Consider the following 288,358-nt stretch of genomic DNA (forward strand, 5'->3'; position numbering starts at 1 on the left):
AGCTCGGCCTGTGGGCGCCATTCCCTCAGTGAGCGGAAGAAGATGGTTTAAAACAGCCGGGAATGGAGAGATCACGGCCCCCGGGGGAAGGGAGCAAAGAGCAGCCTCGTTACAGCAGCTCATCGCTTCGGGACCGTGTCCGCAGATGGGCTCAGAGATCGGCATTGAGTCCGGGGGAAGGTCAGGGGGAGTCCGGGGGCTGTTTGTAAGAGGCGGAGTGGATCAGGAACTGGTCCCGGAACATGGAGTGAGCGGGGGAAGGGAGAGGTCATTCTCGGGCTGTGTGTGTCCAGGGTGTGTCCAGGGTAAGGGGGACAGAATGGGAAGAACCTGATATTTAAAATCATTGCTGCTTTCTCTCCCCAAACCAGGAGTGAATGGTCCTGGTTTAGTTCCAGTCTCACCCTGTTTATTGTTATTGGACAGTGAAGAGTGGAAACAGAGCCGGACAGTAAGGATGTGGGGAGTTATACAAAGAGCATCAATTGCAGGCATTAGGTGAGAAGTGTGAAGGACACATTTTGAACAGCGGCTGTTTGGTTTCATTTGAACGGTTAGTCCCGTGGGAGAGGGGATTAGAATCCTGACCTGTACAAACGTCCCTGCCCCATCGGGTAGTCCCATTCATGTGTTAGTGGAGGGGTTGGGTTGTGTCTGGATGTCAATACATTGTTGTAAAACAGCCCAACAACCTGGTGTGCAGAAGCTGGGTGCTGCAGTACTGCAGTGGAGTCAGACACTGACACTGTTTGAATCGCTGATTTACATTTATGGATATTCAAAATAATTATTAACAGATATTAAACTGATCACTTCTGTATTTTCTTCATCACCTGTTCTTGAGTTACCAGACATACGTTTCTTTCTACAGGCAAACCCTTGAAGGATCCATAATAAATGTGATGTTTCCTCCACCCGAGGCACAAGGAACAGTGCAGTCAGCTCCTTCTCACACACAGTAAGTACATTATCACACACAGAGCACGGAGTCACAGACAGGTCAACAGTTCCACAGTCTCAGACAGCAGAAGTACTCAGTCCCACAATGATCCCAAGTTCCAGAGACACATTTTCAATCCACAGTCAAACAGAACAGGTGAGGCAGACACTGTTCCATTTCCCCCGAACTCAGTCCCGCTGACAGGGAGATACAAAAATCCAAGTCCAAAATCACACTCTCAGATTGTCTATCTCACAAAGGGGCAACATTAGCCATGAATTAAATACCAGATAGAAATCACACATGGTACCCGATTGAAAGGTACAGAATGAATCCCAATAACGTTCCTCGAGATTCCTATTGAATTCGAGCCCAGAACTCTCACACACATGTGAGTTTAATACATGCAGTATCCATTCAAATAGTGTACCATTCGAATACAAATTGCTAGTGCAAAACTCACGTACAGTATCAGATTGAGAAATGCTGTGACAGTGTAACCTGAGAAACAAATTAGATACCAGTTTATAATACACTCATAGTATGAGATTAAAAGATACTGTATCAATTCTGTTCATCCAGACCGAGATACACATTACACACGAGTCCAAAAATCTTATGAAACAAAGTTTAAAGTTACAGTATCAATTCCTTTAGTGCAGACTGATCTACACATTAAATACCAATTCACAATATCATTTTGAAAGATTCATTATCATTCACAATAGTAATCACAGAAATACACATTTAATACGAGTCCAAAAAGCACACAAATTATCTGATTGAAACTTCCAGCATCAAATCCTAAAGTGTATCCATTAGGACCAATTAAATAATGTGAAAAACTATTTAAACATTAAGACATTAAAGCTACAGTATTGAACGCCATAATGTAATCTGAGAGAATAATTCCATACAGATACAGAATGAATCTTACACTCAGATACAGTACAGAGACACACAGATACAGAATGAATCTCACACTCACATACAGTACGAGAGGTTGCCAGACATAAATTCAATCCCACACTGAAGTACGGTACAAGAGATGACAGATACAGAATGAATCCCACACTGGCCATACAGTACCAAGGACTGACAGATATCAAGTTCATCCCACACTCTCATAAAGCACTCGAGACTTACAGGTAAAGTATGAATCCCACATTCACACATAGTACCAGAGACTGACAGATACAGATTGAATCTCACACTCACACACAGCACCAGAGACTGACAGATACGGAATGAATCCCACACTCACACACAGTACCTGAGAACTGCAGATATAGAATGAATCCCACACTCACACACAGTACCAGAGACTGACAGATACAGAATGAATCCCACACTCACACACAGCACCAGAGACTGACAGATACAGAATGAATCCCACACTCACACACAGTACCAGAGACTGACAGATACAGAATGAATCCCACACTCACACACAGTACCAGAGAATGACAGATACAGAATGAATCTCACACTCACACACAGTACCAGATACTGACAGATACAGAATGAATCCCACACTCACACACAGTACCAGAGAGTGACAGATACAGAATGAATCCCACACTCACACACAGCACCAGAGAATGACAGATACAGAATGAATCCCACACTCACACACAGTACCAGAGATTGACAGATACAGAATCAATCCCACACTCACATACATTATGAGAAACTGCTTATATGGAAATAATTCAACACCCACACACAGTACTAGAGAATGTATATACAGAATGAATCCCACACTCAAATTGAGTACCAGAGAGTGACAGATACAGCATGAATCCCAAACTCACATGCAGTACCAGAGACTGAGAGATGCAAGGTGAATCTCACAGTCACCTATATTCGTGCAGGCTGAGTTACAAATTACTTACCAGAGCAAAAATCTCACAGTCACAGATTGAAAGATAACGTATCAATTCCATCAATGCAGGCTTGGTTGCACATTACGTACCAGTCCAAAAATCTCACAGTGTCAGATTGAAAGATACAGTGTCAATTCCATTAATGCAGACTGAGCTACACATTAGAAACCACGACAACAAAACTGTTACAGATTCAGACTGAAATATACAGTATTCTATTCATGCAGACTGAGCTCCACATTATATACAAGTTCAAAAATGTCACCATATCAGTTTGGAAGATGCACAAATTCACAATTGTTTTCCCATCGATACAGATTTAATAGTAGTCCAAAAATAGATGCCCACATTATCTGATTATATCCGACAGCATTACATTTTAAAATATATCATTATCTACTAATTAAAGACTGGGAAATAATATTCATACATTAAGGTTTTAAAGATACAGATTTGAACACCATACTGTAAACGGAAATACAAATTAGATACAGATAAAGAATGAATCTCACACTCCGATAGAGTGCCAGAGACTGATATATGGAATGAATCCCAAACTCATACAATCTACCAGAGACTGACAGATTCAAAATGAATCCCACACTCACACATTATCGCACAGACTGACAGATACAGAATTTCTCTCACTGATCCACAGCATCAGAAATTGTTAGATACAGAATGAATGTCTCACCCACACACAATACTAGAGACTGACAGATACAGAATGAATCCCACACCCACACACAATACCAGAGACTGACAGATACAGAATGATTCCCACACTCACATAGAGTACCAGGAACAGAATGAATTTCACTCACATACAGTAGCAGAAACTGACAGATACAGAATGAATATCACAGTCACATTACTGCAGACTGAGTTACACTTTACAGACCAGTCCAAAGATCTCCTGGTGCCAGATTGAAAGATACAGTATAAATTCCATTAGTGCAGACTGAGCTACATATTAGATATATTGGTAAATACTCAGTATTATACTGAAATAAATAGTATCAATACCATTGGTACAGACTGAGCTACACATTATATACCAGTCCAAAAACCTCATAAATGAGCAGACAGGAAGATACAGTTTCAATTCTATTCGTACCGCCTGAGCTGTACAATACATACAAGACTGAAAATCCCATACAACATTAGACTGAAAGATACAGTATCGATTTCATTAGTGCAGACTGAGCCACACATTATATAGCAGTCCAACAATCTCATATCCTATCAGACTCAAAGATACAACATCAATTCCATGAGCACAGACTGAGCTACATGTTACTCACCAGTCCTAAAATCTCAGAGAATCAGATTGAAAGATTCAGTATCACTTCCATTTTTGAAGACTGAGCTACACATCACATTCCAGTCCAAAAATCTCATACAGTATCAGACTGATAGATAGAGTATCAATTCCTTTAGTTCAGGATGAGCTACATATTGCTTACCAGTCCAAAAATCTCACACAGTGTTCGACTCCGATACAGAATTAGTCCCATTATTGCAGACTGAACTACACATTACATACCAGTCCAGTAATTTCACCATGAACAGATTGAAAGGTACATTGTCATTCACAATAGAGTTTAGAGATTAATATGTATTACTACTCCAAAACTCACACACATTCTTTGATTAAAGAAAATCAAAAGAAATCCATATTTACAAATTAAATAATCAACGGAGAACTATATATAATTTAAAGTATTAAAGATACAGTTTCAAATAAGATACTGTAAACTGAAATAAGAATACAGAATGAATTCAGACTTGCACATTTTCTCAGAGACTGAATTACAGAATGAATCCCACACTGAGATAAAGTTGCAGAGAATGGCAGATACAGAATGAATCCCACATTCACATACAGCACCAGAGACTGACAGATACAGAATGAATCCATCACTTATATATAGTACCCCTGAGACTCACAGATGCAGAATATACACCAAGCTCACAGTCAGTACCAGAGACTGACAGATACAGAATGAATCCATCACTTGTATATAGTACCCCTGAGACTCACAGATGCAGAATATACACCAAGCTCACAGTCAGTACCAGAGACTGACAGATATAGAATGAATCCTACACTCACATACAGTACCACAAACAGAATGAATCTCACTCACGCACAGTATCAGGGACTGACAGATATGGAATGAATCCCACACTCACCCACCATACCAGGAACAGAATGAATCTCACTCATGCACAGTACCAGGGGTTGACAGATAAAGAATGAATCTCACACTCACAAACAGTACCAGAGACTGACAGATACAGAATGAAGCTCACACTCACATACAGTACCAGAGACTGACAGATACAGAATGAATCTCACACTCACAAACAGTACCAGAGACTGACAGATGCAGAATGAATCTCACAATCACATTACTGCAGACTGAGTTGCGCATTACATACCAGTCCAAAAATCTCATCGTGTCAGATTGAAAGATACAGTGTCAATTCCATTGGTGCAGACTGAGCTGCATATTCGATATATTGGTAGTACTCATGTTATACTGAAATAAACATTATCAATACCATTGGTACAGACTGAGCTACACATTACATTCGAGTCCACAAACCCCATAAATGATCAGACTGGAAGGTATAGTTTAAATTCTATTCACACCACCTGAGCTAAAATTAAATAACAGCCCAACAATCTCATACAATATTAGACTGAAAGATACAGTATCGATTCCGTGAGTGCAGACAGGGCCACAGATTATATAGCAGTCCAACAATGTCACAACATATCAGACTCAAAGATACAATTTCAATTCCATTAGCCTAGACTGAGCTATATGTTACTCACCAGTCCAAAAGTCTCTCACAGTGTTAGACTCCGACACAGAATTCATCCCATTATTGCAGTCTTAGCTACACATTACATACTAGTCCAATAATTTCAACGTGAACAGATTGAAAGGTACATTATCATTCACAATAGATTTCAGAGATTAAGATGTAATACCACTCCAAAACTCACACACATTGTTTGATTAAAGAAAATCGAAAAGTGCATCCATATTATCAAATCAAATACTCGACAAAGAACTGTATATAATTTGGAGTGTTAAAGATACATTTTCAAGTACGATACTCTGAACTGAAATAAGAATATGGAATGAATTCAGACTTGCACATTGTCTCAGAGACTGAATTACATAATGAATCCCACACTGAGATAAAGCAGCAGAGAATGGCAGATACAGAATGAATCCCACTCACACTGACAGTACCATAGACTGACAGGTACATAGTTAATTCCACACTCACGCACAGCACCAGAGACTGGCAGTGATGGAATTAACCTCACACTGACATAAAGCACCAGAGACTGTCAGATACAGAATAAACTCCACTCTCATATACAGTACCAGAGACAGACAGACAGGTACAGAATAAACACCACTCTCAAAAACGGTACCAGAGACAGACAGATACAGAATAAACCTCACTCTCATATACAGTACCAGAGACTGACAGATACAGAATAAACCCCACTCTCATGTACAGTACCAAAAACTGACCTCTACTGGACGTAAGCGAGAACTGTAAAAAAGCGGAACAAATTCACATTATCTGTCGTGGTTGCAGAAACAGGACAGTGTGCAATGTGAGGAAAGTTTCTGTCTGTAACTTTTACTCTCGTATTTTTGCACATTTTGACGGTGAAACATGAAGACAATTGATTCATAATAAAGTTTTTCTTTCACTCATTCGATAGTTGTGAATTTGCCCCATTATATTTCACTGTACATTGCGCAGTGTTTCTCTCTGATTTCCCACGACACGATTTAAATTGCTCCTCTACCCCATTTAGACTCTTATTTTCCAAGCAGTATGTGGCCTCCTTATTCCCCCTCGCGAAATGCCCCACCTCACACCTTTCTATATTGAAATTCAATGGCCATTTCCACGGCTGTTCTGCAAGTTTATTTTGTCCCAGTCTTCCTCAGTATTGACAATACCCCCGAAATCAATTACAAGAATTTAACACAGCATTAGAAGTAGTGTTTGGTCAAACAAAATGTACTTGCAGCTCGTCTCCATTCCCAGTTTTTCTAAATCCCACCCGTACAATATAATGTGAAGAATGAGTTTATCTTCTGTCCCTCTCTCATCTGTAAACTTCAATGACCCGGGGTTTGGGGACATCTACTGGCCGGAAGCAGAACTGCAACAGTTCGGAACAAATTGCTGAAACCGGACAAGGTGCAGTGTGAGCGTGTTTGTGATTGGTGGCAGGTATTAAATCTGATTTTTTTATACCTGTCCATTAAACTTTACTGTTTGTTACTGAACAGTAAACAGAGCCGGACAGAAAGGATGTGGGGAGTTACAAAGAGCATCTATTGCAGGCATCAGGTGAGAAGTTTGAAGGACTCATTTTAAACAGCGGCTGTTTTGTTTCGGTTGAACTGTTCATTCCAAGGGAGAGGGAATTAGAAATCTGATGTGTGCAACGGTCCCGTCCACATCGGTAGTCCCATTCATTGATCAGTGCAGCGGTTGGGTTGTGTCTGGATGTCACTAAATTGTTGTAAAACAGCCCAACACACCTGGTGTGCAGAAGCTGAGTGCTGCAGGACTGCAGTGGAGTCAGACACTGACACTTTGTAACGCTGGTTTTCATTTGTGGTTATTACAATGATTATTAACAGAGATTCAATTGATCAGTTTTGTATTTTCTACTTTACCTGTTCTTGAATTACAAGACATACTTTTTCTTCCTACAGTTAAATCCTTGAAGGACCCAGAATCAGTGTGATGTTTACTCCACCCGGGGCACAAAGAGCAGTCAGTGCAGCCAGCTCCTTCTCACACACAGTAGGTACCTTATCACTCACAGAGCACAGAGACACAGACAAGTCATCAGTCCCACAGTCTCAGACAGCAGAAATAGTCAGTCGCGCACTGATCCCAATCCAACAGTCAAAGAGAGCAGGAGAGAAAGACATAATTCCCATTTCACAATGACTCAGTATCGCTGACCGGCAGATAAATATTTCCCAGTCCAAAATCACACCCAGTATCAGATTGAAAGGCACGGTGTTAATCTCACATTCGTTCAGCCTTAGCTGCAAATTAAATACCAGGTAGAACTGACACATGGTACTGATCGATAGATACAGAATGAATCACAATAGTGTACTCCAAGATTCAAATTAAATACCAGCCCACAACTCACACACATTATGAGTTTAAAGATGCCATATTCATGACAATAGTGTACACTGAGATATAAATTAGATACCAGTTCAGATGTTACCCATATTTGACTCACATATGTCCAAAAACCTCATAGTGTCAGAATGAAATGTACAGTTTCAATTCCTTTACTGCAGGCTGAGGTACACATTAGATACCAGTCGAAAATTCCCATACAGTATCAGATTGAAAGACACTGTATCAATCCCATTATTGCAGACTGAGCTACACATCACATACCAGTCCAAAAATCTCAGTGTCAGGTTGAAAGATACACTATCAATCCCATTAGTGCAGATGGGGCTACACATTATATACCAGTCCAAAATTCGCATAAGGTATCGTACTGGAAGATACAATATTAATTCCTTTACTGCAGACAGAGGTTCACATTAGATACCTGTCCAAAAATCACATACAGTATCATACTGAAATATATAGTATCGATTTGATTAGTACAGACTGACCGACACGTTACATACCAGTACAAAAATCTCACAAAGTGTCAGACTGGAAGATACAGTATCAATTCCATTAGTGCAGACTGAACTATACCTTACAAACCAGTCTAAATATATTGCGCAGTGTCAGACTGAAAGGTACAGTATGAATTCCATTAGTGCAGACTGAGCTACACATTATATACCGTCCAAAATTCACATACATCATCATACTGAAACAGACAGTGTGAATCCTATTAGTGTAGACTCAGCTACACATCAGAAACCAGTCCAAAAATCTCTCGCAGTGTCTGACTGAAAGTTAGAGTGTCAATTCCATTAGTACAGTCTGAACCACACATTTCATACCAGTCGAAAAATCTCATAGTGTCAGACTGAAAGATACAATATCAATTCCACTAGCCCAGACTGAGCTACACAATAAATACCAGTCCAATAATTTCACAGTAAAAGATTGAAATGTACATTATCTTCACAGAGATTAAAATGTAATCCGACAACAAAACTCACACACGTTGTTTGATTAAAATAAAATCCGAAACTGTATCCATATTTACAAATTAATGCTAGATGAAAGATTTGCATACATTAATGACTTAAAGATACAGTTTGAAACACCATACTGTAGCCTGAAATAAGAATACAGAACGAATCCAGACTTGCACTTTGACCAGAGACTGAGTTACAGAATGAATCCAAACTGAGATAAAATACCAGAGACTGACAGTCAAAGAATGAATCCCACACTCACAGATAGCACCAGAGATTGACAGATACAGAATGAATCCCACACTCACACACATTCCCAGAGATTGACAGTCACAGAATGAATCCCACACTCACATACAGTACCAGAGACTGAGAGATACAGAATGAATCCCACACTCACAGACTGTACTGGAGACTGACGGATACAGAATGAATATCAAACTCACATACATTACCACAGATTGACAGATACAGAATGAATCCCACACTCACAGACTGTACTGGAGACTGACGGATACAGAATGAATATCACACTCACATACAGTAACAGAGACTGACAGACAGAGAATTAATCCCACACTCACATGCAGTCTGACATCTACTGGCCATAAGTGAGAACTGTGACAGAGTGGAACAAATTCACATTATCTTTCGTCGTTCCAGATTCAGGACAATGTGTCATGTGAGGAAATAGTTTCTCTCTGTAACTTCTACTCTCGTACTTTTTCATATTTTGTCCGTGAAAAATTAGACAATTGATTCATAATAAAGTTTTTGTTTTGCTCATTCGAAAGTTGCCCCATTGTGTTTCACTCTACATAACGAGGGGGCACAGATTTAAGGTGAGAGGGGAGAGATACAAAAGGGTCCAGAGGTGCAATTTTTTCACTCAAAGGGTGGTGAGTGTCTGGAACGAGCTGCCAGAGGCAGTAGTAGAGGCGGGTACAATTTTGTCTTTTAAAAAGCATTTGGACAGTTACATGGGTAAGATGGGTATAGAGGGATATGGGCCAAGTGCAGGCAATTGGGACTAGCTTAGTGGTATAAACTGGGCGACATGGACATGTTGGGCCGAAGGGCCTGTTTCCATGTTGTAACTTCTATGATTCTATGATTGCACAAGATTTCTGTCTGATTTCTCAGGACTCGATTTATATTAATTCAAATAAACCGAACTGAAACACAAATAAAAACTGAGGGCAAATCTGCAAGTTTCAACGGCGACCGTCAAAAGTGAAAGGGATAAAATATAGAAAAAATTAAAACCGAAAATGCTGGAAAGACTCAGCAGGTATGGCAGCATCTGTGGAGAAGGGAAGCTCGGGTTAACGGTTCAGGACTATGACCCTTCTATAGATCAGAAAGGTTAATCCGACATAATTGAAATAAGGAACGGGAATCAGCAGAGGGAAAGACTTCAGAAAATCAATTAATTTCACTGAATCCGGGCAATTGTGTTCCGTATCCACTGTACTGATCAGGGCACATAATAATACAAAGGATCAGAGTTAAATTCAACGTTATGGGAGAAATAAATGAATTTTAAAAGTATTTTTATGTAAATTTGACCCGTTTGTGTTTTGGAAACACTATCGCTCTGAACATCATCAAATTCGGTTCCAGTCTTGGTGTTTCTGAATTCAGCGAACTGTGATTCAAACCTGTTGGAATTAACTGTTTGGAAGGCAGCTCGACTCACCATTATAGCGCCTTAGTTCACTCGGAGGGAGAAATAGAGTGTTTCTGTGGAGTTTCGGACTGAATTGCTCCCTTTTGGTTTCTGGCACTTTAATCACAGACAATAAATAGTTCCCAAACATCAGCCCCTGAACAGACACAACAAGCTGATGGAGTTTCTCATTCTTTGATATTAAATAAGGTGATGGCAAAAGCGAATGGAAAGAGGTTAGGAAGAAGTCACAAAAACAATTAGGGAAGCAAACAGGAACTACGAAATCAAATTATCAAGGAATACAAAAAGAAATAGTAAATTATTCCACAGGCACAAAAATAACAAAAGGAAAATCAGAATATCTGAGGGCCACTAAGGGATGCACAAGATAAACTCACAGGTAACGTCAGTGAAATGCCAGAAATATTGAATTATTACTTTGCCTCAGTATTTACCCGGGAGATTAACAGGGTGAACATGATATTAGAGGAAGAGGTCAATAAAGATATCAAGACATTTAAGTTAGAAAGGGTGGTTAAACTCCTGGTCCAGATGGATTGCATCCGTGCATATTAAATGAAGCAAGGGAAGAGATAGCAGAGGCACTGTTACATATATAGAAAAAATCATCACAAAAAGGAATAGTGCCAGAGGACTGGATGACAGTTAATGTGATTCTTATATTTTAAAACAGGAGATAGAACAAGTCCAGGGAACTATAGACCAGTTAACTAAAGGCCGGTGGTCGGAATGATCATGGAATCTTTTACTCAATGTTGCAATAGAAAAATTGTAAACAATTTTACAACACCAAGTTATAGTCCAGCAATTTTATTTTAAATTCACAAGCTTTCGGAGGCTTCCTCCTTCGTCAGGTGAACGATGTGAAAATGACGAAGGAGGAAGCCTCCGAAAGCTTGTGAATTTAAAATAAAATTGCTGGACTATAACTTGGTGTTGTAAAATTGTTTACAATTGTCAACCCCAGTCCATCACCGGCATCTCCACATCATGACTGCAATAGAAAAACATCGATAAACCGAAAATATAATAAAGAATAGTCAGCACGGATTTCAGAAAGGGAAGGTTTAACAGTCTGACAGAAGGTTTGACAGTTTAAATTATAGTTCAACATAACTTATCTGCTTTTCAATTCTACTCCTCCAGAAACAAACCTCTGTGTTTGCTTTTTATGGACTTATCAACCTGTGTTGCTACTTTTAAAGATTTGTCAATCTGTACCCCTAAATCCCTTTACACTTCGACTCCATTTAGACTCTTATTTTCCAAGCAGTATGTGGCCTCCTTATTCCCCCGAGCAAAATGCACCACCTCACACCTTTCTATATGGAAATTCCAAGGCCATTTGCACCGCCTTTCAGCAAGCTTATCAAAGTCAGTATAGATAATACCCCCTAAATTCATTACAAGCATTTAATACAGCATTACAACTAATGTTTTATCTATAAAATGGTCTCCATTCCCAGTTTTTGAAAATCCCACCCGTGCAATATAATGTGAAGAATGAGTTTATCTTCTGTCCCTCTCTCATCTGTAAACTTCAATGACCCGGGGTTTGGGGACATCTACTGGCCGGAAGCAGAACTGCTACAGTTCGGAACAAATTGCTGAAACCGGACAATGTGCAGTGTGAGCGTGATTGTGATTGGTGGCAGGTATTAAATCTGATTGGTTTCTTCAGATATCCAATCAGATCGATAAAGGAAAAATATTGTGACATCAGTCCCAATCACAATCATTGCCTTCCCTCATCCCTCATTACCATAGGGCTGTGGGGCTGCCTGTTTAATCCGAGCTCGGAGCGGATTTGGGTCATTTCTGGGTCTGAAATTGAGTTTGAAAATGCCTGAGGACAAGAAAGCAGCTCCCAAGAAGGGCGCCAAGAAAACCTTGAATAAAGCACCAGCCAAGGGCGGCAAGAAGCGGAGAAAGTCGAGGAAGGAGAGTTACTCCATCTACGTCTACAAAGTGATGAAGCAGGTTCACCCCGACACCGGCATCTCCTCCAAGGCCATGAGCATCATGAACTCCTTTGTGAACGATATTTTCGAGCGCATCGCGGGTGAGGCTTCCCGCCTGGCCCATTATAATAAACGGCACACCATCAGCTCCCGGGAGATCCAGACCGCCGTGCGCCTGCTGCTGCCCGGGGAACTGGCCAAGCACGCCGTGTCGGAAGGGACAAAGGCGGTGACCAAGTACACCAGCTCCAAGTAAAACTCAACAATGCACTGAAAAAAAAATAAACACAAAGGCTCTTTTAAGAGCCACCCACAGTCTCTCTGAAGACGCTGTACCGACACCTCTGTATGGAATCATTTTACTGTAGATAGTTTGATACTAACTGTCTCTCTATAACTCTTGTGTTTTTGTAGTTTCTCTTGAAATCTGGAAGATTCTCATAATCACAGCCCGGTTTAATCTGTGTGTCGCTTTTTTATTGAGTCCCAATAACCAAAAACGTGTCCCTGATCCTCTCATTCCCGTTCATTTTCCACCCCTTCCCCCGTGTCTGCCCCATCAGAGCCGTTTTGAGGCGGTGGATTAGACTTCAGTCATTTCTTTCTCCTTTTCACGTTTGTTTGTTCATTATTCGGGAATATCACTTTCAGAACCGCAATCCTTTGTAAAGCAGCAACCCTGAAAGGGAATTCACACCGAGGACAGAATAGTCGAAAGGATCTGTCACTGTTCGACTTCTTACACCAGGAGTCTCGGCTCCGGTTTCGATCGCGCTGCAGCTCCTGTGAACAGGGATCAATCCACAATCTGTGGTTTGTTACTTTTACAAAGATTGAGCTGGAATCTGTCCCGTTACAAAATGGGACTTTATTCCCGCCCGATTGAAAGCGAACGGTGAAAGAAGGCGGATTTTAACCGGATTGTAAAAGATTCTGGAAGTTGTGACGGGAAATGTAGAAAAACAGAGTAAAAGGAGAGAAATTATTCAACCTTTGTCTTAAGGCGACATTATTTACTAAATCCGCTTCTTGTGTTACAAATATATTGGCGGGCTTTTCAAATTTCAAAAAAACGGTTCACTTCGGGATTTTCCGCCTTTTCTCATTGCCGGCTGTTGATTGGTGAATAAAACAGCTCTCTGATTGGTCAGTGCGTTCAACCAATGAGATTGAGAACAGATGGACCAATCACAATTTCCCCCACTGTTCTCCTCCAGAAGGTATAAGAAGGGCGAGTGCGGGAGGATTTCTTCATTCTTTGTGAAAGTGTTTGTGAGATTGTGGAAATGTCTGGAAGAGGAAAAACCGGCGGTAAAGCTCGGGCCAAGGCCAAGTCTCGCTCATCCCGGGCCGGACTGCAGTTCCCTGTGGGCCGTGTTCACAGGCTCCTGCGAAAGGGGAACTATGCTGAACGTGTGGGTGCCGGAGCCCCGGTCTATCTGGCTGCTGTGCTCGAGTATCTGACGGCTGAAATCCTCGAGCTGGCCGGCAACGCGGCCCGGGACAACAAGAAGACCCGCATCATCCCCAGACACCTGCAGCTGGCCATCCGCAACGACGAGGAGCTCAACAAGCTGCTGGGACGGGTGACCATCGCTCAGGGCGGGGTGCTGCCTAATATCCAGGCCGTGCTGCTGCCGAAGAAAACCAGCACTGTGAGCTCCAAGAGCAAATAAAGCGGCCAAGATTTAATCTGATAACCCAAAGGCTCTTTTCAGAGCCACCCACTGTATTTATGAAAGGGCTGGTTACTGTCTGTCAAAGGACTTGATTCCGATTCGAGAAACTAACAATAACTTGTTAAATACAAATGATCCATATCGGCCTGTTGCAGTACTCGCTCCGGACCGCAGATGTCGCCAACCTCCAATAGATTGACATTTGCAGTTTGTATGGTGAATGAGACAAAATACCAGAACCGTCAGAATTGTTAACTAGGTGGGTGGGATGCAGAAATACCAGGGACGCTTGTTATTATTTACCGTCCCATCCTCGGACAAGTCTGCCTCGGTTTGTTATTTTACCCAGACTTGTACAACAGATGCTGACTAATGTGCTGTTTATTGTATCAGCGATTGCAGAATTAAGAATGTGAGTGAAATTTGTGTTTGGATGTGAGTGAGGTATTTATTCTGTCCATGTCCGTCTGAAATCAGCTGCCCCCCTTTATACATTTCCCATTTAAGCAAATTTCTCACGGTCCTGCCATTTCAACCCAGGAGATCACAGCTCTTTCCATCGCCGATTTGGTGGCTCTGAAAAGAGCCTTTGTTGCACTTGGTGCTGAAGCCGGGTCGGGTTTAGGCGCGCTCCCCGCGGATGCGGCGGGCCAGCTGGATGTCTTTGGGCATGATGGTGACTCGCTTGGCGTGGATGGCGCACAGGTTGGTGTCCTCAAACAGCCCCACCAGGTAAGCCTCGCTGGCCTCCTGCAGGGCCATGACGGCCGAGCTCTGGAAGCGCAGGTCTGTCTTGAAGTCCTGAGCGATCTCTCGCACCAGGCGCTGGAAGGGCAGTTTGCGGATCAGCAGCTCAGTGGATTTCTGGTAGCGGCGGATCTCCCTCAGAGCCACAGTGCCGGGTCTGTAGCGATGAGGCTTCTTCACTCCGCCCGTGGCTGGAGCGCTCTTCCTCGCCGCTTTCGTCGCCAACTGTTTGCGAGGAGCTTTCCCGCCGGTCGATTTGCGCGCCGTCTGCTTGGTCCTGGCCATTTTCCGAACAGATCTCAACACAACCTGAGACACAGAAACTGTTCATACGGAGTCACCTATGGGGCCGCCTTTTATGGAGTCTATGGGCTCCGCCCATGGCCTGTGATTGGCTGAAGTCCCACACCCTGTCAGGGAGGGACTGCCCCGGGAATTTGATTGGCAGGTTTAAACCGAGCTCTGTCAGTCAGACCGAAACGGCGGGACGATTTGGGCCCCAATTGGCTGAGCTGAAATAAATCTTCAATTTCAAAAAGCCCGCCAATTTCAGAGCATCAAATAACAGTTTCAAGAAAATCTCATTTCCCTCCAGCAATTTAATAATCTCTCTCTTTATAATCTCCATTATTTCCTTCTCCTCAGCTCAAATCTCAGGCTGTTTCACATTCCGGTTCATTCTCTGATCTGTCTGTAAACGGGCGGGAATAAAGCCCCGGTCATTGCTTTCCGGAACGGGACAAAGTCCAGCTTCAATTTCAAAAATCCCGCCAGTTCCGGCCCCGTGAACCGCTCCTCAAACAGAAACTTCACATCGAACTGATAATTGAATGAGGGCAGGAAATAAAGACCGAGCAGAGAGGACACAGCGGGAGAGGGAGTGAGGCGGGATTTTACTCTGAGCGGAGAATGTAATGTCTGGAGAAAGAGTCTGTATGACCGCCTGTTCATTTATACCGTGAAACCGGGAATTCCGCTCCTTCTCTCGGGATGGCCGAGAACCCGGGCCGTTGTTTCTGATCTCCCTGTACCGAGTGTTGGGGAATCTCCCTATACTAATTAAATATCAGAAACTGATTCCCCATCCCGAGATCTTTCCTCTCCCCGTTCCCAGGTCAGTGCTCTCTCTGTGAGGCGGTGGGTGGCTCTTAGAAGAGCCTTTGTTTTGTGTCCGGTTTGAAAGGGTCGAGTTGTTCAGCCGCCGAATCCATAGAGAGTGCGGCCCTGCCGTTTCAGAGCGTACACCACATCCATGGCAGTGACCGTCTTGCGCTTGGCGTGTTCAGTGTAGGTGACCGCGTCCCTGATCACATTTTCCAGGAAAACCTTCAGCACCCCGCGGGTTTCCTCGTAGATCAGACCCGAGATCCGCTTGACACCGCCACGGCGAGCCAGGCGGCGGATGGCTGGTTTGGTGATCCCCTGGATGTTATCACGAAGCACTTTCCGGTGTCGCTTTGCTCCGCCTTTGCCCAGTCCTTTGCCTCCTTTACCTCTGCCAGACATGATGATTCTTCACTCAAATCGCTGCTGAATGAAAAACGAACTTCTGCTGCTTCCGTTTTTATGCAGCCTGCCCCGACCTGACTGAAACAGACACAGGGGTGAGAGAGGGAGGGGAGGAGACAGAGTGAGATATTAAACAGAGAGGGGAGGAGACAGAGTGAGATATTAAACAGAGAGGGGAGGAGACAGAGTGAGATATTAAACAGGGAAGGGAGGAGACAGAGTGAGATATTAAACAGAGAGGGGAGGAGAGAGTCAGAGTGACGGACAGAGCGGAGAGCGGCCTCTGATCTTCCAGCTCCACCTCCAGCTTTCTCCACCCGCCAATTTCAAACCGTTTCTCGATAATAGAACCGAAACACAGCGCTCCGCACAAACCCTGACAGACTCGGGCTTCATATTCAAGGATTCCCAGAAAAGCTTTTAAATAAGCCCCGTTACAATTAACAGTCAGTAATATTCCTGCCTAAATACAGTCCCTTCTATAACAAGTCAACCCGCCTCCTTCCATTTCAGTGTCAGACCCGATTCGATCTCCCCACACATCCCCTCCCAGACCGGTTCAGCAGTTGACAAACACTTTATTCCAGCTGATTTGAAGAATCTCATGTGTTGGGGTTTGAATTGTGATAGCGGCGGATCTCCGCCAGTTTTACCCTGTCACGGACTCTCGCCCTGAATCTGTGAGAAAAAATGAACTGGGACTGGAGCCGAACACACGCCAGTTCCAGTGAGGCCCGGCCCGGACATCCCATTCTCTCTATTTTATTTCAGACAGTGGGGGTGGGGCGGGAATAGCGAATGTCAGCGAGTCACCGGGACCCTGGGTTTATTTGAAATGATTTCTATCTGAAATCTGAGCCCGGCCCCGGGACAGGAATCATCTGATTCCGGGATCAGCTCTTTTCTGAGATACGTGGGTGGCTCTGAGAAGAGCCGTTGGGTTCAGATGGTCACAAGTTGCACTTGATTTTTTACTTCTTTTTGCCCGCTGCTTTCTTAGGCTTTGCTGACTTCGGCTTGGGCTTGGCCCTCGGTTTTTCCACCTTCTTCGCCTTCGCCTTCACTGTCTTGGGGGTCTTGGGCTTCTTAGCCGCCGCTTTCTTCTTAATTGGTGATTTCGCCGCCTTTTTCGTGGTCGATTTCTTGACCGCTGGTTTCTTGGCCGTTAATTTCTTGCTGGCTGTTTTTTTAGCCGCTGGTTTCTTTCCGGGAGATTTCTTCGTCACTTGTTTCTTCACCTTCTTTACCACTTTTGCCTGGGTTTCCTTCTTAGCGACTCTGAAGGAGCCCGAGGCGCCCGTGCCCTTGATCTGCACCAGGGAGCCTTTTTCCACATTTCTCTTGATACTTAATTTGATCTGGGACCGGAGCTTCTCCACATCCAGGCCTTTGGTAGCCAGAACCTTCTTTATCGCGGCCAGGGATATCCCCTTGCGATCCTTGCAATCCGCCACAATCTTGAGGATCTGTTCGCCCAACGGGGGACCGGTGGACTTGGGTCTGGGAACCGCGTTCTTCTTCTTGGGAGCCTTGGGTGGAGCGGCGGCGGCAGGAGGTGCCGTTTCGGCGGCTGCAGTGTCTGTCATGTCCGGGACTCTGTCGAAAATCTCTCTGACAGTCAGAGCTGGGTCAGAAATGAAACGAGAGGCGGCGGCACAGAGCAACTTAAAGGCACAGAGCGGACGGGGCGGAGACATCCTGCTGTCAGCTCCCGGCCCCTCCAGCCTCTCTGTGTTTCTCTCTCCTCTTAAACTCCCCGATTCCAATTCAAATCGGGCACTCCAGAGTCCCAGACTAGCCCCTTCCCATCTCTAACACCGGTATGTTTGCTGTCGATAAACTTTCACCGGAATTAAAAGCACCAGTTTCGATTTAAACCCGTTTCATTGCTGCACTGATCGCGCTCTCTCACCCGATCGCCGACATGATCTTCGTTTTTCGGCTGAAATCTTGAATTGATCTGAAACTTTACATTAAATTTCCACTTCGGAGCTCGGCAGGGGAGGAGGGCGATCCTTTGACAGGGATTTTTTCAAAATTTTACTCAAAATAGACTTGGAAATCCGGCGATGAGACCGGCCACACAAACACAGTGACATGAACCTCACCCACCCGCCCCTTTAACACACTCTCTCTGACACAATGTTCACATCTTCACATTCACAGGACAAACTGTTCGCCAGATTGACAATTCCCGGGACAGGCTTTCCTCCCCGCTCGGCCTGTGCTGCAGATTCTCGGGGGTTAGTTGTCGTTTCCCAGCTCAGTAACTGTTAAACACCCTGAGGCCGGCGCTCCTCACAGTGTCTGGTCCCCAGATTCAGGGACAGGAGACAATCACAGCTGTGGATGTGATAATCCATATCTGGTTTTACATGATTATATTATTCACACTCAGCAATATGTTTGGTTGAGACGATAATACAAATTATCCGCTCTGGGCTCCTCCAGTCTCTCTGTCTTTCTCTCCCTCCTCCTAAACTGACTGACAGACAAAAGTAACTGGTGTCCTATCCGTCCCATTCTCAACACCCAGAGACGGCCAGTTATTGAATAAATTCAACATTCACAGGCAGTCCAGTGTCAGACAGTTACAGGCTGTTTCTCTCCACCTTTCCTTACTGGACTGGAGACTGATAAATGCACCGTCAGACCGGCTCATACAGAATAGAAGGGACAGTGACCGTCTCACCAACAGCACCGGAGGTCTGTTCACAGACACTGAATCAGTCTTTACCTTCCAACAGGGTGTTCATATTACGCTCAATAACACTATCCCGCTTTCATGTACAGCGCTAGAGATAGAGAAATACAGACGGACAGATAAAGAGACAGACAGAGACAGGCACACAGACAAAGTATCATTCTCACACTTCCTCTCAGTGTGTCCGTTTCACACTCAGCAAACAGTATCCCACCTTCGTGCACAGCGCCAGAGAGATACAGACAGGCAGAGTATCAGCCATACGCTTCCCATCAGTGTCTCTGTATCACGCTCAGCAGCAGTATTCCACCTTCATAAGTTGTACAAAAGAGAGAGAGAAACTGACCTGCAATGTCCCGTTTTCACCCAGTAACAAATTGGAAAATTCTCCATTCCAATTGCCATTCCAAGCTGGAGTGACAGAAGATGCAGTCTCATCTCTCACTGATATTATTTCAGAGACAGACACATTATTAATCCCACTCTCAGGGACAGTGTCACGCATTTAACCCTCTCTTGCATGTTGTACCCTCTGCAATTTTGCAGCTCATGGCCCTTCTGCATTTCTCTCAGTGACCGAGATTTTCACTCCGATTGAAATAATCTGGGACTGTTGCCGTCAGATATTAATCCGACACGGTCCCAGCAAATACACCGACTCCCACTTTCCTCCCATGTTTCTCGAGGATGAAATCCTCTCATTTCGAGGATTTCATTTTCACATCGTTCACCTGACGAAGGAGGAAGCCTCCGAAAGCTTGTGAATTTAAAATAAAATTGCTGGACTATAACTTGGTGTTGTAAAATTGTTTACAATTCTCCAGGATTGGTTGGAGGAATCCGGCCTCCAGATACGGAGTCACAAGTTTCTTTATCAGTAAAGGGACCAAGAATGAACAGAACCAATTGGCTCATTTCACAGCCGCCCACTTTATCTCTGAAAGACTCTTTTCCATCAAAAGATACCGAGAGAAACAGCAGGGATGGAAACATCTAGTTTAATAGTTAGAGATTGGAAAGTCAGTCTGGATTCCAGCGTTAGGCACTGGTGGAATCCCATCTGTTTCCCATTCTGGTGCCTGTTCCTGCACTGCCTGTGGACCCCATTCCCTCTGACCTTTCCCCCAGACCCACTTCCTTTGCTCAGACTCGGAAAAATTCAAATTGGGGAAAGTTTCCATCGATTTTTGTATTGGGAATTAAATCAGATATCTGCGCATGCGTGACGCAGCCCCGCCCCCAGCCCTGGTCGTCGTTGAACGGAAGAGCGCATGCGCGCTGCCCTCCCCCAGCTCGGCCTGTGGGCGCCATTCCCTCAGTGAGCGGAAGAAGATGGTTTAAAACAGCCGGGAATGGAGAGATCACGGCCCCCGGGGGAAGGGAGCAAAGAGCAGCCTCGTTACAGCAGCTCATCGCTTCGGGACCGTGTCCGCAGATGGGCTCAGAGATCGGCATTGAGTCCGGGGGAAGGTCAGGGGGAGTCCGGGGGCTGTTTGTAAGAGGCGGAGTGGATCAGGAACTGGTCCCGGAACATGGAGTGAGCGGGGGAAGGGAGAGGTCATTCTCGGGCTGTGTGTGGACAGGGTGTGTCCAGGGTAAGGGAGACAGAATGGGAAGAACCAGCTATTTAAAATCATTGCTGCTTTCTCTCCCCAAATCAGTAGTGAATGTTCCTGGTTTAGTTCCAGTCTCACCCTGTTACTGGACAGTGAACAGTCAGGATGTGGGGAGTGAAACAAGCAGTATCTATTGCAGGCATCAGGTGAGAAGTGTGAAGGACACATTTTAAACAGCGGTTGTTTGGTTTGGGGTGAACGGCTAGTCCCATGGGAGAGGAGTTGAGAAACCTGACCTGTACAAAGGTCCCTGCCCCATCGGGTAGTCCCATTCACGGATCAGTGCAGGGGTTGTGTTGTGTCTGGATGTCACTAAATTGTTACAGAATCGTCCAACACACCGGGTGTGCAGAAGCTGAGTGCTGCAGTACTGCAGTGGAGTCAGACATTGACACTGTTTGTATCACTGGTTTTCATTTGTGGATATTCAAAATGATCATTAACAGAGATATTAAACTGATCACTTTTGTATTTTCAACCTCACCTGTTCCTGAGTAATAAGAGATAATTTTCTTTCCACAGGCAAATCCTTGAAGGATCCAGAATAAATGTGATGTTTCCTCCACCCGAGGCAAAAGAAACAGTGCAGCCAGCTCCTTCTCACACACAGTAAGTACATTATCACACACACAGAGCACGGAGTCACAGACAGGTCATCAGTTCCACAGTCTCAGATAGCAGAAGTAGTCAGTACCACACTGATCCCAAGACCCAGAGACACATTTTCAATCCAACCATCAAACAGAGCAGTTGAAGTAGATACTGTTCCATTTCTCCCAAACTCAGTTCCGCTGACAGGGAAATACAAAAATCCCAGTCAAAATCACACTCTCAGATTGAAAGGCACTGTGTCAATCTCACAATTGGGCAACATTAAATACCAGATAGAAATCACACATGGTACCCGATTGAAAGGGACAGAATGAACCCCAATAATGTACCCTGAGATTCGAATTGAATACCACCCCACAACTCACAAATGTGAGTTTAATACATGCAGTATCCATTCGATTAATGTATCATGAGGTACAAACTGCAGACATGTCCAAAACTCATGTAGAGTATCAGACTGAGAAATGTTGTGACAGTCGAACCTGAAAAACAAATGAGAAACCAGTTTATAATACACATAGTATGAGATGTAAATACACAGTATCAATTCTATTAGTGCACACTGAGATACACATTACATACCAGTCCAAAAATCTCATACAATATTAGACTGAAAGGCACAGTATCGATTACAATAGTACAGACTGAGCTGCACATTATATACCAATTCCAAAATCACTATATCAGTTTGAAATATATGTTATCATTCACAATAGTACACAAAGATATTGATTTAATAGTAGTCCAAAAAGCACACAAATTATCTGATTAAAAACCTCCAGCACCAAATCCTAAAGTATATCCATATTTACCAATTAAATGAAAAAAACTATTTAAACATGAAGATATTAAAGCTGCAGTATTGAACACCATAATGTAATCTGAGACAATAATTATAGACAGATGCAGAATAAATCTCACACTCTTATGGTACCAATGTTGACAGAGAATGTATCCCAAACTCTCATAATGTACCAGAGACTGGCAGATAAAGTATGAATCCCACACTCACACAGCATCAGAGACTGTATATATCAAATGAATCGCAAACTCAAACACACTACTGACAAGATACACAATGAATCCCACACAGTATCACGGACTGAGAGATACAAAATGAATCTCTCAGTCACCTACATTAGTGCAGGCTGAGTTACAAATTAGGGACCAGTCCACAAATCTCAGTGTCAGATTGAAAGATACAGTACCAATTCCATTAGTGCAGACTGAGCTACATATTAATTACCAATACAAAAGACCAATGCAGATTCAGACTGAAATATACAGTATTCCATTTATGCAGACTGAGCAACACATTGTATATAAGTTCAACATGTCACCATGTCAGTTTGGAAGATACACTGTATCACAATTGTGTTCACATTGATGCAGATTTAATCGTAGCCAAAAAGTGCAGTGATTCTCTGATTATAACCTACAGCAACACATTTTAACGTATATAATTACTTACCACTTAAACACTGGGAAAAATTATTTATACATTTATGTATTAAAGATACAGGTTTGAATGCCATGCTGTGAAATGAGATACAAATTAGATACAGATAAAGAATGAATCTCATACTCAGATCCAGTGCCAGAGACTGACATAAAGAATGAATCCCTCACTCATACAATGTACCACTGACTGACAGACACAAAATGAATCCCACACTAACATACAGTAGCACAGACTGACAGATACAGTATATATATCACTCATATACAGTATCAGAGATTGATGGAAATGGAATGAATGTCTCACTCACATGCAGCACCAGAGACTGACAGATATGGAATTAATCCCAAATTCACACATGGTGCCAGAGACTGACAGGAACAGAATGAATCTCATTCAGATACAGTACAAGGGGCTGACATATATAGAATCAATCCCACACTCACACACAGTACCACAGGCTGACAGAATCAGAATGAATCACAAAGTACCACAGTCAGACAAATACAGAATGAATCTCTAAGTCAAATCACTGCAGACTGAGTTACACATAACATGCCAGTCCAAAAATCTTCGTGTCAGATTGAAAGATAATGTATCAATTCCATTAGTGCAGACTGAGCCAAACATTATATAGCAGTCCAACACTGTCAGACCATATCAGACTCAAAGATACAACATCAATTCCTTTAGCATGTACTGAGCTACATGTTACACACCAGTCCAAAAATCTCATACAGTAACAGACTGATAGATACATTATCAATTCTATTAGTGCAGGCTGAGCTGTATATTACATTCCAGTCCAAAAATCTCAGTGTCAGACTGAGATACAGAATTAATTCCATTATTATAGACTGAGCTACACATTATATACCAGTTAAATAATTTCACCATGGAGAGATTGAAAGGTACATTATCATTCACAACAGAGTTCAGAGATGAAGATGTAATACACTCACAAACATTGTTTGATTAAAGAAAATCCAAAAGTGTATCAATATTTACAAATTAAACACTTGATAAAAAACGGCATATACTTTAAAGTATTAAAGATATAGTTTCAAATACAATAATATAAACTGAAATAAGAACACAGAATGAATCCAGACTTGCACATTGTCTCAGAGACTGAATTATAGAATAAAACCCAGACTGAGATAAATTGGCTGAGACTGACAGATACAGAATGTATCCTAAACTCATATACAGTATCAGAGACTGACAGATACAGAATAAAGCCCACATTCACATGCAGCACCAGAGACAGACAGAAACAGAATGAATCCCACACTCACACACAGTACCAGAGACAGACAGAAACAGAATGAATCCCACACTCACACACAGTACCAAAGGCAGACAGATACAGAATAAACCCCATACTCATGTGCAGTACCAGATACAGACAGGTACAGAATAAACCCCACACTTATATACAGTATCAGAGACTGAAAAATACAGAATAAACCGCACACTCATATACAGCACCAGAGACAGACAGAAGCAGAATAAACCTGACACTCGCATACAGTACCCGTTACAGACAGATACAGAATAAACCCCACACACGTACAGTACCACAGACTGACAGGCACAGAATGAATCCCACACTCACACACAGTACCAGACACTGAAAGATACAGAATAATCCTCACATTCATATACAGTACCAGAAACAGACGAATAAAGAATAAACCCCACACTCATTTGCAGTACCAGAGACAGACAGATACAGAATGAATCCCAAATTCACACACAGTACCAGAGACTGACAGATACAGAATGAATCCCAAATTCACACAAGGTACCAGAGACTGACATACACTGAATAAACCCCACACTCATTTCCAGTACCAGAGACTGACAGATACAGTATATACCCCCCACTCATTTGCAGCTCAAGAGACTGACAGATACAGAATAAACCCCACACTCATATACAGTACGAGAGACTGATAGGCACAGAATGAATCCCACACACACACAGCACCAGAGACTGACAGATACAGAATAAACCCCACACTCATATGCAGCACCAGAGACTGACAGATACAGAATAAACCCCACACTCATATACAGTACCAGAGACTGACAGATACGGAATGTGTGAATTTGGGATTCACAGTATCGGAGACAGACAGATACAGAATAAACCTCACACTCATGTACAGTATCAGAGACTGACTTATACAGAATGAATCTTATACTCACACACAATACCAGAGACTGACAGATACAGAATAAAGCCCAACCTCATATACTGTACCAGAGACAGATAAATACAAAATAAACACCAAACACATCTACAGTATCGGAGATAGACAGATAGAGAATAAACCCCACACTCACACACAGTACCAGAGACAGACACAGAATAAAAGCTACACTCACACACAGTACCAGAGACAGACAGATACAGAATAAAACCTACACTCACACACAGTACCAGAGACAGACCAGACAGGCACAGAATAAACCCCACACTCACACACAGTACCAGAGAGTGAAAAATACAGAATAAACACCAAACTCTTGTACAGGATCAGAGACTGACAGATACAGAATAAACCCCACAATCATGTAAAGTGCCAGGAAAAATTGTTTGGTTAGTGAGTGTCTGTAAATGAAGGAAACATGTTGTCTGGTAAGGGAGTGTCTATACATGAAGGAAAAACGGTGAAGGGTCAGGGAATATCTATAAATGAAAGAGAAATGGTGACAGGTCAGGGATTGTCTATAAATGAAGGTGAAATGGTTTCTGGTAAGGGAGTATTATAAATGGGAGAAGACATGGTGACAGGTCAGGGAGTGTCTAAAAATGAAGGCGAAATGGTGACGGGTGACGGAGTGTTCATAAAGGAGGGAGAAATGGTGACAGATGAGGCAGAGTCTGTAAATGATGGAGAAATGGTGACTTGTCAGAGGGTGTCTGGAAATGAAGGAGAAATGGTGACTGGTCCGGGAGTGTCTGTAAATGAAGGAGGAATGGTGATTGGTCCGGGAGTGTCTGTAAATGAAGGAGGAACGGTGATTGGTCCGGGAGTGTCTGTAAATGAAGGAGAATTGTTGACAGGTCAGGTAGTGTCGATATCTGAAGGAGAAACAGTGATGGGTCAGGGAGCGTCTATTAATGAAGGGAAATGCTGACGGGTCAGGGAGAGTTTGTAAATGAAGGAGAAATGCTGAAGGGTCAGGAAGCGTCTATAAACGTAGGAGAAATTGTGTTTGATCAGGGAATGCCTGAAAATGAAGGCGAAATGGTGACTGGTCAGGGGGTTTCTGTAAATGAAGGAGGAATGGTGATTGGTCAGGGGGTGTCTGTAAATGAATGCGAAATGGTGACTGGTCAGGGGGTGTCTGTAAATGAAGGAGGAATGGTGATTGGTCAGGGGGTGTCTGCAAATGAAGGAGAAATGGTGACTGGTCAGGGGGTGTCTGTAAATGAAGGAGGAACGGTGACTGGTGCGGGAGTGTCTGTAAATGAAGGCGAAATGGTGACTGGTCAGCGGGTGTCTGTAAATGAAGGAGAAATGGTGAGTGGTCAGGGGGTGTCTGTAAATGAAGGCGAAATGGTGACTGTCAGGGAGAGTCTGTGAATGAAGGAGGAACGGTGATTGGTCCGGGAGTGTCTGTAAATGAAGGCGAAATGGTGATTGGTCCGGGGGTGTCTGTAAATGAAGGAGGAACGGTGATTGGTCCGGGAGTGTCTGTAAATGAAGGCGAAATGGTGATTGGTCCGGGGGTGTCTGTAAATGAAGGAGGAACGGTGATTGGTCCGGGAGTGTCTGTAAATGCAGGAGAATTGTTGACAGGTCAGGGAGTGTCGACATCTGAAGGACAAAAAGTGATGGGTCAGAGAGTGTCTATTAATGAAGGGACATGCTGACGGGTCAGGGAGAGTTTGCAAATGAAGGAGAAATGCTGAAGGGTCAGGGAGCGTCTATAAATGTAGGAGAAATTGTGTTTGATCAGGGAGCGTCTGAAAATGAAGGAGAAATTGTGATAGGTCAAGGAAAATCTTTAAGTGAAGGAGAAATGGTGACTGGTCAGGGAGAGTCTTTTGCCAAAATTGGGAGATATCACAGATGGACGGCATACAGGCAGCTATACGGAGGGACATTGTGTGGAAATGAGGGGCAGAGCATATACACACAGCCAGAGTCAGCATATTCAGGAGAGGAGAGGGGAATCAGTGAGTGTGGAACTGAATCCAACCAGAGTCAGCAACTTCAGGGGAGGAGAGGGAGGGGAACCAGTGAGTGTAGAACTGAACCCAGTCAGAGTCAGCACCTTCAGGGGAGGAGAGGGAGGGGAACCAGAGTGCAGAACTGAACCCAGTCACAGTCGGGATCTTCAGGAGAGAGAGAAAACTTAAATAGAAGGAAAAATGTTGGAGGTGGTGCGATGGGTTTGGGTTCCAGCAGAGGGAGGAGGGTGAGTGTGTGGGACGGGGATTTACAGTCTGGGGGAATCAGCGGGAAGAATGTTCCACAGGAACTGGAATTGCCTGTTCTGAATTTCTATCCTGTATTCACAGTGAGGACTTTTGTTATCTCCTTTTACAGGGTATTACAAGGGGCGGATTTGAAGACGAGAAACTCAAACCAAACATCACGTCAAGATCTGACTCCATTCACCAGCACCTGAAGATTATCGGCCTTAAAATATAGGAGAAATGTTGATCTGTTCTATCTGTGGAAAAGATTTCAAACATCACTGTGACTGGAATAGCAGCGAGACACACACACCCGATTGAGAGTGTTCCAGTGCACTGACTGTGGGAAGAGCTTTCACCAGTTCCACAGCCTGAAGAAACATCATACCATTCACAGTGGGGAGAAACGAGACACGTGTTCTCTGTGCAGACGAGACTTCCACTGATCTCCAACGTGGAGAGAGAGAAGGACACCCGCACCATGGAGAAACCGTGGAAATGTGGGGACTGTGGGAGGGGATTCAGTTACTCATCCCGGCTGGAAACTCAACGACGCAGACACACTGGAGAGAGGCCGTTCACCTGCTCCATGTGTGGGAAGGGATTAACTCAGTCATCCCACCTCACTGAACATCAACTTGTTCACACTGATAAGAGACTTTTTAAATGTTCTGTCTGTGAGAAGAGCTTTAAAAGAAAAAGTGATCTGCTGACACACCAACGCACTCACACTGGGGAGACGCCGTTCACCTGCACTAATTGCGGGAAGGGATTCACTCAGTCATCCAACCTGCTGACACACCAGCGAATTCACACTGGGGAGAGGCCGTTCACCTGCTCCATGTGTGGGAGCGGATTCACTCAATCTTCCCACCTCATTGAACATCAGCTTGTTCACACTGATAAGAGACTTTTTAAATGCTCTGTCTGTGAGAAAAGCTTTAAAAGAAAAAGTGATCTGCTGACACACCAACGCACTCACACTGGGGAGAGGCCGTTCACCTGCTCCGTGTGTGGGAAGGGATTCACTCGGTCATCCAGCCTACTGACACACCAGCGAGTTCACAGTGGGGAGAGGCTGTTCACCTGCTCCGTGTGTGGGAAGAGTTTCACTCGATCATCCCACCTGCTGAGACATCAGCAAGTTCACACTGGTGAGAGGCCATTCACCTGCTTCATATGTGGGAAGGGATTCGCTCAGTCATCCACCCTGCTTACACACCAGCGAGTTCACACAGGGCAGAGGCCGTTCACCTGCTTCATATGTGGGAAGAGATTCACTCAGTCATCCACCCTGCTGACACACCAGCGAGTTCACACTGGGGAGAGGCCATTCACCTGCTCCGTGTGTGGGAAGGAATTCACTTGTTCATCCGGCCTCATTGAACACCAACTTGTTCACACTGATAAGAGACCCTTTAAATGTTCTAACTGTGAGAAGAGCTTTAAAAGAACATGGGATCTGCTGAGACATGAACGTATTCACACTGGGGAGAGGCCGATCACCTGCTCTGTGTGTGGGATGGGATTCACTCAGTCTTCCCACCTGCTGAGTCACCAGCGGGATCACATGTGACTGCAGGGGTTGGATTCTGCTGTTATTGCTGATGTTAATCACATCCAGGACTGAACCATGTTCATTCTGACAGTTGGGGTTTGTTTCTGATGTTAAACTCCAGCCCAGTTAAAGGGATTATTAATATTCTGTACAAGTGTCAAATTAATCAGCTTTCTTTCAAACACAGTGTGTCCAGTCCTTGATATCTTGATGATAAGAGAAGCAGTTTGAGGACTCATGATGAAGTGAGTGGAATCCATCTTAGAACTGAGTTGCTCCACCATTTTAAAAGATGGATCTACAAATGTCCAACTCTGACAGGACAGAAAATTCTATTATATCACACGGTCCACTTCAATCAGGCTGAGCAGATTTCCACTACCCTTGTGTGGGAAAGAGTTTCCTGATTTCAATCCAAGACACCCGAGCTCTAAATTTAAGTTTATGTCCTCTTGTTCTGGATTCACCGACGAGAGAAAATAGTTTCTATTTCGACCCTATCGAATCCCTTTATAATTTTAAATATCTGGATCAGATCACCCCTCAACCTTCTAAACTCAAGGGAATGCAAACCAAGTTTATGCAACCGGTCCTTATAATTGAACCCTTCAAGCCCCAGTGTCATTCTGGTGAATTTGCACTGTACCCCCTCCAAGGTCAATATATCCAATATGTCCCAGCACTGACTGTGTGCATAACAGGACTGAGTGTCCCAGCACTGACTGTGTGTTTAACAGGACTGAGTGTCCCAGCACTGACTGTGTGCATAACAGGACTGAGTGTCCCAGCACTGACTGTGTGTTTAACAGGACTGAGTGTCCCAGCACTGACTGTGTGCATAACAGGATTGAGTGTCCCAGCACTGACTGTATGTTTAACAGGACTGAGTGTCCCAGCACTGAATGTGTGAAGAACAGGACTGAGTTCCCAGCACTGACTGTGTGTATAACAGGACTGAGTGTCCCAGCACTGAATGTGTATAACAGGACTGAGTGTCCCAGCACTGACTCTGTGTATAACAGGACTGAATGTCCCAGCATTGATTGTGTGTATGACAGGACTGAGTGTCCCAGCACTGACTGTGTATATAACAGGACTGAGTGTCCCAGCATTGACTGCATGTATAACAGAACTGAGTGTCCCAGCACTGAATGTGTGTGTCAAAGGACTGACTGTCCCAGCACTGACTGTATGTATAACAGGACTGAGTGTCCCAACACTGAATGTGTGTATGACAGGACTGAGTGTCCCAGCACTGATTGTGTGGAAACAGGACAGAGTGTTTCAACACTGACTGTGTGTACAACAGTACTAAGTGTCCCAGCACTGACTGTATTGAAAAAGGACTGACTGTCCCAGCACTGACTGTGTGTATAACAGAACTGAGTGTCCCAGCACTGACTGTGTGTATAACAGGACTGAGTGTCCCAGCACTGACTCTGTGTATAACAGGACTGAGTGTCCCAGCACTGACTGTGTGAAAACAGGACTGAGTGTCCCAGCACTGACTGTGTGTATAACAGAACTGAGTGTCCCAGCACTGACTGTGTTGATAGCAGGACAGGGTGTCCCAGCACTGAATGTGTGTATAACAGGATTGATTGTCCCAGCACTGACTGTGCGTATAACAGGATTGAGTGTCCCAGCACTGACTGTGTGTATAACAGGACTGAATGTCCCAGCACTGACTGTGTGTATAACAGGACTGAATGTCCCAGCACTGACTGTATGTATAACAGGACTGAGTGTCCCAGCACTGACTGTGTGTGTAAAAGGACTGACTTTCCCAGCAATGACTGTGTGTATAACAGGATTGAGTGTCCCAGCACTGACTGTGTGTATTCACAGGACTGAGTGTCCCAGCACTGACTCTGTGTGTAACAGAACTGAGTGCCCCAGCACTGACTGTGTGTATAACAGGACTGAGTGTCCCAGCACTGAATGTGTGTATAACAGGACGGAGTGTCCCAGCACTGACTGTGTGTCTAACAGGATTGAGTGTCCCAGCACTGACTGTGCGCAGAGTGCAGATGGTGTGTGGGCGGAGATAAATGGGTGGGTTCGATTCCATGAGAGGTTGGAGTGACATGGGGTTGTCGGTGGAGAATAAATCGGTTGGAGGAGGTGACAGAGATGTGGAGAGGGCGAGGACCATGGAGGGATTTGAAAACGAGGTCGAGGGTCTTAAATTCGAAGCTTTGTCGGACCGGGTGCCAATGTCGTAAAACATGAACAGAAACTTGCGGTTCACTGCCCGGCAGACAGGTGGGGAAGACATTGATGTCCGCGGGGGAACAGTCAGGGTCACAGCAGCAGTTGAGGTCGCAGACTCCGCCAGTCAGGTCACAGGTACAAATGGGAATGGCTGGAACAAGACACACACAGTGAGATCTTACAACAGAGCACGGACGGTCTCAAAGACCACCTCCCTCCCTTGTCTGAATCCACGATCACCGTCTTCACCATCTCCCAAAATCAATCTGCAGACTTATCCTCCCACTGCTTTCTACTCACCGAATTACAGCTTCCAGATACCCAGCGCAACCCACTTAATAAATGATAGTAATTATGAGGAGAGAATAGAGAAGCTGGGATTACACTCTTTGGAGCAGAGAAGGTTCAGGGGAGATTTACCAGAATGGTCCCGGGGATGAGGGACTTCAGTTACGGGGAGAGACTGGAGAAGCTGGGATTGTCCTCCTTAGAGCAGAGACGGTTAAGGGGAGATTTAAGAGAGGGGTTGAAAATGAGGAGGGGTTTTGATGGAGTCGATGGGGAGCAACTGTTGCCACTGGCGGGAGGGTCGGTAACCAGAGGACACAGATTGAAGGGAATTGGGAAAAGAGCCAGAGGGAGATGAGGAGAATGTTTTTAGGCAGCGAGTTGTTCTGATCTGGAATTCACTGCCTGAAAGGGCGGTGGGAGCAGATTCAATAATAACTTTCAAAAGGGAATCGGCTCAATCCTTGAAGGGGGGAAATTTGCGGGACTGTGGGGAAAGAGCAGGGGGAGTGGGACTAATGGGATCGCTCTTTCACAGGGTGGGCACAGGCGCGATGGGCCGAGCGGCCTCTTTCACAGGGCCGGCACAGGCGCGATGGGCCGAGCGGCCTCTTTCACAGAGCCGGCACAGGCGCGATGGGCCGAGCGGCCTCTTTCACAGAGCCGGCACAGGCGCGATGGGCCGAGCGGCCTCTTTCACAGGGCCGGCACAGGCGCGATGGGCCGAGCGGCCTCTCTCTGTGCTGTTTGATTCTCGCTCACTTTTGGACTCCGACCCACGGCCCGTTTGACGGGGAGGCGGGAGAGTGACTCCCCCCCGAGCCCAGCTCGACACCGGGCGCTGCCAGAGTGGAGATTCAGGAGGCCCCGAGTAACTCCCCCCGTCTCCCCCCCCCCCCCCGCCCCCGCTCTCCCCTCTCAGGCCACTCCCGGGTGCGGGCCCTCCCCTCTCTCGGCCTCGCCCCCGCCCACAGCAGCGCCCGCCCGCCGGCCCAAGTCAGCCATCATCATCCTCCCCCCGGCGCCGCCTGTTGCTGAGGGAACGCGGCACACGGACCACGCGGCGCATGCGCGGCATCGCACGGCCCGGAGCGGACGTTCGCGTCATGACGATACCGCGTAAAGAGGAGTGACGCTGCCGCGTGGCACGTGATGGGAAGTGTCAGCCCGGGAGCGTGGCTGGGAGGTGAGAGCTGTCAATCAAAGCGCGCGGCTTCAGCACTCACTGCTCACAAGGTTTGGAGAATTGGTTTAAAAATGCAAAGTCTGCAAGAATAAAATAAAAATGGAAATGTACAAAAAGAAAGAAAAATTGCAAATGCAATATTCGGAATGAAAAACAGAAATGTCCAAACTCACATAAAGCTGATGTTTTGGGTCCTCCCGTCACGATGAGTCTTCCCTTCCTGGGGCACAGGATGAGCACAAATTGGGATATTTTTTCTACATGTGCACTAACTCTTAGTGATTGGTGTACCTGGACACCTAAGTCCCTTTGCTCCTCTACAGTCCCTAGTTTCTCATCATTGAGAAAATAATCCTATTTCTCACCTGGTGCCTGCAATAGATGCTATTTAGACAGCTCCCCTCATCTTTACTCTCCGCCAATGTTTCCTATGTTCACAGTCCAATAACAGACGCGGTGAGACTAGAAAATGTTTACAATATTTGAAGATATACTATATTTCATAAAATTCATGGGTGCACAAAATATCACAATTCCAATTCAAAACAATAGAATAGATATCGTTAACACTCCGATTCCATTATTAAAATTGAAAACACAGAAAATATTTTCGAATACATGCTGTACAATACAAGGTGGGATGGCCTTACAAGGTGGACTTTCCAACATGGAGCCTTGTCACAGGCCGCATCTCACTTCAGTGCGTCCCATGGCACGAATTCCTGGACCTTGGAGTGTGCTCCTCCAGCTGGAAGACCAGTCGGTTTCGGGTGGACCAAATGGCCTTCTTCACCGAGCTGATTGTCTTACAGCAGCAGTTGATATCTGTCTCGGTGTGTTTCAGAGGAACTGCCCGCACAGCACAGCATCCTCTGTTTCCGAGCTGTTGGGGGTGAACTCCTCTTCGACTCCATGGTATAGAGGTCCTGCCTCTGTGGAGGGACGTTATCACCTTTTACTCGAAATCATCGATCCATTCACCCACATTCATGTTAGTGTTTGGCAAAAACTGTCTGATGTCTTCCACACACCAGTGGAACCTTGGGGTCAGAGACGGAGGGGGTAATTTTACCTTCACTGCTTGGGCGGTAAACTGACGGAGCAGAAATTAAAATCGGGAATGTTCTATAAGGGGCGGGTGATGCGCTCTATCAGTTCAGCCCCCAGCGATGGTGAAAATTTCCCTCAACGTGTTGTGAACCGGTGCAGTTTGAGACAATGGACCAGCTTGTGGGCTTCGAAGATTGATATTAGGGCGTAGGTCAGGAAAGGTGTGGCCGATATTAAGCATCCCAGCCTGGCGGAAGTATGGTGGTAGAGGCTAGTAAATGGTGTCAGGTCATTTTCCGCCCCTTTGACACTGGCGTTCCTGCCTCCACCACCGTGGGTCGGGTCCTGAGAAGAGCGGCCGGAGCAACACCCACCTGTTTCCGGGTCAGGCTACGTGTAATATGTAAATCAGAGTATTATGACGTACACGGGACACCATTTAATGTTGGTTACAAATGGGAGGAGGAGCCGCCCTTTCGATGGGCATTGAGTGATCCAGAACACTGAGAAGTTTCTTTTTAACTTATATTTTTTGGAGTAAGGAGGAGCAGGAGAACTTTCCCTTGGCCTGCTGCGGCCGTGAGAAATCTCCAGACCCCTGATCATCTCAGAAATGTATCAGGAGGTTTCCTCATAGATCTGTGTAACCAGGCCCAGCCTCATGTCCCATTAAACTCCCTGCAGTGAGTAAACATTGCTGCACAGCAGCTCAGAGAGGAAAGGATCTCCGGAACTCCCCACTGGACTTTGAAATTATATTAATGTTTTACCAGTTAGTAGCGGTCCGGGTGTTGGCCCATTATTATTCTGATCTGGTCAAAACAAATGTCCCAATGAACAGGGCGCTGTCTGACCCTGACAGCTCACCCTCAGTCCATCCCACCGGGCAGTGTGTGTGATGGGAAATAATCATCAACCGGAAAGGAGGATTTGATTTTATTAATTTGAGGATTAATCATTTAATATTGAAATCATATTATTTCCAGACTAATAACAGTAAACCATTTCATGTTAGAATCACATCTTGTATCATTTCATAACACCACGGCTATTGAGTGAGACATAATTTCTGTCCGGCATTTCCAAATTAATTTAAAGTATTGGATTGATATCAGTTACTTTAGTGAACACATTGATCTCAATGGATATTAAAATCAGGCGCAGTGAATAACGGTTCCCGATCCGCTGATGCCCTTGTTACACCACCGCCAAACATAAGAATCCAATTGACTTTTTCGGATGAAAAGTCTTCAGATGTTTCTATGATTTAACTAATCCAACAATTAGATTCAGTGGATATTTCACCCCGTTCTTCAGCTCCTCTCTAAATTTAGTCTGGGTCACAGCATAAATACACGTGTTGGTGCAGGAACTGAGAAGTTGAAGCATGAATGCGGCTGACTCAATGTCACTGGCCCGAAACAACTGGGCGTCTGTTATACGCATAGAGCTAACATAAAAAACTTCTGCGGTCCATAACAATATAAAACTGCCTGATATACTGAAGAGTAAAATGATGGATTTCCTTCGGTTCTCCATCTCTGGATCCTTGTGATTCTCTCCATTGCTGCGGCCCCGGAGTCCACTGCGGACTCTACTGGTCGCTAAAATGTGCCTGGCGGTGAAAACATTGAACAGCAAAATCAGAATGAATGGGAGACAAGGAGTTAACACAAGATTAAACAAGTCAAACGCTGCCCATGCGGGTGAAGTGATAAAGGTCGGTTTCAAGACACAACCCCGGGGTACATTGTCCATTATATATTCCGGTTCAGTTACAAAGTACCAGGGAATGTTTAGTAAACAGCTCAGCGCACTCACCACCCCGATAACAAAAGCCGCCGCTTTCTCGGTGCAATATTTGTTTTTCAGCTTCTGACAACAAATGGCCACAAATCGATCAAAGGTGAAAACCACTGTGAACCAGACAGAGGCCGCTGTGGCTGCTAAAATCAGGGTGTCAATGAGACGACACACGGGGGTAATGGTCAAGAATGAAACTGGGAAATAAATCTCAACAATGCGCCACATTATGACATCAGTGATAACGACCAGGAGATCGGCCGCCGCCATTCCCACCAGGTAGCGAGTGATACATTTGGAGAGTCCGCACTTTCCTCGGGACAGGATCACAATCGCCACCAAGTTAACTGTAAGAGAGAGAAACGGAAGCAGAAAAATTACTGATCAGACCTGGAGACAAAGCAGCAGTTTGTGAGAATCTGGGGTGAAATTTCCAGCTTTGTTGCTGCATCAAATGGTGGAAACTGATTCGCTAATCTGAATCTTGAAATCTTAGAAAGTTACGGAATAGGAGGAGAGCATTCGGCTCATCGTGTCCGTGCCGGCCGAAAAAAAGCTATCCACATTTATCCAACTTTCCAGCTCTTGGTCCGTAGCCCTGTAGCTTCCGGCACTTCAGGTGCACATCCAAGTACTTTTTAAATGAGTTGAGGTTTTCTGCCTCTGTCACCCTTTCAGGCACTGAGTTCCAGACCCCCACCACCCTCTGGGTGAAAACATTTCTCCTGACCTCCCGTCTAATCTTCTACCAATTACTTTAAATCTATGCCTCATTGTCATTGACCTCCCTTGTTAGGGGAAATAAGTCCTCCCTACTAACTCTATCTCGTGCCATCATCATTTTGTATACTTCACCGAAATCTCCCCGCAGCCTCCATTGTTCCAAAGAAAACAACCCCAACCTATCCAATCTTTTCTCATAGCTAAAATTCGCCAGTCCTGGCAACATCCTCGTCAATCTCCTCTGTACCCTCTCTAGTCAAATCACATCTTTCCTGTTATGTCGTAACCAGACCTGTAGCCAGTACTCAATCTGGGTCTAACCAATGTTTTATACAGTTCGAGCGTAACCTCCCTGCTCTTCGATTCTATGCCTCCGCTAATAAAGGAAAGTATTTCCTATGCCTTTTTAACCACCTTATTTTTCAGTTCTTCAGGGATCTGTGGACATGCACTCCAAGATCCCATTTTTCATCGACACCTCTCAGTATCCTCCCATTTATTGTGTACTCCCTTGCCTTGTTCGCCCTTCCCAAATGCATTACCTCACACGTCTCTGGATTGAATTCCATTTGCCACTTTTCTGCTCACCTGACCAGTCCATTGATATCTTCCTGTAGTCCACAGCTTTCCTCCTCACTATCAACCACACGGCCAATTTTTGTATCATCTGCAAACTTCTTGATCATCCCCCCACATTAAAATCCAAATGGTTAATACCATATATCTGGGCAGCGTTTTCAGGCAAAGAAATATTTCAAACACAATTATGAATAATGAATTAAGAAATCGATGCAGAATATGAATAAAGTGAGCACCGGGTCCACTGGAAGGGCCGAATGAGGGCGCAGTGCCGGTGGGGAAAGGTGAAGAGGTTTTACGGGCCGGAAATCCAACGGGTTAAATCCGGTTTTGGGCTCCAGATGTACGGGAAAGTGAGCGAGGGCCGGGAAGGTGAGGGGACAGGGTGAGGTGCTGCTGATTGGTTGCTCTGGGTTAAGAGAGCCGACAGTTTCCGGTACAAGACGGGAAATATCGAGATCCGCAGCGGTGTGTTTGAGGCTTCGGATCGGATTGGAAGAAACAGCTGGAGGCCGAGCCAGTGAGTGAGATTGGGAGGGAGACAAGAAAAGGACATGTAGGAGGTGGAGGGGAGTCAGGAGCAGAAGGTTTGAGAAAGCGGATCAACTGAAACAATGGAGGAGGAGACCGAGGATTCAATGCAGTGGGAGGAGAGGCTGGGAATCATGGGGAGAGACTGCAGCAGAGTGTTAGAGGAAATCTCATCTCTAGGTCCAAGTAACACAATCCCATTAAGAAATTCCACCTTTAATTTCTGTGGTGATAGGTGTCAGGGAACAGCTCATTGGTTACACAATGTTTTCAATAAATAGACTTTGCACATTCAATTAAAATTAAATTAAAATGTATTAATTCTATTAACCTCGTTCATTATTGAATTAAGCTGACATATATTTCAATGCGATCAAAATAACACTGATTTTATTATTTAAATACAATTCAATTATCTTCATGTTTTCAGTCAGTAAACAAGTAAAAGGAATATTCACATAAACAGCCTGAGGACCTGATAGTGATAAACACACCCGGAGAGAGTACAATAAAACTCTCACAATCTGACAACTTCCTAATAAAACCTTCAAGTCACATTTCCTCTGCATAATTGTGCTGGAAGTTTCAGCAGTTCATTCCGATGAATTATTCACACCGCTACTGCTCTCTCTCTCTTTCTCTCATTCTCTGTGTTTGTGTCTCTCTCTTTCTCTCGTTCCTTCTCCCCCTCCCTCTCGTTTTCCTTCACAACCTCTTTCTCTATCGCTCCTCTCTATCGCTCCTTTCTATCTCTACTCACTTTCTCAATTTCCCTGTTCACGTCCGAGTAAATCCTCAAATCCTGCACCTGCTTTATCTTCACCAGACCCGTGTTCCAACGATCTTATTCTCAGTGTCCGTTTGTTAAATGGTGAATCCTCTGTGAACAGTTTAATATTTCTACAGATCATCCCGTTCTCCACCTGTTCACCTACACTGTTCACTTCATCTACAATGCATGGAATAAACAGAATCGAATGCCTCTTCCAGACATACCTCAAAACGATTCAAATTCCTCCTCCTGTCTTTAAAGTACAGCGTTAGATGGCGGCATTGTTCAATTAACAAAACACCAACCTCACCGCTGCTGCTTATAATTTACAGATAAATAGAAGAGCTCCTGATTCCAACAGATAAAGTGCAAACTGATAGAACATAACCTCAAAACATTGCATTTTACAGTGAATTCATCCACAGTGAAACAGAAAATGAGATGTGAAAGAATCAACAGCAAACTCAGTTCAGTAACCAGAAATCTGGAGCTTCTTCAGATACACATAAAATAAAATAATATTTCATAACTGTGATAACCAATAAATACATTGAAATCCCAGTTAAATTGAACCATGTTATTGTGGAGGGAGGACATTGCGCTGCCTCCTTGTAACATTGAGACCGTGAGCTGTCTCATTATAAATCACTGAAAACACATTCATGTAAAAATATTCCAGGACAGGTTAGTTCCACAACATGAAACTGTTCACAGCTCCTGATGGTCTGATACCAGCTCTTAGCTAAGACACCTGATTCCAATACATTCAGTACAGAGAATAATCCAGTAACAATGCCAGGATTGGATAAACAAAGTTCACCACAGATAAAATGCATTTGATACAGGACCGACGGATAGACCATTATTCCACAATCAATTCAGTGCAGAGAATAATCCAGTAACAATGCCAAGGTTTGATAAACAATGTTCACTACAGATGTAACGCAATTGCTACAGGACCGAACGTTTAGAAGTTAAGGACATACCATTATTCAACAACACATTCAGTATACAGAATACTCCAGTAACAGTGCCAGGGTTGGATACACAGCGTTCACTACAGATATAATGCAGCTCCTACAAGACAAAAGAGCAGCGACTTTAAATAGTCCAGCATCCAACTGATGGAATAGAACAGGTGGCTGTGTAAAACATGGTAAAAGAAAAATAATTAGCCAAGTATAGCAGCAGAATTAACATCAAATTACAATATTCACAGATGAGATAACGGCTTACCTGGAACTCCAATGATTGCAAGGACAGGATAGTAAATGCGTTCTATCAGAAACATTACTGGATATTCCATTTCTGTGAGAAGCAGTGACTTCTGTTGATGTGAAAACCGCAGCTCCGGCAGGCAGTCTGAGCTGATACATTGCGCCGAGATCTGCTTTATACAGGGGGTAAATCTCCTCTGACACGGTTATACCCCTGATCATTGCTATTAGTTACAGTCACCTGAACAAACACATTACATCAGCAGCTTTGTCTCCAATGTAAATAATGACGTGGATTTTTAACAAAAATCTCAAAGTTTAGGGTATCATCTGAATGAGACCTCTCTTCGTTAAAAGCTGTGCTCAGAAAGGACTGGTCCAACAACAATGAGCGGCTTCATTTACAGTTTTCATATAATTGTATTGACCATGTTCACTCCTGCCGATTCATTCATAAATTTTACAGATTTCTCCGCGTGTTCACTGAATCCAGGGACACAAGCAGACCAGGTTCACTCTGTTCCTGCAGTTTCCCAGTTAAAATATGAATTTTGAGTCTCTGACACGGAAACAGTTAAAGGTCACGTTGGGGATTGCAGCCGAGAAATGACTGTGGGTGATATTTGGGGTCGGAGACTGAACGAGATTCATTGCCATACCTCTCTCCGTTATTTGACTGCAGATGTTTACCCGTTTATTTTACATTGGTTGACGGCTCCAGTAAAATTGCTCACGCGTAACCGCGAGCTGAGCTCATGACCCAATTTGACCTCCACAAAGGCCCTGTGCTTCCCTCACTCACCTCCATTCCTTCCTCAGCCCATTGCCATTGAAACCCTCATCAATGCCTCTTCCCCTCCAGACTCCATTCCTCCAATGCACGCCTGGCCGGCCACCCAAACTCCACCTCCAACCAGAACCAGGTTCTTCTCGGCCTCACTGACCCTCACTGACTCCCAGTTCCCCATCACCTAATATTTAAATTGTTCATCCGGGTCATTAAATCCCTCCATGGCCCACCCCTCCCCAGCTCCGCCCTCTCGTCCACAACTACCTCGTCATTCATCGATCACTGACCTCTTTTGCTGGGACTGCGCTCGCTTGGTTCCACTCACCTATCTGATCATAGCCAGGAGAAGCTTCTCTTCCCACCCTATCGCCGTTATCTCTGATGTCTCTAAAGGCTTAATCCTTGGCTCCCTCCTCTTCCTCATCTACATGCTGCCCTTTGGTGACATTGTCCGCAGACATGGACCAGCTTTCAGATGGATGCTGACAAATCCACCGCCTCTCTTCACCCTTCCAATGTCTTTGTGTTGTCAGAGCGCTATTTTCTTCTTCATGAACCACGATTTCATCCAGTTAAAAATTGGGAAGATATGATTTTTGACCCCACAATCTCCACATACTTGGCACAGGGTCCATCGTCACCCCTTTCGTTTTGATTGGCGAGTGCCTCACCAATTATCCAAGCCCTTATTGTCCTGCAGTGGCTTCCAGTCTCCTAAGCTTGTAGTTTAGTTTTATTCTTTCTTGCACTTAAATCCACCAGGGTCTCACCCCTCCCTATCTCGATAACCACCTCCTGACCTGCAGCCCCTGCCAAACACTCTGCTCCTCCACCTCTGGCCGCTTGTGACTCCTTAGTCCATTTGCCCTGCTTTTGACAGCCATGCTTTCAGCCATAGCCACGCTCCAGAATTCCCTCCCAATGCCACTCCATCTCCCTCTCCCTCTTTCAGGTGTCAGCCGTGGCTCTGAGGTAGCAGTCTCGGCTTCTGAATTAGAAAGTTGTGAGTTCAAATATCACCCCAGAGACTTGAACGCATAAACCAGGCGGTCATTGCAGTGCAGTATTGAGGGAGTGCTGTACTGTCGTAGGGGCAAATTGGCTGGAGCCATTTTCCTACATTACCACAGTCACTGCACTTCACAATGTATTTCATTGACAGGAAAGCGCTTTGGGCCGTCCTGAGATCTTACAAGGCTCTACATCAAGGCAACTTCATTCCTTCTTTCAGACCCTCCATGAAAGCCATATCTTGCTTCATGCTTTTGTCATCCCCTTAATATCTCCTTATTTGGCTGGGGGTCCATTTTTGTCTGATTATACCTCAGTAAATCCGCTCAGGATATTTATCTATGTTAAATCCGCTATATAAATACAAGTAGTTATTGTTATATTTTACCATCCTCCAATCTCTTCATCCCACCATTGGTGACCACTCCTTCAGACAGCTAAATCCTACTCGAGAAAACCAACCTTATCCCCTCCGTCTCTCCATTTGTTTCTCCTCCTTTAACACCCTCCTTAAACGTACGCGTTGACCAATATTTTGGCAAGTCCTCCTGATATCTTCTTATTACTTTAGTGCCCGTGTTTAACCATCACTCCGTGAAGCCCCTTGGGAATGTTTATTACATTAAAGGCGGTCTGTGAATGCGAGTTGTTGTTGACTTTCTTTCGAATGTGTTCATTAGTTGTCCACTGTAAGAACAAATGTAATTTTTGGGCGAATATTCTTGCACCAGAAAGAGATTAATATAATAGACGGACTTGTTGAGATAAATTAACATTAGCAAGTACTTGTGGACACTGTTTTGTTCGAACATCATAACTCGGTTTATCAACGGACATCGCATTGAAATAGAGGGCATTCTGGAGCTTGGATATGTCTCAAGGCACGGCTGTCAAAAGTGGAGCAAATGACAGCGGAGGCAGCCTTTACAGAGTTCTCTATTTAAGATGAGACCAGCGACAGTCACTAGGGTGAAGCTTATTTAGTTATTTGCCTTTTTTCTGTTTGTTTATATCCAGTTTCACTGCTCTCTCGGGCTGATGACTAGAATGAAGATTTATCAGTTATCTGTCTTTTGTCTCTTTGGTTATAACCCGTTTCACAGCTCTGTCGGGCTGAAGACTGGGATGAAGCTTTTTTATTTATTATCTTTGGTTAAAGCCCGTAGTTCCAGAGGACAGTCTGTAGTTTCGACGCCTCCTTATAGAAACAAGATTAAACCCACAGAGAGCACAATGCAGATTCTCTCGAATGAGGCCCGGGAAGGGAAACGATAGGTGGAAAGATTTGAAATACCGGGATTATTTCAACAGAAATAGACAAGAGACTTTAATTTTAAATATGAAGGTGTTTGATAGAGTAATTAAGAATTAGTGTGCCATCTGGTTGTGAGGATCAGTGATTGAGTAATAGTGAATTACTGTATCCTCTGGTTGTGAGGATCTGTGATGGAGTAATAGAGAATTACTGTATCCTCTGGTTGTGAGGATCAGTGATAGAGTAATAGTGAATTACTGTATCCTTTGGTTGTGAGGATCAGTGATAGAGTAATAGAGAATTACTGAATCCTCTGGTTGTGAGGATCAGTGATAGAGTTATAGAGAATTACTGTATCCTCTGGTTGTGAGGATCAGTGATAGAGTAATAGAGAATTACTGTATCCTCTGGTTGTGAGGATCAGTGATAGAGTAATAGAGAATTACTGAATCCTCTGGTTGTGAGGATCAGTGATAGAGTAATAGAGAATTACTGTATCCTCTGGTTATGAGGATCAGTGATAGAGTAATCGAGAATTACTGTATCCTCTGGTTGTGAGGATCAGTGGTAGAGTAATAGAGAATTACTGTATCCTCTGATTGTGAGGATCAGTGATAGAGTAATAGAGAATTACTGTATCCTCTGGTTGTGAGAATCTGTGATAGAGTAATAGAGAATTACTGTATCCTCTGGTTATGAGGATCAGTGATAGAGTAATAGAGAATTACTGAATCCTTTGGTTGTGATGATCAGTGATAGAGTAATAGAGAATTACTGTATCCTCTGGTTATGAGGATCAGTGATAGAGTAATAGATAATTATTGTATCCTCTGGTTGTGAGGATCAGTGCTAGAGTAATAGGGAATTACTGTATCCTCTGATTGTGAGGATCAGTGATAGAGTAATAGAGAATTACTGTATCCTCTGGTTATGAGGATCAGTGATAGAGTAATAGATAATTATTGTATCCTCTGGTTGTGAGGATCAGTGCTAGAGTAATAGGGAATTACGGTATCCTCTGGTTGTGAGGATCAGTGATAGAGTAATGGAGAATTACTGTATCCTCTGGTTGTGGGGATCAGTGATAGAGTAATAGAGAATTATGTTTCCTCTAGTTGTGAGGATCAGTGACAAGGGGTCATCAATTTCAGCTCATCATGAAATAGTTGAAGTGTAAATTCTTCACGCAGAGTTTTTTTGGAGCGTGGAATGTGTTACGAAAAGGAGTGGAAAAAGCAGAAAAGAGACAATTGTAACTTATACCATTGCATCGTTTAAGAGAAAATTGAATATATTATTTGAAATTGATGAAGATAAAGGGCATTTGGAAAATATTTGCCATGGCATACGTTTTGAATTGCTTGAATCCAAACGACCCGGTGATGTAGAGAAGTGCTGCATATAGTTTATTTTATTCTGATAGGTACAGATCCTAGAGGCCGATGCACTGCCCCATATCTAACAATACGGCACTGTAATCCAGGGATGTAATTAAAGTTCCCCCTTATAATCTGAACTGGATATTCGTGTGTCTGCACTGTCCAATATCTAATAATAACCCAAAGATCTAACAATATTTCCCAGGATTATCTGAACTGGATATTCTTTTTTATTCACTACACCCTATCTATCGATACGATAGTGTAACCCAGGGATGCATCAATGGTTCCCGTTTTAAATTCAACTGGATATTCATGTTTCTGAGCTGCCCTTTATCTAAAAATACGACAATGTAAACCAGGGATGTGACAATAATTTCCCTTATACTCTGAACAGGATATCCTTGTTTCTGCACTGTCCAATATCAAACAATGCGATAGTGTAACCCAGGGATGTAACAATGGTCCCCCGTTATAATCTGAACCGTATATCCATGTTTCTGCACTGCATCAATTCCAACACTACGGCGATGTAACCCAGGAATGTAACAATAGTTCCACCTGATAATCTGAACTGGGTATAATTGTTTTTGCCCTGTCCGATATCTAACAATGTAACAGTGTAACCCCGAGATGTAACAATAGTTCCCCCTAATAATCTGAACTGGATATAATTGCTTCTGCCCTATCCAATATCTAACAATGTAACAGTGTAACCCCGAGATGTAACAATAGTTCCCCCTGATATCTGAACTGGATATTCGTGTTTCTGTACATGTGCCACACGCCTCACGAATCTTTCAATAATCGGAGAAAGGAAACTCTTGTTACGATGAAGCTGATCCCAATCGATAAACTGCTTCATTTCACACCAAGTAAACTCACTGATCAATCGGTATTATTGGCTTCACCAGTTCAATCTTATCAATATAAAATAAAATATATACAGCACTTCCCCACATCAGCGGGTCGCTTTGATTGACTTAAACAAAATGTCTTCTGCCTGTCCTCCTGTTATCTAACCTTTGAGTCTGTGAAAGCTTGTCCTCCCCGGAGATCAATCTGGCCCTGATAATTCAATGCAGTACCTACTTTTTTGGACCAGGTGATCTCCACCCCAACCAGAAATAGGTCCAGCTCTCGCTTGAAGGAATTCAGCGAATCGGCGTCCACCACACGAGCCGGCAGTCTGTTCCAGAAGTTCACTATTCTCTGGGAAAAGAATCACTTCCTGATAATCTAACCTCGATCTGACTTTGTACAACTTAAAATTGTGACCCCTGATCCTCCCAAACCTATTTAGTTGGCACAAACTATCTACTCGAGCAAAATATGTTCCCTTTATCATCTTATACACCTCGATCAAATCGCCACTAAGTCTACGCTTCTCTATATTGTAGAATCCCAGCTCCTTTAGCCTATCTTGACAACTAAGATACTTCATATTGGGAAGTAATCTAGTGGCCCTCCTCTGCACCCTTTCCAACGCCTCAATATCACTCACCGTGTGAGAAGACCAAAACTGAACAAAGTATTCAAACAGAGTCCTGACCAAGGTCTGGTACAAAGACAAAATAGTAGGTGTTGTTTTGTAATCAATTGGAGTTCAACGTAGGAAAGTGTGAGGTCATCCACTTTAGACCTAAGAAAAATATATCAGAGTATTTTCTAAATGGCGAGAAGCTAGGAACTGTGGATGAGCAGAGAGATTTTGGGGTCCAAGTACAGGAATCAATAAAAGCTAGTGTACAGGTACAAAAATTAATTAAAAGGGCTAATGGAATGTTGGCCTTTATCTCAAAGGGGCTGGAATACAAAAGGGTGGAGGTTATGTCACAGCCGTACAGAGATCTGGTGATGCCCCATCTGGAGCACTGCATTCAGTAATGGGCGCCGAATCTCAGGAAGGATATTTTGGCCTTGGAGGGGGTGCGGGGCAAATTCACTAGAATGATACCGTGGCTCAAAGTATTAAATGATGAGTTGCATAAGCGATGCTTGTATTGCCTTGAATATAGAAGATTAAGGGGCGATCTAATTGAGATATTCAAGATGATTAACGGATGCGATAGGATGAATAGACATGCTGCATTCCTCAGGGTGGGGGGAATGTAGAACAAGGACATATCCTTAAAATTAGAGCTAGGCTGCTCAGGGTGATGTGAGGAAACACTTCTTCACAAGAAGGTTAGTGGAAATCAGGAACTCTCTCTCCCAAAAGCTGTTGACGATGGAGGTCAATTGAAACTTTCAGAGCTGAGATTTATAGAATTTTGTTAGGCAAGGGTATTCAGAGTTCTGGAACCAATGCGGGTAGATGGAGTTAAGATACAGATCAGCCATGATGTAATGGAATGGCGGAACAGGCCCGTGCGGCTGAATGCCCACTCTGGTTCCTCTGTTCCTTTGTTCCGATGTCCTACAAATAGACCCCAGATCCCTATTCTCTTTAACTATCACATCACGGCAGTGCTCATATGTGCCGTGATATGATAGGTAAAGAGAATAGGGAGCTGGGGTATAAATAGAGCTATATTCTCTATTTAGAACCAGTCAGGAGCCCAAACACCCAACACATCAAGGTACAACTGAAACAGTCGAGAATCGTCTACAGGCCTGACACTCGTACAAATCTTAGTATCATCTGCAAATCGTGCCCCCAATACCTACATTTAGATCATTAATAAAAATAGTAAAGAGCATTGTTCCTAACACCGACCCCTGCGGGACACCACTGGTGACCGGTCTCCAAACAGATCCAAATCCATCTATAACTATTTTCAGCCTATGGCCTTCCAGCCAGCTCTCAATCCAGGGTTAGGGACCCACTTGCCAGTAAAAACCAGTTTCTCCCTAATTGCTCTACCAAAACCCCTTATTATTTTGAATACCTCTATTAGGTCTCCCCTTAAACTTCACTGCTCTAAGGAGAACAATCCTAGATTCTCCAATCTCTCCACGTAATTGAAGACCCTCATCCCTGGTTTCATCCCAGTAAACCTCCTCTGTACCCTCTCCAATGCCTTGACATCCTCCCTAAAGTGTGGTGCCCAGAATTGTACACAATACTCCAGCTGAGGCCTAACCAGTGATTTGTAAAGGTTCAGCGTGACTTCACTGTTTTTGTATTCAATGTCCCTATTTACAAAACCAAAGTCCCATTCACTTTCATAACAACCTTATCAACTTTCCCAGTCGCCTTCAAAGATTTATGAACATATACCCTTAGGTCCCTCTGCTCTTGCACCCCCTCAAAATAGTACCATTTAGAGTCTACTGCCTCTACATGTGGTTCTTCCTAAAGTGAATCAATTCACACTTATCCAAATTAAATTGCAACTCCCACGTGTCTGCCCATTTCATCAGTCTGTTTATGTCCTCCTGAAGTCTGCTACTATCCTGATCACTATTGATGTTTCGAATTTTGGATACGATAGAGAAAAGATCCTCTTGGACTCGCCTCACCTTCAAACACAAGGACAGGCAAGACTTTCGTTACCTCGAGAAAAACCTAATGCTCGGCACAGGATAGCATTCAGTGGAAGAGCGCACGCACCGTATCAATGGTTCCGAACCGAGGGCTGGATTGCGGGCCCTGTGAGAGATTATTCCACTTTGACAGATTGGGGAGGACCTGGGACAAGAGTTTAGACGACGCAGAGGTAGGAATAGGCTGGATGATAGGCGGTTCTTCTTTTCCCAATGAGTCGTGGGCCTCTGGAATGCGTTGCTGGCTGGGGTGGGGGTGCTGACTCTCCAGGGAGTCTGCCTTCTCCAGGGAGCTGAACCGATTTTTGGGCTGGAGCAGAGGGCTTAACATATGAAAGGTAAGAGGATTTACATTTAACTTAATTACGATCCATGTGATCTGCTGGACTGGTTTTGATCACCTGAGGAGGTCGGGGAGGAATTTTCCAGTGTATTCTATCCTTTAAAGGCCCTGGATTTTTCTCAGGATCTTTTCCTCTCTCAGGAGATTACCTGTCTGCGGGCGGGGTGAGGGGGAGTCAGTGTCAGTAATGATGCTCCAGCAATCACGAGTGAGGGGCAGGCTTGATGGACCAGCTGGTCTTTTACTGCCCGTCATTTCCGTATGTTCGTCCACATCCCCAGCTCGTCAATGTGTTTTCAATGAAGCGATCATCACACAAACCCTCACCTGGGGCATGTCCTGCGTCTGACTTTAGTAAAACGAGACTCAATATTTCTGCATCTCGCGTCATTCTCCTCTGAAGCTCAAGGTCTCGAAATATTCTTGCAGGCCTCTGCTCCAAAGTGCCTGAGAATTTCTAGTCCCGTCCAACCGTCTGCTACGTGACGAGGTGACTGTTGTCCGCTTGGAGCACAAGAAAAGTTGATTTTAAGCCCAGTAAATCATTGGGTGGTCTTAAGACAGTGCACACTCAGTCCTTATACCCTTGGTTATAGTTCTATTGGATTCGGGGTTGTAGCTCAGTGGTATAGCGCCTGCTTTGCGTGTATACATTTCTGGGTTCAATATCTAACACCTCCACCATTTATTTTCACCAGAATGTCCCACAGAAAGACGAATCGTGCTTTCACAGGGAAGCGAGTTCCAACTTCTGAGACAAACATTCAATTGTCCCGAAGCAGGACTTCATCTCACGGTCCCCTCAGCAGCTCAGCTCATAACAGCCGCCGACTGACCAGAAATCAAAAGGTAAAGTGTTTGGGCACAGAACCTGAGACCTCATACACGGGAAGCATGCGGTCTATCACTGAGCTCCATCACCAGATAATAACGACCTCTAACCAAGTGTAAAAGGACTGAGTGCCTCACTTTCCTAAGGCCACCCGAGGATTTCCTTGGCTGAAAAGCATTTCCTCTTTTCAGACCCTTGAGGTAGGCGGACCTGGTATTAGTATTTAAATTCCAGATTTGATTTAATTAATTCAATTTTTAATTAATTCAAATTGAATTCCGGATTATATAACTCCGGATTATTAGTCTAGGCCTCTGGACTACTAGTCTAGTAAACTAACCACTATACTATCTTACCCGCTGGGTGAACAGAAGAAACCAGGTCTCGTCACTCAGAGAAATGAGAAAGGGAGCGTTGCGAAGAAAGTCTGGGAGAGAGGTGAGTCTCCTCGGGCTGTGCCGACCAGCATTTCTGTTTCAGGTCGCCGTTCTTTGGAGGGTAGCAAATGTTGTGCCTTTGTTTAAGAAGGGCGGCAGGGAAAAGCCTGGGAACTACAGACCGGTGAGCCTGACATCTGTAGTGGGTAAGTTGTTAGAGGGTATTCTGAGAGACAGGATCTACAGGCATCTGGAGAGGCAGGGACTGATTAGGAACAGTCAGCTTGGTTTTGTGAGTGGAAAATCATGTCTCACAAATTTGATTGAGTTTTTTGAAGGGGTAACCAAGAAGATAGATGAGGGCTGTGCAGTAGACGTGGTCTACATGGACTTTAGCAAAGCCTTTGACAAGGTACCGCATGGTAGGTTGTTACATAAGGTTAAATCTCACGGGATCCAAGGTCAGGTAGCCAATTGGATACAAAATTGAATTCATAACTCCGGATTATTAGTCTAGGCCTCTGGATTACTAGTCTAGTATACTAACCACTATACTACCGTACACGGTCGGTGAACAGAACAAACCAGTTCTCGTCACTCAGAGAAATGAAAAAGGGAGCATCGCGAAGAAAGTCTGGGAGAGAGGTGAGTTTCCTCGGGCTGTGCCGACCAAAATTTCTGTTTCTGGTCGCCGTTCTTTGGAGGGTAGCAAATGTTGTGCCTTTGTTTAAGAAGGGCGGCAGGGAAAAGCCTGGGAACTACAGACCGGTGAGCCTGACATCTGTAGTGGGTAAGTTGTTAGAGGGTATTCTGAGAGACGGGATCTACAGGCATCTGGAGAGGCAGGCACTAATTAGGAACAGTCAGCATGGTTTTGTGAGTGGAAAATCATGTCTCACGAATTTGATTGAGTTTTTTGAAGGGGTAACCAAGAAGATAGATGAGGGCTGTGCAGTAGACGTAGTCTACATGGACTTTAGCAAAGCCTTTGACAAGGTACCGCATAGTAGGTTGTTACATAAGGTTAAATCTAACGGGATCCAAGGTGAGGTAGCCAATTGGATACAAAATTGGATTGACAGCAGAAGACAGAGGGTGGTTGTAGAGGGTTGTTTTTTCAAACTGGAGGCCTGTGACCAGCGGTGTGCCTCAGAGATCGGTGCTGTGTCCGCTGTTATTTGTTATTTATATTAATGATTTGGATGAGAATTTAGGAGGCATGGTGAGTAAGTTTGCAGATGACACCAAGATTGGTGGCATTGTGGACAGTGAAGAAGGTTATCTAGGATTGCAACGGGATCTTGATAAATTGGGCCAGTGGGCCGATGAATGGCAGATGGAGTTTAATTTAGATAAATGTGAGGTGATGCATTTTGGGAGATCGAATCGGGCCAGGACCTACTCCGTTAATGGTAGGGCGTTGGGGAGTGTTATAGAACAAAGAGATCTAGGAATACAGGTTCATAGCTCCTTGGAAGTGGAGTCACAGGTGGATAGGATGGTGAAGAAGGCATTCAGCATGCTTGGTTTCATTGGTCAGAACATTCAATACAGGAGTTGGGATGTCTTGTTGAAGTTGTATAAGACATTAGTAAGGCCACACTTGGAATATTGTGTACAGTTCTGGTCACCCTATTATATAAATGATATTATTAAACTAGAAAGAGTGCAGAAAAGATTTACTAGGATGCTACCAGGACTTGATGGTTTGACTTATAGGGAGAGGTTGGATAGACTGAGACTTTTTTCCCTGGAGAGTAGGAGGTTTAGGGGTGATCTTATAGAAGTCCATAAAATAATGAGGGTCATAGATAAGGTAGATAGTCAAAATCTTTTCCCAAAGGTAGGGGAGTCTATAACGAGGGGACATAGATTTAAGGTGAGAGGGGAGAGATAAAAAGGGTCCAGAGGGGCAATGTTTTCACTCAAAGGGTGGTGAGTGTCTGGAACGAGCTGCCAGAGGCAGTAGGAGAGGCGGGTCCAATTTTGTCTTTTAAAAAGCATTTGGACAGTTACATGGGTATGATGGGTACAGAGGGATATGGGCCAAGTGCAGGCAATTGGGACCAGCTTAGTGGTATAAACTGGGCGACATGGACATGTTGGGCCGAAGGGCCTGTTTCCATGTTGTAACTTCTATGATTCAATGAACTGATCGCTGGACATTGCACCGTCACACATTCCGATCAGTCGGCGGCTGCTGTGAACTGAGCTGCTGAGGAGACCGTGAGATGAAATCCTGCTCAGGGGCTATTTCATGCTTGTGGAGCCTCAGAGGTAAAAATTCTCGGCACTCTGAAATCAAGATTCGCCTTTCTGTGGGTCATTCTGGTGAAAAAAGAGTTTTGGAGATGCGGGGGATTGAACCCAAGATCTCATACATACAAAGCACGCGCTTTACCACTGAGCTATACCCCCAGATAGAGCCACATTCCAACGAAGAGCTGATCTCCTTCATTTGATGGGGCCACATAAGGTTTTTTTCTTGGTCTTCAATTCATCTCCTTTTCTGCTCCGACCAGACAATTAAACACGAAGTTTGCGGACCTGATGTAATTGTGGGTGAACGGAAGAAACCAGATCTCGGCACTCAGAGCAATGAGAATGGGGGCGTTGAGAAGAAATGCTGGGAGACGGGGAGTGCCTCCTTTGGCTGTGCTGTAACCATCATTCCGATTTCAGGGCACATTTTTCGAACGCTCCCGATATCAGTCACTTTGCTTACGGTTGGACGGGACTAGAAATCTTCAGGCACATTGTGGCAGAGGCCGGCAAGAATATTTCGAGTCCCTGAGCTTCAGAGGAGGGTAAGGTGAGACACAGACAGCATTGAGGATAATTTCACTGTAGACGGATGCAGGACTTGCCCCAGGTGTGGTTTTGTGTTTAAAGATCACTTCACTGAAAACACCTTGACCAGCTGAGGTTACAGACGGACATGATGGTCAGGAAAAGACCAGTTGGTTCATCAATCCGACCCCACATGCCTGGAGCATCGTGACTGGACACTTCCTACCGACACCACCCGCCCCACCCACCGGAAACATGTAATCTCCTGGGAGCGGCGACAAACTAGAAACAAACCCAGCGCCAATAAGGAGGGGAAATTCTGGGAAATTCCTCCCCGACTCCTTCAGGCGATCGAATCGAGTCCAGTGGATCACACTGACCATGTGTAGGTTAACTGTAAAACAACTCACCTTCTATATGATGCGATCTCTGCCTCAGTCAAGAACTGGTCCAGATCCATCCAGAAGGCAAAGAGAGAGTCAGCACCCACCACACCAGCCCGCAAAGCATTCTAGAGATTCAATACTCTCTGGGAAAATAAGAACCGCCTAACATCCAGACTATTCCTACCTCTGTGTAGTCTGAACGCCTGTCCGCTGCTCCTCCCCGATCTGTGAAACTGGGAATAATCTATTTCTTCACTCAGAGGGTGGTGAACCTGTGGAATTCTCCACCACAGAAGGCTGTGGAGGCCAAGTCACTGAATATATTTAAGAAAGACAGATTTCTACACACAGAAGGCATCAAAGCGTATGGAGAGAGAGCGGGACTATGGCATTGAGATGGAGGATTAGCCATGATCGTATATAATGGCGGAGCAGGCTCGGAGGCCCAATGGCCGACTTGTGATCCTATTTTCTCTGTTATTATTACTGGGCCCGCTCTCCAGCCCCGGGATGGGAGCCATTTCAAAGGCGCGTGCGTGCTTCCATTGAATTTTATCGTGAGCAGAGCGTTCGGTTTTTCTCGACGAAAAGAAACCCTTTCCTGTCCTTGTGTGTGAAGGTGAGGTGAGGACAAGAGGGTCTTTTCAAAATTGGAAACATAAAGCATTTGGAGATGCCGGGGATTAAACCCGAGACCTCATACATGCAAAGCATGCGCTCTACCACTGAGCTACATCCCCACAGTCAAACTAGCTTCACTTTAGAATAAACAATTGAGATTTCCGCTCCGTCTCTCCGGACAACGAGATGCTCAGTCATACCACGTGCTCACAATGTTCAACCTCTGCTTCAGTTCACGGGGTTTCTGCTCCTCTTTACTTTGAACTTTCCAACAAAAAAGTCAGCGGAAATAAAAAAAATACCATTGCCAATAGTCAGTGACGAGGCTGACATCCAACCTCTGAATCATAAAGTGAGATGGATGAATGACACATTGTCAAACAAGAGCTGGGACTGCTCGCTCGACATTGCACCGTCACACATTCCGGTCAGCCGGCGGCATCTATGAGCTGAGCTGCTGAGGACCCCGTGAAATCAAGTCCTGCTCCGAGACAATTTAATGCTTGTGGAGCCTCAAAACTTGGAACTCGCTGCGCTCAGAAAGCGCGATTCGCCTTTCCGTGCGTAATTCTGATGAAAAATATTTTTGGAGATGCTGGGGATTGAACCCAGGACATGCGCTCTACCACTGAGCTGCATCCCCAGATGAAATAAACAGCTCCCCAAGGAAAGAAGAACTGATTGTCCTCATTTCATGCGACCACCCATGGTGGGTCAACCACGTGATGGATTATTTCCAGTTTCAAAGATTGGGGAGGAGCAGGGAACAGGCGTTTGGACCACACAGAGGGAAGAATAGTCTGGATATTAGGCGGTTCTTCATTTCCCAGAGAGTAGTTAGTCTCTGGAATGCATTGCCGGCTGGTCTGGTGGGTGCTGACACTTCATACACTGGGCTTAAAATCATCTAGTTTTCTGCTCCAAGCAGACAGTTAAAAATGAAGAATGCGGACCTGATGCGACTGTGGGTGAACGGAAGAAACCAGGCCTCGGCACTTAGTCTAATGAGAAAGGGGGAGTTGAGAGGAAATGCTGGGAAAGGGGGGAGAGGTTCCTTGAACTGTGCTGTAACCATCCTTCCCATTTCAGGGCGCATTTTTCGAACGGTCCCGTTATCAGTCACTTCGCTTACGGTTGGACGGGACCAGAAATGCTCAGGCACATTGTAAGGAATCTTACAACACCAGGTTATAGTCCAACAATTTTATTTTAAAATCACAAGCTTTCGGAGATTATCCCCTTCGTGATCAGGCACATTGTAGCAGAGGCGGGCAAGAATATTTCGAGTCCTCCAGCTTCAGAGGAGGGCGAGGTGAGGCGTGGAGAGCATTGAGTCTCATTTCACTACAGAGGGCCAGGTGTGAGTTTGTGTTTAAAGATCACTTCACAAAAAACACCTTGACGAGCTGAGGTTACTGACGGACATCATGGTCAGGAAAAGACCAGCTGGTTCATCAATCCTGTCCCACATGCCCGGAGCATCGTGACTGGACACTTCCTACCGACACCACCCGGCCCACCCACCGGAAACATGTAATCTCCTGGGAGCGGTTACAAACCAGAAAAAAATACAGGGCCAATTTCTGGAAAATTCCTCCCCGACATCTTCAGACGATCGAAACCAGTCCAGGACATGACAGTGACCATGTGTAGGTTAACTGTAAAACCACTCACCTTCCATGTGATGCGATCTCTGACCCAGTCAAGAACCGATCCAGATCCCACGAGAAGGCAGAGAGAGAGAGTCTGCACGGACCAAACCGGCTCGCAATGCATTCCAGAGACTCACTGCTCTCTGGGAAATGAAGAACCTCCAAACATCCAGCCTATTCTCACCTCTGTGTATTCTAAACGCATTTCCGCTGAACTCCAGCCTCTGAATCATAAAGTGAATTGTATGAAAGACAGAGCGTCAAACAGGACCGAGAACTCGGATTGCTCGCTCGACATTGCACCGTCACACATTCCGGTCAGTCGGGGGCTGCTATGAGCTGAGCTGCTGAGGTGACCGTGAGATGAAGTCCTGCTCCAGGCCAAATTAATGCTGTGGAGCCTCAGAAGATTCATCTTTCCGTGGGCGGCGGGTGGGAGAGGGGGAAGAGACTCCTTGGTGTAAGATGAGGCATTTTCAGCAAATAGAGCGCACATTTAGATTAAGAGTTTTCAAAATATAAACCATAGAAACCACTCACGTTTACATTCGGCATCTTAATGCATAATCAACACCCGCTTATAAACATAATATCTCTGGGAATCGAAGGATTGTCGCTGAGGATCATGAAATGGCCGAGTTAAAACTTACCCAGAATACAGAAGGTCAGACTGAGCGAGGTGATGCTGGAAGCTGCTTATATTGCAGGGTTCAAACATTTTGCAGAAGATAACAGGCGACATTGTGAATGTGTTGCGACTATGTTGAGAATATATCGACCTTGGGCATGTCGAGATATTGGGGTCTTGTGTCCGCACAGACCATAAGCATTTCTGATAGGAATGTGAATAACAAATAAAGATCAGGGAGAGTTTGCATGAAATGATTGGTGTAAACAATTCTCGTTTTACATTTGAATTTATAGATGGACAGGCCGACGAGAGAGAGAGAGAGAGAGACGGATAAGCAGCCACCCGAGGGTTACAGCTTCTATCCAAAGCAAGACTAACAGTTAGTACCGTGTCCTTCTTATTAATACTATGGCCTTAAACATTGTGTGTGTTGATACTTGTTTATATCCAATAAAGGATTAATCGCAACCTATTGGTGTCGAGTCTGAATCGATCTTATAAACTGGCCACTGCAGCATCGGAGATAATGTGGATTGAGTGAAACTAAGTGCCTCGGACGGACAAGGTGCTAAACCCAGTCCGTTAAGTTGGGAAAACCGTTTCGGCGGGAGCATGAGTTTTCCTTCCAATACTAACAGTAACAATGGGAACTATCAGGGAAGCTTTTTTAAAAAAAGAATCTGAGCGTCGTGATGGGCAGAGAAGTCTGTTAAGAATTGTCCATGATGTGGAGATGCTGGTGATGGACTGGGGTGGACAAATGTAAGGAATCTTACAACACAAGGTTATCGTCCAACAGTTTTATTTGAAAATCGCAAGCTTTCGGAGGCTTTCTCCTTCGTCAGGTGGAGAAAGCCTCCGAAAGCTTGTGATTTTCAAATAAAACTGTTGGACTATAACCTGGTGTTGTAAGATTCCTAAGAATTGTCCGAGAGGTAACATATGAGGAGAGGTTGAGTAGATTGGGACTCTACTCATTGGAGTTCAGAAGAATGAGAGGCGATCTTATTGAAACATATAAGATTGTGAAGGGTCTTGATCGGGTGGATGCAGTAAGGATGTTCCCAAGGATGGGTGAAACTAGAACTAGGGGGCATAATCTTAGAATAAGGGGCTGCTCTTTCAAAACTGAGATGAGGAGAAACTTCTTCACTCAGAGGGTAGTAGGTCTGTGGAATTTGCTGCCCCAGGAAGCTGTGGAAGCTACATCATTGAATAAATTTAAAACAGAAATAGAGTTTCCTTGAAGTAAAGGGAATTAGGGGTTACGGGGAGCGGGCAGGAAATTGGACATGAATTTAGATTTGAGGTTAGGATCAGATCAGCCATGATCTTATTGAATGGCGGAGCAGGCTCGAGGGGCCGATTGGCCTACTCCTGCTCCTATTTCTTATGTTCTTATGTTATCATCAACACCTCAGTAACACAGGACGCCGTGCTCTACGGGCAGTTCCCCGGGATGCACACCGAGAGAGATATCAACTGCTGCTGGAAGACCATCAACTCGGTGAAGGAGGCTCTTTTGTTTGCCAGAAACCTGCTGGTCTTCCAGCTGACGGAGCTGTCCACACCGAGTGATGCCGACTGGCACACTCCAAGGTCCAGGGTTATGTGCTGAGGGACGCACTGAAGTGAGTTGCAGCCTACACAAAGGCTTTATGAGTAAAGGCCACTGTGTAAGGCCATTTCACCTTGTATTGTACAGAATGTACTCGAAGATATGGACAGTGTTTTCAATTGAGGTAATGAGGTCATAGTGTGCACGATCTGTATTGTTTTGAAAGGTAATTGTGACATTTACATTGAAATGTGTGTACCCTTAAATTTTAAGAAATAAAGTAGATTTTGAAATTTTAATGAAGTATTGGAGCACAAATACACATATCATTAAAAGTAGCGACGCAGGTTAAAAAGGCAAATCAAGCTGTGGGGTACAATTCTAGAGGGATAGCATTGATAAGCAAAGAAGTTGTGCTGAACTTGTATGGAGCCTTGGCAAGGCCACAATTGGAGTATTGTGTACAGTTCTGGTCTCCATATTACAGGAAGGATATAGATGCATTGGAGCCGGTGCAAAAAAGATTCCCAAGGATGATACCAGAACTGAGAGGCTATCCTGATCAGGAAAGGATGAACACGCTGGGACTCTTTCCTCAGATCGTGATAAGGTTTGGAAGTGTAGACAAAATGTTTCCTCTTGTGAGGGAGGCCAAAATTAGAGTTCATAAATATAAGGGAAGTCTCCCCAAAGCCTTTCCACCATCTACAAGGCACAAGTCAGGAGTGTGATGGAATACTCTCCACTTGCCTGGATGAGTGCAGCTCCAACAACACTCAAGAAGCTCGACACCATCCAAGATGAAGCAGCCCGCTTGATTGGCACCCCATCCACCACCCTAAACATTCACTCCCTTCACCACCGGCGCACTGTGGCTGCAGTGTGTACCATCCACAGGATGCACTGCAGCAACTCGCCAAGGCTTCTTCGACAGCACCTCCCAAACCCGCGACCTCTCCCACCTAGAAGGACAAGAGCAGCAGGCACATGGGAACATCACCACCTGCACGTTCCTCTCCGAGTCACACACCATCCCGAGTTGGAAATATATCGGCCGTTCCTTCATCGTCGCTGGGTCAAAATCCTGGAACTCCCTTCCTAACAGCACTGTGGGAGAACCGTCACCACACGGACTGCAGCGGTTCAAGAAGGCGGCTCACCACCACCTTCTCAAGGGCAATTACGGATGGGCAATAAATGCCGGCCTTGCCAGCGACGCCCACATCCCATGAACGAATAAATTTTAAAAAATCCAATCAGGGAATTCAGGAGAAACTTATTTATCCAAAGAGTGGCAAGAATACGCTGTCACAGGGAGTGGTTGAGGCAAATAACGTAGATGCATTAAAGGGGAAGCTAAATAAGCACAAGAGGGAGAAAGGAATAAGGTATCCTGACAGGGTTAGATGAAGTAGGGAGGGAGGAGGCTCGTGTGGAGCATGAAGGCTGGCATAAACCAATTGGGCCGAATGGCCTGTTTCTGTGCTGTAGTTTCTATGTAACTCAATATATTATTTTGAGGTTGGTGGAAGAGCAGAGGGACCTGGGGGCGTGTATTCACAAATCTTTGAAAGTGGCAGGACAAGTTGATAAGGCGCTTAAGAAAGCGTATGGGATACATGGGTTTGTAAATAGTGGCATTGAATACACAAATAGGGAAGTCATGTTAAATCTTTACCAAAGACTGGTTAGGCCTCAGCTGGAGTATTGTGTACAACACTGCGCACCACAGTTTAAGAAGGATGTCAAGGCCTTGGAGAGGGTACAAAGGAGATTTACCAGGGTGATGCCAGGGATGAGTGACTTCAGTTATGTGGAGGGATTGGAGAAGCTGGGATTGTTCTCCTTAGATCAGGGAAGGTTACGGGGAGACCTAATAGAGGTGTTCAAAATAATGAGAGTTTTTTATTGAGCGAATAGTGAAAACTGTGTACTCTGGCAACTGGATTGGTAACCAGAGGTCATAGGTTTAAAATAATTGGCAAAACAACTAGAGGGGAAATGAGAAGGATATTTTTTTTGAACAGAGGTTGCGAAACACTGCCTGAAAGGATGGGGTCCCTTTTAGAGGCTGTCTTCGTGTCAGAGACTCAAAATCCCTATTTCAACTGGGAACCTGCAGGAACTGAGTGAAACGGGTTTGCTTTTGTACCTGGATTCAATGTACAATGTGGAGAAATCGGTAAAATGTTTTAATGAATCGGCAGGAGTGAACATGATCAATACAATTATATGAAAACTGTAAATGAAGCCGCTCATTGTTGTTGGACCAGTCCTTTCTGAGCAGTGCTTTTAACTTTATTCCTGAGAGAGGTCTCATTAAGATAATGCCCTGGACTTTGAGATGTTTTTGATTTACCCACATCATCATTTACATCGGAGCCAAAGCTGCTGATGTAATGTGTTTGTTCAAATGACTGTAACGAATAGCAATGATCAGGGGTATAACCGTGTCAGTGGAGATTTACCCCCTGTATAAATCAGGGATCGCTATAATGAATCCACTCAGACTGCCTGCCGGAGCTGCGGTTTTCATGCCAACAGAAGTCACTGCTTCTCAAAGAAATGGGATATTCAGTAATGTATCCGATAGAATGCATTTATTATCCTGTTCTTGCAGCCATTGGAGTTCCAGGTAAGCCATTATCTCAGCTCTTAATGGTGTTAATCGATATTAACTCTGCTGCTGTACTTGGCATTCTTTTTTCTTCCATCATGTATTACACAGTGGACTGTTCTGTGCGAAGTGACTGCTCTTTTTTCTTGTAGCAGCTGCATGACAGATGTTACGATCTTGGATATCCAAACCTGGCATTGTTACTGGATTATTCTCTGTACTGAATGTATTGGAATCAGGTGTCTGGGCTAAGAGCTGGTATCAGGCCATCAGGAGCTGTTAACAGTTTCATGTTTTGGAACTAACCTGTCCTGGAATATTTTTTCATCAATGTGTTTTCAGTGATTGATAATGAGACAGCTCACGGTCTCAGTTTTACAAGGAGGCAGCGCAATGTCCTCCCTCCCCAATAACATGTTTCAGTTTAACTGGGATTTCAATGTATTTATTGGCTATCACAGTTATGAAATATTATTTCATTCTGTGTATATCTGACGCCGCATCAAATGTTTGGTTACTGAACTGTGTTTGCTGCTGATTCTTTCACATCTCATTCTCTGCTTCACTGAGGATGAATTCACTGTAAAATGCAATGTTTTGATGTTGTGTTGTATCAGTTTCCGTTTTATCTGTTGGAATCATGAGCCCTTCTATTTATCTTTAGATCTTCAGCAGCAGCGGTCGTTTTGGCGTTTCGTTAATTGAACAATGCCGCCATCTAACGCTGTACTTTTTAATTACAGTTATAGGAATTTAATTTATTTTGAATAAAATCTGGAAGAGGCATTCGACTCTGTTTATCCCATGCATTGTCGATGAAGTGAGCAGTGTAGGTGAACAGGTGGAGAACGGGATGATCTGTAGAAATATTAAACCGTTCACAGAGACTTAACCATTTATCAAACTGACATTAAGAACACGATCGTTGGAACATGGGGCTGGTGAAGAGAAAGCAGGCGCAGGATGTTAGGATTTACTCGGATGTGAAAAGCGGCTTTGAGAAAGAGAGCAGAGAGAGTGCATACAATAATCACTCAAAAATAATGGTTGAACTTCGTAATTGGATTGTGTTACTGGGACCTATCGATTCGATTTCCTCCAACACTCTGCTGCAGTCTCTCCCTGTGAATCTCAGCCTCTCCTCCCACTGCACTGAATCCTCTGTCTCCTCACCCGTTTGCTTCAGTTGACCCGTTTTCCAAATCATATGCTGCTGACTCCCCTCCACCACCTCCATGTCCTTTTTTTGTCACCCTCCCAATCTCACTCACTGCCTCCGTCTCCAGCTGCCTCTTCCAGTCCGATCCGAAATCTAAAAGTCACCGTGGCGGATCTCGGTCTTTCCCGTTTTGTGCGAGCCCCTGTCGTCTCTCTCCGCCCAGAGCAACAAACCAGATGCATCTTCCCGTGTCCCTTCTCGACCATGGATCACTTTCCCTTCTGTCTGGAACGCAAAACCGGATGTAATCGGCACATGAAGCCACTTTTCCCTTTCCCGCTGGAACTGCGCCCTCACTCGGCTCTTCCAGGTAATGCGATGCTCACTTTATTTACTTCCTGTATCAATTTCCCAATTGATTACTGACAGTTGTGTTTAAAAACAATTCTCTGCCCGAAAGCCCTGCCCAGGTCTGTTAACCAGTTTCCAACATTTGATGCAGCAACAAAGCTGGAAATTTCACCCCAGATCCTTTCAAACTGCACCTTTGTCTCCAAGTCTGATCAGTAATTTCTCTCCTTCCGTTTCTCTCTCTTACAGTTAACTTGGTGGCGATTGTGATCCTGTCCCGAGGAAAGTGCGGACTCTCCAAATGTATCACTCGCTACCTGGTGGGAATGGCGGCGGCCGATCTCCTCGTCGTTATCACTGATGTCATAATGAAGCGCATTGCTGATATTTATTTCCCAGTTTCATTTTTGACCATTACCCCCGTGTGCCGTCTCATTGTCATCCTGAGTGTAGCAGCCACAGCGGCCTCTGTCTGGTTCACAGTGATTTTCACCTTTGATCGATTTGTGGCCATTTGTTGTCAGAAGCTGAAAACAAAATATTGCACCGAGAAAACGGCGGCTGCTTTTATCGCGGTGGTGAGTGCGCTGAGCTGTTTACTGAACATTCCCTGGTACTTTGTATTTGGTCCGGAATATATAATGGACAATGTACCCCGGGGTTGTGTCTGGAAAACGGCCTTTTTTACTTCACCCGCATGGGAAGCCTTTGATTTGTTTAATCTTGTGTTAATGCCTTGTCTCCCATTCATTCTGATATTGCTGTTCAATGTTCTCACCGCCAGGCACATTTTATCGGCCAGTAGAGTCCGCAGGGGACTCCGGGGCCGCAGCAATGGAGAAAATCAGAAGGATCCAGAGATTGAGAACCGAAGGAAATCCATCATTTTACTCTTCAGTATATCAGGCAGTTTTATATTGTTATGGAGCACATTCATTTTTTATTTTATCTCTCTGCGTATAACAAACGCCCAGTACTATCCGGCCAGTGACATTGAGTCAGTCGGATTCATGCTTCAACTTCTCAGTTCCTGCACCAACACGTGTATTTATGCTGTGACCCAGACTAAATTCAGAGAGGAGCTGAAGAACGGGGTGAAATACCCACTGAATCTAATTGTTAGATTAGTTAAATCATAGAAACGTCTGAAGACTTTTCATCAGAAATTAAATAAAGATTAATTAGAGTAGATTTTCCGGTTTGGCAGTGGAGTAGACGGGCGGTAGCGGATCGGGCGCCCGTTATTCACCGCGCCTGATTGTACTATCCATTGACATCAATAAGTTCACTGAAGTAACTCATATCAATCCAATACTTCAAATGAATTTGTAAATACCAGACAGGAATTATATTTTAGCCGACAAATGTGGTGTTGTGAAATGATGCAAGATGCGAGTCTAACATGAAACGCTTTGCTGTTATTAGTCTGGAAATAATATCGTTTCAATATTAAATGTTTAATCCTGAAATGAATAAAATCAAATCCTCATTTTCGGTTGATGATTATTTCCCATCAAACACACTGCCCGGTGGGATGGACTGAGGGTGAGCTGTCAGGGTCAGACAGCGTCCTGTTCATTGGGACATTTGTTTTGACCAGAACAGAATAATAATGGACCAACACCCGGACCGTTACTAACTGGTAAAATATTAACGTATTTTCAAACTCCAGTGGGGAGTTCCGGAGATCGTTTCCTCTCTGAGCTGCTGTGCAGCAATGTTTACTCACTGGAACTGGTTCCGGAATCGCAGATCAATTTCCTTGGTGTCATCCCAGACGCATGGTCCCGGTCTGTGAACCAGGATAAAGTCAAGGTTATCACCTCCTTAGCACGGCCCACAGATGAGACCTCCCTGCACTTTTTTTCTGGGTATGACAGGTTGTGTGGGGATTTTATCTCTGACTAAATGGAAATTGCCGCTCCCCTGTATGGGCTACTTCGAGCGGGAGTTGAACGGCAGTGACAGAGAGCCACTCCAACATCATCCCCACCCTTAATTCTAGACTTCTTATTGGTCCGATGCTTGCCGCCCCCATTATACAAAGGACTGTGCCCTTTATCCCCGTTCCCGATCTGAGAGTTCCGTCGCCATGCTTGGGTGGGTCCATCATGCTGAGACCAATCCCATTAATTTTACATCGACTCCTTTCCAGGGAGCTGAGCTGAACTACACAGAATGAGCAAGGCAGGTACTTCCAATGTATTGCGCCCTCTCTAATTCCCTCCACATCATTGGAGGTCAGAAGATTAAGGTTTACACCCATCATAGTCCAGGGCTCTTCCAAACAAAAGGCCGAATTAAAGAGGGAAATGTGTCCAGTGCCAGAATCACTGATTGGCCCGAATCACTGATTGGCCGCCTTGTCCACCGAGACCCTCGAGTTCCCACCAGCTGAAGATGTTCGGAGAATTTTTACTGACCCGGATCAACAAAGGTTTAAATCTCATAGAAAGTAGTCAGATTCTAAATTTGAGCCAAGATAGTTATATAAAGGGGTGGTTCAAGGGAACTTCAGATGAGTGTAAATTGAAACGCTGCAGCTCTGTCTGTTACAACCGCAAGCCGTGTAATCAAATGGAGTAAGTTTGGGGTTTGATACTAAAGGTAGTGACAGTCCCCACACTGAGAAGGTTGTGTCTGGCCACGCTGGCCGAGCAGATGCAGGACGTCCCGCCCAGTTGGCCCGTACCCCACCACCTTTGGAAAAGTTCTTGAAGGGGAACCCTTTCCATCATAAGGCCGTCAGACAGTGGACGGCACGGAATGTTCTGAGGCTCCTGCAGGTAAATGAGAGGGTGGATCCAATCGGGAAGTTCCCCCAAAAGGCGGGCTAAACCATTTAGTGGAACGTCACGTCACCGGAACTGACTAACAGGCACCAGAATGTAGCTTGGATGATGGTGAAAAGGGCCATCCCAATACAGTCTTTCCTGCGCACAGCATCTCATCACTACCGTGGACTGCACTCGAGGCTGCAGCAGAGACAAGGCCATCGTCCATCTCCTGGTGGACTTTCCCTTGGCGCAGAAGGTGTGGAGAGAGATGCGTTGGTATCTGTCCCAGTTCATCCCCAACAGATTGGTAACACAGGACCCTGTGCCCTATGAGTAGTTCCCCAGGACGCACACCAAAACAGATATCAACTGCTGCTGGAAGACCATCAACTCGGTGAAGGAGGCCCTTTTGTCGGCCCGAAACTTGCTGGTCTTCCAACTGCAGGAGCTATCCACGACCGAGTGTTGCCGACTGGGACACTCCAAGGTCCAGGATTACAAGCTGTGGGACGCACTGAGGCACGCTCCGGCTTAAACAAAGGCTCTATGGGGAAAGGCCACTGTGTAAGGCCATTTCACCTTGTATTGTACAGCACGTATTTGAAGATATGTATTGTGTTTCGGATTGTAATGGTGAGATCGTAGTGTGTACGATTTGTATTGTGTTGTTTTGAATTGTAATAATGGAATGGTAGTGTGTACGATCTGTATTGTATTGTGTTGAATTGTAATAATGGAATGGTAGTGTGTATGATCTGTATTGTATTGTATTGTTTTGAATTGTAATGATGGAATGGTAGTGTGTCTGATCTGTATTGTATTGTTTTGAATTGTAACTGTGATATTTACATTGAACTGTGTGGATCCATAAATTTTATGCAATAAAGACTATTTTGAAATATCAAAAAAAAACTGTCTCACCGTGGCTGTTTGTACTGGACAGTGAACAGTGGAAATACAGACGGACAGTAAAGATGTGGGGAGTTATACAAAGAGCATCTATTGCAGGCACCAGGTGAGAAATAGGAGTATTTTCTTCATGGTGAAAATCTAGTGACCGTAGAAGAGTAAAGGGATTTAGGTGCACAGGTACACCAATCACTAAAAACTAGTGCACATGTTCAAAAAAAAATTAAAGATCTCAATTTCTCGGCTGTCATATCCCAAAGTACCCGCTTTCAGGTGCTTAGCCAACTCTCTGGAATTTGCTGATACAATCAGGCCCCACTGCCTCCCTCGCTGGTCCATTCCATAAATCCAGCACCCTCTGCATTAAAAATGTTACATTCAAACATTCTGCTCATCCGATGCCTCAGGTTAAGAAGACTGATTGTGGCGGGAGGACCCAGACCATCAGCCTGATGTGAGTTTGGACATTTCTGCTTTTAATTCCGAATTTTGCATTTACAGTTTTTTCCTTTTTTTGTTCAATTCTATTTGGATTTCATTCTTGCAGATTTTGCATTTTTAAACAAATTCTGTGCGCAGTGAGTGTTGACTCCGGGTCCTTTGATTGACAGCTCTCCCCTCCCCCCATGCTCCTGGGCTGACTCACATCACGTGACACGCTGCGGCGTCACTCACATTTGCGCGCTGATGTCACGACGCGTACGTGCCGCATCGGCCGCAGGGACGCCGCGCATGCTCCGCGCTTTCCCTGTGCCGCGTTCCCCTAGCAACCGGCCGACGCCGGGAGGATGACGCTGGCGTCCTCGCGCGGGCGCTGCTGTGGGCGGGGGCGAGGCCGACAGAGGGAGGGCCCGCACCCGGGAGTGGCCTGAGAGGGGGGGGGGAGACCGCCGGAGTTCTTCGGGGCCTCCTGCGGGCCCCGTGAATCTCCACTCTGGCAGCGCCCGGTGTCGAGCTGGGCTCGGGGGGGAGTCACTCTCCCGCCTCCCCGTCAAACGGGCCGTGGGTCGGAGCCCAAAAGTGAGCGAGAATCAAACAGCACAGAGAGAGGCCGCTCGGCCCATCGCACCTGTGCCGGCCCTGTGAAAGAGGCCGCTCGGCCCATCGCGCCTGTGCCGGCCCTGTGAAAGAGGCCGCTCGGCCCATCGCGCCTGTGCCGGCCCTGTGAAAGAGCGATCCCATTAGTCCCACTCCCCCTGCTCTTTCCCCACAGTCCCGCAAATTTCCCCCCTTCAAGGATTGAGCCGATTCCCTTTTGAAAGTTATTATTGAATCTGCTCCCACCGCCCTTTCAGGCAGTGAATTCCAGATCAGAACAACTCGCTGCCTAAAAACATTCTCCTCATCTCCCTCTGGCTCTTTTCCCAATTCCCTTCAATCTGTGTCCTCTGGTTACCGACCCTCCCGCCAGTGGCAACAGTTTCTCCCCATCGACTCCATCAAAACCCCTCCTCATTTTCAACCCCTCTATTAAATCTCCCCTTAACCGTCTCTGCTCCAAGGAGAACAATCCCAGCTTCTCCAGTCTCTCCCGGTAACTGAAGTGCCTCATCCCCGGGACCATTCTGGTAAATCTCCCCTGAACCTTCTCTGCTCCAAAGAGAGTAATCCCAGCTTCTCTATTCTCTCCATAATTATTATTATTTATTAAGTGGGTTGTGCTGGGTATCTGGAAGCTGTAATTCGGTGAGTAGAAAGCAGTGGGAGGATAAGTCTGCAGATTGATTTTGGGAGATGGTGAAGACGGTGATCGTGGATTCAAACAAGGGAGGGAGGTGGTCTTTGAGACCGTCCGTGCTCTGTTGTAAGATCTCACTGTGTGTGTCTTGTTCCAGCCGTTCCCATTTGTACCTGTGACCTGACTGGCGGAGTCTGCGACCTCAACTGCTGCTGTGACCCTGACTGTTCCCCCGCGGACATCAATGTCTTCCCCACCTGTCTGCCGGGCAGTGAACCGTAAGTTTCTGTTCGTGTGTTACTACATTGGCTCCCGGTCCAGCAATGCCTCGATTTTAAGATCCTCGTCCTCGTTTTCAAATCCCTCCATGGTCCTCGCCCCCTCCCTATCTCTGCAACATCCTCCAACCGATTTAATCTCCACCAACAACCCCATGTCACTCCAACCTATCATGGATTCTACCCAACCCATTTATCTCCTCCCACAGCCCATGTACACTCTACGCACAACCATTGCTGGGTCACTCAGTCCTGTTATACACACAGTCAGTGCTGGAACGCTCAGTCCTGTTATACACACATTCATTGCCGGGACACTCAGTCCTGTTATACACACAGTCAATGCTGGGATACTCCGTCCTGTTATACACACAGTCAGTGCTGGGATACTCAATTCTGTTATACACACAATCACTGCTGGGACATTCAGTCCTGTTATACACACAGTCAATGCTGGGATACTCCGTCCTGTTATACACACAGTCAGTGCTGGGATACTCAATTCTGTTATACACACAGTCAGTGCTGGGACATTCAGTCCTGTTATACACACAGTCAGTGCTGGGATACTCCGTCCTGTTATACACACAGTCAGTGCTGAGATACTCAATTCTGTTATACACACAGTCAGTGCTGGGACACTCAGTCCTGTTATACACACAGTCAGTGCTGGGACAACCAGTCCTGTTATACACACATTCATTGCCGGGACACTCAGTCCTGTTATACACACAGTCAGTGCTGGGACACTCAGTCCTCTTGTACACACAGTCAATGCTGTGACACTCAATCCTGTTATACACACAGTCAGTGCTGAGACACTCAGTTCTGTTATACACACAGTCAATGCTGGGACACTCAGATCTGTTATACACACAGTCAGTGCTGGGACACCCAGTCCTGTTATACACACAGTCAGTGCTGAGACACTCAGTTCTGTTATACACACAGTCAATGCTGGGACACTCAGACCTGTTATACACACAGTCAGTGCTGGGACACCCAGTCCTGTTATACACACAGTCAGTGCTGGGACACTCAGTTCTGTTATACACACAGTCAGTGCTGGGACACCCAGTCCTGTTATTCACAAAATCAATGCTGGGACAGTCAGTCCTGTTATACACACAGTCAGTGCGGGGACACTCAGTCCTGTTCTTCACACAGTCAGTGCTGGGACACCCAGTCATGTTATACACACAGTCAGTGCTGGGACACTCAGTTCTGTTATACACACAGTCAGTGCTGGGACACCCAGTCCTGTTATACACACAGTCAGTGCTGGGACACTCAGTCTTATTATACACACAGTCAGTGCTGGGACACTCAGACCTGTTATACACACAGTCAGTGCTGGGACACTCAGTCTTATTATACACACAGTCAGTGCTGGGACACTCAGTCCTGTTATACACACAGTCAATGCTGGGACACTCAGTCCTGTTATACACATTCAGTGCTGGGACACTCAGTCCTGTTATACACAGTCAATGCTGGGACACCCTTTCCTGCTATCAACACAGTCTGTGCTGGGACACCCAGTCCTGTTCTACACACATTCAGTGCTGGGACACTCAGTCCTGTTATACACACAGTCAATGCTGGGACACTCAGTCCTGTTATGCACAGAGTCAGTGCTGAAACACTCAGTCCTGTTATACACACAGTCAATGCTGGGACACTCAGTCCTGTTATACACACAGTCAGTGCTGGGACACTCAGTCCTGTTATACACACAGTCAGTGCTGGGACACTCAGTTATATTATACACACAGTCAGTGCTGGGTCACTCAGTCCTGTTATACACACAGTCAGTGCTGGGACACTCAGTTATGTTATACACACAGTCAGTGCTGGGACACTCAGTCCTGTTATACACACAGCCAATGCAGGGACACCCAGTCCTGTTTTACACACAGTCAGTGCTGAAACACTCTGTCCTGTTGTACACACAGTCAGTGCTGGGACATATTGGATATATTGGCCTTGGAGGGGGGACAGTGCAGATTCACGAGAATGACACTGGGGCTTGAAGGGTTCAATTATAAGGACCGGTTGCATAAACTTGGTTTGCATTCCCTTGAGTTTAGAAGGTTGAGGGGTGATCTGATCCAGGTATTTAAAATTATAAATGGATTCGATAGGGTAGAAATATAAACTATTTTCTCTGGTCGGTGAATCCAGAACAAGAGGACATAAACTTAAATTTAGAGCTCGGGTGTCTTGGAGTGAAATCGGGAAATTATTTTTCATACAAGGGTAGTGGAAATCTGCTCAGCCTGATTGAAGTGGACCGTGTGATATAATAGATTTTTCTGTCCTGTCAGAGTTGGACATTTGTAGATCCATCTTTTGAAAAGGTGGAGGAACTCAGTTCTAAGATGGATTCCACTCACTTCATCATAAGTCCTCAATCACCTTGTCTTATCATCGAGATATCAAGGACTAGACACACTGTGTTTCAAAGAAAGCTGATTTATTTGACACTTGTACAGAATATTAAACGCCAGCCCAGTTAAAGGGATTATTAACATCAGAAACAAACCCCAACTGTCAGAATGAACATGGTTCAGTCCTGGATGTGATTAACATCAGCAATAACAGCAGAATCCAACCCCTGCAGTCACATGTGAACTCGCTGGTGACTCAGCAGGTGGGATGATTGAGTGAATCCCATCCCACACACGGAGCAGGTGATCGGCCTCTCCCCAGTGTGAATACGTTCATGTCTCAGCAGATCCCATGTTCTTTTAAAGCTCTTCTCACAGTTCGAACATTTAAAGGGTCTCTTATCAATGTGAACAAGTTGGTGTTCAATGAGGCCGGATGAACAAGTGAATTCCTTCCCACACACGGAGCAGATAAATGGCCTCTCCCCAGTGTGAACTCGCTGGTGTGTCAGCAGGGTGGATGACTGAGCGAATCCCTTCCTGCACAGGGAGCAGGTGAATGGCCTCTCCCCGATGTGAACTTGCTGATGTCTCAGCAGGTGGGATGATCGAGTGAAACTCTTCCCACACACGGAGCAGGTGAACAGCCTCTCCCCAGTGTGAACTCGCTGGTGTATCAGTCGGCTGGATGACCGAGTGAATCCCTTCCCACACACGGAGCAGGTGAACGGCCTCTCCCCAGTGTGAACTCGCTGGTGTATCAGTCGGCTGGATGACCGAGTGAATCCCTTCCCACACACGGAGCAGGTGAACGGCCTCTCCCGAGTGTGAGTGCGTTGGTGTGTCAGCAGATCACTTTTTCTTTTAAAGCTCTTCTCACAGGCAGAACATTTAAAAAGTATCTTATCAGTGTGAACAAGTTGGTCTTCATTATTGATTCAGGATTTTCGAAAGCAAAAGCAAGTTTCACCCAACACTTTTCCATCAAATTTTCAAATCCCTCTGCAGGGAAGTAGCGATCAAAATGAGCAGACAGAGCAGCGAGATGTAACTGTATGACACATTTCATTGCATTCTGTTTATCTTCATTGATGCTGTTCTCTCCACCCCAGAGGGCTGCGGATGCACAGTCGTTGAGTGTATTCAAGATTGAATTTGATAGATTTTTTGGCAAGGCAGTGAAGGGATATGGGGATAGGGCGGTAAAGTGGAGTTGAGGTACAAATTCAGCCATGAACTATGGAATGGTGGAGCAGGCTCGAGGGGCCGTGAAGCCTATTCCTGATCATATTTCTAATGTTCTTATCCTGCCAGAGGTGCGGTGCCCAGAACTGAACACAGTACTCGAAATGAGCTCTAACCAGAGTTCTGTATAACTGTGACACAACTTCCACTCCTTTTTATTCCAGATCCCTGGAGATAAAGATCAAAATTCCATTATCATTTTAACTTATTTTTGCACCTTTTCGTGAATTCTGTACTTGGTCTTATAAATCCCTTTGCTCATCCACAGTTCCTCGTTTCTTCCCATTTAGAAAATATATCTATCTTTTTATGGTCGAAAGCGATTGACCTCACACTTCCCCACGTTGAACTCCATCTGCCACAGTTTCACCCACTCACTTAATCTATCAATGTTCCTTTGCAACTTTCCGCTCCCATCTATAATATTTACGTTGCCACCTAGCTTAGTGTCATCAGCACAATTGGATATACGGCTCTCTAGATAAGAACATAAGAAATAGGAGCAGGAGTAGCCCATACGGCCCCTCGAGCCTGCTCCGCCACTCAATCAGATCAGGGCAGATCTTCGACCTCAACTCCACTTTCCCGCCCGATCACCATATGCCTTGATTCTCCTAGATTCCAAAAATCTATCGATCTCAGCTTTGAATATACTCAACCATTGAGCATCCACAGTCCTCTGTAGAGAAATCCAAAGATTCACAACCCTTTGAGTGACGACATTTTTCCTCATGTCGATCCTAAATGGCCGACCCCTTATCTTGTGATTATGAGCTCCAGTTCTTGACTCTCCAGCCAGGGGAATCAGCCTCTCAGCATCGACCCTGTCAAGCCGTCTAAGAATGTCATACATTTCAATGAGATCACGTCTCATTCTTCTAAACTCCACAGAATATAGGCCAATTTTACACAATATCTCCTCATAGTACAACTGCAGCAAGACTTCCTTACTCTTATATTTCAAAAACCTTGCCTTCCTCACTCTCATTGGACCCTTTGTCGCTCACTATTTCCAGCATGTTTCCCTCTATTTCTTCGATAGGGAAAATAAATGAAGGTTGAAAACATTTTGCTACAATTACACCCGTTTATGTTTTGGAAACAATAACCAACTGAACTGCATCAAATTCGATTGCAATCTTAAGAGTTTCTGAAGGAAACAAACTAATAAGAACACTAAATTGCGATGGCCGGGAATCGAACCCGGGTCAACTGCTTGGAAGGCAGCTATGCTCACCACTATACCACCATCGCTGACAATGCATGATACTAAAATAGTTGATAAACAGCAGACCCTGAACAGATACTGCAGGCTGTTGGATTTTGTTCTTCATTGAAACTGGTTTCTGACGGATCCTTTCTCGCTCTGTTGCAGTTCCCGTCTCCGCCCAGTCGATGTCGCCAACTCCCAATCAATGGAAATTACACAACAGCCAGTAATCCTTCACCTGATATCGGCCGCATCACCCATTCAGTGAGGTTAAATAATTATATTAAATGATTACGGAGACCTGACTACCAGCTGGGCACGAATGGATGCTTAATGTTCAAGTCTATAAGATCTTTAGAAAGGACAGAGAAGTAGGGAAAGTAGGGGGAGCAGCAATATTGCTAAAGGACAATATTACAGCAGTTCAAAGATAGAATATCAGTGAGGGTGAGCGGGCAGTGTATACAATCTGAGAGAGACCCATCACAAATGCCCCCACTGTAATCCTCCAGAAGGAATAAGAAGGGCGAGTGCTGGAGATTTCTTTATTCTGCATGAAAGTATTTGTGAGATTGTGGAAATTGTCTGGAAGAGGAAAAACCGGCGTTAAAGCTCGGTCTAAGGACAAGCCTCGCTCATCCCGGGCCGGACTGCAGTTCCCTGTGGGCCGTGTTCACAGGCTCCTGCGAAAGGGGAACTACGCTGAACGTGTGGGTGCCGGAGCCCCGGTCTATCTGGCTGCTGTGCTCGAGTATCTGACGGCTGAAATCCTCGAGCTGGCCGGCAACGCGGCCCGGGATAACAAGACCCCCATCATCCCCAGACTCCTGCAGCTGGCCATCCGCAACGACAAGGAGCTCAACAAGCTGCTGGGACGGGTGACCATCGCTCAGGGTGTTGCCAGATATCCAGGCCGTGATGCTGCCGAAGAAAACTAGCATTGTCAGCTCCAAAAGCAAGTAAAGTGGCCACGACTTAATCTGATAACCGAAATGACAGGACCAACCTTATTGAAATCTTTGAAGAAGGAACAGAAAGTGAATACGAGTTTAATGCAGTAGATGCAATTTATTTGGATTTTCCGAAGGCCTTCGATAAGATACCGTATTTTAGACTCATGGCTAAGTTCAGAGCACGTGGAGTCAGGGGACAGGTGGTCGAATGGATAGCAAGTTGGCAACAAAACAGAAAACTGAGAATAGAGGTTAAGGGTCGCTACTCAAACTGGCAAAAGGTGGGAAGTGATGTTCCAGTTGCTGGGACCACTGTTCTTCACAATTTACATTAACAATTTTGATTTGGGAATCGGAAGTAGAATTCCAAAATTTGTGGACGACACCAAATTGGGGGATGTAGTAAATGCAAAGGAAGAATGCATCAAAATGCAAGAGGACATTAATAAACTTACAGAATGAAGAATAAGGAGGTCACACACTGTTTGGATTATAAGAGTCTAAACGGGATAGAGGAGCAAATGGATCTAGTGGTACAGATATACAAATTAAAAGAAGTAGCAACGCAGCTCAATAAGGTCATAAAAAGGAAACTCAAACACTCGGAATCACTTCTTGAGAGATAGAATTGAAAAGCAAATAAATTATCTTAAACTTGTATGGGAGCTTGGTTAGACCAAACTTGGAGTATTGTGCACAGTTCTGTTCTTCATATTATAGAAAGGACGGAGAGGGATTGGGGAAGGTGTAAAAATGAATCTCATGGCAAGAGAAATGAGAGAATATTCTGATGAGGAAATGTTGATCAGACTGGAGATGTTTTCTCTGGTAAAGAGAAGGCTGAGGGGTGACCTGATAGAGGTCTTACGTTAGGGTTTCATATGGTAGACATAGAGAAAATGTTTCTACATGTGGGGAGTCCAAAACTCGAGGTAATGAATATAAATATAGTCGCTAATAAATCCAAAAGGGAATTCAGGAGAAACTGCTTTGCCCAAAGAGTGGTTAGAATGTGGAAAACGCTACCACAAGCAGTAGTTCAGACAAATAGAACAGGTGCGTTTAAGGGGAAGCTAGAGATACACATGAGGAGAAAGGAATCGAAGGGTATTCTGATAGATTTAGATGACTTAGGGAGGGAGGAGCCTCGTGTGGAGCATTAACGCCGGCATCGACCAGTTGGGCCGAATGGCCTGTTTCTGTGCCGTAGTTTCGATGTAACTCGATGTAAAGGCTCTTTTCAGAGCCACCCACTGTATGTGTGAAAGGGCTGGTTACTGTCTGAAGGGAGACGCAGATATCATGCTACCGGTGTTGCTTTGAGCTGCTTTATTCTCGTTGTAGACGAGATGAGGTATTAATGGGACTGGAGTCAGGGCACCGACCACAGTCCGGGACTTTAAACGGTGATTTATGGACCCCAGTCCACACATCACCAGATTTCTTGTATTTATTTAAAATACTTGCCATGCTGGGCTCGTGAAGCATCACCAGAACTGATCAACTAACCTTTCCACATCTGTGGGATTCAGCGCTTCGCTCCGTTTCTGTTCTATGTTGTTGGATTATTTACATAACGCATCAAACTCACTGGGGAATCACTGAAATGTAACTTTGTACAGAAACAAGTAACAGTGAATTGCCTGGTGCCCAGGAAATCAGAAACATTACTCGCCTTCCGTCTTGTTGACTAGTAAACCGTGTTTACAGTCCACCTACCCTCTTTGTTTACATATGGGGTGGGGGGGGGGGGTGGAACAGAGAGGGAGGGAGCGGAGGAATCAGTGACAGACAGCAGAGAGCGGCCTCTGATCTTCCAGCACCAGCTTTCTCCATCCGCCAATTTAAAACCGTTTATCGATAATAGAACCGAAACACAGCGCTCCGCACAAACCCTTACAGACTCGGGCTTCATATTCAAGGATTCCAAGAAACCCGGAGCTTTTAAATAAGCCACGTTACAATTAACAGTCGTTAATATTCCTGCCTAAATACAGTCCTTTCGAGAACAAGTCAACCCGTCTCTTTCCATTCCAGTCCCAAACCTGATTCTATCTCCCCACACATCCCCTCCCAGACGGGTTCAGCAGTTTACAAACACCTTATTCCAGCTGAATTGGAGAATCTCGAGTGTTGGGTTTGAGTTGTGACGCGGAGTTTCTCCACCAGTATTATTGTCTCCCTGAATCTATGAAAAGAAAACGACCATGAACTGGGACTGGAGCCGAACACATCCCCAGTGACAGTGAGGCCCGATCAGGACATCCCATTCTCTCTGTTTTATATCAGACTGTATCCCACCTTCGTGTGCAGCACGACAGAAAGACAAACGTACACTGTCAGTCTTACACTTCCGATCAGTGTGTTCGTATCACGTTCAATAGCAATATCCCACATTCATATACAGCATCAGAGAGAGAAACAGACAGGGAGAGAGACACGGTGAGGGAGACCGCGGAGAGATACAGTGCCACAGTATCAGTTGCAGACTGAGCTGCAAAGTTTAGTTTTATCCAGAAAGATTAGATTGGAGAGACAAAAGATGCAATCTCATCTCTCACTGATATTGTACCAGAGGCAGACACACTATTAATCCCACCCTCAGTTCAGAGGGTGACAAAAACAATGGGACACATTTAACCCTCTCTTGCCTGTTGTACTATATTCTGTTTTGCAGCACAGGGACGTTCGGTATTACTCTCAGTAATCGAGAGTTTCACTCTGATTAAATTAATTTAGGACTGTTGCTATCAGATATTAATCCTACACGGTCCCAACAAACACACCGACTCACTCTTTCCTCCTATTTTTCTCCAGGATTGGTGAGAAATCCTCCCCACAAGTTTCTTCATAACACGTCAGCTTTATCTGCAGAGACCAAGAATGAATCAAAGCCACAGGCTCATTTCACAGCCGCTCACTTAATCTCTGAAAGGATCTTTTCCATCAAAAGATACCGAGAGAAACAGCAGGGATGGAAACATCTAGTTTAATAGTTAGAGATTGTAAAGTCAGTCTGGATTCCAGCGTTAGGCACTGGTGGAATCCCATCTGTTTCCCATTCTGGTGCCTGTTCCTGCACTGCCTGTGGACCCCATTCCCTCTGACCTTTCCCCCAGACCCACTTCCTTTGCTCAGACTCTGAAAAATTCCAATTGGGGAAAGTTTCCATCGATTTTTGTATTGGGAATTGAACCAGATATCTGCGCATGCGTGACTCAGCCCCGCCTCCAGCGCTGATTGTTGGTGAGCAGAAGAGCGCATGCGCGCTGCCCTCCCCCAGCTCGGCCTGTGGGCGCCATTCCCTCAGTGAGCGGAAGAAGATGGTTTAAAACAGCCGGGAATGGAGAGATCACGGCCCCCGGGGGAAGGGAGCAAAGAGCAGCCTCGTTACAGCAGCTCATCGCTTCGGGACCGTGTCCGCAGATGGGCTCAGAGATCGGCATTGAGTCCGGGGGAAGGTCAGGGGGAGTCCGGGGGCTGTTTGTAAGAGGCGGAGTGGATCAGGAACTGGTCCCGGAACATGGAGTGAGCGGGGGAAGGGAGAGGTCATTCTCGGGCTGTGTGTGTCCAGGGTGTGTCCAGGGGAAGGGAGACAGAATGGGAAGAACCTGCTATTTAAAATCATTGCTGCTTTCCCTCCCCAAACCAGTAGTGAATGTTCCTGGTTTAGTTCCAGTCTCACGCTGTTTATTGTTATTGGACAGTGAAGAGTGGAAACAGAGCCGGACAGTCAGGATGTGGGGAGTTATAAAAAGAGCATCTATTGCAGGCACCAGGTGAGAAGTGTGAAGGATACATTTTAAACAGCGGCAGTTTGCTTTCAGTTGAACTTTTAATCCCATGGGAGAGGGGATGAGAAACCTGACCTGTGCAAAGGTCCCTGCCCCATCGGGTAATCCCATTCATGTGTCAGTGGAGGGGTTGGGTTGTGTCTGGATTCTAATACATTGTTGTAAAACAGCCCAACGCACCTGGTATGCAGAAGCTGAGTGCTGCAGTACTGCAGTGGAGTCAGACTCTGACACTGTTTGAATCGCTGATTTACGTTTATGGATATTCAAAATAAGTATTAACAGATATTAAACTGATCACTTCTGTATTTTCTTCCTCACCTGTTTTTAAGTTACCAGACATACGTTCCTTTCTACAGGCAAACCCTTGAAGGAGCCAGAATAAATATGATGCTTCCTCCACCCGAGGCACAAGGAACAGTGCAGTCAGCTCCTTCTCACACACAGTAAGTACATTATCACTCACAGAGCACAGAGACACAGACAGGTCATCAGTTCCACCGTCTCAGACAGCAGAAGTAGTCAGTCCCACACTGATCCCATGTTCCAGAGACACATTTTCAATCCACAGTCAAACAGAGCAGGTGAGGCAGACGCTGTTCCATTTCCCCCGAACTCAGTCCCGCTGACAGGTGGATACAAAAATCCAAGTCTAAAATCATGCTTTCAGGTTGTCAATCTCACAAAAGGGCAACATTAGCCATGAACTAAATACCAGATAGAAATCACACATGGTACCCGATTGAATTGTACAGAATGAACCCCAACAATATACCCCGAGATTTCAATTGAATCCTAGCCCAGAACTCACACACACACACACACACACGTGAGTTTTATACATGTAGTATCCTTTCGAATAGCGTAGCATTCGAATACAAATTGCAAGTCCAAAACTCACGTACAGTATCAGATTGAGAAATGCTGTGACAGTGTAACCTGAGAAACAAATTAGATACCAGTTTATAATATACTGATAGTATGAGATTTAAAGATACAGTATCAATTCTATTAGTCCAGACTGAGATTGACATTACACACGAGACAAAAATCTTGTAAAATAACATTGAAATATACAGTATCAATTCATTTAGTGCAGACAGATATCCACATTACATTCCAATTCAAAAATATCACAATATCAGTTTGAAAGATAGATTATCTTTCACAATAGTACTCACAGAGATATAGATTTAATACTAGTCCAAAAAGCACACACATTATCTGATTAAAACCTCCAGCATCAAATCAAAAGTGTATCCATATTTACCAATTAAATAATGAGAAAAATTATTCAAACACTGAGATATTAAAGCTACAATATTGAACGCCATAATGTAATCTGAGAGAATAATTATATACCGATACAGTACAGAGACACACAGACACATAATGAATCCCACACTCAGATACAGTACAGAGACACACAGACACATAATGAATCCCACACTCAGATACAGTACAGAGACACACAGACACATAATGAATCCCACACTCAGATACAGTACAGAGACACACAGACACATAATGAATCCCACACTCACATAAAGTACTCGAGGTTGCCAGACACAAAGTGAATCCACACTCAATTAAGGTACCAGAGTTGACAGAGACGGAATGAATCCCACACAGGCATACAGTACCAAGGACTGACAGATACCGAGTTCAACCCACACTTTCATAAAGCACTAGAGACTGAGAGCTAAAGTATGAATCCCACACTCACACACAGTACCAGAGACTGACAGATCCAGAATGAATCCCACACTCACACACAGCACCAGAGACTGACAGATCCAGAATGAATCCCACACTCACACACAGCACCAGAGACTGAATGATACAGAATGAATCCCACACTCACACACAGCACATGAGACTAACAGATACAGAATGAATCCCACACTCACACACAGCACCAGAGACTAACAGGTACAGAATGAATCCAACACTCACACCCAGTACCAGAGACTGACAGATACAGAATGAATCCCACAATCACACACAGTACCAGAGACTGACAGATACAGAATGAATCCCACACTCACACACAGTACCTGAGACTGACAGATTCAGAATGAATCCCACACTCACACACAGTACCTGAGACTGACAGATTCAGAATGAATCCCACACTCACACACAGCACCAGAGACTGACAGATACAGAATGAATCCCACACTCACACACAGTACCTGAGACTGACAGATTCAGAATCAATCCCACACTAACAAACATTATGAGAAACTGCATATATGGAAATAATTCAACACCCACACACAGTACTGGAGAATGTATGTACAGAATGAATACCACAGTCAAATAGAGTACCAGAGAGTGACAGATACAGCATGAATCCCACACTCACACGCAGTACCAGGGACTGAGAGATACAAAGTGAATCTCACAGTCACCGACATTAGTGCAGGCTGAATTTCACATTACGTAAAAATCTCACAATCACAGATTGAAAGATACCGTATCAATTCCATCAATGCTGGCTCAGCTACACATTTCGTACCAGTCCAAAAATCTCATAGTGTCAGATTGAAAGATGCAGTATCAATTCCATTGTGCAGACTGAACTACACATTAGAAACCACTACAAAAAAACTGATACAGATTCAAACTGAAATAGACACATTATATACAAGTTCAAAAATGTCACCAGATCAGTTTGGAAGCTGCACAAATTCACAATTGTGTTCCCATCGATACAGATTTAATAGTAGTCCAGAAAGTGCCCACATTATGTGATAATAACCTACAGTATTACATTTTAAAATAGATCATTATCTACCAAATAAAGATTGGGACAAATTATTCATACATTAAAGTATTAAATATACAGTTTTGAATGCCATACTGTAAATGGAGATGCAAATTAGATTCAGATAAAGAATGAATCTCACACTCTGATAGAGTGCCAGAGACTGACATATGGAATGAATCTCAAACTCTTACAATGTGCCAGCGACTGACAGATTCAGAATGAATCCCACACTAACACACAGTACCAGAGAGTGACAGATACAGAATGAATCCCACACTCACATACAGTAGCAAAGACTGGCAGATAAAGAATAAAAGTCACAGTCAGATTACTACAGACTGAGTTACACTTTACAGACCAGTCCAAAGATCTCATAGTGTCAGATTGAAAGATAAAGTATAAATTCCATTAGTGCAGACTGAGCTACATATTAGATATATTGGTAAATACTCAGTATTATACTGAAATAAACAGTATCAATACCATTGGTACAGACTGAGCTGCACATTATATACTAGTCCAAAAACCTCATAAATGATCAGACAGGAAGATACAGTTTGAATTCTATTAGCATCACCGGAGCTACACAATACATACCAGACTGAAAATCCCATACAGTATTAGACTGAAAGATACAGTATCGATTCCATTAGTGCAGATTGAGCCACACATTATATAGCAGTCCAACAATCTCATACCCCATCAGACTCAAAGATACAATATCAATTCCATTAGCACAGACTGAGCTATATGTTACTCACCAGTCCAAAAATCTCATACTGAATCTTTCAATCTGATACTGTATCACTTCCATTATTGAAGACTGAGCTACACATCACATTCCAGTCCAAAAATCTCAGTGTCAGACTGATAGATACAGTATCAATTCCTTTAGTGTGGGATGAGCTACATATTACATACCAGACCAAAAATCTCATACAGTGTTAGACTCAGATACAGAATTAATCCCATTTTTGCAGACTGAGCTACAATTAACATACCAGTCCAGTAATTTCAAAGCAAAACGTACATTATCATTCACAATAGAGTTCAGAGATTAAGATGTAATATCACTCCAAAACTTACACACATTGTTTCTTAAAAGAAAATCAAAAAGTGTATCCATATTTACAAATTAAATACTCGACGAAGAACTGTAATTACTTTAAAGTATTAAAGATACAGTTTCAAATATGTTAATGTAAAATGAAATAAGAATACGGAATGAATCCAGACTTGCACATTGTCTCAGAGACTGAATTACAGAATGAATCCCACACTGAGCTAAAGTAGCAGAGAATGGCAGATACAGAATGAATCCCACACTCACATAAAGCACCAGAGACTGACAGATACAGAATGAATCCATCACTTATATAGAGTACCTGAGACTGATAGATGCAGAATACACCCCATGTTCACACTCAGTTCCAGAGACAGACAGATACAGAATAAACCCCACTCTCATATACAGTACCAGAGACTGACCTCTTCTGGACGTAAGCTAGAACTGTAAAAGAGCGGAACAAATTCACATTATCTGACGTGGCTACAGAAACAGGACAATGTGCAATGTGAGGAAAGTTTCTGTCTGTAACTTCTACTCTCGTATTTTTGCACATTTTGACGGTGAAAAATGAAGAGATTTGATTCATAATTAAGTTTTTGTTTCACTCATTCCATAGTTGTGAATTTGCCCCATTATATTTCACTGTACATTGCGCAGTATTCTCTCTGATTTCTCAGGACACGATTTACATTTCTCCTCTACCCCATTTAGACTCTTATTTTCCAAGCATTATGTGGCCTCCTTAATTCCCCGAGCAAAATGCACCACCTCACACTTTTCTATATTGAAATTCAATGGCCATTTACACTGACTTTCTGCAAGGTTATTTTGTCGCAGCCTTCCTCAGTATAGAGAATACTCCCGAAATCAATTGCAAGAATTTAACACAGCATTACAAGTAGTGTTTGGTCCAACAAAATGTACTTGCAGCTCGTCTCCATTCCCAGTTTCTCTTAATCCCACTCGTGCAATATAATGTGAAGAATGAGTTTATCTTCTGTCCCTCTCTCATCTGTAAACTTCAATGACCCGGGGTTTGGGGACATCTACTGGCCGGAAGCAGAACTGCAACAGTTCGGAACAAATTGCTGAAACCGGACAATGTGCAGTGTGAGCGTGTTTGTGATTGGTGGCAGGTATTAAATCTGATTTTTAAACCTGCCCATCAACCTTTAGTGTTTGTTATTGAGCAGTAAACAGAGCCGGACAGTAAGGATGTGGGGAGTTATACAAAGAGCATCTATTGCAGCCATCAGGTGAGAAGTTTGATGGACACATTTTAAACAGTTGCTGTTTTGTTTCGGTTGAACGGTTAGTCCCAAGGGAGAGGGAAATAGAAATCTGATATGTGCAAAGATCCCTGCCCCATCGGGTAGTCCCATTCATGGATCAGTGCAGGGGTTGGGTTGTGTCTGGATGTCACTAAATTGTTGTAAAACAGCCCAACACACCTGGTATGCAGAAGCTGAGTGCTGCAGTACTGCAGTGGAGTCAGACACTGACACTGTTTGTATCGCTGGTTTTCATTTGTGGATATTACAATGATTATTAACAGAGAGATTCCATTGATCACTTTTGTATTTTCGACTTCACCTGTTCTTGAATTACAAGAGATACTTTTTCTTCCGACAGTCAAATCCTTGAAGGACCCAGAATCAGTGTGATGTTTCCTGCACCCGAGGCACAAGGAACAGTGCAGCCAGCTCCTTCTCACACACAGTATGTATATTATCACACACAGAGCACAGAGACACAGACAGGTCATCAGTCCCACAGTCTCAGACAGCAGAAATAGTCAGTCCCACACTGATCCCAATCCAACAGTCAAACAGAGCAGGAGAGAAAGACATAATTTCCATTTCACAACGACTCAGTATTGCTGACTGGCAGATAAATAATTCCCAGTCCAAAATCACACCCAGTATCAGATTGAAAGGCACTGTGTCAATCACACATTAGTTCAACCTGAGCTACAAATTAAATACCAGATAGAACTGACACATGGTACCGATTGATAGGTACGGAATGAATCACAATCGTGTACCCCGAGATTCAAATTAAATACCAGCCCACAACTCACACACATTATGAGTTTAAAGATGCAGTATTCATGACAATATTGTACCCTGAGATACAAATTAGATAACAGTTCAGATGTTACCCATATTTGAATCACATATATGTCCAAAAACCTCATAGTGTCAGAATGAAATGTACAGTTTTAATTCCTTTTCTGAAGACTGAGGTACACATTAGATACCAGTCCAAAATTCTCATATAGTATAAGACTGAAAGTCACAACATCAATCCCATTAGTGCAGACTGAGCTGCACATCAGGTCCAAAAATCTCAGAGTCAGGTTGAAAGATACAGTATCAATTCCATTGATGCAGATTGAGCTACATATTAAATACCAGTCCAAAATTCGCATAAAGTAACGTATTGAAAGGCACAGTATCAAGCCCATTAGTGCAGACTGAGGTACACATTAGGTACCTGTCCAAAAATCACATACAGTATCATACTGAAAGATATAGTATCGATTTTATTAGTACAGACTGATCTACACGTTACATACTGGTACAAAAATCTCACACAGTATCAGACTGGAAGATACAATATCAATCCCATCAGTGCAGACTGAGGAATACATTAGATACCAGTCCAAAAGTCACATTCATTGTCAAATTGAAAGATACAGTTTCAATCCCATTAGTGCAGACTGAACTGCACCTTACAAACCAGTCTAAATATATTACACAGTATCAGACTGAAAGGTACAGTATGAATTCAATTAGGAAAGACTGAGCTACACATTATATGCCGACCAAAAATCTCATACATTATGATACTGAAACATACATTATGAATCCTATTAGTGTAGACTAAGCTACACATTACAAACCAGTCCAAAAATCTCATACAATGTCAGACTGAAAGATGCAATATCAATTCCATTAGCCCAGACTGAGCTACACAATAAATACCAGTCCGATAATTTCACAGTAAAATATTGAAATGTACATTATCTTCACATTGATTAAGATGTAATCCGACAACAAAACTCACACACGTTGTTTGATTTAAACAAAATCCAAAAGTGTATCCATATTTACAAATTAATGCTAGATGAAAGATTTGCATACATTAATGAATTAAAGATACAGTTTCAAGCAACATACTGTAACCTGAAATAACATTACAGAATGAATCCAGACTTGCACTTAGCCCAGAGACTGAGTTACGGAATGAAACCCGCACTGTGATAAAATACCAGAGACTGCCAGTCACAGAATGAATCCCACACTCACAGAATGTACTGGAGACTGATGGATATAGATTGAATATCACACTCAAATACAGTACCAGAGACCGACAGGCAGAGAATGAATCCCACACTCACGTATAGTCTGACATCTACTGGCCATAAGCGAGAACTGTAACAGAGTGGAACAAATTCACATTATCTGTCGTTGTTGCAGATTCAGGACAATGTGCAATGTGAGGAAATAGTTTCTCTCTGTAACTTCTAATCTCGTATTTTTTCATATTTTGCGAGTGAAAAATTAGACAATTGATTCATAATAATGTATTTGTTTTGCTCATTCGAAAGTTGCCCCATTATGTTTCACTTTACATTGCGCAATATTTCTGTCTGATTTCTCAGGACACGATTTATATTAATTCAAATAAACCGAACTGAAACACAAATAAAAACTGAGCGCTAATCTCGAACTTTCAATGACGAAGTCAGAAGTGAAAGTGATAAAATATAGAAAAAAATAAAACTGAAAATGCTGGAAAGACTCAGCAGGTCCAGCAGCATCTGTGGAGAAGGGAAGCTCGGGATAACGGTTCAGGACTATGACCCTTCTATAGATCATAAAGGTTAATCCGACATAATTTAAATAAGGAACGGGAATCAGCAGAGGGAAAGGCTTCAGAAAATCAATTAATTTCACTGAATCCGGGCAACTGTGTCCCGTATCCACCGGACAGATCAGGGCAAATAATAATACAAAGGAACAGAGTTAAATTCAACGTTATGGGGGAAATAAATTAATTTAAAACATTTTTTATACAAATTAGACCCGTTTGTGTTTTGGAAGCACTATCCCTCTGAACATCATCAAATTCGGTTCCAGTCTTGGTGTTTCTGAATTCAGCGTGCTGGGATTCAAACCTGTTGGAATTAAGTGCTTGGGAAGCCAGCTATACTCACCATTATAGCGCCTTATTTTACAAGGATGGAGAAATGGAATGTTTCTGTGGAGTTTGGGACTGAATTGCTCCCTTTGGGTTTCTGGCACTTTAAAAATAGACAATAAATATTTCCCAAACATCAGCCCCTGAACAGACACAACAAGCTGATGGAATTTCTCAATTGCAGATATAAAATAAGAGGATGACAAAAGCGAACAGGAAGAGGTTAGGAAGAAGTCACAAAAACAATTAGGGAAGGAAACAGGAACCACGAAATCAAATTATCAAGGAATATCAAAAGAAATAGTAAATTATTCCACAGACACAAAAATAACAAAAGGAAAATCAGAATATCTTGAGGGTCACCCGGGGATTCACAAGATAAACTGACAGGGAACGTCAGCGAAATGGCAGAAATATTGAGGTTTGGGGACATCTACTGGCCGGAAGCAGAACTGCAACAGTTCGGAACAAATTGCTGAAACCGGACAATGTGCAGTGTGAGCGTGATTGTGATTGGTGGCAGGTATTAAATCTGATTGGATATCTGAAGAAACCAATCAGAGCGTGAAAGAAAATGTGTTGTGTCATCACGTTCAATCGTCCAATCACAATCATTGCCTTCTCCATACCCTTATTACCATAGGGCTGTGGGGCTGCCTATTTAATCCGAGCTCGGAGCGGATTTGGGTCATTTCTGGGTCTGAAATTGATTTTGAAAATGCCTGAGGACAAGAAAGCAGCTCCCAAGAAGGGCGCCAAGAAAACCTTGAGTAAAGCACCAGCCAAGGGCGGCAAGAAGCGGAGAAAGTCGAGGAAGGAGAGTTACTCCATCTACGTCTACAAAGTGATGAAGCAGGTTCACCCAGACACCGGCATCTCCTCCAAAGCCATGAGCATCATGAACTCCTTTGTGAACGATATTTTCGAGCGCATCGCTGGTGAGGCTTCCCGCCTGGCCCATTATAATAAACGGCGCACCATCAGCTCCCGGGAGATCCAAACTGCCGTGCGCCTGCTGCTGCCCGGGGAACTGGCCAAGCACGCTGTGTCGGAAGGGACAAAGGCGGTGACCAAGTACACCAGCTCCAAGTAAAACTCCACAATGTACTGAAAAAAAACAACGGCTCTTTTAAGAGCCACCCACAACCTCTCTGAAGGAGCTGCATTTCCTATATATTTACGTAGGATTGTTCTAATACTGTAATATTATTCCAATCTTATTATGAAGTGATACTGTAACTGCCCCGTTGAAATCCCTAACCCATAAACTGATCCGCTCCTTCCCCTTTGCTTCGCTCTTAAAGCGTTACAATTCTGTCTCACTCCCTTCGTGTTTCATTTAACTGTAAGAATCCAGTCTCCGAATGTTTACTAGCTGATGTGAAAATCCTCACATCAACAACAAACCCACCCCTTGCAGAAACACAGCGGAATCGGGGCAGAATGAGAGCTCCGTCCGGGTCCGTCTTTTCACAGAAACACTCCCGGCCCTGTGAGAAGGGACCAATCTATAACGTGTCACTTTTATAAAGACTAAATTGAAATGTGTCCCTTCACGGAATGCTGTGAATGGGGATTTAGTCCCGTTCGGTACAGTTTGAAAGCGATGGTAGAATGAGACATAATTTAAAGCAGGTTTTAAAATAGCGCCAGCGATTGGTGACGGGTAGCGCTGAATAAGACAAGATAAAAAGAACGGGTTTAAAATCTTGTGCTCAGGGCGACATTGATCGAAATCCGGTCCTTTACTACACTGAAATTGGCGGGCTTTTTGAAATTCATCAAATTCCTGGTCTGACCGTTGAGGCCGGCAAATCCCGCCCTCTTCTGTTTCTCAGCTATCTGATTGGTTAATGAAATAGGCAAATGAGGTGTATTAAAGAACAACCAATCAGATGATCTTTCTGTCTATAAGAAGGGTAAATACGGAAATCATTCTTCATTCTTTGTCAAAGTGTTTGTGAGATTGTGGAAATGTCTGGAAGAGGAAAAACTGGCGGTAAAGCTCGGGCCAAGGCCAAGTCTCGCTCATCCCGGGCCGGACTGCAGTTCCCTGTGGGCCGTGTTCACAGGCACCTGCGAAAGGGAAACTACGCTGAACGTGTGGGTGCCGGAGCCCCGGTCTATCTGGCTGCTGTGCTCGAGTATCTGACGGCTGAAATCCTCGAGCTGGCCGGCAACGCGGCCCGGGACAACAAGAAGACCCGCATCATCCCCAGACACCTGCAGCTGGCCATCCGCAACGACGAGGAGCTCAACAAGCTGCTGGGACGGGTGACCATCGCTCAGGGTGGGGTGCTGCCTAATATCCAGGCCGTGCTGCTGCCGAAGAAAACCAGCACTGTGAGCTCCAAGAGCAAGTAAAGCGACCAAGATTTAATCTGATAACCCAAAGGCTCTTTTCAGAGCCACCCACTGTATTTATGAAAGGGCTGGTCACTGTCTGTCAAAGGACTTGATTCCGATTCGAGAAACTAACAATAACTTGTTAAATACAAATGATCCATATCGGTCTGTTGCAGTACTCGCTTCCGGACCGCAGATGTCGCCAACCTCCAATAGATTGAATTTTGCAGTTTGTCTGGTGAATGAGACAAAATACCAGAACCGTCAGAATTGTCAACTGGGCGGGTGGGATAGAGAAATACCAGGGACGCTTAATATTATGGACAGTCCCATTCTCGGACAACACTGGTTCAGTCTGTGTTATTTTACGCAGATTTGTACAACAGATGCTGACTGATGTGCTGTTTATTGTATCAGCGATTGCTGAATTAAGAATGTGAGTGAAATTTGTGTTTGGATGTGAGTGAGGTATTTATTCTGTCCCTGTCCGTCTGACATCTGCTCCCTCCCCTTTATACATTTCCCGTTTAAGCAAATTGCTCACGTCCCTGCCATATCAACCCAGGAGATCACAGCTCTTTCCATCGCCGATTTGGTGGCTCTGAAAAGAGCCTTTGTTGCACTTGGTGCTGAAGCCGGGTCGGGTTTAGGCGCGCTCCCCGCGGATGCGGCGGGCCAGCTGGATGTCTTTGGGCATGATGGTGACTCGCTTGGCGTGGATGGCGCACAGGTTGGTGTCCTCAAACAGCCCCACCAGGTAAGCTTCGCTGGCCTCCTGCAGGGCCATGACGGCCGAGCTCTGGAAGCGCAGGTCTGTCTTGAAGTCCTGAGCGATCTCTCGCACCAGGCGCTGGAAGGGCAGTTTGCGGATCAGCAGCTCAGTGGATTTCTGGTAGCGGCGGATCTCCCTCAGAGCCACAGTGCCGGGTCTGTAGCGATGAGGCTTCTTCACTCCGCCCGTGGCTGGAGCGCTCTTCCTGGCCGCTTTCGTCGCCAACTGTTTGCGAGGAGCTTTCCCGCCGGTCGATTTGCGCGCCGTCTGCTTGGTCCTGGCCATTTTCTGAACAGATCTCAACACAACCTGAGACACAGAGACTGTTAATACGGAGCCAGCTCTGGGGCCGCCTTTTAAAGTGTCTAAGAGGATCCGCCCCTGGCCTCTGATTGGCTTCAGTCCCACACCCAGTCAGGGAGGGATCGCCCCTGGACGATGATTGAACCGAGCTCAGTCAGTCAGACCGAAACGGCGGGAGATATTGGGCCCCAATTGGCTGAGCTGAAATTAATCTTCAATTTCAAAAAGCCCGCCAATTTCAGAGCATCAAATAACAGTTTCAAGAAAATCTCATTTCCCTCCAGCAATTTAAGAATCTCTCTCTTTATAATCTCGAATATTTCCTCGCCCTCAGCTCAAATCTCAGGCTGTTTCACATTCCGGTTCATTCTCTGATCTGTCTGTAAACGGGCGGGAATAAAGCCCCGGTCATTGCTTTCCGTAACGGGACAAAGTCCAGCTTCAATTTCAAAAATCCCGCCAGTTCCGGCCCCGTGAACCGCTCCTCAAACAGAAACTTCACATCGAACTGATAATTGAATGAGGGCAGGAAATAAAGACCGAGCAGAGAGGACACAGCGGGAGAGGGAGTGAGGAGGGATTTTACTCTGAGCGGAGAATGTAATGTCTGGGGAAAGAGTCTGCATCCCCGCCTGTTCATTTATACCGTGAAACCGGGAATTCCGCTCCTTCTCTCGGGATGGCCGAGAACCCGGGCCGTTGTTTCTGATCTCCCTGTACCGAGTGTTGGGGAATCTCCCTATACTAATTAAATATCAGAAACTGATTCCCCATCCCGAGATCTTTCCTCTCCCCGTTCCCAGGTCAGTACTCTCTCTGTGAGGCGGTGGGTGGCTCTTAGAAGAGCCTTTGTTTTGTGTCCGGTTTGAAAGGGTCGAGTTGTTCAGCCGCCGAATCCATAGAGAGTGCGGCCCTGCCGTTTCAGAGCGTACACCACATCCATGGCAGTGACCGTCTTGCGCTTGGCGTGTTCAGTGTAGGTGACCGCGTCCCTGATCACATTCTCCAGGAAAACCTTCAGCACCCCGCGGGTTTCCTCGTAGATCAGACCCGAGATCCGCTTGACACCGCCACGGCGAGCCAGGCGGCGGATGGCTGGTTTGGTGATCCCCTGGATGTTATCACGAAGCACTTTACGGTGCCGCTTGGCTCCGCCTTTGCCCAGTCCTTTGCCTCCTTTACCTCTTGTAAACAATTTTACAACACCAAGTTATAGTCCAGCAATTTTATTTTAAATTCACAAGCTTTCGGAGATTTTCTCCTTCCTCAGGCAAACATTTGCCTGAGGAAGGAGAAAATCTCCGAAAGCTTGTGAATTTAAAATAAAATTGCTGGACTATAACTTGGTGTTGTAAAATTGTTTACAATTGTCAACCCCAGTCCATCACCGGCATCTCCACATCCTTTACCTCTGCCAGACATGATTATTCTTCACTCAAATCGCTGCTGAATGAATAACAAACTTATGCTGCTTCCGTTTTTATGCAGCCTGCCCCGACCTGACTGAAACAGGCACAGGGTAAGAGAGGGGGGGGAGGAGACAGAGTTAGATATTAAACAGGAAGGGGAGGAGACAGAGTGAGAGATCAAACAGAGAGGGGAGGAGAGATTCAGAGTGACGGACAGAGCGGAGAGCGGCCTCTGATCTTCCAGCTCCACCTCCAGCTTTCTCCGCCCGCCAATTTCAAACCGTTTATCGATAATAGAACCGAAACACAGCGCTCCGCACAAACCCTTACAGACTCGGGCTTCATATTCAAGGATTTCCAGAAACCCGGAGCTTTTCAATAAGCCCCGTTATAATTAACAGTCAGTAATATTCCTGCCTGAATACAGTCCCTTCTATAACAAGTCAACCCGCCTCCTTCCATTTCAGTCCCAGACCCGATTCGATCTCCCCACACATCCCCTCCCAGACGGGTTCAGCAGTTTACAAACACTTTATTCCAGCTGATTTGGAGAATCTCATGTGTTGGGGTTTGAATTGTGATAGCTGCGGATCTCCGCCAGTTTTACCCTGTCACCGACTCTCGCCCTGAATCTGGAAGAAAAAATGAACTGTGACTGGAGCCGAACACACGCAAGTTCCAGTGAGGCCCGGCCCGGACATCACATTCTCTCTATTTTATTTCCGACAGTGGGGGTCGGGCGGGGATAGCGAATGTCAGCGAGTCACCAGGACCCTGGGTTTATTTGAAATGATTTCTATCTGAAATCTGAGCCAGGACCCGGGACAGGAATCATCTGATTCCGGGATCAGCTCTTTTCTGAGAGACGTGGGTGGCTCTGAGAAGAGCGGTTGGGTTCAGATGGTCACAAGTTGCACTTGATTTTTTATTTCTTTTTGCCCGCTGCTTTCTTGGGCTTTGCTGACTTCGGCTTGGGCTTGGCCCTCGGTTTTTCCACCTTCTTCGCCTTCGCCTTCACTGTCTTGGGGGTCTTGGGCTTCTTCGCCGCCGCTTTCTTCTTAATTGGTGATTTCGCCGCCTTTTTCCTGGTCGATTTCTTGACCGCTGGTTTCTTGGCCGTTAATTTCTTGACGGCTGTTTTTTTGGCCGCTGGTTTCTTTCCGGGAGATTTCTTGGTCACTTGTTTCTTCACCTTCTTTACCACTTTTGCCTGGGTTTCCTTCTTAGCGACTCTGAAGGAGCCCGAGGCGCCCGTGCCCTTGATCTGCACCAGGGAGCCTTTTTCCACATTTCTCTTGATACTTAATTTGATCTGGGACCGGAGCTTCTCCACATCCAGGCCTTTGGTCGCCAGAACCTTCTTTATCGCGGCCAGGGATATCCCCTTGCGATCCTTGCAATCCCCCACAATCTTGAGGATCTGTTCTCCCAACGGGGGACCGGTGGTCTTGGGTCGGGGAACCGCCTTCTTCTTCTTCGGAGCCTTGGGTGGAGCGGCGGCGGCAGGAGGTGCCGTTTCGGCGGCTGCAGTGTCTGTCATGTCCGGGAATCTGCAGAAAACCTCTCTTCCAGTCAGAGCTGGGTGAGAAATGAAACGAGAGGCGGCGGCACAGAACAACTTAAAGGCACAGAGCGGACGGGGCGGAGACATCCTGCTCTCAGCTCACGGCCCCTCCAGCCTCTCTGTGTTTCTCTCTCCTCTTAAACTCCCCGATTCCAATTCAAATCGGGCACTCCAGAGTCCCAGACTAGCCCCTTCCCATCTCTAACACCGGGATGTTTGCTGTCGATAAACTTGCACCGGAATTAAAAGCACCAGTTTCGATTGAAACCCGTTTCATTGCTGCACTGATCGCGCTCTCTCACCCGATCGCTGACATGATCTCCGTTTTTCGGCTGAAATCTTGAATTGATCTGAAACTTTACCTTAAATTTCCACTTCGGAGCTCGGCAGTGGAGGAGGGTTATCCTTTGACAGGGATTTTTAAAAATTTTACTCAAAAGGGACTCGGAAATCCGGCGATGAGACCGGCCACACAAACACAGTGACATTAATCTAACCCGCCCGCCCCTTTAACACACTCTCTCTGACACAATGTTCACATCTTCACATTCACAGGACAAACTGTTCGCCAGATTGACAATTCCCGGGACAGGCTTTCCTCCCCGCTCGGCCTGTGCTGCAGATTCTCGGGGGTTAGTTGTCGTTTCCCAGCTCAGTAATTGTTAAACACTCTGAGGCCGGCGCTCCTCACAGTGTCTGATCCCCAGATTCAGGGACAGGAGCCAATCACAGCTGTGGATCTGATTATCCATATCTGGTTTTACATTATTATATTATTCACACTCAGCAATATGTTTGGTTGAGACGATAATACAAATTATCCGCTCTGGGCTCCTCCAGTCTCTCTGTCTTTCTCTCCCTCCTCCTGAACTGACTGACAGACAACAGTAACTGGTGTCCTATCCGTCCCATTCTCAACACCCAGAGACGGCCAGTTACTGAATAAATTCAACATTCATAGGCAGTCCAGTGTCAGACAGTTACAGACTGTTTCTCTCCACCTTTCCTTACTGGACTGGAGACTGATAAATGCACCGTCAGACCGGCTCATACAGAATAGAAGGGACAGTGACCGTCTCACCAACAGCACCGGAGGTCTGTTCACAGACACAGAATTAGTCTTTACCTTCCAACAGGGTGTTCATGTTACGCTCAATAACACTATCCCGCTCTCATGTACAGCGCTAGAGATAGAGAAATACAGACGGACAGATAAAGAGACAGACAGAGACAGGGACACAGACAAAGTATCATTCTCACACTTCCTCTCAGTGTGTCCGTTTCACACTCAGCAAACAGTATCCCACCTTCGTGCACAGCGCCAGAGAGATACAGACAGGCAGAGTATCAGCCATACGCTTCCCATCAGTGTCTCTGTATCACGCTCAGCAGCAGTATTCCACCTTCATAAGTTGTACAAAAGAGAGAGAGAAACTGACCTGCAATGTCCCGTTTTCACCCAGTAACAAATTGGAAAATTCTCCATTCCAATTGCCATTCCAAGCTGGAGTGACAGAAGATGAAGTCTCATCTCTCACTGATATTATTTCAGAGACAGACACATTATTAATCCCACTCTCAGGGACAGTGTCACGCATTTAACCCTCTCTTGCATGTTGTACCCTCTGCAATTTTGCAGCTCATGGCCCTTCTGCATTTCTCTCAGTGACCGAGATTTTCACTCCGATTGAAATAATCTGGGACTGTTGCCGTCAAATATTAATCCGACACGGTCCCAGCAAATACACCGACTCCCACTTTCCTCCCATGTTTCTCCAGGATGAAATCCTCTCATTTCGAGGATTTCATTTTCACATCGTTCACCTGACGAAGGAGGAAGCCTCCGAAAGCTTGTGAATTTAAAATAAAATTGCTGGACTATAACTTGGTGTTGTAAAATTGTTTACAATTCTCCAGGATTGGTTGGAGGAATCCGGCCTCCAGATACGGAGTCACAAGTTTCTTTATCAGTAAAGGGACCAAGAATGAACAGAACCAATTGGCTCATTTCACAGCCGCCCACTTTATCTCTGAAAGACTCTTTTCCATCAAAAGATACCGAGAGAAACAGCAGGGATGGAAACATCTAGTTTAATAGTTAGAGATTGGAAAGTCAGTCTGGATTCCAGCGTTAGGCACTGGTGGAATCCCATCTGTTTCTGATTCTGGTGCCTGTTCCTGCACTGCCTGTGGACCCCATTCCCTCTGACCTTTCCCCCAGACCCACTTCCTTTGCTCAGACTCGGAAAAATTCAAATTGGGGAAAGTTTCCATCGATTTTTGTATTGGGAATTAAATCAGATATCTGCGCATGCGTGACGCAGCCCCGCCCCCAGCCCTGGTCGTCGTTGAACGGAAGAGCGCATGCGCGCTGCCCTCCCCCAGCTCGGCCTGTGGGCGCCATTCCCTCAGTGAGCGGAAGAAGATGGTTTAAAACAGCCGGGAATGGAGAGATCACGGCCCCCGGGGGAAGGGAGCAAAGAGCAGCCTCGTTACAGCAGCTCATCGCTTCGGGACCGTGTCCGCAGATGGGCTCAGAGATCGGCATTGAGTCCGGGGGAAGGTCAGGGGGAGTCCGGAGGCTGTTTGTAAGATGCGGAGTGGATCAGGAACTGGTCCCGGAACATGGAGTGAGCGGGGGAAGGGAGAGGTCATTCTCGGGCTGTGTGTGTACAGGGTGTGTCCAGGGTAAGGGAGACAGAATGGGAAGAACCTGCTATTTAAAATCATTGCAGCTTTCTCTCCCCAAATCAGTAGTGAATGTTCCTGGTTTAGTTCCAGTCTCACCCTGTTACTGGACAGTGAACAGTCAGGATGTGGGGAGTTCTACAAGCAGTATCTATTGCAGGCATCAGGTGAGAAGTGTGAAGGACACATTTTAAACAGCGGTTGTTTGGTTTGGGGTGAACGGCTAGTCCCATGGGAGAGGAGTTGAGAAACCTGACCTGTACAAAGGTCCCTGCCCCATCGGGTAGTCCCATTCACGGATCAGTGCAGGGGTTGTGTTGTGTCTGGATGTCACTAAATTGTTATAAAATCGTCCAACACACCGGGTGTGCAGAAGCTGAGTGCTGCAGTACTGCAGTGGAGTCAGACATAGACACTGTTTGTATCACTGGTTTTCATTTGTGGATATTCAAAATGATCATTAACAGAGATATTAAACTGATCACTTTTGTATTTTCTACCTCACCTGTTCCTGAGTAATAAGAGATAATTTTCTTTCCACAGGCAAATCCTTGAAGGATCCAGAATAAATGTGATGTTTCCTCCACCCGAGGCAAAAGAAACAGTGCAGCCAGCTCCTTCTCACACACAGTAAGTACATTATCACACACACAGAGCACGGAGTCACAGACAGGTCATCAGTTCCACAGTCTCAGATAGCAGAAGTAGTCAGTACCACACTGATCCCAAGACCCAGAGACACATTTTCAATCCAACCATCAAACAGAGCAGGTGAAGTAGATACTGTTCCATTTCTCCCAAACTCAGTTCCGCTGACAGGGAAATACAAAAATCCCAGTCAAAATCACACTCTCAGATTGAAAGGCACTGTGTCAATCTCACAATTGGGCAACATTAAATACCAGATAGAAATCACACATGGTACCCGATTGAAAGGGACAGAATGGACCCCAATAATGTACCCTGAGATTCGAATTGAATACCACCCCACAACTCACAAATGTGAGTTTAATACATGCAGTATCCATTCGATTAATGTATCATGAGGTAAAAACTGCAGACATGTCCAAAACTCATGTAGAGTATCAGACTGAGAAATGTTGTGACAGTCGAACCTGAAAAACAAATGAGAAACCAGTTTATAATACACATAGTATGAGATGTAAATACACAGTATCAATTCTATTAGTGCACACTGAGATGCACATCACATTCCAGCCCAAAAATCTCATACAATATTAGACTGAAAGGCACAGTATCGATTACAATAGTACAGACTGAGCTGCACATTGTATACCAATTCCAAAATCACTATATCAGTTTGAAATATATGTTATCATTCACAATAGTACACAAAGATATTGATTTAATAGTAGTCCAAAAAGCACACAAATTATCTGATTAAAAACCTCCAGCACCAAATCCTAAAGTATATCCATATTTACCAATTAAATGAAAAAAACTATTTAAACATGAAGATATTAAAGCTGCAGTATTGAACACCATAATGTAATCTGAGACAATAATTATAGACAGATGCAGAATAAATCTCACACTCTGATGGTACCAATGTTGACAGAGAATGTATCCCAAACTCTCATAATGTACCAGAGACTGGCAGATAAAGTATGAATCCTACACTCACACAGCATCAGAGACTGTACATATCAAATGAATCGCAAACTCAAACACACTACTGACAAGATACACAATGAATCCCACACAGTATCACGGACTGAGAGATACAAAATGAATCTCTCAGTCACCTACATTAGTGCAGGCTGAGTTACAAATTAGGGACCAGTCCACAATTCTCAGTGTCAGATTGAAAGATACAGTACCAATTCCATTAGTGCAGACTGAGCTCCATATTAATTACCAATACAAAAGACCAATGCAGATTCAGACTGAAATATACAGTATTCCATTTATGCAGACTGAGCAACACATTGTATATAAGTTCAACATGTCACCATGTCAGTTTGGAAGATACACTGTATCACAATTGTGTTCACATTGATGCAGATTTAATCGTAGCCAAAAAGTGCAGTGATTCTCTGATTATAACCTACAGCATCACATTTTAACGTACATAATTACTTACCACTTAAACACTGGGAAAAATTATTTATACATTTATGTATTAAAGATACAGGTTTGAATGCCATGCTGTGAAATGAGATACAAATTAGATACAGATAAAGAATGAATCTCATACTCAGATCCAGTGCCAGAGACTGACATAAAGAATGAATCCCTCACTCATACAATGTACCACTGACTGACAGATACAAAATGAATCCCACACTAACATACAGTAGCACAGACTGACAGATACAGTATATATATCACTCATATACAGTATCAGAGATTGATGGAAATGGAATGAATGTCTCACTCACATGCAGCACCAGAGACTGACAGATATGGAATTAATCCCAAATTCACACATGGTGCCAGAGACTGACAGGAACAGAATGAATCTCATTCAGATACAGTACAAGGGGCTGACATATATAGAATGAATCCCACACTCACACACAGTACCACAGGCTGACAGAATCAGAATGAATCACAAAGTACCACAGTCAAACAAATACAGAATGAATCTCTAAGTCAAATCACTGCAGACTGAGTTATACACAACATGCCAGTCCAAAAATCTTCGTGTCAGATTGAAAGATAATGTATCAATTCCATTAGTGCAGACTGAGCCAAACATTATATAGCAGTCCAACACTGTCAGACCATATCAGACTCAAAGATACAACATCAATTCCATTAGCATGTACTGAGCTACATGTTACACACCAGTCCAAAAATCTCATACAGTAACAGACTGATAGATACATTATCAATTCTATGAGTGCAGGCTGAGCTATATATTACATTCCAGTCCAAAAATCTCAGTGTCAGACTGAGATACAGAATTAATTCCATTATTATAGACTGAGCTCCACATTATATACCAGTTAAATAATTTCACCATGGAGAGATTGAAAGGTACATTATCATTCACAACAGAGTTCAGAGATGAAGATGTAATACACTCACAAACATTGTTTGATTAAAGAAAATCCAAAAGTGTATCAATATTTACAAATTAAACACTTGATAAAAAACGGCATATACTTTATAGTATTAAAGATATAGTTTCAAATACAATAATATAAACTGAAATAAGAACACAGAATGAATCCAGACTTGCACATTGTCTCAGAGACTGAATTATAGAATAAAACCCAGACTGAGATAAATTGGCTGAGACTGACAGATACAGAATGTATCCTAAACTCATATACAGTATCAGAGACTGACAGATACAGAATAAAGCCCACATTCACATGCAGCACCAGAGACAGACAGAAACAGAATGAATCCCACACTCACACACAGTACCAGAGACAGACAGAAACAGAATGAATCCCACACTCACACACAGTACCAAAGGCAGACAGATACAGAATAAACCCCATACTCTTGTGCAGTACCAGATACAGACAGGTACAGGATAAACCCCACACTTATATACAGTATCAGAGACTGAAAAATACAGAATAAACCGCACACTCATATACAGCACCAGAGACAGACAGAAGCAGAATAAACCTGACACTCGCATACAGTACCCGTTACAGACAGATACAGAATAAACCCCACACACGTACAGTACCACAGACTGACAGGCACAGAATGAATCCCACACTCACACACAGTACCAGACACTGAAAGATACAGAATAATCCTCACATTCATATACAGTACCAGAAACAGACGAATAAAGAATAAACCCCACACTCATTTGCAGTACCAGAGACAGACAGATACAGAATGAATCCCAAATTCACACACAGTACCAGAGACTGACAGATACAGAATGAATCCCAAATTCACACAAGGTACCAGAGACTGACATACACTGAATAAACCCCACACTCATTTCCAGTACCAGAGACTGACAGATACAGTATATACCCCCCACTCATTTGCAGCTCAAGAGACTGACAGATACAGAATAAACCCCACACTCATATACAGTACGAGAGACTGATAGGCACAGAATGAATCCCACGCACACACAGCACCAGAGACTGACAGATACAGAATAAACCCCACACTCATATGCAGCACCAGAGACTGACAGATACAGAATAAACCCCACACTCATATACAGTACCAGAGACTGACAGATACGGAATGTGTGAATTTGGGATTCACAGTATCGGAGACAGACAGATACAGAATAAACCCCAAACACATCTACAGTATCAGAGACACACAATTACAGAATAAACCCCACACTGACATACAGTTCCAGAGACTGACAGATACAGAATAAACCTCACACTCATGTACAGTATCAGAGACTGACTTATACAGAATGAATCTTATACTCACACACAATACCAGAGACTGACAGATACAGAATAAAGCCCAACCTCATATACTGTACCAGAGACAGATAAATACAAAATAAACACCAAACACATCTACAGTATCGGAGATAGACAGATAGAGAATAAACACCACACTCACACACAGTACCAGAGACAGACACAGAATAAAAGCTACACTCACACACAGTACCAGAGACAGACAGATACAGAATAAAACCTACACTCACACACAGTACCAGAGACAGACAGGCACAGAATAAACCCCACACTCACACACAGTACCAGAGAGTGAAAAATACAGAATAAACACCAAACTCTTGTACAGGATCAGAGACTGACAGATACAGAATAAACCCCACAATCATGTAAAGTGCCAGGAAAAATTGTTTGGTTAGTGAGTGTCTGTAAATGAAGGAAATATGTTGTCTGGTAAGGGAGTGTCTATACATGAAGGAAAAACGGTGAAGGGTCAGGGAATATCTATAAATGAAAGAGAAATGGTGACAGGTCAGGGATTGTCGAAAATGAAGGTGAAATGGTTTCTGGTAAGGGAGTATTATAAATGGGAGAAGACATGGTGACAGGTCAGGGAGTGTCTAAAAATGAAGGCGAAATGGTGACGGGTGACGGAGTGTCCATAAAGGAGGGAGAAATGGTGACAGATGAGGCAGAGTCTGTAAATGATGGAGAAATGGTGACTTGTCAGAGGGTGTCTGTAAATGAAGCGGGAATGGTGACTGGTCCGGGAGTGTCTGTAAATGAAGGAGGAATGGTGATTGGTCCGGGAGTGTCTGTAAATGAAGGAGGAACGGTGATTGGTCCGGGAGTGTCTGTAAATGCAGGAGAATTGTTGACAGGTCAGGTAGTGTCCATATCTGAAGGAGAAACAGTGATGGGTCAGGGAGCGTCTATTAATGAAGGGAAATGCTGACGGGTCAGGGAGAGTTTGTAAATGAAGGAGAAATGCTGAAGGGTCAGGAAGCGTCTATAAACGTCGGAGAAATTGTGCTTGATCAGGGAATGTCTGAAAATGAAGGCGAAATGGTGACTGGTCAGGGGGTTTCTGTAAATGAAGGAGGAATGGTGATTGGTCAGGGGGTGTCTGTAAATGAAGGAGGAATGGTGATTGGTCAGGGGGTGTCTGCAAATGAAGGAGAAATGGTGACTGGTCAGGGGGTGTCTGTAAATGAAGGAGAAATGGTGAGTGGTCCGGGAGTGTCTGTAAATGATGGCGAAATGGTGATTGGTCCGGGGGTGTCTGTAAATGAAGGAGGAACGGTGATTGGTCCGGGAGTGTCTGTAAATGCAGGAGAATTGTTGACAGGTCAGGGAGTGTCGACATCTGAAGGACAAAAAGTGATGGGTCAGGGAGTGTCTATTAATGAAGGGACATGCTGACGGGTCAGGGAGAGTTTGCAAATGAAGGAGAAATGCTGAAGGGTCAGGGAGCGTCTATAAATGTAGGAGAAATTGTGTTTGATCAGGGAGCGTCTGAAAATGAAGGAGAAATTGTGATAGGTCAAGGAAAATCTTTAAGTGAAGGAGAAATGGTGACTGGTCAGGGAGAGTCTTTTGCCAAAATTGGGAGATATCACAGATGGACGGCATACAGGCAGCTATAGGGAGGGACATTGTGTGGAAATGAGGGGCAGAGCATATACACACAGCCAGAGTCAACATATTCAGGAGAGGAGAGGGGAATCAGTGAGTGTGGAACTGAATCCAACCAGAGTCAGCAACTTCAGGGGAGGAGAGGGAGGGGAACCAGTGAGTGTAGAACTGAACCCAGTCAGAGTCAGCACCTTCAGGGGAGGAGAGGGAGGGGAACCACTGAGTGCAGAACTGAACCCAGTCACAGTCGGGATCTTCAGGAGAGAGAGAAAACTTAAATAGAAGGAAAAATGTTGGAGGTGGTGCGATGGGTTTGGGTTCCAGCAGAGGGAGGAGGGTGAGTGTGTGGGACGGGGATTTACAGTCTGGGGGAATGAGCGGGAAGAATGTTCCACAGGAACTGGAATTGCCTGTTCTGAATTTCTATCCTGTATTCACAGTGAGGACTTTCGTTATCTCCTTTTACAGGGTATTACAAGGGGCGGATTTGCAGACGAGAAACTCAAACCAAACATCACGTCAAGATCTGACTCCATTCACCAGCACCTGAAGATTATCGGCCTTAAAATATAGGAGAAATGTTGATCTGTTCGATCTGTGGAAAAGATTTCAAACATCACTGTGACTGCAATAGCAGCGAGACACACACACCCGATTGAGAGTGTTCCAGTGCACTGACTGTGGGAAGAGCTTTCACCAGTTACACAGCCTGAAGAAGGACACCCGCACCATGGAGAAACCGTCGAAATGTGGGGACTGTGGGAGGGGATTCAGTTACTCATCCCGGCTGGAAACACATCGACGCAGACACACTGGAGAGAGGCCGTTCACCTGCTCCGTGTGTGGGAGCGGATTCACTCAGTCATCCCACCTCACTGAACATCAACTTGTTCACACTGATAAGAGACTTTTTAAATGTTCTGTCTGTGAGAAGAGCTTTAAAAGAAAAAGTGATCTGCTGACACACCAACGCACTCACACTGGGGAGACGCCGTTCACCTGCACTAAGTGCGGGAAGGGATTCACTCAGTCATCCAACCTGCTGACACACCAGCGAATTCACACTGGGGAGAGGCCGTTCACCTGCTCCGTGTGTGGGAGCGGATTCACTCAATCTTCCCACCTCATTGAACATCAGCTTGTTCACACTGATAAGAGACTTTTTAAATGCTCTGTCTGTGAGAAAAGCTTTAAAAGAAAAAGTGATCTGCTGACACACCAACGCACTCACACTGGGGAGAGGCCGTTCACCTGCTCCGTGTGTGGGAAGGGATTCACTCGGTCATCCAGCCTACTGACACACCAGCGAGTCCACAGTGGGGAGAGGCTGTTCACCTGCTCCGTGTGTGGGAAGAGTTTCACTCGATCATCCCACCTGCTGAGACATCAGCAAGTTCACACTGGTGAGAGGCCATTCACCTGCTTCATATGTGGGAAGGGATTCGCTCAGTCATCCACCCTGCTTACACACCAGCGAGTTCACACAGGGCAGAGGCCGTTCACCTGCTTCATATGTGGGAAGAGATTCACTCAATCATCCACCCTGCTGACACACCAGCGAGTTCACACTGGGGAGAGGCCATTCACCTGCTCCGTGTGTGGGAAGGAATTCACTTGTTCATCCGGCCTCATTGAACACCAACTTGTTCACACTGATAAGAGACCCTTTCAATGTTCTAACTGTGAGAAGAGCTTTAAAAGAACTTGGGATCTGCTGAGACATGAACGTATTCACACTGGGGAGAGGCCGATCACCTGCTTCGTGTGTGGGATGGGATTCACTCAGTCTTCCCACCTGCTGAGTCACCAGCGGGATCACATGTGACTGCAGGGGTTGGATTCTGCTGTTATTGCTGATGTTAATCACATCCAGGACTGAACCATGTTCATTCTGACAGTTGGGGTTTGTTTCTGATGTTAAACTCCAGCCCAGTTAAAGGGATTATTAATATTCTGTACAAGTGTCAAATTAATCAGCTTTCTTTCAAACACAGTGTGTCCAGTCCTTGATATCTTGATGATAAGAGAAGCAGTTTGAGGACTCATGATGAAGTGAGTGGAATCCATCTTAGAACTGAGTTCCTCCACCATTTTAAAAGATGGATCGACAAATGTCCAACTCTGACAGGACAGAAAATTCTATTATATCACACGGTCCACTTCAATCAGGCTGAGCAGATTTCCACTACCCTTGTGTGGGAAAGAGTTTCCTGATTTCAATCCAAGACACCCGAGCTCTAAATTTAAGTTTATGTCCTCTTGTTCTGGATTCACCGACGAGAGAAAATAGTTTCTATTTCGACCCTATCGAATCCCTTTATAATTTTAAATATCTGGATCAGATCACCCCTCAACCTTCTAAACTCAAGGGAATGCAAACCAAGTTTATGCAACCGGTCCTTATAATTGAACCCTTCAAGCCCCAGTGTCATTCTGGTGAATTTGCACTGTACCCCCTCCAAGGTCAATATATCCAATATGTCCCAGCACTGACTGTGTGTATAACAGGACTGAGTGTCCCAGCACTGACCGTGTGTATTCACAGGACTGAGTGTCCCAGCACTGACTGTATGTTTAACAGGACTGAGTGTCCCAGCACTGAATGTGTGAAGAACAGGACTGAGTGTCCCAGCACTGACTGTGTGTATAACAGGACTGAGTGTCCCAGCACTGAATGTGTATAACAGGACTGAGTGTCCCAGCACTGACTGCATGTATAACAGAACTGAGTGTCCCAGCACTGAATGTATTGAAAAAGGACTGACTGTCCCAGCACTGACTGTGTGTATAACAGAACTGAGTGTCCCAGCACTGACTGTGTGTATAACAGGACTGAGTTTCCCAGCACTGACTCTGTGTATAACAGGACTGAGTGTCCCAGCACTGACTGTGTGAAAACAGGACTGAGTGTCCCAGCACTGACTGTGTGTATAACAGAACTGAGTGTCCCAGCACTGACTGTGTTGATAGCAGGACAGGGTGTCCCAGCACTGAATGTGTGTATAACAGGATTGATTGTCCCAGCACTGACTGTGCGTACAACAGGACTGAATGTCCCAGCACTGAATGTGTGTATAACAGGACTGAATGTCCCAGCACTGACTGTGTGTACAACAGAACTGAGTGTCCCAGCACTGACTGTGTGTATAACAGGACTGAGTGTCCCAGCACTGACTCTGTGTATAACAGGACTGAGTGTCCCAGCACTGACTGTATTGAAAAAGGACTGACTGTCCCAGCACTGACTGTGTGTATAACAGAACTGAGTGTCCCAGCACTGACTGTGTGTATAACAGGACTGAGTGTCCCAGCACTGACTCTGTGTATAACAGGACTGAGTGTCCCAGCACTGACTGTGTGAAAACAGGACTGAGTGTCCCAGCACTGACTGTGTGTATAACAGAACTGAGTGTCCCAGCACTGACTGTGTTGATAGCAGGACAGGGTGTCCCAGCACTGAATGTGTGTATAACAGGATTGATTGTCCCAGCACTGACTGTGCGTACAACAGGACTGAATGTCCCAGCACTGAATGTGTGTATAACAGGACTGAATGTCCCAGCACTGACTGTATGTATAACAGGACTGAGTGTCCCAGCACTGACTGTGTGTGTAAAAGGACTGACTTTCCCAGCAATGACTGTGTATAACAGGATTGAGTGTCCCAGCACTGACTGTGTGTATTCACAGGACTGAGTGTCCCAGCACTGACTCTGTGTGTAACAGAACTGAGTGTCCCAGCACTGACTGTGTGTATAACAGGACTGAGTGTCCCAGCACTGACTGTGTGTATAACAGGACTGAGTGTCCCAGCACTGACTGTGTGTATAACAGGACGGAGTGTCCCAGCACTGACTGTGTGTCTAACAGGACTGAGTGTCCCAGCACTGACTGTGCGCAGAGTGTAGATGGTGTGTGGGAGGAGATAAATGGGTGGGTTCGATTCCATGATAGGTTGGAGTGACATGGGGTTGTCGGTGGAGATTAAATCGGTTGGAGGAGGTTGCAGAGATATGGAGAGGGCGAGGACCATGGAGGGATTTGAAAACGAGGTCGAGGGTCTTAAAATCGAAGCTTTGTCGGACCGGGTGCCAATGTAGTAACACATGAACAGAAACTTACGGTTCACTGCCCGGCAGACAGGTGGGGAAGACATTGATGTCCGCGGGGGAACAGTCAGGGTCACAGCAGCAGTTGATGTCGCAGAATCCGCCAGTCAGGTCACAGGTACAAATGGGAACGGCTGGAACAAGACACACACAGTGAGATCTTACAACAGAGCACGGACGGTCTCAAAGACCACCTCCCTCCCTTGTCTGAATCCACGATCGCCGTCTTCACCATCTCCCAAAATCAATCTGCAGACTTATCCTCCCACTGCTTTCTACTCACCGAATTACAGCTTCCAGATACCCAGCACAACCCACTTAATAAATAATAATAATTATGTGGAGAGAATAGAGAAGCTGCGATTACTCTCTTTGGAGCAGAGAAGGTTCAGGGGAGATTTACCAGAATGGTCCCGGGGATGAGGGACTTCAGTTCCCGGGAGAGACTGGAGAAGCTGGGATTGTTCTCCTTCGAGCAGAGACGGTTTAGGGGAGATTTAATGGAGGGGTTGAAAATGAGGAGGGGTTTTGATGGAGTCGATGGGGAGAAACTGTTGCCACTGGCGGGAGGGTCGGTAACCAGAGGACACAGATTGAAGGGAATTGGGAAAAGAGCCAGAGGGAGATGAGGAGAATGTTTTTAGGCAGCGAGTTGTTCTGATCTGGAATTCACTGCCTGAAAGGGCGGTGGGAGCAGATTCAATAATAACTTTCAAAAGGGAATCGGCTCAATCCTTGAAGGGGGAAAATTTGCGGGACTGTGGGGAAAGAGCAGGGGGAGTGGGACTAATGGGATCGCTCTTTCACAGGGCCGGCACAGGCGCGATGGGCCGAGCGGCCTCTCTCTGTGCTGTTCGATTTTCGTTCACTTTTGGGCTCCGACCCACGGCCCGTTTGACGGGGAGGCGGGAGAGTGACTCCCCCCCGAGCCCAGCTCGACACCGGGCGCTGACAGAGTTCAGATTCACGGGGCCCGCAGGAGGCCCCGAGGAACTCCGCCCGCCACCCCTCTCAGGCCACTCCCCGGTGCGGGCCCTCCCTCTGTCGGTCCCTCCCCCGCCCACAGCAGCGCCCGCCCGTCCACCGGCCTTGGGCCGCAATCATCATCCTCCGGGCGCGGGCCTGTTGCTAAGGCAACGCGGCGCAAGGACGTCAGCGCGGTAAGGTGAGTGACGCTGCTGCGTGATGCGTGTTACGTGGTGGGAGGAGTCAGCCCGGGGTAGTGGGGGTGGAGGTGGTGAGAGCTGTCAATCAAAGGGCCCGGAGTCAGCACTCACTGCGCAAAGGGTTTGGAGAATTTGTTCAATAATGCAAAATCTGCAATAATGAAATTAAAATATAAAGATACAAAAATGGGAAATAATTGCAAATTAAATAACCTGAATTAAAAACAGAAACTTCCAAACTCATATAAGGCTGATGGTCTGGGTCCTCCCGCCACTATTAGTCTTCTCGACCTGGGGCAGAGGATGAGCAGAATGATTGAATGTAACTTTTTAATGCAGAGGGCGCTGGATGGATGGAATGGACCAGCGAGGGCGGCAGTGGGGCCTGGTTATATGAGCAAATTCCAGAGAGTTGGCGAAATACCTGACAGCAGTACCTTGGGATATGACAGACTAGGAATTGGGACCTTTAAATTTTGGATATGTGCAGTAGCTTTTCGTGATTGGTGCACCTGGACACCCAAATCCCTTTGCTCCTCCACAGCCCCTAGTTTCTCATCATTAAGAAATTAATCCTAATTCTCACCTGGTCCTGCAATAGATGTTCTTTTTATAACTCGCCACATCTTTACTGTCCGGTTGTGTTTCCACTGTTCACTGTCCAATAACAGCACACACTGTGAGACTGGAACTTTTAAAAAAATATTTCAAGATATACTTTATTTCATAAAATTTATGGATACACACAGTTCAATGTAAATACCACAATTGCAATTCAAAACAATAGAATAGATATCATACACGCTGCGATTCCGTTATTACAATTGAAAATATAGAACATATTTTCAAATACATGCTGAACAATACAAGGTAAAATGGCCTTACAAGGTCGTCTTTCCCCATAGAGCCTTTGGGCAGGCCGCACCTTACTTCAGTGCTTCCCACAGCACCGACTCCTGGGCCTTGGATCGTGAACAGCTCCTTCAGCTGGAAGACCAGCTGGTTTTAGGAAGACCATCGGGCCTCCTTCACCGAGTTGATGGCCTTCCAGCAGCAGTTCATATCTATCTGGAGGTGCATCCCAGGGAACTGCCCACAGAGCACTGCATCCTGTGTTACCGAGTTGTTGGGGGTGAACCCCCACTTCGACTCCACGGTAGAGGGATCCTGTCTCTATGGAGGGGCGGGGGGTTATCACCTTTTACCTGAATACATGGATCGATTCGCTCACATTCATGCCAGTGTTTGGCAAACAGTGTGTGATGTGCTTCACAAACCTGTCGAACCTTTGGATCAGAGACGTAGGGGGTAATTTCACCTTCACTGCTTGGGCGGTAAACTGACGGAGAAAGTAAAATCGGGCCTGTTCTATAAGGGGCGGGTGATCCGCTCTTTCAGTTCAGCCCCCAGCGATGGTGAAATTTTCCCTCCACGTGTTGTGAACCGGTGCAGTTTGAGACAATGGACCAGCTTGTGGGCTTCGAAGATTAATACTCGGGCGTAGGTCAGGAAAGGTGTGGCCGATTTTAAGTATCCCCGCCTGGCGGAAATGGCGTGTCAGAGGCGAGTAAATGGTGTCAGGTCACTTACCGCCCCTTTAACGTTGGAGTTCCTGCCTCCACCACCGTGGGTCGGGTCCTGAGAAGAGCGGCCGGAGCAACACCCACCTGTTTCCGGTCAGGCCACGTGTAATATGTAAATCAGAGTATTATGACGTACACGGGACACCACATAATGTTAGTTACAAATGGGAGGAGGAGCCGCCCTTTCGATGGGCATTGAGTGATCCAGAACACTGAGAAGTTTATTTGTAACTCATATTTTGTGTGGCGAGGAGGAGCATTAGAGCTTTCCCTTAGCCTGCTGCGGCCGTGAGAAATCTCCCGCCTCCTGATCGTCTCAGAAATGTATCATGAGGTTTCCTTATAAATCTGTGTAACCAGGCCCAGCCTCATGTCCCATTAAACTCCCTGCAGTGAGTAAACATTGCTGCCCAGCAGCTCAGAGAGGAAACGATCTTCGGAACTCCCAACTGGAGTTTGAAATTACATTAATATTTTACCAGCTAGTAACGGTCTGGGTGTTGGTCCATTATTATTCTGTTCTGGTCAAAACAAATGTCCCAATGAACAGGACGCTGTCTGACCCTGACAGCTCACCCTCAGTCCATCACACTGGGCAGTCTGTATGATGGGAAATAATCATCAATCGAAAAGGAGGATTTGATTTTATTCATTTCACGATTAAACATTAAATATTGAAATCATATTATTTCCAGAATAAAAAACAGCAAACAGTTTCATGTTAGAATCACATCTTTGTATCATTTCACAACACCGCATTTGTCGCGTAAGATATGATTCATCTCTGGTATTTCCAAATGTATTTAAATGATTGGTTTAATATCAGTTACTTTCGTGAATTCATTTATGTCAATGGATGGTAAAATCAGGCGCGGTGAATAACGGGCGCCCGATCCGTTACAGCCCGTCTCACGCCACCGACAAACGTGAAAATCCACTCTCATTGACTTTTTGTTTAATTTCAGTTGAAAAGACTTCAGACGTTTCTATGATTTAACTAATGTAACAATTAGATTCAGTGGGTATTTCACCCCGTTCTTCAGCTCCTCTCTGAATTTAGTCTGGGTCATAGCATAAATACACGTGTTGGTGCAGGAACTGAGAAGTTGAAGCATGAGTCCGGCTGACTCAATGTCACTGACTTTATAGTACTGGGTATTTGTTGTATACAGAGAGATAACATAAAAAACGAGTGTGCTCCATAACAATATAAAACTGCCTGATATACTGAAGAGTAAAATGATGGATTTCCTTCGGTTCTCCATCTCTGGATCCTTGTGATTCTCGACATTGCTGCGGCCCCGGAGTCCCCTGCGGACTCTATTGGCCGCTAAAATGTGGCTGACGGTGAGAACATTGAACAGCAAAATCAGAATGAATGGCAGACAAGGAGTTGAAACAACAGTAAACAAGACAAACGCTTCCCATGCGGGTGAAGTGAAAAAGGTCGGTTTCAAGACACAACCCCGGGGTACATTGTCCATTATATATTCCGGGTCAAATACAAAGTACCAGGGAATGTTTAGTAAACAGCTCAGCGCACTCACCACCCCGATAACAGCAGCCGCCGTTTTCTCAGTGCAATATTTTGTTTTCAGCTTCTGACAACTAATGGCCACAAATCGATCAAAGGTGAAAGCAACTGTGAACCAGACAGAAATCTCGGTGGTTGCAAAAGTCAGGAAGTCAATGACCGAACACACGGGAGTAATTCTCAGGAATGAATTTGGGAAATAAATCAGTCCAATCCATTTCAATATCGGATCAGTGATAACGACCAGGAGATCGGCCGCCGCCATTCCCATCAGGTAGCGAGTGATACATTTGGAGAGTCCGCACTTTCCTCGGGACAGGATCACAATCGCCACCAAGTTAACTGTCAAAGAGAGAGAAAAGAAGCAGAGAAATTACTGATTAGACCTGGAGACAAAGCGGCAGTTTGAGAGGATCTGGGCTGAAATTTCCAGCTTTGTTGCTGCATCAAACGGTGGAAACTGATTCACTGACCTGGGCAGCGCTTTCGGACAGAGAAATGTTTTTAAACACAATGATCAATAATGAATTGGGAAATTGATACAGAGAGTGAATAAAGTTAGCACCAGATCCACTGGAAGGGCCGAGTGAGGGGGCAGTGCCGGTGGGGAAGGGAGGAGGGATATAAACACCGGGATTCCAACAGGTTAAATCCGGATTTGGGCTCCAGATGGACGGGAAAGTGAGCGAGGGACGAGAAGGTGAGGGGACAGGGGGAGGTTTGTTGCTCTGGGTGGAGAGAGCCGACTGGGGCTGGCACAAAACGGGAAAGACCGTGATCCGTGGGGGTGAGTTTGAGGCTTCGGATTGGATTAGAAGAGGCAACTGGAGGCCGAGCGAGCGAGTGCGTTTGGGAGGGAGACCAAGGAAAAGGACATGTATGAGCTGGAGGGGAATCAGTAGCAGATAGTTTGGGAAAGCCAATGAACTGAGGGAACGGATGAGGAGACGGAGGATTCGATGCCGTGGGAGGAGAGGCTGGGATTCACAGGGAGAGACTGCAGGAGGGTGTTAGAGGAAATCTAATCTACAGGTCCAGCTCACACAATCCAATTAATGAATTCAACCATTAATTTCAGTGGATATTGGTGTCAATAAATAGCTCGTTGGTTACATAATGTGTTCAATAAATTTACTTGCATATTCAACTAAAATTACATTAAAATACAATCATTGAATTCGCCTCGTTCTTTATTGAATAAAACTGACACATAGCTTCTAGAATACAATATCCCCATAATTAAAAGCGATAAAGAAATCACTGATCCTATTCTTTAAATACATTTCAATTATGTTTATGTATTCAATCAGTAAACAAGGAAAAGGAACATTCACATAAACAGACTGAGGACCTGATAGTGATAAACACACCCGGAGAGAATACAATAAAACTCTCACAATCTGACAACATTCTAATAACACCTTCAAATCACATTTCCTCTTCATAATTGTACTGGAAGTTTCAGCAGTTCATTCCGATTAATTATTCACACCGCTGCTGCTCTCTCTCTCCCCTCTCTCGTTCTCCGTGTGTGCATTTCTCTCTCTGTCAATCTCTTCCTCTCTTTCCTCCTCACTGTCCCTCTCGTTTTCCTTCTCAGTCACGTTCTCTATCGCTGCACTCTATCTCTCCGCACTGTCTCTACTCTTTCTCAATGCCCCCTTTCATTTCCTAGTAAATCCTAACATCCTGCGCCTGCTTTCTCCTCACCAGCCCCGTGTTCCAACGATTCTATTCTCAGTGTCAGTTTGTTAAATGTTGAAGCCTCTGTGAACAGTTTAATGTTTCTACAGATCATGCAAGGTTCCACCAGTTAACCTACACTGTTCACTTCATCCACAATGCGTGGAATAAAGAGAATCGAATGCCTCTTCCAGCCACACCTCACAATAATTGAAATTCCTTCTCCTGTAATTACAAAAAAAATCGCATAGACCTCCTCAGGAGACTAACACGGGACGCAACCAACAGAGTACCCTTTGTCGTCCAGTACTTCCCCGGAGCGGAGAAACTACGCCATGTTCTCCGCAGCCTTCAACATGTCATCAATGAGGACAAACACCTCGCTATGGCCATCCCCACACCTCCACTACTCGCCTTTAAACAGCCACCCAACCTCAAACAGACCATCGTTCACAGCAAATTACCCAGCTTTCAAGAGAACAGCGTCCACGACGCCACACAACCCTGCCACGGTAACCTCTGCAAGACATGCCAGATCATCGACACAGATACCACCATCACACGAGAGGACACCACCCACCAGGTGCATGGTTCATACTCCTGTGACTCGGCCAACGTTGTCTACCTCATACGTTGCAGGAAAGGATGCCCCAGAGCATGGTACATTGGCGAGACCATGCAGACGCTGCGACAACGGATGAACGGACACCGTGCAACAATCGCCAAACAGGAGGGTTCCCTCCCAGTCGGGGAACACTTCAGCAGTCATGGACATTCATCCACCGACCTTCGGGTAAGCGTACTCCAAGGCGGCCTTCGAGACACACGACAACGCAAAATCGTCGAGCAGAAATTGATAGCCAAGTTCTGCACCCATGAGGACGGCCTCAACCGGGATCTTGGGTTCATGTCACGCTACACGTTACCCCACCAGCGAACAAATGTTATCTGTTTTTAATATAATGGGTCATTTGCTGGCTCTCTCTGCCTTCCGGATGTTTCTGCCTCTCTCTGTTTTTCTTCTCTGTTTTTTTAAATTTTTTTAATATTTTTAATTTTTTTTCCTGTTTGTTTTTTTGTTGAATGTGTATTCGGGGGTTCTGCAGGTGACACCTCTCTGTCTGAACACGGTGATTGCCTTGGCAACGGGCAGTTGCAGGGGCAGTCTGTAAACACCGTGTATTGCTCTATATGTATAAATGCGTAGGCTTCAAGGAGATCCTGAACATTTACCTGAGGAAGGAGGAAGTCTCCGAAAGCTTGTGAATTTAAAATAAAATTGCTGGACTATAACTTGGTGTTGTAAAATTGTTTACAATTGTCAACCCCAGTCCATCACCGGCATCTCCACATCGTAATTACAAAGTACAGCGTTAGATGGCGGCATTGTTCAATTAACAAAACGCCAACATCCCCGCTGCTGCTTGCAATCCACAGACAAATAGAACTGCTCATGATTTGAACAGATGAAGTGAAACATGACCTCAAAACATTGCACTTTACAGTAATTTCATCCACAGTGAAGCAGGGAATGAGATTGAAAGAATCAACAGCAAACACAGTTCAGTAACCAGACATCTGATGCGGCGTCAGATACACACACAGAATGAAATAATATTTCATAACAGTGATAACCAATAAATACGTTGAAATCCCAGTTAAACTGAACCATATTATTGTGGAGGGAAGGCATTGCGCTGCCTCCTTGTAACACTGAGACCGTGAGCTGTCTCATTTTCAATCACTGAAAACACATTGATGAAAAAAATATTCCAGGACAGGTGAGTTCCACAACATGAAACTGTGAACAACTCCTGATGGTCTGAGACCAGCTCTTAGCCCAGACACCTGATTCTAATACATTCAGTACAGAGAATAATCCAGTAACAATGCCAGAATTGGATAAACAAAATCGTAAAGCATATAATGCAGCTGCTCGAAGACCAAAAGAGCAGAGACTGAGGACAGAACAGTCCACTGTGTAATACATGATGGGAGAAAAAAAAAGTATCAAGTACAGCAGCAGATTTAATAACGATTTACACCATGAACAGCTGAGATAATGGCTTACCTGGAACTCCAACGGCTGCGAGAACTGGATAATAAATACATTCTATCAGATACATTACTGAATATCCCATTTCCGTGAGAAGCAATGATTTCTGTTGGCCTGGAAACCGCAGCTCCGGCAGGCACTCTGTGTGGATTCATTACAGCGATCCCTGATTTATACAGGGGGTAAATCTCCACTGACACGGTTATACCCCTGATCATTGCTATTAGTTACAGTCATTTGAACAAACAGGCCACATCAGCAGCTTTGACTCCGATGTAAATGATGACGTGGATATATCACAAACTTCTCAAAGTTCAGAACCTTGTCTTAATGAGACCTCTCTCAGGAATAAAGTTAAAAGCTGTGCTCAGAAAGGACTGGTCCAACAATGAGCGGCTCCATTTACAGTTTTCATATAATTGTATTGACCATGTTCACTTTTACCGATTCAATTATAAATTTTATAGATTTCTCCACATTATACATTGAATCCAGGGACACAAGCAGACCCGTTTCACTCTGTTCCTGCAGTTTCCCAGTGAAAATATGAATGTTGACACGAAGACAGCCTCTAAAAGAGACACCATCCTTTCAGGCAGTGCTTAACAACACTCCGTGTGAAAAATGTTCTCCTTATTTCCCCTCTAGTTGTATTGCCAATTATTGTAAACCGATGACCTCTGGTTATCAATCCAATTATTTAATTACCCCTATTTGCTCTATAAAAACGCCTCATTATTATGATTACCTCTTTTTTAATTCCCCTTAACCTTTTTTGCTCTCAGGAGAACAAGCCCAGCTTCTCCAGTCTTTCCACATAACTGAAGTCCCTCATCCCTGGTATCACACTGGTAAATCTGTACACAATACTCCAGCTGAGGCCTAACCAGCCTTTTGTAAAGGTTTAACATGACTTCCCTATTTGTGTATTCAATGCCCCTCTTTACAAACCCATGTATCCCATCCGCTTGCTTAACCACCTTATCAACTTGCCCTGCCACCTTCAAAGATTTGTGAATATGCGCCCCCAGGTCCCTCTGCTCTTCCACCACCCTCAAAATAGTACAGTGAGTTCCATCGAGTTACTTCAAAACCACAGCACAGAAACTGGCCATTCGGCCCAACTTGTTTATGCCAGCATGTATGCCCCATACGAGCCTCCTCCCTCCCTACTCCATCTAACCCTATCAGGATACGATATTCCATCATGCCTCTTGTGCTTATCTAGCTTCCCCTTAAATACATCTACGTTATTTCCCTCAACTGCTCCTTGTGGTAGCGCATTGCCCATTCTTACCACTCATTCGGTAAAGAAGTTTTACCTGAATTCCATATTGGATTTATTAGTGACAGTCTTATATTTATGAACTCTAATTTTATACTCCCTCCCAAGTGGAAGCATTTTCTCTTCATCTACCCGACCAAATTCTATCATTATCTGAAAGACTTCTATCAGGTCACCCCTCAGCCTTCTCTTTTCAAAAGAAAAGAGTCCCAGCCTGTTCAGCCTTTCCTGATTATGATATCCCCTCAGTTCTGGTATCATCCCTGTGAATCTTTTCTGCACCCTCTCCAATCCCTGTATACCCTTTCTATAAAATGGAGACCAGACTGTGCACAATAATCCAAGTGTGGCCGAACCAAGGCTCCACACAAGTTTAACGTAACTTCTTTGTTTATCAATTCTATCCCTCGAGAATTCAACCCCAGTGTTTGACTCGCCTTTTTGTAAACCTGCGTCGCTACTTTTAGTGATTGGTCTGTTTGTGCCACAAGATTTTATTAAAATTTCAAAATATGCTTTATTTCATAAAATTTAATGATGCACACATTTCAATGAAAATGTCACAATTACCGTTCAAACAATACAATACAGATCGTGCAAACTAAGATCTCATGATTACAATTCAAAACACAGTACAGATCTTCTAATACATTCTGTACCGTACAAAGTGACATGTCCTTAAATGGTCGCCTTTCCTCAAAGAACCTTTACGTAGGCAGCAACTCACTTCAGTGCGTCCCTCAAAACATACTCCTGAACTTTGGAGTGTGCCATTCGGCAACAGTCGGTCGTGGACAGCTCCTTCAACTGGAATCCAAGGAGGGAGTGGCCCTGGGAGTCCTCAACATTGACTCTGGACCCCATGAAATCTCATGGCATCAGGTCAAACATGGGCAAGGAAACCTCCTGCTGATTACCACCTACCGTCCTCCCTCTGCTGATGAATCAGTCCTCCTCCATGTTGAGCACCACTTGGAGGAAGCACGAAGGGTAGCAAGGGCACAAAATGTACTCTGGATGGGCGACTTCAATGTCCATCACCAAGAGTGGCTCGGTAGCGCCACTACAGACTGAGCTGGCCGAGTCCTAAAGGAAATAGCTGCCAGACTGGGCCTGCGGCAGGTGGTGAGCGAACCAACACGAGGGAAAACCTGCTTGACCTCGTCCTCACCAATCTACCTGTCGCAAATGCATTTGTCAATTACAGTATTGGTCGGAGGGACCACCGCATCGTCCTCGTGGAGATGAAGTCCCGTGTTCGCACTGAGGACACCATCCAACGTGTTGTGTGGCACTACCAACGTGCTAAATGGGATAGATTCAGAACATAGAATCAGAGAATCATAGAAGTTTACAACATGGAAACAGGCCCTTCGGCCCAACATGTCCATGTCGCCCAGTTTATAACACTAAGCTAGTCCCAATTGTCTGCACTTGGCCCAAATCCCTCTATACCCATCTTACCCATGTAACTGTCCAAATGCTTTTTAAAAGACAAAATTATACCCGCCTCTACTACTGCCTCTGGCAGCTCGTTCCAGACACTCACCACCCTTTGAGTGAAAAAAATTGTCCCTCTGGACCCTTTTGTATCTCTCCCCTCTCACCTTAAATCTATGCCCCCTCGTTATAGACTCCCCTACCTTTGGGAAAAGATTTTGACTATCAACCTTATCGATGCCCCTCATTATTTTATAGACTTCTATAAGATCACCCCGAAACCTCCAACTCTCCAGGGAAAAAAGTCTCAGTCTATCCAACCTCTCCCTATAAGTCAAACCATCAAGTCCCGGTAGCATCCTAGTAAATCTTTTCTGCACTCTTTCTTGTTTAACAATATCCTTTCTATAATAGGGTGACCAGAACTTTACACAGTATTCCAAGTGTGGCCTAACTAATGTCTTGTACAACTTCAACAAGACATCCCAACTCCTGTATTCAATGTTCTGACCAATGAAACCAAGCATGCTGAATGCCTTCTTCACCACCCTATCCACCTGTTACTCCACTTTCAAGGAGCTATGAACCTGTACTCCTAGATCTCTTTGTTCTTTCACTCTCCCCAACGCCCTACCATTAACGGAGTAGGTCCTGGCCCGATTCGATCTACCAAAATGCATCACCTCACATTTATCTAAATTTAACTCCATCTGCCATTCATCGGCCCACTGGCCCAATTTATCAAGATCCCGTTGCAATCCTAGATAACCTTCTTCACTGTCCACAATGCCACCAATCTTGGTTTCATCTGCAAACTTACTAACCATCCCTCCTAAATTCTCATCCAAATCATTAATATAAATAACAAATAACAGCGGACCCAGCACCGATCCCTGAGGCACACCGCTGGTCACAGGCCTCCAGTTTGAACAACAACCCTCTACAACCACCCTCTGTCTTCTGCCGTCAATCCAATTTGTATCCAATTGGCTACCTCACCTTGGATCCCGTGAGGTCTAACCTTATCTAACAACCTACTATGTGGTACCTTGTCAAAGGCTTTGCTAAAGTCCATGTAGACCACGTCTACTGCACAGCCCTCATCTATCTTCTTGATCTAGCAGCTCAAAACTGGGCATCCGTGAGGCAATGTGAGCCAGCGGCAGCAGCAGAATTGTATTTCAGCACAATCTGTAACCTCATGGCCCAGCATATTCCTCACTCTACCATTACCAACAAGCCAGGGGATCAATCCTAGTTCAATGAAGGGTGTAGAAGAGCATGCCAGGGGCAGCACCAGGCGTACCTAAAAATGAGGTGCCAACCTGGTGAAGCTACAACTCAGGACTACATGCATGCTAAACAGCGGAAGCAACATGCTACAGACAGAGCTAAGCGAGTTCACAACCTACGACTCAGATCAAAGCTCTGCAGTCCTGCCACATCCAGTCGTGAATGGTGGTGGACAATTAAACAACTGACGGGAGGAGGAGGCTCTGTGAACATCCCCATCCTCAATGATGGTTGAGTCCAGCACATGAGTGCAAAAGACAAGGCTGAAGCGTTTGCAACCATCTTCAGCCAGAAGTGCCGAGTAGATGATCCATCTCTGCCTCCTCCTGATATCTCCACCATCACAGAAGCCAGTCTTCAGCCAATTCAATTCACTCCACGTGATATCAAGAAACGGCTGAGTGCACTGGATACAGCAAAGGCTATGGGCCCCGACAACATCCCAACTGTCGTGCTGAAGACTTGTGTTGCAGAACTAGCTGCGCCTCTCGCCAAGCTGTTCCAGTGCAGCTGCAACACTGGCATCAACCCCACAATGTGGAAAATTTCCCACGTATGTCCTTTCCACAAAAAGCAAGACAAATCCAATCCGGTCAATTACCGCCCTATCAGTCTGCTCTCAATCATCAGCAAAGTGATGGAAGGTGTCATCGACAGTGCTATCAAGCGGCACTTACTCACCAATAACCTGCTCACCGATGCTCAGTTTGGGTTCCGCCAGGACCACTCGACTCCAGACCTCATTACAGCCTTGGTCCAAATATGGACAAAAGAGCTGAATTCCTGAGGTGAGGTGAGAGTGACTGCCCTTGACATCAAGGCAGCATTTGACCGAGTTTGGCACCAAGGAGCCCTAGTATATAGAAGTCAATCGGAATCAGGGGGAAAACTCTCAAGTGGCTGGAGTCATTCCGAGCACAAAGGAAGATGGTAGTGGTTGTTGGAGGCCAATCATCTCAGCCCCAGGGCATTGCTGCAGGAGTTCCTCAGGGAAGTGTCCTAGCCCCAAGCATCTTCAGTTGCTTCATCAATGACCTTCCCTCCATCATAAGGTCAGAAATGGGGATGTTCACTGATGATTCCTCAGTGTTCAGTTCCATTCGCAACCCCTCAAATAATGAAGCAATCCGAGCCCGTTTGCAGCAAGACCTGGACAACATCCAGGCTTGGACTCATAAGTGGCAAGGAAAATTCGCGCCAGACAATTGCCAGGCAAAGACCATCTCCAACAAGGTAGAGTCCAACCAGCTCCCCTTAACATTCAACGGCATTACAATCGCCAAATCCCCAACCATCAACATCCTGGGGGTCACCATTGAGCAAAAACTTAAATGGTCCAGCCACGTAAATACTGTGGCGACAAAAGCAGGTCAGAGGCTGGGTATTCTGCAGCGGGTGACCCACCTCCTGACTCCCCAAAGCCTTTGCACCATCTACAAGGCACAAGTCAGGAGTGTGATGGAATACTCTCCACTTGCCTGGATGGGTGCAGCTCCAACACTCAAGAAGCTCGTCACCATCCAGGACAAAGCAGCCCGCTTGATTGGCACCCCATCCACCACCCTAAACATTCACTCCCTTAACCACCGGCGCATAGTGGCTGCAGTGTGTACAGTCCACAGGATGCACTGCAGCAACTCGCCAAGGCTTCTTCGACAGCACATCCCAAACCCGCGACCTCTACCACCTAGAAGGACAAGAGCAGCAGGTATATAGGAACAACAGCACCTGCACGTTCCCCTTCCAAGTCACAAACTATCCCGACTTGGAAATATATCACCGTTCCTTCATCGTCGCTGGGTCGAAATCCTGGAACTCCCGTCCTAACAGCACCGTGGGTGAACCTTCACCCCACGGACTGCAGCGTTTCAAGACGGCGGTTCACCACCACCATCTCAAGGGCAATTAGGGATGGGCAAGAAATGCCGGCCTCGCCAGCGATGCCCACATCCCATGAAGAAATAAAAAAAACACACGTAGCGTTGTAAATAAAGTTCGTGAGCTGCAGGCTCAAGTCGCCACATGGGACTATGATCTAGTCGCAATAACAGAGACGTGCTTCAAAAAGGGGAGGATAATATTTAAAAATATTTATTTAAAAAGTCGTCACCTTGTAGCTCGGTTGAAAATGTAGTCAACTTGAAATTGTAGTTAGCAGTGAGGAGGATAGGAGCAGACTTCAGACAGACTGGTGATAAAATGGGCAGACACATGGCAGATGATATTTAATACAGAGACGTGTGAAGAGATGCATTTTGGGAGGAAGAATGAGGCGAGGCAATATAAACTAAATAGTGCAATTTTAAAGGTGTTGCAGGAACAGACAGACCTGGGGGTGTATGTGCGCAAATCATGAAAGGTGGCAGTACAAGTCAATAAATCTGTTAAATAAAACTTATAGGATCATTGGCTTTAAAAATAGAGGTATAGGGAAAAGAAGCAAAGAGGTTCTGCTAAACCTTTATAAATCACTGTTTTGACCGCAGCTGAAGTGCTGCGTTCAATTCTGGGCACCACATTTTAGGAAGGATGTCAAGACCTTACAGAAGGTACAGAGGAAATTTATTGGAATGATACCAAGGATAGGGAATGTCAATTAATTGGAGAGACTGGAGAAGCTGGAATTGTTCTCCTTGGAGCAGAGAATGTTAAAGGGCCATTTCATAGAGGTGTTCACAACCATGAAGGGGTTTGATAGAGTAAATAAGGAGAACATGTTTCCACTGGCAGAAGAGTCGGTGGCCAGAGGGTCAGATTGAAAATTTTTGGCAAAAGAACCAGAGGCGAGATGAGGAGAATTTGTGTACACAGTGAGGCCTATCAAGATGTCCGTTTGCAAATAATTCCAATAATCCATGGTCACTTTCAAAAGGTGGCCTTGAGCCTATTGACACAAAACAGCGTGAAAAGTTCTTCAAAATGCACAAAAGCCCCGGTTTGGGACAGAGTGAAACCGTCACTGAAAGATAAAGGAAAGCAGCTGGGTTCGGTGTGTGTCCAAACATTGTGCATTTTTACAGATTCCCACATCTCCACACCATGAAACAGAATTGCATTAGAAGTGTCGGAGCTCTATTATGGGATGGATGGATGCATGCATTAACGGTGGGAATTGATATGGAAACATTGGGGATTAAAAGCTTCATGCTGATCCCAACGGGCAACTGCAGCACTGAGTTTATTGAAGGACATTAGTCTCCACCCACTGTGCAGATCTATATCTCAGTGATATGGTCAGCTCGAGCATACTGAAAGAGGAAGTGGAGTCTAAATAATGAGAACCGAATGGTGTTAGAATCCACTGGAAACCGGTACTTTGAGAGACACTTTACTCACTGTCACGAACATCAAAATATGAGTGTCATCGCTTTGGAGGGCGTACTAAAAATACAAGACAAATAAGTAAAGAATTTGAAAATATTATATGGTACATTTTGGTAGAAGGATTAAGGAGGCCACGTACTCCCTGGAAAATAAGCGTCTAAATTGGACACAGGAGCGAAGCAATGTCGGGGTACAGATTCACAAATCATTAACAGCAGCAAATAAAGTTAACAAGGCCATAAATTGCAAACAAAGCACTGGGGTTCATTTCTAGAGCAATAGAATTGAAAAGCAGATGAGTTATGTTAAACTTATATAGAACCTTGGTTAGACCACACTTAGAATACTGTGCACACTTCTGGTCCCATATTAAAAAAAAGGATGCAGAGGCAGTGGAGAAGGTGCAAAAAAGATTTACAAGAATGAAACCAGAACTGAGTGGTTACGCCCATCAGGAAAGATCGAACATGCTGGGGATCTTTTCTCGAGGAAAGAAAAGGCTGAGGGGTGACATGATAGAGGTTTTAAACATTATAAAGTGGTTCGATAGGGTAATCGTAGAGAAGATATTTCCACTTGTGAGACAGTCCAAATCCAGGAGCCCTAAATATAGAATAGTCACAATAAATCCAATAGGGAATTCAGGAGAAACTTCTTTACCAAGAGAGTGGTGAGAATGTGAAACTTGTTACCACATGGAGTAGTTGGGGCGAATAGTATAGATGCCTTTAAGGGGAGGCTAGATAGGTACATGAGAGATAAAGGTGTAGAAGGAAATGCTGATCGGGTTAGCTGATGTTGGATGGGGCGAGACTCGCGTGGAGCATAAACACCGGCACAGACCAGTTACGCCGAATGGCCTGTTTCCATGCTGTAAATTCTATTTAATTCAAGGTAACATCAGACTGAAATTAGCAGTGAGAGCAAATACTTCAAACGGAAAACTGTGGTGAAACATATTAAACGTAAATTCACTGTGTTAATCTTTCTGATATGCTTTCAACCGAAAGTTAATTTCAAATAATTATTTAATTATTTGAAAACCACCAATATTAGAGGTGTAGTAACAGACTTATTCATGGTCATTGATATATTAATAAATTCAATTCAATTCACTTAAAATACGTAGACATATTTAATATTGCAACTAATATCTCCTAAGCTATAAATAAGGAGATGTATTTAGATCAAGCATTCAATCAGAATGGGAGAAAGCAGAGGAAACAAACAGTCTCGCGGCAGTTTTGCAAGAGGAGGACAGTACCTGAGGAAACTGACCATTCACAATTTCACCTGGTTTGGGGCCCGGAATGGATGTTGGGTAGTCAGCTGTTTACTCCGAATAAGGTCAAGGGAGCAGGAGGTGGGACTAATGGGCAAGCTCAGCTCGGAAAGTACATGCATGGAGATCGGAGGGAAACTAGAAAAAGGCTCAGGATCAGGGCTGGGTGATGGGGAGCCTTAGGAGAGGTTGGGCTTGGTGATATTGGGAATTGTGGGATGCAGAATAGGCATCTGAATGGATGGTCTTAATCTTAGTGACTTCGGTTATGTAGAGAGACTGGAAAAACTGGGATTGTTCTCCTTAGAGCAGAGAAGGTTAAGTGGAGATTTAATAGGGGTGTTCAAAATTATGAGGGGTTTTGTTCGAGTGTGTAGTGAGAAACTGTTTCCACTGGCAGGAGGGTCGGGAATCAGAGGATACAGATATATGTTAATTGGCAAAAGAACCAGAAGGAAATGAGGATAAATGTTGTTACACCGCAAGTTGTTCTGATCTGGAATGGTGGTGGAAGCAGATTCAATAGTAACTTCCAAAAGTGGATTGGATAGAAAGTTGAAAAGGGAAAAACTGCTGAGAGATGGTGAAAGATCAGGGGAGTGGGATTAATTGGATAGCTCATTTAAAAGCTGGCACATGCATGACGAGCCGAATGGCCTTCCTCTGTGCTGTAAGACTTCATGAAGTTCAGTAGGTCCTCGTATTTGTTGTTGGAGGAGAGTGTGGAGGGGGCTGGGAAAGAGATTTATGGAGATTGTGTGTTGTGGGCAAAAGAAGCTGGAGGTTATCTTTGGTCCCCAGGGTCATTCTGGAGCAGCAGGCGGTTTTCAGAGAGGACATAGTGTTTGTTCTAATTCTGGGTCAGCCATATCTGGTGATGGATGGCTGAACCAGTGGTGATCCAGATATGCTCAAGTCTGCACCCCTTGGAATTAAACCAGCAGGAACGATCAGGACAGTAGAGAGTAAACGTTTTACTCGGGGCAAAGGCATCAACGGTTGAAGAACGGGAGTGGTTGAGAAGTTACACAGCTGCAGAAGTATGATGACAAATGGCGGGTCAAAGTCTAGGCAACAGGGAGTGTGAAAGTGTTTATTCCAAAGTTGGAACGCTGAAGTAATTTGATTTGAAGTAAGTAAGGAGATGTCGGTTATGATGGTTGCAAGGAAGTGACCGACGCCTTGGCAGTGCACAACTCTGGGCACCACACTTTAGGAAGGATGTCAAGGTCTTGGAGAGGGTAAAGAGGAGATTTACCCGGATGATACCAGGGATGAGGGATTTCAGTTATGTGGAGAGATTGGAGAAGCTGGGGTTGTTCTTCTGAGACCAGGTAAGCGTAAAGGCAGACCTAATAGAGGTATTCAAAATAATGAGGGGCTTTGATCGAGAAACTAGAGTGAAACGTTTTCCGCTGGCAAGTGGTCTTTAACCAGAGGTCACAGATTTCAAAGAGTTGGCAAAAGAACTAGAGGGAAATGAGGAGAAATGTTTACATAAAGAGGTTTGCGAAGATCTGGAACACACTACCTGAAAGGGTGATGGAAGCAGATTCCATAGGAACTTTCAAAGTGCAATTGGACATGTACTTGAAGGGGACTAATCTGCAGGTTATGGAGAAAATAATTGGGGTGTGTTACTAATTTGGATAGCTCGTTCAAGGAGCCAGCATAGACTCGACGGGCCGAAAGGCCTCCTTCCACGTTGTAAGATTCTATGATTCTGTGATTCTTGTCAACTTGAAATTTTAGTAAGCAATGAGAAGGATATTGGCAGAGCTCAGGAGGACATTGGTAGATTGGTGAAATGGGGAAACACATGGCAGATGAAATTTAATGTAGAGAAGTGTGAAGTGATGTATTTTGGAAAGAAGAGTGAGAAGAGGCAATATTACCTAAATGACCAAATTGCACAGCGGGAGCATTAACAGAGAGACCTGGGATACACACACACAAATCTTTGAAGGTGATAGTTGGAGAATAAACGGTAAATGCCGACCCTCCTGCCAGTGGAAACAGTCTCTGCCCAACTTCTCGATTAAAACCTTTCATTATTTTTTTCTGAGCAACGGTCAGCAGTAGCACTGTGTTTATTTCAGTACATTAGTCTCCACCCACTGTGCAGATCTATATCTCAGTGATGTGGTCAATTGCAGCATACTGAAGGAGGAGGTGGAGTCTAAATATTGAGAACAGAATGGTGTTTGAACTCACTGGGAACCGATACTTTTACAAACAGTTTACTCATTGTTACAAATGTCACAATTCGGGTGAACGGTATGGAAGGAGGAAGTAAATTGAACATGAATAAGTAAAGAATCTGAAAATATTGCAGGCAGAATTTAACAGTGCTATCAAATGCTTAGAACGGAAGCCAATGGTTTCAGCTCAGAAGCGCTTCACCTCGGACAAAGAGGAAGTTTAACCGCTGACAGTAAGGACAATCAGCAGAACAAGAATGTGTTTAAACACACTGAATGAAAATTCATTGTGCCAATCTTTCTGATTTTCTTCCAATCGATGGTTATATTCATTAATTCTTTGAAAGCAACCACTATTAGAGGTGCAGTAACGGATATATTCTCAGGCATTCATTTATTAATAAAATATAATTCAAGGGACTTAAAATGAATAAAAATATTTAACATTGCAACTAACATCTCCGAAGCTTTCATTAAGGGAATCTATTTAGGGACAGCACTCAAACAGAATGGGAACCCCTGACAGTAAGAACATTGTAGCAGAACCAAGAATGTGTTGAAATATATTGAATGAAAATACATTGTGGCAATCTCTCTGATAGGCTTTTAACCGAGTAATTAATTAATTCTTTGAAATCCACCCCTAATAGTGGTGCAGGAGCACACTGTTTATCAGGCATTCATTTATTAATAAAATTGAATTGAATTCACTTGAAATTGATAGAGATGTTTAATATTACACCTAATATCTCCTAAGCTAGCAATAAGGGGATATATTAGATTGTGCCCCCTTGTTCTCCATTTCACCATCATAACTGAATAAGGTCTATCGAGAGGTGTAAATTTGTAACTAATTCCATTAATCCATGGTAATTATCAATTGGTGCCCTTGGGTCTATTTACACAAAACAGCATGAAAAGTTGGAGATAAGGGGTTAATGCTGAGCCCAACTTGCAGCTGCAGCACTGTGTTTATTGAGGAACATTAGTCTCCACCCACTGTGTAGATCTGTATCTTAGTGACATGGTCAATTCCAGCACACTGAAGGAGGAAGTGGAGTTAAAATAAAATCCTCGAGCTGAATGTCGCCTGAATTATTCACCAGAAATATTTAGTTGTACAGACAGTACACACGCGCTCATAAATATCACAAAACCCCTAAAATCGAGATGCAAGATGGAATAGAGAATGAAAAATAAGCAAGCAAACTGAAAATGGCCAGTCCTGAAGAGAACAGGAAGAGCAGTTGGCTTCATGGCGGAAGAAAGCGGTTTCAACTCAGAGGAGGGTTCGTTCAAAGAAAGAGGAACTTAACCTCTGACAGAGGGAACAATGTCTCAACACCAACGGAATAACTAAAAATATATTTACTAGATTATCCACTGAATGTGTTAAAATGTTTCTTCTCCCCTTTTTTCTCTCTATCTCCCCCAAAGACGTGTATTCACGAAGGGAGTTGCTCAGGGCCGCCCTCCAATACCCCACCGCATTATCTGCTCATGTCTGAGTGCAGGGGGTTGATTGACCTGAGGTCAGCCGTGGTGACCCCTGGATAACTGCACCCTCCTAACGCGCATGCTCACTTCCAAGCATGGAACATTTCGTATCAGAGAATCAGAGAAGGTTACTGCACGGCAGGAGGTCATTCGGCCCATCGAGTCCGTGCTGGCTCTATGCATGAGCAATCCATCTAGTCCCACTGCCCCGCCAAAAATAGCAGGGCTCGTTCGAGATCAATTAAGATGCGATAAGGCGACACTTGGCCGATATTTCATTGAATGGCTTTGTGGCACTGAGCCCACTGGTATCGCCCCCACTCCACCCCGCCCCTCCCCCCCCCACCTTGATAGAGATCGGCAAACTCAGCGGATGTCGATCGTGGAATTTTCCTTTTATATACATCTTACTCCGACACTGTCGACAGTAACTGGGCTATCGGGAGACCAATATCTCCCCTTTTCAGCCCGTCTCAAGGCGCCTCACGGGAGCGTTATCAAACAAAATGTGACACCGAGCCACTGAAGGAGATATTAGCTCAGGTGACCAACAGTTGGTCAAAGCTGCAGGTTTTAACAAACAGATTCTCATAGATTCAATTATCAAAGAAAAACTAGATCCGAGATAGAAGGCTCCACACCAAATTATGAGATACCGGAGTTCGGACACCGCCGGGTTCAGTCTCACTCTCCCGCTTACAGTTGCCCACTCAGACCGGGAATTGGTATAAAATTGTTTCACGACTCACCAAACAGCAATAAAAAGGCGGTTGTATCCATTTACGAAGAAGTGCTACTTTGAGGCATGAGAGCTGTGAGGAACGGCGACTGAATCACTTGCTCCAACTCACTGAAGGACAAACCCGGAAGGTTTGAGAGACTGAGAGCGGATACAGAGGCTGGGTGGGAATGAGTTGGTCCCCACAATTGAAGCAACAACACAGAGTTTTGTACAACCTGAAATAAGATGTGGCTTGGAACATTGCAATGATCTAACATGGCAGCCTTTGACTATTAGACGGTGATCACAGGATGAAGGGGTGAGAATGGACCATGTACCCAGAAAACAGCGTAAATCATTTGTGTTTAGTTAGAACGATTGCTCCCATCATGGTCAGGATCTCTATTACTGGGAAGGGACTGTGTCCCACTTCAGGCACTCGGTGTCAGCATCAAGCACCCAAAATTCAGGCGCAGGAAAATGTAACAACAAAGTGCCTCAACCCAAACCTCAGGTGAGCTACTGTATCGATTATTGCTTTTCTATTTCCCAAAACAGCCCACCAATGGGCTAGTTTAGCGAGGTGTTGTCCGCATTACATTACAGACGATTAAAAATAAAACTGGAACATCCAAACCCGGCAGCAATTTAGTTGCATGGAAGTCTGGTATAATGAATGTAGATGGATATGTTCAATGTGACTCTGATATTGAGTTGGTTTACTCTCTCATATCGCCCTGGTAACGACTGTGAGAAAGAAAATACCACCTCCAGCTTTCTCCAACCGCCAATTTCAAACCGTTTATCGATAAGAGAACCGAAACACAGCGCTCCGCACAAACCCTTACAGACTCGGGCTTCATATTCAAGGATTCCCAGAAGCCTGGAGCTTTTAAATAAACCCCGTTACAATTAACAGTCAGTAATATTCCTGCCTAAATACAGTCCCTTCTCTCACAAGTCAACCCGCCTTCTTCCATTTCAGTCCCAGACCCGATTCGATCTCACCACACATCACCTCCCAGACGGGTTCAGCAGTTTAAAAACACCTTATTCCAGCTGATTTGGAGAATCTCATGTGTTGGTGTTTGAGTTGTGACGCGGAGTTTCTCCGCCAGTGTTACAGTCTCACAGACACTCTCGCCCTGAATCTGTAAAAAGAAAATAACCGTGAACTGGGCCTGGAGCCGAACACATCCCCAGTTACAGTGAGGCCCGGACACCCCATTCTCAGTGTTTTATATCAGACAGTCTCCCACCTTCATGTTCAGCACTAGAGAGAGACAAACACACACTGTCAGTCTCACACTTCCAATCGGTGTGTCTATATCACGCTTGCCAGCATTAGCTAACCTACATACACAGCACCAGAGAGAGACAGACAGACAGACACGATGAGAGAGAGAGATCGAGAAAGCGGAGAGACAGAGACAGACAGACATACACAGTATCGGTTCCAGACTGACCTGTAATGTTGCGTTTTATCCAGAAAGATCCCATTGTTGAGAAAGAAGGTGCAGTCTCATCTCTCACTGTTATTGTACCAGAGACAGACACATTATTAATCCCACACTTAGGGAAAGTGCAGAGAGTGAAAGAACAATGGGCTACATTTAACCCTCTTTTGCCTGTTCTACCATCTGCAGTTATGCAGCTCAGGGCCGTTCGGCATTATTCTCAGTAGAGCGAGAGTTTCACTCCGGTTAAATTAATCTATGACTTTTGCTGTCAGATATTAATCCGACACGGTCCCAACAAACCCACCGACTCACTCTTTCCTCACATGTTTCTCCAGGATAGGTTTCAGAAATGCCCGCATCAGTTTTATCAGGAAAGAGTACGAGAATGAACAAAATCCATAGACCCATTTCAGAGCCGCCCACTTTATCTCTGGAAGACTCTTTACCATCAAAAGATACCGAGAGAAACAGCAGGGATGGAAACATCTAGTTTAATAGTTAGAGATTGTAAAGTCAGTCTGGATTCCAGCGTTAGGCACTGGTGGAATCCCATCTGTTTCCCATTCTGGTGCCTGTTCCTGCACTGCCTGTGGACCCCATTCCCTCTGACCTTTCCCCCAGACCCACTTCCTTTGCTCAGACTCTGAAAAATTCCAATTGGGGAAATTTTCCATCGATTTTTGTATTGGGAATTAAACCAGATATCTGCGCATGCGTGACTCAGCCCCGCCCCCAGCGCTGATTGTCGGTGAGCAGAAGAGCGCATGCGCGCTCCCCTCCCCCAGCTCGGCCTGTGGGCGCCATTCCCTCAGTGAGCGGAAGAAGATGGTTTAAAACAGCCGGGAATGGAGAGATCACGGCCCCCGGGGGAAGGGAGCAAAGAGCAGCCTCGTTACAGCAGCTCATCGCTTCGGGACCGTGTCCGCAGATGGGCTCAGAGATCGGCATTGAGTCCGGGGGAAGGTCAGGGGGAGTCCGGGGGCTGTTTGTAAGAGGCGGAGTGGATCAGGAACTGGTCCCGGAACATGGAGTGAGCGGGGGAAGGGAGAGGTCATTCTCGGGCTGTGTGTGCACAGGGTGTGTCCAGGGTTTGGGGGGACAGAATGGGAAGAACCTGCTATTTAAAATCATTGCTGCTTTCTCTCCCCAAATCAGTGGTGAATGGTCCTGGTTTAGTTCCAGTCTCACCCTGTTTATTGTTATTGGACAGTGAAGAGTGGAAACAGAGCCGGACAGTAAGGATGTGGGGAGTTATACAAAGAGCATCTATTGCAGGCACCAGGTGAGAAGTGTGAAGGACACATTTTAAACAGCGGCTGTTTGGTTTCAGTTGAACGGTTAGTCCCCGCGAGAGGGGATTAGAAACCTGACTTGTACAAAGGTCCCTGCCCCATCGGGTGGTCCCATTCATGGATCAGTGCAGGGGTTGTGTTGTGTCTGAATGTCATTAAATTGTTGTAAAACAGTCCAACACAACTGGTACGCAGAAGCTGAGTGCTGCAGTACTGCAGTGGAGTCAGACACTGACACTGTTTGTATTGCTGGTTTTCATTTGTGGTTATTCAAAATAATTATTAATAGATACTAAACTGATCACTTTTGTATTTTCTACCTCACTTGTTCTTGAGTTACAAGAGATAATTTTCTTTCTACAGGCAAACCCTTGAAGATGCCAAAATCAGTGTAATGTTTCCTCCACCGAGGCACAAGGAACAGTGCAGCCAGCTCCTTCTCACACACAGTAAGTACATTATCACACACAGAGCACGGAGACACAGACAGGTCATCAGTTCCACAGTCTCAGACAGCAGGAGTAGTCAGTCCCACACTGATCCCAAGTTCCAGAGACACGTTTTCAATCCAACAGTCAAACAGAACAGGTGAGGCAGACACTGTTCCATTTCCCCCGAACTCAGTCGCACTGACAGGGAGATACAAAAATCCCAGTCCAAAATCACACTCTCAGATTGTCAATTTCACAAAAGGGCAACATTAGCCATGACTTAAACACCAGATAGAAATCATACGCATTACCTGATTGAAAGGGACAGAATGAACCCCAACAATGTACCCCGAGACTCCAATTGAATACCAGCCCAGAACTCTCACACACATGTGAGTTTAATACATGCAGTATCCATTCGAATAGTGTACCATTCAAATACAAATTGCAAGTCCAAAACTCACATACAGTATTAGATTGAGAAATGCTGTGACAGTGTAACCTGAGAAACAAATTAGAAACCAGTTTATAATACACTCATAGTATGAGATGTAAAGATACAGTATCAATTCTTTTAGTGCAGACTGAGATACACATTAAATACCAGTCCAAATATGTCACAATATAAGTTTGAAAGATACATTATCTTTCACAATAATACTCATAGATATACATATTTAATACTAGTCCAAAAAGTACACAAATTATTTGATGAAAACCTCCAGCATCAAATCCAAAAGTGTGTCCATATTTACCAATTTATCAATGAGAAAAACTATTAAAACATTAAGATATTAAAGCTACAGTATTGAATACCACAATGCAACCTGAGAGAATAATTATACACGGACACAGAATGAATCTCACACTCACATACCGTACCAGAGACTGACAGATGCAGAAGGAATCCCAAACTCACATACAGTACGAGAGGTTGCCAGACGCAGAGTGAATCCCACACTCAAGTATGGTACCAGAGTTGACAGAAACAGAATGAATCCCACACAGGCATACAGTACCAAGGACTGACAGATACCGAGTTCATCCCACATTCGAATAAAGCACTAGAGACTGAGAGGTAAAGTATGAATCCCACACTCACACACAGCACCAGAGACTGACAGATACAGAATGAATCCCACACTCACGCACAGCACCAGAGACTGACAGATACAGAATGAATCCCACACTCACACACAGCACCAGAGACTGACAGATACAGAATGAATCCCACACTCACACACAGTACCTGAGATTGACAGATACAGAATGAATCCCACACTCACACACAGTACCAGAGACTGAGAGATACAAAGTGAATCTCACAGTCACCGAAATTGGTTCAGGCTGAGTTACACATTATGTACCAGAGCAAAAATCTCACAGTCATAGATTGAAAGATACTGTATCAATTCCAGCAATGCAGACTTAGTTACACATTACGTACCAGTCCAAAAATCTCATGGTGTCAGATTGAAAGATACAGTATCAATTCCATTAGTGCAGACTGAGCTACACATTAGAAACCACTACAAAAAAACTAATACAGATTCAGACTGAAATATACAGCATTCCATTCATGCAGACTGAGCTACACATTATTAACAAGTTCAAAAATGTCACCATATCAGTGGGAAGATGAACAAATTCACAATTGTGTTCCCAATGTAGATTTAATAGAAGTCCAAAAATAGATGCCCACATTATCTTATTACATTTCAAAATATATCATTATCTACCAAGTAAAGACTCGGAAAAATTATTCTTATATTAAGGTCTTAAAGATACAGATTTGAACGCCATACTGTAAATGAAGATACAAATTAGATACAGATAAAGAATGAATCTCTCACTCCGATTGAGGGCCAGAGACTGACATATAGAATGATTCCAAAACTCATACAATGTACCAGCGACTGACAGATTCAAAATGAATCCCACACTCACACACTATAGTACAGAGTGACAGATACAGAATTTATATCACTCACATACAGTTCAGAAATTGATAGATACAGAATGAATGTCTCACTCACATACAGCACCAGAGACTGACAGGAACAGAACGAATCGCTCACACACACAATATCAGAGAGTGACAGATACAGAATGAATCCCAAACTCACACACAGTACCAGAGACTGATAGATACAGAATGAATCCCAAACTCACACACAGTACCAGAGACTGATAGATACAGAATGAATCCCAAACTCACACACAGTACCAGAGACTGATAGATACAGAATGAATCCCACACTCACACACAGTACCAGAGATTGATAGATACAGAATGAATCCCAAACTCACACACAGTACCAGAGACTGATAGATACAGAATGAATCCCACACTCACACACAGTACCAGAGATTGATAGATACAGATTGAATCCCACGCTCACATAGAGTATCAGGAACTGACAGTCACAGAATGAATCTCACATTCGCACTACTGCATACTGAGTTACATTTTACATACCAGTCCAAAGATATCATAGTGTCAGATTGAAAGATATAGTATAAATTCCATGAGTGCAGACTGAGCTACGTTTTAGATATATTAGTAAATACTCATAGAGTATTATACTGAAATAAACAGTATCAATACAATTGGTACAGACTGAGCTACACATTATATACTGGTCCAAAAACCTCATAAATGATCAGACTGGAAGATACAGTATCAATTCTATTAGCAGTGCCTGACCTGTACATTGCATACCGGACTGAAAATACCATACAATATTAGACTGAAAGATACAGTATCAATTCCATCAGTGAAGACTGAGCCACACATTATATAGCAGTCCAAGAATCTCATACCTTATCAGACTCAAAGATACACTATCAATTCCATGGCACGTACTGAGCTACATGTTACTCACCAGTCCAAAAATTTCATAAAGTATCAGATTGAAAGATTCAGTATCATTTCCATTATTGAAGACTGAGCTACACATCACATTCCCGTACAGAAATCTCATACAGTATCAGACTGATAGATACAGTATCAATTCCTTTAGTGCAGGATGAGCGACACATTACACACCAGTCCAAAAGTCTCATACAGTATCAGACTGATAGATACAGTATCAATTTCTTTAGTGCAGGCTGAGCTACATATTACATACCAGTCCAAAAATCTCACACAACATTAGATTGAGATACAGAATTCATCCCATTATTACAGACTGAGCTACACATGACATACCAGTCCAATAATTTCACTTTGAACAGATTGAAAGGTACATATCATTCACAATAGAGTTCAGAGATTAAGATGTAATCCCACTCCAAAACTCACACACGTTGTTTGATTAAAGAAAATCAAAAAGTAATCCATATTTACAAATTAAACACTAGATGAAGAAATGTATATAATTTAAAGTATTAAAGATACAGTTTCAAATATCATACTGTAAACTGAAATAAGAATACAGAATGAATTCAGACTTGCACATTGTCACAGAGACTGAATTACAGAATGAATCCCACACTCAGATAATGTAGCAGAGAATGGCAGATACAGAATGAATCCCACACTCACATACAGTACCAGAGACTGACAGATACAGAATGAATCCCACACTCACATATTGTACCAGAGACTGACAGATACAGAATGAATCCCACACTCACACACAGTACCAGAGACTAATAGATACAGAATGAATCCCACACTCACAGACTGTACTGGAGACTGACAGTTATAGAATGAATGTCACAGTCACATTACTGCAGACTGAGTTACACTTTACAGACCAGTCCAAAGATCTCATATTGGCAGATTGAAAGATACAGTATAAATTCCATTAGTGCAGACTGAGCTACATATTAGTTATATTGGTAAATACTTGTGTTATACTGAAATAAACATTATCAATACCATTGGTACAGACTGAGCTATACATTACATACGAGTCCAAAAATCACATATGATCGGACTGGAAGGTATAATTTAAATTCTATTTGCACCGCCTGAGCTCAACATTATATATCAGTCCAACAATCTCATACAATTTTAGACTGAAAGATACAGAATCGATTCAATTAGTGCAGACTGAGCCACATAATATATCGTAGTCCAAGAATCTCATCCCGTATCAGACTCAAAGATACAATATCAATTCCATTAGCACAGACTCACCAGTCCAAAAATCTCATACAGTATCACATTAAAAGATTCAGTATCAATTCCATTCGTGCAGACTGAGCTATACATTGCATTCCAGTCCAAAAATCTCATACAGTATCAGACTGATAGATACAGTATAAATTCCTTTACTGCAGGATGAGCTATATATTACATACCAGTCCATAAATCTCATACAGTGTTAGACTCAGATACAGAATTAATTCCATTATTGCAGACTGAACGACACATTAAATACCAGTCCAGTAATTTCAACGTGAACAGATTGAAAGGTATATTATCGTTCACAATAGGGTTCAGAGATTAAGACGTAACACTACTCCAAAACTCACACACGTCATTTGATTAAAGAAAATCAAAAAGTGTATCCATATTAACAAATTGAATGCTCGATGAAGAACTGTATATACTTTAAAGTGTTAAAGATAAAGTTTCAATACAATATTGTAAACTGAAATAAGAATACAGAATGCACATTGTCACAGAGATTGAATTACAGAATGAATCCCACATTGAGATAAAGTAGCAGAGAAAGGCAGATATAGATTGTATCCAACTCTCACAGACAGTACCAGAGACTGACAGACACAGAATGAATGCATCACTTGTATACAGTACCTGGAGACTGACAGATGCAGAATATACCCCATGCTCACACTCCGTACCAGAGACTGACAGATTCAGAATAAATCCCAGCCTCACATGCAGTACCAGAGACTGACAGATTCAGAATAAACCCCACTCTCATATACAGTACCAGAGACTGACCTCTACTGGACTTAAGCGACAACTGTAATGAGGGAACAAATTCACATTATCTGTCATGGTTACAGAAACAGGACAATGTGCAATGTGAGGAAAGTTTCTGTCTGTAACTTTTACTCTCGTATTTTTGCACTTTTTGACGGTGAAAAATGAAGACAATTGATTCATAATAAAGTTTTTGTTTCACTCATTCGATAGTTGTGAATTTGCCCCACTATATTTCACTGTACATTGCACAGTATTTCTCTCTGATTTCTCAGGACACGATTTACATTGCTCCTCTACCCCATTTAGACTCTTATTTCCCAAGCAGTATGTGGCCTCCATATTCCCCTAAGCGAAATGCCCCACCTCACACCTTTCTATATTGAAATTCAATGTCCATTGACACGGCCGTTCTGCAAGTTTATTTTGTCTGAGTCTTCCTCAGTATTGACAATATCCCCTAAATCAATTACAAGAATTTAACACAGCATTACAACTAATGTTTGGTCTAACAAAATGTACTTGCAGCTCGTCTCCATTCCGAGTTTTTATAAATCCCACCCGTGCAATATAATGTGAAGAATGAGTTTATCTTCTGTCCCTCTCTCATCTGTAAACTTCAATGACCCGGGGTTTGGGGACATCTACTGGCCGGAAGCAGAACTGCAACAGTTCGGAACAAATTGCTGAAACCTGACAATGTGCAGTGTGAGCGTGTTTGTGATTGGTGGCAGGTATTAAATCTGTTTTTTTAAACCTGACCATTAACCTTTAGTGTTTGTTATTGAACAGTAAACAGAGCCGGACAGTAAGGATATGGGGAGTTATACAAAGAGCATCTATTGCAGGCATCAGGTGAGAAGTATGAAGGACACATTTTAAACAGTTGCTTTTTTGTTTCGGTTGAACGGTTAGTCCCATGGGAGAGGGAAATAGAAATCTGATGTGTGCAAAGTTCCCCGCCCCATCGGGTAGTCCCATTCATGGATCAGTCCAGTGGTTGGGTTGTGTCTGGATGTCACTAAACTGTTGTAAAACAGCCCAACACACCTGGTGTGCAGAAGCTGAGTGCTGCAGTACTGCAGTGGAGTCAGACACTGACACCATTTGTATCACTGGTTTTCATTTGTGGATATTACAATGATTATTAACAGACAGATTCAATTGATCACTTTTGTATTTTCTACTTCACCTGTTCTTGAATTACAAGAGATTCTTTTTCTTCCAACAGTCAAATCCTTGAAGGACCCAGAATCAGTGTGATGTTTACTCCACCCGAGGCACAAGGAACAGTGCAGCCAGCTCCTTCTCACACACAGTATGTATATTATCACTCACAGAGCACAGAGACACAGACAGGTCATCAGTCCCACAGTCTCAGACAGCAGAAATAGTCAGTCCCACACTGATCCCAATCCAACAGTCAAACAGAGCAGGAGAGACAGACGGAATTTCCATATCACAACAACTCAGTACCGCTGACCGGCAGATAAATAATTCCCAGTCCAAAATCACACCCAGTATCAGATTGAAAGGCACTGTGTCAATCTCACATTAGTTCAGCATTAGCTACAAATTAAACATCAGATAGAACTCACACATGGTACCGATTGATAGGTACAGAATGAATCACAATAGTGTACTGCAAGATTCAAATTAAATACCAGCCCACAACTCACACACATTATGAGTTTAAAGATTCAGTATTCATGCCAATAGTGTATCCTGAGATACAAATTAGATACCAGTTCAGATGTTACCCATATTTGACTCACATATATGTCCAAAAACCTCATAGTCTCAGAATGAAATGTAAATTTTCAATTCCTTTACTGCAAACTGAGGTACACATCACATACCAGTCCAAAAATCTCAGTGTCAGGTTGAAAGATACAGTATCATTCCATTAGTGCAGACTGAAGTACACATTAATTACGTGTCCAAAAATCATATTGTTTCAAACTGAAAGGCAGAGTATCAATTCCTTTACTGCAGACAGAGGATCACATTAGATACCAGTCCAAAAATCACGTACAGTTTCATACTGAAAGATATAGTATCGATTTGATTAGTACAGACTGACCTACATGTTACATACCAGTACAAAAATCTCTCACAGTATCAGATTGGAAGATACAGTATCAATCCCATTAGTGCAGATTGAGGTATATATTAGATACCAGTCGAAAAGTCACACTCAGCATCAAATTGAAAGATACAGTATCAATTCCATTAGTGCAGACTGAACTACACCTTACAAACCAGTCCAAATATATTACACAGTATTAGATGGAAAGTTACAGTATGAATGCCATTAGTGCAGACTGAGCTACATATTATATACCGTCCAAAATTCTAATACATTATCACACTAAAATATACAGTATGAATCCTATTAGTGTAGACTCAGCTACACATTACAAACTAGTCCAAAAATCTCTCACCGTGTCTGACTGAGAGTTCGAGTGTCAATTCCATTAGTACAGACTGAACCACACATTACATACCAGTCCAAAAATCTCACACAGTGTCAGACTGAAAGATACAGTATCAATTCCATTCGCCCAAACTGAGCTACACAATAAATACAAGTCCAATAATTTCACAGTAAAAGATTGAAGTGTACATTATCTTCAGAGATTCAGATGTAATCCTACAACAAAACTCACACACGTTCTTTGATTAAAATAAAATCCAAAAGTCTATCCATATTTACAAATTAATGCTAGATGGAAGATTTGCATACATTAATGAATTAAAGATACAATTTAAAGCACCATACTGTAACCTGAAATAAGAATACAGAACGAATCCAGACTTGCACTTTGCCCAGAGACTTGAGTTACAGATGAATCCCACACTCACAGACTGTACTGGAGACTGACGGATACAGAATGAATATCACTCTCACATGCAGTACCAGAGACTGACAGACAGAGAATTAATCCCACACTCACATACAGTCTGACATCTACTGGCCATAAGTGAGAACTGTAACAGATTGGAACAAATTCACATTATCTGTCATTGTTACAGATTCAGGACAAAGTGCAATGTGAGGAAATATTTTCTCTCTGTAAATTCTACTCTCGTATTTTTCTTATTTTGTCAGTGAAAAATGAGACAATTGATTCTTAATAAAGTTTTTGTTTTGCTCATTCAAAAGTTGCCCCATTATATTTCACTCGACATGGCGCAATATTTCTGTCTGATTTCTCAGGACACGATTTCTATTAATTCAAATAAACCGAACTGAAACACAAATAAAAACTGAGCGCAAATCTGGAAGTTTCAATGGCGACCGTCAAAAGTGAAAGGGATAAAATATAGAAAAAATTAAAACCGAAAATGCTGGAAAGACTCAGCAGGTCCGGCAGCATCTGTGGAGAAGGGAAGCTCAGGATAACGGTTCAGGACTATGACCCTTCTATAGATCAGAAAGGTTAATCCGACATAATTTAAATAAGGAACGGGAATCAGCAGAGGGAAAAACTTCAGAAAATCAATTAATTTCACTGAATCCGGGCAATTGTGTCCCGTATCCACCGTACAGATCAGGGCAAATAATAATACAAAGGGACAGAGTTAAATTCAACGTTATGGGGGAAATAAATGAATTTTAATGTATTTTTTATATAAATTAGACCCGTTTGTGTTTTGGAAACACTATCCCTCTGAACATCATCAAATTCGGTTCCAGTCTTGGCGTTTCTGAATTCAGCGTGCTGGGATTCAAACCTTTTGCAATTAACTGTTTGGAAGGCAGCTATACTCACCATTATAGCACCTTATTTCACTAGGAGGGAGAAATCGAGTGTTTCTGTGGAGTTTGGGACTGAATTGCTCCCTTTGGGTTTCTGGCACTTCAATTATAGACAATAAATAGTTCCCAAACATCAGCCCCTGAACAGACACAACAAGCTGGTGGAATTTCTCATTTATAGATATTAAATAAGAGGATGACAAAAGCGAATAGGAAGAGGTTAGGAAGAAGTCACAAAAACAATTAGGGAAGCAAACAGGAACCATGAAATCAAATTATCAAGGAATATAAAAAGAAATAGTAAATTATTCCACAGACACAAAAATAAAAGAAAGAAAATCAGAATAGCTTGAGTGCCACTAAGCGATTCACAAGATAAACTTACAGGTAACGTCAGCGAAATGGCAGAAATATTGAATTATTATGTTGCCTCAGTATTTACCCGGGAGATTAACAGGGTGAACATGATATTAGAGGAAGAGGTCAATAAATAAATCAAGACATTTAAGTTAGAAAGGATGGGTAAACTCCTGGTCCAGATGGATTGCACCCGCACATATTAAATGAAGCAAGGGAAGAGATAGCAGAGGCACTGTTACATATATAGAAAAAATCATCATAAAAAGAAATAGTGCCAGAGGACTGGATGACAGTTAATGTGATTCTTATATTTTAAAACAGGAGATAGAACAAGTCCAGGGAACTATAGACCAGTTAACTAAAGGTCGGTGGTAGGAATGCTCATGCAATCTTTTACTCAATGATGCAATAGAAAAACATCCAGAAACCGAAAATATAATAAAGAATAGTCAGCACGGATTTCAGAAAGGGAAGGTTTAATAGTTTGACAGAAGGTTTGACAGTTTAAATTACAGTTCAACATAACTTATCTGCTTTTCAATTCTATTCCTCTAGAAATAAACCTCTGTGTTTGCTTTTTATGGCCTTATCAACCTGTGTTGCTACTCTTCTACCCCATTTAGACTCTTATTTTCCAAGAAGTATTTGGCCTCCTTCTTCCCCCGAGCAAAATGCACCACCTCACACCTTTCTATATGGAAATTTAATGGCCATTTCCACCGCCTTTCAGCAAGCTTATTAAAGGCTTCTTGAATTTGGTCGCAGTCTTACTCAATTCGGCAATACCCCCTAAATTAATTGCAAGAATCTAACACAGCATTACAACTAATGTTTGCTCCAACAAAATGTACTTGCAGCTCGTCTCCATTCCCAGTTTCTCTAAATCCCACCCGTGCAATATAATGTGAAGAATGAGTTTATCTTCTGTCCCTCTCTCATCTGCAAACTTCAATGACCCGGGGTTTGGGGACATCTACTGGCCGGAAGCAGAACTGCAACAGTTCGGAACAAGTTGCTGAAACCGGACAATGTGCAGTGTGAGCGTGTTTGTGATTGGTGGCAAATACTAAATCTGATTGGATAGCTGAAGAAACCAATCAGAGAGTTACAGTTAATAATTATTGTGACCTCATTCCGAATGACCCAATCATTGCCTTCCCCCATCACTCATTAGCATAGGGCTGTGGGGCTGCCTATTTAATCCGAGCTCGGAGCGGATTTGGGTCATTTCTGGGTCTGAAATTGAGTTTGAAAATGCCTGAGGACAAGAAAGCAGCTCCCAAGAAGGGCGCCAAGAAAACCTTGAGTAAAGCACCAGCCAAGGGCGGCAAGAAGCGGAGAAAGTCGAGGAAGGAGAGTTACTCCATCTACGTCTACAAAGTGATGAAGCAGGTTCACCCCGACACCGGCATCTCCTCCAAGGCCATGAGCATCATGAACTCCTTTGTGAACGATATTTTCGAGCGCATCGCGGGTGAGGCTTCCCGCCTGGCCCATTATAATAAACGGGCGACCATCAGCTCCCGGGAGATCCAGACCGCCGTGCGCCTGCTGCTGCCCGGAGAACTGGCCAAGCACGCTGTGTCGGAAGGGACAAAGGCGGTGACCAAGTACACCAGCTCCAAGTAAAACTCCACAATGTACTGAAAAAAACAACGGCTCTTTTAAGAGCCACCCACAACCTCTCTGAAGGAGCTGCATTTCCTATATATTTACTTAGGATTATTTTAATACAATAATATTAATCCAATCTTCTAATGTACTGATAATGTAACTGCACCGTTGAAATCCCTGACCAGGTGTATGTGATCCGCTCGTTCCCCTATGCTTCGCTCTTGAAGCGTTCCTATTCTGTTCTCTCTCACCCCCTTCGTGTTTCCTTTAACTATTAAGAATCCAGTCTCCGAAATGTTTACTAACTGAAGTGAAAATCCTCACATTAACAGCAACCCCACCCCTTGGAGTAACACAGCGGAATAGGGGCAGAATGAGAGCTCTGTCCGGGTCCGTCTTTTCACAGAAACACTCCCGGCTCTGTGAGAAGGGACCGATCGATAACGTGTCGCTTTTCTCAAGACTAAATTGAAACGTGTCCCTTCACGGAATGCTGTGAATGGGGATTTAGTCCCGTTCGGTACAGTTTGAAAGCGATGGTAGAATGAGCCAAAATTTAAAGCAGATTTTAAAATAGCTCCAGCGATTGGTGACGGGTAGCGCTGAATAAGACAAGATAAAAAGAACGGGTTTAAAATCTTGTGCTCAGGGCGACATTGATCGAAATCCGGTCCTTTACTACACTGAAATTGGCGGGCTTTTTGAAATTCATCAAATTCCTGGTCTGACCGTTGAGGCCGGTAAATCCCGCCCTCTTCTGATTCCCAGCTATCTGATTGGTTAATGAAATAGGCAAATGAGGTGTTTTAAAGAACAACCAATCAGATGATCTTTCAGTCCATAAGAAGGGGAAATACAGCCGTCATTCTTCATGATAGTGTTTGTGAGATTGTGGAAATGTCTGGAAGAGGAAAAACCGGCGGTAAGGCTCGGGCCAAGGCCAAGTCTCGCTCATCCCGGGCCGGACTGCAGTTCCCTGTGGGCCGTGTTCACAGGCTCCTGCGAAAGGGGAACTACGCTGAACGTGTGGGTGCCGGAGCCCCGGTCTATCTGGCTGCTGTGCTCGAGTATCTGACGGCTGAAATCCTCGAGCTGGCCGGCAACGCGGCCCGGGACAACAAGAAGACCCGCATCATCCCCAGACACCTGCAGCTGGCCATCCGCAACGACGAGGAGCTCAACAAGCTGCTGGGACGGGTGACCATCGCACAGGGCGGGGTGCTGCCTAATATCCAGGCCGTGCTGCTGCCGAAGAAAACCAGCAGTGTGAGCTCCAAGAGCAAGTAAAGCGGCCAAGATTTAATCTGATAACCCAAAGGCTCTTTTCAGAGCCACCCACTGTATCTATGAAAGGGCTGGTTACTATCTGTAGGGTCAGGAATTAATTTCATAAGGACTTGATTCCGATTCTGGAAACGAACAATAATTTCTAAAATACAAATGATCCATATCGGTCTGTTGCAGTACTCGATTCCGGACCGCAGATGTCGCAAACCTCCAATAGATTGAAATTTGCAGTTTGTCTGGTGAATGAGACAAAATACCGGAACCGTTAGAATTGTCAACTGGGCGGGTGGGATACAAAAATACCACAGTCGCTAATTATTAGTGTTCCGTCGTCGGATAACACTGGCTCAGTGTGTTATTTTACCCAGATTTGTACAACAGATGCTGACTAATGTGCTGTTTATTGTATCAGCGATTGCTGAATTAAGAATGTGAGTGAAATTTGTGTTTGGATGCGAGTGAGGTATTTATTCTGTCCATGTCCGTCTGAAATCAGCTGCCCCCCTTTATACATTTCCCATTTAAGCAAATTTCTCACGGCCCTGCCATTTCAACCCAGGAGATCACAGCTCTTTCCATCGCCGATTTGGTGGCTCTGAAAAGAGCCTTTGTTGCACTTGGTGCTGAAGCCGGGTCGGGTTTAGGCGCGCTCCCCGCGGATGCGGCGGGCCAGCTGGATGTCTTTGGGCATGATGGTGACTCGCTTGGCGTGGATGGCGCACAGGTTGGTGTCCTCAAACAGCCCCACCAGGTAAGCCTCGCTGGCCTCCTGCAGGGCCATGACGGCCGAGCTCTGGAAGCGCAGGTCTGTCTTGAAGTCCTGAGCGATCTCTCGCACCAGGCGCTGGAAGGGCAGTTTGCGGATCAGCAGCTCGGTGGATTTCTGGTAGCGGCGGATCTCCCTCAGAGCCACAGTGCCTGGTCTGTAGCGATGAGGCTTCTTCACTCCGCCCGTGGCTGGAGCGCTCTTCCTCGCCGCTTTCGTCGCCAACTGTTTGCGAGGAGCTTTCCCGCCGGTCGATTTGCGCGCTGTCTGCTTGGTCCTGGCCATTTTCTGAACAGATCTCAACACAACCTGAGACACAGAGACTGTTAATGCGGAGTCACCTCTGGGGCCGCCTTTTATGGAGTCTATGGGCTCCGCCCATGGCCTGTGATTGGCTGAAGTCCCACACCCTGTCAGGGAGGGACTGCCCCGGGAATTTGATTTGGGCCCCAATTGGCTGAGCTGAAATAAATCTTCAATTTCAAAAAGCCCGCCAATTTCAGAGCATCAAATAACAGTTTCAAGAAAATCTCATTTCCCTCCAGCAATTTAAGAATCTCTCTCTTTATAATCTCCATTATTTCCTTCTCCTCAGCTCAAACCTCAGGCTGTTTCACATTCCGGTTCATTCTCTGATCTGTCTGTAAACGGGCGGGAATAAAGCCCCGGTCATTGCTTTCCGGAACGGGACAAAGTCCAGCTTCAATTTCAAAAATCCCGCAAGTTCCGGCCCGGTGAACCGCTCCTCAAACAGAAACTTCACATCGAACTGATAATTGAATGAGGGCAGGAAATAAAGAGCGAGCAGAGAGGACACAGCGGGAGAGGGAGTGAGGAGGGATTTTACTCTGAGCGGAGAATGTAATGTCTGGGGAAAGACTCTGGATCCCCGCCTGTTCATTTATACAGTGAAACCGGGAATTCCGCTGCTTCTCTCGGGATGGCCGAGAACCCCGGCCGTTGTTTCTGATCTCCCTGTACCGAGTGTTGGGGAATCTCCCCATAATAATTAAATATCGGAAACTGATTCCCCATCCCGAGATCTTTCCTCTCCCGTTCCCAGGTCAGTGCTCTCTCTGTGAGGCGGTGGGTGGCTCTTAGAAGAGCCTTTGTTTTGTGTTTGGTCAGAAAGGGTCGAGTTGTTCAGCCGCCGAATCCATAGAGAGTGCGGCCCTGCCGTTTCAGAGCGTACACCACATCCATGGCAGTGACCGTCTTGCGCTTGGCGTGTTCAGTGTAGGTGACCGCGTCCCTGATCACATTCTCCAGGAAAACCTTCAGCACCCCGCGGGTTTCCTCGTAGATCAGACCCGAGATCCGCTTGACACCGCCACGGCGAGCCAGGCGGCGGATGGCTGGTTTGGTGATCCCCTGGATGTTATCACGAAGCACTTTCCGGTGCCGCTTGGCTCCTCCTTTGCCCAGTCCTTTGCCTCCTTTACCTCTGCCAGACATGATGATTCTTCACTCAGATCGCCGCTGAATGAAAAACTCTCGCCTTTCTTCTCTATTTATAAAGCCCGCCCCGACCTGGTTGAGAAAGGCACATTATCGGAGAGGCCGGGGAGGAGTGTTTGAATGACTGACAGAGCATGAAGTGCGGGAGGGGAGGAGACTGGCTCAGAATGACGGACAAGCGGACGTGAAATTTCAAGCTCCGCCTCCAGGAATCAGTTACCGTCCTTTATAAACTTTTCACCAGCATCAAATGCGAAATATAAATTCAGACACAATCCTTACAGACTCCGCCTTAATATTCAAGGATTGCTCGAAAAAAAGGCGGAAAATACAATTTAAATTCAATAATTGAGGCACACTACAGTTCCAATACAACCACTATCATAACAGAATCAATCAGTGCCGCTACGGGACCGTTGGAAGAGGGAGTTTTAGTTTTCAGATTTGTAGCTGACAGTAGGCGCCCAATAGTTCAATAAACATAAATCGGTGTGGAAGGCACCCGATACCTTTCCGTGCTTGGGTCAGTATGGGACTGGATAGATTCAGGCACCTGGATGGATGGAAAATGATCCTGTGTGGGGACTGGATAGATTCAGGTACTGGGATGGACAGAGACAGTTCCTGTGTGGGGACTGGATTCAAGGACTGAGATGGACAGAGACTTGTCCCTGGCCACTGTGTGAAGCGGAATCTTAAACTTCGCAACCTCAGCGTCCAATTTACCCTGAGATAAGCATCAGACCCCATTTCCGCTCCACCACCAAGACCGCCAACTTCCACCTCCGAAACATCGCGCGTCTCCTCCCCTGCCTCAGCTGATCTGGTGCTGAAACCCTCACCCACGCCCTTGTTACCTCCAGACTTGGCTCTTCCAATGCTCCCCTGGTCAGCCTCCGATCTTCTGCCCTGTGTAAACTTGAACTCCTCCAAAACACCGTTCCCCTATCCCAACTCCCAACAAGACCCGTACACCGATCACCCATGTGCTCGGTGAATTACATTGGCTCCCATTAGTTTAACCGCTGTATTAACGTGGGATAACTGTAATCAATAGGTCAGTCTCTTCAGACAGTAACCAGCCCTTTCATAGATACAGTGGGTGGCTCTGAAAAGAGCCTTTGGGTTATCAGATTAAATCTTGGCTGCTTTATTTGCTCTTGGAGCTCACAGTGCTGGTTTTCTTCGGCAGCAGCACGGCCTGGATATTAGGCAGCACCCCGCCCTGAGCGATGGTCACCCGTCCCAGCAGCTTGTTGAGCTCCTCGTCGTTGCGGATGGCCAGCTGCAGGTGTCTGGGGATGATGCGGGTCTTCTTGTTGTCCCGGGCCGCGTTGCCGGCCAGCTCGAGGATTTCAGCCGTCAGATACTCGAGCACAGCAGCCAGATAGACCGGGGCTCCGGCACCCACACGTTCAGCGTAGTTCCCCTTTCGCAGGTGCCTGTGAACACGGCCCACAGGGAACTGCAGTCCGGCCCGCGATGAGCGAGACTTGGCCTTGGCCCGAGCTTTACCGCCGGTTTTTCCTCTTCCAGACATTTCCACAATCTCACAAACACTTTCACAAAGAATGAAGAAATCCTCCCGCACTCGCCCTTCTTATACCTTCTGGAGGAGTGCAGTGGGGGCAATTGTGATTGGTCCATCTGTTCTCAATCTCATTGGTTCAACGAACAGACCATTCAGAGTGCTGTTTAATTCACCAATCAATAGCCGGCAATGAGAAAAGGCGGAAAATACCGAACTGAACCGTTTTTTTCAAATTTGAAAAGCCCGCCAATATATTTGTAACACAAGAAGCGGATTTAGTAAATAATGTCGCGTAAAGACAAAGATTTAAAAATCTCTCTCCTTTTACTCTGTTGTTCCACATTTCCCATCACAACTTCCAGAATCTTTTACAATCCGGTTAAAATCGGACTTCATTCACCGTTCGCTTTCAATGGGGCTCCAATAAAGTCCCATTTTGTAACGGGACAGATTCCAGCTCAATCTTTGTAAAAGTAACAAACCACAGATTGTGGATTGATCCCTGTTCACAGGAGCTGCAGCACGATCGAAACCGGAGCCGAGACTCCTGGTGTAAGAAGTCGAACAGTGACAGAGCCTTTAGACTATTCTGTACTCGGTGTGAAGTCCCTTTCAGGGTTGCTGCTGTTTTACAAAGGATTGCGGTTCTGAAAGTGATATTCCCGAATAATGAACAAACAAACGTGAAAAGGAGAATGAAATGACTGAAGTCTAATCCACCCCCTTAAAACGGCTCTGAAGGGGCAGATGCGGGGGAAGGGGTGGAAAATGAACGGGAATGAGAGGATCAGGGACACGTTTTTGGTTATTGGGACTAAATAAAAAAGCGACACACAGATTAAACCGGGCTGTGATTATGAGAATCTTCCAGATTTCAAGAGAAACTACAAAAACACAAGAGTTATAGAGAGACAGTTAGTATCAAACTATCGACAGTAAAATGATTCCATGCAGAGGTGGCGGTACAGCGTCTTCAGAGAGACTGTGGGTGGCTCTTAAAAGAGCCTTTGTTTAATTTTTTTTCAGTACATTGTGGAGTTTTACTTGGAGCTGGTGTACTTGGTCACCGCCTTTGTCCCTTCCGACACGGCGTGCTTGGCCAGTTCCCCGGGCAGCAGCAGGCGCACGGCGGTCTGGATCTCCCGGGAGCTGATGGTGTGCCGTTTATTATAATGGGCCAGGCGGGAAGCCTCACCCGCGATGCGCTCGAAAATATCGTTCACAAAGGAGTTCATGATGCTCATGGCCTTGGAGGAGATGCCGGTGTCGGGGTGAACCTGCTTCATCACTTTGTAGACGTAGATGGAGTAACTCTCCTTCCTCGACTTTCTCCGCTTCTTGCCGCCCTTGGCTGGTGCTTTACTCAAGGTTTTCTTGGCGCCCTTCTTGGGAGCTGCTTTCTTGTCCTCAGGCATTTTCAAACTCAATTTCAAACCCAGAAATGACCCAAATCCGCTCCGAGCTCGGATTAAATGGGCAACCCCACAGCCCTATGGTAATGAGGGATGGGGGAAGGCAATGATTGTGATTGGGTCATTGGGAGTGATGCAACGTCACATTTTTTTTCACTCTCTTATTGGTTTCTTCAGATATCCAATCAGATTTAGTATTTGCCACCAATCACAAACACGCTCACACTGCACATTGTCCGGTTTCAGCAATTTGTTCCGAACTGTTGCAGTTCTGCTTCCGGCCAGTAGATGTCCCCAAACCCCGGGTCATTGAAGTTTGCAGATGAGAGAGGGACAGAAGATAAACTCATTCTTCACATTATATTGCACGAGTGGGATTTAGAAAAACTGGGAATAGGAAATATTTTGTTAGAAAAAACATGAGTTGTAATGCTGTATTAAATGCTTGTAATTAATTTAGGGGGTATTTTCTATACTGAGGAAGAATTCAACAAAATACAACAAGACTTTCAGAAGCTTGCTGAAAGGCGGTGTAAATGTCCATTGAATTTCCATATAGAAAGGTGTGCGGTGGTGCATTTTGCTCGGGGGAATAAGGAGGCCACATCCTGCTTGGAAAATAAGAGTCTGAATGGGGTAGAAGAGCAAAGGGATTTAGGGGTACAGATTGACAAATCATTAAAAGTAGCAACACAGGTTGATAAGGCCACAGAAAGCAAACATAGAAGTTTATTTCGAGAGGAATAGAATTGAAAAGCAGATAAGTTATGTTGAACTGTAATTTAAACTGTCAAACCTTCTGTCAAACTGTTAAACCATCCCTTTCTGAAATCCGTGCTGACTATTCTTTATTATATTTTCGGTTTGTAGATGTTTTTCTATTGCGTCATTGAGTAAAAGATTCCATGATCATTCCTACCACCGACCTTTAGTTAACTGGTCTATAGTTCCCTGGAATTGTTCTATCTCCTGTTTTAAAATATAAGAATCACATTAACTGTCATCCAGTCCTTTGGCACTATTCCTTTTGTGATGATTTTTTCTATATATGTAACAGTGCCTCTGCAATCTCTTCCTTTGCTTCATTTACTATGCACGGATGCAATCCATCTGAACGAGGAGTTTAACGACCCTTTCTAACTCAATATCTTTATATCTTTATTGATCTCTTCCTCTCATACCACATTCACCCTGTTAATCACCCGGGTAAATACTGAGGCAAAGTAATAATTCAATATTTCTGCCATTTCTCTGATGTTACCTGTGAGTTGATCTTGTGCATCCCTTAGTGGCACTCAAGATATTCTGATTTTCCTTTTGTTATTTATGTTTCAGTGGAATAATTTACTTTTTCTTTTTATATTCCTTGATAATTTTATTTCGTAGTTCCTCTTTGCTTCCCGAATTGTTTTTTTGACTTCTTCCTAACCTCTTCCTATTCTCTTTTGTCATCTTCTTATTTAATATCGATCAATGAGAAATTCCACCAGCTATTTGTGTCTGTTCAGTGGCTGATGTTTGGAAACTATTTATTGTCTGTGTTTAAAGTGCTAGAAAACCAAATTCCAAACTCCAGAGAAACACTCTATTTTTCCCTCCTTGTGAACTAAGGTGCTACAGTGGTGAGCAGAGCTGCCTTCGAAACAGTTAATTCTAACAGTTTTGAATCCCAGCACGATTAAATCACTAACACCAAGACTGGAACCGATCTGATGCTGTTCAGAGGGATAGTTTTTCCAAAACCGAAACAGGTCTAATTTGTATTAACAATATTTTTAAAATTCATTTATTTCCCCCATAATGTTGAATTTAACTCTGTTCTTTTGTATTATTATTTCCCCTGATCTGTACGGTGGATACGGGACACAATTGCTCGGATTCAGTGAAATTAATTGATTTTTTGAAGTTTTTCCCTCTGCTGATTCCCGTTCCTTATTTAAATTATGTCGGATTAACCTTTCTGATCTATAGAAGGGTCATAGTCCTGAACCGTTAACCCGAGCTTCCCTTCTCCACAGATGCTGCCGGACCTGCTGAGTCTTTCAAGCATTTTCGGTATAATATTTTGCATAATTTATCCTTTTCACCTTTGACGTTCGCCATTGAAACTTCCAGATTTGCGCTCAGTTTTTATTCGTGTTTCAGTTCGGTTTATTTGAATTAATATAAATCGTGTCCTGAGAAATCAGACAGAAATATTGCGCAATGTAGAGTGAAATTTAATTCACAACTTTGGAATGAGCAAAACAAAAACTTTATTATGAATCAATTGGCTTAATTTTTCACTGAAAAAATACGAGAGTAGAAGATACAGAGAGAAACTATTTCCTCACATTGCACATTTTCCTGTTTCTGTCACAACGACAGATAATGTGAATTTGTTCCACTCTGTTACAGTTCTCCCTTACGGCCAGTAGATGTCAGACTGTGTGTGAGTGTGGGATTCATTCTGCATCTATCAGTCTCTGGTGCTGCGTGTGAGTGAGAGATTCATTCTGAATCTGTCAGTCTCTGGTGCTGCGTGTGAGTGTGGGATTCATTCTGTATCTGTCAGTCCCTGGTATTGTATGTGAGTGTGGGATTCATTCTGAATCTGTCAGTCTCTGGTGCTGTATGTGAGTGTGGAATTTATTCTGTAACTCAGTCTCTGAGACAAAATGCAAGTCTGGATTCGTTCTATATTCTTATGTCAGGTTAGAGTCGATTGCTTGAAACAGTGTCTTTAATTCATTAATGTATGCACAGTCTTTTGTCGAGCATTAATTTGTAATTATGGATACACTTTGGGATTTTGTTTTAATCAAACAATGTGTGTGAGTTTTGGTGTAGGATTACATCTTAATCTCTGTGAAGATTATTGTGAATGATAATGTACGTTTCAATCTGTTACTGTGAAATTATTGGACTGGTATTTATTGTGCAGCTCAGTCTGCCCTGATGGAATTGATATTGTATCTTTCAGCATGACACTGAATGTGATTTATGGACTGGTGTAGCTCAGTCTGCACTAATGGAATTGATACTGTATCCTTCAGTCTGATTCTATGTAATATATTTAGACAAGTGTGTAAGGTGCAGCTCAGTCTGCGCTAATGGAATTGATATTGTATCTTTCAGTCTGATTCTGTGTAATATATTTAGACTAGTGTGTACGGTGTAGCTCAGTCGGCTATAATGGAATTGATACTGTATCTTTTAGTCTGATTCTGTGTAATATATTTAGACTAGTGTGTACCGTGTAGCTCAGTCAGCTATAATGGAATTGATACTGTATCTTTCAGTCTGATTCTGTGTAATATATTTAGACTAGTGTGTACGGTGTAGCTCAGTCAGCTATAATGGAATTGATACTGTATCTTTCAGTCTGATTCTGTGCAATATATTTAGACTAGTGTGTACCGTGTAGCTCAGTCAGCTATAATGGAATTGATACTGTATCTTTCAGTCTGATTCTGTATAATATATTTAGACTAGTGTGTACGGTGTAGCTCAGTCAGCTGTAATGGATTTGATACTGTATCTTTCAGTCTGTTACAGTATGAGGTTTTTGAACTGGTATGTAATGTGTAGCTCAGTCTGTACAAGTCAAATTGATACTGTGGCTCAATCAGCTATAATAAGAATGATACTGTATCTTTCAGTCCGACACCGTATGCGGTTTTTGAACTGGTATGTAATGTGTAGCTCAGACAGCATTAATGGAATTGATACTGTATCTTTCAGGCTGAGACTGAACGTGATTTTTGGATGGTATATAATGTGTAGCTCAGTCTGCACTAATGGAAATGATACTGTATCTTTCAGCATGGCCATGAAAGTGATTTTTGGACTGGTAGGTAATGCGTAGCTCAGTCTGCAGTAAAGGAATTGTTACTGTATCTTTCAGTCTAATCCTATATGCGAATTTTGGACTGTATATAATGTGTGGCTCAGTCTGCACTAATGGAATTGATACTGTATCTTTCAGTCTGATGCTGCGGAATATACTTAGACTGATGTGTAATGTGCAGCTCAATCCGCACCAATGAAATTGATACTGTATCTTTCAGCATGACCCTGAATGTGATTTCTGGACTGGTATTTAATGTGTAGCTCAGTCTGCACTAATGGAATTGATACTGTATGTTTCAGTTTCATACTGTGTGAGATTTATGGACTGGTATGTAATGTGTAGGTCAGTCTATACTAATCAAATCGATACTATATCTTTCAGTCTTATACTGTATGAGAATTTTGGACTGGTATCTAATGTATACCTCAATCTGCAGTAACGGAATTTAAACTGTACATTTCATTCTGACACTATGAGGTTTTTGTACATATATGTGAGTCAAATATGGGTAACATCTGAACTGGTATCTAATTTGTATCTCAGGGTACACTATTGGCATGAAGACTGCATCTTTAAACTCATAATGTGTGTGAGTTGTGGGCTGGTATTTAATTTGATTCTCGGGGTACACTATTGTGATTCATTCTGTACCTATCAATCAGTACCATGTGTCAGTTCTATCTGGTAGTTAATTTGTCGCTAAGGCTGAACTAATGTGAGATTGACACAATGCCTTTCAATCTGATACTGGGTGTGATTTTGGACTGGGAATTATTTATCTGCCGGTCAGCGGTAATGAGTCATTGTGAAATGGAAATTCCGTCTGTCTCTCCTGCTCTGTTTGACTGTTCGATTGGGATCAGTATGGGATTGACTATTTCTGCGGTGTGAGACTGTGGAACTGATGACCTGTCTGTGTCTCTGTGCTCTGTGAGTGATAATGTACATACTGTGTGTGAGAAGGAGCTGGCTGCACTGTTCCTTGTGCCTCGGGTGCAGGAAAGATCACACTGATTCTGGGTCCTTCAAGTATTTGCCTGCAGAAAGAGAAAGTATGTCTTGTAACTCAAGAACAGGTGAGGAGCAATGTAAATCGTGTCCTGAGAAATCAGAGAGAAATACTGCGCAATGTACAGTGAAATATAATGGGGTAAATTCACAACTATCAAATGAATGAAACAAAAACTTGATTATGAATCAATTGTCTTCATGTTTCACCGTTAAAATGTGCAAAAATAGGAGAGTAAAAGTTACAGACAGAAACTTTCCTCACATTGCACATTGTCCTGTTTCTGGAACCACGACAGATAATGTGAATTTGTTCCACTCTTTTACAGTTCTAGCTTACGTCCAGTAGAGGTCAGTCTCTGGTAATGTATATGAGAGTGGGGTTTATTCTGTATCTGGCTGTCTGTCTCTCTATGGTACTGTTTTTGAGAGTGGGATTATTCTGTATCTATCTCTGGTACTGTATATGAGAGTGGGGTTTATTCTGTATCTGTCTATCTCTGGTACTGTATATGAGAGTGGGGTTTATTCTGTATCTGTCTGTCTCTGGTACTGCATATGAGAGTGGAGTATATTCTGTATCTGTCTATCTCTGGTACTGTATATGAGAGTGGGGTTTATTCTGTATCTGTCTATATCTGGTACTATATATAAGAGTGGGGTTTATTCTGAATCTGTCAATCTCTGGTACTGTATATGAGAGTGGGGTTTATTCTGTATGTCTGTCTGTCTCTGGTACTGTATATGAGAGTGGGGTTTATTCTGTATCTGTCTATCTCTGGTACTGTATATGAGAGTGGGGTTTATTCTGTATCTGTCTATCTCTGGTACTGCATATGAGAGTGGAGTATATTCTGTATCTGACAGTCTCTGGTGCTTTATGTCAGTGTGAGATTAATTCCATCACTGTCATTCTCTGGTGCTGTGTGTGAGTGTGGAATTAACTATGTACCTGTCAGTCTCTGGTACTGTCTGTGAGTGTGGGATTCATTCTGTATCTGCCATTCTCTGCTGCTTTATCTCGGTGTGGGATTCATTATGTAATTCAGTCTCTGAGACAATGTGCAAGTCTAAATTCATTCCATATTCTTATTTCAGTTCAGAGTATCGTATTTGAAACTGTATCTTTAACACTCCAAATTATATACAGTTCTTTGTTGAGTATTGAATTTGTTAATATGGATACACTTTTCGATTTTCTTTAATTAAACAATGTGTGTGAGTTTTGGAGTAGTATTACATCTTAATCTCTGAACTCTATTGTGAATGATAATGTACCTTTCAATCTGTTCACATTGAAATTGCTGGACTGGTATGTAATGTGTAGTTCAGTCTGCAATAATGGGATTAATTCTGTGTCGGAGTCTAACACTGCGAGAGATTTTTGGACTGGTGAGTGACATATAGCTCAGTCTATGCTAATGGAATTCATATTGTATCTTTGAATCTGATATGGTATGACATTGTTGGACAGCTATATAATCTGTGGCCCTGTCTGCATGAACGGAATCGATACTGTATCTTTCAGCCCAATATTGTATGAGATTGTTGGGCTGTTATATAATTTTAGCTCAGGTGGTGCGAATAGAATTTAAACTATACTTTCCAGTCTGATCATTTATATGATTTGTGGACTGGGATGTAATGTGTAGCTCAGTCTGTACCAATGGTATTGCTACTGTTTATTTCAGTACAACATGAGTATTACCAATATATCGAATATGTAGCTCAGTCTGCACCAATGGAATTGACACTGTATCTTTCAATCTGACACTATGAAATGTATGGACTGGTATGTAATGCGCAACTCAGTCTGCAGTAATGTGATTGTGAGATTCATTCTGCATCTGTCAGTCTCTGGTACTGTTTGTGAGTGTGAGATTCATTCTGTATCTGTCAGTCCCTGATACTGTGCGTGAGTGAGATTCATTCTGTTCCTGGTACTGTATGTGTAGGATTCATTCTATATCTGTCAGTCTCTGGTACTGACTGTGAGCTTGGTGTATATTCTGCATCTGTCAGTCTCAGGGGTACTATATATAAGTGATGGATTCATTCTGTATCTGCCAGTCTCTGGTGCTATTTGTGAATGTGGGATTTATTCTGTATCTGTCAGTCTCTGGTGCTGTATGTGAATGTGAGATTCATTCTGTATCTGACATTCTCTGCTACTTTATCTCATTGTGGGATTCATTCTGTAATTCAGTCTCTGAGATAATGTGCAAGTCTGAATTCATTCTGTATTCTTATTTCAGTTTATAGTATCGTATTTGAAACTGTATCTTTAATACTTTAAATTATATATAGTTCTCCGTTGATTATTTAATTTGTAAATATGGATTACTTTTTGATTTTCTTTAATCAAACAATGTGTGTGAGTTTTGGAGTAGTATTACATCTTAATCTCTGAACTCTATTGTGAATGATAATGGACCTTTCAATCTGTTCATGGTGAAATTATTGGACTGGTATGTAATGTGTAGATCAGTCTGCAATAATGGGATTAATTCTGTATCTGAGTCTAACACTGTATGAGATTTTTGGACTGGTATGTAATATGTAGCTCATCCTGAACTAAAGGAATTGATACTGTATCTATCAGTCTGATACTGTATGAGATTTTTTGACTGAAATGCAATGCGTAGCTCAGTCTTCAATAATGGAAGTGATACTGAATCTTTCAATCTGATACTCTGAGATTTTAGGACTGGTAAGTAACATGGAGCTCAGTCTGTGCTAATGCAATTGATGTTGTATCTTTGAGTCTGATAGGATATGAGATTCTAGGACTGCTATATAATGTGTGGCTCAGTCTGCACTGATGAAATTGATACTGTATTTTTCAGTCTAACATTGTATGGGATTTTCAGGCTTGTATGTATTGTACAGCTCAGGCAGTGCTCATAGAATAGACACTGTATCTTCCTGTCTGATCATTTATGAGGTTTTTGGACTGGTATATAATGTGTAGCTCAGTCTGAACCAATAGTATTGATGCTGTTTATTTCATATAATACTGAGTATTTACCAATATATCTAATATGTAGCTCAGTCTGCTCTAATGGAATTTATACTGTATCTTTCAATCTGGCACCAGGAGATCTTTGGACTGGTCTGTAAAGTGTAACTCAGTCTGCAGTAATGTGACTGTGACATTCATTCTGTATCTGTCAGTTTCTGCTACTGTATGTGAGTGAAATTCATTCTGTTCCTGGTACTCTATGTGAGTGTGGGAATCATTCTGTATCTGTCAGTCTCTGGTATTGTGTGTGGGTGAGACATTCATTCTGTATCTATCAATTTCTGATGCTGTATGTGAGTGATATCAATTCTGTATCTGTCAGTCTGTGCTACAGTGTGTGAATGTGGGATTCATTTTGAATCTGTCAGTCTCTGGTACATTGTATGAGTTTGGGATTTATTCCATATATCAGTCTCTGGCACTCTATCGGAGTGTGAGATTCATTCTTTATCTGTATCTAATTTGTATCTCCATTTACAGTATGGCATTCAAAAGTGTATCTTTAATACCTTAATGCATGAATATTTTTTCCCAGTCTTCAATTGGTAGATAATGATATATTTTAAAATGTAATGCTGTCAGATATATTCAGATAATGTGGGCACTTTTTGGACTTCTATTAAATCTGTATCGATGGGAACACAATTGTGAATTAGTGTATCCTCGAAACTGATATGGTGACATTTTTGAACTTGTATAAAATGTGGAGCTCAGTCTGCATGAATAGAATACTGTATATTTCAGTCTGAATCTGTGTCAGTTTTTTTGTAATGGTTTCAAATGTGTAGCTCAGTCTGCACTAATGGAATTGATACTGTATCTTTCAATCTGACACTATGAGATTTTTGGACTGGTATGTAATGTGTAACTAAGCCTGCATTGATGGAATTGATACGGTATCTTTCAGTCTGTGACTGTGAGATTTTTGCATTGGTAAGTAATTTGTAACTCAGCCTGCACTAATATAGGTGACTGTGAGATTCACTTTGCATCTCTCAGCATCTGGTACTGCATGTGAGTGTGGGATTCATGCTGTATCTGTCACTCTCTGGTACTCTATTTGACTGTGGGATTCATTCTGTATATACATTCTCTGGTACTGTGTGTGGGTTTTGAATTATTTCCATATATGCAGTTTCTCATAATGTATGTTCGTATGGGATTCATTCTGTATGTGTCAGTCTCTGGTGCTGTGTGTGAGTGTGGGATTCATTCTGTATCTGTCAGTCTCTGGTACTGTGTGTGAGTGTGGGATTCATTCGGTATCTGTCAGTCTCTGGTACTGTTAGTGAATATGCGATTCATACTTTACCTTTCAGTCTCTCGTGCTTTATGAGAGTGTGGGATGAACTCGGTATCAGTCAGTCCTTGGTAATGTAGGCCTGTGTGCGATTCATTCTGTTTCTGTCATCTCTGGTACCATACTTGAGTGTGGGATTCACTCTGTGTCTGGCAACCTCTAGTACTGTATGTGAGTTTGGGATTCCTTCTGCATGTTAGTCTCTCTACTGTGTCTGAGTGTGTGATTCATTCTGTGTCTGTCTATATTTATTCTCTCAGATTACATTATGGTGTTCAATATTGTAGCTTTAATATCTTAATGTTTAAATAGTTTTTCTCATTATTTAATTGGTAAATATGGATACACTTTAGGATTTGATGCTGGAGGCTTTATTCAGATAATTTGCGTGCTTTTTGGACTCGTATCAAATCTGTATTTCTGTGAGTAATATTGTGAATGATAATGTATCGATCAAAATGATATGGTGATATTTTTGAAATGGTATATAATATGTAGATCAGTCTGCACTAAAGGAATTGACACTGCATCTTTAAATTTTATTTTATAAGATTTTTGGACTCGTGTGTAATGTGTATCTCAGTCTGTGCTTTTTTTTTATTCGTTCACGGGATGTGGGCGTCGCTGGCAAGGCCGGCATTTATTGCCCATCCCTAATTGCCCTCGAGAAGGTGGTGGTGAGCCGCATTCTTGAACCGCTGCAGTCCGTGTGGTGACGGTTCTCCCACAGTGCTGTTAGGAAGGGAGTTCCAGGATTTTGACCCAGCGACAAAGAAGGAACGGCAATATATTTCCAAGTCGGGATGGTGTGTGACTTGGAGGGGAACGTGCAGGTGGTGTTGTTCCCATGTGCCTGCTGCCCTTGTCCTTCTAGGTGGTAGAGGTCGCGGGTTTGGGAGGTGCTGTCGAAGAAGCCTTGGCGAGTTGCTGCAGTGCATCCTGTGGATGGTGCACACTGCAGCCACAGTGCGCCGGTGGTGAAGGGAGTGAATGTTTAGGGTGGTGGATGGGGTGCCAATCAAGCGGGCTGCTTTATCTTGGATGGTGTCGAGCTTCTTGAGTGTTGTTGGAGCTGCACTCATCCAGGCAAGTGGAGAGTATTCCATCACACTCCTGACTTGTGCCTTGTAGATGGTGGAAAGGCTTTGGGGAGTCAGGAGGTGAGTCACTCGCCGCAGAATACCCAGCCTCTGACCTGCTCTCGGAGCCACAGTATTTATATGGCTGGTCCAGTTAAGTTTCTGGTCAATGGTGACCCCCAGGATGTTGAAACCGTACCTTTAAATCTCACACTATGAAAATATTATAAACTGGTATTTATTTTGTTTCTCAGGTTACACTGTCAGGTTACACTGTCACAGCATTTCTCAATCTGTTACTGTACATGAGTTTTGGACTTGCAATTTGTGTTCAAATAGTACACTGTTCGAATGGATACTGCATGTATTAAACTCACGTGTGTGAGAGAGTTCTGGGCGAGTATTCAATTGGAATCTCGGGGTATCTGGTATTTAATTCATGGCTAATGTTGCCCTTTGGTGAAATTGACAACCTGAAAGCGTGATTTTGGACTGGGATTTTTTAATCTACCTGTCAGTGGGACTGAGTTTGTGAGAAATGGAACAGTGCAGCCAGCTCCTTCTCACACACAGTAAGTACATTATCACACACCTGCTCTGTTTGACTGTTGGATTGAAAAGGTGTCTCTGGAACTTGGGATCAGTGTGGGACTGACTACTTCTGCTGTCTGAGACTGTGGAACTGATGACCTGTCTGTGTCTCTGTGCTCTGTGTGTGTGATAATGTACTTACTGTGTGTGAGAAGGAGCTGGCTGCACTGTCCCTTTGCCTCGGGTGGAGGAAACATCACATTCATTCCAGCTCCTTCAAGGGTTTGCCTGTAGAAAGAAACGTATCTCTTGTAACTCAAGAACAGGACAGGTAGAAAATACAGAAGTTATCAGTTCAATATCTGTTAATAATTATTTTGAATATCCGCAAATGAAAACCAGTGATACAAACAGTGTCAGTGTCTGACTCCACTGCAGTACTGCAGCACTCAGCTTCTGCACACCAGGTGTGTTGGGCTGTTTTACAACAATTTAGTGACATCCAGACACAATCCAACCCCTGCACTGATCAGTGAATGGGACTACCCGATGGGGCTGGGACGTTTGTACAGGTCAGGTTTCTAATCCCCTCTCCCATGGGACTAACCGTTCAACTGAAAACAAAGAGCCGCTTTTTAAAATGTGTCCTTCACACTTCTCACCTGATGCCTGCAATAGATGCTCTTTGTATAACTCCCCACATCCTTACTGTCATGCTCTGTTTCCACTCCTCACTGTCCAATAACAATAAACAGGGTGAGACTGGAACTAAAGCAGGAACATTCACTGCTGGTTTGGGGAGAGAAAGCAGCAATGATTTTAAATAGCAGGTTCTTCCCATTCTCTCTCCCTTACCCTGGACACACCCTGGACACACACAGCCCGAGAATGACCTCTCCCTTCCCCCGCTCACTCCATGTTCCGGGACCAGTTCCTGATCCACTCCGCCTCTTACAAACAGCCCCCGGACTCAATGCCGATCTCTGAGCCCATCTGCGGACACGGTCCCGAAGCGATGAGCTGCTGTAACGAGGCTGCTCTTTGCTCCCTTCCCCCGGGGGCCGTGATCTCTCCATTCCCGGCTGTTTTAAACCATCTTCTTCCGCTCACTGAGGGAATGGCGCCCACAGGCCGAGCTGGGGGAGGGCAGCGCGCATGCGCTCTTCTGCTCTCCAACAACCAGCGCTGGGGGCGGGGCTGAGTTACGCATGCGCAGATATCTGGTTTAATTCCCAATACAAAAATCGATGGAAACTTTCCCCAATTGGAATTTTTCAGAGTCTGAGCAAAGGAAGTGGGTCTGGGGGAAAGGTCAGAGGGAATGGGGTCCACAGGCAGTGCTGGAACAGGCACCAGAATGGAAAACAGATGGGATTCCACCAGTGCCTAACGCTGGAATCCAGACTGACTTTACAATCTCTAACTATTAAACTAGATGTTTCCATCCCTGCTGTTTCTCTCGGTATCTTTTGATGGTAAAGAGTCTTTCAGAGATAAAGTGGGCGGCTCTGAAATGAACCTATGGATTCTGTTCATTCTTGGCCCCTTTACTGATAAAACTGATGCGAGGATGTCTCAGACCAATCCTGGAGAAACAGACGAGGTAAGAGTGAGTCGGTGTGTTTGTTGGGACCGTATAGGATTCATATCTGACAGCAAAAGTCACAGATTAACTTAACCGGAGTGAAACTCTCGGTCAATGAGAGTTATACCAAACGGCCCTGAGCTGCATAACTGCAGATGGTAGAACAGGCAAAAGGGGGTTAAATGTCGCCCATTGTTTTTGTCACTCTCTGCACTGTCCCTGAGTGTGGGATTAATAGCGTGTCTGTCTCTGGTACAATGACAGTGAGAGATGAGACCAGATCTTTTGTCTCTCCAACGGGATCTTTCTGGATAAAACGCAACTTTACAGATCAGTCTGGAACAAATACTGGAAATGTCTGTCGTTCTCTCTCTCTCTGGTGCTGTATACGTATGTTGGATACTGTTGGCAAGCGTAATATAGACACACTGATTGGAAGTGTAAGACTGACAGTGTGTGTTTGTCTCTCTCTAGTGCTGAACATGAAGGTGGGAGAACGTCTGATATAAAACAGAGAGAATGAGATGTCCGGGACGGGCCTCACAGTAACTGAGGATGTGTTCGGCTCCAGTCCCAGTTCATGGTCATTTTTTTTAACAGATTCAGGGCGAGAGTCTCTGTGAGACGGTAACACTGGCGGAGAAATTCTGCGCCACAACTCAAACACCAACACATGAGATTCTCCAAATCAGCTGGAATAAGGTGTTTGTAAACTGCTGAACCCTTCTGCGAGGGGATGTGTGGGGAGATAGAATCGGGTCTGGGACTGCAATGGAAGGAGGCGGGTTGACTTGTTATCGAAGGGACTGTATTTAGGCAGGAATATTACTGAATGTTAATTATAACGGGGTTTATTTAAAAGCTCCAGGCTTCTGGGAATCCTTGAATATGAAGCCCGAGTCTGTAAGGGTTTGTGCGGAGCGCTGTGCTTTGGTTCTATTATCGAGAAACGGTTTGAAATTGGCGGTTGGAGAAAGCTGGAGGTGGTATTTTTATTCTCACAGTCGTTACCAGGGCGATATGAGAGAGTAAACCAACTCAATATCAGAGTCACATTGAACATATCCATGTACATTCATTATACCAGACATCCGTGGGACTAAATTGCTACCGGGTTTGGATGTTCCAGTTTTATTTTTAATCGTCTGTAATGTAATAAGGAAAACACTTCACGAAACAAGCCCACGAGAGGGCTGTTTTGGGAAATAGAAAAGCAATGATCGATACAGTAGCTCTTCTGAGATTTGGGTTGAGGCACTTTGTTGTTACATTTTCCTGCGCCTGAATTTTGGGTGCTTGATGCTGACACCGAGTGCCTGAAGTGGGACACAGTCCCTTCCCAGCAATGGAGATCCTGACCATGATGGGAGCAATCGTTCTAACTGAACACAAATGATTTACGGTGTTGTTCTGGGTACTTGGTCCATTCTAACCCCTTCATCCTGTGATCACCGTCTAATAGTCAAAGGCCGCCATATTAGATCATTGCAATGTTCCAAACCACATCTTATTTCAGGTTGTACAAAACTCGGTGCTGTTACTTTAATTGTGGGGACCAACTCATTCCCATCCATCCTCCATATCCGCTCTCAAGTCTCTCAACCCTTCCGGGTTTGTCCTTCAGTGAGTTGGAGCAAGTGATTCAGTCGCCGTTCCTTGCAGCTCTCATGCCTCAAAGTAGCACTTCTTCGAAAATGGATACAACCGGCTTTTTACTGCTGTTTGGTGAGTCGTGAAACAATTTTATACCAATTCCCGGTCTGAGTGGGCAACTGTAAGCGGGAGAGTGCGACTGAACCAGGCGGTGTCCGAACTCCGGTATCTCAGTGGATGAAAGCAACTCATAATTTGGCGTGGAGCCCTCGACATTGGAAAGCATTCAGAGCGGTTGCTTGCTTGTGCTGAATTCTCTGCGGGTAACGGTGAGGGGAGTGTTACGGTGAGGGGACAATCTCTCTTCATATCGGTATTAAAGTATCTCGGATCTAGTTTTTCTTTGACAATTGAATCTATGAGAATCTGTCTGTTAAAACCTGTAGCTTTGACCAACTGTTGGTCACCTGACCTAACATCTCATTTAGCGGCTCGGTGTCACATTTTGTTTGATAACGCTCCCGTGAAGCGCCTTGAGACGGGGTGAAAAGTGGAGATATTGGTCTCCCGATAGCCCAGTTACTGTCTACAGTGTAGAAGTAAGATGTATATAAAAGGAAAATTCCACGATCAACATCCGCTTAGTTTGCTGATCTCTATCAAGGCGGGGGGGAGGGGCGGGGTGGAGTGGGGGCGATGGGTGATAGCAGCGATACCATTGGGCTCAGAGCCCCAAAGCCATTGAATGAAATATCGGCCAAGTGTCGCCTTATCGCATCTTATTTCATCTCGAACGAGCCCTGCTATTTTTGGCGGGGCAGTGGGACTAGCTGGATTGCTCATGCATGGAGCCAGCACGGACTCGATGGGCCGAATGACCTCCTGCCGTGCAGTCACCTTCTCTGATTCTCTGATACGAAATGTTCCATGCTTGGAAGTGAGCATGCGCGTTAGGAGGGTGCAGTTATCCAGGGGTCACCACGGCTGACCTCAGGTGAATCAACCCCCTGCACTCAGACATGAGCAGATAATGCGGTGGGGTATTGGAGGGCGGCCCTGAGCAACTCCCTTCGTGAATACACGTCTTTGGGGGAGATAGAGAGAAAAAAATGGGGAGAAGAAACATTTGAACACATTCAGTGGATAATCTGGGAAATATATTTTTAGCGACTCAGTTGGTGTTGAGACATTGTTCCCTCTGTCAGAGTTTAAGTTCCTCTTTCTTTGAACTAACCCACCGCTAAGTTGAAACCGCTGTCTTCCGCCATGAAGCCAACTACTCTTACTGTTCTCTTCAGGACTGGCCATTTTCAGTTTGCTTGCTTATTTTTCGTCCTCTATTCCATCTTGCATCTCGATTTTAGGGGTTTTGTGATATTTATGTGCGTGTGTGTACTGTCTGTACAACTAAATGTTTCTGGTGAATAATTCTGACGGCATTCAGCTCTAGGAATTTATTTTAACTCCACTTCCTCCTTCAGTGTGCTAGAATTGACCATGTCACTAAGATACAGATCTACACAGTGGGTGGAGATTAATGTTCCTCAATAAACACAGTGCTGCAGCTGCAAGTTGGGCTCAGCATTAACCCCTTATCTCCAACTTTTCATGCTGTTTTTTGTAATTAGACCCAAGTGCACCTATTGATAATTACCATGGATTAATGGAATTAGTTACAAATTTACACCTCTCGATAGACCTTATTAAGTTATGGTGGTGAAATGGAGAACAAGGGGGCACAATCTAATATATCCCCTTATTGCTAGCTTAGGAGATATTAGGTGGAATATTAAACATCTCCATCAATTTCAAGTGAATTCAATTCAATTTCATTAATAAATGAATGCCTGATAATCAGTGTGCTCCTGCACCACTATTAGGGGTGGATTTCAAAGAATTAATTAATTACTCGGTTAAAAGCCTATCAGAGAGATTGCCACAATGTATTTTCATTCAATATATTTCAACACATTCTTGGTTCTGCTACAATGTTCTTACTGTCAGGGGTTCCCATTCTGTTTGAGTGCTGTCCCTAAATAGATTCCCTTAATGAAAGCCTCGGAGATGTTAGTTGCAATGTTAAATATTTTTATTCATTTTAAGTTTCTTGAATTATATTTTATTAATAAATGAATGCCTGAGAATATATCCGTTACTGCACCTCTAATAGTGGTTGCTTTCAAAGAATTAATGAATATAACCATCGATTGGAAGAAAATCAGATAGATTGGCACAATGAATTTTCATTCAGTGTGTTTAAACACACTCTTGTTCTGCTGACTGTCCTTACTGTCAGCGGTTAAACTTCCTCTTTGTCCGAGGTGAAGCGCTTCTGAGCTGAAACCATTGGCTTCCGTTCTAAGTATTCGATATCACTGTTAAATTCTGCCTGCAATATTTTCAGATTCTTTACTTATTCATGTTCAATTTACTTCCTCCTTCCATACCGTTCACCCGAATTGTGACATTTGTAACAATGAATAAACTGTTTGTAAAAGTATCGGTTCCCAGTGAGTTCAAACACCATTCTGTTCTCATTATTTAGACTCCACCTCCTCCTTTAGTGTGCTGGAGTTGACCATATCACAGATGTAGATCTGCACAGTGTGTGAGACTAATGTCCTGAAATAAACACAGTGCTACTGCTGCCCGTTGCTCAGAAAAAAATAATGAAAGGTTTTAATCGAGAAGTTGGGGAGAGACTGTTTCCACTGGCAGGAGGGTCGGCATTTACCGTTTAATCTCCAACTACCACCTTCAAAGATTTGTGTATGTGTATCCCCAGGTCTCTCTGTTAATGCTCCCGCTGTGCAATTTGATCATTTAGGTAATATTGCCTCTTCTCACTCTTCTTTCCAAAATACATCACTTCACACTTCTCTACATTAAATGTCATCTGCCACGTGTTTCCCCTTTTCACCAATCTACCAATGCCCTCCTGAGCTCTGCCAATATCCTTCTCATTGCTTACTAAAATTTCAAGTTGACAAGAATCATAGAATCATAGAATCTTACAACGTGGAAGGAGGCCTTTCCGCCCGTCGAGTCTATGCTGGCTCCTTGAACGAGCTATCCAAATTAGTAACACACCCCAATTATTTTCTCCATAACCCTGCAAATTAGTCCCCTTCAAGTACATGTCCAATTGCCCTTTGAAATTTCCTATGGAATCTGCTTCCATCACCCTTTCAGGTAGTGTGTTCCAGATCTTCGCAAACCTCTTTATGTAAACATTTCTCCTCATTTCCCTCTAGTTCTTTTGCCAACTCTTTGAAATCTGTGACCTCTGGTTGAAGACCACTTGCCAGCGGAAAAAGTTTCACTCTAGTTTCTCGATCAAAGCCCCTCATTATTTTGAATACCTCTATTAGGTCTGCCTTTACGCTTACCTGGTCTCAGAAGAACAACCCCAGCTTCTCCAATCTCTCCACACAACTGAAGTCCCTCTTCCCTGGTATCATCCGGGTAAATCTCCTCGTTACCCTCTCCAAGACCTTGACATCCTTCCTAAAGTGTGGTGCCCAGAGTTGTACACTGCCAAGGCATTAGTCACTTCCTTGCAACCATCATGACCTACATCTCCTTACTTACTTCAAATCAAATTACTTCTGCGTTCCAACTTTGGAATAAACACTTTCACACTCCCTGTTGCCTCGACTTTGACCCGCCATTTGTCATCATACTTCTGCGGCTGTGGAACTTCTCAACCACTCCCGTTCTTCAACCGTTGATGCCTTTGCCCCGAGTAAAACGTTTACTCTCTTCTATCCTGATCGTTCCTGCTGGTTTAATTCCAAGGGGTGCAGACTTGAGCATATCTGGATCACAACTGGTTCAGCCATCCATCACCAGATATGGCTGACCCAGAATTAGAACAAGCACTATGTCCTCTCTGAAAACCGCCTGCTGCTCCAGAATGACCCTGGGGACCAAAGATAACCTCCAGCTTCTTTTGCCCACAACACACAATCTCCATAAATCTCTTTCCCAGCCCCCTCCACACTCTCCTCCAACAACAAATACGAGGACCTACTGAACTTCATGAAGTCTTACAGCACAGAGGAAGGCCTTTCGGCTCGTCATGCATGTGCCAGCTTTTAAATGAGCTATCAAATTAATCCCACTCCCCTGATCTTTCCACATCGCTCTGCATTCTTTCCCTTTACAACTTTCTATCCAATCCACTTTTGGAAGTTACTATTGAATCTGCTTCCACCACCATTCCAGATCATAACAACTTGTGGCGTAACAAAATTTATCCTCATCTCCTTCTGATTCTTTTGCCAATTAACATAAATCTGTATCCTCTGATTCCCGACCCTCCTGCCAGTGGAAACAGTTTCTCACTACACACTCGAACAAAACCCCTCATAATTTTGAACAACACGATTAAATCTCCACTTAACCTTCTCTGCTCTAAGGAGAACAATCCCAGTTTTTCCAGTCTCTCGACATAACCGAAGTCACTAAGATTAAGACCATCCATTCACATGCCTGTGCTGCATCCCACAATTCCCAATATCACCAAGCCCAACCTCTCCTAAGGCTCCCCCATCATCCAGCCCTGATCATGAGCCTTTTTCGAGTTTCCCTCCGATCTCCACGCATGTACTTTCCGAGCTGAGCTTGCCCATTAGACCCACCTCCTGCTCCCTTGACCTTATTCGGTGGAAACAGCTGACTACCCAACTTCCATTCCGGGCCCCAAACCAGGTGAAATTGTGAATGGTCAGTTTCCTCAGGTACTGTCCTCCTCTTGCCGTGAGACTGTTTGTTTCCTCTGCTTTCTCCTATTCTGATTGAATGCTGCACCTAAATACATCTCCTTATTCATGGCTTAGGCGATATTAGTTGCAATATTAAATATGTCTACGTATTTCAAGTGAATTGAATTGAATTTATTAATAAATCAATGACCATGAATAAGTCTGTTACTACACCTCGAATATTGGTGGTTTTCAAATAATTAAATAATTATTTGAAATTAACTTTCAGTTGAAAGCATATCAGAAAGATTAACACAGTGAATTTACGTTCAAAATGTTTAACCTCAGGTTTCCTTTTTATGTATTTGATCTCACTGGTAACTTCAACCTGATGTTATATAGAATTTACAGCATGGAAACAGTCCATTCGGCGTAAATGGTCTGTGCCGGTGTTTATGCTCCACGCGAGTCTCGCCCCATCCTACATCAGCTAACCCGATCAGCATTTCCTTCTACACCTTTATCTCTCATGTACCTATCTAGCCTCCCCTTAAAGGCATCTACACTATTCGCCCCAACTACTCCATGTGGTAACAAGTTTCACATTCTCACCACTCTCTGTGTAAAGAAGTTTCTCCTGAATTCCCTATTGGATTTATTGTGACTATTCTATATTTAGGGCTCCTGGATTTGGACTGTCTCACAAGTGGGAGTGTTTTCTCTACGATTACCCTATCGAACCACTTCATAATGTTTAAAACCTTTATCATGTCACCCCTCAGCCTTCTCTTTTCCAGAGAAAAGATCCACAGCATGTTCAATCTTTCCTGATGGGCGTAACCACTCAGTTCTGGTTTCATTCTTGTAAATCTTTTTTGCACCTTCTACACTGCCTCTGCATCCTTTTTTTAATATGGCGACCAAAAGTGTGCACAGTATTCTAAGTGTGGTCTCACCAAGGTTCTATATAAGTTTAACATAACTCACCTGCTTTTCAATTCCATTGCTCTAGAAATGAACCCCAGTGCTTTGTTTGCAATTTATGGCCTTGTTAACTTTATTTGCTGCTGTTAATGATTTGTGAATCTGGACCCCTACATTGCTTCGCTTCTGTGTCCAATTTAGACGCTTATTTTCCAGGGAGTACGTGGCCTCCTTAATCCTTCTACCAAAATGTACCACATAATATTTTCAAATTCTTTACTTATTTATCTTGTATTTTTAGTCCGCCCTCCAAAGCGATGACACTCATATTATGATGTTCGTGACAGTGAGTAAAATGTCTCTCAAAGTACCGGTTTCCAGTGGATTCTAACACCATTCGGTTCTCATTATTTAGACTCCACTTCCTCTTTCAGTATGCTAGAGCTGACCATATCACTGAGATATAGATCTGTACAGTGGGTGGAGACTAATGTCCTTCAATAAACTCAGTGCTGCAGTTGCCCGTTGGGATCAGCATGAAGCTTTTAATCCCCGATGTTTCCATATCAATTCCCACCGTTAATGCATGCATCCATCCATCCCATAATAGAGCTCCGACACTTCTAATGCAATTCTGTTTCATGGTGTGGAGATGTGAGAATCTGTAAAAATGCACAATGTTTGGACACACACCCAATCCAGCTGCTTTCCTTTATCTTTCAGTGACGGTTTCACTCTGTCCCAAACCGGGGCTTTTGTGCATTTTGAAGAACTTTTCACGCTGTTTTGTGTCAATAGGCTCAAGGCCACCTTTTGAAAGTGACCATGGATTATTGGAATTATTTGCAAACGGACATCTTGATAGGCCTCACTGTGTACACAAATTCTCCTCATCTCGCCTCTGGTTCTTTTGCCAATAATTTTCAATCTGACCCTCTGGCCACCGACTCTTCTGCCAGTGGAAACATGTTCTCCTTATTTACTCTATCAAAACCCTTCATGATTTTGAACACCTCTATGAAATGGCCCTTTAACATTCTCTGCTCTTAGCAGAACAATTCCAGAGTCTCTAGTCCCTGCAATTAATTGACGTTCCCTATCCTTGGTATCATTCCAATAAATTTCCTCTGTACCTTCTGTAAGGTCTTGACATCCTTCCGAAAATGTTGTGCCCAGAATTGGACGCAACACTTCAGCTGCGGTCAAACAATGATTTATAAAGTATTAGAATAACCTCTTTGCTTCTTTTCACTATGCCTCTATTTTTAATGCCAATGATCCTATAAGTTTTATTTAACAGATTTATTGACTTGTACTGCCACCTTTCATGATTTGTGCACATACACCCCCAGGTCTGTCTGTTCCTGCAACACCTTTAAAATTGCACTATTTAGTTTATATTGCCTCGCCTCATTCTTCCTCTCAAAATGCATCTCTTCACACGTCTCTGTATTAAATATCATCTGCCATGTGTCTGCCCATTTTATTACCAGTCTGTCTGAAGTCTGCTACTATCCTCCTCACTGCTAACTACAATTTCAAGTTGACTACATTTTCAACCGAGCTACAAGGTGACGACTTTTTAAATAAATATTTTTAAATATTATCCTCCCCTTCTTTGAAGCACGTCTCTGTTATTGCCACTAGATCATAGTCCCATGTGGCGACTTGAGCCTGCAGCTCACGAACTTTATTTACAACGCTACGTGTGTTTTCTTTATTCCTTCATGGGATGTGGGCATCGCTGGCGAGGCCGGCATTTATTGCCCATCCCTAATTGCCCTTGAGATGGTGGTGGTGAACCGCCGTCTTGAAACGCTGCAGTCCGTGGGGTGAAGGTTCACCCACGGTGCTGTTAGGACGGGAGTTCCAGGATTTCGACCCAGCGACGATGAAGTAACGGTGATATATTTCCAAGTCGGGATAGTGTGTGACTTGGAGGGGAACGTGCAGGTGCTGTTGTTCCTATATACCTGCTGCTCTTGTCCTTCTAGGTGGTAGAGGTCGCGGGTTTGGGAGGTGCTGTCGAAGAAGCCTTGGCGAGTTGCTGCAGTGCATCCTGTGGACGGTCCACACTGCAGCCACAGTGCGCCGGTGGTGAAGGGAGTGAATATTTAGGGTGGTGGATGGGGTGCCAATCAAGCGGGCTGCTTTGTCCTGGGTGGTGACGACCTTCTTGAGTGTTGTTGGAGCTGCACTCATCCAGGCAAGTGGAGAGTATTCCATCACACTCCTGACTTGTGCCTTGTCGATGGTGCAAAGGCTTTGGGGAGTCAGGAGGTGGGTGACCCGCTGCAGAATACCCAGCCTCTGAACTGCTTTTGTCGCCACAGTATTTACGTGGCTGGACCATTTAAGTTTCTGGTCAATGGTGACACCCAGGATGTTGATGGTGGGGGATTTGGCGATGGTAATGCCGTTGAATGTCAAGGGGAGGTGGTTAGACTCTCTCTTGTTGGAGATGGTCATTGCCTGGCAATTGTCTGGCGCGAATTTTCCTTGCCACTTATGAGTCCAAGCCTGGATGTTGTCCAGGTCTTGCTGCAAACGGGCTCGGATTGCTTCATTATTTGAGGGGATGCGAATGGAACTGAACACTGAGGAATCATCAGTGAACATCCCCATTTCTGACCTTATGATGGAGGGAAGGTCATTGATGAAGCAACTGAAGATGCTTGGGACTAAGACACTTCCCTGAGGAACTCCTGCAGCAATGCCCTGGGGCTGAGATGATTGGCCTCCAACAACCACTACCATCTTCCTTTGAGCTCGGTATGACTCCAGCCACTTGAGAGTTTCCCCCCTGATTCCCATTGACTTCAATTTTACGACGGCTCCTTGGTGCCACACTCGGTCAAATGCTGCCTTGATGTTAAGTGCAGTCACTCTCACCTCACCTCAGGAATTCAGCTCATTTGTCCATGTTTGGACCAAGGCTGTAATGAGGTCTGGAGTCGAGTGGTCCTGGCGGAACCCAAACTGAGCATCGGTGAGCAGGTTATTGGTGAGGAAGTGCCGCTTGATAGCACTGTCGACGACACCTTCCATCACTTTGCTTATGATTGAGAGTGGACTGATAGGGCGGTAATTGACCGGATTGGATTTGTCTTGCTTTTTGTGGACAGGACATACCTGTGTAATTTTCCACATTGTGGGGTTGATGCCAGTGTTGCAGCTGTACTTGAACAGCTTGGCGAGAGGCGCAGCTAGTTCTGCAACACCAGACTTCAGCACGACAGTCGGGATGTTGTCGGGGCCCATAGCCTTTGCTGTCGCCACTGCTCTCAGCCGTTTCTTGATATCACTTGGAGTGAATCGAATTGGCTGAAGACTGGCTTCTGTGATGGTGGACATATCAGGAGGAGGCAGAGATGGATCATCTACTCGGCACTTCTGGCTGAAGATGGTTGCAAACGCTTCAGCCTTGTCTTTTGCACTCATGTGCTGGACTCCACCATCATTGAGGATGGGGATGTTCACAGAGCCTCCTCCTCCCGTTAGTTGTTTAATTGTCCACCACCATTCACGACTGGATGTGGCAGGACTGCAGAGCTTTGATCTGAGCCGTTGGTTGTGAACTCGCTTAGCTCTGTCTGTAGCATGTTGCTTCCGCTGTTTAGCATGCATGTCGTCCTGACTTGTAGCTTCACCAGGTTGGCACCTCATTTTTAGGTACGCCTGGTGCTGCCCCTGGCATGCTCTTCTACACCCTTCATTGAACTAGGATTGATCCCCTGGCTTGTTGGTAATGGTAGAGTGAGGAATATGCTGGGCCATGAGGTTACAGATTGTGCTGAAATACAAATCTGCTGCTGCCGCTGGCTCACATTGCCTCACGAATGCCCAGTTTTGAGCTGCTAGATCAAGAAGATAGATGAGGGCTGTGCAGTAGACGTGGTCTACATGGACTTTAGCAAAGCCTTTGACAAGGTACCGCATAGTCGGTTGTTAGATAAGGTTAGACCTCACGGGATCCAAGGTGAGGTAGCCAATTGGATACAAATTGGATTGACGGCAGAAGACAGAGGGTGGTTGTCGAGGGTTGTTATTCAAACTGGAGGCCTGTGACCAGCGGTGTGCCTCAGGGATCGGTGCTGGGTCCGCTGTTACTTGTTATTTATATTAATGATTTGGATGAGAATTTAGGTGGCATGGTTAGTAAGTTTGCAGATGATACCAAGATTGGTGGCATTGTGGACAGTGAAGAAGGTTATCTAGGATTGCAACGGGATCTTGATAAATTGGGCCAGTGGGCCGATGAATGGCAGATGGAGTTAAATTTAGATAAATGTGATGTGATGCATTTTGTTAGATCGAATCGGGCCAGGACCTACTCCGTTAATGGTAGGGCGTTGGGGAGAGTTAAAGAACAAAGAGATCTAGGAGTACAGGTTCATAGCTCCTTGAAAGTGGAGTCACAGGTGGATAGGGTGGTGAAGAAGGCATTCAGCATGCTTGGTTTCATTGGTCAGAACATTGAATACAGGAGCTGCGATGTCTTGTTGAAGTTCTACAAGACATTAGTTAGGCCACACTTGGAATACTGTGTACAGTTCTGGTCACCCTATTATAGAAAGGATATTGTTAAACTAGAAAGAGTGCAGAAAAGATTTACTAGGATGCTACCGGGACTTGATGGTTTGACTTATAGGGAGAGGTTGGATAGACGGAGACTTTTTTCCCTGGAGAGTAGGAGGTTTAGGGGTGATCTTATAGAAGTCTATAAAATAATGAGGGGCATAAATAAGGTCGATAGTCAAAATCTTTTCCCAAAGGTAGGGGAGTCTATAACGAGGGGGCATAGATTTAAGGTGAGAGGGGAGAGATACAAAAGGGTCCAGAGGGGCAATTTTTTTCACTCAAAGGGTGGTGAGTGTCTGGAACGAGCTGCCAGAGGCAGTATTAGAGGCGGATACAATTTTGTCTTTTAAAAAGCATTTGGACAGTTACATGGGTAAGATGGGTAGAGAGGGATATGGGCCAAGTGCAGGCAATTGGGACTAGCTTAGTGTTATAAACTGGGCGACATGGACATGTTGGGCCGAAGGGGCTGTTTCCATGTTGTAAACTTCTATGATTCTATGATTCTATGTTCTGAATCTATCCCATTTAGCACGTTGGTAGTGCCACACAACACGTTGGATGGTGTCCTCAGTGCGAACACGGGACTTCATCTCCACGAGGACGATGCGGTGGTCACTCCGACCAATACTGTAATTGACAGATGCATTTGCGACAGGTGGATTGGTGAGGACGAGGTCAAGCAGGTTTTCCCTCGTGTTGGTTCGCTCACTCCCTGCCGCAGGCCCAGTCTGCCAGCTATATCCTTCAGGACTCGGCCAGCTCGGTCATTAGTGGCGCTACCGAGCCACTCTTGGTGATGGACATTGAATTCGCCCATCCAGAGTACATTTTGTGCCCTTGCTACCCTCAGTGCTTCATCCAAGTGGTGCTCAACATGGAGGAGGACTGATTCATCAGCTGAGGGAGGACGGTAGGTGGTAATCAGCAGGAGGTTTCCTTGCCCATGTTTGATCTGATGCCATGAGATTTCATGGGTACCAGATTCAATGTTGAGGACTCCCAGGGCCACCCCCTGCTTGGATTCCAATTGAAGGAGCTGTCCACGACCGAGTGTTGCCGAATGGCACACTCCAAGGTCCAGGAGTATGTTCTGAGGGACGCACTGAAGTGAGTTGCTGCCTACGTAAAGGTTCTTTGAGGAAAGGCGACCATGTAAGGACATGTCACTTTGTATGGTACAGAATGTATTAGAAGATCTGTACTGTGTTTTGAATTGTAATCATGAGATCTTAGTGTGCACGATCTGTATTGTATTGTTTTGAACGGTAATTGTGACATTTTTATTGACATGTGTGTATCATTAAATTTTATGAAATAAAGCATATTTTGAAATTTTAATAAAATCTTGTGGCACAAACAGACCAATCACTAAATGTAGCGACGCAGGTTTACAAAAAGGCGAGTCAAACACTGGGGTTGAATTCTCGAGGGATAGAATTGATAAACAAAGAAGTTATGTTAAACTTGTGTGGAGCCTTGGTTCGGCCACACTTGGATTATTGTGCACAGTCTGGTCTCCATATTATCGAAAGGATATACAGGGATTGGAGAGGGTGCAGAAAAGATTCACAGGGATGATACCAGAACTGAGGGGATATCATAATCAGGAAAGGCTGAACAGGCTGGGACTCTTTTCTTTTGAAAAGAGAAGGCTGAGGGGTGACCTGATAGAAGTCTTTAAGATAATGATAGAATTTGGTCGGGTAGATGAAGAGAAAATGCTTCCACTTGGGAGGGAGTATAAAATTAGAGTTCATAAATATAAGACTGTCACTAATAAATCCAATATGGAATTCAGGTGAAACTTCTTTACCGAATGAGTGGTAAGAATGTGCAATGCGCTACCACAAGGGGTAGTTGAGGGAAATAACGTAGATGCATTCAAGGGGAAGGTAGATAAGCACAAGAGGCATAATGGAATATCGTATCCTGATAGGGTTAGATGGAGTAGGGAGGGAGGAGGCTCGTATGGAGCATACATGCTGGCATAAACAAGTTGGACCGAATGGCCTGTTTCTGTGCTGTAATTTCGAAGTAACTCGATGGAACTCAATGTAATATTTTGGGGGTGGTGGAAGAGCAGAGGGACCTGGGGACGCATATTCACAAATCTTTGAAGGTGGCAGGGCAAGTTGATAAGGTAGTTAAGGAAGCGAATGGGATACACGGGTTTGTAAAGAGGGGCATTGAATAAAAAAATAGGGAAGTCATGTTGAACCCTTACAAAAGACTGGTTAGGCCTCAGCTGGAGTATTGTATCCAACACTGGGCACCACATTTTAAGAAGGATGTAAAGGCCTTGGAGAGGGTACAGAGGAGAGTTACCAGGGTGATACCAGGGATGAGGGACTTCAGTTATGTGGAGGGATTGGAGAAGCTGGGCTTGTTCTCCATAGAGCAGAAAAGGTTAAGGGGAGATCAAAAAGAGGTGATCAAAATAATGAGGCGTTTTTATAGAGCAAATAGGGGTAATTAAATAATTGGATTGATAACCAGAGGTCATCGGTTTACAATAATTGGCAAAACAACTTGAGGGGAAATAAGGAGAACATTTTTCACACGGAGTGTTGTTGAGCACTGCCTGAAAGGATGGTGTCTCTTTTAGAGGCTGTCTTCGTGTCAACATTCATATTTTCACTGGGAAACTGCAGGAACAGAGTGAAACGGGTCTGCTTGTGTCCCTGGTTTCAATGTATAATTTGGAGAAATCTATAAAATTTATAATTGAATCGGTAAAAGTGAACATGGTCAATACAATTATATGAAAACTGTAAATGAAGCCGCTCATTGTTGGACCAGTCCTTTCTGAGCACAGCTTTTCACTTTATTCCTGAGAGAAGTCTCATTAAGACAAGGTTCTGAACTTTGAGAAGTTTGTGATATATCCACGTCATCATTTACAAGGAGGCAAAGCTGCTGAAGAAATGTGTTTGTTCAAATGACTGTAACTAATAGCAATGATCAGGGGTATAACCGTGTCAGTGGAGATTTACCCCCTGTATAAATCAGGGATCGCTGTAATGAATCCACACAGAGTGCCTGCCGGAGCTGCGGTTTCCAGGCCAACAGAAATCATTGCTTCTCACAGAAATGGGATATTCAGTAATGTATCTGATAGAATGTATTTATTATCCAGTTCTCGCAGCCGTTGGAGTTCCAGGTAAGCCATCATCTCAGCTGTTCATGGTGTAAATCGTTATTAAATCTGCTGCTGTACTTGATACTTTTTTTTTCTCCCATCATGTATTACACAGTGGACTGTTCTGTCCTCAGTCTCTGCTCTTTTGGTCTTGGAGCAGCTGCATTATATGCTTTACGATTTTGTTTATCCAATTCTGGCATTGTTACTGGATTATTCTCTGTGCTGATTGTATTGGAATCAGGTGTCTGGGGTAAGAGCTGGTATCAGACCATCAGGAGTTGTTCACAGTTTCATGTTGTGGAACTAACCTGTCCTGGAATATTTTTTTCATAAACGTGTTTTTAGTGATTGATAATGAGACAGCTCACGGTCTCAGTGTTACAAGGAGGCAGCGCAATGCCTTCCCTCCACAATAATATGGTTCAGTTTAACTGGGATTTCAATGTATTTATTGGTTATCACTATTCTGAAAGTTTATTTAATTGTGTGTGTATCTGACGCCGCTTCAGATGTCTGCCTATTGAACTGAGTTTGCTGCTGATACTTTTACACCTCATTCTCTGCTTCACTGTCGATGAATTCACTGTAAAATGCAATGATTTGATGTTATGTTGTATCAGTTTGCACTTTATCTGTTGGAATCATGAGCCCTTCCATTTATCTGTAGATTTTTTGCAGCAGCGGTGATGTTGGCGTTTTGTTAATTGAACAATGCCGCCATCTAACGGTGTACTTTGTAATTACAGGAGAAGGAATTTCAATTGTTGTGAGGTGTGTCTGGGAGAGGGATTCGATTCTGTTCACTCCATGCATTGTAGATGAAATGAACAGTGTGGGTGAACAGGTGGAGAACGGGATGATCTGTAGAAACATTAAACTGTTCACAGAGGGTTCACCATTTAACAAACTTACACTAAGAATAGGATCGTTGGAACACGGGGCTGGTGAGGAGAAAGCAGGCGCGGGATGTTAGGATTTACTCGGATGTGAAAAGGGTCATTCAGAAAGAGAGTAGAGAGAGTGCGGAGAGATAGAGAGGTGCGAAAGAGAACGTGACTGAGAAGGAAAACGAAAGGGAGGGGGAGAAGGAACGTGAGAAAGGGAGAGAGAGAGAGGCACACAGAGAATGAGAGAGAGCTAGAGAGCAGCAGCGTTGTGAATAATTCATCGGAATAAAGTGCTGAAACTTCCAGTGCAATTATGTAAAGGAAATGTCACTTGAAGGTGTTATTAGGATGTTGTCAGATTGTGAGAGTTTTATTGTGCTCGCTCCGGATGTGCTTATCGCTATCAGGTCCTCAGTCTGTTTTTGTGAATGTTCAATTTACTTGAATTTAATTGAAATGCATTCAATGAATAAAATCAGTGATTTCTTGATCGCATTGAATTATTAGGATACTCTATTCTAGAAGCTATGTGTCAGCTTAATTCATTAAAGAACGAAGCTAATTCAATTAATGCATTTTGATTTAGTTTTAATCGAATGTGCAAAGTTAATTTATTGAAACATTATGTAATGAACGAAATATTCCCTGACAACAATAACCACAGAAATCAATGGTTGAATTTATTGTTTGGATTGTGTGAGTGGGACCTATAAAATAGATTTCCTCTAACACTCTGCTGCAGTCTCTCCCTGTGAATCCCAGCCTCTCCACCCACTGCATTGAATCCTCTGTCTCCTCATCCGTTACTTCTGTTTATCCCCTTTCCCAAACCATCTGCTCCTCACACCCCTCCACCTCCTACATGTCCTTTTCATCGTCTCCCTCCCTCTCTCACTCACTGGCTCGGCCTCCAGCTGCCTCTTCCAATCCGATTCAAAGCCTCAAAAACACCGCCGCGGATCTCGGTCTTTCCCGTTTTGTGCCAGCCCCTGTCGGCTCTCTTCAACCACAGCAACAAACCCAACAGCAGCTCTCCTTGTCCCCTCACCTTTCCGGCCCTCACTCACTTTCCCGTCCCTCTGGAGCCAAATCCGAATTTTGCCCGTTGGATTCCCGCACATTTCAGCCCCTTCTCCCTTCCCCACCGGCACTGCCCCCTCACTCGGCCCTTCCAGTCGATCCGGTGCTCATTTTATTCACGTTCTGTATCAATTTCCCAATGCATTCTTGATAATTGTGTTTAAAAACGTTTTTCTGCCCAAAAGCGCTGCCCAGGTCAGTGAATCAGTTTCCACCGTTTGATGCAGCAACAAAGCTGGAAATTTCACCCCAGATCCTCTCAAACTGCTGCTTTGGATCCAGTTCAGATCAGTAATTTCTCTCCTTCCGTTTCTCTCTCTTACAGTTAACTTGGTGGCGATTGTGATCCTGTCCCGAGGAAAGTGCGGACTCTCCAAATGTATCACTCGCTACCTGGTGGGAATGGCGGCGGCCGATCTCCTGGTCGTTATCACTGATGTCATAATGTGGCGCATTGTTGAGATTTATTTCCCAGTTTCATTCTTGACCATTACCCCCGTGTGCCGTCTCATTCTCACCCTGAGTTTTGCGGCCATATCGACCTCTGTCTGGTTCACAGTCGCTTTCACCTTTGATCGATTTGTGGCCATTTGTTGTCAGAAGCTGAAAACAAAATATTGCACCGAGAAAACGGCGGCTGTTATTATCGGGGTGGTGAGTGCGCTGAGCTGTTTACTAAACATTCCCATGTACTTTGCACTTGACCCGGAATATATAATGGACAATGTACCCCGGGGTTGTGTCTTCAAACCGACCCTTTTCACTTCACCCGCATGGGCAGCGTTTGACTTGTTTAATCTTGTGTTAATGTATTGTCTGCCTTGCATTCTGATTTTGCTGTTCAATGTTTTCACCGCCAGGCACATTTTAGCGGCCAGTAGAGTCCGCAGGGGACTCCGGGGCCGCAGCAATGGAGAGAATCACAAGGATCCAGAGATGGAGAACCGAAGGAAATCCATCATTTTACTATTCAGTATATCAGGCAGTTTTATATTGTTATGGAGCACACTCGTTTTTTATTTTATCTCTCCGCATATAACAAACGCCCAGTTCTATCCGGCCAGTGACATTGAGTCAGCCGGATTCATGCTTCAACTTCTCAGTTCCTGCACCAACACGTGTATTTATGCTGTGACCCAGACTAAATTCAGAGAGGAGCTGAAGAACGGGCTTAAATACCCACTGAATCTAATTGTTACATTAGTTAAATCATAGAAACGTCTGAAGACTTTCCATCCGAAATTAAATAAAAAGTCAATTAGAGTCAATTAGAGTTTCACGTTTGGCGGTGGCCGAAGACGGGCGGTAGCGGATCGGGCGCCCGTTATTCACCGCGCCTGATTTTACTATCTATTGACATCAATGAGTTCACTAAAGTAACTGATATCAATCGAATACTTTAAATAAATTTGGAAAAAAGCAGACAGGAATTATATTTTACCCGACAAATGCGGTGTTTGTGAAATGATACAAGATGTGATTCTAACATGAAATTATTTGCTGTTATTAGTCTGGAAATAATATGATTTCAATATTAAATGTTTAATCCTGAAATGAATAAAATCAAATCCTCCTTTTCGATTGATGATTATTTCCCATCATACAGACTGCCCGGTGGGATGGACTGAGGGTGAGCTGTCAGGGTCAGACAGCGTCCTGTTCATTGGGACATTTGTTTTGACCAGAACAGAATAATAATGGACCAACACCCGGACCGTTACTGACTGGTAAAATATTAATGTAATTTCAAATTCCAGTGGGGAGTTCCGGAGATCGTTTCCTCTCTGAGCTGCTGTGCAGCAATGTTAACTCACTGCAGGGAGTTTAATGGGACATGAGGCTGGGCCTGGTTACACAGATCTATGAGGAAACCTCCTGATACATTTCTGAGATGATCAGGGGCCGGGAGATTTCTCACGGCCGCAGCAGGCCAAGGGAAAGCTCTCCTGCTCATCCTTACTCCAAAAAATATAAGTTAACAATAAACTTCTCAGTGTTCTGGATCACTCAATGCCCATCGATAGGGCGGCTCCTCCTCCCATTCGTCACCAAATTTAAATACTGTCCCAGATACGTCATAATACTCTGATTTACATATTACACGTGGTCTGACCCGGAAACAGGTGGGTGTTGCTCCGGCCGCTCTTCTCAGGACCCGACCCACGGTGGTGGAGGCAGGAACTCCAACGTTAAAGGGGCGGTAAGTGACCTGACACCATTTACTCGCCTCTACCACCCCATTTCCGCCAGGCGGGGATACTTAAAATCGGCCACACCTTTCCTGACCTCCGCCCTAATATCAATCTTCGAAGACCACAAGCTGGTTCATTGTTTCAAACTGCACCGGTTCACAACACGTGGAGGGGAAATTTTCACCATCGCGGGGGGCTGAACTGGTGGAGCGGATCCCCCCCCCCCCCCCCGTCCCCCCGCTGAAAGAACCGGCCCGATTTTAATTTCTGCTCCGTCAGTTTACCGCCCAAGCAGTGAAGGTGAAATTACCCCCTACGTCTCTGACCCCAAGCTTCTACAGGTGTGTGAAAGACATCAGACAGTGTTTGCCAAACACTAACATGAATGTGGGCGAATGGATCCATGTATTCGGGTAAAAGGGGATAACCCCCATCCACAGAGACAGGATCCCTATACCATGGAGTCGAAGAGGGGTGCACCCCCGACAGCAGTGGGACACACTGAAGCGAGATGCGGCCCAGGCAAAGGCTTTATGGGGAAAGGCCACTGTGTAAGGCTATTTCACCTTGTATTGTACATCATGTCCGAGAAAATATATACTGTGTTGAATTGTAAAAATGGAATCGTCGTGTGCACAATCTTTATTGATTATTTTGAATTGTAACTGTCATATTTACATTGAACTGTGTGCATCCTTAAATTTTATGAAATAAACTATATTTTGAAATACAAAAAAAAGTTCCAGTCTCGCCGTCTCTGTTGTTATTGGACAGTGAAGAGAGTAAACACTGCCAGACTGTAAAGATGCGGGGAGTAATACAAAGAGCATCTATTGGGACTGTCGAGGAGCAAAGGGGCTTTGGTGTCAAGGTACACCAAACAATAAAAGTCCATTACTTTTACTGGCGAAGTTTGGAAATCTAGTGCACATGTATCAAAAACAACATTGAAGATCCCAATTTCGAGGCTGTCATATCCCAAGGAATAGAAAGATATGCTGTTAGGGTTAGATGAAGAAGGGTGACAGGAGGCTCATGCAGAGCATAAACACCGGCCTTCTGTACATTCACTTGGCACCAAGTGAGAAATAGGAGAATTTTCTTAATGGTGAGAAACTAGGGACTGTAGAGGAGCAAAGGGGTTTAGGTGCCCAGGTACAGCAATCACAAAAAGCGAGTGCACATGTACCAAAATAATTTTAAATTTCGAGGCTGTCGTATCCCAAGGTACCACTGTCAGGTACTTCGCCAATTCTCTGGAAATTGCTGATACAATCAGGCCCCACAGCCTCCCTCGCTGGTCCATTCCATACATCTGCATTTAAAAAAGGTACATTCAAGCATTCTGCTCATCCTATGCCCCAGGTAGATAAGACTAATAGTGGCGGGAGGACCCAGACCATCAGCCTTATGTGAGTTTAGACATTTCTGTTTTAAATTCAGATTATTGTATTTGCAGTTTTTTTTCCCTTTTTGGTACATTTCTAATTTTATTTCATTCTTGCACATTTTGCATTTTAAACAAATTCTCCAAACCCTGTGCGCAGTGAGTGCTGAATCCGGGCCCTTTGATTGACAGCTCTTTCCTCCCCCCGACTCCTGGGCTGACACCTTCCACCACGTGACACTCTGAAGCGTCACTCACCTTTGCGCGCTGACGTCACGAGGCGTATGTGCCGCTCGGGCCAGAGGGATGCCGCACATGCGCCGCGCGGTTCCTGTGCCGCGTTCCCTTAGCAACAGGCCGGCGCCGGGAAGATGACGGCGGGCGGGCGGTGCTGTGGGCGGGGGCGAGGCCGACAGAGGGAGGGCCCGCACCCGGGAGTGGCCTGAGAGGGGAGGCGGGCGGAGTTACTCCTGCGGGCCCCGTGAATCTCCACTCTGTCAGCGGCCGGTGTCGAGCTGGGCTCGGGGGGGAGTCACTCTCCCGCCTCCCCGTCAAACGGGCCGTGGGTCGGAGCCCAAAAGTGAGCGAGAATCAAACAGCACAGAGAGAGGCCGCTCGGCCCATCGCGCCTGTGCCGGCTCTGTGAAAGAGGCCGCTCGGCCCATCGCCCCTGTGCCCGCCCTGTGAAAGAGCGATCCCATTAGTCCCACTCCCCCCTGCTCTTTCCTCACAGTCCCGCAAATTTCCCCCCTTCAAGGATTGAGCCGATTCCCTTTTGAAAGTTATTATTGAATCTGCTCCCACCGCCCTTTCAGGCAGTGAATTCCAGATCAGAACAACTCGCTGCCTAAAAACATTCTCCTCATCTCCCTCTGGCTCTTTTCCCAATTCCCTTCAATCTGTGTCCTCTGGTTACCGACCCTCCCGCCAGTGGCAACAGTTTACAAGGGAGGGAGGTGGTCTTTGAGACCGTCCGTGCTCTGTTGTAAGATCTCACTGTGTGTGTCTTGTTCCAGCCGTTCCCATTTGTACCTGTGACCTGACTGGCGGATTCTGCGAACTCGACTGCCGCTGTGACCCTGACTGTTCCTCCGCGGACATCAATGTCTTCACCACCTGTCTGCCGGGCAGTGAACCGTAAGTTTCTGTTCGTGTGTTCGTACATTGGCTCCCGGTCCGACATTTTAAGATCCTCATCCTCGTGTTCAAAACTTTCCATGGTCCTCGCCCCCTTCCTATCTCTGTAACCTCCTCCAACAGATTTAATCTCCTCCGACAACCCCATGTCACTCCACCCTATCATGGATTCTACCCCACCCATTTATCTCCTCCCACAGCCCATGTACACTCGACGCACCGTCATTGCTGGGACACTCAGTCCTGTTATACACACAGTCAGTGCTTGGACACTCAGTCCTGTTATACACACAGTCAGTGCATGGACACCCAGTCCTGTTATACACACAGTCAGTGCTGATACACTCAGTCCTGTCATACACACAGTCAGTGCTGGGACATTCAGTCCTGTTATACACACAGTCAGTGCTGGGACATTCAGTCCTGTTATACACACAGTCAGTGCATGGACACCCAGTCCTGTTATACACACAGTCAGTGCTGGGACACTCTGTCCTGTCAGACTTGGATGTCTTGAATATCCATCTTTTCAAAGGTATAGGAACTCAGTTCTAAGATGGATTCGACTCACTTCATAATAATCCTCAATCAGCTTGTCTTATCATCGAGATGTCAAGCACTGGACACACTGTCTTCAAAGGAAAGCTGATTTATTTGACTCTTGTACAGAATACAGTAAAAAGGGGTTATTAACATCAGAAACAAACCCCAACTGTCAGAATGAACATGGTTCAGTCCTGGATGTGATTAACAGCAGCAATAACAGCAGAATCCAACTCCTGGAATCACATGTGAACTCGCTGGTGACTCAGCAGGTGGGATGATTGAGTGAATCCATTCCCACACACAGAGCAGGTGAACGGCCTCTCCCCAGTGTGATTACGTTCGTGTCTCAGCAGATTCCACTTTCTTTTAAAGCTCTTCTCACAGACAGAACATTTCAGGTGTCTCTTATCAGTGTGAACAAGTTGATGTTCAATGAGGCTGGATAACTGAATGAATCCTTTCCCACACACGGAGCAGGTGAACGGCCTCTCCCCAGTGTGAATGCGTTGGTGTGTCAGCAGATCCTTTTTTCTATTGAAGCTCTTCTCACAGTCGGAACATTTAAAAAGTCTCTTATCAGTGTGAACAAGTTGGTGTTCAATCAGGTTGGATGAGTGAGTGAATCCCTTCCCACACAGGGAGCAGGTGAACGGCCTCTCCCCAGTGTGAACTCGCTGGTGACTCAACAGGTGGGATGATCGAGTGAATCCCTTCCCACACCGGGAGCAGGTAAACGGCCTCTCCCCATTGTGAACTCGCTGGTGTCTCAGCAGGTCGGACGAATGAGTGAAACTTTTCCCACACTCAGTGCAGGTGAACGGACCCTCTCCAGCGTGAATTTGCTGGTGTCTCAGCAGATCCCTTATTCTTTTAAAGCTCTTCTCACAGTCATAACATTTAAAGGGTCTCTTATCAGTGTGAACAAGTTGGTGTTCAATGAGGTTGGATGACTGAGTGAATCCCTTCCCACACACGGAGCAGGTGAACGGCCTCTCCCCAGTGTGAACTCGCTGGTGTTTCAGCAGATCCCTTGTTCTTTTAAAGCTCTTCTCACAGTCAGAACATTTAAAGGGTCTCTTATCAGTGTGAACAAGTTGGTGTTCAATGAGGCCGGATGACAGAGTGAAACCCGTCCCACACACAGAGCAGGTGAACGGCCTCTCCCCAGTGTGAACTCGCTGGTGTATCAGCAGGTTGGATGACTGAGTGAATCTCTTCCCACACTCAGTGCAGGTGAACGGCCTCTCCCCAGTGTGAGTGCGTTGGTGTGTCAGTAGATCCTTTTTACTTTTAAAGCTCTTTTCACAGTCAGAACATTTGAAAGGTCTCTTATCAGTATGAACAAGTTGATGTGCCAGAAGATTGGATGAATGAATGAATCCTTTCTCACACACGGAGCAGGTGAACGGCCTCTCCCCAGTGTGACTGCGTCGATGAGTTTCCAGCCGGGACGGGGAACTGAATCCCTTCCCACAGTCCCCACATTTCCACGGTTTCTCCGTGCTGCGGGTGTCCTCATGTCTCTCCAGTTTGGACGATTAGTTGAAGCCTCTTCCACACACAGAACACGTGTTTGGTTTCTCCCCACTGTGAATGGTCTGATGTGTTTTCAGGCTGTGTAACTGGTTAAAGCTCTTTCCACAGTCAGTACACTGGAACACTCTCACTCGGGTGTATGGTTCTCGGTGATTTTCCAGTTACACTGATGTTTGAAATATTTTCCCACAGACAGAACGGAAAAAAAATTCTCCTTCTATATTCAAAGGCCGACGATCTTCAGGTGCTGGTGAATTGAGTGACTGTCAGATCTCCATGTGATATTTGGTTTGAGTTTCTCATCTTCAAATCCTCCCCTTGTAATACCATGTAAAAGGAGTTTACAAAAGTCTTCACTGTGAATACAGGGAATACAGGATAGAAATTCAGAACAGGCAATTCTAGTTTCGATGGAACATTCTTCCCATTCATTCTCCCAGACTGTAAATCCCCGGCCCACACACTCACCCTCCTCCCTCTGCTGAAATCCAAACCCATCGCACCACCTCCAACATCTTTCCTTCTATTTCAGTTTTCTGTCTTCCATGAAGGTGTTGACTCTGACTGGGTTCAGTTCTACACTCACTGGTTCCACTCCCTCTCCTCCCCTGAAGGTGTTGACTCTGACTGGGTTCAGTTCTACACTCACTGGTTCCATTCCCTCTCCACCCCTGAAGGTGCTGACTCTGGCAGGGTTCAGTTCTACACTCACTGGTTCCTCTCCCTCTCCTCCCCTGAAGGTGCTGACTCTGACTGGGTTCAGTTCTACACTCACTGGTTCCCCTCCCTCTCCTCCGCTTAAGGTGCTGACTCTGGTTAGGTTGAGTTCTACACTCACTGGTTCCCCTCCCTCTCCTCCCCTGAAGGTGCTGATTCTGGTTAGGTTCAGTTCCACAATCACTTGATCCCCTCCCTCTCCTACCCTGAAGGTGCTGTCTCTGGCGAGGTATTTATTCTCTCGTCCTCTTTTCAACACAGTGTCCCTCCCTATAGCTGCCTGTAAGCTGTCCATCTGTAATAGCTCCCACTTTTGGTGATGTCCGCTACCTGACCAGCCACCATTTCTCCTTTATTTACAGACACTCCCTGATCAATCACCATTTATGCTTAATTTATAGACGCTCCCTGACCAGTCACCGTTTCTCCTTCATTTATAGACACTCCCTGACCAGTCACCATTTCTGCTACATTTGTGGACACTCCATGACGTGGCATCATTTATCCTTCATTTACAGACACTCCCTGACCCGTAACCATTTCTTCTTCATTTACAGACTCTCCCTGACCAGTCATCATTTCTCCTTCATTTTTGGCACTGCCTGACCAGTCATCATTTCTCCTTCATTTATAGGCACTGCCTGATCGGTCACCTCCTCTCTCCTCATCTCCCTCCAGATGTCCGTTCAATCTGAACAAGGCCCTTGCCATCCACAATCTTATTGCGGATGGTTGCATTTCGGAACATAGGAACAAGAGTCGGCCATTCAGCCCCACGATCCTGTTCCGTCCTTCAATTAGGTCATGGCTGATCTGTATCTTAACTCCATCTACCCGCAGAGATACCTTAACCCTTAATATCCTTGCCAAACAAAAATCTATCAATCTCAGTTTTGAAATTATCAATTCACCCCCAGCCTCAACAGCTTTCAGGGGGAGAGAGTTCCAGATTTCCACTACCCTTTGTGTGAAGAATTGTTTCCTGAATTCACCCCTGAACGGCCCAGCTCTAATTTTAAAGGTGATTTCCCTTTGTTCTCGACTCCCCCACTGGAGGGAATAGTTTCTCTCTATCTACCCTATAAAATCCTTTAATCTTCTTAAACACCTCAATTAGATCACACCTTAATCTTGTAAATTCAAGACAATACAAGCATAGTCTATGCAATCTGTCCTCATAATTTACAAAAATCATCACTGTAAGTACTGGTTAGAAATTCACAACAGACAGTTCTAGTTTCTCTGGAACATTCTTTCCGCTCTCGTCCCACCTAAGCTGTAAATCCCCCGTCCCACACACTCTCTCTCCTTGCCCCTATTCAGCTGTAAATCCCCCGTCCCACACATTCTCCCTCCTTGCCCATATTAAGCACGGACTGCAGCGGTTCAAGAGGGCGGCTCACCACCACCTTCTCAAGGGCAATTAGGGATGGGCAATAAATGCCGGCCTCGCCAGCGACGCCCACATCCCATGAACGAATAAAAAAAATCCCCGTCCCACACACTCTCCCTCCTTGACACGTCCTCGCTGTTTGAAATCCAGATTCATCGCAGGCTCTATTTTTTTCTCCCTTTCTCTCTTGAAGGTGCTCCGTGATGCTGGGGTTCGGCCCCAGTCACTGTTTGCCCTCCAGTACCCGGCCAAGTGGTAATTCTGCACCTGTGGGCCTACACAGCGAGCTGCCGGCATTTCGACCATGGGGAGCAGCGCAGCCGCTGTCCTTGACTGATTCTGTCTGACAAAGCTGAGGCCAACGTTAGCACATCAACAACAACCTGCATTTACATTGCGCCTTTAACGTAGTTATACGTTCCCAGGCACTTCACAAGAGCGTAATCAGAAAAACAATTGACTCTGAGCCAAAGAAGGAGACATTAGGACTGAGCTTGGTCAAAGAGCTCAGGGCCTCGGCAACTGAAGGCAGAGCCGCCAATGGTGGAGCGAAGGAATTTGGGGATGAACAAGATGCCAGAATTGGAAGAACGCAGAGTTCTCGGAGGCGACATGGAAAGAGGGAAATGAATGACATTTAAACACTTGATCCACTGAGCACTGAAGTGTCTGAAACTAATAATAGGAACTCCAGGTAAACAAAAAATACTGACAAATATTAAAACTGCTTTCTTGACAAAAGAAATCTCGACTGAGCTTTTAAAGATAAATTATTAACAGGCGTTCACACCAACTCACCTGACTCGCCGACCCAGGTTCCACCCCTCAAGCACCGCGATTGGTGCAGAAGACACTGCTCCCGGGGCCCTCCGGCCTGGGCTCTCTTCCTGTTGGTTCTCGGGGAAATTAATCACCACTCGCCAACATTACGCTGCCGGGTGAAGTTGAGGGGCTCAGAGGAAGAAAATAAAAGGAGGCCTTCAATCTGAGTTGGGAAATTAGAGAAACATGATTCAGTTCATAAACGTAGCTATTTAAAATCAAATCAAATGAAAATCTGCAATTATTATTGGCGTGTCTTTGGCTCTCTGCTTCAAATGCACTTCTTTCGGTTCACGATATCATTTACACATCGAGCTGATTTGAAAGTTCCTCTAGACCCATCCTTTGTTTCTTTATTTGGCCCATTACCACCCTCATTCCTTTGCACCATTATTCCTTTTATCATTACACATCGTGCTGTCTTTAAAGCTCCTCTAGACCCATCTTTTTTTTCTTTATTTGACCCATTAACACCCTCATTCCTTTGCACCATTATCCCTTTTATCAATACACATCGTGCTGTCTTTAAAGCTCCTCTGGACCCATCTTTTGTTTCTTTACTTGCCCCATTACCAGCATCCTCCCCTTGCACCATTATGCCTTTTGTCGCTTTATCAATCCTGCACCCTATCACAGAACTTCCCTTTCGTTCTTCCCCTGCCCGGGCCTTTTGCCTGGCTCTGGACCTGCTTTAAAAACTATTAAATCTTTAAATTATTCCAGTTCTCACAAAACCTTATCTCTGACCTGAGATGTTAACTCTGTTTCTTTCTCCACGGATGCTGCCTCACTTGCTGAGTCTTTCCAGCATTTTCTATTTTTATTTCACATTTCCAGCATCCGCAGTATTTTGCTTTTGATGGATAAACCTCGCCCTTCTGAACCCATCAGTGAAATATCAGCAAGAGGGGCTTACAATGGTGGTTGACCTTAGCCAGAATGCCCCGCGCGATAGAATACGGTCTATCTCATTTTTTTCACATCGTTCACCTGAGGAAGGGGGAAGCCTCCGAAAGCTTGTGAATTTAAAATAAAATTGCTGGACTATAACTTGGTGTTGTAAAATTGTTTACAATTGTCAACCCCAGTCCATCACCGGCATCTCCACATCATATCTCCATTAGGAGTGCAGCGCGCAGGCGGGGGAAGGGCTGGTGGCCGGAGCATGCGCCGTGCGTGTCCCGAACATTGAGCGGCGCCGAGCGGAGACTCAGCAACACGAGTGCGGCTCAGGCTCCGAATCAGACCCTGGGGGCCCATCGGGCGGGGTCCCCGAACACCATTGAACCCATCATCCAGCGCCTCCCCCGTCCTACCCGCCGCTTCCCGGTTTCTTCTCCCGTTTCCACCGAGTCCGACTCGCGACAAACCACAGAACCGTGGCGCTCCCAGAATGGAGGGCGGGCCTGGGGAGCATGCGCGGTCTGAGCGGGACCTCAGCGCCTTGCAGAGATGAGGAGTTTCTGGGCCGCGGAGGATTGTGGGGCCTTTGGCCGCCATTAGTCACCTGGTATCGGTCAGTGTTTTATTGCCTGCGTCGTGCACACAACCGTGTCCAGAAATACAGACTGAGGAATTCAGAGCCGGTTTGCGAAACAGGCACTGACCCGACAATGTAGAACAGTGTTTCTCAAACTTGTTTTCTCGTGGCCCAGTGGAAGAAAAACATTTCCCCCAGAGACCCAAAACAATAATATCTTCTGACTGGAGTTTTCATCAAATCCAAATAAAGGTCAGTGCACGTTCGCTCTTAACTTCACTTCAAGTAATAGCAAAAATTAAACATCGACGTTGCTTGTAAAGCATTTTAAATACAGTATAAATGCAGTAAAAAAAGATCAGGTTGAGTTTCACTTAAATAATGTGACGGGTGGGTCTGCCTGTTGTTCATGATCTCGTTCCAATCTGGATCACAAGATGAAAGCGCGAATCGCATATCAGGTGCGTTGTTGAGTCGGTTTCTTTCTCTTGTTTTTAACCTTCTCACAGTCGAAAATCCCAGTTCCCACATGTAGGTTGTTGTGAACGGCAGCAACAACGCAACGCTAAACTTACTTAATAGTGAATAATCTTTGAAAGCACTGATCCAAAAAGATGACAAACTGAATGACTTGTGGCGTGTTTTCAGTGTGCTATCACAGGTGAGTCGCATCATCTCGTTTTTTTTGCTCAGACATCAAGTTTAGCTTCATTATCTATTCAGGATTTTCGAAAGCAAAAGGATCTTTCACCCAACGCTTTTCCTTCAAATTTTCAAATCCCACTGCAGGGAAGTAGCGACTAAAATGGTCAGACAGAACAGCGAGATGTAACTGTATGTCACATTTCATTTCATTCCCTTTTTCTTCATTGATGCTGTTCTCCTCAATGTGTTGTAAACAATTTTACAACACCAAGTTATAGTCCAGCAATTTGCTGGATTAAATTGCTGGACTATAACTTGGTGTTGTAAAATTGTTTACAATTGTCAACCCCAGTCCATCACCGGCATCTCCACATCATCAATATGTTGTAACAGTGTTGGGAGCATGGAATAGCTCTCGTGATTACTTTTCAGTCGGGCTTGCCACAGTTCTAATGACTTTTGGAATGTTTGTATCAGTTCACAATATCGAAACAAATCATTGCCTCTTCCTTGTATCTTCAAATTTAGTTCGTTTAAAATTGAGAACATGTCAGTCAGGTTCATTAACCAACTGTCATCATAAAATAAATTTGCCAATTTAAATATTTCTCCACCAGAAAAATGTGAATCTCTTTCCTGAGGTCGTACACCCTTGTAAGCACCCTGACCCGTGACAGCCATTGTACTTCAATGTGAAACAGTAAATGAGTAAGCACAGCTCCCATTTATGAACATAACGCTTGAAAAAGCCTGCAGTTCAGTGAGCTTCCTTTAATGAAATTAACAATTTTCACTACTCCCTTCAGTACTGTCATAAGATCAGGGGGATTACCCTTGGACGCCAAAGCCTCGTGGTGAATGAAACAGTGATTCTAAACATCATTCCCAGCTGCCTCAGATATTCTTCTCACAACTCCGCTATTTCTACCTGTCATATTTGCTGCTCCATCACTAGGAATTCCTTTGCAATTAGCCCAGTCCTATTTGTATTTTCCATCTACACAGTCACACAATGCTTCGAATATCTGTGCTCCTGTATTTGTTGGTAAAGTTAGACAACACAACAAAACTTCCATAAAGTCATCTTGCCCGATATATTTCACAGAAACTAACAGTGTTGCACAATTTGAAATATCAGTACTTTCGTCAAGTTGCATAGCAAAATCCCCGGCCGACTGTAACCGAGTAATAAGCTTTCTTCCAGATGATCAGCAATAGTCCATCATTATTTGAACTTTCTGTTGCAGAAGAACTTCTTTTACTTCTTACAAAACGATTCATTTTTGGGAATTCAAGTTTGATGATTAAGCCGCCCCCAACTCCTTTCCCCTTGATACTGGACTTAGACCAGCACCTCACGCCGTGACTTTGGCGGCGAGGAAGAGCGTGTCCTGGCTGTTGCTCGGAAACACTAAACATAACAGCAAGAGTATTCCACCGGAAAAAGGCCATCGCTCCACAGATTGAAATGACTGCCTGCCATCTTCCAAATGGAAATTACCTGTGAAATGACTGCCTGCCATCTGCCTAACCGGAAATTACCTGTGAAATGACTGCCTGCCATCTGCCTAACGGAAATTACCTGTGAAATGACTGCCTGCCATCTGCCCAACGGAAATTACCTGTGAAATGACTGCCTGCCATCTGCCTAACGGAAATTACCTGTGAAATGACTGCCTGCCATCTGCCTAACGGAAATTACCTGTGAAATGACTGCCTGCCATCTGCCTAACCGGAAATTACCTTTGAAATGACTGCCTGCCATTTGCCCAACGGAAATTACCTAATACAGATGTGAATGTAAACTTCAGTCCAACATTCAACCAATCAATTTCACGCAATCACAAGTTCTGACTACAAAACTGCCTGTGAAATATCATCTCCTTCTGAAATAAATGTTTGCCCTTTTCTTATTTGATGTCCAGTTTTGCTTCATTTGATTTTTCTGGGTTTGTATTGTGACCGTACCCATTTAATGGCAGTGAGCTGATATTGTCAATCGGGCTCAGCATTCTCTGGCGAGCAGCTACCGGTCTTATAAGCTCCGCTGATAACCTGATATCTGACGAATTTCCTTTCCATGTTTCATTATATTTATACTTTAATTTTTAGGGTTCAAACGAGGGTACACAAAGTTAAAAACAAAGCAATTTGGCAACAGACAGGTCTCCCCAGTAAACGCAAGGGCACGCAGAAGGAATCCCAATGGAACAAACCCCTTCTCATTCACTCCCACTGGAAAAAATCGTAAAAGACCAAACCCTTTCCTATTCCCTCGCATTGCATAGAATCCCAAAGAGAAAAACCCCTTCTCATTCCAAGCCATTATAGAGAGTGCGATCCCCCGCATTGAACAGAGTGCTCTCAATTAGGTCTCGCCTGAGCTCTGTATAACTGTGACATAACTCCTTTTTATTCCCGTTCCCTTGAGACAAAGATCAAAATTTCATCTCAATTTTAACTTTTTTTAGTGCTTTAGTAATCACTGTTAGTAATTTCGGTACTTGGATCCCCATATGCAGTCCAAAATCTATCGATCTCAGCTTTGAATAAACTCAACGACTGAGCATCCACATCCCTGTGGTGCAGAGAATTCCAAAGATTCACAACCCTTTGAGTGAAGAATTTTTTCCTCATTTCGATCCTAAATGGACGGTCCCTTATCTTGAGACGATCACCTCTCGTTCTTGATTCTCCAGCCAGGGGAATCAGCCTCTCCGCATCAACCCTGTCAAGCCGCCTAAGAATTTTAAAAGTTTCAATGCGATCACCTCTCATTCTTCTAAACTCCAGCGAATATACGCCAAGTTTAGACAATATTTCCTCATCGTACAATTTCAGCAAGACCTCCTTACTCTTATATTCCAACACTCTTGACTAAATAAAGACTAACATCACATTTGCCTTCCTGACTCTCAATAGACCCTTGGAAACTCACTATTTCCAGTATATTTTTCCTCTATTCCTTCTATAGGGAAAAGAAATGAACGTTGAAAACATTTTACAATAATGGTTCCCGTTTATATTTTGGAAACAATATCCATATGAACTGCATCAAATTCGATTGCAAACTTCGAATTTCTGAAGGAAGGAAATTAGTAAGAATTGTGATGACCGGGAATCGAACCCGGATCAACTGCTCAAAAGGCAGCTATGCTCACCACTATACCACCATCGCTGACTATCAGCAACGTTAAAACAGTTCCTAAACATCAGACCCTAAAAAGACACTGCAGGCTGTTGGATTTTGTTCTCAATTTAAACTGGTTTCTGACGGATCCTTTCTCGCTCTGTTGCAGTTCCCGTTTCCGCCCAGTAGATGTCGCCAACCCCCAATCAATGGAAATTACACACCAGCCAGTAATTCTTCACCTGATATCGGACTGAAGAGACAGTCGATACCTGCAATACTTGACCGGCTGGAAATACATTTTGCCGCAGCTCACATCAGCCATTGAGTAAAGTTAAATAATTATATTAAATCATAACAGAGACCTGACTGCCAGCTGGGCGCGAATGGCTGCTTAATATTCAAGTCTATAAGATCTTTAGAAAGGACAGGGAAATAGGGAAAGGAGCAGGAGCAGCAATATTACTAAAGGACAATATTACAGCAGTTCAAAGATAGAATATCAGTAAGGGTGAGCGGGCAGTGTAAACACTCTGAGAGAGAACAATCACAAGTGGCCTCACTGTACTCCTCCAGAAGGTATAAGAAGGGCGAGTGTTGGAGGATTTCTTCATTCGTTGTGAAAGTGTTTGTGAGATTGTGGAAATGTCTGGAAGAGGAAAAACCGGCGGTAAAGCTCGGGCCAAGGCCAAGTCTCGCTCATCCCGGGCCGGACTGCAGTTCCCTGTGGGCCGTGTTCACAGGCTCCTGCGAAAGGGAAACAATGCTGAACGTGTGGGTGCCGGAGCCTCGGTCTGTCTGACGACTGTGCTCGAGTATCCGACGGCTGAAATCCTCCAGCTGGCCGGCAACACGGTCCGCGACATCAAGAAGACCCGCATCATCCCCAGACACCTGCAGCTGGCCATCCGCAACGACGAGGAGCTCAACAAGCTGCTGGGACGGGTGACCATCGCTCAGGGCTGGGTGCTACCGAATATCCAGGCCGTGCTGCTGCCGAGCAAAAGTGCTGGGAGCAGCAAGAACAAGTGAAGCGGCCAAGATTTAATCTACAAACAGGACAAGGGCAGGACTAATCTTATTAATATATTTGAATAAGTAACAGAAAGAGTAGATAAGGGTAACCTGGTAGATGTAATAAATTTAGATTTTCAGAAGGCCTTCGATAAGTTACCGCATTGTAGACTCGTGGCAAAGTTCAGTGCACGTGGAGTCAGGGGACTGGTAGCAGAATGGATCGCAAGCTGGCGACAAAACAGAAAACAGAGAATAGGGGTTACGGGTAGCAGCTTGGAGTGGCAAAAAGTGGGAAGTGGTTTAACACAGGGATCAGTGATGGGATCACTGCTGTTCACAATTAACATTAACTATTTGGATTCGGGAATCGGAAGTACAATTTCAAATCTTGACCATGACACCAATTTGGGGAGTACAGTTAATACAAAGGAAGAATGTGTCAAAATGCAAGAGGACATTAATAAACATGCAGAATGAAGAATAAGGAGATCACATACTGCCTGGATAATAAGAGTCTGAACAGGATAGAGGAACAAAGGAATCGAGGGGTACAGATACACAAATTACTCAAAGTAGCTCCTAAAAGCAGCTTCGCCAGTGTTACCGTCTCACAAAGACAGTCGCCCTGAATCTGTGAAAAGAGAATGACCATGAACTAGGACTAAAGCCGAAAACATCCCCAGTTACAGTGAGGCCCGGCCCGGACATCTCATTCTCTCTGTTTTATATCAGACAGTATCTCACCTTCATGTCCAGCACGAGAGAGAGAGAGAGACAATATCAGTCTTACACTTCCTATCAGTGTCCAAATCACGCTCAATAGCAGTATCCACCTTCAGATACAGCACCAGAGAGAGAGAGGGAGGCAGATACGGTGAGAGAGACAGAGAGAGCGATGAGGCACAGTGACAGACAGACGTAAACAGCATTAGTTCCAGACTGACCGGTAAAGTTCCGTTATATCCAGAAAGATCCCGTTGGAGAGACAGAAGATGCAATCTCATCTCTCACTGATATTGTACAAGGGACAGACACATTATTAATCCCACACTCAGGGAGAGTGCAGAGAGTGACAAAAATAATGGGACACATTTAAACCTCTTTTGCCTGATGTACCATCTGAAGTTTTGCAGCTCAAGGCTGTTCGATATTACTTTTGTAAACAATTTTACAACACCAAGTTATAGTCCAACAATTTTTATTTGAAATCTACAAGCTTTCGGAGGCTTCCTCCTTCCTCAGGTAAATATTCAATTGTAAACAATTTTACAACACCAAGTTATAGTCCAGCAATTTTATTTTAAATTCACAAGCTTTCGGAGGCTACCTCCTTCCTCAGGTGAACGATGTGGAAATACATTTCCAAATCGTTCACCTGAGGAAGGAGGTAGCCTCCGAAAGCTTGTGAATTTAAAATAAAATTGCTGGACGATAACTTGGTGTTGTAAAATTGTTTACAATTGTCAACCCCAGTCCATCACCGGCATCTCCACCTCAGGTAAATGTTCAATATTACTTTGAGTGACCGAGAGTTTCACTCCGGTTAAATTAATCTGGGTCTGTTACTGTCAGATATTAATCCTACACGGTGCCAGGAAATTAACCGACTCCCACTTTCGTCCCATGTTTCTCCAGGATTGGTTTGAGAAATCCTCCCTCCAGTTTCGGAGTCACACATTTATTTATCAGCAGAGGGGCCAAAAATGAACCGGATCCTTTGGCTCATTCCACAGCCGCTCACTTCATCTCTGAAAGCCCCTTTACCATCAAAAGATACCGAGAGAAACAGCAGGGATGGAAACATCTAGTTTAATAGTTGGAGATTGTAAAGTCAGTCTGGATTCCAGCGTTAGGCACTGGTGGAATCCCATCTGTTTTCCATTCTGGTGCCTGTTCCTGCACTGCATGTGGACCCCATTCCCTCTGACCTTTCCCCCAGACCCACTTCCTTTGCTCAGACTCTGAAAAATTCCAATTGGGGAAAGTTTCCATCGATTTTTGTTTTGGGAATTAAACCAGATATCTGCGCATGCGTGACTCAGCCCCGCCCCCAGCGCTGGTTGTTGGTGAGCAGAAGAGCGCATGCGCGCTGCCCTCCCCCAGCTCGGCCTGTGGGCGCCATTCCCTCAGTGAGCGGAAGAAGATGGTTTAAAACAGCCGGGAATGGAGAGATCACGGCCCCCGGGGGAAGGGAGCAAAGAGCAGCCTCGTTACAGCAGCTCATCGCTTCGGGACCGTGTCCGCAGATGGGCTCAGAGATCGGCATTGAGTCCGGGGGAAGGTCAGGGGGAGTCCGGGGGCTGTTTGTAAGAGGCGGAGTGGATCAGGAACTGGTCCCGGAACATGGAGTGAGCGGGGGAAGGGAGAGGTCATTCTCGGGCTGTGTGTGTCCAGGGTGTGTCCAGGGTAAGGGAGACAGAATGGGAAGAACCTGCTATTTAAAATCATTGCTGCTTTCTCTCCCCAAACCAGTGGTGAATGTTCCTGGTTTAGTTCCAGTCTCACCCTGTTTTTGGACAGTGAACAGTCAGGATGTGGGGAGTTATACAAAGAGCATCTATTGCAGGCATCACGTGAGAAGTGTGAAGGACACAATTTAAACAGCGGTTGTTTGCTTTCATTTGAACGGTTTGTCCCATGGGAGAGGAGATTAGAAACCTGACCTGTACAAAGGTCCCTGCCCCATCGGGTAGTCCCATTCATGGATCAGTGGAGGGGATGTCACTAAATTGTTTTAAAATCGCCCAACACACCTGGTGTGCAGAAGCTGAGTGCTGCAGTACTGCAGTGGAGTCAGACACTGACACCGTTTGTATCACTGGTTTTCATTTGTGGATATTCAAAATAATTATTCACAGATATTAAACTGATCACTTCTGTATTTTCGACCTCACCTCTTCTTGAGTTACAAGATATATGTTTCTTTTTACAGTCAAACCCTTGAAGGAGCCAGAATGAATGTGAAGTTTCCTCCATCCGAGGCAAAGGAACAGTGCAGCCAGCTCCTTCTCACACACAGTAAGTACATTATCACTCATAGAGCACAGAGACACAGACAGATCATCAGCTCCACAGTCTCAGACAGCAGAAGTAGTCAGTCCCACACTGATCCCAAGTTCCAGGGACACATTTTCAATCCAACAGTCAAACAGAGCAGGTGAGGCAGACACTGTTCCATTTCCCCCTCACTCAGTCCCGCTGACAGGTGGATACAAAAATCCCAGTCCAAAGTCATGCTTTCAGATTGTCAATTTCGAAAAAGGAAAACTTTAGCCATGAATTAAATCCCAGATACCCCAAGATTCCAATTGTATGCTTGCCTAAATCTCTCTCACACACACGTGAGTTTAATACATGAAGTATCCATTCGAATTGTGTACCATTCGAATACAAATTGCAAGTCCAAAACTCATGTACAGTATCAGATTGAGAAAGGCTGTGACAGTGTAACCTGAGAAACAGATTAGATACCAGTTTATAATAAACTCATAGTATGAGATTTAAAGATAAAGTATCAATTCTGTGAGCACACATTACACACGAGTCCAAAAATCTTATAATAAAACTTAAAGATGCAGTATCATTTCCTTTAGTGCAGACTGATCGACACATTATATACCAATTCAAAAATATCACCATATCAGTTTGCAAGATATATTATCATTCACAATAATACTGATAGAGATACAGATTTAATAGTAGTCCAAATTCACACAAATTATCTCATTAAAACCTCCAGTATCAAATCCTAAAGTGTATCCATATTTACCAATTAAATAATGAGAAAAACTACTTGAACATTAAGATATTAAAGCTAGAGTATTGAATACCATAATGTAATCTGAGAGATTAATTATGGACAGACACAGAATGAATCTCACACTCACATAACGTTCCAGAAACTGACACATGCAGAAGGAATCCCAAGCTCACATACAGTACTAGAGGTTGCCAGACACAGAGTGAATCCCACACTCAAGTATGGTACCAGAGATGACAGAAACAGAATGAATCCCACACTCACACACAGTACCAGAGACTGACAGATACAGAATGAATCCAACACTCACATACAGTACCAGAGACTGACAGATTCAGAATGAATCCCACACTCACATACAGTACCAGAGTCTGACAGATACAGAATGAATCCCACACTCACACACAGTGCCAGAGATTGACAGACACAGAATGAATCCAACACTCACACACAGTACCAGAGACTGACAGATACAGAATGAATCCCACACTCACACACAGTACCAGAGTCTGACAGAGAGAGAATTTATCTCCCACTCACAGACAGTAGTGGAGACTGACAGATACAGAATGAATATACAGTCTGACATCTACTGGCCGGAAGGGAGAACTGTAACAGAGTGGAACAAATTCACATTGTCTGTCGTTGTTCCAGATTCAGGACAATGTGCAGTGTGAGGAAATAGTTTCTCTCTGTAACTTCCAGGATCGTATTTTTTGATATTTTGACAGTGAAATATTAAGACAATTGATTCAGAATAAAGTTTTTGTTTTACTCATTCGATAGTTGTGAATTTGCCCCATTATATTTCACTCGACATTGCGCAATATTTCTGTCTGATTTCTCAGGACACGATTTAGATTAATTCAAATAAACCGAACTGAAACACGAATAAAAACTGAGCATAAAGCTGGAAGTTTTAATGGCGACCGTCAAAGGTGAAAGGGATAAAATAGAGAGAAAAAAATACCAAAAATGCTGGAAAGACTCAGCAGGTCCGGCAGCATCTGTGGAGAAGGGAAGCTCGGGTTAACGGTTCAGGACTATGACCCTTCTATAGATCAGAAAGGTTAATCCGACATAATTTAAATAAGGAACGGGAATCAGCAGAGGGAAAAACTTCAGAAAATCAATTAATTTCACTGAATCCGGACAATTGTGTCCAATATCCACAGTACAGATCAGGGGAAATAATAATACAAAGGGACAGAGATAAATTTAACATTATGGGGGATATAAATGAGCTTTAAAAGTATTTTTTCAAATGTAAATTAGACCCGTTTGTGTTTTGGAAACACTATCGCTCTGAACAGCATCAAATTCGGTTCCAGTCTTGGTGTTTCTGAATTAAGCGAACTGGGATTCAAACTTGTTGGAATTAACTGTTTGGAAGGCAGCTATACTCACCATTATAGCGCCTTAGTTCACTAGGAGGGAGAAATAGAGTGTTTCTGTGGAGTTTGGGTTTTGAGTTTCTGGCACTTTAATCATAGACAATAAATAGTTCCCAAACACCAGCCCCTGAACAGACACAACAAGCTGGTGGAATTTCTCATTTATAAATATTAAATAAGAGGATGACAAAAGAGAACAGGAAACGGTCAGGAAGATTTCACAAGAACAATTGCGGAAGCAAAGAGGAACTACGAAATTAATTTATCAAGGAATATCAAAAGAAATCGTAAATTATTCTACAGATGCATAAATAAAACAAGGAAAATCAGAACAGCTTCAGTGCCACAAAGGGATGCACAAAATAAACTCAGTGGTAACGTCAGTGAAATGCCAGAAATATTGAATTATTACTTTTCCTCAGTATTTACCCGGGAGATTAACAGGGTGAACATGATATTAGAGGAAGAGGTCAATAAAGATATCAAGACATTTAAGTTAGAAAGGGTGGTTAAACTCCTGGTCCAGATGAATTGCATCTGCACATATTAAATGAAGCAAGGAAAGGGACAGCAGAGGCACTGTTACATATATAGAAAAAATCATCACAAAAAGGAATAGTGCCAGAGGACTGGATGACAGTTAATGTGATTCTTATATTTTAAAACAGGAGATAGAACAAGTCCAGGGAACTATAGACCAGTTAACTAAAGGTCGGTGGTCGGAATGATCATGGAATTCTTTACTCAATGAAGCAATAGAAAAACATCTGAAAACCGAAAATATAATAAAGAATAGTCAGCACGGATTTCAGAAAGGGAAGGTTTAACAGTTTGGCACAAGGTTTGACAGTTTAAATTACAGTTCAACATAACTTATCTGCTTTTCAATTCCATTCCTCTAGAAATAAACCCCAGTGTTGTGTTTGCTTTCTGTGGCCTCATCAACCTGTGTTGCTACTTTTAATGATTTGTCAATCTGTACCCCTAAATCCCTTTGCTCTTCTACCCCATTTAGGCTCTTATTTTCAAAGCAGTGCTTGGCCTCCTTATTCCCCAGAGCAAAATGCACCACCTCAAAACTTTTGATAAGGAAATTCAAAGGCCATTTACACAGCCTTTCGGTAAGCTTATTCAAGTCTTCTTGTATTTTGTCGCAGTCTTCCTCAGTATAGACAACAACCGCTAAATTAATTACAAGAATTTAACACAGCATTAAAACTAATGTTTGATCTAACAAAATGTACTTGCAGCTCGTCTCCATTCCCAGTTTTTCTAAATCCCACCCGTGCAATATAATGTGAAGAATGAGTTTATCTTCTGTCCCTCTCTCATCTGTAAACTTCAATGACCCGGGGTTTGGGGACATCTACTGGCCGGAAGCAGAACTGCAACAGTTCGGAACAAATTGCTGAAACCGGACAATGTGCAGTGTGAGCGTGTTTGTGATTGGTGGCAGGTATTAAATCTGATTGGTTTCTTCAGATATCCAGTCAGAGAGTTACAGTTAATAATTATCGTGACTTCACTCCCAGTGACCCAATCACAATCATTACCTTCCCCCATCCCTCATTACCATAGGGCTGTGGGGCTGCCTATTTACTCCGAGCTCGGAGCGGATTTGGGTCATTTCTGGGTCTGAAATTGAGTTTGAAAATGCCTGAGGACAAGAAAGCAGCTCCCAAGAAGGGCGCCAAGAAAACCTTGAGTAAAGCACCAGCCAAGGGCGGCAAGAAGCGGAGAAAGTCGAGGAAGGAGAGTTACTCCATCTACGTCTACAAAGTGATGAAGCAGGTTCACCCCGACACCGGCATCTCCTCCAAGGCCATGAGCATCATGAACTCCTTTGTGAACGATATTTTCGAGCGCATCGCGAGTGAGGCTTCCCGCCTGGCCCATTACAACAAGCGGGCGACCATCAGCTCCCGGGAGATCCAGACCGCCGTGCGCCTGCTGCTGCCCGGGGAACTGGCCAAGCACGCCGTGTCGGAAGGGACAAAGGCGGTGACCAAGTACACCAGCTCCAAGTAAAACTCCACAATGTACTGAAAAAAAATAAACACAAAGGCTCTTTTAAGAGCCACCCACAACCTCTCTGAAGGAGCTGCATTTCCGATATATTTACATAGTATGTTTTTAATACCGCGCTATTATTCCAATCGAAAACTGATACTCTACGCCGTTGAAATTTCTGACCCATAAACTGAACACGAGTTTCTGATCCGCTCCTTCCCATTCGCTTTGTTCTTAAAGCGTTACTATTCCGGCGACGAACACACCCTGAATGACCCCTTAGCATTTCCATTATCTCTATGAATTCAGTCTCCCCACATTAAAAGCAAACCCACCCCTTGCAGTAACACAGCGGAGTCGGGGCAGAATGAGAACTCCGTCCGGGTCCGTCTTTTCACAGAAACACTCTCGGCTCTGTGAGAAGGGACCAATCTATAACGTGTCACTTTTATAAAGACTAAATTGAAACGTGTCCCTTCACAGAATGCTGTGAATGGGGATTTCGTCCCGTTCGGTACAGTTTGAAAGCGATGATAAAATTAGCGATAATTTAAAGCAGATTTTAAAACGGCGCCAGCGATTGGTGACGGGTAGCGCTGAATAAGACAAGATAAAAAGAACGGGTTTAAAATCTTGTGCTCAGGGCGACATTGATCGAAATCCGGTCCTTTACTACACTGAAATTGGCGGGCTTTTTGAAATTCATCAAATTCCTTGTCTGACCGTTGAGGCCGGAAAATCCCGCCCTCTTCTGATTCCCAGCTATCTGATTGGTTAATGAAATAGGCAAATGAGGTGTATTAAAGAACAACCAATCAGATGACCTTTCAGTCAATAAGAAGGGTAAATACGGAAATCATTCTTCATTCATTGTGAAAGTGTTTGTGAGATTGTGGAAATGTCTGGAAGAGGAAAAACCAGCGGTAAGGCTCGGGCCAAGGCCAAGTCTCGCTCATCCCGGGCCGGACTGCAGTTTCCTGTGGGCCGTGTTCACAGGCACCTGCGAAAGGGGAACTACGCTGAACGTGTGGGTGCTGGAGCCCCGGTCTATCTGGCTGCTGTGCTCGAGTATCTGACGGCTGAAATCCTCGAACTGGCCGGCAACGCGGCCCGCGACAACAAGAAGACCCGCATCATCCCCAGACACCTGCAGCTGGCCATCCGCAACGACGAGGAGCTCAACAAGCTGCTGGGACGGGTGACCATCGCTCAGGGCGGGGTGCTGCCTAATATCCAGGCCGTGCTGCTGCCGAAGAAAACCAGCACTGTGAGCTCCAAGAGCAAGTAAAGCGGCCAAGATTTAATCCAATAACCCAAAGGCTCTTTTCAGAGCCACCCACTGTGTCTGTGAAAGGGCTGGTTACTGTCTGAAGAGAGTCAGGAATCAATTTAATAAGGACTTGATTCCGATTGTAGAACTAACAATAACTTGTAAAATACAAATGATCCATATCGGTCTGTTGCAGTACTCGCTTCCGGACAGCAGATGTCGCCAACCTCCAATAGATTGAAATTTGCAGTTTGTATGGGGAATGTGACAAAATACCAGAATTGTCATTAAACTGGGCGGGTGGGATACAGAAATAACAGGGACGTTTGATCAACGGCATCAAGAGGTATTCTGTTGTGTTCCACCCATTATTATTTACATCCCATCCTCAGACAACATTTGCTCGGTCTGTATTATTTTCCCCAGATTTGCACAACAGAAGCTGACTGTTGATTATTGTGTCAGCGATTGCTGAATCAAGAATGTGAGTGATATTTGCCCCTGTTATTGGATGTGATTGAGGGAATGATTCTCTCCCTGTCGGCCTGTTCCTGCTCAGTGAATGTAACACTAATCTTTCTGATTCTGATTCTAGCGCTGACGGAGAGCAAGACACACATTGCCTCTGGATCTATTTGTGCGAGAGTTACATTGAAACAGCCTCTGACACTATAGCTGCAGGGGGACAATAGACTGAAACGTCATTTGATCCGAGTCTGGTTCCTTACATCCAGCATAGGTTTTAGATCCCGTCCGATTGCACCTGTCCTTCAGTGCTGGACTCAAATGTCCAGTAAAGTGTTGGAGTGAGGCTCGAACTTTTAAACCCCTGACTCCGACATTCGAGTGTTTCCAACCGATCCAAGCTGACACTACATTGGAAATGAGAACTTGTATCGCTCGTACCTTCCACCAGTGCACGAGTCCCTCTCTATGTCCCACTGGGGATGTATGTACCTCATGTGAAAGAGTGGGGTCGGAATCAGAACTTTCTCTGTCCGAATGAGGCATTGGAGGTGATGAGTGTCAGTCTGGTGGAATTCATCTCCCTCCAGTCATGCGTGTGTGGAAATGAAACTGTCTCCGTTCAAATTCCTCATGCTGGTTAGTCTGGAATTGGCACTCCTGTACGTCTGGTGGTGAATCTTAGCCATAAAAAGGAGATGGGCTCTGCTCCCATCTCTCCGCTGTTATGATTAACTGTTGGCCCATCAGGCCTCACCGTCTGACATCCGCTCCCTCCCCTCCATAAATTTCCCATTCAATCAACATTCTGTGAACTGCTCGGCCCTGCGATTTCAACCCAGGAGATCACAGCTCTTTCCATCGCCGATTTGGTGGCTCTGAAAAGAGCCTTTGTTGCACTTGGTGCTGAAGCCGGGTCGGGTTTAGGCGCGCTCCCCGCGGATGCGGCGGGCCAGCTGGATGTCTTTGGGCATGATGGTGACTCGCTTGGCGTGGATGGCGCACAGGTTGGTGTCCTCAAACAGCCCCACCAGGTAAGCCTCGCTGGCCTCCTGCAGGGCCATGACGGCCGAGCTCTGGAAGCGCAGGTCTGTCTTGAAGTCCTGAGCGATCTCTCGCACCAGGCGCTGGAAGGGCAGTTTGCGGATCAGCAGCTCGGTGGATTTCTGGTAGCGGCGGATCTCCCTCAGAGCCACAGTGCCGGGTCTGTAGCGATGAGGCTTCTTCACTCCGCCCGTGGCTGGAGCGCTCTTCCTCGCCGCTTTTGTAGCCAACTGTTTGCGAGGAGCTTTCCCGCCGGTCGATTTGCGCGCCGTCTGCTTGGTCCTGGCCATTTTCTGAACAGATCTCAACACAACCTGAGACACAGAGACTGTTAATACGGAGTGCGCTCTGGGGCCGCCTTTTAAAGTGTCTAATGGGATCCGCCCCTGTCCTGTGATTTGCTGACGTCCAACACCCTGTCAGGGAGTGACCGTCCCGGGACTGTGATTGGCAGGTTTGTACCGAGCTCTGACAGTCAGACCGAAACGGCGGGAGTTATTGGGCCCCAATTGGCTGAGCTGAAATTAATCTTCAATTTCAAAAAGCCCGCCAATTTCAGAGCATCAAATAACAGTTTCAAGAAAATCTTATTTCCTTCCAGCAATTTAAGAATCTCTCTCTTTATAATCTCCATTATTTCCTACTCCTCAGCTCAAATCTCAGGCTGTTTCACATTCCGGTTCATTCTCTGATCTGTCTGTAAACGGGCGGGAATAAAGCCCCGGTCATTGCTTTCCGGAACGGGACAAAGTCCAGCTTCAATTTCAAAAATCCCGCCAGTTCCGGCCCGGTGAACCGCTCCTCAAACAGAAACTTCACATCGAACTGATAATTGAATGAGAGCAGGAAATAAAGACCGAGCAGAGAGGACACAGCGGGAGAGGGAGTGAGGAGGGATTTTACTCTGAGCGGAGAATGTCATGTCTGGGGAAAGAGTCTGTATCACCGCCTGTTCATTTATACCGTGAAACCGGGAATTCCGCTGCTTCTCTCGGGATGGCCGAGAACCCCGGCCGTTGTTTCTGATCTCCCTGTACCGAGTGTTGGGGAATCTCCCCATAATAATTAAATATCGGAAACTGATTCCCCATCCCGAGATCTTTCCTCTCCCGTTCCCAGGTCAGTGCTCTCTCTGTGAGGCGGTGGGTGGCTCTTAGAAGAGCCTTTGTTTTGTGTTTGGTCAGAAAGGGTCGAGTTGTTCAGCCGCCGAATCCATAGAGAGTGCGGCCCTGCCGTTTCAGAGCGTACACCACATCCATGGCAGTGACCGTCTTGCGCTTGGCGTGTTCAGTGTAGGTGACCGCGTCCCTGATCACATTCTCCAGGAAAACCTTCAGCACCCCGCGGGTTTCCTCGTAGATCAGACCCGAGATCCGCTTGACACCGCCACGGCGAGCCAGGCGGCGGATGGCTGGTTTGGTGATCCCCTGGATGTTATCACGAAGCACTTTACGGTGCCGCTTGGCTCCGCCTTTACCCAGTCCTTTGCCTCCTTTACCTCTGCCAGACATGATTATTCTTCACTCAAATCACTGCTGAATGAATAGCGAACTTATGTTGGTTCCGTTTTTATGCAGCCTTCACCGACCTGACTGAGAAAGAAATAGGGTGAGACAGGGAGGGGAGGAGACAGGGTGAGATATTAAACAGAGAGGGGAGGAGACAGAGTGAGATATTTAACAGAGAGGGGAGGAGAGAGTCAGAGTGACGGACAGAGCGGAGAGCGGCCTCTGATCTTCCAGCTCCACCTCCAGCTTTCTCCACCCGCCAATTTCAAACCGTTTATCGATAATAGAACCGAAACACAGCGCTCCGCACAAACCCTTACAGACTCGGGCTTCATATTCAAGGATTCACAGAAACCCGGAGCTTTTAAATAAACCCCGTTACAATTAACAGTCAGCAATATTCCTGCCTAAATACAATCCCTTCTATAACAAGTCAACCCGCCTCCTTCCATTTCAGTCCCAGACCCGATTCGATCTCCCCACACATCCCCTCCCAGACCGGTTCAGCAGTTTCCAAACACTTTATTCCTGGTGATTTGGAGAATCTCATGTGTTGGGGTTTGAATTGTGATAGCGGCGGATCTCCGCCAGTTTTACCCTGTCACCGACTCTCGCCCTGAATCTGTGAGAATAAATGAACTGGGACTGGAGCCGAACACACGCCAGTTCCAGTGAGGCCCGGCCCGGACATCCCATTCTCTCTATTTTATTTCAGACAGTGGGGGTGTGGCGGGAATAGCGAATGTCAGCGAGTCACCGGGACCCTGGGTTTATTTGAAATGATTTCTATCTGAAATCTGAGCCCGGCCCCGGGACAGGAATCATCTGATTCCGGGATCAGCTCTTTTCTGAGAGACGTGGGTGGCTCTGAGAAGAGCCGTTGGGTTCAGATGGTCACAAGTTGCACTTGATTTTTTACTTCTTTTTGCCCGCTGCTTTCTTGGGCTTTGCTGACTTCGGCTTGGGCTTGGCCCTCGGTTTTTCCACCTTCTTCGCCTTCGCCTTCACAGTCTTGGGGGTCTTGGGCTTCTGAGCCGCCGCTTTCTTCTTAATTGGTGATTTCGCCGCCTTTTTCGTGGTCGATTTCTTGACCGCTGGTTTCTTGGCCGTTAATTTCTTGACGGCTGTTTTTTTGGCCGCTGGTTTCTTTCCGGGAGATTTCTTGGTCACTTGTTTCTTCACCTTCTTCACCACTTTTGCCTGGGTTTCCTTCTTAGCGACTCTGAAGGAGCCCGAGGCGCCCGTGCCCTTGATCTGCACCAGGGAGCCTTTTTCCACATTTCTCTTGATACTTAATTTGATCTGGGACCGGAGCTTCTCCACATCCAGGCCTTTGGTCGCCAGAACCTTCTTTATCGCGGCCAGGGATATCCCCTTGCGATCCTTGCAATCCCCCACAATCTTGAGGATCTGTTCTCCCAACGGGGGACCGGTGGTCTTGGGTCTGGGAACCGCCTTCTTCTTCTTGGGAGCCTTGGGTGGAGCGGCGGCGGCGGCAGGAGGTGCCGCTTCTGCGGCTGCAGTGTCTGTCATGTCCGGGACTCTGTCGAAAATCTTTCTGACAGTCAGAGCTGGGTCAGAAATGAAACGAGAGGCGGCGGCACAGAGCAACTTAAAGGCACAGAGCGGACGGGGCGGAGACATCCTGCTGTCAGCTCCCGGCCCCTCCAGCCTCTCTGTGTTTCTCTCTCCTCTTAAACTCCCCGATTCCAATTCAAATCGGGCACTCCAGAGTCCCAGACTAGCCCCTTCCTATCTCTAACACCGGTATGTTTGCTGTCGAAAAACTTTCACCGGAATTAAAAGCACCAGTTTCGATTGAAACCCGTTTCATTGCTGCACTGATCGCGCTCTCTCACCCGATCGCTGACATGATCTCCGTTTTTCGGCTGAAATCTTGAATTGATCTGAAACTTTACCTTAAATTTCCACTTCGGAGCTCGGCAGTGGAGGAGGGTTATCCTTTGACAGGGATTTTTAAAAATTTTACTCAAAAGGGACTCGGAAATCCGGCGATGAGACCGGCCACACAAACACAGTGACATTAATCTAACCCGCCCGCCCCTTCAACACACTCTCTCTGACACACTGTTCACATCTTCACATTCACAGGACAAACTGTTCGCCAGATTGACAATTCCCGGGACAGGCTTTCCTCCCCGCTCGGCCTGTGCTGCAGATTCTCGGGGGTTAGTTGTCGTTTCCCAGCTCAGTAATTGTTAAACACTCTGAGGCCGGCGCTCCTCACAGTGTCTGATCCCCAGATTCAGGGACAGGAGCCAATCACAGCTGTGGATCTGATTATCCATATCTGGTTTTACATTATTATATTATTCACACTCAGCAATATGTTTGGTTGAGACGATAATACAAATTATCCGCTCTGGGCTCCTCCAGTCTCTCTGTCTTTCTCTCCCTCCTCCTGAACTGACTGACAGACAACAGTAACTGGTGTCCTATCCGTCCCATTCTCAACACCCAGAGACGGCCAGTTACTGAATAAATTCAACATTCATAGGCAGTCCAGTGTCAGACAGTTACAGACTGTTTCTCTCCACCTTTCCTTACTGGACTGGAGACTGATAAATGCACCGTCAGACCGGCTCATACAGAATAGAAGGGACAGTGACCGTCTCACCAACAGCACCGGAGGTCTGTTCACAGACACAGAATTAGTCTTTACCTTCCAACAGGGTGTTCATGTTACGCTCAATAACACTATCCCGCTCTCATGTACAGCGCTAGAGATAGAGAAATACAGACGGACAGATAAAGAGACAGACAGAGACAGGGACACAGACAAAGTATCATTCTCACACTTCCTCTCAGTGTGTCCGTTTCACACTCAGCAAACAGTATCCCACCTTCGTGCACAGCGCCAGAGAGATACAGACAGGCAGAGTATCAGCCATACGCTTCCCATCAGTGTCTCTGTCGCACGCTCAGCAGCAGTATTCCACCTTCATATGTTGTACAAAAGAGAGAGAGAAACTGACCTGCAATGTCCCGTTTTCACCCAGTAACAAATTGGAAAATTCTCCATTCCAATTGCCATTCCAAGCTGGAGTGACAGAAGATGCAGTCTCATCTCTCACTGATATTATTTCAGAGACAGACACATTATTAATCCCACTCTCAGGGACAGTGTCACGCATTTAACCCTCTCTTGCATGTTGTACCCTCTGCAATTTTGCAGCTCATGGCCCTTCTGCATTTCTCTCAGTGACCGAGAGTTTCACTCCGATTGAAATAAACTGGGACTGTTGCCGTCAAATATTAATCCGACACGATCCCAGCAAATACACCGACTCCCACTTTCCTCCCATGTTTCTCCAGGATGAAATCCTCTCATTTCGAGGATTTCATTTTCACATCGTTCACCTGACGAAGGAGGAAGCCTCCGAAAGCTTGTGAATTTAAAATAAAATTGCTGGACTATAACTTGGTGTTGTAAAATTGTTTACAATTCTCCAGGATTGGTTGGAGGAATCCGGCCTCCAGATACGGAGTCACAAGTTTCTTTATCAGTAACGGGACCAAGAATGAACAGAACCAATTGGCTCATTTCACAGCCGCCCACTTTATCTCTGAAAGACTCTTTTCCATCAAAAGATACCGAGAGAAACAGCAGGGATGGAAACATCTAGTTTAATAGTTAGAGATTGGAAAGTCAGCATCTGTTTCTGATTCTGGTGCCTGTTCCTGCACTGCCTGTGGACCCCATTCCCTCTGACCTTTCCCCCAGACCCACTTCCTTTGCTCAGACTCGGAAAAATTCCAATTGGGGAAAGTTTCCATCGATTTTTGTATTGGGAATTAAACCAGATATCTGCGCATGCGTGACTCAGCCCCGCCCCCAGCCCTGGTCGTCGTTGAACGGAAGAGCGCATGCGCGCTGCCCTCCCCCAGCTCGGCCTGTGGGCGCCATTCCCTCAGTGAGCGGAAGAAGATGGTTTAAAACAGCCGGGAATGGAGAGATCACGGCCCCCGGGGGAAGGGAGCAAAGAGCAGCCTCGTTACAGCAGCTCATCGCTTCGGGACCGTGTCCGCAGATGGGCTCAGAGATCGGCATTGAGTCCGGGGGAAGGTCAGGGGGGAGTCCGGGGGCTGTTTGTAAGAGGCGGAGTGGATCAGGAACTGGTCCCGGAACATGGAGTGAGCGGGGGAAGGGAGAGGTCATTCTCTGGCTGTGTGTGTACAGGGTGTGTCCAGGGTAAGGGAGACAGAATGGGAAGAACCTGCTATTTAAAATAATTGCTGCTTTCTCTCCCCAAACCAGTAGTGAATGTTCCTGGTTTAGTTCTAGTCTCACCCTGTTTATTGTTATTGGACAGTGAAGAGTGGAAACAGAGCCGGACAGTAAGGATGTGGGGAGTTATACAAAGAGCATCTATTGCAGGCATCAGGTGAGAAGTGTGAAGGACACATTTTAAACAGCGGCTGTTTGGTTTCATTTGAACGGTTAGTCCCATGGGAGAGGGGATTATAATCCTGACCTGTGCAAACGTCCCAGCCCCATCGGGTAGTCCCATTCATTTGCTTGTGGAGGTGTTGGGTTGTGTCTGGATGTCAATACATTGTTGTAAAACAGCCCAACACACCTGGTGTGCAGAAGCTGGGTGCTGCAGTACTACAGTGGAGTCAGACACTGACACTGTTTGAATCGCTGATTTACATTTATGGATATTCAAAATAATTATTAACAGATATTAAACTGATCACTTCTGTATTTTCTTCGTCACCTGTTCTTGAGTTACCAGACATACGTTTCTTTCTACAGGCAAACCCTTGAAGGAGCCAGAATAAATGTGATGTTTCCTCCACCCGAGGCACAAGGAACAGTGCAGCCAGCTCCTTCTCACACACAGTAAGTACATTATCACACACAGAGCACGGAGTCACAGACAGGTCATCAGTTCCACAGTCTCAGACAGCAGAAGTACTCAGTCCCACAATGATCCCAAGTTCCAGAGACACATTTTCAATCCATAGTCAATCAGAACAGGTGAGGCAGACACTGTTCCATTTCCCCCTAACTCAGTCCCGCTGACAGGGAGATACAAAAATCCAAGTCCAAAATCACACTCTCAGATTGTCTATCTCACAAAGGGGCAACATTAGCCATGAATTAAATACCAGATAGAAATCACACATGGTACCCGATTGAAAGGTACAGAAAGAATTCCAATAACGTTCCTTGAGATTCCTATTGAATTCGAGCCCAGAACTCTCACACACATGTGAGTTTAATACATGCAGTATCCATTCAAATAGTGTACCATTCGAATACAAATTGCTAGTGCAAAACTCACGTACAGTATCAGATTGAGAAATGCTGTGACAGTGTAACCTGAGAAACAAATTAGATACCAGTTTATAATACACTCATAGTATGAGATTAAAAGATACTGTATCAATTCTGTTCATCCAGACCGAGATACACATTACACACGAGTCCAAAAATCTTATGAAACAAAGTTTAAAGTTACAGTATCAATTCCTTTAGTGCAGACTGATCTACACATTAAATACCAATTCACAATATCATTTTGAAAGATTCATTATCATTCACAATAGTAATCACAGAAATACACATTTAATACTAGTCCAAAAAGCACACAAATTATCTGATTGAAACCTCCAGCATCAAATCCTAAAGTGTATCCATTAGGACCAATTAAATAATGTGAAAAACTATTTAAACATTAAGACATTAAAGCTACAGTATTGAACGCCATAATGTAATCTGAGAGAATAATTCCATACAGATACAGAATGAATCTTACACTCAGATACAGTACAGAGACACACAGATACAGAATGAATCTCACACTCACATACAGTACGAGAGGTTGCCAGACATAAATTCAATCCCACACTGAAGTACGGTACAAGAGATGACAGATACAGAATGAATCCCACACTGGCCATACAGTACCAAGGACTGACAGATATCAAGTTCATCCCACACTCTCATAAAGCACTAGAGACTTATAGGTAAAGTATGAATCCCACACTCACACATAGTACCAGAGACTGACAGATACAGATTGAATCTCACACTCACACACAGCACCAGAGACTGACAGATACAGAATGAATCCCACACTCGCACACAGTACATGAGAACTGCAGATATAGAATGAATCCCATACTCACACACAGTAACAGAGACTGACAGATACAGAATGCATCCCACACTCACACACAGTACCAGAGACTGACAGATACAGAATGAATCCCACACTCACACACAGTACCTGAGAACTGCAGATACAGAATGAATCCCACACTCACACACAGCACCAGAGACTGACAGATACAGAATGAATCTCACACTCACACACAGTACCAGAGACTGAAAGATACAGAATGAATGCCACACTCACACACAGTACCTGAGAATTGCAGATATAGAATGAATCCCACACTCACACACAGTACAAGAGACTGACAGATACAGAATGAATCTCACACTCACACACAGCACCAGAGAATGACAGATACAGAATGAATCCCACACTCACACACAGCACCAGAGAATGACAGATACAGAATGAATCCCACACTCACACACAGCACCAGAGAATGACAGATACAGAATGAATCCCACACTCACACACAGTACCAGAGATTGACAGATACAGAATCAATCCCACACTCACATACATTATGAGAAACTGCTTATATGGAAATAATTCAACACCCACACACAGTACTAGAGAATGTATATACAGAATGAATCCCACACTCAAATTGAGTACCAGAGAGTGACAGATACAGCATGAATCTCACACTCACACACAGCACCAGAGACTGACAGATACAGAATGAATCTCACACTCACACACAGGACCAGAGACTGACAGATACAGAATGAATCCCACACTCACACACAGTACCTGAGAATTGCAGATATAGAATGAATGCCACACTCACACACAGTACCAGAGACTGACAGATACAGAATGAATCCCACACTCACACACAGTACCAGAGAATGACAGATACAGAATGAATCCCACACTCACACACAGTACCAGAGATGACAGATACAGAATGAATCCCACACTCACACACAGTACCAGAGATTGACAGATACAGAATCAATCCCACACTCACATACATTATGAGAAACTGCTTATATGGAAATAATTCAACACCCACACACAGTACTGGAGAATGTATATACAGAATGAATCCCACACTCATATTGAGTACCAGAGAGCGACAGATACAGCATGAATCCCAAACTCACATGCAGTACCAGAGACTGAGAGATGCAAAGTGAATCTCACAGTCACCTATATTCGTGCAGGCTGAGTTACAAATTACTTACCAGAGCAAAAATCTCACAGTCACAGATTGAAAGATAACGTATCAATTCCATCAATGCAGGCTTGGTTGCACATTACGTACCAGTCCAAAAATCTCACAGTGTCAGATTGAAAGATACAGTGCCAATTCCATTAGTGCAGTCTGAGCTACACATTAGAAACCACTACAACAAAACTGTTACAGATTCAGACTGAAATATACAGTATTCTATTCATGCAGACTGAGCTCAACATTAAATACAAGTTCAAAAATGTCACCATATCAGTTTGGAAGATGCACAAATTCACAATTGTTTTCCCATCGATACAGATTTAATAGTAGTCCAAAAATAGATGCCCACATGATCTGATTATATCCGACAGCATTACATTTTAAAATATATCATTATCTACTAATTAAAGACTGGGAAATAATATTCATACATTAAGGTATTAAAGATACAGATTTGAACACCATACTGTAAACGGAAAAACAAATTAGATACAGATAAAGAATGAATCCCACACTCACATACAGTACGAGAGGTTGCCAGACATAAATTCAATCCCACACTGAAGTACGGTACAAGAGATGACAGATAGAGAATGAATCCCACACTGGCCATACAGTACCAAGGACTGACAGATATCAAGTTCATCCCACACTCTCATAAAGCACTAGAGACTTACAGGTAAAGTATGAATCCCACACTCACACATAGTACCAGAGACTGACAGATACAGATTGAATCTCACACTCACACACAGCACCAGAGACTGACAGATACAGAATGAATCCCACACTCACACACAGTACCTGAGAACTGCAGATATAGAATGAATCCCACACTCACACACAGTACCAGAGACTGACAGATGCAGAATGAATCCAACACTCACACACAGTACCAGAGACTGACAGATACAGAATGAATCCCACACTCACACAAAGTACCTGAGAACTGCAGATACAGAATGAATCCCACACTCACACACAGCACCAGAGACTGACAGATACAGAATGAATCTCACACTCACACACAGTACCAGAGACTAACAGATACAGAATGAATCCCACACTCACACACAGTACCTTGAGAATTGCAGATATAGAATGAATCCCACACTCACACACAGTACCAGAGACTGACAGATACAGAATGAATCTCATACTCACACACAGCACCAGAGAATGACAGATACAGAATGAATCCCACACTCACACACAGTACCAGAGATTGACAGATACAGAATCAATCCCACACTCACACACAGTACCAGAGATTGACAGATACAGAATGAATCCCACACTCACATACATTATGAGAAACTGCTTATATGGAAATAATTCAACACCCACACACAGTACTAGAGAAAGTATATACAGAATGAATCCCAAACTCATATTGAGTACCAGAGAGTGACAGATACAGCATGAATCCCAAACTCACTTGCAGTACCAGAGACTGAGAGATGCAAAGTGAATCTCACAGTCACCTATATTCGTGCAGGCTGAGTTACAAATTACTTACCAGAGCAAAAATCTCACAGTCACAGATTGAAAGATAACGTATCAATTCCATCAATGCAGGCTTGGTTGCACATTACGTACCAGTCCAAAAATCTCACAGTGTCAGATTGAAAGATACAGTGTCAATTCCATTAGTGCAGACTGAGCTACACATTAGAAACTACTACAACAAAACTGTTACAGATTCAGACTGAAATATACAGTATTCTATTGATGCAGACTGAGCTCCACATTAAATACAAGTTCAAAAATGTCACCATATCAGTTTGGAAGATGCACAAATTCACAATTGTTTTCCCATCGATACAGATTTAATAGTAGTCCAAAAATAGATGCCCACATTATCTGATTATATCCGACAGCATTACATTTTAAAATATATCATTATCTACTAATTAAAGACTGGGAAATAATATTCATACATTAAGGTATTAAAGATACAGATTTGAACACCATACTGTAAACGGAAATACAAATTAGATACAGATAAAGAATGAATCTCACACTCCGATAGAGTGCCAGAGACTGATATATAGAATGAATCCCAAACTCATACAATCTACCAGAGACTGACAGATTCAAAATGAATCCCACACTCACACATTATCGTACAGACTGACAGATACAGAATTTCTCTCACTGATCCACAGCATCAGAAATTGTTAGATACAGAATGAATGTCTCACCCACACACAATACTAGAGACTGACAGATACAGAATGAATCCCACACCCACACACAATACCAGAGGCTGACAGATACAGAATGAATCCCACACCCACACACAATACCAGAGACTGACAGATACAGAAGGAATCCCTCATCCACACACAATACCAGAGACTGACAGATACAGAATGATTCCCACACTCACATAGAGTACCAGGAACAGAATGAATTTCACTCACATACAGTAGCAGAAACTGACAGATACAGAATGAATATCACAGTCACATTACTGCAGACTGAGTTACACTTTACAGACCAGTCCAAAGATCTCCTGGTGCCAGATTGAAAGATACAGTATAAATTCCATTAGTGCAGACTGAGCGACATATTAGATATATTGGTAAATACTCAGTATTATACTGAAATAAATAGTATCAATACCATTGGTACAGACTGAGCTACACATTATATACCAGTCCAAAAACATCATAAATGAGCAGACAGGAAGATACAGTTTCTATTCTATTAGTACCACCTGAGCTGTACAATACATACAAGACTGAAAATCCCATACAATATTAGACTGAAAGATACAGTATCGATTTCATTAGTGCAGACTGAGCCACACATTATATAGCAGTCCAACAATCTCATACCCTATCAGACTCAAAGATAAAACATCAATTCCATTAGCACAGACTGAGCTACATGTTACTCACCAGTCCTAAAATCTCAGAGAATCAGATTGAAAGATTCAGTATCACTTCCATTATTGAAGACTGAGCTACACATCACATTCCAGTCCAAAAATCTCATACAGTATCAGACTGATAGATAGAGTATCAATTCCTTTAGTTCAGGATGAGCTACATATTGCTTACCAGTCCAAAAATCTCACACAGTGTTCGACTCCGATACAGAATTAGTCCCATTATTGCAGACTGAACTACACATTACATACCAGTCCAGTAATTTCACCATGAACAGATTGAAAGGTACATTGTCATTCACAATAGAGTTTAGAGATTAATATGTAATACTACTCCAAAACTCACACACATTCTTTGATTAAAGAAAATCAAAAAGAAATCCATATTTACAAATTAAATAATCAACGGAGAACTAAATATAATTTAAAGTATTAAAGATACAGTTTCAAATAAGATACTGTAAACTGAAATAAGAATACAGAATGAATTCAGACTTGCACATTGTCTCAGAGACTGAATTACAGAATGAATCCCACACTGAGATAAAGTTGCAGAGAATGGCAGATACAGAATGAATCCCACATTCACATACAGCACCAGAGACTGACAGATACAGAATGAATCCATCACTTATATATAGTACCCCTGAGACTCACAGATGCAGAATATACACCAAGCTCACAGTCAGTACCAGAGACTGACAGATATAGAATGAATCCTACACTCACATACAGTACCACGAACAGAATGAATCTCACTCACGCACAGTATCAGGGACTGACAGATACAGAATGAATCCCACACTCACACACCATACCAGGAACAGAATGAATCTCACTCATGCACAGTACCAGGGGCTGACAGATAAAGAATGAATCTCACACTCACAAACAGTACCAGAGACTGACAGATACAGAACGAATCTCACACTCACAAACAGTACCAGAGACTGACAGATACAGAATGAATCCCACACTCACATACAGTACCAGAGACTGACAGATACAGAATGAATCTCACACTCACAAACAGTACCAGAGACTGACAGATACAGAATGAATCTCACAATCACATTACTGCAGACTGAGTTGCGCATTACATACCAGTCCAAAAATCTCATAGTGTCAGATTGAAAGATACAGTGTCAATTCCATTGGTGCAGACTGAGCTACATATTCGATATATTGGTAATACTCATGTTATACTGAAATAAACATTATCAATACCATTGGTACAGACTGAGCTACACATTGCATTCGAGCCCACAAACCCCATAAATGATCAGACTGGAAGGTATAGTTTAAATTCTATTCACACCACCTGAGCTAAAATTATATAACAGCCCAACAATCTCATACAATATTAGACTGAAAGATACAGTATCGATTCCGTGAGTGCAGACAGGGCCACAGATTATATAGCAGTCCAACAATGTCACAACATATCAGACTCAAAGATACAATTTCAATTCCATTAGCCTGGACTGAGCTATATGTTACTCACCAGTCCAAAAGTCTCTCACAGTGATAGACTCCGACACAGAATTAATCCCATTATTGCAGTCTTAGCTACACATTACATACTAGTCCAATAATTTAAACGTGAACAGATTGAAAGGTACATTATCATTCACAATAGAGTTCAGAGATTAAGATGTAATACCACTCCAAAACTCACACACATTGTTTGATTAAAGAAAATCGAAAAATGTATCCATATTATCAAATCAAATACTCGACAAAGAACTGTATATAATTTGGAGTGTTAAAGATACAGTTTCAAGTACGATACTCTGAACTGAAATAAGAATATGGAATGAATTCAGACTTGCACATTGTCTCAGAGACTGAATTACAGAATGAATCCCACATTGAGATAAAGCAGCAGAGAATGGCAGATACAGAATGAATCCCACTCACACAGACAGTACCAGAGACTGACAGGTACATATTTAATTCCACACTCACACACAGCACCAGAGACTGGCAGTGATGGAATTAACCTCACACTGACATAAAGCACCAGAGACTGTCAGATACAGAATAAACTCCACTCTCATATACAGGACCAGAGATAGACAGATACAGAATAAACCCCACTCTCATATACAGTACCAGAGATAGACAGATACAGAATAAACCCCACTCTCATATACAGTACCAGAGACAGACAGACAGGTACAGAATAAACACCACTCTCAAAAACGGTACCAGAGACAGACAGATACAGAATAAACCTCACTCTCATATACAGTACCAGAGACTGACAGATACAGAATAAACCCCACTCTCATATACAGTACCAGAGACTGTCAGATACAGAATAAACCCCACTCTCATATACAGTACCAGAGACTGACCTCTACTGGACGTAAGCGAGAACTGTAAAAAAGCGGAACAAATTCACATTATCTGTCGTGGTTACAGAAACAGGACAATGTGCAATGTGAGGAAAGTTTCTGTCTGTAACTTTTACTCTCGTATTTTTGCACATTTTGACGGTGAAACATGAAGACAATTGATTCATAATAAAGTTTTTCTTTCACTCATTCGATAGTTGTGAATTTGCCCCATTATATTTCACTGTACATTGCGCAGTGTTTCTCTCTGATTTCCCACGTCACGATTTAAATTGCTCCTCTACCCCATTTAGACTCTTATTTTCCAAGCAGTATGTGGCCTCCTTATTCACCCTAGCGAAATGCCCCATCTCACATCTTTCTATATTGAAATTCAATGGCCATTTACACGGCCGTTCTGCAAGTTTATTTTGTCCCAGTCTTCCTCAGTATTGACAATACCCCCTAAATCAATTACAAGAATTTAACACAGCATTACAAGTAGTGTTTGGTCAAACAAAATGTACTTGGAGCTCGTCTCCATTCCCAGTTTTTCTAAATCCCACCCGTGCAATATAATGTGAAGAATGAGTTTATCTTCTGTCCCTCTCTCATCTGTAAACTTCAATGACCCGGGGTTTGGGGACATCTACTGGCCGGAAGCAGAACTGCAACAGTTCGGAACAAATTGCTGAAACCGGACAAGGTGCAGTGTGAGCGTGTTTGTGATTGGTGGCAGGTATTAAATCTGATTTTTTTATACCTGTCCATTAAACTTTAGTGTTTGTTACTGAATTGTAAACAGAGCCGGACAGAAAGGATGTGGGGAGTTATACAAAGAGCATCTATTGCAGGCATCAGGTGAGAAGTTTGAAGGACTCATTTTAAACAGCGGCTGTTTTGTTTCGGTTGAACTGTTCATTCCAAGGGAGAGGGAATTCGAAATCTGATGTGTGCAACGGTCCCGTCCACATCGGTAGTCCCATTCATTGATCAGTGCAGCGGTTGGGTTGTGTCTGGATGTCACTAAATTGTTGTAAAACAGCCCAACACACCTGGTGTGCAGAAGCTGAGTGCTGCAGGACTGCAGTGGAGTCAGACACTGACACTTTGTATCGCTGGTTTTCATTTGTGGTTATTACAATGATTATTAACAGAGATTCAATTGATCAGTTTTGTATTTTCTACTTTACCTGTTCTTGAATTACAAGACATACTTTTTCTTCCTACAGTTAAATCCTTGAAGGACCCAGAATCAGTGTGATGTTTACTCCACCCGGGGCACAAAGAGCAGTCAGTGCAGCCAGCTCCTTCTCACACACAGTAGGTACCTTATCACTCACAGAGCACAGAGACACAGACAGGTCATCAGTCCCACAGTCTCAGACAGCAGAAATAGTCAGTCGCGCACTGATCCCAATCCAACAGTCAAAGAGAGCAGGAGAGAAAGACATAATTCCCATTTCACAATGACTCAGTATCGCTGACCGGCAGATAAATATTTCCCAGTCCAAAATCACACCCAGTATCAGATTGAAAGGCACGGTGTTAATCTCACATTCGTTCAGCCTTAGCTGCAAATTAAATACCAGGTAGAACTGACACATGGTACTGATCGATAGATACAGAATGAATCACAATAGTGTACTCCAAGATTCAAATTAAATACCAGCCCACAACTCACACACATTATGAGTTTAAAGATGCCATATTCATGACAATAGTGTACACTGAGATATAAATTAGATACCAGTTCAGATGTTACCCATATTTGACTCACATATGTCCAAAAACCTCATAGTGTCAGAATGAAATGTACAGTTTCAATTCCTTTACTGCAGGCTGAGGTACACATTAGATACCAGTCGAAAATTCTCATACAGTATCAGATTGAAAGACACTGTATCAATCCCATTATTGCAGACTGAGCTACACATCACATACCAGTCCAAAAATCTCAGTGTCAGGTTGAAAGATACACTATCAATCCCATTAGTGCAGATGGGGCTACACATTATATACCAGTCCAAAATTCGCATAAGGTATCGTACTGGAAGATACAATATCAATTCCTTTACTGCAGACAGAGGTTCACATTAGATACCTGTCCAAAAATCACATACAGTATCATACTGAAATATATAGTATCGATTTGATTAGTACAGACTGACCGACACGTTACATACCAGTACAAAAATCTCACAAAGTGTCAGACTGGAAGATACAGTATCAATTCCATTAGTGCAGACTGAACTATACCTTACAAACCAGTCTAAATATATTGCGCAGTGTCAGACTGAAAGGTACAGTATGAATTCCATTAGTGCAGACTGAGCTACACATTATATACCGTCCAAAATTCACATACATCATCATACTGAAACAGACAGTGTGAATCCTATTAGTGTAGACTCAGCTACACATCAGAAACCAGTCCAAAAATCTCTCGCAGTGTCTGACTGAAAGTTAGAGTGTCAATTCCATTAGTACAGTCTGAACCACACATTTCATACCAGTCGAAAAATCTCATAGTGTCAGACTGAAAGATACAATATCAATTCCACTAGCCCAGACTGAGCTACACAATAAATACCAGTCCAATAATTTCACAGTAAAAGATTGAAATGTACATTATCTTCACAGAGATTAAAATGTAATCCGACAACAAAACTCACACACGTTGTTTGATTAAAATAAAATCCGAAACTGTATCCATATTTACAAATTAATGCTAGATGAAAGATTTGCATACATTAATGACTTAAAGATACAGTTTGAAACACCATACTGTAGCCTGAAATAAGAATACAGAACGAATCCAGACTTGCACTTTGACCAGAGACTGAGTTACAGAATGAATCCAAACTGAGATAAAATACCAGAGACTGACAGTCAAAGAATGAATCCCACACTCACAGATAGCACCAGAGATTGACAGATACAGAATGAATCCCACACTCACACACATTCCCAGAGATTGACAGTCACAGAATGAATCCCACACTCACATACAGTACCAGAGACTGAGAGATACAGAATGAATCCCACACTCACAGACTGTACTGGAGACTGACGGATACAGAATGAATATCAAACTCACATACATTACCACAGATTGACAGATACAGAATGAATCCCACACTCACAGACTGTACTGGAGACTGACGGATACAGAATGAATATCACACTCACATACAGTAACAGAGACTGACAGACAGAGAATTAATCCCACACTCACATGCAGTCTGACATCTACTGGCCATAAGTGAGAACTGTGACAGAGTGGAACAAATTCACATTATCTTTCGTCGTTCCAGATTCAGGACAATGTGTCATGTGAGGAAATAGTTTCTCTCTGTAACTTCTACTCTCGTACTTTTTCATATTTTGTCCGTGAAAAATTAGACAATTGATTCATAATAAAGTTTTTGTTTTGCTCATTCGAAAGTTGCCCCATTGTGTTTCACTCTACATAACGAGGGGGCACAGATTTAAGGTGAGAGGGGAGAGATACAAAAGGGTCCAGAGGTGCAATTTTTTCACTCAAAGGGTGGTGAGTGTCTGGAACGAGCTGCCAGAGGCAGTAGTAGAGGCGGGTACAATTTTGTCTTTTAAAAAGCATTTGGACAGTTACATGGGTAAGATGGGTATAGAGGGATATGGGCCAAGTGCAGGCAATTGGGACTAGCTTAGTGGTATAAACTGGGCGACATGGACATGTTGGGCCGAAGGGCCTGTTTCCATGTTGTAACTTCTATGATTCTATGATTGCACAAGATTTCTGTCTGATTTCTCAGGACTCGATTTATATTAATTCAAATAAACCGAACTGAAACACAAATAAAAACTGAGGGCAAATCTGCAAGTTTCAACGGCGACCGTCAAAAGTGAAAGGGATAAAATATAGAAAAAATTAAAACCGAAAATGCTGGAAAGACTCAGCAGGTATGGCAGCATCTGTGGAGAAGGGAAGCTCGGGTTAACGGTTCAGGACTATGACCCTTCTATAGATCAGAAAGGTTAATCCGACATAATTGAAATAAGGAACGGGAATCAGCAGAGGGAAAGACTTCAGAAAATCAATTAATTTCACTGAATCCGGGCAATTGTGTTCCGTATCCACTGTACTGATCAGGGCACATAATAATACAAAGGATCAGAGTTAAATTCAACGTTATGGGAGAAATAAATGAATTTTAAAAGTATTTTTATGTAAATTTGACCCGTTTGTGTTTTGGAAACACTATCGCTCTGAACATCATCAAATTCGGTTCCAGTCTTGGTGTTTCTGAATTCAGCGAACTGTGATTCAAACCTGTTGGAATTAACTGTTTGGAAGGCTGCTCGACTCACCATTATAGCGCCTTAGTTCACTCGGAGGGAGAAATAGAGTGTTTCTGTGGAGTTTCGGACTGAATTGCTCCCTTTTGGTTTCTGGCACTTTAATCACAGACAATAAATAGTTCCCAAACATCAGCCCCTGAACAGACACAACAAGCTGATGGAATTTCTCATTCTTTGATATTAAATAAGGTGATGGCAAAAGCGAATGGAAAGAGGTTAGGAAGAAGTCACAAAAACAATTAGGGAAGCAAACAGGAACTACGAAATCAAATTATCAAGGAATACAAAAAGAAATAGTAAATTATTCCACAGGCACAAAAATAACAAAAGGAAAATCAGAATATCTGAGGGCCACGAAGGGATGCACAAGATAAACTAACAGATAACGTCAGCGAAATGCCAGAAATATTGAATTATTACTTTGCCTCAGTATTTACCCGGGAGATTAACAGGGTGAACATGATATTAGAGGAAGGGGTCAATAAAGATATCAAGACATTTAAGTTAGAAAGGGTGGGTAAAATCCTGGTCCAGATAGATTGCATCCGTGCATATTAAATGAAGCAAGGGAAGGGACAGCAGAGGCACTGTTACATATATAGAAAAAATCATCACAAAAAGAAATAGTGCCAGAGGACTGGATGACAGTTAATGTGATTCTTATATTTTAAAACAAGAGATTGAACAAGTCCAGGGAACTATAGACCAGTTAACTAAAGGCCGGTGGTCGGAATGATCATGGAATTCTTTACTCAATGCTGCAATAGAAAAATTGTAAACAATTTTACAACACCAAGTTATAGTCCAGCAATTTTATTTTAAATTCACAAGCTTTCGGAGGCTTCCTCCTTCGTCAGGTGAACGATGTGAAAATGACGAAGGAGGAAGCCTCCGAAAGCTTGTGAATTTAAAATAAAATTGCTGGACTATAACTTGGTGTTGTAAAATTTTTTACAATTGTCAACCCCAGTCCATCACCGGCATCTCCACATCATGACTGCAACAGAAAAACATCGAGAAACCGAAAATATAATAAAGAATAGTCAGCACGGATTTCAGAAAGGGAAGGTTTAACAGTTTGACAGAAGGTTTGAAAGTTTAAATTATAGTTCAACATAACTTATCTGCTTTTCAATTCTACTCCTCCAGAAACAAACCTCTGTGTTTGCTTTTTATGGACTTATCAACCTGTGTTGCTACTTTTAAAGATTTGTCAATCTGTACCCCTAAATCCCTTTACACTTCGACTCCATTTGGACTCTTATTTTCCAAGCAGTATGTGGCCTCCTTATTCCCCCGAGCAAAATGCACCACCTCACACCTTTCTATATGGAAATTCAAAGGCCATTTGCACCGCCTTTCAGCAAGCTTATTAAAGTCAGTATAGATAATACCCCCTAAATTCATTACAAGCATTTAATACAGCATTACAACTAATGTTTTATCTATAAAATGTTCTCCATTCCCAGTTTTTGAAAATCCCACCCGTGCAATATAATGTGAAGAATGAGTTTATCTTCTGTCCCTCTCTCATCTGTAAACTTCAATGACCCGGGGTTTGGGGACATCTACTGGCCGGAAGCAGAACTGCAACAGTTCGGAACAAATTGCTGAAACCGGACAATGTGCAGTGTGAGCGTGTTTGTGATTGGTGGCAGGTATTAAATCTGATTGGTTTCTTCAGATATCCAATCAGATCGATAAAGGAAAAATATTGTGACATCAGTCCCAATCACAATCATTGCCTTCCCCCATCCCTCATTACCATAGGGCTGTGGGGCTGCCTATTTAATCCGAGCTCGGAGCGGATTTGGGTCATTTCTGGGTCTGAAATTCAGTTGAAAATGCCTGAGGACAAGAAAGCAGCTCCCAAGAAGGGCGCCAAGAAAACTTTGAGTAAAGCACCAGCCAAGGGCGGCAAGAAGCGGAGAAAGTCGAGGAAGGAGAGTTACTCCATCTACGTCTACAAAGTGATGAAGCAGGTTCACCCCGACACCGGCATCTCCTCCAAGGCCATGAGCATCATGAACTCCTTTGTGAACGATATTTTCGAGCGCATCGCTGGTGAGGCTTCCCGCCTGGCCCATTATAATAAACGGCACACCATCAGCTCCCGGGAGATCCAGACCGCCGTGCGCCTGCTGCTGCCCGGGGAACTGGCCAAGCACGCCGTGTCGGAAGGGACAAAGGCGGTGACCAAGTACACCAGCTGCAAGTAAAACTCCACAATGTACTGAAAAAAAAATAAACACAAAGGCTCTTTTAAGAGCCACCCACAGTCTCTCTGAAGGCGCTGTACCGACACCTCTGTATGGAATCATTTTACTGTAGATAGTTTGATACTAACTGTCTCTCTATAACTCTTGTGTTTTTGTAGTTTCTCTTGAAATCTGGAAGATTCTCATAATCACTGCCCGGTATAATCTGTGTGTCGCTTTTTTATTTAGTCCCAATAACCAAAAACGTGTCCCTGATCCTCTCATTCCCGTTCATTTTCCACCCCTTCCCCCGCATCTGCCCCTTCAGAGCCGTTTTAAGGCGGTGGATGAGACTTCAGTCATTTCTTTCTCCTTTTCACGTTTGTTTGTTCATTATTCGGGAATATCACTTTCAGAACCGCAATGTTTGTAAAGCAGCAGCCCTGAAAGGGAATTCACACCGAGTACAGAATAGTCTAAAGGCTCTGTCAAAGTTCGACTTCTTACACCAGGAGTCTCGGCTCCGGTTTCGATCGCGCTGCAGCTCCTGTGAACAGGGATCAATCCACAATCTGTGGTTTGTTACTTTTACAAAGATTGAGCTGGAATCTGTCCCGTTACAAAATGGGACTTTATTCCCGCCCGATTGAAAGCGAGCGGTGAATGAAATCCGATTTTAACCGGAATGTAAAAGATTCTGGAAGTTTTGACGGGAATTCTGGAATAACAGATTGAAAGGAGAGAGATTTTTAAATCTTTGTCTGAAGGCGACATTATTTACTAAATCCGCTTCTTGTGTTACAAATATATTGGCGGGCTTTTCAAATTTCAACAAACAGTTCTGGTCGGTATTTTCCGCCCTTTTCTCATTGCCGGCTGTTGATTGGTGAATAAAACAGCTCTCTGATTGGGCTGTTCGTTGAACCAATGAGATTGAGAACAGATTGACCAATCACAATTGCCCCCACTGCACTCCTCCAGAAGGTATAAGAAGGGCGAGTGCGGGAGGATTTCTTCATTCTTTGTGAAAGTGTTTGTGAGATTGTGGAAATGTCTGGAAGAGGAAAAACCGGCGGTAAAGCTCGGGCCAAGGCCAAGTCTCGCTCATCCCGGGCCTGACTGCAGTTCCCTGTGGGCCGTGTTCACAGGCTCCTGCGAAAGGGCAACTACGCTGAACGTGTGGGTGCCGGAGCCCCGGTCTATCTGGCTGCTGTGCTCGAGTATCTGACGGCTGAAATCCTCGAGCTGGCCGGCAACGCGGCCCGGGACAACAAGAAGACCCGCATCATCCCCAGACACCTGCAGCTGGCCATCCGCAACGACGAGGAGCTCAACAAGCTGCTGGGACGGGTGACCATCGCTCAGGGCGGGGTGCTGCCTAATATCCAGGCCGTGCTGCTGCCGAAGAAAACCAGCACTGTGAGCTCCAAGAGCAAATAAAGCGACCAAGATTTAATCTGATAACCCAAAGGCTCTTTTCAGAGCCACCCACTGTATTTATGAAAGGGCTGGTCACTGTCTGTCAAAGGACTTGATTCCGATTGCAGAACGAACAATAACTTGTTAAATACAAATGATCCATATCGGTCTGTTGCAGTACTCGCCTCCGGACCGCAGATGTCGCCAACCTCCAATAGATTGAAATTTGCAGTTTGTCTGGTGAATGAGACAAAATACCGGAACCGTCAGAATTGTCAACTGGGTGGGTGGGATAGAGAAATATCCTTTTTATTACAGTTCCGTCGTCGGATAACACTGGTAGAGTGTAGTTATTTTACCCAGATTTGTACAAGAGATGCTGACTAATGTGCTGTTTATTGTATCAGCGATTGCTGAATTAAGAATGTGAGTGAAATTTGTGTTTGGATGTGAGTGAGGTATTTATTCTGTCCATGTCCGTCTGAAATCAGCTGCCCCCCTTTATACATTTCCCATTTCAGCAAATTTCTCACGGCTCTGCCATTTCAACCCAGGAGATCACAGCTCTTTCCATCGCCGATTTGGTGGCTCTGAAAAGAGCCTTTGTTGCACTTGGTGCTGAAGCCGGGTCGGGTTTAGGCGCGCTCCCCGCGGATGCGGCGGGCCAGCTGGATGTCTTTGGGCATGATGGTGACTCGCTTGGCGTGGATGGCGCACAGGTTGGTGTCCTCAAACAGCCCCACCAGGTAAGCCTCGCTGGCCTCCTGCAGGGCCATGACGGCCGAGCTCTGGAAGCGCAGGTCTGTCTTGAAGTCCTGAGCGATCTCTCGCACCAGGCGCTGGAAGGGCAGTTTGCGGATCAGCAGCTCGGTGGATTTCTGGTAGCGGCGGATCTCCCTCAGAGCCACAGTGCCGGGTCTGTAGCGATGAGGCTTCTTCACTCCGCCCGTGGCTGGAGCGCTCTTCCTGGCCGCTTTGGTCGCCAACTGTTTGCGAGGAGCTTTCCCGCCGGTCGATTTACGCGCCGTCTGCTTGGTCCTGGCCATTTTCTGAACAGATCTGAACACAACCTGAGACACAGAGACTGTTAATACGGACTGCGCTCTGGGGCCGCCTTTTAAACTGTCTAAGGGGATCAGGCCCTGGCCTCTGATTGGCTGAAGTCTCACCCCCCCCCCAGTCAGGGAGGGACCGCTCCGGACCTGTGATTCGCAGGTTTGAACCGCGCTCTGTCAGTCAGACCGAAACGGCGGGAGATATTGGGCCCCAATTGGCTGAGCTGAAATTAATCTTCAATTTGAAAAAGCCCGCCAATTTCAGAGCATCAAGTAACAGTTTCAAGAAAATCTCATTTCCCTCCATCAGTTTAAGAATCTCTCTCTTTCCCATCTCCATTATTTCCTACTCATCTCAAATCTCAGGCTGTTTCACATTCCGGTTCATTCTCTGATCTGTCTGTCAACGGGCGGGAATAAAGCCCCGGTCATTGCTTTCCGGAACGGGACAAAGTCCAGCTTCAATTTCAAAAATCCCGCCAGTTCCGGCCCGGTGAACCGCTCCTCAAACAGAAACTTCACATCGAACTGATAATTGAATGAGGGCAGGAAATAAAGACCGAGCAGAGAGGACACAGCGGGAGAGGGAGTGAGGAGGGATTAAACTCTGAGCGGAGAATGTAATGTCTGGGGAAAGACTCTGTATCACCGCCTGTTCATTTATACCGTGAAACCGGGAATTCCGCTCCTTCTCTCGGGATGGCCGAGAACCCGGGCCGTTGTTTCTGATCTCCCTGTCCCGAGTGTTGGGGAATCTCCCCATACTAATTAAATATCGGAAACTGATTCCCCATCCCGAGATCTTTCCTCTCCCCGTTCCCAGGTCAGTGCTCTCTCTGTGAGGCGGTGGGCGGCTCTTAGAAGAGCCTTTGTTTTGTGTTTGGTCAGAAAGGGTCGAGTCGTTCAGCCGCCGAATCCATAGAGAGTGCGGCCCTGCCGTTTCAGAGCGTACACCACATCCATGGCAGTGACCGTCTTGCGCTTGGCGTGTTCAGTGTAGGTGACCGCGTCCCTGATCACATTCTCCAGGAAAACCTTCAGCACCCCGCGGGTTTCCTCGTAGATCAGACCCGAGATCCGCTTGACACCGCCACGGCGAGCCAGGCGGCGGATGGCTGGTTTGGTGATCCCCTGGATGTTATCACGAAGCACTTTACGGTGCCGCTTGGCTCCGCCTTTGCCCAGTCCTTTGCCTCCTTTCCCTCTGCCAGACATGATGATTCTTCACTCAAATCACTGCTGAATGAATAGCGAACTTATGCTGCTTCCGTTTTTATGCAGCCTGCACCGACCTGACTGAGAAAGAAATAGGGTGAGACAGGGAGGGGAGGAGACAGGGTGAGATATTAAACAGAGAGGGGAGGAGACAGGGTGAGATATTAAACAGAGAGGGGAGGAGACAGAGTGAGATATTAAACAGGGAGGGAGGAGAGAGTCAGTGTGACGGACAGAGCGGAGAGCGGAGTCTGATCTTCCAGCTCCACCTCCAGCTTTCTCCACCCGCCAATTTCAAACCGTTTATCGATAATAGAACCGAAACACAGCGCTCCGCACAAACCCTGTCAGACTCGGGCTTCATATTCAAGGATTCACAGAATCCCGGAGCTTTTCAATAACCCCCGTTACAATCAATAGTCAGCAATATTCCTGCCAAAATACAGTCCTTTCTATAAAAAGTCAACCCGCCTCCTTCCATTTCAGTCCCAGACCCTATTCGATCTCCCCACACATCCCCTCCCAGACGGGTTCAGCAGTTTACAAACACTTTATTCCAGCTGATTTGGAGAATCTCATGTGTTGGGTTTTGAATTGTGATAGCGGCGGATCTCCGCCAGTTTTACCCTGTCACGTACTCTCGCCCTGAATCTGTGAGAAAAAATGAACAGGGACTGGAGCCGAACACACGCCAGTTCCAGTGAGGCCCGGCCCGGACATCCCATTCTCTCTATTTTATTTCAGACAGTGGGGGTGGGGCGGGGATAGCGAATGTCAGCGAGGCACCAGGACCCTGGGTTTATTTGAAATGATTTCTATCTGAAATCTGAGCCCGGCCCCGGGACAGGAATCATCTGATTCCGGGATCAGCTCTTTTCTGAGAGACGTGGGTGGCTCTGAGAAGAGCCGTTGGGTTCAGATGGTCACAAGTTGCACTTAATTTTTTACTTCTTTTTGCCCGCTACTTTCTTAGGCTTTGCTGACTTCGGCTTGGGCTTGGCCCTCGGTTTTTCCACCTTCTTCGCCTTCGCCTTCACTGTCTTGGGGGTCTTGGGCTTCTGAGCCGCCGCTTTCTTCTTAATTGGTGATTTCGCCGCCTTTTTCGTGGTCGATTTCTTGACCGCTGGTTTCTTGGCCGTTAATTTCTTGACGGCTGTTTTTTTGGCCGCTGGTTTCTTTCCGGGAGATTTCTTGGTCACTTGTTTCTTCACCTTCTTTACCACTTTTGCCTGGGTTTCCTTCTTAGCGACTCTGAAGGAGCCCGAGGCGCCCGTGCCCTTGATCTGCACCAGGGAGCCTTTTTCCACATTTCTCTTGATACTTAATATGATCTGGGACCGGAGCTTCTCCACATCCAGGCCTTTGGTAGCCAGAACCTTCTTTATCGCGGCCAGGGATATCCCCTTGCGATCCTTGCAATCCGCCACAATCTTGAGGATCTGTTCTCCCAACGGGGGACCGGTGGTCTTGGGTCTGGGAACCGCCTTCTTCTTCTTGGGAGCCTTGGGTGGAGCGGCGGCGGCGGCAGGAGGTGCCGTTTCGGCGGCTGCAGTGTCTGTCATGTCCGGGAATCTGTAGAAAATCTCTCTGACAGTCAGAGCTGGGTCAGAAATGAAACGAGAGGCGGCGGCACAGAGCAACTTAAAGGCACAGAGCGGACGGGGCGGAGACATCCTGCTGTCAGCTCCCGGCCCCTCCAGCCTCTCTGTGTTTCTCTCTCCTCTTGAACTGCCCGATTCCAATTCAAATCGGGCACTCCAGAGTCCCAGACTAGCCCCTTCCCATCTCTAACACCGGTATGTTTGCTGTCGAAAAACTTTCACCGGAATTAAAAGCACCAGTTTCGATTTAAACCCGTTTCATTGCTGCACTGATCGCGCTCAGTAGTTTCCCAGCTCAGTAACTGTTAAACACTCTGAGGCCGAAGCTCCTCACAGTGTCTGGTCCCCAGATTCAGGGGCAGGAGTCAATCACAGCTGTGGATGTGATAATCCACATCTGGTTTTACATTATTATATTGTTCGACACAGAAATATGTTTGATTAAGATGAAAATACAAATTATCCGCTCTGGGCTCCTCCAATCTCTCTGTGTCTCTCTCTCCTCCGAAACTGACTGAGAAACAATCGTAACTGGTGTCCTATCCGTCCCGTTCTCAATCCCCTTGGACGGCTAGTTACTGAATATATTCAACACTAACAGGCAGTCCAGTGTCAGACAGTTACAGGCTGTTTCTCTCCACCTTTCCTTACTGGACTGGAGACAGGTAAATGCACCGTCAGACCGGCGCATACATAATAGAAGGGACAGTGACCGTCTGACCAACAGAACCGGAGGTCTGTTCACAGACACAGAATGAGTCTTTACCTTACAACAGGGTATCTATATTACGCTCATTAACAGTATCCTGCTTTCATGTACAGCACAAGAGAGAGAGAGAAAGAAAGACCGACAGACAAACAGAGAGAGAGACATACACACAGACACAGTATCAGTCTCACACTTCCTCTCAGTGTGTCCGTTTCACGCTCAGTAACAGTATCCCACCTTCATGGACAGCGCGAGAGACAGAGACACAGAGAGGCACAATATCAGTCTCACATTCCCACCAGTGTGTCCGTTTCACACTCAGAATGGGAAGAACCTGCTATTTAAAATCATTGCTGCTTTCTCCCACCAAACCAATAGTGAATGTTCCTGGTTTAGTTCCAGTCTCACTCTGTGGTTGGACAGTGAAGAGTGGAAACAGAGCCGGACAGTAAGGATGTGGGGAGTTATACAAAGAGCATCTATTGCAGGCATCAGGTGAGAAGTGTGAAGGATACATTTTAAACAGCGGCTGTTGGGTTTCGGTTAAAAGGTTAGTCCCATGGGAGAGGGGATTACAAACCTGACCTGTACAAAGGTCCCTGCCCTCTCACACTCACATACAGTTCCACGGACTGAGAAATACAGAATGAATCCCACACTCACACACAGTACCAGAGAGTGAGAGATACAGAATTAATCCCACATTTACATACAGTACCAGAGAGTGAGATACAGAATAAATTCGTCACTCACATACAATATCAAAGAGTGACAGTTACAGAATCAATCCCACGCTCAGACAAAGTACCAGAGAGTGACAGATACAGAATGAAACCCTCAGTCACATACAATACCAGAAACTGACAGATACAGAATCAATCCCACACTCACATACAGTTCCACACACTGACAGATACTGAATGAATCCCAAACACACAGGACCAGAGACTGACAGATTCAGAATTGCTGCTTTACTCGGTCTTCATCCTTTGAAACTGGTGGAGAAATTGAAAAAAATCAGTGAAACTGCCCCATTTTAATGTTTGTCTCTGTAGAATTTACTGCCCAATAAATTGAACACGGATCCGGGGTCCGTTCAATTCCCCTTTTGCTTTGCTCTCGCTCTCATTCAGATTTACACCGCCCCCGGTTTTCCCGTTAACCACCACTTTCAGGGCTAAGAATCAGAATTCAGTTCCTTCGCCTTTCTCACTGCGGAGCCAATCTCTGAAATAATTAATTACTGATATTTATATCCCGCATATTACCAGCACGTTCCCCGCAGTGTAACAATCCAGAATGAACCTCTTGGAGAAAAGAATAGGCTCATTTTAAGGCTTCGTCAATGATTCCGTTTTCAGGACACACGGCTCCTGTTCAGTCCCTGCAACGGAATAAATCGATAACCTGGAATTTGTTACGTTTACAGGTAGAAGTGAAATTTGTCCATATCAGCAATCTATGAATGGGGTTTTATTCCGCAAGTTACAGACAATGTGTTTTTTAAACAGCGCTAGGAATTTGGGACGTGTAATACGGAATAACATCATTCCAAAGAGATTTTAAGTCTTTGTCTGAAAACGACATACACTGAAATTGGCGGCCTTTTTCAAATTTTAAAAAAATCGGTCAATTCTGGCCAATAATTTGCTCTGTTTTCGTATTGACGTCTCTCCGATTGGTTAAGGAAATTAGTTTTCAAGCAAAGCAACCAATGAGAAGTAGCATCAGTTTGGAGCGGGCTTTGAGAGTTGGGCCTGTGGTAATTCCAGGTCCCCAATGACTGAGCTCAAACGGTTCAATTTCACAAACCCTCTCAGTATCAGTGTCAGAAACAACCGTCAGAGGGAAAATCCATATCACAAGCTGGCCCCTTATCACAGCGGCTCAGTTTAACCAGTTCTCCCATGGAAACCCCCGGTCCCACATCACAACATCTGACTGATAAATAGAACCAAAACAGAGCGAATGGAGTGAAGGAGCATTTCACTGAGGGGGAATGCGGGTCCGGGTAAACTCACTTGTAACGTTCCCTGGACAATTCAGTGCACTCATTAAGGGAAATGTTGCCCTAAGTAACCGGTGCAGCACGCCGCCGATCCCACGTCACCGTACTGTGTGTTCCAGAAAACTCCCTAGCCCCATATATCCCGCACCAGTTCCCAGGTCAGTGCTCTCTCTGTGAGGCGGTGGGTGGCTCTTAGAAGAGCCTTTGTTTTGTGTCCGGTTTGAAAGGGTCGAGTCGTTCAGCCGCCGAATCCATAGAGAGTGCGGCCCTGCCGTTTCAGAGCGTACACCACATCCATGGCAGTGACCGTCTTGCGCTTGGCGTGTTCAGTGTAGGTGACCGCGTCCCTGATCACATTCTCCAGGAAAACCTTCAACACCCCGCGGGTTTCCTCGTAGATCAGACCCGAAATTCGCTTGACACCGCCACGGCGAGCCAGGCGGCGGATGGCTGGTTTGGTGATCCCCTGGATGTTATCACGAAGCACTTTACGGTGCCGCTTGGCTCCGCCTTTGCCCAGTCCTTTCCCTCCTTTACCTCTGCCAGACATGATGATTTTTCACTCAGATCGCTGCTGAATGAAAAACTCTCGCCTTTCTTCTCCATTTATAAAGCCCGCCCCGACCTGGATGAGAAAGGCACATTATCGGAGAGGCCGGGGAGGAGTGTTTGAATGACAGACAGAGCATGAAGTGCGGGAGGGGAGGAGACTGGCTCAGAATGACGGACAAGCGGACGTGTAACTTCGAGCTCCGCCTCCAGGAATTAGTTACCGTCCTTTCTAAAATTTTCACCAGCATCAAATGCGAAATATAAATTCAGACACAATCCTTACAGATTCCGGCTTAATATTCAAGGATTTCCAGAAAAAAAGGCGGAAAATACAATTTAAATTCAATAAATGAGGCACACTACAGTTCCAATACAATCACTATCATAACAGAATCAATCAGTGCCGCTACGGGACCGTTGGAAGAGGGAGTTTTAGTTTTCAGATTTGTCGCTGACAGAAGGCGCCCAATAGTTCAATAAACATAAACCGGTGTGGAAGGCACCCGATACCTTTCCGTGCTTGGGTCAGTATGGGACTGGATAGATTGAGGGACCGGGGATGGATGGAGACTTGTCCTGTGTGGGGACTGGATAGATTCAGGCACTGGGATGGATGGAGACTGGTCCTGTGTGAGTAAAATGAGTTTAATTCGAGCTGAGGTCATTGGGGACTGGATCGATTCTGGGAACGGAATGGATGGTGACAGATCCTGTGTGGGACTGGATAGATTCAGGGACATGGATGGATGGAGATTGGTCCTCTGTGGGTATAATGAGTTGAATTAGAGCTGGAGTCAGTGCAAAATTGGATAGATTCAGGGACCGGGATGAACAGACCCAGGTCCTGTGTGGGGACTGGATAGATCGTTATGGATGGACCCAGGTCCTGTGTGGGGACTGGATTCAAGGAGCGGGATGGACAGAGACTTCTCCCTGGCCACTGTGTGAAGCGGAATCATAAAACTTCGCAACCTTAGCGTCCAATTTGACCCTGAGATGAGCATCCGGCCCCATATCCGAACCACCACCAAGACCGCCAACATCCACCACCGAAACATCGCGCGTCTCCGCCTCAACTGATGTGGTGCTGAAATCTTCACCCTGACCTTGTTACCTCCAGACTTGGCGATTCTAATGCTCTCCTGGTCAGCCTCCTATCTTCCGCCCTCTGTAAACTTGAACACCTCCAAAACTCGGTTGCCCTATTCCAAATCCCACTGGGTACCGTTCACCTGTCACCCATGTGCTCGGTGACTTACATTGGCTCCCATTAGTTTAACCGCTGTAGCGATGTAATGTATTAACGTAGACCGGGGAAAACTGTAATCAATAGGTCAGTCTCTTCAGACAGTAACCAGCCCTTCCATCGATACAGTGGGTGGCTCTGAAAAGAGCCTTTGGGTTATCAGATTAAATCTTGGCCGCGTTACTTGCTCTTGGAGCTCACAGTGCTGGTTTTCTTCGGCAGCAGCACGGCCTGGATATTAGGCAGCACCCCGCCCTGAGCGATGGTCACCCGTCCCAGCAGCTTGTTGAGCTCCTCGTCGTTGCGGATGGCCAGCTGCAGGTGTCTGGGGATGATGCGGGTCTTCTTGTTATCCCGGGCCGCGTTGCCGGCCAGCTCGAGAATTTCAGCCGTCAGATACTCGAGCACAGCAGCCAGATAGACCGGGGCTCCGGCACCCACACGTTCAGCGTAGTTCCCCTTTCGCAGGAGCCTGTGAACACGGCCCACAGGGAATTGCAGTCCGGCCCGGGATGAGCGAGACTTGGCCTTGGCCCGAGCTTTACCGCCGGTTTTTCCTCTTCCAGACATTTCCACAATCTCACAAACACTTCACAAAGAATGAAGAAATCCTCCCGCACTCGCCCTTATACGCTCTGGAGGAGTGCAGTGGGGGCACTTGTGATTGGTTCATCTGTTCTCAAACTCATTGGTTCAATGAACAGCCCAATCAGAGAGCTGTTTTATTCACCAATCAATAGCCGGCAATGAGAAAAGGGCGGAAAAAACCGAACTGAACCGTTTTATCAAATTTGAAATGCCCGCCAATATATTTGTAACAGAAGAAGCGGATTTAGTTAATAATGTCGCGTAAAGACAAAGATTTAAAAATCTCTCTCCTTTTACTCTGTTGTTCCACATTTCCCATCACAACTTCCAGAATCTTTTACAATCCGGTTAAAATCCGGCTTCATTCACCGTTCGCTTTTAATCGGGCGGGAATAAAGTCCCATTTTGTAACGGGACAGATTCCAGCTCAATCTTTGTAAAAGTAACAAACCACAGATTGTGGATTGATCCCTGTTCACAGGAGCTGCAGCGCGATCGAAACCGGAGCCGAGACTCCTGGTGTAAGAAGTCGAACAGTGACAGAGCCTTTAGACTATTCTGTACTCGGTGTGAAGTCCCTTTCAGGGTTGCTGTTTTACAAAGGATTGCGGTTCTGAAAGTGATATTCCCGAAAAATGAACAAAGAAACGTGAAAAGGAGAAAGAAATGACTGAAGTCTAATCCACCGCCTTAAAACGGCTCTGAAGGGGCAGATGCGGGGGAAGGGGTGGAAAATGAACGGGAATGAGAGGATCAGGGACATGTTTTTGGTTATTGGGACTAAATAAAAAAGCGACACACAGATTATACCGGGCAGTGATTATGAGAATCTTCCAGATTTCAAAAGTAATTACAAAAGCACAAGAGTTATAGAAAGACAGTTAGTATCAAACTATCGACAGTAAAATGATTCCATACAGAGGTGTCGGTACAGCGTCTTCAGAGAGACTGTGGGTGGCTCTTAAAAGAGCCTTTGTGTTTATTTTTTTTTCAGTACATTGTGGAGTTTTACTTGGAGCTGGTGTACTTGGTCACCGCCTTTGTCCCTTCCGACACGGCGTGCTTGGCCAGTTCCCCGGGCAGCAGCAGGCGCACGGCGGTCTGGATCTCCCGGGAGCTGATGGTCGCCCGTTTATTATAATGAGCCAGGCGGGAAGCCTCACCCGCGATGCGCTCGAAAATATCGTTCACAAAGGAGTTCATGATGCTCATGGCCTTGGAGGAGATGCCGGTGTCGGGGTGAACCTGCTTCATCACTTTGTAGACGTAGATGGAGTAACTCTCCTTCCTCGACTTTCTCCGCTTCTTGCCGCCCTTGGCTGGTGCTTTACTCAAGGTTTTCTTGGCGCCCTTCTTGGGAGCTGCTTTCTTGTCCTCAGGCATTTTCAAACTCAATTTCAGACCCAGAAATGACCCAAATCCGCTCCGAGCTCGGATTAAATGGGCAGCCCCACAGCCCTGTGGTAATGAGGGATGGGGGAAGGCAATGATTGTGATTGGGTCATCGGGAGTGAGGTTACAATAATTATTGTAAACAATTTTACAACACCAAGTTATAGTCCAGCAATTTTATTTTAAATTCACAAGCTGTCGGAGATTTCCTCCTTCCTCAGGCAAATGTTTACCGCACGATGCTCCACTTTTCCAGCTTCCACCCTAACCACGTCAAAGAGGCCATCCCCTATGGACAGGCCCTGCGAATACACAGGGTCTGCTCAGACGAGGAGGAACGCGATGGACACCTACAGACGCTGAAAGACGCCCTAGTAAGAACGGGATATGACGCTCGACTCATCGATCGACAGTTCCGACGGGCCACAGCAAAAAATCGCATAGACCTCCTCAGGAGACTAACACGGGACGCAACCAACAGAGTACCCTTTGTCGTCCAGTACTTCCCCGGAGCGGAGAAACTACGCCATGTTCTCCGCAGCCTTCAACATGTCATCAATGAGGACAAACACCTCGCTATGGCCATCCCCACACCTCCACTACTCGCCTTTAAACAGCCACCCAACCTCAAACAGACCATCGTTCGCAGCAAACTACCTAGCTTTCAAGAGAACAGCGTCCACGACGCCACACAACCCTGCCACGGTAACCTCTGCAAGACATGCCAGATCATCGACACAGATACCACCATCACACGAGAGGACACCACCCACCAGGTGCATGCTTCATACTCCTGTGACTCGGCCAACGTTGTCTACCTCATACGTTGCAGGAAAGGATGCCCCAGAGCATGGTACATTGGCGAGACCATGCAGACGCTGCGACAACGGATGAACGGACACCGCGCAACAATCGCCAAACAGGAGGGTTCCCTCCCAGTCGGGGAACACTTCAGCAGTCATGGACATTCATCCACCGACCTTCGGGTAAGCGTACTCCAAGGCGGCCTTCGAGACACACGACAACGCAAAATCGTCGAGCAGAAATTGATAGCCAAGTTCCGCACCCATGAGGACGGCCTCAACCGGGATCTTGGGTTCATGTCACGCTACACGTTACCCCACCAGCGAACAAATGTTATCTGTTTTTAATATAATGGGTCATTTGCTGGCTCTCTCTGCCTTCCGGATGTTTCTGCCTCTCTCTGTGTTTTTTTTCTCTGTTTTTTTTCCCTGTTTGTTTTTTTGTTGAATGTGTATTCGGGGGTTCTGCAGGTGACACCTCTCTGTCTGAACACGGTGATTGCCTTGGCAACGGGCAGTTGCAGGGGCAGTCTGTAAACACCATGTATTGTTCTATATGTATAAATGCGTAGGCTTCAAGGAGCTCTTGAAACATTTGCCTGTGGAAGGAGAAAATCTCCGAAAGCTTGTGAATTTAAAATAAAATTGCTGGACTATAACTTGGTGTTGTAAAATTGTTTACAATTGTCAACCCCAGTCCATCACCGGCATCTCCACATCATTTCCTGAGGAAGACGACGACAAAATACAAGAAGACTTAAATAAGCTTGATGAAAGGCGGTGTAAATGGCCATTGAATTTCCAGAGAGAAAGGTGTGAGGTGGTGCATTTTGCTCGGGGGAATAAGGAGGCCACATACTGCTTGGAAAATAAGAGTCTAAATGGGGTAAAAGAGCAAAGGGATTTAGGGGTGCAGATTGACAAATCATTAAAAGTAGCAACACAGGTTGATGAGGCCATAAAAAGCAAACACAGCACTGGGATTTATTTCTAGTGGAATAGAATTGAAAAGTAGATAAGTTATGTTGAACTGTAATTTAAACTGTCAAACCTTCTGCCAAACTGTTAAACCTTCCCTTTCTGAAATCCGTGCTGACTATTCTTTATTATATTTTCGGTTTACAGATGTTTTTCTATTGCTTCATTGAGTAAAGAATTCCATGATCACTCCTACCACCGACCTTTAGTTAACTGGTCTATAGTTCCCTGGACTTGTTCAATCTCCTGTTTTAAAATCTAAGAATCACATTAACTGTCATCCAGTCCTCTGGCACTATTCCTTTTTGTGATGATTTTTTCTATATATGTAACAGTGCCTCTGCTATCCCTTCCCTTGCTTCATTTAATATGTGCAGATGGAATCCATCTGGACCAGGAGTTTAATCACCCTTTCTAACTTAAATGTCTTGATATCTTTATTGACCCCTTCCTCTAATATCATGTTCACCCTGTTAATCTCCCGGGTAAATACTGAGGCAAAGTAATCATTTAACATTTCTGCCATTTCACTTATGTTACCTGTGAGTTTATTTTGTGCATTCCTTGGTGGCACTGAAGCTATTCTGATTTTCCCTGTTTTATTTATGCGTCTGGAGAATAATTTACTATTTCTTTTGATATTCCTTGATAATTTAATTTCGTAGTTCCTCTTTGCTTCCCCAATTGTTCTTGTGAAATCTTCCTGGCCGTTTCCTTATTTAATATTTATAAATGAGAAATTCCACCAGCGTTTTGTGTCTGTTCAGGGGCTGGTGTTTGGGAACTATTTATTGTCTGTGATTAAAGTGCCAGAAAGTCAAAACCCAAACTCCACAGAAACACTCTATTTCTCCCTCGTAGTGAACAAAGTGCTACAATGGTGAGCAGAGCTGCCTTCCAAACAGTTAATTCCAACAGGTTTGAATCCCAGTTCGCTTAATTCAGAAACACCAAGACTGGAACCGAATTTGATGCTGTTCAGAGGGATCGTGTTTCCAAAACACAAACGGGTCTAATTTACATTTGAAAAAATACTTTAAAACTCATTTATATCCCCCATAATGTTGAATTGATCTATGTCCCTTTTTATTATTATTTGCCCTGATCTGTACTGTGGATATTGGACACAATTGTCCGGATTCAGTGAAATTAATTGATTTTCTGAAGTTTTTCCCTCTGCTGATTCCCGTTCCTTATTTAAATTATGTTGGATTAACCTTTCTGATCTATAGAAGGGTCATAGTCCTGAACCGTTAACCCGAGCTTCCCTTCTCCACAGATGCTGCCGGACCTGCTGAGTATTTCCAGCATTTTTGGTATTTTTTTCTCTCTATTTTATCCCTTTCACCTTTGACGGTCGCCATTAAAACTTCCAGCTTTATGCTCAGTTTTTATTTCTGTTTCAGTTCGGTTTATTTGTATTAATCTAAATCGTGTCCTGAGAAATCAGACAGAAATATTGCGCAATGTACAGTGAAATATAATGGGGCAAATTCACAACTATCGAATGAGTAAAACAAAAACTTTATTCTGAATCAATTGTCTTAATATTTCACTGTCAAAATATGAAAAAATACGAGAGTAGAAGTTACAGAGAGAAACTATTTCCTCACATTGCACTTTGTCCTGAATCTGTCACAACGACAGACAATGGGAATTTGTTCCACTCTGTTACAGTTCTCACTTCCGGCCAGTAGATGTCAGACTGTATATTCATTCTCTATCTGTCAGTCTCCAGTACTGTCTGTGAGTTTGACATTAATTCTCTCTCTTCAGTCTCTGGTACTGTGTGTGAGTGTGAGATTGATTCTACATCTGTCAGTGTCCGGTACAGTGTGTGAGTGTGGGATTTATTCTGTATCCGTCAGTCTCTGGTACTGTGTGTGAGTGTGAGATTTATTCTGAACCTGTCAGTCTGTGGTACTGTGCGTGAGTGTGAGATTCATAATATATCTGTCAGTCTCCAGTACTGTATGTGAGTGTGGGATTTACTCTGTATCTGTCAGTCTCCGGTACTGTATGTGAGTGTGGGATTTACTCTGTATCTGTCATTCTCTGGTACTGTGTGTGATTGTGGGACTAATTCTGAATCTGTCAGTCTCTGGTACTGTGTGTGATTGTGGGATTAATTCTGAATTTGTCAGTCTCTGGTACTGTGTGTGAATTTAGGATTAACTCTGTATCTGTCAGACTCAGGTACTGTGTGTGAGTATGAGATTCATAAAATATCTGTCAGTCTCCGGTACTTTATGTGAGTGTGGGATTTACTCTGTATCTGTCAGTCTCTGGTACTGTGTGTGAGTGAGGGATTAATTCTGAATTTGTCAGTCTTTGGTACTGTGTGTGAATGTAGGATTTACTCTGTATCTGTCAGTCTCAGGTACTGTGTGTGAGTGTGGGATTCATTCTGAATCTGTCAGTCTCTGGTGCTGTGTGTGAGTGTGGGATTCATTCTGAATCTGTCAGTCTCTGATACTGTGTGTGAGTGTGGGATTCATTCTGTATCTGTCAGTCTCTGGTGCTGTGTGTGAGTGTGTGATTCATTCTGAATCTGTCAGAATCTGGTGCTGCCTGTGAGTGTGGGATTCATTCTGTGACAGTCAGTCTCTGGTATTATATCTCAGCGTAGGATTTATTCTGTAACTCAATCTCTGGGACAAAGTGCAAGTCTGGATTCGTTCTGTATTTTTATTTCAGGTTGCAGTATGTTGCATGAAACTGTGTCTTTAATACATGAATGTCTGCATCGTACTTTTTCTAGCGTTAATTTGTAATTATGGATACACTTTTGGATTTTGTTTTAATCAAACAATGTTTGTGAGTTTTGATGTAGGATTATATGTTAATTTCTGTGAAGACTATTTTAAATGATAATGTACATTTCAATACCTTACTGTGAAACTATTGGACTGGTATTTATTGTGTAGCTCAGTCTGGGCTAGTGGAATTGATACTTTATCTTTCAAGCTGACACTGTGTGATTTTTGGACTGGTATTTAATGTGTTGTTCAGTCTGCATTAATGGGATTGATACTGTATCTTTCAGTCTGACACTGTGTGCTGTATTTGGACTTGTGTGCAAGGAATACCTCAGTCTGCAATAATGGTATTGATGCCGTACCTTTCAGCATGAGTTGATCTGATTATTGGACTGGTTTGCAATGTGTAGCTTAGTCAACATGAATAGGATTTATACTGTATCTTTCAGTACGATAATGTATTCGAATGTTGGACCATAAAAATGTGAAGCTCAATCTGCACTAATGGAATTGATACTGTATCTTTCAGTATGATACTCTATTCGAATTTTGGACCATATATAATGTGTAGCTCAATCTGCACTAATGGAATTGATACTGTATCTTTCAATCTGACACAGAGATTTTTGGGCTGGTGTCTGTTGTGTAGTTCAGTCTGCACAAATGGAATTCAAACTGCATCTTTCAGCATGACCCTGAATGTGATTTCTGGACTGGTATCTAATGTGCAGCTCAGTCTGCACTAATGGGATTGATACTGTATCTTTCAGTCAGATACTGTGTGAGATTTGTATCCTGGTATGTAACGTGTGGGTCAGTCTGTACTAATCAATTCGAAACTGTATCTTTCAATCTGACACAGAGATTTTTAGACTGGTATGTGATGTGTTGCTCAGTCTGCATTAATTGAATTGATACTGTATCTTTCAATCTGATACTGTATGAGAATTTTGGACTTGTATCTAATGTGCAACACAGTCTCCGGTAAAGGAATTGAAACTGTCCATTTCATTCAGACACTATGAGATTTTTGGACATATATGTGATGCAAATATAGGTAACATCTGAACTGGTATCTAATTTATATCTTAGTGTCCAATATTGTCATGAATACTGCATCTTTAAGCTCATAATGTGTGTGAGTTGTGGGCTGGTATTTAATTTGAATCTCGGGGTACACTATTGTGATTGATTCTGTATCTATCAATCGGTACCATGTGTCAGTTCTATCTGGTATTTAATTTGTAGCTAAGGCTGAACTAATATGAGATTGACACAGTGCCTTTCAATCTGATACTGGGTGTGATTTTGGACTGGGAATTATTTATCTGCCGGTCAGTGGTACTGAGTTGTTGTGAAATGGAAATTCCGTCTGTCTCTCCTGCTCTGTTTGACTGTTGGATTGGGATCAGTGTAGGATTAAATATTTCTGCTTGTCTGAGAATGTGGGACTGATGACCTGTCTGCGTCCCTGTGCTCTGAGTGATAATATACATACTGTGTGTGAGAAGGAGCTGGCTGCACTGTTCCTTGTGCCTCGAGTGGAGGAAACATCACACTGATTCTGGGTCCTTCAAGGATTTGCCTCTGGAAGAAAAAGTATCTCTTGTAATTCAAGAACAGGTGAGGTAGAAAATACAAAAGTGATCAATTGAATCTCTCTGTTAATAATCATTGTAATATCCACAAATCAAAACCAGCGATACAAACAGTGTCAGTGTCTGACTCCACTGCAGTACTGCAGCACTCAGCTTCTGCACACCAGGTGTGTTGGGCTGTTTTACAACAATTTAGTGACATCCAAACACGGCCCACCCCCTGCACTGATCCATCAATGGGACTACCCGATGGGGCGGGGAGCTTTGCACATATCAGATTTCTAATCCCCTCTCCCTTGGGACTAACCATTCAACCGAAACAAAACAGCCACTGTTTAAAATGTGTCCTTCAAACTTCTCACATGATGCCTGCAATAGATGCTCTTTGTATAACTCCCCACATCCTTACTGTCCGGCTCTGTTTACTGTTCAATAACAAACAAGAAATGTTAATGGGCGGGTTTAAAAAAAAAATCAGATTTAATACCTGCCACAAATCACAAACACGCTCACACTGCACATTGTCCGGTTTCAGCAATTTGTTCCGAACTGTTGCAGTTCTGCTTCCGGCCAGTAGATGTCCCCAAACCCCGGGTCATTGAAGTTTACAGATGAGAGAGGGACAGAAGATAAACTCATTCTTCACATTATATTGCACGGGTGGGATTTAGAAAAACTGGGAATGGAGACGAGCTGCAAGTACATTTTGTTGGACCAAACACTACTTGTAATGCTGTGTTAAATTCTGGTAATTGATTGAGGGGATACTGTCTATACTGAGGAAGACTGGGACAAAATAAACTTGCAGAACGGCCGTGGAAATGGCCATTGAATTTCAATACAGAAAGGTGTGAGGTGGGGCATTTCGCTAGGGGGAATAAGGAGGCCACATACTGCTTGGAAAATAAGAGTCTAAATGGGGTAAAGGAGCAATGTAAATCATCCTGAGAAATCAGAGACAAACACTGTGCAATGTACAGTGAAATATAATGGGGCAAATTCACAACTATCGAATGAGTGAAACAAAAACTTTATTATGAATCAATTGTCTTCAGTTTTCACCGTCAAAAAGTGCAAAAATACGAGAGTAAAAGTTACAGACAGAAACTTTCCTCACATTGCACATTGTCCTGTTTCTGCAACCATGACAGATAATGTGAATTTGTTCCCTCATTACAGTTGTCGCTTACCGCCAGTAGAGGTCAGTCTCTGATACTGTATACGAGAGTGGGATTTATTCTGTATCTGTCAGTCATTGTTACTGAGTGTGAGCATGGGGTATATTCTGCATCTGTCAGTCTCCAGGTACTATATATAATTGATGCATTCATTCTGTATCTGTCAGTCTCTGGTACTGTCAGTTGTGGGATACATTCTGTATCTGCCATTCTCTGCTACTTTATCTCAGTGTGGGATTCATTCTGTAATTCAGTCTCTGAGACAATGTGCAAGTCTGGATTCGTTCTGTATTCTTATTTCAATTCGCAGTATCGTATTTGATACTGTATCTTTAACACTTTAAATTATATACAGTTCTTCATCGAGCATTTAGTTTGTTAATATGGATACATTTTCGATTTTCCTTAATCAAACGACGTGTGTGAGTTTTGGAGTAGTATTACATCTTAATCTCTGAACTCGATTGTGAATGATAATGTACCTTTCAATCTGTTCACAGTGAAATTACTGGACTGGTATGTAATGTGTATTTCATTCTGCAATAATTCTGTATCTGAGTCTAACACTGTAGGTGATTTTTGGACTGGTATGTAATATGTAGCTCATCCTGCACTAAAGAAATTGATACTGTATCTATCAGTCTGATACTGTATGAAATTTTTGGACTGATGAGTAACATACAGATCAGTCTGTGTTAATGGAATTGATATTGTATCTTTGAGTCTGATACGGGATGAGATTCTTGGACTGCTATATAATGTGTGGCTCAGTCTGCACTAATTGAATCGATTCTGTATCTTTCAGTCTAAAATTGTATGAGATTGTTGGACTGATATATAATGTTGAGCTCAGGCGGTGCTAATAGAATTTAAATTATATCTTCCAGTCTGGTCATTTGTGAATTTTGGACTCGTATGTAATGTATAGCTCAGTCTGTACCAATGGTATTGATAATGTTTATTTCAGTATCACACGAGTATTTACCAATATATCTAATATGTAGCTCAGTCTGCACCAACAGAATTGATACTATATCTTTCAATCTGCCACAATGAGATCTTTGGACTGGTCTGTAAAGTGTAACTCAGTCTGTAGTAATGTGACTGTGACATTCATACTGTATCTGTAGTCTCCAGTACAGTCTGTGAGTGTGGGATTCATTCTGTATCTGTCAGTCTCTGTTACTGTATGTGTGTGGGATTCATTCTGTATCTGTCAGTCTCTGGTACTGTGTGTGAGTGTGGGATTCATTCTGTGTCTGTCAGTCTCTGGTACTGTGTGTGAGTGTGGGATTCATTCTGTATCTGTCAGTCTCTGCTCTGTGTTTGAGTGTGGGATTCATTCTGTATCTGTCAGTCTCTGCTCTGTGTGTGAGTGTGGGATTCATTCTGTATCTGCAGGTATCAGGCACTGTGTGTGAGTGTGGGATTCATTCTGTATCTGTCAGTCTCTGCTCCTGTGTGTGAGTGTGGGAATCAATCCGTATCTGTCAGTCTCAGGTACTGTGAGTGAGTGTGGGATTCATTCCGTATCTGTCAGTCTCTGCTCCTGTGTGTGAGTGTGGGATTCATTATCTGTCAGTCTCTGGTACCGTGTGTGAGTGTGGGATTCATTCTGGATCTGCCATTCTCTGCTACATTATCTGAGTGTGGGATTCATTCTGTAATTCAGTCTCTGAGACAATGTGCAAGTCTGAATTCATTCTGTATTCTTATTTCAGTTTACAGTATCGAATTTGAAACTGTATCTTTAATACTTTAATTTATATACAGTTCTTCATCTCGTGTTTAATTTGTAAATATAGATACACTTTTCGATTTTCTTTAATCAAACATGTGTGAGCTTTGGAGTAGTATTACATTTTTATCATTCACAATAGAGTTAAGAGATTATGTACCTTTCAATCTGTTCACAGTGAAATTATTGGATTGGTATGTAATGTTTAGCTCAGTCTGCAATAATGGGATTAATTCTGCATCTCAATCTGTTATTGTATGAGATTTATGCACTGGTATGTAATATGTAGCTCAGCCTGCACTAAAGGAATTAATACTGTATCTATCAGTCTGACACTGTATGAGATTTTTGGACTGGAATGAGATGTGTAGCTCAGTCTTCAATAATGGAAGTGATACTGAATCTTTCGATCTGATATTCTCTGTGATTTTTGGACTGGTGAGTAACATGGAGCTCAGTACGTGCTATGGAATTGATATTGTATCTTTGAGTCTGATAGGGTATGAGATTCTTGGACTGCTATATAATGTGTGGCTCAGTCTGCACTAATGGAATTGATAATGTATCTTTCAGTCTAATATTGTATGGGATTTTCAGTCTGGTATGTAATGTACAGGTCAGGCAGTGCTAATAGAATTGATACGGTATCTTCCAGTCTGATCATTTATGAGGTTTTTGGACTCGTATGTAATGTGTAGCTCAGTCTGAAACAATGGTATTGATAATGTTTATTTCAGTATAATACTCTATGAGTATTTACTAATATATCTAATATGTAGCTCAGTCTGCACTAATGGAATTTATACTATATCTTTCAATCTGACACGATGATATCTTTGAACTGGTATGTAAAATGTAACTCAGTCTGCAGTAGTGTGATTGTGAGATTCATTCTGTGACTGTCAGTTCCTGATTCTCTTTGTGACTGTGGGATTCATTCTGTATCTGTCAGCATCTGGTACTGGTTGTGAGTGAGGGATTCATTCTGTATTGGTCAGTCTCTGGTACTGTATGTGAGTGTTGGATTCTTTCTGCATCTGTCAGTCTCTGGTGCTTTATGAGAGTATGGGATGATCTCATATCTGTCAGTCCTTGGTATTGCATGTGAGTGTGGGATGAACTCAGTATCTGTCAGTCCTTGGTACTGTCAGCCCGTTTGGGATTCATTCTGTTTCTGTCATCTCTGGTTCCATAATTGAGTGTGGGATTCACTCTGTGTCTGGCAACCTCTCGTACTGTATGTGTGCTTTGGATTCCTTCTGCATCTGTCAGTCTCTGGTACGGTATGTGAGTGTGAGATTCATTCTGTGTTTGTGTGTCTCTGTACTGTATCTGAGTGTGAGATTCATTCTGTATCTGTCCATCATTATTCTCTCAGATTACATTATGGTATTCAATACTGTAGCTTTAATATCTTAATGTTAAAGTAGTTTTTCTCATTATTTAATTGGTAAATATGGATACACTTTAGGATTTGATGCTGGAGGTTTTAATCAGATAATTTGTATGATTTTGGACTACTATTAAATTTGTATCTCTGTCAGTATTGTTGTGAATGATAATATATCTTTCAACCTGATATGGTGACATTTTTGAATTGGTATATAATGTGTAGATCAGTCTGCACTGGAGGAATTGATACTGCATCTTTAAGTTTTATTATAAGATTTTTGGACTCGTGTGTAATGTGTGCTCACAGAATTGACACTTTATCTTTAAATCTCATACTATGAGTTTATTATAAACTGGTATCTAATGTGTTTCTCAGGTTACACTGTCACAGCATTTCTCAATCTGATACTGCACAAGAGTTTTGGACTTGCAATTTGTATTCGAATGGTACACAATTCGAATGGATACTTCATGTATTAAACTCACGTGTGTGTGTGAGAGAGTTTTGGGCTAGCATACAATTGGAATCTTGGGGTATCTGGGATTTAATTCATGGCTAAAGTTGTCCTTTGTTGAAATTGACAATCTGAAAGCATGATTTTGGACTGGGATTTTTGTATCCACCTGTCAGCGGGACTGAGTGAGGGGGAAATGGAACAGTGTCTGCCTCACCTGCACTGTTTGACTGTTGGATTGAAAATGTGTCTCTGGAACTTGGGATCAGTGTGGGACTGAATACTTCTGCTGTCTGAGACTGTGGAACTGATGACCTGTCTGTGACTCCGTGCTCTGTGAGTGATAATGTACTTACTGTGCGTGAGAAGGAGCTGGCTGCAATGTTCCTTTGCCTCGGATGGAGGAAACTTCACTTTCATTCTGGCTCCTTCAAGGGTTTGCCTGTAGAAAGAAACATATATCTTGTAACGCAAGAACAGGTGAGGTAGAAAATACAGAAGTGATCAGTTCAATATCCATGTTAATAATTATTTTGAATATCCACAAATGAAAACCAGTGATACAAACGGTGTCAGTGTCTGACTCCACTGCAGTACTGCAGCACTCAGCTTCTGCACACCAGGTGTGTTGGGCGATTTTAAAACAATTTCGTGACCTCGAGACACAACTCAACTCCTGCACTGATCCATGAATGGGACTACCCGATGCGGCAGGGACCTTTGTCCAGGTCAGGTTTCTAATCCCCTCTCCCATGGGACTAACCGTTCAACTGAAAGCAAACAGAAGCTGTTTAAAATGTGTCCTTCACACTTCTCACCTGGTGCCTGCAATAGACGCTCTTTGTATAACTCCCCACATCCTGACTGTCCGGCTCTGTTTCCACTCTTCACTGTCCAATAACAATAAACAGGGTGAGACTGGAACTAAACCAGGACCATTCACTACTGGTTTGGGGAGAGAAAGCAGCAATGATTTTAAATATCAGGTTCTTCCCATTCTGTCTCCCTTCCCCTGGACACACCCTGTTCACACACAGCCCGAGAATGACCTCTCCCTTCCCCCGCTCACTCCATGTTCCGGGACCAGTTCCTGATCCACTCCGCCTCTTACAAACAGCCCCCGGACTCCCCCTGACCTTCCCCCGGACTCAATGCCGATCTCTGAGCCCATCTGCGGACACGGTCCCGAAGCGATGAGCTGCTGTAACGAGGCTGCTCTTTGCTCCCTTCCCCCGGGGGCCGTGATCTCTCCATTCCCGGCTGTTTTAAACCATCTTCTTCCGCTCACTGAGGGAATGGCGCCCACAGGCCGAGCTGGGGGAGGGCAGCGCGCATGCGCTCTTCTGCTCACCAACATCCAGCGCTGGGGGCGGGGCTGAGTCACGCATGCGCAGATATCTGGTTTAATTCCCAATACAAAAATCGATGGAAACTTTCCCCAATTGGAATTTTTCAGAGTCTGAGCAAAGGAAGTGGGTCTGGGGGAAAGGTCAGAGGGAATGGGGTCCACAGGCAGTGCAGGAACAGGCACCAGAATGGGAAATAGATGGGATTCCACCAGTGCCTAACGCTGGAATCCAGAATGACTTTACAATCTCCAACTATTGAACTAGATGTTTCCATCCCTGCTGTTTCTCTCGGTATCTTTTGATGGAAAAGATCCTTTCAGAGATTAAGTGAGCGGCTGTGAAATGAGCCTGCGGCTTTGATTCATTCTTGGTCTCTGCAGATAAAGCTGACGTGTTATGAAGAAACTTGTGGGGAGGATTTCTCACCAATCCTGGAGAAAAATAGGAGGAAAGAGTGAGTCGGTGTGTTTGTTGGGACCGTGTAGGATTAATATCTGATAGCAACAGTCCTAAATTAATTTAATCAGAGTGAAACTCTCGATTACTGAGAGTAATACCGAACGTCCCTGTGCTGCAAAACAGAATATAGTACAACAGGCAAGAGAGGGTTAAATGTGTCCCATTGTTTTTGTCACCCTCTGAACTGAGGGTGGGATTAATCGTGTGTCTGCCTCTGGTCCAATATCAGTGAGAGATGAGATTGCATCTTTTGTCTCTCCAATCTAATCTTTCTGGATAAAACTAAACTTTGCAGCTCAGTCTGCAACTGATACTGTGGCACTGTATCTCTCCGCGGTCTCCCTCACCGTGTCTCTCTCCCTGTCTGTTTCTCTCTCTGATGCTGTATATGAATGTGGGATATTGCTATTGAACGTGATACGAACACACTGATCGGAAGTGTAAGACAGACAGTGTACGTTTGTCTTTCTGTCGTGCTGCACACGAAGGTGGGATACAGTCTGATATAAAACAGAGAGAATGGGATGTCCTGATCGGGCCTCACTGTCACTGGGGATGTGTTCGGCTCCAGTCCCAGTTCATGGTCGTTTTCTTTTCATAGATTCAGGGAGACAATAATACTGGTGGAGAAACTCCGCGTCACAACTCAAACCCAACACACGAGATTCTCCAATTCAGCTGGAATAAGGTGTTTGTAAACTGCTGAACCCGTCTGGGAGGGGATGTGTGGGGAGATAGAATCGGGTTTGGGACTGGAATGGAAAGAGACGGGTTGACTTGTTCTCGAAAGGACTGTATTTAGGCAGGAATATTAACGACTGTTAATTGTAACGTGGCTTATTTAAAAGCTCCGGGTTTCTTGGAATCCTTGAATATGAAGCCCGAGTCTGTAAGGGTTTGTGCGGAGCGCTGTGTTTCGGTTCTATTATCGATAAACGGTTTGAAATTGGCGGATGGAGAAAGCTGGTGCTGGAAGATCAGAGGCCGCTCTCTGCTGTCTGTCACTGATTCCTCCGCTCCCTCCCTCTCTGTTCCACCCCCCCTCCCCCCCCATATGTAAACAAAGAGGGTAGGTGGACTGTAAACACGGTTTACTAGTCAACAAGACGGAAGGCGAGTAATGTTTCTGATTTCCTGGGCACCAGGCAATTCACTGTTACTTGTTTCTGTACAAAGTTACATTTCAGTGATTCCCTGGTGAGATTGATGCGTTATGTAAATAATCCAACAAAATAGAACAGAAACGGAGCGAAGCGCTGTATCCCACAGATGTAGAAAGGTTCGTCGAGCAGTTCTGGTGATGCTTTACGAGCCCAGCATGGCAAGTATTTCAAATAAATACAAGAAATCTGGTGATGTGTGGACTGGGGTCCATAAGTCACCGTTTAAAGTCCCGGACTGTGGTCGGTGCCCCGACTCCAGTCCCATTAATACCCCATCTCGCCTACAACGAGAATAAAGCAGCCCAAAGCCACACTGGTCGCATGATATCAGCGTCTCCCTTCAGACAGTAACCAGACCTTTCACAGATACAGTGGGTGGCTCTGAAAAGAGCCTTGACATCGAGTTACATCGAAACATCGGCACAGAAACAGGCCATTCGGCCCAACTGGTCTATGCCGGCGTTAATGCTCCACACGAGGCTCCTCCCTCCCTACTTCATCTAAATCTATCAGAATACCCTTCGATTCCTTTCTCCTCATGTGTTTCTCTAGCTTCCCCTTAAATGCACCTGTGCTATTTGTCTGAACTACTGCTTGTGGTAGCGTTTTCCTCATTCTAACCACTCTTTGGGCAAAGCAGTTTCTCCTGAATTCCCTTTTGGATTTATTATCGACTATATTAATATTTATTACCTCGAGTTTTGGACTCCCCACATGTAGAAACATTTTCTCTATGTCTACCATATGAAACCCTAACGTAAGACCTCTATCAGGTCACCCCTCAGCCTTCTCTTTACCAGAGAAAACATCTCCAGTCTGATCAACATTTCCTCATCAGAATATTATCTAATTTCTCTTGCCATGAGATTCATTTTTACACCTTCCCCAATCCCTCTCCGTCCTTTCTATAATATGAAGAACAGAACTGTGCACAATACTCCAAGTTTGGTCTAACCAAGCTCCCATACAAGTTTAAGATAATTTATTTGCTTTTCAATTCTATCTCTCAAGAAGTGATTCCTAGTGTTTGAGTTTCCTTTTTATGACCTTATTGAGCTGCGTTGCTACTTCTTTTAATTTGTATATCTGTACCACTAGATCCATTTGCTCCTCTATCCCGTTTAGACTCTTATAATCCAAACAGTGTGTGACCTCCTTATTCTTCATTCTGTAAGTTTATTAATGTCCTCTTGCATTTTGATGCATTCTCCCTTTGCATTTACTACATCCCGCAATTTGGTGTCGTCCACAAATTTTGGAATTCTACTTCCGATTCCCAAATCCAAATTGTTAATGTAAATTGTGAAGAACAGTGGTCCCAGCAACTGGAACATCACTTCTCACCTTTTGCCAGTTTGAGTAGCGACCCTTAACCTCTATTCTCAGTTTTCTGTTTTGTTGCCAACTTGCTATCCATTCGACCACCTGTCCCCTGACTCCACGTGCTCTGAACTTAGCCATGAGTCTAAAATACGGTATCTTATCGAAGGCCTTCGGAAAATCCAAATAAATTGCATCTACTGCATTAAACTCGTATTCACTTTCTGTTCCTTCTTCAAAGATTTCAATAAGGTTGGTCCTGTCATTTCGGTTATCAGATTAAGTCGTGGCCACTTTACTTGCTTTTGGAGCTGACAATGCTAGTTTTCTTCGGCAGCATCACGGCCTGGATATCTGGCAACACCCTGAGCGATGGTCACCCGTCCCAGCAGCTTGTTGAGCTCCTTGTCGTTGCGGATGGCCAGCTGCAGGAGTCTGGGGATGATGGGGGTCTTGTTATCCCGGGCCGCGTTGCCGGCCAGCTCGAGGATTTCAGCCGTCAGATACTCGAGCACAGCAGCCAGATAGACCGGGGCTCCGGCACCCACACGTTCAGCGTAGTTCCCCTTTCGCAGGAGCCTGTGAACACGGCCCACAGGGAACTGCAGTCCGGCCCGGGATGAGCGAGGCTTGTCCTTAGACCGAGCTTTAACGCCGGTTTTTCCTCTTCCAGACAATTTCCACAATCTCACAAATACTTTCATGCAGAATAAAGAAATCTCCAGCACTCGCCCTTCTTATTCCTTCTGGAGGATTACAGTGGGGGCATTTGTGATGGGTCTCTCTCAGATTGTTTACACTGCCCGCTCACCCTCACTGATATTCTATCTTTGAACTGCTGTAATAATGTCCTTTAGCAATATTGCTGCTCCCCCTACTTTCCCTACTTCTCTGTCCTTTCTAAAGATCTTATAGACTTGAACATTAAGCATCCATTCGTGCCCAGCTGGTAGTCAGGTCTCCGTAATCATTTAATATAATTATTTAACCTCACTGAATGGGTGATGCGGCCGATATCAGGTGAAGGATTACTGGCTGTTGTGTAATTTCCATTGATTGGGAGTTGGCGACATCGACTGGGCGGAAACGGGAACTGCAACAGAGCGAGAAAGGATCCGTCAGAAACCAGTTTCAATGAAGAACAAAATCCAACAGCTTGCAGTATCTGTTCAGGGTCTGCTGTTTATCAACTATTTTAGTATCATGCATTGTCAGCGATGGTGGTATAGTGGTGAGCATAGCTGCCTTCCAAGCAGTTGACCCGGGTTCGATTCCCGGCCATCGCAATTAAGTGTTCTTATTTGTTTGTTTCCTTCAGAAACTCTTAAGATTGCAATCGAATTTGATGCAGTTCAGTTGGTTATTGTTTCCAAAACATAAACGGGTGTAATTGTAGCAAAATGTTTTCAACCTTCATTTCTTTTCCCTATCGAAGAAATAGAGGGAAACATGCTGGAAATAGTGAGCTACAAAGGGTCTAATGAGAGTGAGGAAGGCAAATGAAATGTCAGTCTTTATTGCTAGGTTTTTGAAATATAAGAGTAAGGAAGTCTTGCTGCAGTTGTACTATGAGGAGATATTGTGTAAAATTGGCCTATATTCTGTGGAGTTTAGAAGAATGAGACGTGATCTCATTGAAATGTATGACATTCTTAGACGGCTTGACAGGGTCGATGCTGAGAGGCTGATTCCCCTGGCTGGAGAGTCAAGAACTGGAGCTCATAATCACAAGATAAGGGGTCGGCCATTTAGGATCGACATGAGGAAAAATGTCGTCACTCAAAGGGTTGTGAATCTTTGGATTTCTCTACAGAGGACTGTGGATGCTCAATGGTTGAGTATATTCAAAGCTGAGATCGATAGATTTTTGGAATCTAGGAGAATCAAGGCATATGGGGATCGGGCGAGAAAGTGTAGTTGAGGTCGAAGATCTGCCCTGATCTGATTGAGTGGCGGAGCAGGCTCGAGGGGCCGTATGGGCTACTCCTGCTCCTATTTCTTATGTTCTTATCTAGAGAGCCGTATATCCAAGTGTGCTGATGACACTAAGCTAGGTGGCACCGTAAATATTATAGATGGGAGCGGAAAGTTGCAAAGGGACATTGATAGATTAAGTAAGTGGGTGAAACTGTGGCAGATGGAGTTCAACGTGGGGAAGTGTGAGGTCAATCGCTTTCGACCATAAAAAGATAGATATATTTTCTAAATGGGAAGAAACGAGGAACTGTGGATGAGCAAAGGGATTTATAAGACCAAGTACAGAATTCACGAAAAGGTGCAAAAATAAGTTAAAATGATAATGGAATTTTGATCTTTATCTCCAGGGATCTGGAATAAAAAGGAGTGGAAGTTATGTCACAGTTATACAGAACTCTGGTTAGAGCTCATTTCGAGTACTGTGTTCAGTTCTGGGCACCGCACCTCTGGCAGGATAAGAACATTAGAAATATGATCAGGAATAGGCTTCACGGCCCCTCGAGCCTGCTCCACCATTCCATAGTTCATGGCTGAATTTGTACCTCAACTCCACTTTACCGCCCTATCCCCATATCCCTTCACTGCCTTGCCAAAAAATCTATCAAATTCAATCTTGAATACACTCAACGACTGTGCATCCGCAGCCCTCTGGGGTGGAGAGAACAGCATCAATGAAGATAAACAGAATGCAATGAAATATGTCATACAGTTACATCTCGCTGCTCTGTCTGCTCATTTTGATCGCTACTTCCCTGCAGAGGGATTTGAAAATTTGATGGAAAAGCGTTGGGTGAAACTTGCTTTTGCTTTCGAAAATCCTGAATCAATAATGAAGACCCACTTGTTCACACTGATAAGATACTTTTTAAATGTTCTGCCTGTGAGAAGAGCTTTGAAAGAAAAAGTGATCTGCTGACACACCAACGCACTCACACTGGGGAGACGCCGTTCACCTGCTCCCTGTGCGGGATGGGATTCACTCAGTCATCCAACCTGCTGACACACCAGCGAATTCACACTGGGGAGAGGCCGTTCACCTGCTCCATGTGTGGGAGCGGATTCACTCAATCTTCCCACCTCATTGAACATCACCTTGTTCACACTGATAACTGTCTTTTTAAATGTTCTGTATGTGAGAAAAGCTTTAAAAGAAAAAGTGATCTGCTGACACACCAACGCACTCACACTGGGGAGAGGCCGTTCACCTGCTCCGTGTGTGGGAAGGGATTCACTCGGTCATCCAGCCGACTGATACACCAGCGAGTTCACAGTGGGGAGAGGCTGTTCACCTGCTCCGTGTGTGGGAAGGGATTCACTCGGTCATCCCACCTGCTGAGACATCAGCAAGTTCACATCGGGGAGAGGCCATTCACCTGCTCCCTGTGCAGGAAGGGATTCGCTCAGTCATCCACCCTGCTGACACACCAGCGAGTTCACACTGGGGAGAGGCCATTTATCTGCTCCGTGTGTGGGAAGGAATTCACTTGTTCATCCGGCCTCATTGAACACCAACTTGTTCACATTGATAAGAGACCCTTTATATGTTCGAACTGTGAGAAGAGCTTTAAAAGAACGTGGGATCTGCTGAGACATGAACGTATTCACACTGGGGAGAGGCCCATCACCTGCTCCGTGTGTGGGATGGGATTCACTCAATCATCCCACCTGCTGAGTCACCAGCGAGTTCACATGGACTGCAGGGGTTGGATTCTGCTGTTATTGCTGATGTTAATCACATCCTGGACTGAACCATGTTCATTCTGACAGTTGGGGTTTGTTTCAGATGTTAATAATCCCTTTAACTGGGCTGGCGTTTAATATTCTGTACAAGTGTCAAATAAATCAGCTTTCTTTTAAACACAGTATTTCTAGTCCTTGATATCTCGATGATAAGAGAAGCAGTTTCAGGACTTATGATGAAGTGAGTGGAATCCATCTTAGAACTGAGTTCTTCCACCTTTTTAAAAGATGGATCTGCAAGATGTCTAATTCTGACAGGACAGAAAATTCTATTATATCACAGGGTCCACTTCAATCAGCCTGAGCAGATTTCCACTACCCTTATGTGAAAAATAATTTCCTGATTTCACTCCAAGACACCCTAGCTCTAAATTTAAGTTTATGTCCTCTTGTTCTGGATTCACCGACTGGAGAAAATAGTTTCTATTTCTACCCTATCGAATCCCTTTATAATTTTAAATATCTGGATCAGATCACCCCTCAACCTTCTAAACTCAAGGGAATGTAAACCACGTTTATACAACCGGTCCTTATAATTGAACCCTTCAAGCCCCAGTATCATTCTGGTGAATCTGCACTGTCCCCCCTCCAAGGCCAATATATCCAACATGTCCCAGCACTGACTGTGCGCAAAACAGGACTGAGTGTCCCAGCACTGACTGTGTGTATAATAGGACTGAGTGTTTCAGCACTGACTGTGTGTATAACAGGACTGGGTGTCCAAGCACTGACTGTGTGTATAATAGGACTGAGTGTCCCAGCACTGACTGTGTGTATAACAGGACTGGGTGTCCAAGCACTGAATGTGTGTATAACAGGATTGAATGTCCCTGTGCTGACTGTGTGTATAACAGGACTGAGTGTCCCAGCACTGACTGTGTGTATAACAGGGCTGAGTGTTTCAGCACTGACTGTGTGTATAACAGGACTGGGTGTCCAAGCAATGAATGTGTGTATAACAGGACTGAGTGTCCCAGCACTGACTGTATGTATAACAGGACTGAGTGTTTCCGCACTGACTGTGTGTATAACAGGACTGAGTGTCCCAGCACTGACTGTGTGTATAACAGGACTTGGTGTCCAAGCACTGAATGTGTGTATAACAGGATTGAATGTCCCAGTGATGACTGTGTGTATAACAGGACTGAGTGTTCCAGCACTGACTGTGTGTATAACAGGACTGAGTGTCCCAGCACTGAATGTGTGCAACATGGAACTGAGTGTCCCAGCACTGACTATGTGTATAACAGCACTGAGTGTCCCAGCATTGGCTGTGTGTATAACAGGACTCAGTGTTCCAGCACTGACTGTATGTATAACAGCACTGAGTGTCCCAGCATTGGCTGTATGTAAAACAGGACTGAGTGTCCAAGCACTGATGTATGCATAACAGGACTGAGTGTCCCAGCATTGACTGTGTGTAGAACAGAACTGAGTGTCACAGATTGACAGTGTGTGCAACAGGACTGAGTGTCCCAGCACTGACTGTGTGCATACCAGAACTGAGTGTCCCAGCACTGACTGTGTGTTTCAAAGGACTGAGTGTCCCAGCACTGACTGTGTGTATAAAAGGACTGAGTGTCCCAGCACTGACTGTGTGTCTAACAGGACTGAGTGTCCCAGCACTGATTGTGTGCATAACAGGATTGAATGTCCCTGTGCTGACTGTGTGTCTAACAGGACTGAGTATCCCAGCACTGACTGTGTGCAACACAAACTGAGTGTCCCAGCACTGACTGTGTGCAACACAGAACTGAGTGTCCCAGCACTGACGGTGCGTATAACAGGACTGAGCGTCCCAGCACTGACTGTGTGTATAACAGGACTGAGTGTCCCAGCACTGACTGTGTGTATAACAGGACTGAGTGTCCCAGCACTGACGGTGTGTATAACAGGACTGAGTGTCCCAGCACTGACTGTGTGTACAACAGGACTGAGTGTCCCAGCATTGGCTGTGTGCAACACAGAACTGAGTGTCCCAGCACTGACGGTGTGTATAACAGGACTGAGTGTCCCAGCACTGACGGTGTGTATAACAGGACTGAGTGTCCCAGCACTGACTGTGTGTATAACAGGACTGAGTGTCCCAGCACCGACTGTGTGTATAACAGGACTGAGTGTCCCAGCACTGACTGTGTGTATAACAGGACTGAGTGTCCCAGCACTGACGGTGTGTATAACAGGACTGAGTGTCCCAGCACTGACTGTGTGTATAACAGGACTGAGTGTCCCAGCACTGACGGTGTGTACAACAGGACAGAGTGTCCCTGCATTGACTGTGTGTATAACAGAACTAAGTGTCACAGATTGACAGTATGTATAACAGAACTGAGTGTCCCAGCACTGACTGTACGTATAACAGGACTGAGTGTCCCAGCAATGACTGTGTGTATAACAGGACTGAGTGTCCCAGCACTGACTGTGTGTATAACAGGACTGAGTGTCCCAGCACTGACTGTGTGTATAACAGAACTGAGTGTCCCAGCACTGACTGTACGTACAACAGGACTGAGTGTCCCAGCACTGACTGTGTGTATAACAGGACTGAGTGTCCCAGCACTGACTGTGTGAATAACAGTACTGAGTGTCCCAGCACTGACTGCATGTATAACAGGACTGAGTGTCCCAGCATTCACTGTGTGTATAACAGGACTGAGTGTCCCAGCATTCACTGTGTGCACAACAGGACAGAATGTTCCAGCACTGACTGTCTGTACAACAGAACTAAGTGTCACAGATTGACAGTGTGTACAACAGGACCGAGTGTCCAAGCACTGAATGTGTGCATAACAGGACTGAGTGTCACAGCATTGACTGTGTGTATAACAGAACTGAGTGTCACAGCATTGACTGTGTGCACAACAGGACAGAATTTCCAGCACTGAATGTGTGCATAACAGGACTGAGTGTCCCAGCATTGGCTGTATGTATAACAGGACTGATTGACACAGCACTGATGTATGTGTAACAGGACTGAGTGTCCCAGCATTGACTGTGTGTATAACAGAACTGAGTGTTTCAGCACTGACTCTGTGTATAACAGGACTGAGTGTCACAGCACTGACTGTGTGTATAACAGAACTGAGTGTTTCAGCACTGACTGTGTGTAAAACAGGACTGAGTGTCACAGCATTGACTGTGTGTATAACAGAGCTGAGTGTCCCAGCACTGACTGTTTGTATAACAGGACAGAATGTTCCAGGACTGACGGTGTGCACAACAGAACTAAGTGTCACAGATTGACAGTGTGTACAACAGGACTGAGTGTCCCAGCACTGAATGTGTGCATAACAGGACTGAGTGTCCCGGCAATGAATGTGTGTATAACAGGACTGAGTGTTCCAGCACTGACTGCATGTATAACAGAACTGAGTGTCCCAGCACTGACGGTGTGTCTCACAGGATTCAATGTCCCTGTGCTGACTGTGTGTATAACAGGACTGAGTGACCCAGCTTTGACTGTGTGTATAACAGGATTGATTATCCCAGCACTGACTGTGTGTGCAACAGGAATGAGTGTCCCAGCACTGATTGTGTGTATAACAGGATTGAATGTCCCTGTGCTGACTGTGTGTATAACAGGACTGCGTGTTCCAGCACTGACTGTGTGTATAACAGGACTGAGAGTCCGAGCACTGATTGTGTGTATAACAGGATTGAATGTCCCACTATTCACTGTGAGTATAACAGGACTGAGTGTCCCAGCATTGACTGTGTGTATAACAGGACTGAGTGTCATAGCATTGACTGTGTGTATAACAGAACTGAGTGTCACAGCATTGACTGTGTTTGCAACAGGACCGACTGTCCCAGCACTGACTGTGTGTGTAACAGAACTGAGTGTCACAGCATTGACTGTGTGTATAACAGAACTGAGTGTCACAGCATTGACTGTGTGTATAACAGAACTGAGTGTCCCAGCACTGACTGTGTGTATAACAGGACTGAGTGTCCCAGCACTGACTGTGCGTATAACAGGACTGAGTGTCCCAGCACTGACTGTGTGTATAACAGGACTGAGTGTCCCACCATTCACTGTGAGTATAACAGAACTGAGTGTCACAGCATTGACTGTGTGTACAACAGGACCGAGTGTCCCAGCACTGACTGTGTGTATAACAGAACTGAGTGTCACAGCATTGACTGTGTGTATAACAGAACTGAGTGTCACAGATTGACAGTGTGTACAACAGGACCGAGTGTCCCAGCACTGACTGTGTGTATAACAGGACTGAGTGTCACAGCATTGACTGTGTGTATAACAGGACTGAGTGTCCCAGCAATGACTGTGTGTATAACAGGACTGAGTGTCACAGCATTGACTGTGTGTATAACAGAACTGAGTGTCCCACCGTTCACTGTGAGTATAACAGGACTGAGTGTCCCAGCATTGACTGTGTGTATAACAGGACTGAGTGTCACAGCATTGACTGTGTGTATAACAGGACTGAGTGTCCCAGCAATGACTGTGTGTATAACAGGACTGAGTGTCACAGCATTGACTGTGTGTATAACAGGACAGAATGTTCCAGCACTGACTGTGTGCATAACAGGACTGAGTGTCCCAGCATTGGCTGTATGTATAACAGGACTGAGTGTCCCAGCATTGGCTGTATGTATAACAGGACTGAGTGTCCCAGCATTGACTGTGTGTATCACAGGACAGAATGTTCCAGCACTGACTGTGTGTATAACAGAACTAAGTTTCACAGATTGACAGTGTGTACAACAGGACTGAGTGTCCCAGCACTGACTGTGTGTATAACAGAACTGAGAGTTTCAGCACTGACTGTGTGTAAAACAGGACTGTGTGTCCCAGCACTGACGGTGTGTCTAACAGGATTGAATGTCCCTGTGCTGACTGTGTGCATAACAGGACTGAGTGACCCAGCTTTGACTGTGTGTATAACAGGACTGAGTGTCCGAGCACTGATTGTGTGTATAACAGGATTGAATGTCCCTTTTCTGACTGTGCGTATAACAGGACTGAGTGTCCCAGCACTGACTGTGTGTATAACAGGACTGTGTGTCCCAGCACTGACTCTGTGTATAACAGGACTGAGTGTCCCAGCACTGACTGTGTGTATAACAGGACTGGATGTCCCAGCACTGATGTACGTACAACAGGACTGAGTGTCCCAGCATTGACTGTGTGTATAACAGAACTGAGTGTCCCAGCACTGACTGTGTGTATAACAGGACTGAGTGTCCCGACAATGAGTTTGTGTATAACAGGACTGAGTGTTCCAGCAATGACTGTGTGTGCAACAGAACTGAGTGACCCAGCAATGGTTGTGCGTAGAGTGCACATGGGCTGTGGGCGGAGATATATGGGTTGGGTAGAATCCATGATAGGTTGGAGTGACCTGGGGTTGTTGGTGGAGATTACATCGGTTTGAGGAGGTTACAGAGATGTGGAGAGGGTGAGGACCATAGAGGGATTTGAAAATGAGGACGAGGGTCTTAAAATCGAAGCTTTGTCGGACCGGGTGCCAATGTCGTAACACATGAACAGAAACTTACGGTTCACTGCCCGGCAGACAGGTGGGGAAGACATTGATGTCCGCGGAGGAACAGTCAGGGTCACAGCAGCAGTTGAGGTCTCAGACTCCGCCAGTCATGTCACAGGTACAAATGGGAACGGCTGGAACAAGACACACACAGTGAGATCTTACAACAGAGCACGGACGGTCTCAAAGACCACCTCCCTCCCTTGTCTGAATCCACGATCGCCGTCTTCACCATCCCAAAATCAATCTGCAGACTTATCCTCCCTCTGCTTTCCACTCACCGAATTACAGCTTCCAGATACCCAGCACAACCCACTTAATAAATAATAATAATTATGAGGAGAGAATAGAGAAGCTGCGATTACTCTCTTTGGAGCAGAGAAGGTTCAGGGGAGATTTACCAGAATGGTCCCGGGGATGAGAGACTTCAGTTACCGGGAGAGACTGGAGGAGCTGGGATTGTTCTCCTCAGAGCAGAGACGGTTTAGGGGAGATTTAATAGAGAGGTTGAAAATGAGGAGGGGTTTTGATGGAGTCGATGGGGAGAAACTGTTGCCACAGGCGGGAGGGTCGGTAACCAGAGGACACAGATTGAAGGGAATTGGGAAAAGAGCCAGAGGGAGATGAGGAGAATGTTTTTAGGCCGCGAGTTGTTCTGATCTGGAATTCACTGCCTGAAAGGGCGGTGGGAGCAGATTCAATAATAACTTTCAAAAGGGAATCGGGTCAATCCTTGAAGGGGGGAAATTTGCGGGACTGTGGGGAAAGAGCAGGGGGAGTGGGACTAATGGGATCGCTCTTTCACAGGGCGGGCACAGGCGCGATGGGCCGAGCGGCCTCTTTCACAGAGCCGGCACAGGCGCGATGGGCCGAGCGGCCTCTTTCACAGAGCCGGCACACGCGCGATGGGCCGAGCGGCCTCTTTCACAGAGCCGGCACAGGCGCGATGGGCCGAGCGGCCTCTCTCTGTGCTGTTTGATTCCCGCTCACTTTCGGGCTCCGACCCACGGCCCGTTTGACGGGGAGGCGGGAGAGTGACTCCCCCCCGAGCCCAGCTCGACACCGGGCGCTGCCAGAGTGGAGATTCACGGGGCCCGCAGGAGGCCCCGAGTGACTCCCCCCGTCACTCCACCCTCCCCTCTCAGGCCACTCCCGGGTGCGGGCCCTCCCTCTGTCGGCCTCGCCCCCGCCCACAGCACCGCCCGCCCGCCATCATCCTCTCGGCGCCGGCCTGTTGCTAAGGGAACGCGGCACAGGAACCGCGCGGCGCATGTGCGGCATCCCTCTGGCCCGAGCGGCACCTACGCCTCGTGACGTCAGCGCGCAAAGGTGAGTGACGCTTCAGAGTGTCACGTGGTGGAAGGTGTCAGCCCAGGAGACGGGGGGAGGAGAGAGCTGTCAATCAAAGGGCCCGGATTCAGCACTCACTGCGCACAGGGTTTGGAGAATTTGTTTAAAATGCAAAATGTTCATGAATGAAATAAAATTAGAAATTTACCAAAAAAGGAAAAAAAAACTGCAAATACAATAATCTGAATTTAAAACAGAAATGTCTAAACTCACATAAGGCTGATGGTCTGGGTCCTCCCGCCACTATTGGTCTTCTCTCCCTGGGGCATAGGATGAGCAGAATGCTTGACTATAACTTTTTTAATGCAGATGGTGCTGGATGGATGGAATGGACCAGCGAGGTAGGCAATGGGGCCTGATTGTATCAGCAAATTCCAGAGAGTTGGCGAAGTACCTGACAGCGATACGTTGGGATGCGACAGCCTCGAAATTTCAAATTATTTTGGTACATGTGCACTGGTTTTTATTGATTGCTGTACCTGGACACCTAAACCCCTTTGCTCCTCTACAGTCCGTAGTTTCTCACCATTAAGAAAATTCTCCTAATTCTCACTTGGTGCCAAGTGAATGTACAGAAGGCCGGTGTTTATGCTCCACATGAGCCTCCTGTCACCCTTCTTCATCTAACGCTATCAGCATATCTTTCTATTCATTGGGATATGACAGCCTCGAAATTGGGATCTTCAATGTTGTTTTTGATACATGTGCACTAGATTTCCAATCTTCGCCATCCAATAATAACAGACTTTTACTGATTGGTGCAACTGGACACCAAAGCCCCTTTGCTCCTCGACAGTCCTTACAGATGCTCTTTGTATTACTCCCCGCATTTTTACAGTCTGGCAGTGTTTACTCTCTTCACTGTCCAATAACAACAGAGACGGCGAGACTGGAACTTTTTTTTATATTTCAAAATATAGTTTATTTCATAAAAACAATGGATACACACAGATCAATGTAAATATTCCAGTTACAATTCAAAACAATCAATACAGATTGTGCACACTACGATTCTATTTTTACAATTCAACACACAGTATATGTTTTCTAAGACATGATGTACAATACAAGGTGAAATAGCCTCACACTGTGGCCTTTCCCCATAGAGCCTTTACCTGGGCCGCACCTCGCTTCACTGTGTCCCACTGCTGTCGGGGGTGAACCCCTCTTCGACTCCATGGTATAGGGATCCTGTCTCTATGGAGGGGGGTTATCACCTTTTACCCGAATACATGGATCCATTCGCCCACATTCATGTTAGTGTTTAGCAAACACTGTCTGATGTCTTTCACACACCTGTAGAAGCTTGGGGTCAGAGACGTAGGGGGTAATTTCACCTTCACTGCTTGGGCGGTAAACTGACGGAGCAGAAATTAAAATCGGGCCGGTTCGTTAAGGGGGGGGAGGTGATCCGCTCCACCAGTTCAGCCCCCAGCGATGATGAAAATTTCCCTCCACGTGTTGTGAACCGGTGCAGTTTGAGACAATGGACCAGCTTATGGGCTTCGAAGATTGATACGAGGGCGGAGGTCAGGAAAGGTGTGGCCGATTTTATGCATCCCCGCCGGGAGGAAATGGGGTGGTAGAGGCGAGTAAATGGTGTCAGGTCACTTACCGCCCCTTTCACGCTGGAGTTCCTGCCTCCACCACCGTGGGTCGGGTCCTGAGAAGAGCGGCCGGAGCAACACCCACCTGTTTCCGGGTCAGACCACGTGTAATATGTAAATCAGTGTATTATGACCGACACGGGACACCATTTAATGTCAGTTACAAATGGGTGGAGGAGCCGCCCTTTCGATGGGCATTGAGTGATCCAGAACACTGAGAAGTTTATTTTAACATATATTTTGTGTGGCGAGGAGGAGCAGGAGAGCTTTCCATTGGCCTGCTGCGGCCGTGAGAAATCTCCCGGCCCCTGATCGTCTCAGAAATGTATCAGGAGGTTTCCATAGAGATCTGTGTAACCAGGCCCAGCCTCATGTCCCATTAAACTCCCTGCACTGAGTAAACATTGCTGCACAGCAGCTCAGAGAGGAAACGATATCCGGAACTCCCCACTGGAGTTTGAAATTACATTAATATTTTACCAGTTAGTAACGGTCCGGGTGTTGGTCCATTATTATTCTGTTCTGGTCAAAACAAATGTCCCAATGAACAGGACCCTGACAGCTCAACCTCAGTCCATCCCACCGGGCAGCGTGTGTGATGGGAAATTCATTTTTTATTCATTTCAGGATTAAACATTTAATATTGAAATTGTATTATTTCCAGACTAATAACAGCAAACCATTTCATGTTAGAATCACATCTTGTATCATTTCACAACACCGCATTTGTCGGGTAAAGTATAATTCCTGTCCGCTGTTTCCAAATTTATTTGAAGTATTGGATTGATATCAGTTACTTTAGTGAACCCATTGATGTCAATAGATACTAAAATCAGGCGTAGTGAATAGCAGGCGGCCGATCAGCTACCGCCGACTTACACCACCGCCAAACCGGAAAATCCACTCTCATTGACTTTTTATGCAATTTCGGATGAAAAGTCTTGAGACGTTTCTATGATTTAACTAATGTAACAATTAGTTTCAGTGGGTATTTCACCCCGTTCTTCAGCTCCTCTCTGAATTTAGTCTGGGTCACAGCATAAATACACGTGTTGGTGCAGGAACTGAGAAGTTGAAGCATGAATCCGGCTGACTCAATGTCACTGACCGTATAGTACTGGGCGTTTGCTGTATGCAGAGAGATAACATAAAAAACGAATGTGCTCCATAACAATATAAAACTGCCTGATATACTGAAGAGTAAAATGATGGATTTCCTTCGGTTCTCCATCTCTGGATCATTGTGATTCTCTCCATTGCTGCGGCCCCGGAGTCCCCTGCGGACTCTACTGGCCGCTAAAATGTGCCTGGCGGTGAGAACATTGAACAGCAAAATCAGAATGAATGGGAGACAAGGCATTAACACAAGATGAAACAAGTCAAACGCTGCCCATATGGGTGAAGTGAATAAGGTCGGTTTCACGACACAACCCCGGGGTACATTGTCCATTATATATTCCGGGTCAAATACAAAGTTCCAGGGAATGTTTAGTAAACAGCTCAGCGCACTCACCACCCCGATAACAACAGCCGCCGTTTTCTCGGTGCAATATTTAGTTTTCAGCTTCTGACAACAAATGGCCACAAATCGATCAAAGGTGAAAACCACTGTGAACCAGACAGAGGCCGCTGTGGCTGAAAAAGTCATGGTGACAATGAGACGGCACACGGGGGTAATGGTCAAGAATGAAACTGGGAAATAAATCCTACCAATCACCCTCAATATCGCATCAGTGATAATGACCAGGAGATCGGCCGCCGCCATTCCCACCAGGTAGCGAGTGATACATTTGGAGAGGCCGCACTTTCCTCGGGACAGGATCACAATCGCCACCAAGTTAACTGTAAGAGAGAGAAACGGAAGCAGAGAAATTACTGATCAGACCTGGAGACAAAGCGGCAGTTTGAGAGGATCTGGGGTGAATTTTCCAGCTTTGTTGCTGCATCAAACGGTGGAAACTGATTCACTGACCTGGGCAGCGCTTTCGGGCAGAGAAATGTTTTTAAACACAATTATAAACAATGAATTGGGAAATTGATAGAGAAAGTGAATAAAGTGAGCACCGGATCCACTCAAAGAGACGAGAGAGGGCGCAGAGCCGGTGGACAAGGGAGAAGGGGTTTTACGGACAGTGAATCCAATAGATTAAATCCGAATTTGGGCTCCAGATGGACGGGAAAGTGACTGAGAGCCTGGAAGGTGATGGGACAGGGGGAGGTACTGCTGGTTTGTTACTCTGGGTGAAGAGAGCCGACAGGGGCTGGCACAAGACGGGGAAGACTGACATCCATGGCGGTGAGTTTGAGGCTTCGGATCGGATTGGAAGAGGCTGTTGGAGGCCGAGCCAGTAAGTGAGATTCGGAGGGAGACAAGGAAAATGGCATAAGAACTGGAGGGGAGACAGCAGCACGTGGTTTGGAAAAGCGGATCAAATGAAAGAATGAATAAGATGCAGAGAATTCAATGAAGCGGGAGGAGAGGCTGGGATTCACCGGGAGAGACTGCAGTTGGAGGAAATCTAATCTACTCGTCCCAGTAACACAAGGCAATTAATGAATTCAAATTTTATTTTTTGTGGTTATTGGTTGCATAATATTTCCAATAAATTCACTTTGCACATTCAATTAAAATTAAATTAAAATCCAATTATTAAATTAACCTCGTTCTTTGAAGCTGACACATGGCTTCTAGAATACAGCATCCTAATAATTCAATGCTATCAAGAAATCACTGATTTTATTCATAAAATACATTTCAGTTTTGTTTATTTATTCAGTCAGTAAACAAGTGAACGGAATATTCACATAAACAGACTGAGGACCTGATAGTGATAAACACACCCGGAGAGAGTACAATAAAACTCTCACAATCTGACAACATCCTAATAACACCTTCAATTTACATTTCCTCTTCATAATTGTATTCCAAGTTTCAGCAATTCATCCCGCTTTCTCCCTCCATCTCTCTTTCTCTCCTTCTCTCTCATTCTGCTTATGTGTCTTTCTATCTCTCTCTCCCCCATTCTCTCTCTCTCTGTCTTTCTCTTTCTCACGTTCCTTCTGCACCTCTCTCTCGTTTTTCTTCTCAGTTGCGTTCTCTATCGCTCCTCTCTATCTCTCCGCACTCTCTCTACACTCTTCCTCAATGCCCCTTATCACATCCGAGTAAATCCTAACATCCTGCGCCTGTTTTCTCTTCACCAGCCCCGTGTTCCAAAGATCCTATTCTTAGTGTCAGTTTGTTGAATAGTGAAGCCTCTGTGAACAGTTTCATGTTTCTACAGATCTTCCAAGTCTCCAGCTGTTCCCTACACTGTTCACTTCATCTACAATGCATGGAATAAACAGGATCGAATGCCTCTTCCAGACACACCTCACAATGATTGAAATTCCTTCTCCTGTAATTACAAAGTACAGCGTTAGATGGCGGCATTGTTCAATTAACAAAACGCCAACATCACCGCTGCTGCTTATAATCGACAGATAAATAGAAGGGCTCATGATTCCAACAGATAAAGTGCAAACTGATACAACATAACCTCAAAACATTGCATTTTACAGTGAATTCATCCACAGTCAAGCAGAGAAGGAGATATGAAAGAATCAGCAGCAAACGCTGTTCAGTGACCAATAAACACAATGAAATACCACTTAAACTAAACCATGTGATTGAAGAGGGCGGACATTGCGCTGCCTCCTTGGAACACTGAGACCGTGAGCTGTCTCATTATCAATCACTGAAAACACATTGAAAGAAACATTTTCCAAGACAGGTTATTTCAACAACATGAAAATGTTAACCAATTCTGATGGTCTGATACCAGCTCTTAGCCCAGACAACTGATTCCAATACATTCAATACAGAGAATAATCCAGTAACAAAGCCAGGGTTGGATAAACAACGTTCACTACAGAAAAAATGCAATTGCGACAGGACCGACCATTTGGAATGATAGACCATTATTCCACGATAAATTCAGTGCACAGAATAATCCAGTAACAATGCCAGGGTTGGATATGTAATGATCATAATAGATATAATGCAGCTCCTTCAAGACCGAAATTTTTGAATTTAAGTACATACCATTATTCAACATTATATTCAGTACAGAGAACAATCCAGTAACAGTGCCAGGGTTGGATATACAATGTTCATTACAGATATAATGCAGCTCCTTCAAGACTGAAAGAGCAGAGACTTTAAACATTCAATCATTCAACTGATATAAGAGGTGACTGCGCAAAACATGGTGGGAGAAAAAATAATTAGCCAAGTACAGCAGCACAGATAGCACCGATTTACAATATTCACAGATGAGATAACGGCTTACCTGGAACTCCAATGGCTGCAAGAACAGGATAGTAAATGCGTTCGATCTGAAACAATACTGAATATCCCATTTCTGTGAGAAGCAGTGACTTCTGCTGATCTGTAAACCGGAGCTCCAGAAAACACTCTGCGCTGATACATTGCAACGAGCTTAATTTATACAGGGGATAAATCTCCACTGACACGGTTATACCCCTGATCATTGCTATTAGTTACAGTCACCTGAACAAACACATTACATCAGCAGCTTTGTCTCCAATGTAAATAATGACGTGGATACATCACAAACATCTCAAAGTTCAGAAACTTGTCTTAATGAGACTTCTCTCAGGAATAAAGTTAAAAGCTTTGTTCAGAAAGGACTGGTCCAATAACAATCAGCGGCTTCATTTACAGTTTTCATATAATTGTATTGACCATGCTCACTCCTGCCGATTCATTTATACATTTTACCGATTTCACCGCGTCTACACTGAATCCAGGGACAAAAGCAGACCCGTTTCACTCTGTTCCTGCAGTTTCCCAGTTAAAATATGTATTTTGAGTCTCTGACACGGGGACAGTTGATGGTCATGCTTAGGATTGTGCGTGATATCAGGGGTCACTAAACGAGTTTCATTGCCATTCCTCTCTCCGTTATTATACTGCAGATATTTCCCCGTTTATTTTACATTGGTTGAAGGCTGCAGTAAAATTGCTCCCGTGCAACCCCGAGCTGAGCTCATGACCCGATTTGACCTCCATCACAAAGGCCCCGTGCTTCCCTCACCCGCCTCCATTCCTTCCTCAGCATATTGCCATTAAAACCTTCATTAATGCCTCTGACCCTCCAGACTCCATTCCTCCAATGCACGCCTGTCCGGTCATTCAGCCTCCTCCTTCCAACCAGCACCAGGTCATGCTTGGCCTCACGGACCGTCACTAACTCCCAGTTCCCGATTGCATTACTTTTAACATTTTCAGCATAGGGGTTTAAATCCCTCCATGGACCACCCCTCCCCATCTCCGCCCTCTCCTCCACACCAACAGGAAACCCACCCGTGACTTCCTCATTCATCGATCATTGGCCTCTTTTGGTCGGATATCCCTCGCTTGGTTCCACTCACCTGTCTGATCATAGCCGGGAGAAGCTTCTCTTCCCACCCTATCGCCGTTATATCTGATGTCTCTAAAGGTTCAATCCTTTGCTCCCTCCTCTTCCTCATCTACATGCTGCCCTTTGGTGACATTGTCCGCAGACATGGACCAGCTTTCAGATTTACGCTGAAAAAACCACCGCCTCTCTTGACCCTTCCAATGTCTTTGAGTTGTCATAGCAACATTTTGTTTTAGAGGAGCCATAATTTACTCCAGTTAAAAATTGTGAAGTCAAGATCTTTGACCCCCTCCCAATCTCCACATCCTTGCCACTAATTCCATCTCCAACCCTCTCTTTTTGATTGATGAGTCCCTCACCAATCACCCAATCCTTACTGACCTGCATTGGTTTCCAGTCTCCTTAGCCTGTAGTTTATTTTTATTGTTCCTTACACTTAAATCCACTAGGGCCTCACCCCTCCCTATGTCTGTAACCTCCTCCAGCCCTGCAGCCCCTGCCAAATACTCCGTTCCCCCACCTCCAACGCTTGTGCATCCACAGTCCATTTGCCCTACTTTTGACAGCCGTGCCTTCAGCCATATCCACGCTCCAGAATGCCCTCCCTCTGCCCCTCCATCTCCCTCTACCCCTTTCAGGTATCAGGCGTGGCTCAGTGGTAGCGGTCTCACTTCTGCGTTCGAAAGTTGTGAGTTTTAGTCCCACTCCAGAGACTTGAACACATAATCCAAGCTGACACTGCAGTGCAGTACTGAGGCAGCATTGCACTGTCGGAGATATCGACTTACGTGAGACACGTTAAACGGAAGGCCCATCTGCCCTCTCAGGTCGATATAGCAGATCACACGGCAATATTCGAGAAATAGCAGGGGAGTTCTCCCCAGTGATCTGGGCAATATATATCTCTCAACGAACATAAGTGAAACCGATTTTCTGGTCATTTATCTCATTGCAGTTTGTATGAGCTTGCTGTGTGCAAATTTGCTGGCCCGTTTCCCACATTACACAGTGACTACACTTCAAAGTGCACTTCATTGACTGTAAAGCATTTTGAGACGTCCTGGGGTCTTGAAAGGCGCTGTATAAAGGCAAGTCCTTTCCTTCTTTCAGACCTTCCATGAAAGCCATTTCTTGTGTCATGATTTTCTCATGGCGCCAAATATCTCCTTCTTCAGCTGGAGTTCCATATTTTTCTGATTATACCTCAGTAAATCGGATTGGTCTAATTATCTATGAGTGGTTAAATACGCTGTTTAAATGCAAGTCGTTATTTCTATGAGCTGTAAATTTTCAGTGCATTTGCTTCTAACAGCCAATCGAAACCTTATAGTAGTGTCGTCACTGTTGCCCACGTGTTCCCCCACACAGAAGCCTGATACGAGCTCAGGCTCATAATTAAACACTTGATTAAATATATGGTGACCTCGTGAAGGATTTTGGACCTTTCAAAATGGATCTTTCACTTGCTAAAGGAGCAGAGTTTGGTTCAACACAGGATGGAACACAGAACTGTTAGACTTGACTGTTCAAAACTACATTCTGAGAAGATTGAGCAAGTTCGAAAGGATTTATTATTGCTTCAGATTGTTTAGAAGTCTAACTGAGACGATGTACTTGCGTTGAGGTAAGCGGCGAGGTTAAAGTTAAGACAGCTGCCGAGCTCGGAATTGAAGTCTGTGGGAAACTGTCGTAAACTTCAGATGCTGCAGCAACAGTTTGTTTGAACCATGGGAAAGAGAGAGAGGGAAAGGAGAGAGAGTGAAAAGTTCCAGCAGCTTGTTTTTACCAGCGAGGATGGGAAAACATTTCTCCTCATTTCCCCTCCAGTTCTTTTGCCAATTATTTTGAATCTCTGTCCTTTGGTTATTCACCCACTTGCCGGTGGAAACAGTTTCTCCCTTTTTGGCTGCCCAAACCCCTCATTATTTTGAATACCTCTATTAGGTCTCCACTCAAGCTTCTCTGCTCCAAGGAGAACAAACCCAGATTCTCCAATCTCTCCACATAACGGAAGTCCCTCTTCCCTGGCATCATCCTGATCAAGCTCCTCCGTACCCTCTCCAAGGCCTTGCCATCTTTCCTAAAGTGTACTGTCCAGAATTGTACACAACACTCAAGCTGAGGCCTAACCAGGTCAGCGTGACTTCCTTGTGTTTGTATTCAATGCCACTATTTAGAAAGCCAAGTGTCCCATTCACTTTCATAGCTGCCTGTTCAACTGGCCGGGTCGCCTTCAACGATTTGTAAATATGCACACCCAGGCCCCTCTGCTCTTGGATCTACTGAAAATAGTACCATTTATCAACTTGCCCTGTCACCTTCAAAGATTGGTGAATATACACCCCCAGGTCCCACTGCTCTTCCACCCCCTCAAAATAGTACCATTTAGATGCTACTGGCTCTACACGTGGTTCCTCCAAAAGTGCATGAATTCACTCTTATCCGCATTAAATTTCAACTGCCATGTCTCCGCCTATTTCGTCAGCCTGCCTATGTACTCCTGAAGTCTGCTACTATCCTGCTCACGGTTTATGTTTCGAATTTTGGCTACAATTGTGAAAAGATCCTCTTGGACTCGCCTCACCTTTAAACACAAGGACAGGCAAGACTTCCGTTACCTCGTGAAAAACCTAATGCTCGGCACAGGATAGCATTCAGTGGAAGAGCGCACGCACCGTATCAATGGTTCCGAACCCAGGGCTGGATTGCGGGCCCAGTGAGAGATTATTCCACTTTGACAGATTGGGGAGGACCTGGGACAAGAGTTTAGACTACGCAGAGGTAGGAATAGGCTGGATTTTAGGCGCTTCTCCTTTTCCCAGTGAGTAGTGAGCCTCTGGAATGCGTTGCTGGCTGGTGCGGTGCGTGCTGACTCTATGCCTGCCTTCTCCAGGGAGCTGGACCGGTTTTTGGCTGGGGCAGAGGTCACAATATATAAAAGGTGAGAGAATTTACAGTTAGTGTCCGTACGATCCATGTGATCTCCTGGACTGGTTTCGAACACCTGAGGAGGTCGGGGAGGAATTTTCCAGTGTATTCTATCCCTTAAAGGCCCTGGATTTTTCTCAGGATCTTTGCCTCTCCCAGGAGATTACACGGCTGCGGGCGGGTGAGGGGGAGTAAGTGTCAGTAATGATGCTCCAGCAATCCCGAGTGAGGGGCAGGCCTGATGGACCAGCTGGTCTTTTACTGCCCGTCATTTCCGTATGTTCGTCTACATCCCCAGCTCGTCATCGTGTTTTCAACGAAACGATCTTCACACAAACCCACACCTGGGGCATGTGCTGCGTCTGTCTTCAGTGAAACGAGACTCAATGTCTCTGCGTCTCACGTTATTCTCCTCTGAAGTTCAAGGGCTCGAAATATTCTTGCAGGCCTCTGCTACAATGTGCCTGAGAATTTCTAGTCCCGTCCAGCCGTCTGCTACGTGTCTAGGTGGCTGTTGTCCGCTTGGAGCACAAGAGGAGATGACTTTCAACCCAGTAAATCATTGGGTGGTCTTAAGACAGTGAACACCCAGTCCTTATACCCTTGGTTATAGTTCTATTGGATTCGGGGTTGTAGCTCAGTGGTATAGCGCCTGCTTTGCGTGTATATATTTCTGGGTTCAATATCTAACATCTCCAACATTTATTTTCACCAGAATGTCCCACAGAAAGATGAATCGTGCTTTCAGAGGGAAGCGAGTTCCAACTTCTGAGACAATCATTCAATTGTCCCGGAGCAGGACTTCATCTCACGGTCCCCTCAGCTGCTCAGCTCATACCAGCCGCCGACTGACCGGAATTCAAAACACGAACCATAAAGTGCTTGGAGAGAGAACCCGGGACCTCATACACGCGAAGCACGCGATCTATCACTGAGCTACATCACCAGATAGGGAAGACCTCTAACCAAATATAAAAGGACTCAGTGCCTCACTTTCCTAAGGCCATCCGAGGATTTACTCGGTTGAAAAGCATCTCCTTTTGTACTCCAAGCAGACAACTATACCGAGGCATGCGGACCTGATATACTCGGAGACTTAGAGTAATGAGAAAGGGGGCGTTGAGAAATAAGACTGGGAGAGGGGGAGAGCCTCCATGGGCTGTGCTGGAACCATCCTTCCGATTCCAGGGCGCAATTTTCGTACGTTATCAGTCACTTTGCTTCTGATTGGACGGGACTAGAAATGCTCAGGCACATTGTAGCAGAGGCCGGCAAGAATATTTCGAGTCCTTGAGCTTCAGAGGGGGGCAACTTAAGGCCTGGAGAGTATTGTGTCTCATTTCACTATAGACGGATGCAGGACTTGCCCCAGGTGTAGGTTTGTGTTCAAAGATCACTTCACTGAAAACACCTTGACGATCTGGGGTTATAGACCGGCATGACGGGCGGGAAAACAGTTGGTTCATCAATCCTGCCCCACATGCCTGGAGCATCGTGACCAGACATTTCCTCCCTACAAAACCCGCCCCACCCACCGGAAACATGTAATCTCCTGGGAGCGGTTACAAATCAGAAAAACAATCAAAAGCCGATAATGAGGGCGAATTCTGGGAAATTCCTCCCCGACTCCCTCAGGCGATCGAATCGAGTTCAGTGGATCACACTGACCATGTGTAGGTTAACTGTAAAACCACTCACCTATATGATGCGATCTCTGCCCCAGTCAAGAAATGGCCCAGATCCCTCGAGAACGCGGAGGGAGTCAGCACCCACCACACCAGCCAGAATTGCATTCCAGAGACTCACTACTCTCTGGGAAAAGAAGAATCACCGAACATTAAGAATATTTTTACCTCTGTGTGGTCTGAACGCCTGTCAGCTGCTCCTCCCCAATCTGTGAAACTGGATGGTGGTGAACCTGTGGAATTCTCTACCACAGAAGGCTGTGGAGGCGAAGTCACTGAATATATTTAAGAAGCAGATAGAGAGATTTCGACACACACAAGGCATCAAGGGGTATGGGGAGAGCGCGGAAATATGGTATTGAGGTAGAGGATCAGCCATGATCCGATTGAATGGCGGAGCAGGCTCGACGGGCCGAATGGCCCACTCGTGATCCTATTTTCGATGTTTTAACAACTCCGCACGCAATCCAGCCCCAGGACGGCAGCCATTATCAAAGGCGCGTGCGCGCTTCCATTGAATTTTATCCTGTGCAGAGCATTTGCCTTTTCTCGAGGCAAAGAAACCCTTTCCTGTCCTTGTGTGTGAAGGTGAGGTGAGGACAAGAGGGTCTTTTCAAAAAGTCAGCGGAAATAAAAAAATACAATTGCCAATAGTCAGTGACGAGGCTGACATCCAACCTCTGAATCATAAAGTGAGATGGATGAATGACACAGCGTCAAACAAGAGCTGGGACTGCTCGCTAGACATTGCACTGTCACATATTCCGGTCAGTCGGCGGCTGTTATGAGCTGAGCTGCTGAGGGGACCGTGAGATGAAGTCCTGCTCCGGGATAATTTAATGCTTGTTGAGCCTCAGAAGTTGGAACTCGCTGCGCTCAGAAAGCGCGATTCGCCTTTCCGTGCGTCATTCTGATGAAAAATATTTTTGGAGATGCTGGGGATTGAACCCAGGACCTCATACATACGCTCTACCACTGAGCTGCATCCCCCGATAAAATAAATTGCTACCCAACGAAAGAAGAACGGATTATCCTCATTTTATGAGACCACCCATGGTGGGTCTGCCACGTGATAGATTATTTCCAGTTTCAAAGATTGCGGAGGAGCGGGGAACAGGCGTTGAGACGACACAGAGGGAAGAATCGTCTGGATGTTAGGCGGTTCTTTATTTCCCAGAGTGTAGTGAGTCTCTGGAATGCATTGCCGGCTGGTCTGGTGGGTGCTGACACTTTGTATACTTGGCTTAAAATCATCGAGTTTTCTGTTCCAAGCAGACAATTAAAGGTGAAGTTTGCGGACCTGATACAACTGTGGGTGAACGGAAGGAACCAGACCTCGGCACTTAGTCTAATAAGAAAGGGGGAGTTGAGAAGAAAGGCTGGGAAAGTGGGGAGAGACTCCTTGAACTGTGCTGTAACCATCCTTCCTATTTCAGGGCGCATTTTTCGAACGCTCCCGTTATCAGTCACTTTACTCACGGTTGGACGGGACTAGAAATGCTCAGGCACATTGTGGCAGAGGCCGGCAAGAATATTTCGAGTCCTCCCGCTTCAGAGGAGGGTAAGGTGAGGCGTGGAGAGCATTGAGTCTCATTTCACTATAAAGGGCCAGGTGTGAGTTTGTGTTTAAAGATCACTTCACAAAAACACCTTAACGAGCTGAGGTTACTGAAGGACATGATGGTCAGGAAAAGACCAGCTGGTTCATCAATCCTGTCCCACATGCCCGGAGCATCGTGACTGGACACTTCCTACTGACACCACCCGCCCCACCCACCGGAAACATGTAATCTTCTGGGAGCGGTTACAAACCAGAAAAAAATATAGGGCCAAGTTTTGGAAAGTTCCTTCCCGACATCTTCAGGCGATTGAAACCAGTCGAGGACATGACACTGACCATGTGTAGGTTAACTGTAAAACCACTCACCTTCTATATGATGCGATCTCTGACCCAGTCAAGAACAGATCCAGATCCCTCGAGAAGGCAGAAAGAGAGTCAGCACCCACCACACCAGCCGGCAATGCATTCCAGAGACTCACTACTCTCTGGGAAATGAAGAACCGCCTGACATCCAGACTATTCTTACCTCTGTGTCGTCGAAACGCCTGTTCCCTGCTCCGCCCCAATCTTTGAAACTGCAAATAATCTATCACGTGGCAGACCCACCTTGGACGGTCTCATCAAATGAGAACGATCAGTTCTTCTTTCCTTGGGTAGCGATTTATTTCATCTGGGGATGTAGCTCAGTGGTAGAGCGCATGCTTCGCGTGTATGAGGTCCTGGGTTCAATCCCCAGCGTTTCCAAAGTGATTTTTTCATCAGAATTACTCACGGAAAGGCGAATTTCCCTTTCTGAGCGCAGTGAGTTCCAACTTCTGAGGCTCCATGAACATTCAATTCTCCGGGAGCAGGACTTCGTCTCACGGTCCCCTCAGCAGCTCAGCTCATTACAGCCGCCGACTGACCAGAATTCAAAATGTGAAGTGTTTGGGCATCGAACCTGAGACCTCATGCACGCGAAGCATGCGGTCTATCACTGAGCTCCATCACCAGATAATAACGATCTCTAACCAAGTGTAAAAGGGCTGAGTGCCTCACTTTCCTAAGGTCACCCGAGGATTTACTGTGCTGAAAAGCATTTCCTCTTTGAAGCACAGGAGATACCTGAGGTCTGCGGACCTGATACTAGTATTTTAATTCCAGATTTTATTTAATTAATTCAATTTTTAATTAATTGAAATTTAATTCCACAGCTGCCGTGGCGGGATTATTAGTCCAGGACTCTGAATTACTAGTCCAGTAAACTAACCACTATTCTACCGTACCCGGTGGGTAAACAGAAGAAACCAGGTCTCGTCAATCAGAGAAATGAGAAAGGGAGCGTTGCGAAGAAAGTCTGGGGGAGAGGTGAGTCTCCTCGGGCTGTGCCGACCAGCATTTCTGTTTCAGGTCGCTGTTCTTCCAAATGCTCGCTGGATATTGCACCGTCACACATTCCGATCAGTCGGCGGCTGATGTGAACTGAGCTGCTGAGGAGACCGTGAGATGAAATCCTGCTCAGGGACAATTTGATGCTTGTGGATCCTCAGAGGTTGGAATTCGCGGCACATCGAAATCAAGATTCGCCTTTCTGTGGGTAATTCTGGTGAAAAAAATAGCTTTGGAGATGCTGGGAATTGAAACCAAAACCTCACACATGCAAAGCACGGGCTCGACCACTGAGCTTACATCCGCAGATAGGTGCAAATTCCAACGAAGAGCTGATCTCCTTCATTTTATGAGGCCACATAAGGATTTTTTTCGGGCTTCAATTCATCTGCTTTTCTGCTCCAACCAGACAATTAAACATGAAGTTTGCGGACCTGATATAATTGTTGGTAAACGGAAGAAACCAGGCCTCAGCACTCAGAGTAATGAGAATGGGGCGTTGAGAAGAAAGGCTGGGAGAGGGGGAGAGCCTCCTTTGGCTGTGCTGTCACCATCCTCCCGATTTCAGGGCACATTTTTCGAACGCTCCCGTTATCAGTCACTTTGCTTACGGTTGGACGGGACTAGAAATCCTCAGACACATTGTGGCAGAGGCCGGCAAGAATATTTCGAGTCCCTGAGCTTCAGAGGAGGGTAAGGTGAGACACAGACAGCATTGAGGATAATTTCACTACAGACGGATGCAGGACTTGCCCCAGGTGTGGTTTTGTGTTTAAAGATCACTTCACTGAAAACAGCTTGACGGTCTGGGGCTACAGACGGACATGATGGTCAGGAAAAGACCAGTTGGTTCATCAATCCTGCCCCACATGCCCGGATCATCGTGACTAGACACATCCTACCGACACCACCCGCCCCACCCACCGGAAACATGTAATCTCCTGGGAGCGGCGACAAACTAGAAACAAATCCAGCGCCAATAAGGAGGGGAAATTCTGGGAAATTCCTCCCCGAATCCCTCAGGCGATCGAATCGAGTTCAGTGGATCACACTGACCATGTGTAGTTTAACTGTAAAACCACTCACCTTCTATATGATGCGATCTCTGCCTCAGTCAAGAACTGGTTCAGATCCATCCAGAAGGCAAAGAGAGAGTCAGCACCCACCACACCAGCCGGCAATGCATTCCAGAGACTCAGTACTCTCTGGGAAAAGAAGAACCGCCTAACATCCAGACTATTCCTACCTCTGTGTCGTCTGAACGCCTGTCCGCTGCTCCTCCCCGATCTGTCAAACTGAGAATAATCTATTTCTTCACTCAGAGGGTGGTGAACCTGTGGAATTCTCTGCCACAGAAGGCTGTGGAGGCCAAGTCACTGAATATATTTAAGAAAGACAGATTTCTACACACAGAAGGCATCAAAGCGTATGGAGAGAGAGCGCGAATATGGTGTTCAGATCGAGGATCAGCCATGATCATATATAATGGCGGAGCAGGCTCGAAGGGCCCAATGGCCGACTCGTGATCCTATTTTCTCTGTTATTATTACTGGGCCCGCTCTCCATCCCCGGGATGGGAGCCATTTCAAAGGCGCGTGCGTGCTTCCATTGAATTTTATCGTGAGCAGAGCGTTCGGTTTTTCTCGAGGTGAAGAAACCCTTTCCTGTCCTTGTGTGTGAAGGTGAGGTGAGGACAAGAGGATCTTTTCAAACTTCGAAACATGAAGCGTTTGGAGATGCCGGGGATTGAACCCGGGACCTCATACATGCAACGCATGCGCTCTTCCACTGAGCTATATCCCCTCAGCAAAGCCGCTTCAACTTTAGAATAAAAAAGTGGGCTTTCCGCTCTGTCTCCACCGGACAACGCGATGCCCAGTCGTCACACGTGCTCACCATGTTCAACCTCTGCTTCAGTTCACGGGGTTTTCGCTCCTCTTTACTTTGAACTTCCCAAAAAAAGTAAGCGGAAATTAAAAAAAATACAATTGCCAATAGCCAGTGACGAGGCTGACATTCAATTTCTGAATCATGAAGTGAGATGGATGAATGACACATTGTCAAACAAGAGCTGGGACTGCTCGCTCGGCATTGCACCGTCACACATTCCGGTCAGTCGGCGGCTGGTGTGAGCTGAGCTGCTGAGGGGACCGTGAGATGAAGTCCTGCGACGGGACAATTGTGGAGCCTCAGAAGTTGGAACTTGCTGCCTTCAGAAAGCGCGATTCGCCTTTCCGTGCGTAATTCTGATGAAAAAAGATTTTTTGGAGATGCTGGGGATTGAACCCAGGACCTCATACATGCGAAGCATGCGCTCTACCACTGAGCTACATCCCCATATGCAATAAATAGCTCACCAAGGAAAGAAGAACTGACCGTTCTCATTTTCTGAGCCCGTCCAAGGTGGGTCTGCCACGTGATAGATTATTTGCAGTTTCAAAGATTGGGGCGGAGCACGGGACAGGCGTTTAGACGATGCAGAGGTAAGAATAGTCTGGATGTTAGTCGGATCTTCATTTCCCAGAGAGTAATGATTCTCTGGAAAGCATCAGCTCTTCTTTCCCTGGTTAGAATGTTTACTTATGTGGGGATGTAGCGCAGTAGTAGAGCGCATGCTTCGCATGTATGAGGTCCTGGGTTCAATCCCCAGCTTCTCCAAAAATGTTTTTCATCAGAATTACCCACGGAAAGGCGAATCGCGCTTTCGAAGCGCAGCGAGTTCCAACTTTTGAGGCTCCACAAGCATTAAATTATCCCGGAGCAGGACTTCATCTCACGGTCCCCTCAGCAGCTCAGCTCATCGCAGCCGCCGACTGACCGGAATGTGTGACAGTGCAATGTCGAGCGAGCAGTCCCAGCTCTTGTTTGACGCTGTGTCATTCATCCGTCTCACTTTATGATTCAGAATTTGGATGTGAAACTCGTCACTGAGTAGTGGCAATTAGATATTTTTAAAATTTCCGCTGACATTGTTTTTGGAAAGTTCAAAGTAAAGAGGAGCAGAAACCCCGTGAACTGAAGCAGAGGTTGAACATTGTGAGCATGTGTGATGACTGGGCATCTCGTTGTCCGGGAGAGACAGAGCGGAAAGCCCACTTTTTTATTCTAAATTTGAAACGGTGTTGGTGAGGGGATGTAGCTCAGTGGAAGAGCGCATGCGTTGCATGTATGAGGTCCCGGGTTCAATCCCCAGCATCTCCAAATGCTTTATGTTTCGAATTTTGAAAGGACCCTCCTGTTCTCACCTCACCTTCACACACAAGGACAGGAAAGGGTTTCTTCACCTCGAGAAAAACCGAACGCTCTGCACACGATAAAATTCAATGGAAGCACGCACGCGCCTTTGAAATGGCTCCCATCCCGGGGCTGGAGAGCGAGCCCAGTAATAATAACAGAGAAAATAGGATCACGAGTCGGCCATTGGGCCCTTCGAGCCTGCTCCGCCATTATGTAAGATCATGGCTGATCCTCTATCTCAATACCACATTCCCGCTCTCTCTCCATCCGCTTTGATGCCTTCTGTGTGTGCAAATCTGTCTTTCTTAAATATATTCAGTGACGTGGCCTCCACAGTATCCTATGGTAGAGAATTCTACAGGTTCACCACCCTCTGAGTGAAGAAATAGATTATTCCCAGTTTCACAGATCCGGGAGGAGCAGCGGACAGGCGTTCAGACTACACAGAGGTAGGAATAGTCTGGATGTTAGGCGGTTCTTCTTTTCCCAGAGAGTACTGAGTCTCTGGAATGCATTCCCGGCTGGTGTGGTTGGTGCTGACACTCTCTCTGGGCCTTCTGGATGGATCTTGACCAGGGCAGAGATCGCATCATATAGAAGGTGAGTGATTTTACAGTAAACCTAAACATGGTCAGTGTGATCCACTGAACTCGATTCGATCGCCGGAGGGAGTCGGGGAGGAATTTCCCAGAATTTCCCCTCCTTATTGGCGCTGGATTTGTTTCTACTTTGTCGCCGCTCCCAGGAGATTACATGTTTCCGGTGGGCGGGGCGGGTGGTGTCGGGAGGAAGTGTCCGGTCACGATGCTTCGGGCATGTGGGGAAGGATTGATGAACCAACTGGTCTTTTCCTGACCATCATGTCCGTCTGTAACCTCAGCTGGTCAAGGTGTTTTCAGTGAAGTGATCTTTAAACACAAAACCACACCAGGGGCAAGTCCTGCATCCGTCTATAGTGAAATTATACTCAATGCTGTCTGTGTCTCACCTTACCCTCCTCTGAAGCTCAGGGACTCGAAATATTCTTGCCGAACTCTGCTACAATGTGCCTGAGGATTTCTAGTCCCGTCCAACCGGAAGCAAAGTGACTGATAACGGGAGCGTTCGAAAAATGTGCCCTGAAATCGGAATGATGGTTACAGCACAGCCAAAGGAGGCTCTCCCCCTCTCCCAGCCTTTCTTCTCAACGCCCCCTTTCTCATTGCTCTGAGTGCCGAGGCCTGGTTTCTTCCGTTCACCCACAATTACATCAGGTCCGCAAACTTCATGTTTAATTGTCTGTTTGGAGCAGAAAAGGAGATGAATTGAAGCCCAAAAAAAACCTTTTGTGTTCTCATAAAATGAAGGAGATCAGCTCTTCGTTGGAATGTGATCCGATGTGGGGATGTAGCTCAGTGGTAGAGCGCGTGCTTTGCATGTATAAGGTCCTGGGTTCAGTCCCCAGCATCTCCAAAGCTATTTTCTCACCAGAATTACCCACAGAAAGGCGAATCTTGGTTTCGGTGTGCCGCGAATTCCAACCTCTGAGGCTCCACAAGCATCAAATTGCCCCTGAGCAGGATTTCATCTCAAGGTCTCCTCAGCAGCTCAGCTCAAAACAGCCACCGACTGATGGGAATGTGTGACGGTGCAATGTCCAGCGAGCCGTTCGAAGAACGGCGACCTGAAACAGAAATGCTGGTCGGCACAGCCCGAGGAGACTCACCTCTCTCCCAGACTTTCTTCGCAACGCTCCCTTTCTCATTTCTTTGAGTGACGAGACCTGGTTTCTTCTGTTTCCCCAGCGGGTACGGTAGTATCGTGGTTAGGTTACTGAACTCATAATGTGGCGTCATGAATTCGAATCCCGCCACGGCAGCTGGGGAATTTAACATTAATTAATTAAATAAAATCTGGAATTAAAATACTAGTATCAGGTCCGCATACCTCAAAGCAGCTGAAAAGAGGAAATGCTTTTCAGCACATTAAATCCTCGGATGACCTTCGGAAAGTGAGGCACTCAGTCCTTTTACACTTGGTTAGAGGTCGTTATTATCTGGTGATGGAGCTCAGTGATAGACCGCATGCTTCGCGTGTATGAGGTCTCAGGTTCTATCCCCAAGCACTTTACCTTTTGAATTCTGGTCAGTCGGCGGCTGTTATGAGCTGAGCTGCTGAGGGGACCGTGAGATGAAGTCCTGCTTCGGGACAATTGAATGTTTGTCTCAGAAGTTGGAACTCGCTTCCCTCTGAAAGCACGATTCGTCTTTCTGTTGGACATTCTGGTGAAAATAAATGGTGGAGGTGTTAGATATTGAACCCAGAAATTTATACACGCAAAGCAGGCGCTATACCACTGAGCTGCAACCCCGAATCCAATAGACCTATAACCAAGGGTAGAAGAAATGGGTGTTCACTGTCTTAAGACCACCCAATGATTTACTGGGCTTAAAATCATCTCCTCTTGTGCTCCAAGCAGACAACAGCCACCTAGTCACGTAGCGGACGGTTGGACGGGACGAGAAATTCTCAGGCACATTGCAGCAGAGGCCTGAAAGAATATTTCGAGCCCTTGAGCTTCAGAGGAGAATAACGTGAGACGCAGAGACATTGAGTCTCGTTTCACTAAAGACAGACGCAGGACATGCCGCAGGAGTGGGTTTGTGTGACGATCGCTTCATTGAAAATACCTTGACGAGCTGGGGACGCACACGAACAAACGGAAATGACGGGCAGTAAAAGACCAGCTGGTCCATCAAGCCTGCCCCTCACTCGGGATGGCTGGAGCATCATTACTGACACTTACTCCCCCTCCCCCCGCCCGCAGCCATGGAATCTCCCGGAAGAGGCAAAGATCCTGAGAAAAAATCCTGTGCCTTTAGGGGATAGAATACACTGGAAAATTCATCCCCGATCCCCTCAAGTGATCGAAATCAGTCCAGGAGATCATATGGATCAGAAGCACGTTAATAGTAAATCCTCTTACTTTTTATATGTTGCGACCTCTTCCCCAGCCAAAAACCGGTCCAGTTCCCTGGAGAAGGCAGACAGAGAGTCAGCACCCACTACATCAGCCAGCAACGCATTGCAGAGGTTCACTACTCACTGGGAAAAGAAGAGCCGCCTCTCCACATTCTTCCTACCAAAATGCATCACTTTACACTTCTGTGACTCTATTTCATCTGCCATGTATTTCCCATTTCGCCAGTCTGTCCATATCCTCCTGAAGACTGTTACTATCCTCCACATTATTTACTACTTTTGCGAGCTTTGTGTCATCTGCAAACTTTGAAATGATACCCTCTATATCCAAGTCCAGGATATTAATATATATCATATCGAGCAGTGGTGCTAATAGTGACCCCTGGGGAACACCACTGTATACTTCTTTTCCAGTCTGAAAAAACACCATTCACCATTACTCTCTGCTTTCTGTCTCCTAGTCAATTTTGTATCCGCGCTGCCACTGTCCGTTTAATCCCATGGGTGACTACTGTTAGATCCGTGGGTTAAACTATCGCATCGTTAGATATTGGGCAGTGCAGAACACGAATATCCAGTTCAGATTATATGGGGAATTACTGTCACATCCCTGGGTTATACTGTGTTATTATTAGTTATGTGGCAGTCCAGAAACACGAATGTACAGTTCAGTTTAAAAAGGAAACTGTTGATGCATCCTTGCGTTACACTGTCATATTGTTAGAAAGTGGACAGTGCAGAATATGATTATCCTGTTCAGATTACACGGGGGAACTATAATTACATCCCTGGGTTACACGGTCGTGTTGTGAGATATTGGGTAGTGCAGAACCACGAATATTCAGGCCAGAATAGAGGGGGAGCTATTGTTACATTCGTGGATTGCATTATAGTATTGTGAGGTATTGGAGAGTGCAGAAACATGAATATCCTGTTCAGATTATAAAGAGATATTATTGTTACATTACTGGGCTACACTATCATGTTGTTAGGTATTCGGTAGTGCAGAAACATGAATGTCCAGCTCAGATTATAAGGAGGGAACTATTGTTACAGCCCTGGCTTACACTGTCATATTGTTAGATATTCGACAGTGCAGAAACATGAATATTCAGTTCCAATCATAAGGGGAACTATTGTTACATCCTTGAATTACACGATCATATTGTTAGACATTGGGCAGTGCAGGAACATGAATATCCAGTTTAGATTAGAAGGGGGAACTATTGTTACATCCCTGGGTTACACCGTCATATTGTTAGACACGGGGCAGCATACCGGCCTCCAGGATCATTCAAGCACGTCACAAATCACAATCTAGGAGAAACATGAAGCTTAGAGGATTACAGAACAGGGGCCCATCGTGTCAGTGCCAGCTCATGGTTAAAGCAATTCAAAATGTATGCGATGGCAAACTTTCTCCCAAGTGCCCTTTATCTTCATCAATTTCAAATATGTATTCAATTTTCTCTTAAATGATACAATGGTAAAAATTGCTATTGTACCTTTTCTGGTTATTCCATTCCCGATGGTAAAATATTCCATGCTCCAAAAAATCTCTGCGTGAAGAATTTAAAATTAAACTCTTTCATGATGAGCTGGAATTGTTGACCTCTTGTCACTGATACTAACAACCAGAGGATAAAGTAATTGTCTGTTACTCTATCACTGATCCTCACAACCAGAGGATACAGTAATTCTCTATTACTCTATCACTGATCCTCACGACCACACGATACAGTAATTCCCCATTACTCTATCATTGATCCTCACAACCAGAGGATACAGTAATTCTCTATTACTCTATCACTGATCCTCACAACCAGACCATACAGTAATTCGCTGTTACTGTATCACTGATCCTCACAACCAGAGGATACAGTAATTCCCGATTACGTTATCACTGATCCTCACAACCAGAGGATACAGTAATTCTCTATTACTCTATCACTGATCCTCACAACCAGAGGATACAGTAATTCTCTATTACTCTATCACTGCTCCTCACAACCAGACGATGCAGTAATTCTCTATTTCTCTATCACTGATCCTCACACCAGAGGATACAGTAATTCTCTATTACTCTATCACTGATCCTCACACCAGAGGATACAGTAAATCTCTATTGCTCTATCACTGATCCTCACACCAGAGGATACAGTAATTCCCTATTACTCTATCATTGATCCTCACAACCAGAGGATACAATAATTCCCTATTACTCTATCACTGATCCTCACAACCAGGCGATGCAGTAATTCTCTCTTACTCTATCAGTGATGCTCACAACCAGAGGATACAGTAATTCTCTATTACTCTATCGCTGATCCTCACAACCAGGCGATACAGTAATTCTCTGTTACTCTATCACTGATCCTCACACTAGAGGATACATAATTCTCTATTACTCTATCACTGATCCTCGCAACCAGAGGATACAGTAATTCTCTATTACTCTATCACTGATCCTCACAACCAGAGGATACAGCAATTCTCTATTACTCTATCACTGATCCTCACAACCAGAGAATACAGTAATTCTCTGTTACTCTATCACTGATCCTCACACTAGAGGATACAGTAATTCTCTATTACTCTATCACTGATCCTCACAACCAGGCGATACAGTAATTCTCTATTACTCTATCACTGATCCTCACAACCAGAGGATACAATCATTCTCTATTACTCTATCAAACAACTTCATGATTCGAAATTTAAGTTTCCTCTCCTCCATTTCCATCGAAAAATTCCCGGAATTTCACGTCTTTCCTCATACAGCTTCCCTTCCCTGGCCTCATTCGAGGCAATGAACATTGTGCTTTCTATGCGTTGAGTGCAGTTTCTATAATGGCCGTCAAAACTGCAGACTGTACTCTGGATCTACGGGCTTTAACCAAAGAGAGTCACTCATAAAGCTGCATCATATTAAGAGAGTAGGAATAAATGGGTCTTTTGAAACAGAGCGCAGGAATAAATGGGTCTTTTTCGGGGTGGCAGGCGGTGACTGGTGATGTGCCCCAGGGATCAGTGCTTAGGCCCCAACTATTCACAATATATATCAATCATTTGGGTGAGGAAACCAAATGTAATATTTCCAAGTTTTCTGACGACACAAAACTTGGTGGGATTGTGAGTTGTGAGGAGGATGCAAAGAGGCTTCAAGGCGAATTAGGCAAGTTGAATGAATGGGCAAATACATGGCAGATGCAGTATAACGTGACGGAAGCAAAAACAGAAAGGCACAGTATTATGTTAATGATGATAAATTGGGAAATGTTGATGTACAAAGGGACATGGGTGTCCTTGTACAACAGTCACTGAAAGCAAACATGCAGGTGCAGCAAGCAGTTCGGAAGGCGAATGGTATGTTGGCCTTCATTACAAGAGGATTTGAGTACAGGATCGAGGATGTCTTACAGCAGTTTTACCCGTCCTTGGTGAGACCACACCTGGAGTATACTGTGCAGTTTTGGTTTCCTTACCTAAGAAAGGATATACTTGCCATAGAGGGAGTGCAGAGAAGGTTCACCAGACTGGTTCCTGGGATGGCAGGACCGTCGCATGAGGAGAGATTGGGTGAACTAGGCCTGTATTCACGAGCGTTTCGAAGAATGAGAGGGGATCTCATTGAAAGGTATAAAGTTCTGATTGAATGCAGGGAGGATGTTTCCTCTGGCTGAGGGGTCACAGTCTCAGGATACGGGGTAGGACATTTAGGACTGAGATGAGGAGAAATTTATTCACTCAGAGGCTGGTGAACATGCAGAATTCTCTACCACAGAAGGCTGTGGAGGCCAAGTCACTGAATATATTAAAGAAGGAGCTCGATAGATTTCTAGACACAAAAGGCATCAAGGGGTATGGGGAGAGAGCGGGTATATGGTATTGAGAGAGAGGATCAGCCATGATCATATTGAATGGCGGAGCAGGCTCGAAGGGCCCAATGGCTTACTCCTGCTCCTGTTTTCTATGTTTATATGTTCCTATCAGCCCGAGCCAGAAGTAAACCAGGTTTTACCAAAGAGAGAAAAGACAAATAACTAATAAACCTTCACCCTGGTCACTGTAACTGGTCTCATTATACATAGACGACTCCCTAAAGGCTGCCTCCGCAGTCCATTTGTCCCATTTTTGACAGCCCTGCCTTCAGCGATATCCATGCACTAGAATGCCCTCTATTGCAATGCGATGGTTGTAGATAAACCGAGTTATGTTGTTCGAACAATACAGTGTCCACAAGTAATGGCCAATGTTAATTTATCTCAACAAGTCCGTCTATTATATAAATCTTTTTCTGGTACAAAAATATTAGCCCAGAAATTACATTTGTTCATTCAGTGGACAACTAATGAACACAGTCCAATGAAAGTTAACAACAACTCGCATTCACAGACCGCCTTTAATGTAATAAACATTCCCAGGGGGCTTCACGGAGGGGTGGGTAAAAACGGGCACTAAAGGAATAAGAAGATATCAGGAGGACTGGTGAAAAAACCTTGGTCAAAGAGTGGGTGTAAGGAGGGTGTAAAATGAAGAGAAGCAAATGGACAGACGGAGGGAATAAGGTTGGTTTTTGAAAGTAGAATTTAGTTCTCTGAAGGAATGGCCGCCAATGGTGAGATGAAGAGAGTGGAGGATGGTAAAATATAACAATAACTACTTGTATTTATACAGCGGATTTAACATAGATTAATATCCTAAGGCGATTTACTGAAGTATAATCGGACAAAAATGGACCCCCGGCCAAAGAAGGAGATATTAGGAGGGATAACAAAATCATGAAGCAAGGGATTAGTAATGTTGGTTAAGGGATAAATATTATCCAGGAAAGCAGGATAACTCCCCTGTTCTTTTTCCAATACTTCTGTGGAATCTTTTACATCCACTTGAGAGGGCAGATAGGTTTTCCGTTTAACATGTCCTAAGAAAGTGAACACCTGCGACAGTCCAGTGCTCCCTCAGTGATGCACTGCAATGTCAGCTTGAATTATGTGTTCAAGTCTCTGTGACTGAACTCATAACCTTCTAACTCAGAAGCGAGACTGCTGCCAGTGAACCACGGCTGAAACCTGAAAGGTGGAGAGGGAGATAGAGTGGCATAGAGTGGGAATCCTGGAGCGTGGATATGGCTGAAGGCACGGCTGTCAAAAGTAGGGCAAATGGACTGAGGCTGCACAAGCGGCCACAGGTGGAGGAGCAGAGTCTTTGGCAGGGGCTGCGGGGCTGGATGAGGTTACAGAGATAGGGAGGGGTGAGGCCCCGGTGGATTTAAGTGTATGAAAGAATAAAAATAAACTACAGGCTTAGGAGACAGGAAGCCAGTGAGGAGTTGAATGATTAGTGATGGACTCTCCAATCAAAAAGAGAGGAGAGTGGATGAAATCAGTAGAAATGATGTGGAGATTGTGGGGTCAAAGAACATGACTTCCCAATTTTTAACTGGCTGAATTCATGGCTCATCTAAACAGGACGTCGCTCTGACAACTCAAAGACTTTGGAAGTCCAGTTGAAAACTGGTCCATGTCTGTGGACAATGTCACCAAAGGGCAGCATGTAGATGAGGAAGAGGAGGGAGCCAAGGATTGAACCTTTAGAGACATCAGATATAACGGTGATAGGGTGGGAAGAGAAGCTTCTCCTGGCTATGATCAGATAGGTGAGTGGAACCAAGCGAGGGATGTCCCACCAAAAGAGGCCAACGATCGATGAATGAGGAGGTGACGGGTGGGTTTCCTGTCGGTGTTGAGGAGAGGGCGGAGATTGGGAGAGGTGGGCCATGGATGAAAATGTGAACTATTGGGCGATCAGGAACTAGGAGTCAGTGAGGGTCAGTGAGGCCGAGCAGGACCTGCTGCTGGTTGGAAGGTGGAGGGTGGCTGGCCGTCAGGAGTGAACTGGAGGAATGGGGTCTGGAGGGGACAGAGGCATTGATGAGGGTTTCAATGACAATTGGCTGAGGAATGAATAAAGGCGGGTGAGGGAAGCGGGTTTACACCGGACCAATTTACTGGAGCCATCAACCAATGTAAAATAAACGGGTAAACATCTGCAGTAAAATAACGGAGAGAGGAATGGCAATAAATCTCGTTCAGTGTCCAACCCCCAATATCACCCACTGTCATTTCTCGGCTACAATCCTCAACGTGCCCTTTAATTGTCCCTGTGCCAGAGACACAAAATTCATATTTTGACCGAGAATCTGCAGGAACAGTGAAACGGGTCTGTTTGTGCCCCTGGATTCAGTGTACATTCAGAGAAATCGGTAAAATTTATAGATGAATCGTCAGGAGTGAACATGATCAATACAATTATATGAAAACTGTAAATTTAGCCGCTCATTGTTGTTGGACCAGTCCTTTCTGAGCACAGCTTTTAACTTTATTCCTGAGAGAGGTCTCATTAAGATAATGTTCTGGACATTGAGATGTTTGCGATATATCCACGTCATTATTTACATTGGAGACAAAGCTGCTGATGCAATGTATTTGTTTCGGCGACTGTAAGTAATAGCAATGATCCAGGGTATAACCGTGTCAGTGGAGATTCATCCTCTGTATAAATCAGGGCTTGTTGCAATGTATCAGTTCGGAGTGCCTGCCGGAGCTGCGGTTTTCAGTTCAACAGAAGTCACTGCTTCTCACAGAAATGGGATATTCAGCAATTTTTCAGATTGAACGCATTTACTATCCTGTTCTTGCAGCCATTGGAGTTCCAGGTAAGCCGTTATCTCATCTGTGAATATTGTAAATCGGTGTTAACTGTGCTGCTGTACTTGGTTAATTATTTTTTCTCCCACCATATTTTACGCAGCCAGCCGTTCTCTTATTTCAGTTGAATGATAGATTGTTTAAAGTCTCTGCTCTTTCGGTCTTGTAAGAGCTGTGTTATATCTGTAATGAACATTGTATTTCCAACCCTGGCACTGTTACTGAACTCTTCTTTGTACTGAATATACTGTTGATTAATGGTATGTCATTAACTTCAAAACGTTCAGTCTTGTAACAGCTGAATTATATCTGTTATGATCTTTACATATCCAACACAGGCATTGTTACTGGATTATTCTCTGCACTGAATTTATTGTGGAATAACGGTTCATCCTTCGGTCCTGTAGCAATTGCATTATTTCTGCCGTGAACATTGTTTATCCAACCCTCGCATTGTTACTGGATTATTCTCTGTACTGAATGTATTGGAATCAGGTGTGTGGGTTAAGAGCTGGTATCAGACCATCAGGAACTGGAACAGTTTCATGTTGTGAAAAATATTTCCATAAATGTGTTTTCAGTGATTGATAATGAGACAGCTCACGGTCTCAGTGTTACAAGGAGGCAGTGCAATGTCCTCCCTCCACAATAACATGGTTCAGTTTAACTGGGATTTCAATCTACTTATTGGTTCTCACTGTTATGAAATATTTCGTTTTGTGTGTGTCTGTCCCAGCTCCAGAAGTCTGGCTGCTGAACTGAGTTTGCTGCTGATTCTTTCATATCTCAATATCTGCTTCACTGTGGATGAATTCACTGTAAAATGCAATGTTTTGAAGTTATGTTGTATCAGTTTGAACTTTATCTGTTGGAATCAGGAGCCTTTCTATTTATCTGTAGATTATAAGTTGCAGCGGAGATGTTGGTGTTTTGTTAATTGAACAATGGAGAAGGAATTTCAATCATTGTGAGGTGTGTCTGGAACAGGCATTCGATTCTGTTTATTCCATACATTGTAGATGAAGTGAACAGTGTAGGTGAACAGGTGGCGACTTGGATGGTCTGAAGAAACATTCACAGATACTTCACCATTTAACAAACTGAAACTAAGAATAGGCTCGTTGGAACACGGGGCTGGTGAAGAGAAAGCAGGCGCAGGATGTTAGGATTTACTCGGATGTGAAAAGCGGCATAGAGAGAGTGTAGAGAGAGTGCGGAGAGCTGGAGAGGGGCGTTAGAGAACGCGAATGAGATGGAAAACGAAAGGGGGAGAGAAGGATCGACAGGAATAGAGAGAGACAGAGAGAGACGCATGGAGAATGAGGGAGAGAGAGAGAGATACACACACACAGAATGGGACAGAGGGGGAGAGAGACAGAGCGACAGCGATGTGAATAATTCACCGGAATGAATTACTGAAACATCCAGTACAATTATGAAAATGAAATGTGAATTGAAGGTGTTATTATGATGTTGTCAGATTGTGAGAGTTTTATTGTACTCTCTCCGGGTGTGTTTATCACTATCAGGTCCTCAGTCTGTTTATGTGAATATTCCGTTCACTTGTTTACTGACTGAATAAATAAACAAAACTGAAATGTATTTTATGAATAAAATCAGTGATTTCTTGATAGCATTGAATTATTAGGATGCTGTATTCTAGAAGCCATGTGTCAGCTTCAAAGAACGAGGTTAATTTAATAATTGGATTTTATTTTAATTTTAAATGAATGTGCAAAGTGAATTTATTGGAAATATTATGCAACCAATAACCACAAAAAATAAAATTTGAATTCATTAATTGCCTTGTGTTACTGGGACGAGTAGATTAGATTTCCTCCAACTGCAGTCTCTCCCGGTGAATCCCAGCCTCTCCTCCCGCTTCATTGAATTCTCTGCCTCCTTATTCATTCTTTCATTTGATCCGCTTTTCCAAACCACGTGCTCCTGTCTCCCCTCCAGTTCTTATGCCATTTTCCTTGTCTCCCTCCGAATCTCACTTACTGGCTCGGCCTCCAACAGCCTCTTCCAATCTGATCCGAAGCCTCAAACTCACCGCCATGGATGTCAGTCTTCCTCGTCTTGTGCCAGCCCCTGTCGGCTCTCTTCACCCAGAGTAACAAACCAGCAGTACCTCCCCCTGTCCCATCACCTTCCAGGCTCAGTCACTTTCCCGTCCATCTGGAGCCCAAATTCGGATTTAATCTATTGGATTCACTGTCCGTAAAACCCCTTCTCCCTTGCCCACCGGCTCTGCGCCCTCTCTCGTCTCTTTGAGTGGATCCGGTGCTCACTTTATTCACTTTCTGTATCAATTTCCCAATTCATTGTTTATAATTGTGTTTAAAAACATTTCTCTGCCCGAAAGCGCTGCCCAGGTCAGTGAATCAGTTTCCTCCGTTTGATGCAGCAACAAAGCTGGAAATTTCACCCCACATCCTGTCAAACTGCCGCTTTGTCTCCAGGTCTGATCAGTAATTTCTCTCCTTCCGTTTCTCTCTCTTACAGTTAACTTGGTGGCGATTGTGATCCTGTCCCGAGGAAAGTGCGGACTCTCCAAATGTATCACTCGCTACCTGGTGGGAATGGCGGCGGCCGATCTCCTGGTCATTATCACTGATGTGATATTGAGGGTGATTGGTAGGATTTATTTCCCAGTTTCATTCTTGACCATTACCCCCGTGTGCAGTCTCATTGTCACCATGACTTTTTCAGCCACAGCGGCCTCTGTCTGGTTCACAGTCGCTTTCACCTTTGATCGATTTGTGGCCATTTGTTGTCAGAAGCTGAAAACTAAATATTGCACCGAGAAAACGGCGGCTGTTGTTATCGGGGTGGTGAGTGCGCTGAGCTGTTTACTAAACATTCCCTGGTACTTTGTGTTTGACCCGGAATATATAATGGACAATGTACCCCGGGGTTGTGTCGTGAAACCGACCTTTTTCACTTCACCCACATGGACAGCGTTTGACTTGTTTAATCTTGTGTTAATGCCTTGTCTCCCATTCATTCTGATTTTGCTGTTCAATGTTCTCACCGCCAGGCACATTTTAGCGGCCAGTGAAG

The 288,358-nt window shown here is 44.5% G+C and overlaps 7 protein-coding genes, 3 long non-coding RNA genes, 10 other non-coding genes and 1 pseudogene across 22 annotated transcripts; 12 read left to right on the top strand and 9 right to left on the bottom strand.

The window, feature by feature from the left end:
- Positions 1-13,960: 13,960 nt before the first annotated feature.
- Positions 13,961-14,350, top strand: LOC137316742 (histone H2A-like). The gene has a single exon (XM_067980600.1). The coding sequence runs from the start codon at positions 13,961-13,963 to the stop codon at positions 14,348-14,350; it is 390 nt and encodes a 129-aa protein (XP_067836701.1).
- Positions 14,351-20,601: 6,251 nt separating this feature from the next.
- On the top strand, positions 20,602-29,178 carry LOC137316714 (zinc finger protein 229-like). Its single transcript, XM_067980563.1, has 3 exons — positions 20,602-20,908; positions 21,452-21,538; positions 27,569-29,178. The coding sequence occupies exon 3, from the start codon at positions 27,920-27,922 to the stop codon at positions 29,012-29,014; it is 1,095 nt and encodes a 364-aa protein (XP_067836664.1). The 5' UTR covers positions 20,602-20,908; positions 21,452-21,538; positions 27,569-27,919; the 3' UTR covers positions 29,015-29,178.
- Positions 29,179-52,679: 23,501 nt separating this feature from the next.
- On the bottom strand, positions 52,680-52,751 carry trnaa-ugc (transfer RNA alanine (anticodon UGC)). Its single transcript has one exon. It is a non-coding gene; the product is annotated as a tRNA-Ala (tRNA).
- Positions 52,752-68,734: 15,983 nt separating this feature from the next.
- On the bottom strand, positions 68,735-182,901 carry LOC137316675 (zinc finger protein 271-like). The gene is made up of 3 exons (XM_067980521.1): positions 182,849-182,901; positions 179,406-180,479; positions 68,735-69,493 (listed from the first exon to the last, which is right to left on the bottom strand). Exons 1-3 carry the CDS (start codon positions 182,899-182,901, stop codon positions 68,866-68,868), a joined length of 1,755 nt encoding a protein of 584 aa, XP_067836622.1. The 3' UTR covers positions 68,735-68,865.
- trnag-ucc (transfer RNA glycine (anticodon UCC)) lies at positions 71,060-71,131 on the bottom strand. The gene has a single exon. It is a non-coding gene; the product is annotated as a tRNA-Gly (tRNA).
- Positions 71,642-72,050, top strand: LOC137316837 (histone H2A-like; annotated as a pseudogene).
- LOC137316743 (histone H2A-like) lies at positions 85,857-86,343 on the top strand. Its single transcript, XM_067980601.1, has one exon. The coding sequence runs from the start codon at positions 85,857-85,859 to the stop codon at positions 86,244-86,246; it is 390 nt and encodes a 129-aa protein (XP_067836702.1). The 3' UTR covers positions 86,247-86,343.
- LOC137316710 (zinc finger protein 229-like) lies at positions 92,649-100,961 on the top strand. 3 transcript variants are annotated; one of them, XM_067980553.1, is made up of 3 exons: positions 92,649-92,906; positions 93,508-93,594; positions 99,441-100,961. In XM_067980553.1, the coding sequence occupies exon 3, from the start codon at positions 99,703-99,705 to the stop codon at positions 100,795-100,797; it is 1,095 nt and encodes a 364-aa protein (XP_067836654.1). In that variant the 5' UTR covers positions 92,649-92,906; positions 93,508-93,594; positions 99,441-99,702; the 3' UTR covers positions 100,798-100,961. The 3 variants fall into 3 exon arrangements, with proteins under 3 accessions (XP_067836654.1, XP_067836656.1, XP_067836655.1); XM_067980555.1 differs by lacking the exon at positions 92,649-92,906 and adding an exon at positions 92,944-92,964; XM_067980554.1 differs by lacking the exon at positions 92,649-92,906 and adding an exon at positions 93,004-93,131.
- LOC137316769 (uncharacterized) lies at positions 146,655-156,356 on the bottom strand. Its single transcript, XR_010961591.1, has 3 exons — positions 156,051-156,356; positions 155,398-155,483; positions 146,655-149,292 (listed from the first exon to the last, which is right to left on the bottom strand). It is a non-coding gene; the product is annotated as an uncharacterized lncRNA (long non-coding RNA).
- Positions 182,902-188,657: 5,756 nt separating the features above from the next.
- On the bottom strand, positions 188,658-188,729 carry trnak-uuu (transfer RNA lysine (anticodon UUU)). Its single transcript has one exon. It is a non-coding gene; the product is annotated as a tRNA-Lys (tRNA).
- Positions 188,730-189,326: 597 nt separating this feature from the next.
- Positions 189,327-198,150, top strand: LOC137316788 (uncharacterized). The gene is made up of 2 exons (XM_067980628.1): positions 189,327-189,709; positions 197,742-198,150. Exons 1-2 carry the CDS (start codon positions 189,327-189,329, stop codon positions 198,148-198,150), a joined length of 792 nt encoding a protein of 263 aa, XP_067836729.1.
- Positions 198,151-205,310: 7,160 nt separating this feature from the next.
- Positions 205,311-217,111, top strand: LOC137316648 (uncharacterized). Its single transcript, XR_010961566.1, has 3 exons — positions 205,311-205,555; positions 205,930-206,016; positions 214,946-217,111. It is a non-coding gene; the product is annotated as an uncharacterized lncRNA (long non-coding RNA).
- A 13,129-nt stretch (positions 217,112-230,240) lies between these two features.
- LOC137316787 (histone H2A-like) lies at positions 230,241-230,630 on the bottom strand. Its single transcript, XM_067980627.1, has one exon. It carries the CDS (start codon positions 230,628-230,630, stop codon positions 230,241-230,243), a length of 390 nt encoding a protein of 129 aa, XP_067836728.1.
- Positions 230,631-238,057: 7,427 nt separating this feature from the next.
- Positions 238,058-243,824, bottom strand: LOC137316655 (uncharacterized). The gene is made up of 3 exons (XR_010961571.1): positions 243,760-243,824; positions 243,298-243,383; positions 238,058-238,167 (listed from the first exon to the last, which is right to left on the bottom strand). It is a non-coding gene; the product is annotated as an uncharacterized lncRNA (long non-coding RNA).
- Positions 243,825-248,446: 4,622 nt separating this feature from the next.
- Positions 248,447-248,518, top strand: trnag-ucc (transfer RNA glycine (anticodon UCC)). Its single transcript has one exon. It is a non-coding gene; the product is annotated as a tRNA-Gly (tRNA).
- A 23,170-nt stretch (positions 248,519-271,688) lies between these two features.
- trnaa-cgc (transfer RNA alanine (anticodon CGC)) lies at positions 271,689-271,760 on the top strand. The gene has a single exon. It is a non-coding gene; the product is annotated as a tRNA-Ala (tRNA).
- A 2,355-nt stretch (positions 271,761-274,115) lies between these two features.
- On the bottom strand, positions 274,116-274,187 carry trnaa-ugc (transfer RNA alanine (anticodon UGC)). Its single transcript has one exon. It is a non-coding gene; the product is annotated as a tRNA-Ala (tRNA).
- Positions 274,188-274,649: 462 nt separating this feature from the next.
- Positions 274,650-274,721, bottom strand: trnaa-cgc (transfer RNA alanine (anticodon CGC)). The gene has a single exon. It is a non-coding gene; the product is annotated as a tRNA-Ala (tRNA).
- Positions 274,722-274,970: 249 nt separating this feature from the next.
- Positions 274,971-275,042, top strand: trnaa-cgc (transfer RNA alanine (anticodon CGC)). Its single transcript has one exon. It is a non-coding gene; the product is annotated as a tRNA-Ala (tRNA).
- A 471-nt stretch (positions 275,043-275,513) lies between these two features.
- Positions 275,514-275,585, top strand: trnaa-ugc (transfer RNA alanine (anticodon UGC)). The gene has a single exon. It is a non-coding gene; the product is annotated as a tRNA-Ala (tRNA).
- A 1,416-nt stretch (positions 275,586-277,001) lies between these two features.
- On the top strand, positions 277,002-277,073 carry trnaa-ugc (transfer RNA alanine (anticodon UGC)). The gene has a single exon. It is a non-coding gene; the product is annotated as a tRNA-Ala (tRNA).
- The last annotated feature ends 11,285 nt before the right edge of the window (positions 277,074-288,358 follow it).

Source organism: Heptranchias perlo, unplaced genomic scaffold, assembly GCF_035084215.1.
Source record: "Heptranchias perlo isolate sHepPer1 unplaced genomic scaffold, sHepPer1.hap1 HAP1_SCAFFOLD_60, whole genome shotgun sequence".
Taxonomy (NCBI): domain Eukaryota; kingdom Metazoa; phylum Chordata; class Chondrichthyes; order Hexanchiformes; family Hexanchidae; genus Heptranchias; species Heptranchias perlo.

Bases quoted from the DNA above. Each gene is read 5' to 3' on its own strand.
- LOC137316787 (XM_067980627.1), bottom strand. From the start codon at position 230,630: ATGTCTGGAAGAGGAAAAACCGGCGGTAAAGCTCGGGCCAAGGCCAAG.
- LOC137316710 (XM_067980553.1), top strand. From the start codon at position 99,703: ATGGAGAAACCGTCGAAATGTGGGGACTGTGGGAGGGGATTCAGTTAC.
- LOC137316675 (XM_067980521.1), bottom strand. From the start codon at position 182,901: ATGCCGGCAGCTCGCTGTGTAGGCCCACAGGTGCAGAATTACCACTTG. The intron at 180,480-182,848 runs GTACTGGAGGGC...CAAACTGGAGAG, and splicing joins CAGAATTACCACTTGGCCGG to ACATGAGGACACCCGCAGCA. The intron at 69,494-179,405 runs GTTATCCAGCCT...GAGCTTTAAAAG, and splicing joins TGTGGGAAAGGATTCATTCA to AAAAAGTGATCTGCTGACAC.
- LOC137316743 (XM_067980601.1), top strand. From the start codon at position 85,857: ATGTCTGGAAGAGGAAAAACTGGCGGTAAAGCTCGGGCCAAGGCCAAG.
- LOC137316742 (XM_067980600.1), top strand. From the start codon at position 13,961: ATGTCTGGAAGAGGAAAAACCGGCGGTAAAGCTCGGGCCAAGGCCAAG.
- LOC137316714 (XM_067980563.1), top strand. From the start codon at position 27,920: ATGGAGAAACCGTGGAAATGTGGGGACTGTGGGAGGGGATTCAGTTAC.
- LOC137316788 (XM_067980628.1), top strand. From the start codon at position 189,327: ATGTCTGGAAGAGGAAAAACCGGCGGTAAAGCTCGGGCCAAGGCCAAG. The intron at 189,710-197,741 runs GTGAAGCGGCCA...TCATTGTGAAAG, and splicing joins GCTGGGAGCAGCAAGAACAA to TGTTTGTGAGATTGTGGAAA.